At 38.7% G+C, this 288358-nt stretch overlaps 1 protein-coding gene and 1 pseudogene across 2 annotated transcripts; both read left to right on the top strand.

Annotated features, from left to right (window-relative positions):
- The first annotated feature begins 52456 nt into the window (after window positions 1–52456).
- On the top strand, window positions 52457–54185 carry LOC100667113 (RING-type E3 ubiquitin-protein ligase PPIL2-like; annotated as a pseudogene).
- Window positions 54186–55830: 1645 nt separating this feature from the next.
- Window positions 55831–224609, top strand: TBC1D19 (TBC1 domain family member 19). Of its 2 annotated transcripts, XM_003411298.3 has the most exons (21): window positions 55831–56028; window positions 96052–96124; window positions 97366–97411; window positions 104577–104652; window positions 121317–121391; window positions 122597–122660; window positions 123744–123790; window positions 129945–130055; window positions 133537–133609; window positions 143064–143102; window positions 144673–144785; window positions 160284–160358; window positions 164750–164812; window positions 173451–173535; window positions 179353–179397; window positions 196884–196916; window positions 201685–201794; window positions 204021–204112; window positions 217545–217660; window positions 223120–223190; window positions 224197–224609. In XM_003411298.3, exons 1-21 carry the CDS (start codon window positions 55930–55932, stop codon window positions 224269–224271), a joined length of 1581 nt encoding a protein of 526 aa, XP_003411346.1. In that variant the 5' UTR covers window positions 55831–55929; the 3' UTR covers window positions 224272–224609. The 2 variants fall into 2 exon arrangements, with proteins under 2 accessions (XP_003411346.1, XP_064142052.1); XM_064285982.1 differs by lacking the exons at window positions 96052–96124; window positions 97366–97411 and having other exon boundaries at window positions 55926–56028.
- Window positions 224610–288358: the final 63749 nt, after the last annotated feature.

Genomic DNA, 288358 nt, shown 5'->3' with positions numbered 1-288358 from the left:
TATAGAGAAGGCTATGACCAGAAGCTGGCCTGGTGGGCCAGAGCTTTCCCAGGTGCACCAGACACCTGTCCTGCAAAACAAATTCCAGACTTTAGCTGCTGGTGGATGTGAGCTGACTGCCTGGTCAGCATCAACTCCATAACTGCATAGGAATGAGAGACTTGGCTGGCCTGGATCCAGGGAAGCTGCCACCCAACACAGATCATGCAGGCTTGGCTTTCAGGGAAGCAGGCAGGCAGCATAGATGACTAGAGCCATAACAAAACTGCTCCCTCTGGCCAGCCTTCCTTTGCCCTTTGCTATTGTTGTTACTTGCCATCAAGCAGGCTTTGACTTATGTACACAGAATGAAACATTGCCTGGTCCTGTGCCATCCTTAAATTGTTGGTATGTTTGAGCCCGTTGTTGCAGCTATTGTGCCAGCCCTTCTCATGGAGGGGTTCTCTCAGTTTTGCTGACCCTCTGCTTCACCAAACATGATGTTCTTTTGTAGAATTTGGTCTTTCCTGATGACATGTCCAAAGTAAGCAAGACAAAGCCTCTCCATCCTTGCTTCTTAGGAGCATTTTGAATGTGCTTCCTCCAAGACTGATAGTGTTATCCATAGGGTTTTCACTGGCTAATTTTCAGAGTAGATTTCCAGGCCCTTCTTCCTAGTTTGTCATAGTCTGGGAGCTCCACTGAAACCTGACCACTGTAAGTGACCCTGCTGGTATTTGAAATACCAGTGGCCACCACAGTATGACAAACTGACAGACAAGTCAGTTAACTATGTTTATACTTCTCCAAGTATCTTTGTCCTTCCTGTTAGTCCTGCTGACCTCCTCCTTCTCCCTCTTGCCTTATCCCTTTGTGATGGGTTGCATTTCTTGCTGCCTTCATTTAGCCATCTGCGCTGACCCATGGCTGGCTTGGGCTCTCAAGCGTCCAGATCAGAGTGCAGGAATCAGGCACTGACCTTACCAGACTCTAGTCTTTGATGTGTCTTTTCTACTCTAGGCACTGCTATAGCTCTTGTCCTGCACACAGAGCCTGCTGCCCCTAGGTTGCACAGCTAGTTAGTGGTAGAACTGGGATTTGAACCTGGTTCTTATGATGCCCACATTAAGACTCTACATCTCTAGCCTGAGGCTTGTGGGAGTTTATGCGAGAGCACCTGGTTAAAGTGGAGAACGAGGCAGTGGGAACAAGAAGCCCCGATCATCATCCACTTTATCATAAGGTCTTTGTTGTTGTTGTCATTAGGTGCCATTGAGTTGAATCCGATTCATAGCAGCCCCATGTCACAGAGTAGAACTGCCCCACAGAGTTTTCTTGGCTGTAATCTTTATGGAAGCAGATCACCAAGTCTTTCCCCCATGGAGCTGCTGGGTGGCTTCAAACCTCCAACCTTTTGGTTAGCAGATGAATGGTTAACCATTGTACGATCAGGCTCCTTTTATCATAGCATTACTGGTTAAATATACTTGTTGCTTAATTTCCTCCCTACCAGGGAAAGAAGAGAGAGCGCTGTCTACACCTCTTCTACACAATGAAATGGGAAAATTTTGTTCGTCACCCAAATTTTTATTTGCTAGCCCCAAACAGCTGAATAACTAACAGGTGTCTCTAATTTCCATCAGGATGTTTGCTTAGCACAAGTATGGAGTGGGTTAGGAATCTCCACAGTTGGCTTTGTTTAAGGAAAAAAATTAGAGTGATGACTCAGAATGTAAAAATCACATTACTGTAAAGGATATGAATAGCAGTCAAGGCAAGAACACTATTACCTGTAGGTGGAATCAGAAAGCAGAGATTCACCACCACAGTCCAGAACAAGATTTGTGGTTGTCTGCTTCCCTTTCCTTTCCAGACGACTTAACTGGCCGCTGAGCAATCAAACACAATTGAGAGCCCAGAAACAGACCTCGGCGTACTTAAGAAAATAAGATGGCGTTTCAAGTTCATTGGAACGGGGGAGGGATAGGTTATTAGCATTATTCAGCAATTCACAAGGGGCAATTGATTAGTTATTTGGGAAAAAACAATTAAGTTTTAATTTTACTTCACAGCATATTTGCATCAATTGGTGCTCTTGGTTGCAGGCAAGAAAACTATCCAGTTTAAGCAAAAAAAGAAATTATGAAATTATTAAGGCATAGTTAGCAAAATAACAGATTGGCACACAAAATAAAGGATATTTCCCATGAGTACAGTGCTCCGTTAAAAAACCACCTATATGAGACCAAAAGTCAATAATTACTCTCAAGCAAAGATGAGATGATAATGGAACAGGGAAACTGGAGCACTGGACACAGAACAAGCAGAATGCAATTAAAGAGAAATCAACATATGTGAAAAGTATAAATCAGCCAACAATTTGTATTTAAAAAAAAAAAAAAGAAAAAGCCAAACCCACTGCCATGGAGTTGATTCTGACCCATAGCGACCCCATAGGACAGAGTAGAACTGCCCCATAGAGTTTCCAAGGAGAGCCTGGTGGATCTGAACTGTTGACCTTTCGGTTAGCAGCTGTAGCTCTTAACTACTACACCATCACGGTTTCCACAATTTATATAGAAATTGTCAAATGTGAACGTACTTTGCTGTGTAAATTTTCACTGAAAACACAATCAAATATTATTTTAAAAAAATATTAAAGGATATCGTGTAGCCCTAAGACTCTCTAAAAGGCCAGGGATCAGCCATGGGGACTATGTAGCCAGGAACAACGCCCAGATTACAGCACAGGCCAGCTCTAGTAGGTACCCTACTGCTCCCTGACAGAATCATGATGAGGTAGGAACCCCTAGACCTCACTATGTAATCAGACGAAGAGTGGTAGGTACCAACAGAACCTCTACCATCACCAGCTCTGAAATCTGAGGCCTGTAAAACCACCCTCCCCAGAATGGATTTCTGGAGACACCTACTTCTGCTTATCACTGTTTTCTAAATTGATTATTTCATGTGGAGCTTTCTGATTGGTGGAGCCTAGGTCACATGCTGGGATATCCAGTTTCTGGCTTCTACTATGGAGAAAAGATGCACCAAAGTTGCTGGTCAACCAAAAACATAATAAATGTCCCCTACAATGCTTTAATGATTTTTAATGTTTTAATGATGTTGGAAGCTATGCCACCAGCATTTCAAATATCTGCAGGGTCATTCACAATGGAGAGGTTTCAGTGGATCTTTCAGACTAAGACAGACTAGGAAGAAAGGGCTGGTGATCTACTTTGAATATTAGCCATTGAAAACCTTATGGATCATAAGAACATTGTCCAACTTGCTTGCTTTGGACATGTCATCAGGGAGGATCGATTGCTAGATGAGGACATCATGTTTGGTGAAGTAGAAGGCCAACAAGGGCACGGGAGACCCTCAGTGAAATGGATTGGCACAATAGCTGCAACAATGACCTCAAACATGCTGAACTGAGCAATGTTTTTTTCTATCGTGCATAAGGTCATCACGAGTCAGAGTTGACTCTATGGAAGCTGACAACGAGCTAACAACAACAACGCTTTGAAACAATTTTTAGGAATTGAAGAGGTAGAGTTAACTGTAAAATAAGGGAACCCTCAAAGGACTAGAAGAAAATACAGACAAATATTGAACCAATCTTGGGATGAGGAAGGACTTTCTGAGTCAAAGAAATCACAAAGGACTAGATCAATAGATTCAACTATTTAAAAATCCAATCCCTCTGAAGTCACGTAAAACATGAACAATTTAACTGATCACCCCATGATGTCATTTGCCCCCTTTAAAATCTGCACATGCATAAAGCCAAAGCCAACTGAATCAAACACATTTGGGAGGACATTGGAGATCACACAACTTGGGGTCCAAAATGGAGGTATTTCAGTCCTCTCAGAGTTTTCTAAAACCCAGCTCTGTTCTGCTCCAGAAGATTATTTATATTTCCACAGAAGAGGCTTTTGTTTTTCCCAGTCTCTTTAGAATTGCTCTTACATATTTGGAAAGTTTAATTATTTTTATTGTCCAAATTACTTTCTGTCTTTTAGAGAAATATAAGTTAATCTGTGTCTAGACTTAGGAGATTCACTTAATTAGGAGGAAGAATGACTTAGGTCACGATATAGATCTTTCCTCCAGCTCCCTCAGCTCTAATTACAAGGCTATTGCTGAATGTATTATTGATAAAATGGAGGCAGACATGGGCCACTTAAAAAGAATTCTCTTTATTCCTTTTCATTACTGCTACTGGGGAACGTTTAAACTCGGCTCTCGTGGTTAGCCAGAGTCTGACAATTGCTTTTTACTGGCAACATAAAATATATTGCCTTTTGATTTTCTGTCTGATTGAAAATGCATCATTTAGATGATAATAACCAAAAAAAAAAAAAAACCCATTGCCATCGAATCAATTCTGACTCATGGCGACCCTCTCTGCCCCACAGAGTTTTCAAGGAGCACCTGATGGATTTGAACTGCCAACCTTTAGGTTAGCAGCTGTAGCACTTAACCACTACACCACCAGGGTTTCCTAGATGATAATAGCAATTTACAAATGAAAAAAAGAGGGGAAATCAGGGCATGGGCACAGAGATTTGCTAATGGGTATGATTCTGGTGGTTCTGTGCTTGCAAGTAGGGCAGATGTAGGGATCTCTCAGCCACTCTGTCCCACTCTAGGGTGAATGAAAAAAAAAAAAAAGGGACGGGCCATCTCCCATAAATGGGGAGGAGGTAAAGAAGGGCCATCTGATAATCGTGATCTTAACTGCTTTGGAGTTTATGACCTAAGATTGAGCAAAAGAGAGACTCTAATGCAGATATGAAAATTAGGGTTTATTCCCAGCTAGTACTTTCCATCCTTTGCATTCCCACCACTGTAACCTACCAACATGCACATTTCATTGCAAGAAGCTTAGAAAGTATCAGAAAACTTCAGTCTGGTACATATATGGTGAGCACTTTGAGTAAGTAACGGAAGAAAAATTTTGTTACTTATAACTGTTATTCAGGATGAGTTATATGCCTTTAAGCAGCAGTGGGGTCTGTAGAAGGAACCCTGGTAGTGCAACAGTTAAACTCTTGGCTGCTAACTGAAACATTTGTGGTTCAAACCCACCCAGGGCTCCATGGGAAAAAGATTTGGTGATCTGCTCCCTTAAAGATTAAAAAAAAAAAAAAAAATTTTTTTTACAGCCTAGTAAATCCTATGGGGGCAGTTCTACTTGTTGCATGGGGCTTCTATGAGTCAGAATCAACTCGATGGCACCTAACAACATTCAAGATGGTGGGTGTGATGAGTTAAAGATGGCTGTAAATTCTCTGCCACTCCTCCACTTAAATCCTCTTTTCTTCTTTTGTAGATTGTTTATTATTATCTACATGATACATTTTAAATCTGACAGGAAATCCAAAGGCAATATATTTCATGTTGCCAGAAAAAAGCAATTGTCAGCTGGCTTTGCAGCTTTAATCAGTAGAAAGTGCTGGAAGTTTTAACTGTGGAACTTCCAAGGCTATGCCTTATGAGATCTACAGCTTCTGCTTTCAAGTGCTTGGAATGCTCCCTCCTGGAACCCAGTTTCGGTGTTATGAAAAGCCCAAGCAAGTAGAGAGGCCACATGGAGAAATGAGTTGCTGCAGTTGAGCTCCTATAAGAGAGCCAGTAACAACTGTCAGAGAACTAAGTAAACTATCTTGGACATGCCAGCGTCCTAACAATTGAAGCCCAGGGGACACCATGTGGAACAGAAGAACCTTCTGGCTGAGCCCAGTCAATCCATAGAATTTTGAAAGAGATAATAATTTAAGGCAGTAAATTTTGGGATGGTTTGTGAAACAGCAACAGACAACCAAATTAAGTAGGTCCTGATACCACTTTTTGATAAAATAACTGGAGAACCCTTTGCTGAGCTGTGTCAAGTTTGCATATGTGAGTTTACAATTCAGAGTTGGCTTAGAGTCAAAATAATAAGGTAATAAATGTTTGATGGAGTTTTTTGGGTAAAAATTTGGAAGGAGAAAGAGGGAGCTGAAGGCTGAGAGCTGTATAGAGTTGGAGCAAAAAAGAAAGAGAGAAAGAAGGGGAGAGCTTAAAGCATTACCCCACTCATATCTCATCCATTCCTATGGTAGTTTAGCAGAGAAGGGGAGTTGGGAAGAGAGGCATTAAGTCATTTGCTATGGTGGGTGAGATGCAAAGCCCGTCCTCATTTCCCCTACATCACCTTCAGTAAAGTCTGCATTCTTTACTTCCATGCAGGTGGATTCTTTGGGGGAACACTAAAAGAAATGTGAGTTCTGCATGTGGGTGAGTAGCAAGCAGTTAGTGTGATTGCACATGGTTACACAGGAGCCAGAGTATAAGAAGACACAGTACAAGGTATGGGTGCCTAGGCAGTATCTCATCTTGTCAACAACCCTAGGACACAGGTATTATTAAACTTATTTGGTCTATGAGCAAACTGAGGCTTAGAGATAGGGGGTAATGTTTCCAAAGTAATGTAGCTTAGAAGTGGCGGCACCAAGATTCACCCTTAAGTCCTTCTAATTCTGTTGCTTGAATTCTTTCCACCTCCCCTCATATTCTGCGCTTCTTCTCTTTTACTGTTCAGATAAAAAATCTTCAAGACTTAAAGATTTCATATGCCTTTTATACCTGAATTTCTCAAGCTTTCTATTCTCTATAAATACAATGCCCAAAGAATATTTAGATGCTATTTGAGAGGCTGTTAGCTTAATGGTTGTGTGCATAGACTCTGTAGCCAGACTACTTTGGTTCAAAGCTCAGCTCTACTACTTACTGGCTTTGTGGTCTTGGGCAAGCTCCTTAACCCCTCTGGGCCTCAGTTTCCTCATTTGTAAAATGAGGATGATATTTTCTACCTTTCGTATTTGGAAGGGTTCAATAAGCTTATGCCTAAAGTTTGTAGAGCAGTACCTAGCACGTAATAAATACTACAAGCACGTAATAAATACTACGTAAGTATTAGCTAAGGAACCCTGTGGCTAGTGGCAGAAAGGTCAGCTTGTTCAAACCCAGCAGTTGCTCTATGGGAGAAAAGACTTGACGATCTGCTCCCATAAATATTACAGCCTTGGAAACCCTATGGGACAGTTCTACTCTGTCCTATAGGGTGACTATGAGTTGGAATTGACTTGACAGCACATAACAACAACACAAGTGTTAGCTATTATGATTATGTTCCCCACACTGTTCCAACCCTTGCCTGAAGATGGGAAACTGATATTTCTCCATTATCTTGAAATGGGTAGTTGATATTCTTGGATTGAGGATGAAAAGTTGGGTGCCAACTCCCAGTTGTGACCTTCTGTGACTGACTCAGGTGACCACCAGCAGATGGAGAGGTAGTTCTGTCCCAGGGTAGCAACTGGGGCTGATGGAAAAATCCAGTTAAAACTTCCTTTTTCCTTATTTGGGATGAAAAGAAATAAGTTTCTCCCCAATTTAAGGAGAAAAATACTTATTAGAAGAGCAAATAGACAAGGTTGCTAAGTAGGAACTTTAAACTAGGGTCTTGTGGATTACACTTATTTTCTTTATTAGAGGAAGGTAGGCAGGGCTTTGGTAGGCATACCTTGCTTAAGAACTTCATGTGTTCTGTGAGAAGGAAACAGAATTACAATGTCATGCCAAGGATTGTTGTTGTTGTTGTTAGGTGCCGTTGAGTCGGTTCCGACTCGTAGCGACCCTATGCACAACAGAATGAAACACTGCCTGGTCCTGCACCATCTTTACAATCGTTATGCTTGAGCCCATTGTTGCAGCCACTGTGTCAATCCACCTTGTTGAGGGTCTTCCTCTTTTCTGCTGACCCTGTCCTCTGCCGAGCATGATGTCCTTCTCCAGGGAGTGCCAAGGATATCAGATATAATTTGGGGATTTTTTTCAAGGATCCCCTGTAAGAGCAAATGTATAAAAAAAAAGTTCTGGAAGACTGACTATTCTTCAGAATATCAAGGTGGTTATCTCTGAGCAATGGGATTACAGGTGAAGTTTACCTTTTTCCTTCACACTTTTCTGTATTCTTTTGACATTTTAAAAATATAAGCATGTATTGCTCTTACTGTCAATAGAAACAAGGAAGCCAAGAAAAAGAAAAGAAGCTGAAGACTCATTAGTAACTCGTTATTAAGACTCATGGGCTGCCCCAGAAGTTTCTATTGCAGTAACAACCTTTGCTATACACCCAGCTCAATCCATTTGTCCTTAGTTGGTAGAAAGAGTAGCTACTCATAGCCATTCCAGATGGTTCCTCCACCTATTTGAAGGCAATTATGATGTTTCTTCCTCTTTCTTTGAAGAAAATGACACGAATTTTGTTGGTCTTTTTTCCTAGATCCTATTTTCCAAAACTTTCATCATTTTAACACTTTCCATTGGCAGCCTCACAAACTATGAGAAGAAATTACATCTCCCTGACCTCCATCAAAGCAAATTAACCACGCCCTACAACAGACATTTAGAGAGTCTGAAATAAAAGCTTTCTAGTTCACTTGTATCAGAGAAAGGGCTAAGGCTCAGGGACCAAATGGAGCCCTGGTGGCCTGCAGTAATGCCTACAATACTGGCCAAACCTTCAGCTGTTACTGAAACTCTTACTAAGGGCAGGGTTTAACTTCTGTAATCAGGAACATGGGGGCCAGAAGCTAATGCTCCATAGCCAAATTGTTCTGATTATTAACAATTAACAAAGTTACTTTATTATTACCATAGCTATTATTATTATATGATTCTTGCTAAGTCATTGCACACTCTTCACAGAGCATGCGCTACGTCAAGTATTTTGTATGAATCTACTCGTTAAACCTTCATGATAACCCCATATCAGAAGTGCTATTGTTGTCACCATTTTATTTATGAGCAAACTGAGACCCAGTTAGATCTACCTGTACATAAAGTCATGAATCTGAGCCATGGCAACTAACAACAATAACAACAGAAGTGATTAGGTAGAAGACCCACCCTACTCTGGTATGACATTGTAACGTAACAAAAGAAAACCCATGCCTCCAAACAGCTCCTATTTACAAGTACAGGGCTTCCACACATATTTTGGGAGATAACATAGATCTCAATAACATGGAGCCTTCTCACACAGACTGCAGGGAGGTTGCTGGGAAGATTGAAAGATAATGTAAGTTAAAGCACCCAGCACCTGGATAGAAAGAGCTCCCTCTTAACAAGTCAGCTCCCAGCAAGTGACGGTGGTTGCCTGGTATAACCGACATGGTTCAACTATTCCTTCCCCCTTTTCCCTTCATTCCCAGGCTCTGTGAAGTTCCTGATAAGGCATTCTGTGTAACAGCCCAAGGCCATCTTACTGCTCTTCTGCTCAAGATGGCTTCATTACCCCCCGCCGGCCTCCCTCCGTTCGGACATGAGCATTAAGCCTCAAAGCTGTCCTTAGATAAACTTCTTGTAACATGCCCCCCAAAAAACACACGCCCCCAGTTGCTATATTGCACCCCTAGTAGCCATATTGCATGCCCACCCCACCCCCATACATGTTAATTAGTTTGGGAAATTGCCCACCTATTCTCAGAAACTTTATGAATAACGAGTAAATTCCCTATCCCAAATCCTATAACTCTCCTAGCATCCCCAACCTCGGGGAGCTTGACTGGAGACTTAGACTCTGAGCTCCTTGCTTGATTAGGTTGCAATAAAGTCTATTTTCTCTTTTTCAAAGGCCTAGAGTCTCTCAGTTGATTCGAGGGGTCACACCAGGCAGGACCCATACTTGTCAGGTTACACCGGGGCACCGTGTGGAGGATTCTCATGCTGAGATGCCTACTAGGCTCAACCATTGGTGGGACTGGGAAGTAGGGGTGGGTAGCCAGTGTATCTGCTCAAAAACTTCAGGTGTCATCTTGTGTCCTGCCACAATTCTGGGAATGCTTCTTCCCCACCCTGGCTGCTTCCCTCCACTGATTGAGGAAACTGGCCTCTCCCTGTCTGTCCACACATTCCATCCAGGAGCACACACAAAATATATCTGACTGGTAGGCTCAGCTACCTTCCCTTTCTCTTTGCTTTGTGTGCTCTAAATTTTACAGGCTTATGCCATTAAGGGGGGAAGGCAAGAGGTGGTTCAGTGATGTCTGGGGCTGAGAAGGTGCTTCTGTCTAATTCCGTGGTTCAGAATTAGGAAATCCACTTGGCTGCAGATATGTTAGCATTTTTCTACCATAGGAGTTCCTGGGTGGTGCAGAGTTAACACACTGGGCTGCTAACCAAAAGGATGGCAGTTCTAGTCTACTCAGAGACATACTAGAAAAAAGGTGCAAATCCTATGGGGCACAGTTCTACGCTGACACGGCCACTGCTACTGGTCAACCCAATCTGCCTGATTCCTTTGTCTTATTTCTAATTAGTCCTGAATTGAGGCTGGGGAGAGGGAATCTACTTACTGGGCCCTGGTACACACTCCAACACATGGTAGAAGCTTGATCAAAGCCAATAAAATCTGAAATAGCTGGTATTTCCATCACTGGCCTCTAAAATTATCTGCGATACCATTTTCCAAACACATCCAGCTTCCCAGTGAAAAGAGATGTTTTGTGCAGAAAACAACGTGACAGAAACCACTCAGCAGGTTACAGGCTTGGCTCGCAGTTCTGTTAAGTGCACGTGCCAGGGGCTGGCTTGGCAATGAGTCAGAACCACCCATTTCACTGCCCTCGAGTATGAAAACTTGACAGGACTCTCTGGTTATATCAGGGCTAAATGTTATACAAACACCGACAAGGAACCTGATTGCCCAATTCAAGCTGGATATATTTTCTTAGTTTCAGAACGTATTATCAGTCTCCCCAGGGCACCTTATAGTCAGAAAAGAATTTCCAAGGGAGCAGTCAGTGGCTTTTACAATTTAGCCAATGTTTATACAGGACTAGGTTTGAAGGTGGCTCAATTAAAGTAAAATTTAAACCTCATTTTTGTTGGGAGCCCATCACCGTCAAGTCGATTTCGACTTATAGTGACCCAGTAGGACAGAGTAGAACTGCCCCATAGGGTTTCTGAGGAGCAGGTGGTGGATTTGAACTGCCGACCTTTTGGTTAGCAGCCGAACTCTAAACCACCACACCACCAGGGCTCCTGGGAGCTCTTAGTTTACCTTAAATAAGCTGCACTCTGCCTACAGAGTAACAGGGGAACATGAACGGGAAAGTTCGGGTTAGATATCTAGCAAATTCATTCTCTTGTTGGGGCCAGTCTTCAAAGCCATTTACCAATTACGAACATGAGTTTAAAACTGTCACCTTGTTTATTTACCTTTATTTATTTATTTTTTGCAGTCTGGAAATAGGCTGGTCATTGTCATTCTAGAATGCAATGAAGGCAAAAGATCTTTTTCGTTGGGCATTTAGGCTGTCTGACATATTACACAGCTTGCCCCTAGCCACTCAGTTAGTAATGAAGGAGCTGGAAGGAGAAACAGAATTTCTAAGACAAGGAGTAGAATAAAAAACCCAACAAGTTGCAGTCCGGGTCGCTTCTGACTTATGGTGACCTCATATGTGTCCAAGTAAAACTGGGCTTCATAGGCTTTCGAAGAATGGTTTTTCTGAAGTAGATCCCCAGGGCTTTCTTATAAGGCACCTCTGGATGGAGGTGAACCACCAAACTTTTAATTAGCAACCCAAGGATTTAACCATTTGTACCACTCAGGGAGAAGAATAAGTTTTATTTTTTTTTTTGATGCACCGTCAAAAGAATGACAAATCTGACTAGATTAAAAGTACACACAACAACAACAACTTTTTCATGCCAAATTCACCATAACCAAGACAATGTATCGAGAGCCTCCCCATTCCAAAGCAAGAAGCCGTATCATCTATGCAAAAAAACTATCTTCCTCTTCTTTTTTTAATTGTGCTTTAGATGAAAGTTTACCGGGCAAATTAGTTCCTCATTTAACAATTAATACACTTATTGTTTTGTAACATTGGTTGCCAACCCCGTGACGTGTCAACACTCTCCCTTTTTGGACCTTGGGTTCCCCACTTCCGTTCGTCCAGATTTCCTGTCTCCCCCTGTCTTCTCGTCCTTGCCCCTGGGCTGGTATGCTCATTCAGTTTCACGTACATGGTTGAAGTACATGTGTTATTGTTTGTTTTATGGGCCTGTCTAACTTTTGGCTAAAGGGTGAACCTCAGGAATGACTCAGTACTGAGTTAAAAGGGTGTCTGGGGGCCATACTCTCGGAATTTCTCCAGTCTCTGTCAGACCAGTAAGTCTGGCCAGAAAAACCTGTCTTCTGACCCCAAAATGGATGATCTTGAAGAGTCAAGAGAGAGGGTCTTCTTTAGAGAGTGTTGTCTTATGCTGTGCGTTTTGTCTTCCTTCAATGAGGGCTGAGAGAAGGATATTGCCTCTCTACTTCAAGCCAAACGCGGGAAGTTTCAAGAGGGCTTGGTATGTGTCCCCCGGAGTCGGAAGACACGGGGATTTATATTTGACCCACTTCTGGAAAATTCTCCAGTCAGGCATCTGGGTAACAAAGCCCATGCTAGGAGTAAACTGTACTTCACTGATGGGCACACAGCTGCTTCCTGGGGACAAATTAGAGGCCAAATTGGGAGGATTCATCTTGGGATTACCTTGGACCCCACCCAAGAGGACTCTCTGGAGAGGTGATGTGACCCTAACAGAGGGAGTGGATGGCCAGTGCCCACAGGCTTAAGAAGAATTATAAAGAAAACAAGAAACCTCACAACTAGACTAATAAATGACATCATGATAAATGCAGAAAAGACTGAAGTTGTCAAGGATTTCATTTTACTTGGATCCACAATCAACACCCATGGAAGCAGCAGCCAAGAAATCAAAAGACACATTGCCTTGGGCAAATCTCCTGCAAAAGACCTCTTTAAAGTGTTGAAAAGCAAAGATGTCACCTTGAAGTCTAAGGTCTGCCTGACTGAAGTCATGGCGTTTTCAGTCACCTCATATGCATGTGAAAACTAGACAATGAATAAGGAAGACCAAAGAAGAACTAACTCCTTTGTATTGTGGTGTTGGCAAAGAATATTGACTATACCATGGACTGCCAAAGAATGAACAAATCTGTCTTGGAAGAAGTGCAGCCAGAATGCTCCTCAGAAGCAAGGATGGTGAAACTATGTCTCACATACTTTGGACGTGTTATCAGAAGGGACCAGTCCCTGAAGAAGGATATCATGCCTCGTACAGGGTCAGCAAAAAAGAAGACCCTCAACAAGATGGATTGACATGGTGGCTGAAATGATGGAATCAAGCATAACAAGGGTTGTGAGAATGGCACAGGACTGGGCAGTGCTTCTTTCTGTTGTACGTAGAGTCGCCTATGAGTCAGAATCGACTCGACGGCACCTAACAACAACAGTTATGTCTTTGATATCTATATAAGCAAACTCTAACCTTTATTCTATTAATCCTTTAAAAACATTTGAAGACTTATTACCCAAGTCCACACATTTCTTTCAGAAACATATGCATAAAAAAATGCATAAAGGTATTCTTATTCTCTGTTGGCTATTTTTAGAACAAATTATATTTAACCAATTTTTTTAGTGTCTTCTCTGAGACAAGGACTTTGCAAAATGCTGGAACTACAGACTACTTGCTACAAACCAGAGCAGTCCTTTTAACAATCTTGATTCAATGCATCTGTAGGTCTTTAAATGGAGACTCAAGCTTCCCTGCACCTTTAGTTCTATAATTCATGAGGAAAATCTCTCTTGGAAGTAAAGGAAAAGCACAAAATAGGCTATTTCGGCAGTGTCAGGAAAAGAAGACCTGTGTCCAGAATTCTAAGTTTTCCCTTCTGCCCCATTTTTAACTTTCACAATGGGCTATACGCTGCACCTATACTAAATTTTTATATACGAGGGTCAAGTGAGCTGGAAAGTTATTTGAAACTGACACAGTGGCCACAACAATGGGCTCAAGCATAACAATGATTGTGAGGATGGTGCAGGATGGGGCAGTGTTTCGTTCTGTTGTACATAGGGTCCCTATGAGTTGGAACTGACTCAATGGCATCTAACAACAGCAACAACAGTCAGAGGAGGGGCTAAGGATGGAATCATACGGAACATCTCTAGGGAATTCATGAAAGCACCTAGGGGCAGATTATCCAATAGACAAGGCAAACACAGTGCTTACCTTGCTTACCAGGTCACCTGTAGTGAACAATTTTATAATTTTTCACCACATCAAAGATTCTGCTTCTAGGTATGGCTGGCGTCTGTCCATCTCCCAAACCCATAGCACTTTCCTTCATAAGCAAAGCCTTTTTTCAAATTTACAATCCCTGACAGGGAGGAAGACCCAGTAAGCAAGGTAAGCACGGGTCATTCACACCTGAAAGCACCCCACAAGAGAAAGAATCAGCTTGGAGAATCTCCTTACAGTGAGTGGAGACAAAAGTACACATTCCAACTCCCAGACATAAAGTTAGGTCATATTTCCCAGATGCCCTTGCAGTTTGGTGGGACCATGTGACTAGGTTACAGCCAATGGAGTGTGGGTAGGGACCTGAAATACCTCCCATGAATCCTCCGTACTTTCTCTCTTTTCCTACCAAGGGCAGGGCAGGATGAGGTCCTAGAAAATAGGGAAACCATAAGCTGAAGGAAGTGGGGGCTTTGAATGACTGTAGAGAGCACTACTACCACCACCCAACTCAAAATACAAATGCACATTGAAACCCTGATCCATGTTGCCTGCCGTATGAGAGAGATAAGCTTTCATTGCTAAGTCATTCTAATTTGGAGGTTGTGGTACAAACAGTTAGTATGCTCAGCTGCTAAACAAAAGCTTAGAGGTTCACTTTCAACCAGAGGCGCCTCAGTCACTGAAAGGTCCAAACCAAAAGCAAACCCTTTGCAGTCCAGTCGACTCCTACTCATAGCAACCCTAAGAAGGCCACAGCCATTGAAAACCCTAAGGGTCATAGTTCTACTTTGACACCCATGTGATGGGGTTGCTATGAGCTGGAATCGACCTGATGACAACTGGTTTGATTTGTTATTACAGTTAATGGAAGTCTGACTAATGCATTCTGACCCCTATAGGGCACCATTGCCGGATTAGATCTATGCCAAACAGCTATGGCCTTTTCTGTCTCCTTACCCTCACCTCACCCACTCCTTCAGCCCTGCAAAAATCAGAGGCCCATTTGGTGTGGGAAGGAGAGGGGCAGGAAGGGAAATAAGAAGCAGCCAGCCAAGTTCCCTCCTCAACTGCTGACATCCAACCTGTGGTTGGGAGAAGAGCCTTAAATAGGATAAGAATATGATAATTTTAATATTATCCTGGGTTGGATATTCAGGCTAATACTATAGGGCCAATCTTGTAATTAAAATCACCCAAGACCTTTTCATTATCTTGTTGTTGTTGTTAGGTGCCATCTAGCTGGTTCTGACTTATAGCAACCCTATAGGACAGAGTAGAACTGCCCCATATGTTTTCCAAGGAGTACCTGGTGGATTCGAACTGCAGACCTAAAACAGGGTTTGGTGTGAACAGTACCTTGAAGTGAATATCCTCAAACTTGGCTTTCATTTTAAAAGGCAGTTCAATACGTTATTCTTGAATTCAAGTTCCTTGATTGAGATCCTTGCCTGTTTTTGATGAACATACTCCATCGGCCAAATATCCATTTGGAGGATGTTTTGTTTTATTCCTTGCTACCTATATGGTCTATCAAAGTGTAATATCCCCAATGTCTGTCTCCGTCTTTCTGCAAGCTCCTAGAGAAGCAACACCAGGTCTTTCTGTTTCTCTCCGTCTCTCCTACTATCTCCCTCCTTAGCACTGCTTCAGGCAGTTAATAAAAATCTGATGATGATAATGATTTTCCTCATTAAGTCAAGAAGATGTGGTACAAGTAGACTGACAGGTGGCTGAAAGTCACCCTGGAGAATTATTCTGATTGGTACTCTATGAGTTAGTGCTCAAAATGATTTAGTTCTTATTATGTGGATGAAAACATTTTAAAGCATGTTTATACTGCTTGTTGATTACTCCACTGAGCCCTGTTAACACATTGGGGAAAATAAATATACTTCAAAGTCACCTTTACCAAAGAGAAAATAATCCATCAAAAATAAAAATTAAAGCTCTGAACAAGGAACAAGGGAGATGTTTTTTTGTGTGTGTATGTGTGGAAAACAAATTGCAATGGCTCAGGTTGGGAAAGTTTTGACGGTCACAAGGACAAATAGACGCATGGCATCTTTGTGGAACAAAAGCTGGAGCTAATCTTATATAAAGATAGCAGCTGGCGTTTGTTGGACATGTGTTATTAAACAGGCACTGTCATGAATTTTGTCCCCAAAAAATATGTGTATCAATTTGGCTAGGCGATGATTCCCAGTATTGCGTGATCGTCTGCCATTTTGCCATCTGATGTGGTTTTCCTAAGTGATGTAAATCCTACCTTTATGATGTTAATGAAGTGGGATAGGCAGCAGTCTTATGTTAATGAGGCAGGACTCAGTCTACAAAATTGGATAGAGTCTTGAGCCAATCTCTTTTGAGATACAAAAGAGAGAAGGGAGCAGAGAGACAGGGGGACCTCATACCACCAAAGAAGCAGCACCAGGAGCAGGGTATGTCCTTTGGACCCAGGGTTCCTGCGCAGAGAACTCCTAGTCCAGGACAGTATTGATGACAAGGACCTTCCTCCAGAGCTGACAGAGAGAGCCTTCCCCTGGAGCTGATGCCCTAAATTTGGACTTCTAGCCTACTAGACTGTGAGAGAATAAACTTCTGCTTGTTAAATCCATCCACTTGTGGTATTTCTCTTATAGCAGCACTAGATGACTAGGACAGGCACTGTGGAATCCATAAGGTAGACAGTATTATCATGCCCATTTAACTGATAAGAAAACTGAGACTCACAGATATTAGTATCTTGCCCCAGACCACACAGGCTACAAGAGACAAAGTACAGTTCTTCATGTCCTTGGGAGGTCCTAACGGTTTGTGCTCCACTACTACCTTTAAGGTTGGTGCATTGAAGCCTCCCTGTGGTGCTGTGGAAGAAAGGCCTGGTGATCTGATTCTGTAAAGATTGCAGCCAAGAAAACCTTGTGGAGCAGTTTTACTCTGTAACTCATGGGGTTGCCATGAATTGGAATTAACCTGATGGCAATAGGATTGTTGTTGTTTTTGGCAGCTCTTCAGGACTCCTCTGTTCTGCCTCAGTGCTCTTGGCCACATCCAGCCTGGCACTGAGTATATCTACAGGGCAATCACAAGCAAGATGGTAAGTATTGTCTTACCCTGAAGTAGAGCATTATGTCAGTTTTAGAAAGGATTGGAGACAACTAGAGAAGGACCCAAGGAAAATGGTTTAAAAGGATGGCAACGCATGAAGAGGAGGGTAGTGGCGGTTCAGTGGTAGAATTCTCACCTTGCATGAGGGAGACCCAGGTTCCATTCCTGGCCAATGTACTTCATGTGCACCTACCATCCATCTGTCCATGGAAGTTTATGTGTTGCTATGATGTTGAACAGGTGTCAGCGGAGCTTTCAGGCTAAGACAGACTAGGAACAAAAGTCTGGCTATCTACTTTCTAAAATCAGCCAATGAAAATGCTATGGATTGCAATGGTCTGATCCACAACCCATCATGGGATGGAACAGGGCCACATAGCGTTTTATTCTGTTGTGTAAGGAACTGTCATGAGTCAGGGGTTTATTCAATGGCAGCTAATAACAAAAACAGCAACAATGTATGACAAAAGTATAAAAGCCAGTCTACTCATTGCAAAAGAAGGGGAAAGTTGAAACAATGTGTTTCCTACACCTTCCTTCTCTAAAACAAATTTTACTCAGAGTCTAAGAAAAAGGCATACTGATTGGCTTCCTGGTTTGACATTAGGAATGGAAATACAATAGAATAAGAAAGGCTAATTGTAAGATTTAAAAAGTTGTATCCCTTCTACACATTTGGAGTATTGATAGATCAGAGTCAAATGCCTTCAAAGTACCGTTATTGTTAGTTGCCATCTAAGTATTTGTTCTCCACAAATTATAAATGACAAGATGAAATTGCAATTACAATGTAATAGTAAAATTACTGTATTCAGTATATAATTTTGTTGTTGCTCCTGTCATACTGTATTATAATGATTTATTGACTATTTCTCCTACTGATTGTGAACTTTATGGCAGTAACAGTCACTTCTTTTTCAGCTCTATATCTCCCATGGTGTAGCATTTAATTTTATGCATAATAAATAATAGCAACCAAATTTCATATTCATTAAAGACAAATTCCAAAACCCAAAACCAAACCAGTTGCTGTTGAGTCAATTCCAACTCCTGGTGACCCCATGTATGCAGAGTAGAATTGTGCTCCATAGGGTTTTCAAGGCTGTGACCTTTTGGAAGTATATCACCAGGTCTTCTGAGGTGTCTTTAGGTGGGCTTGAACCACCCATCTTTTGGTTAGTAACCCGATGCTTAGCCGTTTGCACCACCCAGGAACTCTGCTATATACCCTCTCCCCCCCCCCCAAAAAAAAAATATGTTTGTGAATAGGAGTTAAGCCAGCTTGTACTAGTCAGGACTCTATCAGTTGCAGGAGTCAGAATTTTAGCTCCAATTTATGTAAAGCTAATTTTGGTTCCTGTAACTGGAGTAGTTCAGAAAAGTAAAATGAGTCTTGCAGTAATCAGGGCAGCTCCAGGGGCATCTCACATTCAAACTGGACCCCAATGAGCCAAGACTCTACATTGCCTGTCTGTCATATTTTCTGGCCTCTTTGTTTATCCTCGCTTGGTAAAGATGAGCTTTCTCCATGTAAGAGGGAAGAGAGCCACCAGAAACTCCAGGTTTACATTCTTCACCTCTCTTTCCTTCAACTTTAGATGGAAACTCCCCAGAGAAGGGCTGCATTTGGCTCAACCTGATCACTTTCCCACCTTCAAAGTGCTTTTGTGGCCAGGTAAATGGGAGACCGGGGCCATTCCACAGGGGAGTGGCTGAGGGGTGGGAGTACTGTGACCAGCAGATCTATCAGTATCACACTATTAGAAGGGGAAGAGAGGTTCCTCTGCTCAGGGGAGATATGCTGGACTGGCAAAAACAACAGATAAAATCTCAGAAATAAATTTAAACATAAAAGTAAGAAACCTCAGAAATCTTATTTCGAACAAATCTTATAAATCACCTATCAGTAGATATTTGCTCAGCTTCTGAAGTGAGCTTGATGCTGAAGTTTGGATATCCAGTGTTTCTCTTCAAGGAGTTCACAAACCAGATGGGAGGACCCAAGACCTTTGCACACTCTTTCACCTACTCATCCTTCAGACTCCAGCTCAAATATCAGAGCTTCTCTAATCTCCTATCTTTCAGAGTTCCATCCCTTTCTTCAAGGCAATTTTGCATTTATACACTTGGGACCATGCCTTTTTTTGAATAAGGTGGTATCATAGGTTGAATTGTGTCCCCCCACCCCCCCAAATATCTGTCAGCTTGACTAGGTCATGATTCCCTTGTATGATTGTCTACCATTTTATCTTCTAATGTGATTTCCCTGTATGTTGTAAATCCTATCATTATGACGTAATAAGATGGATTAGCGACAGTTACATTGGTGAGGTCCACAAGATTAGGTAGTGTCTTAAGCCAATCTCTTTTGAGATATAAAAGAGAGAAGTGAGCACAGAGACATGGAGACCTCATATCACCAAGAAAGCAGTGCCAGGAGCAGAGCACATCCTTTGGACCTAAGTTTCCTGCGCTGAGATGCTTCCAGACCAAGGGAAAACTGATGCATCACAAGGACCTTCCTCCGGAGCCAACAGAGAGAGCTGGCACCCTGCATTTGGACTTCTAGCCTACTGGACTGTGAGAGAATAAACTTCTCTTTGTTAAATCTGGAAACCCTGGTGGTATAGTGATTAAGTGCTATGGTTGCTAACCAAAGGGTCAGCAGTTCTAACTCACCAGGCGCTCCATGGAAACTCTATGGGCAGTTCTACTCTGTCCTATAGAGTTGCTACGAGTTGGAATCAACTTGACAGCACTGGGTTTGGTTTTGTTAAAGCCACTTGTGGTATTTCTGTTACAGCAGCACTAGATGACTAAGACAGGTTGTCTTCACTGATAAGTCTAATGAGCCCTCTTAGTTAGGGGTTGATTTAAACTCTCCATTGCATCCTCAGCACCAAGAATAATATTTAGAATAAAGGACGGATGTAATTGCTAAAGATCTGATCATAAGGAACCTCTGAGGGATTGTGTAAGGAAGCAGAACAAGGGCCAAGGACTGAGTCTTGAGAAAGGCTTAAATCAAGCAGGGCAAGAGAAAGAAGAGATAATAAACTAAACAGATGAGGCTGAGAAGGGAGATTTAGCTCAACAAGCATTACTCAAGCTAAGTTACGACAAAGTTTCAACAAAACTGGGGAGGTGGCAGTGTTTATTGCAGTGACTCAAAGAAGAATAAAAATATAAGTAAAAATAAGTCACATGCCCGCTAGGTTTGTTCTGAAAGAGAGATAGAATTTGCCCTCCCCCTAACCCACCATAACCCCTTGTGTCCCATTAAACTGCTGGGTAGGAAAAGCTGCCTCCTTACAAAAAGCCTGAGTACTTGGCCATGGGCCTGGTCTAAGAATTTGACTGGGATGTTTGAAGTCTTTAAGAAAAATGAATAATTTCAAAGCATCTGCTTGTTATAGGTCATAAATTGGGATTCGCCTGTGGTGGGAGAAATGAGTGATGAGATCTTTCACTATGCAAAAGAATGCAAACTCTTTTACTGGAATCTGGATACTGTAACAGTGAGCAGGGCAGCTGTGAGCTTATGAAAAAAATAACCATGCTTTGGACGCTCTTCAGATCAATTGAATCAGGATCTCTCCAGGTGCAGAACAAGGTACAGAGGAAGAAATAAAAACGTTGGTGAAGAAGGGCATAGATGTGAACTCACAGATGTAACAAAAAAGGCATTTTAAGGTGAGTGGACTTGAAACTATCCTGATGGTGCCATCCCTATTGGTAAAATAATCTTTTTTTTTTTTAATATATAGTCAAAAAGAACTTTAAATTTTTAAAAGTTTGTGGAATTAAAGAATGAAATTTGAATCCACAGAAACGAATAAATTTAGAGAACATATAATTTGAATTCATAGTAGTAACTAAAATGTATCAAGCAATTTCTATAACACTATAAAGGAGTTTACATGAATTAAGTCATTTAATGCTTGCAACTCTATGAGAGGTATGTTGCTATTATTGCCCTAATTTACTTTTTTTGTACATTTTTTAAAAATTATACTTTAGATGAAGGTTTACAGAACAAACTAGTTTCTCATCAAACAGTAAATGTATTGTTTTATGACGTTGGTTAACAAACCCACGACATGCCAATACTCTTGCTTCTCAGCCTTGGGTTCCCTATTACCAGCTTGCCTGCTCCCTCCTGCCCTCTAGCCCTTGCCCCTGGGCTGGTGCACCTCTTTAGTCTCGTTTTGTTATATGGGCCTGTCTAATCTTTGGCTGAAGGGTGAACCTAAGGAGTGACTTCATTACTGAGCTGAAAGGGTGTCTGGAGGCCATACTCTCACGGTTTCTCCAATCTCTGTTGGCCCAGCAAGTTTGGTCTTTCTTTCTGAGTTAGAATTTAAAAAAAAAAAAAAAAGAATTTTGTTCTACGTTTTTCTCCAGCTCTGCCCAGGGCCCTTTATTGTGACCCCTGTCAGAGCAGTCAGTGGTGGTAGCCGGGCACCGTTTAGCTGTACTGGACTCAGTCTGATGGAGGCTGTGGTAGATGTGGTCCACTAGTCCTTTGGACTACTCTTTCCCTTGTATCTTTAGTTTTCTTCATTCTTCCTTGCTCGCTAAGTAGTGAGACCAGTGGAGTACCCTAGATGGCCACTCACAGGCTTTTAAGACCCCGGACACTGCTCACTAAAGTAGAACGTAAAGCATTTTCTTTTTGAGCTAGACGTTCCCAGAGACCATGGTCCCCACAGCCCTCAGCCCAGCAATTCCATCCCTCAGGGAGTTTGGACGTGTCTATGGAGCTTCCATGACCCGGCCTTGTACAAGTAGTGCTGACTTCCCCAGCACTGTGTACTGTCTTACCCCTCACCAGAGTTACCACTTATCTGTTGTCTATTTAGTGTTCTTCCATCCCCACCCTTCCCCTCCCTGACAACCATCAAAGTTTTTTTTTTTTTTGCATATAAACCTTCTCAGGGGTTTTTATATAGTGGTCTCATACAATATTTGTCCTTTTGTGATTGACTTATTTCGCTCAGCATAATGCCCTCCAGATTTATCCTTGTTATAAGGTGCTTCACAGATTCATCATTGTTCTTTATTGCTGGGTAATACTCCATTGTATGTAAGTACCACAGTTTTTTTATTCATTCATCTGTTGATGGTCATCTAGGCTGTTTCCATCTTCTTGCTATTTTGAATAATGCTGCAGTGAACATGGGTGTGCATATGTCTATTCATGTGATGACTTTTATTTCCCTAGGATATATTCCTAGGAGTGGGATTGCTGGATCATACGGTATTTCTATTTCTAGCTTCTAAGGAAGCGCCATAACGTTTTCCAAAATGGTCGTATCATTTTGCATTCCCACCAGCAGGGCATAAGAGTTCTGATCTCCCTACGGCCTCTCTCACATTTGTTATTTTCTGCTTTTTTGATTTGTGCCAGTGATGCTGGGGAGAGATGGTATCTCATCGCGGTTTTGATTTGCCTTTCTCTAATGGCTGGTGATGCCAAGTGTTTCCTCATGTGCCTGTTGGCTGCTTTAAGGTCTTCTTTGGTGAATTGTCTGTTCATATCCTTTGCTCATTTTTTAACTGGATTATTTGTCTTTTGTTGTAGAGCCGTTGGATTTTCTCGTAGATTTTAGAGATTAGACCTTTTTCTGATTTGTAATAGCCAAATTTTTTTCCATTCTGTAGTTTTTTTTTTTTTTACTCTTGGTGAAGTCTTTTTTTTTTTTTTTTAATTTTTATTGAGCTTCAAGTGAACGTTTACAAATCAAGTCAAACTGTAGCATATAAGTTTACATACACCTTACTCCATAGTCCCACTTGCTCTCCCACTAGTGAGTCAGCCCTTCCAGTCTCTCCTTTCGTGACAATTTTGCCAGCTTCCAACCCTCTCTACCCTCCCATCCTCCCTCCAGACAGGAGATGCCAGCACAGTCTCAAGTGTCCACCTGATACAAGTAGTTCATTCTGCATCAGCATCTCTCTCCAACCCATTGTCCAGTCCCTTCCATGTCTGATGAGTTGTCTTCGGGAATGGTTTCTGTCCTGGGCCAACAAGGTTTCGGGACCATGACCACCGGGATTCCTCTAGTCTCAGTCAGACCATTAAGTATGGTCTTTTTATGAGAATTTGGGGTCTGCATCCCACTGATCTCCTGCTCCCTCAGAGGTTCTCTGTTGTGCTCCCTGTCAGGACAGTCATTGGTTGTGGCTGGGCACCATCTAGTTCTTCTGGTCTCAGGATGATGTAAGTCTCTGGTTCATGTGGCCCTTTCTGTCTCTTGGGCTCTTAGTTATCGTGTGACGTTGGTGTTCTTCATTCTCCTTTGATCCAGGAGGGTTGAGACCAATTGATGCATCTTAGATGGCTGCTTGTTAGCATTTAAGACCCCAGACGCCACATTTCAAAGTGGGATGCAGAATGTTTTCATAATAGAATTATTTTGCCAATTGACTTAGAAGTCCCCTTAAACCATGGTCCCCAAACCCCCGCCCTTGCTCCACTGACCTTCGAAGCATTCATTTTATCCCGGAAACTTCTTTGCTTTTAGTCCACTCCAGTTGAGCTGACCTTCCGTGTATTGGGTATTGTTCTTCCCTTCACCTAAAGTAGTTCTTATCTACTAACTAATCAGTAAAAAACCCTCTCCCACCCCCCTCCCTCCCCGCCTCATAACCCCAAAAGTATGTGTTCTTCTCAGTTTATAGTATTTCTGAAGATCTTATAATAGTGGTCTTATACAATATTTGTCCTTTTGCCTCTGACTAATTTCGCTCAGCATAATGCCTTCCAGGTTCCTCCATGTTATGAAATGTTCCACAGATTCGTCACTGTTCTTTATCGATGCATAGTATTCCATCGTGTGAATATACCACAATTTATTAAACCATTCATCCGTTGATGGACCCCTTGGTTGCTTCCAGCTTTTTGCTATTGTAAACAGGTGAAGTCTTTTGATGAGCATAAGTGTTGAATTTTTAGAAGAGTCCAGTTATCTAGCTTATCTTCTGGAGTTTGTGAGCTGTTGGTTATGGTTTGTATCTTGTTAATGCCATGTATTAGGGCCTCTAGTGTTGATCCTATGTTTTCTTCTATGACCTTCATAGTTTTTGGCTTTATATTTAGGTCTTTAATCCATTTGAATTAGTTTTTGTATATGGTGTGAGGTATGGGTCCTGTTTCATTTGTTTTGCAGATGGACATCCAGTTTTGCCAGCACCATTTGTTAAAAAGACTGTCTTTTCCCCATTTGATGGACTTTGAGCACCTGTCAAAGATTAGGTGACCGTAGGTAGATGGATTTACGTCTAGGTTCTCAGTTCTGTTCCATTGGTCAATGCAACTGTCATTGTACCAGTAGCAGGCTATTTCAAGCAGTGTAGCTGTACAGTAGGTTCTGAGGTCAGGTGGTGTGAGTCCTCCTACTTTATTTTTCTTCTTCAACAGTGCTTTGGTTATACAGGGCTTCCTCCCTTTCCATACGAAGTTAATGATTAGTTTTCCCATCTCTTTAAAGAATGTTGTTGGTATTTGGATTGGGATCTCATTGTATTTGTAAATCACTTTGAGTAGTATTGACATTTTCACAATGTTGAGCCTGCCTAACCATGAGCATGTTATGTTTTTCCAGTTATATAGATCTCTTTTGGTGTCTTGCAGTGATGTTTTGTAGTTTTCTTCGTACAGGTCTTTTACATCCCTGGTTAGATTTATTCCTATTTTATTTTTGCAAGGGCTATTATAAATGGTATTGTTTTCCTGATTTCCTTTTCATCATTCCCTTTATTGGTGTATAGGAATCCAACTGATTTTTTTGTTTATCTTGTATCCTGCTACTCTGCTGAATCTTTCTATTAGTTGCAGTAGTTTTCTTGTGGAGTCTTTTGAGTTTTCTATGTATAGTATCATATCATCCACAAATAGGGACAGTTTAACTTTTTTGTTATCAATTGAATGCCCCTTATTTCTGTTTCTTGCCTTATTGCTCTAGCTAGGACTTTCAGCAGAATGTTAAACAGGAGTGGTAATAAAGGATATCCTTGTCTTGTTCCTGTTCTCAAGGGGAATGTTTTCAGGCTTTCTGCATTAAGAATGGTGTTGGCCATTGGTTTTGCATAGATGCCCTTTACTATGTTGAGAAATTTCCCTTGTATACCTATTTTATTGAGAGTTTTTTTTATCAGGAATAGATGTTGGGCTTTGTTCAGTGCCTGGTCTGCATCAATTGAGATGATCATGTGGCGATTTTCTTTCCTTTTATTTGTGTGGTGGATTACATTGATTGATTTTCTAATGTTGAACGATGTTTGCATACCTGGTATGAATACTACTTCGTTGTGGTGTATTATCTTTTTGATATGATGTTGAATTCTATTGGCTAGAATTTTGTTGAGAATTTTGCATTTATATTCATGAGAGATATTGGTCTGTAATTTTCTTTTCTTTCTTTTTTGGTGTCTTTGCCTGGTTTTGGTATCAGGGTTTTCCTGGCTTCATGGAATGAATTCAGAAGCATCCTGAAGACATTTTTGTTTGTCTGTTTTAATTTATTTTATTTTTTGTTATTGTTGAGAATATGTACAGCATAACATACACCAATTCAACAATTTCTACACGTATAATTCAGTGAGATTGATTACATTCTTCAAGTTGTACAACCATTCTTACCCTCCTGCTGAGTGAGTCTTATTCCAAGCCCAGACTGATGGGGCAGCAGAAACCCAGGACATATTCTTTTCATGCAACAGCAGAAATGAGCAGGGCCAACCAAATTGGCAAACATGTTGTAAGCCTCTGCCTCTAACATCTTATTGGTCAAAGAAGTTCCATGCCAAGCTCAAAGTCAAAGGTGGGAAGAACACTCTCCTCACCATGACTCCATGCCAACAGTGTAGATGTATAACTTCCTAGCAGAAGAACAAAGAATTAGAACCAATAATTCAGTCCATCACAGGCTCCAAAGATTTTTGTGGTTCCTCCTCTTCTTGCTAAATCATATTGTATAAATTCTACCACAGCAGGTGCTATCTTTGCAGACTTTCTCAGAATCTTTTTAGTTATTTCTATCAAAGTCCCCATCAGAAGTTACACTAACACATCTAATGAAAATGTCATTTTTCGTTTTTTTAAATGGAAGTCAATCATTATTGACAGTGTTGGTCTTCTGGACACCTTCTCATAGAGGTTCACATGCACACATCAAAAGGTTTTCCCTGTGTGCATTACCAATATGGAACCTCACAAACCCTGTCAAGTGAAGTGCATCAGTCAGCAACACCTGTGTCTTCTTCCAACAGGATAACAAACTCCCCTGTTTAACTTGTGCTAATACTGATTTGGTCAATTTTGTAGCCACATTTTTTGTATATCTTCCAACAGTATTTGTGGCTGATGTATGTGTATTTGTTTATATTTGCTTGTACCCATTTTGTTTTTAGTGTATAGTTTCAGCCATTTTCGCCACACTGAGAATAACAAGTATTTTCTCAGTAGTGTGTGACTTGTTTGTTTTCCATCTTAAGAAAGAAATATTTATCTAAATGTACAGTACTAGACTGATACCACATGGCTTTAAATATTACTGGAAGAGTAGTAGGAGTATTTTGTGTTCTGTTTGCTGGATTTTTTCTGGGTTTTGTAAATTGTAATGCCTCCATATTATCAATAACTAACATTCTGATCACAAGATATATTTAAGGGGAGAGTCATCATTAATAAGACTGGATGTAAAGCCCTTACTTCAAATGGACTTATTGATATTATCAAATAATTTTGGCCAATTTCTAGCCATGCCATTGTTTGTGTAGCATTTTTATTTTGTCATGTGGTTGGCAAAGGGCTTGTTCCAGGGGTTGCAAAATAGCAGCTTTTCTTTGTTGCGTTTGTGCTCTTACATTTTGTGTTGTGCTCTTATATCAGTACTATATAGTTCATCTACTTTTCCTTTGCAAACATCTTCTTAAGGCACTTGTCTGCTTTGTGAGGGTAGATCAATTGAACCATGAGGACACAATCTGTAAATCCACTTCCCCTGGCCCAGGTAGGTATGTCTCGAACTGCTGAGAGGGAAAAGCTTGAGGTTTCCACGAAACTCACACTCTTCCCTCAGGGCACCTCCCACGAAGTGTGCAACATGGCTCCCAGATACGTGGCTTGAGTGCCAGCAGCCCTTAAACCAAATATCACTAAAGCTTAATTTTATCTTTGTAAGATAAATACATAAAAATCAGATGTTTAATGTTCACCTTTGAAGTCCTTCAATCATGCAAGTGGTTAACACACTTGGATGCTATCAGAAAATTTGGAGATTCGAGTCCACCCAGAAGTGCCTCAGAAGGAAGGCCTGGCAATCTATTTCTGAAAAACCAGCCACTGAAAAACCTATGGAGCACAGTTCTACCCTGACACACATGGGGTCGCCGTAAGTCAGAACCCTGAGGTATTGCACAACCTGTTTGGAGAGAACTGATTCAGGCCAATAGTTACATAATGGTAAAACTGTTAATAGTTTCATTTTATGTTCAAGATTAGACTTTAATAGGTTGGCTTAGACAACATACCCCAAGAAGCCAGCTTCCTCTGACTGGGTGGGATCTCCTTGGGTTGGTATCTTGTAGTAAGGTGGGAGTTTCAGCATAATCCTTAGGATCGAACACTTTCTTTTTCTCTCCTCCTCTTCTCTTAAGAACATGTTATCTTCGAGTCCTAAAAAAAAAGGCTATCTGTATAGTACAACTGATGCATTTAAATTATGGTGTTGGCAAAAAATATTGAATATGCCATAGGCTGCCAGAAGAATGAGCCAATCTGTTTTGGTAGTACAGCCAGAACGCTCCTTAGAAGCGAGGATGGTGAGACCTCATCTCACATACTTTGGACATGTTATCAGGCAAGACCAGTCCCTGGAGAAGGGCATTGTTCTTGGTAGATGGGCAGCGAAATAGAGGCAGACCCTCAGCAAGGTGGATTGACACAGTGGCTGCAACAATAGTCTCAAACATAGCAACGATTGTAAGAATGTCACAGGACTGGGCAGCATTTTGTTCTGTTGTCCATAGGGTCACTATGAGTCAGAACCAACTCGACAACACCTAACAACAATAACAAAATAGTACAATTGGCAAATGTCTCTTGAATTTCTTGTGTTTGGCTAAAACTTGTATCTTTGAAAATGATCTATGGTTTTTCTTTGCTGATAATGACAGAACTATCCATTTTGCTGCAATCAGGTCTGGCCACGTTGAGAGACATTTCAAATTAAAGTCATGTTGTCTTTCCTGAGCTTAATAGACATCTATTTGAGCAAAGACAGAAAATGGTTCTTTGCATTTCCAGGAAATAGGAGAGATTATGAGACTGTGCAAATAGTGGTCCCAGACAGCACTGTAGCTAACGGAATTTTGTGCTATTGAGGAAATAGGAAAGCAACATGAGCGAGGTAAAAAGTAAATTACAAATAAATTTCTTTTTCTAATAATGTATCCAAAGAATTAGACGAGGAACATTAAGCCCCATAAGAAGCCTGGAGAATGACCTGACCCATTAAAATAGTGGACGCTGAAATATTGGGAAATGGGCATGGTTTATCTTTAAGCAATCAGCCTCCCTGTTATTAATGGTGATCTCTAATGTTTTTACAACATTTTGCAACTTACATAGAGCTTTCGGGGTTGGTGGCACTCTCCTTCCTGAGTTCTCCTCTCATTCCCATGGGCTTTCATCAAATCTGATTTCAGAAATACATCTGCTGAACTCATTCCCAGTAAGCAGCTTCAAATCCTTTATGACAACCCAGTGACCCTTTATGACAAGACAGGGTCAAATTGAAAAAGAAAAAATTCATTCAAACAAAGGTAAAAATGACTGAAACTGTTTAATGGGTGACCTTCCCAGATTCATTTGTAGCTCACCAGAAGATAAAGTCTTAAGTTAAAAAGGTGAATCTCTTATTCTATAAAGTCAAGAAGCAGGAGAGGGCTTTTTGGGGGGAATGCAGAAGGGAAGGAAGGGCATAGAACATAAAGTGTCCTTGATAACCCTAAAATGAAACTGTTTTGCTTGCTGGCAAGATATTCCTGAGCTTAATAGAAGCTTATTTATGCAAAGACAGAAAATCGCTCTATGTATGCACAGCTGATAACATAGATTCTTCAGATTGGTTGAATTTAATTAATTAGAGTCCAGATTTTCAAACTATTCAAAAATCCAGACTTTCAGAATTTTAGAGGTTGAGAATATACTAGAGTTATTTTGCCCAAACCCCTTATTTTACAGAGAAGAAAACTGAGGACAAGAAAGTTTAAGTCATTTTGATTATGGAATCATGAGATCTAATGCTTTAATAATTGAGAAGACTGACAACGTGAGGATTAAATATCTAGTTGATTGAGAGAATGTTTGAAATCTCTTGAAATGTATTGTTGGTATTTAGATACAGCCCTGGTGCACTATGTTTTTCGTTTTTTTAATTTTCTTGTTGTTCTGTAAATCTAATTGAACTACAGCTGGACAGTAAGAGGTGTTACCATTCCAGAGTATATAATGTGTTATTTTGACCTACTATAGTCATTGCTTTTTGTCCCTGGCTTAATCATTGTTACTAATATTAATCTATGTAATAATTCTTTGTATATTCATGAAATTTAATACCTAGTGAAATACTAGAAAAGTCAACAGATTCTCTTTAATACTTGATTCTTTCATCACATTACCAAATATCTCCTTAAAACGCAGCATTGTTGAGACACTGGACTCCTTGTTGGCTCTGTACCATGATAAATTTTGGATGAAGGATCTTTAGAGATCATCTTGTGTAGCCATATCATGTTTTTTAGGTAAGATACTGAGACTCAGTGAACTGCATACCAAGTGAGTAGCTAAATGAGAACCTGGATCCCTGATTCTATGCCAGGTCTCCATCCATCAGACTACATGGCACCATTTCACAACAAGCTCAGAAGCGTCTGGTGGCTCCAGCAAAGGCACTTATCTCCTTTACTTCAAACTTAGAGAGTGTCAACTGGCATGATTCCTTTGGAGTAAATCCAAATCTGGAAGAAGAGAAAAGTCTTAGCAGTGCTTTTCCCAGGCTTCATGAGATCACCGGACATGTTGTCAGATGGTACATTATTCTCCAAGGGTTTGATTTTTCCACTTGCTTCTCTTTTGTTTTGCTTGGCCTTAAAAGGAAGGAGAATGCTGGACTGAGTGCTAAAGCTATAAAAATCCTAATTATTTACTTGTTTTAGGTTTTCTTCGTTCAATATTTCCATTTCATGTTTAAACCTCAGAAACTCATTTTAAAGAGTAAAGGTTACATTCAAAATTAAGGTCAAAGAATTCCTAAAGAAAATGGATTAGCAAAATTGAGGTCTGGGTTGTTGGAGTAGCTGTTCTTTCCGAGAAAAGCCTGATGACTCACGTTGGTTGTAGAAATTTCTAGTCTGCCATGAAAATTGAGCATTTAAGATTCAAAGATTTCCTTGGCTACGTCTGTACTGAATCCTCTGGAGGAAAATGGAGAAAAAACAGCAACAGCCAGTTGTCTGGGTGTTTTGGCTCCATAATGACAAATATATAGCTGTTTGCATATATCATATGACTGCCTGAATTTTTTGTCATTCAGGATTTACAATGAGAGACCCAGTCAAACTCAAGCCTGTATTGTCATCAAGGAACAATTTGTTTCTATCCAGAATGTAATTGGAAATTTAAGCCACAGATTTTGATGATTAATGAGTAAACATAGCTTAGTTGGAGATGAAATAGTACAACTCATATCATCAAAAATCAGTTGAAAGGATCATGTAAAAGAAAGGACTGAAGCAGTTCAGCTGCAACTTGTAATCAGAAGCCAGCATATTGAGGGCATAATGAGGTGCATTTTAAATGTAAATACTCATCAAAACAATCATTCAAAAATTTTCAATGTAACAGCAGGGTCTGGAACACATGGCCCTGAGTTCCACTGATTACTACTAACGGGAAGAACATCCACACATAACTTGGAGTTTTAAGGATTCACTCTCATACATCTGGAAATTTAACAAAGATACCCCTGGTGCCCAGAAAATAGGGGAGAAAAAACATACTAAAGCAGAGACGGTACCAAATGAGAAAAGACTGTTCTTATCCATATCTACTCATCAGCCTTCTGAATCTTTGCTGGTTGTAGCCTCGACACCCCTAATCACCAGCAGCTTGGGCTTCCTTTCCTTGGCTCTGTGTCTGTTCACGTGACCAGGCAAGAACCATCTTTAAATACGTATTGCTTACTTGGATGGAGAACATAATTTGATGTCAAAGGCTAAGTAGCCTGGGCCAGCTTTGCTGAATATCACCACCTCACCATCCAATCCACATATCAGAGACCTCTACCCCGTCACCATGTTTTGTTTGAAACAACCATGATTAACTAAACTATCTTGTTTTTTTTTTTTTTTTAATTTGGTTATGTGCTTACTGTCATTTCCATCACGGAATGTAAACACAATAAGAGCAGAGTCCTTGATGGTGCTGTTTGGTGCTGAATCCCCAGTGTCTAGGCAGAGCCTGGTATGTGAAAAACACCCAAGAAGTATTTGTTAAGTGAATATCTGAAAGGCTAAAGCACATGGCTTTACTTTGATCCTTCTCTGGGTAATGCAAATGGTTAATATTCTCAGCTGCTAACTGAAAAGTCATAGGTTCAAGTCCATCCAGAAGCACCTTGGAAAAAAAGGACTGCCATTCTGCTTCCCCAAATCCAGCCATTGAAAACCCTATGGAGCACAGTTCTATTCTGTCACACACGAGGGTACCATGAGTCAGGATCAACTCGACAGCAATTGGTTTTTTTCCCCCCTCTGAAATGAAAGTTAAGTTCCAAGTGGCCATGCAAAGGATACATGGAAAGAAATTCCTCTACAAAACTAATGAAGAAATTGGAAAAAGCTAGGAATAGCCAAAAAACAAGACTGTATAAAACAAGCACAGCTGGATGACTGAAAGTGTACCAAGATTCAAATTAGCTTCAAATGGTCTTACAGGTAAAATTTCAAAAGGCAATAAGACAAAAATAAGTTTCAGATAAAAAAGGTAAGATGTTGGTTGAAAGGTTTTACCAGCAGTGTTGTGATTCTCCATGTACTTAGGAGCTAGAATCTCGGATGGGTCAGAAAGACAGAGGATCTTGATCTTCCTGATACCACAGGTAAGAACTCAGACGTTAGAAACAGCCGGGATCCAAATCCTGATTCTCTTGTTTGCTGCAGTTAGATCTCCAGTAAGTCATGAGAACCTCTGGTGATGCAGTTGTTAAGTGCTCAACTGATAACCAGAAGGTGGTAACAGAACCCACTCAGTGGTTCCTCGGGAGAAAAGACCTGACAGTCTGCTCCCAGAAAGATAGCGGCCTGGAGAATCCTATGGGACAGTTCTACTCTGTCACATGGGGTCTCTATGAGTTGAAAATCGACTTGATAGTACTTTACAACAACAATAACAAGTTTTAAACAATGGCCATGGAAGCAGCAGTCAAGAAATCAAATGACATATTTCATTGGGAAAATCTTTTGCAAAAAAACCCAAAAACTCAGTTACCCTAGAGGGAAGAGTAGAACCGCCTCATATGGTTTCCAGGGAGTGCCTGGTGGATTTCAACTGCCTACCTTTTTGGTTAGCAGCTGAACTGTTAACCACCACACCACCAGGGTTTAGAACTAAAAAGCAAAGTTGTCATTTTGATGACCAAGCCATGGTCTTTTCAATTGCTTTATATGCATATGAAAGCTGGACAATGAAAAAGGAAGATAGAAGAAGAATTGACACATTCGAATTGTGATGTTGGCAAAGAATATTAAATATACATTAGACTTCTAAAAGAATGAACAAAACAGCCTTGGAGGAAGTACAGCTCCTTAGAAGTTGGGATGGAGAGATTTTGTCTTGCTTACTTTGGACATGTCATCAGTAGGGAACAATCACTAGAAAATGACATCATGTTTGATAAAGAAGAGGGTCAGTAAAAATGAAAGAAGCCCGCCATGAGAGGGATTGACACAACAGCCACAACAATGGGCTCAAACACACCAAAGATTTTGAGAATGGTGCATGACCAGACAAGGTTTCCTTTTGTAATATATAAGCTTGCAGTGAGTTGGAGTAGATTCCAGAGCAATTAATGACAGTAACAACAACAAAGACTTAATCTCCTCATCTGTAAAGGGCAGATAATACTGAGCTGAGGCTTAAAGGAGATCTACACGTAAAGCATTTAGCAGGTTACCTGGTTCTTAGTGAGTGTTCAAAATGGCTACCTTTTATTATATATTTTAAATTAATAAAAAAAGAGCTATTGAGCAAAGCTCTCTTGCCTCCTGTCTTAGTTATCAAGTGTTGCTATAACAGAAATACCACAAGTGGATGGTTTTAACCGAGAAAAATTTATTCTTTCACAGTCTAGGAGGCTAGAAGTCCAAACTCAGGTCAACAACTCTAGGGGAAGTCTTTCTCTCTCTGTCTGCCTTGGTGGAAGGTCCTTGTCATCAATCTTCCTCTGGTCTAGGAAATTTTCCTCACAGGAACCTCAGGTTCACAGGACATGCTCTGTTTCTGATGCTGTTTTCTTGGTAGTATGAGGTCCTCCTATCTCTCTGCCCAATTCCCTCTTTTATATCTCAAAAGAGATTGATTTAAGACATGACCTAATCTTGTAGATTGAGCCCTGCCTCATTAACATAACTGCCTCTAATCCTGCCTCATTTACATCATAGAAGTAGGATTTACAGCACATAGGAAAATCACATTAGATAACAAAATGGTAGACAATTACACAATACTGGGAATCACGGCCTAGCCAAGTTGACACATATTTTGGGGGGACATAATTCAATCTATGATACCTCCCTGCCAGTATCCAACAGCAGACAGGTTGTTCCTGAAGTTGAGAGTAGAGGTTTGAGCAGAATGTCAGCAACCATCTGCAGGTAACATTTTTTACCATCCTTTTTCCTCACCACTGGGATTGTGAGTTTACACTAGAACCCTACCTTGGGGAATGGAAAATAAAAATTAGTAAGGATTAGGATTTTCACTTATGAGCTCCACACAGGCTCATGTAACTCATCATCAAAGTGTCGATTGCATCCTGTGCTGTTCTTTCATCATAATCTCTACATGCTTTTGTTGTGCAATTAGCACCTGCTACTCTACTTGTGTGTTTATAATCTCTTCTCCTTCTAGAGCAAACTCTGCCAGGGCAGAGTCTTGTCTTACTCCTCTATGGTGGATATGGTGGACTGGCAGTCAGCGCCCCTTCCAATCTCCTTCTAGTGTGTCTTCTGTACTGCAGAGGTCAGAAAACCTAACACATTCTCTCCCAGACTCCAAATGTAAATTGTGGTTGTTGTTGTTAGCTGCCATTGAGTCAGCTTCGACTTAGGGCGATGTTCTATGTAACAGAGCAAAATGTTGCACCATCTTCATAATTGTTGGTATGCTCAAGTCTATAGCTGTGGCCACGTATATTTTGAGTGCCTTCCAACCTAGGTTAAGTGCTCAACTACTAAGTTGAAGAGTTGGTGATTTGAGTCCACTCAGAGATACCTCAGAAAAAGGCCGTGGAGATTTGCTTCTGAAAGGTCACAGCCTTGAAAACTCTATGGCATCTTCTACCTCATGAAAATTAAAAACTTTTGTTCATCAAAAGACTTTATCAAAAAAGTGAAAAGGTAACATACTGACTGGGAGAATATCTTCAGAAACCATAACCCAATAACAGTCTAATAGCTGAAATATATATAAAACTTTGATGACTTAACAACAAAAAGACAAATAACCCAATCAAAAAATGGGCAAAGGACTTGAATAGATATTTCACCAAAGGGGACGTTCAAATGGCCACCAAACACAGGAAAAGATGCTCAACATCATTAGGAGTCACAAAGTTACAAATCAAAACCACAATGAGATACCATTTCACTCCTACTAGGGCAGCTACAATTAAAAAAAAACAAAACAGTAGAAAACAAACATTGGCAAGGATGTGGGGAAATTGGAGCCCTTATCTATTGTTGGTGGGAATGTAAAATGGTATATCCGTTGTGGAAAATAGTGTGACGGTTCCTCAAAAAACTAAAAATAGAACAACCATATGATTTAGCAATTCCACTCTTAGGTATATACTCAAAAGACTTGAAAGCAGAGACTCAGACTTGTACACCAATGTTCATTGCAGCACTATTCACAGTAGCCAAAAGGTGGAAACAACCTAAATGCCCATCGACAAACAAATGGATAAACAAAATGTGATACATACTTATAATGGTATACTATTCAGTCAGTAAGAGAAATGAAGTCTTGATACATGCTACAATATGGATGGAGCTTGAAGACATTAGGGTGACTGAAATAAGTAAATCACGAAAGAAGAAATATTGTAAGACCTCGCTTATATAAAAAATGTGTAGACACCAAAGTTTATTAGTGGTTACTGGGGGTGAAAGGGAGGTGGTTAGGGAGGGCTATTGCTTATGGAATAGTGAGCTTTGGTTTACAGTGATGGAAAGATCACATTAAGGGTAGGATTGCACAGGCGATTAATGTAATTGCTGTCAATAAGTGGTACATCTGTAAAAAGTTGAATTAGTAAAAGTTGGGTGATAGATATATTTACAACAATGACCAAAGAAAAATAAAAAAGCTGCTGAGGCTACTTGGGTACAACTAAACACCTCTTGGAACTTGGTTTCCTGGTTTGGAAGTTTAGGGCCATGGTTTCATGGGACATCCCAATTAATTGACCTAATATGGTGCTTAGTATTTCTGTTCTACCTCATAGTTCATTGTGTAGTGCCTGGGGTCTTAAAATCTTGCAAGCGACCATCCAAGGTACTATTGGTCTCTATTTGCCTGGAGCAACCAGGGCTTCGAACCAGTACTTTAGGTTCAACCCCCTTCTGAGAATTGCATTTCTACCCCAGATATACTGAATCAGAATCTATAGTTTAACAAGATATCCAGGAGTTTCTTATGTATAAATTTTGAGAACCACTGCTCTACTAGTGATCTCAGAATTGGTCCCTAACGAGCAGCATTAGCATCACCTGAGAATGAACCAGTTTGAAGCCCCGGGACCAACAGTGGGAGAAGAAGCGTCAGGAATAGGATGCAGAAACGGCATGTGAGGCTAACGGCCTCCATAAACAACTGCCCCCTTTGCCATGAGACCAGAAGAACTGGATGGTTCCTGGCTACTGTTACTTAATATTTTGATCAAAGATTCTATAGAAGAATCCTGATCAAAGGGGGGAAAACGCAAAACAGAATTTCAAAACCTTGTGAAATATGGATTTTCTGGAGCCACAGAGACTGGGTGAACCCCTGAAACTATTGCCCTGGGATAATTTTTAGATCTTAAATAAAAAATATGCACTGAGGTCTTCTCAAACCAGACAACAGTTTAGCTTAACTAGTAAAGAACATCTGCCTTGAATGTTATGATCTTTCAAGATCTATCTATGAGATCAAATTGACAATGGCAACTCAAAAGATTAGATAGGAAACTTAGGGACCAGTGAGTTTATATTAATGGGGGAGGAACAACTCAGAAAAGGAAGGTGAAAATGGTTGCACAACTCGAAGAATGTAATCAATGTCACTGAACTGTACATATAGAAATTGTTGAATTGATGTATGTTCTGTTGTGTATGTTCTCAACAACAACAAAAATAAAATAAATTATTAAAAAACAAACAAACAAACTCTATGGAGTGCAATTGTACTCTGCACACATAGAGTCGCCATAAATCAGAAAGAGCTCAATGGCAACGGGCTTCCAACCTAGAGGTTTATCTTCCAGCACTATACCAAACAACATACTGTTGTGATCCATAGGGTTTTCATCAACTAATTACTGGAAGGAGATCTCCAGACCTTTCTTCCTAGTCTGTCTTAGTCTGAAAGCTCTGCTGAAACCTGTCTAACATGGGTGAGACCCTGCTGGTATTTGAAATACCAGTGACATAGCTTCCAGCATCGTGGTAACACACAAGCCGCCATACTATGAAAGTGACAGATGGGTGGTAGAAATATAAATTAGTTTCCACCAATTAGATGCCCTCAGTGAGATTTGGAAGTGAGGCCAAGGTCATCTTCTGATTCCTGTGGCTATTGCTGGGACAAGCATAGTGGTGAAGCTGCTGGGTTTTTCTGCAGCAGCCTTCTGGTATCCTGTCACTAGCTTTAAGTGTATGAGAAACAGTTGTAGTGGTGGTTGAGATAGACTATTGATGGGTGGATGGCAGCTAAGGCGGTGTGTTCTCAACTCAGCAGTTCCTGATGGTGGTCTTCTCATTCACTTCCTGCTTGTGGCAGAGGTAGCAGGTGCCTTGGTGGGCTACCTTGGCAGTATTGTTCTCAGAGTCATTTCTGGAGATATCGTCTACTACTGGCTCCTCAAGGCTTCCCAACTCTTTTGTAAGTATTTAGTGCCCTGTATCAACTCTCTTTCTGCTTAAGACAGCTAGAGTGGTTTGTGTTTTTCACAACTGAACCCTGACAGCTTTTTCTCTGTGTCCTTGGCATTAAGTACACAATGCCTGGCATATGTAAAAGATTAACAAATGTTTATTGTTGTCATTTAAACCAGAGTTTCTCAATCTGAATCACCTGGAAACCCAATAAAGGACACAGAGGCCCAGACTCATTGAGGTAGAATAGGGCCTCAATCTTTTTTGTACTTTTACCAAGTGCCCTAGGTGATTCCAATACCAGTCAAAGTACTGTTTTAGACCTTCATTGTGGCCTACCAGGGACCAGGCTTGGCTTCAAGCACTTGATATGCAGCCTATTATTTAATTCTTATAATAACCTTATGAGGTAGGAAGTATTATTATTCCCATTTTATAGATGTGAAAACTGAGGCATAAAGAGCCTTAGAAAAGTACCCATGATCACGCAACTAGTAAGTGGTAGAGCCTGGCATTTAACCCATGTCTACCTGACTACAAGCTTCATGCTCATGCCCACTGTACTTGTCTGCTTGAATGGTTTTCCCTATTTGCAGGACCTGCGGATGAATCTCATTTAAATTTAATTCAGATTCCCCCCAATGTTTTTTTAAACTTCACAATATCCTAGTATCTCTGACCAGGTCATTTCATTAGCAAAGAAAAAAATAGGACTAATACATCTTTCCAGTGAAATAAAAGTCTCTTGGGCAAACACCAACAAGCTTCAAAGTTTAATAAAAGCTATTCACATCAAGGAAGAGCTTGAAGAAATAATTGTTCTTAGATACAAAACTAATAAGTCCCTGAATTTTATTATTGCTTTTGTAGTAAAGAATAGCAAACTGACCTTAGATCCATCCATTTATTAGTGAAAACATACATTTTCAAGAAGAATGGATCAAAATGGTATTTAACTGTGGTTTCAAAATCTTTTTTTCTTCCTAACCATGTTTTCAAGATTGCATCCCTAAGACTTAATAAAATCTTATTATTCTTCTAATACCTAGAAATTAATAATACAGAAGAAGATATTAAAAGATGTCCTGAAGCACTTCTTGCAGAGATGTGCAGAAACGCACAATGAATAAAAGAAAATATTCTCCCCTTTTGTACTTTGTAAACTTTCTAGTCATTACAAGTTCCCAAATTTAAATATTATTATTATTATTATTAAAAGGGAGGATTTGTGAAAACTTCTGAAGTAGTGGTTTTTATCACTGGTTGGGCTTGAAGGAGAAAAGCAGGAATTAAAATTTTTTGAGGCAAAAATTACTCTTAGTGGTCCCAGAGAGGGCACGAGGTATTAAACAAGTTGGGCTCAAATCCCAGCTCTGTTATTATGAACTTAATAATGACTTTTGACAAGTTAGCTACCTTTTGAGTTAGTTTCCTACTCTAAGTTTTAGGAAAATAACCCCAACCTTGCAAAGTATTACAAGAGTAAAATGAAATAATACTAGTTTCTTTTCCTCAATGTTAAATCTCTGTAACTATGGGATTGAAAAAAGCAAACAAACGAACAAGCAAAAAACACAAAAGAAAAAAAGACAGTGGCAACAACAACAAACCATGAGCATAAAAAGTAAAGTCTTGGATCATAGAGAAACATAGCACAAATTGTCGGAAAACTCAGGTATGAATGTGGAACTCTGCCTCCACCTTATTGTGGGACTTGAAGCAATTCTCTTAATGTTACTCTTGGAAAGAACTAATTTCACTCTTGTCAAAAGGAAATGAAGTTTTTGACTTCTTTGGTTTGTTCTAATTCTGACAGTCCATGTTTCAGGGATATAAAATGCAATTCATGAATTTTGAAAAAAAAAGTGCATCTTTACTCATTCTGAAAACTGTACAATGCACTTTTTAACCACCTGAATTTCCAGTCCCCTTCTTTTTAATTGTGAAGTTGTTCCAACAAATAAGTCAGTTGAGATGGAAACATATATTTATCTGATGTAATTCATCAATGATGCTCTTTTAAACTGTTTCTAGTATGCTTTGACATTAAAAACATCACCCCAAAAGTTCTGACTAAAACACTAGTGGTGACTCACAGAGCCACCCCCTCGCTTAGTCTTCTACAGGTGCTATCTGACCACAAAAGTGCTATCTGACATGTATTTCCTGTATAGTTAGATGAATTAAACTTTGTTTTGGTTTGGGAATTTGGAGAGAACTTCACACCTTGTTTGAGACTCAGCACCATGTACCACTGGACCCAGATGTCTCTGAAGGGCATCCTAGAGGGGTATCTTGAGCTAGACACAGCTCAAGGGATCAGTCCCCAAGAATGGAGTCTGACTCAGTAGAGACAAGCCATAGAAGAACAAAACAGCAGGTTACAGAACCAAAGAACCCAATGAAATAGACAATAGAAATGGAAGTGCTATAGAGAGTCAGAATATGAGGGAGATGAAGTGAGGGGTCAAAGTAGAATGAGACTCTATGAATGAAGGTGTGACTAGAACGAGGGCCAATTAAAGGCTATATGAAGAATACTACACCGCTTTTGGCATTCTTCTTCTCTAACGCAAGTTTTGGAAGACTCTGCTGGTTGGATGGAAACCCTGGTGGCATAGTGGTTAAGTGCTATGGCTGGCTGCTAACCAAAGATTGGCAGTTTTGAATCTACCAGGTGCTCCTTGGAAACTCTATGGGGCAGTTCTACTCTGTCTTATAGGTTCGATAGGAATCGGAATTGACATGATGGCAATAGGTTTTGGGGGCTGGGTTGGAAGGCCATGCTTAAAACTGTAAGAATCCAGCCAAGCAGCCCCTGGGAAAAATTGGGAACTGTCTTTCTTTCCTTCAACCAGCACTTGTCATGTACCTGCTGATTTGCAGGCACCATACAAGGTGCTATAATTTAGGTTGGGTACCCCTGGAAGGAAACTCTGTAATAAGAAATTGAGCACAAATAGTGTATTGGAAGTGATCCCAAGAAACACCAGTAGGAGAGTGGGGAAGTAAAACAGGGAAGGGAAGGAAGCCAAATAAGAGTGTTAATGAGAAGGGTATACTGGACCCAATATCACTGAGATCTCTGGAAGACTACGTAGAATACGCCTCAGAATTGTCCCACCTGGAAATGTTTATCCAACAAGAATTTATACACCTCCCTGGCTCTGCTCCCAGGTGATGGGCCTCTGACTTTTTTTTTTTTCTGGGCCTATAGCTTGATCCCCATTTCCCCAACTGCATCATATGGAGAGCTCGTTGACTTCCATAATAAATGGCGACAGGCCCAATTTCAATCTGCAATTTGATCTCAAGCACTTCATATTGTAGCTGTCCCATTCTAATATATATCCTTGCCTTGTACATGTTGCTATGTGTTGGTAAGTAAGTTAGGGCATTTATCTACCAAAAATTAGTTGAGGGTACTAACTTCCCCAAATTAGTCTTATATGAAATACAACCAGAATGCCCCTTAGAAGTGAGGATGATGGGGCATCAGCTCACTTACTTTGGTCGTGTCATCAGGAATAAGCAATTACTAGAAAAGGGCATTATGTTTGGTAAAGCAGAGGGTCAGTGAAAATGAGGGAAACCCTCACTGAGACACACTGACACAATTGCTGCAACAAGGAATTCAAATGTACCAACAATCATGAAGATGGCATACGACTGGGCAACATTTTGTTCTGTTATACGTAAGATCACCACAAGTCGGAACCAACCTGATGACAACTAACAACAACAACAACGTCCAGCCTTCTTGTGCAGGCTGTGAATGCTCGAGGACAAAGAAAGATTTCTGGTAGAGAATTGCAGGTGCAATAAGAAGTTGTTGGCATGTTCTGGAATGGTGAGTGACCAGGAGATGTAGGAGGGCACCAATAGTGTCTGCTACACCATTGGTGATACAAAGTTGAATATAACATGGTTCCTACCAGAAAGAGCTCTTGGACTAATACTGGAGGCCAATAAATTAACATTCAAATGCAACACAATCTGACAAGTGTGAAAGACTATGGAAGAAAGAATATTCAGTCTGGACTAGAGGGGTGGGGAGGGGATCCTGGGAGGTTTGATACCTAAGCTGAATTCTGAAGAACTTGTGTATGGCCAGAAAAAGAATGGTAGGAGTGGGAGATGAGGGTGTTCCAGGCAGAGGGAATAGCAGGAGCAATGACTAACTGATAAGAAGCAGCATGGTATTTCAGGGGAAGTACAAATATGAGAAGCTGGACTATATGAGGAAGAATGTGGCATCAGGATTGGAAGAAGACTCGTTATCGACCTGCGATATGCAGAGGACACAATCTTGCTTGCTGAAAGCAAAGAGGACTTGAAGCGCTTACTGAAGAAGATGGAAGACTATAGCCTTCAGTATGAATTACACCTCAACATGAAGAAGACAAAAATCCTCACAACTGGACCAAAAAGCATGATAGATGGAAAAGAGACTAACATTGTCGAGGACTTCATTTTACTTGGATCCACAATCAACACCCATGGAAGAGCAATCAAGAAATCAAGACTTATTGCATTGGACAAATCTGCTGCAAAAGACCTCTTTAAAAGGTTAAAAAATAAAGATGTCACTTTGAGGACTATGGTGTGCCTGACCCAAGCCATGGTGTTTTCAATCGCCTCATATGCCTGCAAAAGCTGGACAATGAATAAGGAAGACTGAAGAAGAATTGACGCCTTTGAATTTTGGTATTGGTGAAGGATATTAAATATACCATGGACTGCCAGAAGAATGAATAAATCTGTCTTGGAAGAAGTACAGCCAGGATGCTCCTTAGAAGGGAGGATGGAGAGACTTCATCTCACATACTTTGGACGTGTTATGAGGAAGGACCTATCTCTGGAGAAGGACATCATGCTTAGTAGAGAAAAGGGTCAGTAAAAGAGAGGACGACCCTCAACTAGATGGATTGACACAGTGGCTGCAACAGTGGACTCAAGCACAGCAACGATTATGGGGATGAAGCAAGACCAGGCAGTGTTCCGTTCTGTTGTACATAGGATCGCTATGAGTTGGAACTGATTTGACAGCACCTGACAACAACAACAAGTAGCAGAGGCTTAGTATGCTAGGGTGCATCCAAAGGGTTGATTATGAAGAGAGGATCAGAGACGGCCTGGTGTCCAGGACTAAGAAGTCTGAATTTTATACTGAATGCAAGGACAGCCCCTGCTGTGATCAAATCTGATGTTTAGGAAGGTCTCTCTGGCAGTAATGTGAAATCTGGGAAAAAAGAATGGAAACCTAGTGACACGAAGATCAATTAAGAAGTTATTGCACGCTACAGAATAGAACCAAGGAGGTAGTGGTGGGATGGGGAGTTGTGGCTAAATTTTAGAGAAAACAGGTGACAAGAACACTTAGTGATGAATCATTCTGAAGTGAGTGGGACAAAGAGAGAGATTGGCCACTAATTCTTTTATACAAGTTGCAGAGTAATGGGGTTTGTGACATTTGATTAGAATCCTAAGGAAAGAGCAGTCCAGGGAGATAAGATCAAGTGGGGACAGAAAAAAAACATACAAACAAAAAAAACCAGCTCAATTGCTAATGGTAGACTTCTACCCAACAAATGGTAGACTTCTAGGAAATAGAAATAATTTTGTTCAACAAAAACACTTTTCTGGGCCTTTTGGTTTTGACAGATATAGCCCTCAGGGCATGCCAGGATGAGCTGAGTGAATGTTCCACATAATAAAGAAGATGAAATTTGATTTGATTTTCCTGATATAGTCCTGGGTATTTGGAGAAAGAGTGAGGAATGGAGAAAAGCTGAAAGAAAAAGGAGGAGAACAAGAAAGCTGGAAAAACATAATAAAGGTGACGATTCATGGGAGGCATGGTAAGGGGGTCAATGAGAAAGTCCTCAAGATGGGATGACTAATCGTCTGATAAGAACAGAGATGTTGAACATTCAGTGCTTGTGACATTAACTCAGTGCCCCTTTTGCCCCAAAACTTCACACACATACAGTCAGTCTTGATTCAAGGCTCTTGGGGAAGAGACAGAATCATGTGGTTTCCAGTGTAGGGGAATATGTTAAGGAAAAGAGATAGCATGTGCAGGAGATGGAGAGGTCAGTGACAGGAGAAACCTGGAGCCGTGCTCGCTACAAGTCCCGTAGGTCCCCTAAGAAGTCTTGAAACTATAGGTCCATTGCTGGGCTTCTCAATGTATGTGACATGGAGGTCCAAATCATTGTTCAAATATTATGGGGCGGAAGGCTGGAATTCTTGGGGCCATCTATGCAATTGTATCTGGGAAGCAAGTGGGAAGGAATTCCAAGCACAATAAGCATTTATGGCACAGAAATATAATAGCCTGGAGTGTTCAGGTAAATGACTGTTGTTTGGAATGACTAGACCATCGAATATATGCTGTGGAATTGAGGAAAAAGAGGCTGAAGATGTAAGCAGGGACCTTTAAGGGAAATGTAAGAAAGGCTTTTGGTGCCAAGCTAAAGGCCTTGGACTTGACGCTGCAGATATGTGTATGGCTGGGGGCATACAGCCGTGTGCCAGGGAGTGGGTTAAAAACCAAGGATAAAATGCATTCATTTTCCAGTAATTGCAATATTTTGTTGTTGTTAGGTGCCGTCAAGTCAGTTCTGACTCATAGCGACCCTAAGTACAACAGAACAAAACACTGCTCAGACCTGTATCATCCTCATAATTGTTGCTATGCTTGAGCCCATTGTTGCAGCCACTGTGTCAATCCATCTCCTTGAGGATTTTCTTCTTTTCCGTTGACCCTCTACTTTGCCAAGCATGATGTCCTTCTCCAGGGACTGATCCCTCCTAATAATATGTCCAAAGTATGTGAGGTGATGTCTTGCCATCTTCTCTTCTAAGGAGCATTCTGGCTGTGCTTCTTTCAAGACAGATTTGTTTGTTCTTTTGGCCGTCCACGGGATAGTAAATATTCTTCGCCAACACCACAATTCAAAGACGTCAATTCTTCCGTCTTCCTTATACGTTGTCCAGCTTCGCAGGCATATAAGGCAATTGAAAGCACCATGGCTTGGGTCAGGCGCACCTTAGTCTTCAAGGTGACATCTTTGCTTTTCAACACTTTAAAGAGGTCTTTTGCAGCAGATTTGCCCAATGCAATGAATCTCTTGATTTCTTGACTGCTCTTCCATGGGTGTTAATTGTGGATCCATGTAAAATGAAATCCTTGACAACTTCAATCTCTTCTCCATTTATCATGATGTTGCTTATTGGTCCAGTTGTGAGGATTTTTATTTTCTTTATGTTGAAGGCTGTGGTCTTTGATCTTCATCAGTAAGTGCATTATTTTAAACATTTCTATATTAAACACCTATTATAAAACATGTTAAAATAAATTAAATATTTTATACTAAAATAAATTATTATAGAATACATATATAGTCTTGTGAATTTTTGAGATGAAACATGAAAACCCAGGGAAATTTTGAACTATGTTTGAGACCCATATTTTGTTGCAGTCTTTTTTTTTTCTTTCTCCCTCTTCTCTCAGTCTTTAGCATTTAATTTCCCATTTGAAAGATGTCTCCATGTAACACGCCGAGTTTGTTCTAGGGTCTGTGACCTTGCTCCTTGCACTGCAGAGCTTGTCTCAGGCTATGGTAACAGACCTCTTGGCTGCTGCCCCATGACCCCTCCTGTTAGCAGCTCCTACAGGGGGCTTGCCAGTTGTGCAATAGATTTCCATGCTCTTTCCCCTTCCTGGATCTGCTCCAGGATGATTGGGCCTCCAACATATGGTTTTTTAGCTTACTTATAGGCCTATAAGTTGATCTGCAATTTCTCATCTGTAGTTGTATGGACAACTTGTTAATTTCCATAAGGGATGGGGACAGTCCCAACTGTAATCTGCTATTTGATCTCCAGTACTTCATAGTTTAGCTGTCCATTCTCATATATATACTTACCTTGTATGTGTTGCTACGTGTTGGGAGGATGGTCTGTTATGTGGCCTTGAAACTTTCACCCAGGTCACCTAATCAGAAGCATTGGGTTGGAACATTCCTCAGTAATGGCGGCTGGGAAATGAGCCTCCCTCTGTCCTGGTTTCTTTTTCTTTCTTTTCAGGGAGACTCCTTCCTTGTTTCCTCTTTGTTGTGCTTATACATGCGATGTCATATGGTATCTAGCCAACTCCATTCACTATTATATGTGTTCCTGGCAGGGAGGGAAGGGTGTTTTGCACTTGCAACATAAGAGGAGTGTGTGCAAAACATTAGACCAGCATTGGCAGCAGGGAGTGACTTGCTAGCTGGCCATAGAGGTCTGTGCCCACTATCGAAGTTGACCTTGCTCTGTCTCTTCTTCATGTGAGTAAAGCATTGTTTCATCCATTGCCTGTATATGATTTGTATCTTTTGTTGGTAGCCTCAGACCGTGGCTCAACACTATACTTTCAAGAACTCTGGAAAAATAAAAAAAGATGGCCGACAGTATGTAACTTTTCCAGGAGATAACAAATGAAAACCCATATAAAATAAAAAATATCTTGGAGTGGAAATGTGTGTGTGCGTGTGTCTTGCAGTGTAATTTAGAGGAGGCAAGAAAGCAGATCATAGAACTGAGGAGTAAATCAGCCAACTGGACCCTGCTCTATTGTGTTCCCCGGAGCCTAGAGGAAGTGCCTGGGGAAACTGAGACAGCTCTTTTTACCAGTAAACCTCTTTTGACACAAATAATACAGATTGTGTCAGAGAATAGACTGTTTTCAGTGTTCAGTTTTGCTTGTACAGAGAATGACCCTTAGGTTTAGGGAGGCCTTAGTCAAAAGTCGTTTATGAAAAAGCCCTTTCTTCACAAGTCATCAGTTTTTGTCTTAAATTTTTTTTTTTTTGCAAATGTTCTACTCTTGTCTTATACGCTTTTACTCGTAGACTTTCTTTTGCAAAGGGTCACCTTATTAGTTGCAAGCTTTTAAAATGTCACCATGGTACTGACAAAATGTCACATTGACAAGAACTATAATGTTTTTAGATTCTGGGGCCTGAAACGCACAAACTGACAGTGTGTGACTGGTAAGTGATCAGGATATTGCCAAACTCTGGGTAGTTTAACTTATTTGTGGAATTAGTCCAAATGTCAGTCACAGACACTCATTCAGAAGTGTTTATTTTATGGTACCACTCGTACACTGAAGTCATTTTGGGCAAAATGGAAGAACTAACCAGCCATTCTTCTGCCCCTTCATCCTTCTTCCAAAAGTGGGGTCCAAATGCCACATTTCTCTTCCCAAACTTTCCTGTAGCTAGAGTGGTAATCTGATACACTTTTTGGCAATACAGGAAGTCCCCGGGTTATGAACATCTGACTTACGAACAACTCGTTACCCATTGTCATCAAGTCAATTCTGACTCATAGTGACTCTATAGGACAGAGTAGAACTGTCCCATAGACTTTCCAAGGCTGTAATCTTTGTGGAGGCAGACTGCTACATCTTTGTCCTGCAAAGCTGCTAGTGGGTTTGAACAGCTGACCTCTGAGTTAGCATTTAAGTGCTTAACCACTGTGCCACCAGGGCTTCTTCAGACAACTCCAATTTGCCCTTCGAAGTTAAGTAAATTTGCACTCACCTTGAAATGATTGAATCACCCCCCCACTCCCACTCACAACAAATTCTTTGTCACAATTACCTTCACTTGCTGCACTTGCATCCTTTAAATTATTGAAAAGGCTTTGAGCCTTTTTTTGCACTAATCAAACCAAACCTGTTGCCACTGAATCAATTTCAACTCATAGTGACTCTATAGGACAGAGTAGAACTGCACCATAGGGTTTCCAAGGAGCGCTGGTGGTATAAAACTGCTGACCCTTTAGTTGGCAGCCGAGCTCTTAACCACTGGACCACCAGAGCTCCATTCTTGCACTAAAGTGGAGGTAAATAAGATCCTATTCACCTGGTCCGATTTACCTACAAATTCTTAAAAACACAGGGAAGTGTCTCATTTGTAACCCAGGGACTGCTTGTAATGTGTACAGGGAAATCTTTCGGAGGGCTTCTTGGGGAGAAGTATTCTTTCCTGATAAAAGAGATATATATAGTCAGTGAGAATGCTTTTATTCTGCTCTCTTCCTGCCTGCTTTTGAATGAAGTGGTAAGAGGATGTGATATTTGGAACTACAGTAGCCATCTTGAGACTGAGGCAAAAAACTAGAGGGTGAATGCCAATGTGCTGAGGCTCGAGGAATGGAAAAGAAGGAAACAGCTTGGATTCTTGATGATGTTGAGACACTGAACCATCCTTGAGAATCTCCTCCAGACTTGTTGGTAATAATAAATATTCTATGAATTAAACCACTCATTAGTTGGATTTTCTCTTGAGAGTTTTATATTTTACCTGGAGTCCACACAGTCCCTGAGATTACTCTTGGGGCCAGTAGCTCAGACCTCCCCAATTGCATGCAATTTCCCAGGGCCAGAAGCATGAGAAAGGGGGGAGTGAAAGATAGCATGGGCTGATATTCAGTGGGATGCAGGAATGAGGTCTGACCCCCTATGTAAAGAGAGGCTGCAGAATGAGAAGGAGTCATTTTCATAAGGGACTTTGTGTGACTTGGGTTTAAGCAATACTGACTTGGGGACCAGGCGACAAAGCCATCCCAGAGATGGGAAAGAGCTTTCTTCCCACTGTTACACAGAATAGAGTGGCTCTGTAAGGAATAGAGGGAGGCTTCATCACCCACTACCTCCAGGGTTTTATAGCTTTGGGAGCCCCTCAAAGCAGCACCCTGGACAATGAACACAGTGTTTTCATGGAGTCCACAGGTGGTAGGATCATGAAGATGTCCTCACTTCAAGTAGATTTGGGGCATCAGATATCACCAGGCAGGTAGAGTAGATGATTGTGAGCAGTTTTTACGGAGTGCACATGCACCATTTTCTGGGGACTCCCAGAACAAATAGGAAGAGACTTTGAAAGAGACTTTGTGTGAGTACATGGAGGTTAACTATCCAATCAAGTAATTGGTATCACTATAGACTCATTTGTTCCCAAAGACAGTAAGACCTGTGATATTCATGATACACATGTCATAATTTTTCTTTATTCTATGTAAATTCGTACAAATATACAGTTCCATCTTTTCTGTAAACACAGCATGGTAAAAGCATGCTTTTTTCAGCATAAATAGTGACTATACACGTGGATCTAACCAGATGGAATACACAGGAAGCAAATTGACCATATCTGTGGAAGAAGATGATGAAGAAGCTCAATATTACCAGTCAGAACAAGGCCAGGGGGCAACTGCGGAGCAGGCTAACAATTGTTCATATGCAAGTTCAAATCGAAGCTGAAGAAAATTAAACCAAGTCCACGAGAGCCAAAGTACAACCTTGAGTATATCCTACCTGAATTTAGAGACCATCTCAAGAATAGATTCGACACATTGAACACTAATGGCCAAAGACCAGATGAGTTTTGGGATGACATCAAGGACATCATACATGAAGAAAGCAAAAGGTCATTAAAAAGACAGAAAAGACCAGAATGGATGTGGATATCAGAAGAGACTCTGCAACTTGCTCTTGAATGTAGAGTAACTAAAGATCCTCAGTTTAACAAGATTGTTATAGATCTTATAGATTCAGGTTCTTATGAGAATCTGGGGATCTTGTTAAAATATAGATTCTGATTCAGCAAACCTGGGGCATAAATGCCAATTCTCAGCAAGAGTTCCATCTGGGAGGAACTGGTTCAAAGCTGTGGTCTGAGACACACAGAGTTGGTCCCAGAGCCCTACTCATTGAGCCTACCCAACTTCCCACCCTGTTGGCCTAGAAGTGGCACAGTTCTCAATTTGAGGGAATTTTGAGAAGCTGTCTCTCTGCATCTATTTTAATTTTGCCTGTGTTTGTATGGTTTTAACCAAGAACGATGCAGAAGAGATTGGGCTCCTCTTGTTATTCATTCGTTAGGCTGGTTCATTTTGAAGTGCCATAAACAGATTATTTCCCGATTTCCACTCACTCTGGGGAGAGTAAGGATTTCCAAGGCAAAGTTCTTCTTTGTGTTATGGAGAGGGGGATCTGCATTTTCAGTTTCTTATGGAACACTGAATTTAATAAATTTTCTGGGATACACGGGTGGGAGGCTGAAGGGGACTATTTGCCATTACAACTCTTTGGGTACTGCCTTCATCACTCTTTTGGGACTGGGAATTCCTTGAGAGAGGACCATTTCTTACCCATCTTTGCATCCCCTGCCATTTCTAGCATAGAGCAGGTACGCTGAAAAGTTTTGTTAAATTGAACTGAAAAAAGAGAGCTGAAGGTATTCTAGAATTGAATTATTCTCCAACACACCTGCTTCTATATATGTAGGAAACAATCTTTTAACATCGGGTTAAGTTTTTTTTTGTTTGTTTTTTTGCTTGGGTGTACCTTCAAAATCAAATCTAAACTTCTTAATCACTGTTTTAAGACTACAAACTGTTCTCACCAAAAAACAATTACATTAAGCTTCTGTCTGTACCAAGTATTTTGCTTGGCACTTTCACATATGTTCTACTCTTTGTCATTAATGTTATTATTGTTGTTAGGTGCCTCCAAGTCAGCTCCATGCAACGGAACAAAATGTTGCTGGTCCTGCACCATCTTCATGATTATTGGTGTGCTCAGGTCCATTGTTTCAGTGGCCTATCATTCATTACCTTTTTGTTTTGTTTTTTCCTGTCTTCCCCTTTCCAAAGTTTGTTTAGTAAAAGAATTTGACCAAATGGCCTATTTGGAGTCTGTATGTATCATCACAATATTCCATACAGTGGTATCATGCAAGCCAAATATCATGTATGCATGACATTAGTGACATGGAATTCATAGATACCAGGGGTATAAACTAAAACAAAAACCTTTGCTGTTGAGTTGATTCCAACTCATAGTGACCCTTTAAGACAGAATAGAACTGCCCTATAGGGTTTCTAAGGATCGGCTGGTGGATTCACACTGCCAAATTTTTGGTTAGCAGCTGAACTCTTAATCAATGCACCACCAAGGCTCCACCAAGGGTCTAGTCCCTTTGAACTCATGTTGTTCACTTGCTGTAGTCCTTGGACCACCAGTTTCAGAATCACCTGGGAGCTTGTCAGAAATGCAAATTATCAGGTCCCATCAGAGACTTATTAAATCAAAATCTGCTTTTAAGATCCCATGTAATTCCTAAGCACGTTAAAGTTTCACGTAATTAGTCTAGAGTCTTCTCAATTGCCTCATATATATATGAAAGCTGGACAATGAAAGAGCTCAGAATTGATGCATCTGAATTGTGGTGTTGGTGAAGAGTATTGGCATGGACTGCCAAAACAAACACTTCATTCTTTGAAGAAATACAGCTGGCGTATTCCTTAGAAGTGAGGATGGTGAGTCTTTATCTTGCTTACTTTGGACATGTCATCAGGAAAGACCAATCTCTAGAAAAGGACATTATGGTTGGTAAAGGGTCAGTGAAAATGAGGGGAACCCTCCATGAGATAGATTGACACAACAGCTACAACAATGGGCTCAAACATACCAACAGTTATGACAATGGCAAAGGACTAGACAATGTTTTGTTCTGTTAAACATAAGGTCGCTGTGATGGTTAGTTATGTGTCATCTTGGCTAGGGTATGATTCTCAGTGGTTTGGAAAACATCGGACTGATTACTCTTTCATAACATAACATAATGTAATCACCTCCATGATGAGGCCTGGTATAATAAAATCACCTCCATGATGTGATTTAATATAACATATTAATATTAAATATAATATGTTAATATAATGAATTGACACCTTTGAATTGTGGTGTTGGTGAAGAATATTCAATATACCCTGGACTGCCAAAAGAATGAACAAATCTGTCTTGGAAGAAGTAAAACCAGAATGCTCCTTAGAAGCAAGGATGGCAAGACTTCATCTTACATACTTTGGACATGTTGCCAAGAGGGATCAGTCCCTGGGGAAGGACTTCATGCTTGGTAAAGTGCAGGATCAGGGGAAAAGAGGAAGACTCTCAACAAGATGGATTGACACAATGGCTGCAACAATGGATACAAGCATAGCAACAATTGTAAGGGGATGGTGCAGGACTGGGCAGTGTTTTGTTCTGTTGTACATAGGGTCGCTATGAGTCAGAACTGACTTGACAGCACCTAACAACAGTCACCTCCATGGTGAGATCTGGTACGATAAAATCACCTCCATGATGAGATTTAATATAACTAATCACCTCCATGATGAGATCTGCTATGAGCAGCCAATCAGTTGAAAAAGGAGTTTCCTTGGGCATGTGGCCTGCCTCCAGTACATAAATAGTTCTTCCAGGAAGGCTGCTCTTTCTGGATTCTGTATGGGACTCCTCACCATCTGACCTCCGGTTCCACATGAGCCAGCAGCCTGCTGTCTGATCTGTAGATTTTGGGATTCCTCAGCTGCTGCAGCCCTGTAAGCAAGCATCCTGCACTGACCTGCCAATTTTGACATCTGTCTGCCTCTGTAACCAGTGAGTCAGGAGAAGCTTCCAGCCTAACACCTGACCCAGGGATTTGGGACTTGCCAGCGTCCACAACTGCGTGAGCCATTTCTTTGAATTAAATCTCTCTCTATATGCTTATATATATATATATCTTATATATATATATATGTTTCATTGGTTTTGCTCCTCTGGGGAACCTGGCTAAAGACAGTCGCCATGAGTTGAAGCTGACTAAATGGCAACTAACAACGACAGTCTAGAGCAATGTTCCCCCCGACCCCCCAGCAATCTTGGTCAGTTTTAAAATCCTGCCTTTGCTTTGCTTAAAATATATGCACACTTCCTGCATGTTAAGTGCTCGCTTCTGGGGCTGGGTGGAAGAGGTCAAGGATCTCAGCTGAGGTGTTGGGGTTGAACTGTCTGTAGTCTCTTGTCAGTGCTCAAGTCTATTTGCCACCACCATCCATCGCCACCATGGGGAAGAGACAGCATCAGAAGGACAAGATGTACATTACCTGTGCTGAATACACTCACTTCTATGGTGGCAAGAAGCCAGGTATTCCTAAAACAAATTTTCATCCTTTACCTTTTGACCACTTCAGTCTCTCTCTAAAGCCCTTCATTTACCCAGTGTGCACCTCGGAAGGCATCATTTTTGACTTGCTGAGCATCCTTCCTTGGCTTAAGAAGTACGGGACCAACCCCAGCAATGGAGAATAACTGGAGGGGAGGTCCCTGATTAAGCTAAATTTTGCAAAGAACAATGGAGATAAATACCACTGCCCGGTGCTGTTCACAGTGTTCACTAACACCACCCACATTGTGGCCATCAGAACTACTGGCAACGTATATGCCTACGAGGCAGTGGAGAAGCTGAATACCAAGGCCAAGGACTTCCAGGACCTGCTGACCGATGAGCCCTTTTCCTGGCAGGACATCATCACCCTCCAGTATCCCACCAATTTGGACAAATTTAACATCTCCAACTTCTTTCATGTGAAGAACAACATGCAGATGACAGACCCGGATGAAGAAAAGGCCAAACAGGACCCGTCCTACTATCTGAAAAACACAAATGCAGAGATCCAGGAGACCCTGCAGGAGCTCTACAAGGAGTTCAAAGGGGACAAGGTTCTGGGGGTCACCATGAGGGCCCCCAAGAAGAAACTGGAGAAACTGAACGCTGCCCACTACCCTACTGGGAAGGTCAGCGCTTCCTTCTCCTCCACCACCATGGTTCCGGAGACTACGCACGAAGCAGCTGCCATCGATGAAGACGTCTCGCACTACCAGTTTGTGAAGAAGGTCTACGTGCTGCTCCACACCAACAAGGGCGACCTCAGCCTGGAGCTACACTGCGACCTGACGCCAAAGACCTGTGAGAACTTCATTAGGCTCTGCAAGAAGCACTACTACAATGGCACCCTCTTCCACAGGTCCATCAGGAACTTTGTGATCCAAGGCGGCAACCCCACTGGCACTGCCTTGAGTGGAGAGTCATTCTGGGGAAAGCCTTTTGAAGATGAGTTCCAGCTGAACCTCTCGCACATGGGCCGGGGCGTCCTCAGCATGGCCAACTCGGGGCCCAACAGCAACAAGTCTCAGTTCTTCTTCACCTTCCACTCCTGCGCCTACCTGGACAAGTAGCACATCATCTTTGGACGGGTTATCGGGGGCTTCGACACACTGACAGCCATGGAGAACGTGGAGAGTGGCCCCCAAAAGTGACTGCCCTAAGAAAGAGATCCGCACTGAGCCCACAACAGTGTTTGTGGACCCTTATGAGGAGGCTGACGCTCAGATCGCCGAGGAGCGGAAGACGCAGCTGAAAGAGGAGGCCCTGGAGGCCACGGTGAAGATGAGCCAGCCCCAGCTGGGGAGAGCAGGACCCCAAGCGGACCACCAGGGGGTGGGCAGGTACATCAGCCCAGCGGCCATGAACCGGGCAGCAGAGCAAGGGACGTCCACCAGCACAGCCGCCCCTGCAGCCAAGAAGCACAGCCGAGGCTTTGGGGACTTCAGTTTCTGGTAGCTGACCCGGAACTCCTGCATTCTGAAGGCTACTTTCCCGCGGAGACTTAAGAAAGGTTTTGCCTGTTGCCTGGATCCCCTTTGCTAAGAGCTGCTCAGGCCCCCAGAGCCCAGTCTCCCGGTGCAGAGTGCTGGCGTCTCCCCTCGCCAGCGCAGACCCTCACCCAGCTAGGGCGCCGGCCGGTTTTCTCCTCCCCATCCGGTTGACATCTCAGGGCCGGCCTATTTACCAATCAGTTCCCGGGACAGCGGTATCATCTGGGAACTTGTTAGAAATACAGATTCTCAGACCCAGAATTCAGAATCCAAGCTCTCGGGGTGGCTGTAGATTACAAATTCCTTAAAAACTGGGACAGTGTCTTATTCATCCTTGAGTTGCCAATGCATTGCAGAAAACCTACCAATAAATGCTTCTTCGTCAAGAGCCCCCCGGGCTTCCAAGGGCGGTGCAGTTGAGAACTGGGACGAGACCCTTGGTGGGCCAGAACCTGCTTCCACCCCCGCTAGTCCGGCAAGCCAAGACCTTGCTCTCAGCAGGGACTACCGCCCCTCCTGCCACTCCTCCCTTCACGCAAAAAATAAAATAAAATAAAAAACCACACGTGCACATTTAAAATTAACTCTTGATTATTTCGTCCACTTTCTTCTAACGTGTCTATTATTCCTTAATCCTTTCTAGCTGCTTTTGGCCTTTAGGAATGTCAATTAGTTAAATCAGCTGCTTTTAGTACTCCCAAAAATCTTTGATATATTTCCTTGAAGGAAAGAATCATGTTTTATATACCTTTGTGCCCACACAGTTTCTTGTATATAAATGCTCAATAAATCGAAAAATAAACAAAACAAAATCCATTGCTGTCCAGTCAATTCCAACTCATGGCAACAGCTGAATGAATTATGAATGTTTGTAAGGAGAGGTCTCTTGACCGTAAATTCCTTGAAAACTTGAGACAATGTCTTATTTGTCCTCGAATTGCCAATAATTTGCAGAAAACCTATCCATAAATTCTTCTTGGTTAAATTGTAGCTGTTGGGTAAGAAGAGGTTGTCTATTTACTCCTGGCATAGGATCCCGGAGAATAGAAGAAATGCAACAGGAGAAAGTAAAGAGTGCAACGTACAGTGCTAGGCACCTTCAACATTGTTACCTGTTAATCATCACATTTTGTGAACTCGCTGTTATTTCACAGAAGCAAAACCTGAGTTCTGAAATTAAGAACCTTGTCCAAGTTCACACACTTGGTGTCAGAGCCTGACAATTCTTAGGGTGCAATTTGCCACATTACTGTGGGTAGTCCTGTTTCTGCAGAGATTAAGAAGTGAAAGATTCTTTATAAATTCGTTGTCGTAGAGTCGATTCCGACTCATAGCGACCCTATAGTAGCACACAAAAATACACAACTCTCTGGGCTCCCCTCATGCATCAGAGGCACTGTAACTCTGGAGGAAAGAGCTTCACTTCTTCCCTTTCAACCTTAAACTGAGCAGGAACAAAGAATGGAAAAAAAAGCTATCCCTGCAGGTCGTTTTCCGCCAGCGGAACGCAGGTGTTGAGACCGCCGGGCGCGGGGGGGACAAGAGAGGGAGGGACACACGGCCCGGCGGTTGCCTGGTAACGCCCGTCGGAGAAGTACCAACGTAATAAGGTCCCGCAGAAGAGTCACTGGCCGGGAGTGGGACCCGGCAGGCCGTTCTGCCCGTGCCGGCGGCCTGTCCCCGCGCTTTGGCGGGCTAGCGCCGGGGACATGTTGCAGGAGGAGTCGGATCTGTCTCTCATTATTGCTCATATAGTGCAGAAGCTCAAAGGCTCCAGTCTGTACGCTCAGCTGGAGCGGCAGGCCTGGGTAAGTGAGGCAGGCGGGCAGGGAGAGAGCCGGGCGGGCAGGGAGAGAGCCGGGCGGGCAGGGAGAGAGCCGGGCGGGCAGGGAGAGAGCCGGGCGGGCAGGGAGAGAGCCGGGCGGGGCCGCGGGGATGCCGCGTCTCCGACACCCACCGGCCTGAGCAGGAGCCGCGCTGCTTTCTCCAGCTCCGCTGCGGTGCACCGAAAAACCTCCCTTCCAGGTGCAAGCAAGCTGTGCTCGCTCAGCCCCAGGCGTAGGGAACTAGATTTTTTTTAAAGGGTGGGGCGCATCACGCCGTTCCTCAGGCCGGAGACGCGCTGAGGCTGTTCATTGATCTGTTCGCATAGTCGTTGCAGGGTCCAGTTTTTTAAGCTGCTGGACTCAGGGAAGGTGTCTTTGGACCGCGCCTTCCTTCACTTTTTTGGTCCTGTGGGTGGGTGTAGGCGTCCAGGTGCCTTTTTTTTGCTTTCCCGTCAACCTACAATCTTTTTGCAGTGATTCCTCCTTGATCCGCTAACCCAGCATTTATTGAATACCTTCTAACGCGGGGGCACAGGTTAATCAGGATGTCTTTGTCTTTTTTCTGGATGTCATGTAATATAGGGAATCACACACTATGTAGACTTTCGAGCTTGATTTCTGTCACTTAGCACAGTGTTTCAGAGATTCATCCATGTTGGGTATTTCAGTTGTTACTTTTTTTTTTTTTTTATTGTGCTTTAGGTGAAAGTTTACAGCACAAATTAGCTTCTTATTCAAAAATTTGTACACAAATTGTTTTGTAACATTGAATGCAGTCGTCGCGTTGTCAGCACTCTCCTCCTTTCCCTTTCCACCCCAGGTTCCCCATCTCCCAAACCAAATCCACTGCCATCAGTGAATTCTGACTCATAGCAACCAGTAGGGTTTCCAAGGCTGTAATTTTTTTTTTTAATTGTGCTTTAGGTGTACGTTTACAGAGCAAATTAGTTTATCATTAAACAATTAATACATACTGTTTTGTGACATTGGTTGCCAACCCCAGTATGTGTCAACACTCTCCCCTTCTTGACCTTGGGTTCCCATTTCCATTTGTCCAACTTTCTGGTCCCCTCCTGCCTTCTCTTCCTTGCCCCTGGCCTGGTATGCCCCTTTAGTATCGTGTACATGGTTGAGCTATGTGTATTACTGTTTGTTTTATGGGCCTCTCTCAGCTTTGGCTAAAGGGTGAACCTAAGGAGTGACTTCAGTACTGAGTTAAAAGGGTATCTGGGTCTGTACTTACAGGGTGTCTCCAGTCTCTGTCAGAACGGGTATGTCTGGTCTTTTTTTTGTGAGTTAGAATTTTGTTCTACATTTTTCTCCAGCTCTGTCCTGGACCCTCTGTTGTGATCCCTGTCAGAGCAGTTGGTGGTGGTAGCCAGGTGCTATCTAGTTGTGTTTGATTCTTTCTGCTGGAGGCTGTGGTAGTTGTCGTCCATTAGTCCTTTGGAGTAATCTTTTCCTTATGTCTTTGGTTTTCTTCATTCTCCTTTGCTCCAGACTGGGTGGGACCAGCCAAGTATCTTAGATGGCAGCTCACAAGCTTTCACCCAAGTAGGATGTAGAACATTTTCTTTATAAACTATATTATGCCAATTGAGCTAGATGTCCCCCAAGACCTTGGTCCCCAGACTATGCCAATTGAGCTAGATGTCCCCTAAGACAATGGTCCCCAGACCTCAGCCCAGTAGCTTGATCCCTCAGGGAGTTCAGTCATGTCTGTGAAGCTTCTATGACTTCATCTTGGTCAAGTTGTGCTGACCTCCCCAGTATTGTGTACTGTCTTACCCTTCACCAAAGTTGCAACTAATCAATTGTCTAGTTAGTGTTTTTCCCTCCCCACCTTCCTCTCCCTCATAACCGTTAAAGATTGTTTCTTTCTGTCTATAAACCTTTTCATGAGTTTTTATAATACTGGTCTCATGCAGTATTTGTCCTTTATGATTGACTTATTTCACTCAGCATAATGCCCTCCAGATTCATCCATGTTTTGCAGATTCATCATTGTTCTGTATTGTTGCGTAGTATTCCATTGTGTGTATGCACCATAGTTTGTTTATCCATTCATCTGTCGATGGCCACTTAGGTTGTTTCCATCTTTTTGCTGTTGTGAATAATGCTACAGTGAACATGGGTGTGCATGTGTATATTCGTGTGACGACTCTTATTTCTCTAGGGTATATTCCTAGAAGTGGGATTCCTGGACCATATGGTATTTCTATGTCTAGCTTTTTAAGGAAGTGCCATATTGTTTTCCAAAATGGTTGTACCATTCTGCATTCTCACAAGCAGTGCCTAAGTTCTAATCTCCTCACAGCTTCTCCAATATTTCTTTTCTTTTTTGATTCATCCAAGGCTGTAAATCTTTATGGAAGCAGACTGCCAAATCTTTCTTCCACAGAGCTGTTGGTAGTTTTGAACCACCGACCTTCTGGTTAGCAGTCCAGTGCTTTAACCGCTGTGACACCAGGGCTCCTTTCCCTGTGTCCATTCTTCCAGTTTTCCTGTCCCTTCCTGCCTTCTCTTTGCTTTTGGGCTGATGTTCTGTAACTCCTTATTCCTGAGTAGTATTCCATTGTTTGGATGAATCACGATTGGGTTATCCCTTCATTGGTTGATGAGCATTTGCATTGTTTCTGCTTTTAGAGATTATGAGTACAGCTGATATAAACATTCTTGTGTAGGTTTTTATATGGATAATTGTATTCATTTTTCTTGGGTAAATACCTAGGAGGAGTGGAATTGTTGAGTCTAATGGTAAATGTTTGTTTAATTCTGTACACTTCTAAAGTGGCTGTACCATGTTGAATGCCCACCAGCAATTATGAGAATTCCAGTTGCCTTGAGTCCTCATGAGTATTTGATATTGTCAGTTTTTTGTTAATTTTTATTGATTATACTCCTCTTGTAGGAGTGTGGTGATATCTCATTGTAGCTTTAATTGCATTTCCCTAGTAACTATTGATGTTGAACATCTTTTCATGTGCTTACAACTTCTTTAGTGAAGTATTCAGTTCAAATCTTTTGCCCACTGAAAAAAGTTGTATTGTTTGTCTTCTTTTCGGTGAGTTGCACCAACGATATATGGAACAAGTCCTTTGTCAGATATGTTTTGCAAATGTTTTCTTTCAGTCTGTGGCTTATTTTTTCATTTTCTTAACTGAGTTTTTCAAAGAGCAAAAGTTTTAAATTTTGACATAAAATTTAACAATTTATCCTTTTATGATTCATACTTTTTGTGCCCAACCTAAGAATCATTGCCTAACCCAAGGCCTCGAAGAGTTCCTCCAATTTTTTTTGTTCTAAAAGTTTCATAGTTATAGCTTTTACGTTTAAGTCTGTAATCCACTTTGATTTAACTTTTGTATATGGTACAAAGTAAGACTTGTTTTTGTTTTATGCATATGAGTGTTCAGTATTTCCAGTATCAATTTATTGAGAAAAAACAAAACAAAACAAAACAAAACAAAACTATCCTTATTCCCTTAAATTCCTTGGCATCTTTGTTCAAAACCAATTGAATATGTGTATGAGGTAATAAAAATCTCTCTCTCTATGTGTATATGTGTGTCTGTGTGTGTGTGTGTATATATGTATGTATAAAACTGTTTCTTCCTTACTCATTTTCCAGCTTTTGCATGCATTTGAGGAGATTGAAAGCACCATGGCTTGGGTCGGGTGCACCTTAGTCTTCAAGGTGACATCTTGGCTTTTTTTTTTTTTTTTATAACTTTTATTAAGCTTCAAGTGAACGTTTACAAATCCAATCAGTCTGTCACATATAAGTTTACATACATATCACTCCCTACTCCCACTTACTCTCCCCGTCTTGAGTCAGCCCTTTCAGTCTCTCCTTTCTTGACAATTTTGCCGGCTTCCCTCTCTCTCTATCCTCCCATCCCCCCTCCAGACAAGAGTTGCCAACACAATCTCAAGTGTCCACCTGATATAATTAGCTCACTCTTCATCAGCATCTCTCTCCCACCCGCTGACCAGTCCCTTTCATTTCTGATGAGTTGTCTTCGGGGATGGTTCCTGTCCTGTGTCAACTGAAGGTCTGGGGAGCATGGCCGCCGGGATTCCTCCAGTCTCAGTCAGACCATTAAGTTTGGTCTTCTTATGAGAATTTGGGGTCTGCATCCCACTGATCTCCTGCTCCCTCAGGGGTCCTCTGCTGTGCTCCCTGTCAGGGCAGTCATCGATTGTGGCCGGGCACCAACTAGTTCTTCTGGTCTCAGGATGATGTAGGTCTCTGGTTCATGTGGCCCTTTCTGTCTCTTGGGCTCTTAGTTGTCATGTGGGCTTGGTGTTCTTCATTTTCCTTTGCTCCAGGTGGGTTGAGACCAATTGCTGCATCTTAGATGGCTGCTTGTTAGCATTTAAGACCCCAGATGCCACATTTCAAAGTGGGATGCAGAATGATTTCATAATAGAATTATTTTGCCAATTGACTTAGAAGTCCCCGCAAACCATGTTCCCCAGACCCCCGCGCTTGCTCCGCTGACCTTTGAAGCATTCATTTTATCCCGGAAACTTCTTTGCTTTTGGTCCAGTCCAATTGAGCTGACCTTCCATGTATTGAGTGTTGTCTTTCCCTTCACCTAAAGCAGTTCTTATCTACTGATTAATCAATAAAAAAACCCTCTCCCACCCTCCCTCCCTCCCCCCCTCGTAACCACAAAAGTATGTGTTCTTCTCAGGTTTACTATTTCTCAAGATCTTATAATAGTGGTCTTATACAATATTTGTCCTTTTGCCTCTGACTCATTTCGCTCAGCATAATGCCTTCCAGGTTCCTCCATGTTATGAAATGTTTCAGAGATTCGTCACTGTTCTTTATCGATGCGTAGTATTCCATTGTGTGAATATACCACAATTTATTTACCCATTCATCCGTTGATGGACACCTTGGTTGCTTCCAACTTTTTGCTATTGTAAACAGAGCTGCAATAAACATGGGTGTGCATATATCTGTTTGTATGAAGGCTCTTGTATCTCTAGGATATATTCCTAGGAGTGGGATTTCTGGGTTGTATGGTAGTTCTATTTCTAACTGTTTAAGATAACGCCAGATAGATTTCCAAAGTGGTTGTACCATTTTACATTCCCACCAGCAGTGTATGAGAGTTCCAATCTCTCCGCAGCCTCTCCAACATTTATTATTTTGTGTTTTTTGGATTAATGCCAGCCTTGCTGGTGTGAGATGGAATCTCATCGTAGTTTTAATTTGCATTTCTCTAATGGCTAATGATCAAGAGCATTTTCTCATGTATCTGTTGGCTGCCTGAATATCTTCTTTAGAGAAATGTGTGTTCATATCCTTTGCCCATTTCTTGATTGGGTTGTTTGTCTTTTTGTGGTTGAGTTTTGACAGAATCATGTAGATTTTAGAGATCAGGCGTTGGTCGGAGATGTCATAGCTGAAAATTCTTTCCCAATCTGTAGGTGGTCTTTTTACTCTTTTGGTGAAGTCTTTAGATGAGCATAGGTGTTTGATTTTTAGGAGCTCCCAGTTATCAGGTTTCTCTTCATCATTTTTGGTAATGTTTTGTATTCTGTTTATACCTTGTATTAGGGCTCCTAGGGTTGTCCCAATTTTTTCTTCCATGATCTTTATCGTTTTAGTCTTTATGTTTAAGTCTTTGATCCACTTGGAGTTAGTTTTTGTGCATGGTGTGAGGTATGGGTCCTGTTTCATTTTTTTGCAAATGGATATCCAGTTATGCCAGCACCATTTGTTAAAAAGGCTATCTTTTCCCCAGTTAATTGACACTGGTCCTTTGTCAAATATCAGCTGCTCATACATGGATGGATCTATGTCTGGGTTCTCAATTCTGTTCCATTGGTCTATGTGTCTGTTGTTGTACCAATACCAGGCTGTTTTGACTACTGTGGCTGTATAATAGGTTCTGAAGTCGGGTAAGGTGAGGCCTCCCACTTTCTTCTTGTTTTTCAGTAGTGCTTTGCTTATCCGGGGCTTCTTTCCGTTCCATATGAAATTGGTGATTTGTTTCTCTATCCCCTTAAAATATGTCATTGGAATTTGGATCGGAAGTGCGTTAAATGTATAGATGGCTTTTGGTAGAATAGACATTTTTACTATGTTAAGTCTTCCTATCCATGAGCAAGGTATGTTTTTCCACTTAAGTATGTCCTTTTGAATTTCTTGTAGTAGAGCTTTGTAGTTTTCTTTGTATAGGTCTTTTACATCCTTGGTAAGATTTATTCCTAAGTATCTTATCTTCTTGGGGGCTACTGTGAATGGTATTGATTTGGTTATTTCCTCTTCGGTGTTCTTTTTGTTGATGTAGAGGAATCCAAGTGATTTTTGTATGTTTATTTTATAACCTGAGACTCTGCCAAACTCTTCTATTAGTTTCAGAAGTTTTCTGGAGGATTCCTTAGGGTTTTCTGTGTATATAATCATGTCATCTGCAAATAGTGATAACTTTACTTCTTCCTTGCCAATCCGGATACCTTTTATTTCTTTGTCTAGCCTGATTGCCCTGGCTAAGACTTCCAACACGATGTTGAATAAGAGCGGTGATAAAGGGCATCCTTGTCTGGTTCCCGTTCTCAAGGGAAATGCTTTCAGGTTCTCTCCATTTAGAGTGATATTGGCTGTTGGCTTTGCATAGATGCCCTTTATTATGTTGAGGAATTTTCCTTCAATTCCTATTTTGTTAAGAGTTTTTATCATGAATGGGTGTTGGACTTTGTCAAATGCCTTTTCTGCATCAATTGATAAGATCATGTGGTTTTTGTCTTTTGTTTTATTTATGTGATGGATTACATTAATGGTTTTTCTGATATTAAACCAGCCTTGCATACTTGGTATAAATCCCACTTGATCAGGGTGAATTATTTTTTTGATGTGTTGTTGGATTCTATTGGCTAGAATTTTGTTGAGGATTTTTGCATCAATGTTCATGAGGGATATAGGTCTATAATTTTCTTTTTTTGTAATGTCTTTACCTGGTTTTGGTATCAGGGAGATGGTGGCTTCATAGAATGAGTTGGGTAGTATTCCGTCATTTTCTATGCTTTGGAATACCTTTAGTAGTAGTGGTGTTAACTCTTCTCTGAAAGTTTGGTAGAACTCTGCAGTGAAGCCATCCGGGCCAGGGCTTTTTTTTGTTGGGAGTTTTTTGATTACCGTTTCAATCTCTTTTTTTGTTATGGGTCTATTTAGTTGTTCTACTTCTGAATGTGTTAGTTTAGGTAGGTAGTGTTTTTCCAGGAATTCATCCATTTCTTCTAGGTTTTCAAATTTGTTAGAGTACAATTTTTCATAATAATCTGAAATGATTCTTTTAATTTCATTTGGTTCTGTTGTGATGTGGTCCTTCTCATTTCTTATTCGGGTTATTTGTTTCCTTTCCTGTATTTCTTTAGTCAGTCTAGCCAATGGTTTATCAATTTTGTTAATTTTTTCAAAGAACCAGCTTTTGGCTTTGTTAATTCTTTCGATTGTTTTTCTGTTCTCTAATTCATTTAGTTCAGCTCTAATTTTTATTATTTGTTTTCTTCTGGTGCCTGATGGATTCTTTTGTTGCTCACTTTCTATTTGTTCAAGTTGTAGGGACAGTTCTCTGATTTTGGCTCTTTCTTCTTTTTGTATGTGTGCATTTATTGATATAAATTGGCCTCTGAGCACTGCTTTTGCTGTGTCCCAGAGGTTTTGATAGGAAGTATTTTCATTCTCGTTGCTTTCTATGAATTTCCTTATTCCCTCCTTGATGTCTTCTATAACCCAGTCTTTTTTCAGGAGGGTATTGTTCATTTTCCAAGTATTTGATTTCTCTTCCCTCGTTTTTCTGTTATTGATCTCTAGTTTTATTGCCTTGTGGTCTGAGAAGATGCTTTGTAATATTTCGATGTTTTGGACTCTGCAAAGGTTTGTTTTATGACCTAATATGTGGTCTATTCTAGAGAATGTTCCATGTGCGCTGGAAAAAAAAGTATATTTTGCAGCAGTTGGGTGGAGAGTTCTGTATAAGTCAATGAGGTCAAGTTGGTTGATTGTTGTAATTAGATCTTCCGTGTCTCTGTTGAGCTTCTTACTGGATGTCCTGTCCTTCTCCGAAAGTGGTGTGTTGAAGTCTCCTACTATAATTGTGGAGGTATCTATCTCGCTTTTCAGTTCTGTTAAAATTTGATTTATGTATCTTGCAGCCCTGTCATTGAGTGCGTAAATATTTAATATGGTTATGTCTTCCTGATCAATTGTCCCTTTTATCATTATATAGTGTCCTTCTTTATCCTTTGTGGTGGATTTAAGTCTAAAGTCTATTTTGTCAGAAATTAATATTGCTACTCCTCTTCTTTTTTGCTTATTGTTTGCTTGATATACTTTTTTCCATCCTTTGAGTTTTAGTTTGTTTGTGTCTCTAAGTCTAAGGCGTGTCTCTTGTAGGCAGCATATAGATGGATCGTGTTTCTTTATCCAGTCTGTGACTCTCTTGTCTCTTTATTGGTACATTTAGTCCATTTACATTCAGGGTAATTATAGATAAATAAGTTTTTAGTGCTGTCATTTTGATGCCTTTTTATGTGTGTTGTTGACAATTTCATTTTTCCACATACTTTTTTGTGCTGAGGCGTTTTTCTTAGTAAATTGTGAGATCCTCATTTTCATAGTGTTTGACTTTATGTTAGTTGAGTCGTTACGTTTTTCTTGGTTTTTGTCTTGAGTTATAGAGTTGTTATACCTTTTTGTGGTTACCTCATTATATACCCCTATTTTTCTAAGTAAAAACCTAACTTGTATTGTTCTATATCGCCTTGTATCACTCTCCATATGGCAGTTCAATGCCTCCTGTATTTAGTCCCTCTTTTTGATTATTGTGATCTTTTACCTGTTGTCTTCCATGATTCCCTGTTATGTGTATTTTTTTTTTTAATTAATCTTAATTTGTTTGTTTTTGTGATTTCCCTATTTGAGTTGATATCAGGACGTTCTGTTTTGTGACCTTGTGTTGTGCTGATATCTGATATTATTGGTTCTCTGACCAAACAATATCCTTTAGTATTTCTTGTAGCTTTGGTTTGGTTTTTGCAAATTCTCTAAACTTGTGTTTGTCTGTAAATATCTTAATTTCGCCTTCATATTTCAGAGAGAGTTTTGCTGGATATATGATCCTTGGCTGGCAGTTTTTCTCCTTCAGTGTTCTGTATATGTCGTCCCATTCCCTTCTTGCCTGCATGGTTTCTGCTGAGTAGTCAGAACATATTCTTACTGATTCTCCCTTGAAGGAAACCTTTCTTTTCTCCCTGGCTGCTTTTAAAATTTTCTGTTTATCTTTGGTTTTGGTGAGTTTGATGATAATATGTCTTGGTGTTTTTCTTTTTGTATCAATCTTAAATGGGGTTCGATGAGCATCTTGGATAGATATCCTTTCGTCTTTCATGATGTCAGGGAAGTTTTCTGTCAGGAGTTCTTCAACTATTTTCTCTGTGTTTTCTGTCCCCCCTCCCTGTTCTGGGACTCCAATCACCCGCAGGTTATCCTTCTTGATAGAGTCCCACATAATTCTTAGGGTTTCTTCATTTTTTTAAATTCTTTTATCTGATTTTTTTTCAGCTATGTTGGTGTTGATTCCCTGGTCCTCCAGATGTCCCAGTCTGCATTCTAATTGCTCGAGTCTGCTCCTCTGACTTCCTAGTGTGTTGTCTAATTCTGTTATTTTATTGTTAATCTTTTGGATTTCTACATGTTGTCTCTCTATAGATTCTTGCAACTTATTAATTTTTCCAGTATGTTCTTGAATAATCTTTTTGAGTTCTTCAACAGTTTTATCAGTGTGTTCCTTGGCTTTTTCTGCAGATATCCTAATTTCATTTGTGATATCATTAAGCATTCTGTAAATTAGTTTTTTATATTCTGTATCTGATAATTCCAAAATTGTATCTTCATTTGGGAAAGATTTTGATTCTTTTGTTTGGGGGGTTGGAGAAGCTGTCACGGTCTGCTTCTTTAAGTGGTTTGATATGGATTGTTGTCTCCGAGCCATCACTGGGAAACTAGTTTTTCCAGAAAATCCGCTAAAAAAAAACTGCGATGAGATCCCTATCAGAGTTCTCCCTCTGGCTCAGGCTATTCAGATGTTAATGAAGCCACCTGAGGAGGGTGGGGGAGGGAACAGAGAGATAGGAGAGTAGCACCTCAGAATATAGCCAGAGTTGCTTGTCTTCCTTGGAATGACTGTTATATCTGAGATTCCCGCGGGCGCGTCGCCTATGTGTGCTGACTGTGTGGAGATTGCCCCCAGGGGGTCTGGCCCGCTGGAGTCACGGTCAGATCCTCCGCTTCCAGCCCCACGCCCGGCGTCAAGGCTCCCCTACTGGGACGGTGCACTCTCAACTCCAAAATCAGTCGCTGCCTCCCGGGGACTTCTCTTCCCTCCAGCCGCGTGGCCGTGCCGCCCCCTTGAACCAGGTAGGCCCCCTCCCGGGGTTAGTTCAGATGGGTGGAGTAGCTCCCCGTGCTTGTGCCGCGACCGAGTGTCCCGGCTGGAACGCTGTTCTCCCCACTCCAATACCAGTCGCTGCCTCCCGGGGACTTCTCCTACCGGCTGCGTCCCACGCCGCCAGCACGACCCGGCTGGTCCCCTTCCCGGGGTTAGTTCAGGGGGTGGAGCAACTCTCCTTGTTTATGGCGTACCTGCGTGCAGTCCAAATCCCTGCGAGACGGTTCCCCGGCTCGGATGCTGCTCTTTCTGCTCCAAGATCAGTCACTGCCTCCCGGGGACTTCTCCTACCGGCTGCGTCCCACTCCGCCCGTGGAACCGGCTGGTCCCCCTCCCGGGGTTAGTTCAGGGGGGTGGAGCAGGTCTCTGTGCTTGTGCCGTACCTGACTGGTACGCTGGCTCCAGGCTCTGGAAACAATCGCTGCTTCCCCGTATTAGTTCGTTCTCCGTCACTAAATCTGTGTTTGTTATTCAGGGTTCGTAGATTGTTATGTATGTGATCGATTCACTTGTTTTTCCGTGTCTTTGTTGTAAGAGGGATCCGAGGTAACGTCTGCCTAGTCCGCCATCTTGGCTCCGCCTCACATCTTGGCTTTTTAACACTTCGAAGAGTTCTTTTGCAGCAGATTTGCCTAGTGCAGTGCATCACTTGATTTCTTGGCAGCTGCTTTCATGGGTGTTGATTGTGGATTCAAGTAAAATGAAATCTTTGACAATGTCATTCTTTCCTCCCTTTAACATGATGTTGCTTATTGGCCCAGTTGTGAGGATTTTTATTTTCCTTACGTTGAGGTGTAATCCATACTGAAGGCTGCAGTCTTTGATCTTCTTCATTAAGTGCCTCAAGTCCTTTTTACTTTCAGCAAAAATGGTTGTGTCATCTGCGTAATGCAGATTGTTAATGAGTTTTCCTCCAATCCTAATGCTCCATTCTTCATATAGTTCAGCTTCTCGGTTTATTTGCTCAGCATGTAGATTCAATAAGTGGGGTGAAAGGATACAGCCCTGACACACACCTTTCCTGACTTCAAACCACGCAGTATCCGCTTATTCTGTTTGAACAACTGCCTCTTGATTTATGTCCAGGTTCCTCATGAGCACAAATTAAGTGTCCTGGAATTCCCATTCTTCTCAGTGTTATCCATAATTTGTTGTGATCGCCACAGTTGAATGCCTTTGCATAGTCAATAAAACACAGGTAAACATCTTTCTGGTATTCTCTGCTTTCAGCCAGGATCCATTTGACATCAGCAATGATATCCTTGGTTCTACATCCTCATTTGAATCCGACTTGAATTTCTGGCAATTCCCTGTCAGTGTACTGCTGCAGCTGCTTTTGAATGATCTTCAGCAAAATTTTACTTGCATGTTATATTAATGATATTGTTCAATAATTTCCACGTTCTGTTGGATCACCATTCTTTGGAATAGGTACATATGTGGATCTCCTCCGGTCGTTTGACCAAGTGGCTGTCTTCCAACTTTCTTGACATAGGCGAGTGAGCACTCCAGTACTGCATCCATTTGTTGAAACATCTCAATTGTTATTCTCTCAATTCCTGAATAAGGAAGACCAAAGAAGGATTGACGCCTTGGAATTATGGTATTGGTGAAGAATATTGAATATACCATGGACTGCCAAAACAGCAGACAAATCTGTCTTGGAAGAAGTACAGCAGGAATGCTCCTTAGAAGCAAGGATGATGAGACTATTGTTTTGGACATGTTACCAGGAGGAATCAGTCCCTGGAGAAGGACATCATGCTTGGTAAACTAGAGGATCAGCGAAAAAGAGGAAGACCCTCAACGAGATGGATTGACGCAGTGGCTGCAACAATGAACTCAAGCATAACAATGATTATGAGGATGGTGCAGGACCAGGCAATGTTTTGTTCTGTTGTACGTAGGGTTGCTATGAGTCAGCACCTAACAACAATCTAACTATTTCTGCACTTTCATACTGTTCCATTGATCTGTTTGTCTATCATTATGCCATTATTACATTGTCTTAATTTTCTTAACGTCATAGTAAATCTTGAAATCAGCTTAAAATTTTTTATTCCTCTTTTTCAAAATTGTTTTTTGGCTATTTTAGGTTCTTTAGTTTGATGAATAAATTTAGAATCAGTTTGTAAATTACTACAAAGAAGATTGCTGGGATTTGGATATTTGGATTGGGATTATGTTAAATCTGTATATCAATTTGAGAATTGATCTTTTAGTAGTGTTAAAATTTCTGATCCATAGACACCATATATCTCTCCATTTATTTGTGTCTTCTTTATTTTCTGTTGCCAATATTTTGTTGTTTCAGCAAACGAATCTTGCGCACGTTAGCTGGATTTTTCCTTGAGGATTTCATGTTTTTTGGTGGTATTATAAATGGTGATTTTTTTTCCCGTTTCAATTTCCATTTTTTTGTCATTGTTGTTGTTAGGTGCCTTCGAGTCCGTTCTGACTGTAGCAACCCTGTGTACAACACAATGAAACACGGCCCTGTTCTGTGCTACGGTCACAATTTATTGTTAATGCTTGAGCCTGTTGTTGCAACCACTGTGTCAACCCATCTTGTTGAAGGTCTTCCTCTTTTTTGCTGACCCTCTATTCTTCCAAGCGTGAAGTCCTTCTCCAAGGACTGGTCCCTCCTGATAGCATGTCCAAAGTATGTGAGATGAAGTCTCGCCATCATCCTTGCTTTTAATGAGCATTCTGGCTATACTTCTTCCAAGCCAGATTTGTTTGTTCTTCTGGCAGTCCATGATATATTCAATATTCTTTGCCAACACCACGATTCAAAGGCATTAATTCTTCTTCTATCTTCCTTATGTATTGTCCAGCTTTCACGTGCATAAGAGGTGATTGAAAACACCATGGCTTGGGTCAGGGTCATCTTAATCCTTGAAGTGACATCTTTGCTTTTAACACTTCAAAGAGATCTTTTGCAGCAGATTTGCCCAATGAAATGTGTCATTTGATGTCTTGATGGCTGCTTCCATGGGTGTTGATTGTGGATCCAAGTAAAATGAAATCCTTGACAACTTCAGTATTTTCTCCGTTTATCATGATGTTGCTTATTCATCCAGTTGTGAGGATTTTTGTTTTCTTTGTGTTGAGGTTTAATCTATACCGAAGGCTGTGGTCTTTGATTTTCATCAGTAAGTGCTTTAAATTGTCTCCAAGTCCTCTTCATTTTCAGCAAGCAAGGTTGTGTCATTTGCCTATCACAGATTGTTAATGAGTCATTAATATATCAAAATAAAATTGATATTTGTATATTTACAGTGTATCCTGAGATCTTGATAAACTTACTTATTAATTCTATCGTATGTTTTTTTATAGATTACTTAGGATTTTCCAAGTATATGGGTCATATGTCAATAAAGACAGTTTTACTTCTTCCTTTCCAATCTGTATGCCTTTCTTTTTTCTTGCCTTTTTGCACTGGTTAGGACCTCTAGTACAATGTTATATAGATGTTGTTTATCATATAGCTTGATAGTTCATTTTTATTTCCTTGAATAATATTCTGTTGTCCTCTTGAGGAACATTTTGTTTGCTTCCAAGTTTTGGCAGTTATGGTTAAAGATGCTATAAATATTCATGTGCAGGTTTTTGTGTGGACATAAGTTTTTAAGTCATTTGAGTAAATACCGAGGAGTGAGACTGGTGTATCATATGGTAAGCCTATGTTTACCTTTGTAAAAAATTGCCAAACTGTCTTCCAAAGTGGCAGTAGCATTTTGCATTCCCACTAGAAATGAACCAGAGTTCCTGTTGCTCCATATTCTCATAATTTGATGTTGTCAATGTTTAGGATTTTAGTAATTCTAGTAGATGTATTGTTGTTAGGTGACATTGAGGCTATTTCAACTCATAGGGACCCCATGCGACAGAGTAGAACTGCCCTATAGGGTTTTCTTGTATGGAATCTTTATGGGAGCAGAGCCAGGCCTTTTTTCCAGGGAGTCACTAGGTGGGTTTAAACCACCAGCCTTTTGGTTAGCAGCTGAGTGGTTAACTGCTGTGCCACCAGGGCTCCTTAATAGCTGTGTAGTAGTATCTTATTGTTCTTTTAATTTGCAATTCTCTAATGACATGTGATGTTGAGTATCTTAATTTGTTATCTGTTTATCTTTTGTGATGAGGTGTTTGTTTAGATTTTTGCCTGTTTTTTAAATTGATTTGTTCCTTTTCCTGTTGAATTTTAAGAGTTCTTTTTATATTTTGGATACAAATCCTTTATCAATTACTTGTTTTGTAAATATTTTCTCCCAGCTTGTGGCTTGTCTTTTTATTCACTTAACGGTGTCTTTCACAGAGCAGAAGTTTTTTTTTTTTTTTTAGTGGTACCCAACTTATCTATTTATTTATTTACCATGGATTATAGTTTTGGTGTTTTACCTCACAAACTCATTGCTAAATCCAAGGCTACCTAAATTTTCTCCTTTGTCATCTTCTTGAAGTTTTATAGTTTTACATTTACCTTTAGGTCTATGATCCATTGAATTACCTTTGCTCCTTTGTCATATATAATCAAAGTACTTGACTATATTTTTGTGGTTCTCTTTCTGGGCTCTCTATGTGTTCTTTTACCAGTACCACACTACCTTGATCCCTGTAGCTTCGTAGTAAGTCTTAAAGTTGGGTACTGGCTTTGTTCTTCTTTTTCAATATTATTTTTGCAAAATTTTTGGTAACAGATTTAATTTTAATAGATATAGGACTATTCGTAACTTCTTTCTATTGTCAGTTTTGGTAAGTTGTGTTTTCAAGGAATTTATGGATTTCATTTAATGTGTATAGATCATTGACCTAAAGTCGTTTATAATGAACTTTTATTTTTCTAATGTGTGATAAAGTCGTTTCCATTTCTGAGGATGGTAATTGTGTGTGTGTGTTTGAACAATTTTGCTAGGGGTTTATCAACTTTATTAATCTCATCAAAGAGCCAATTTTTGACTTTGCTGGATTTCTCTTAATTTTGGATCATATCTATGATTATTACCTTCCTCAGAATTTATTTGATATTCTTTTTCTAATTTCTTGAGATGGAAGCTTAGATCATGGATTTTTAGTCTTTTCTAAAATATGCATTCAAGACTAAAAAGTTCTCCCTAAACACTGGTTTAGCTGCATCCCATATATTTTAATAAGTTATATTTTCATAATCTTATGTTCAAAATATTTTCTATTATTCATTGTGATTTCTTATATGATCCAAGGGTTACCTTCAAATATATTGCTTAATTCCCAAGCAGTTGAGATTTTCTTTTTATGTTTTTGTTATTGATTTTTAATTTCAGTGTTGTCAGAACGTTCCATGTACACTTATAAACAGTGTGTTTACTGTCACTGTTGTGATGAATTATCTATATATGCCACTTAGTTTGTTAATTGTGTTGTTCAGATCTTCTGCAACCTTATCGAATGCTTGTCTGCTTGTTTTCTTAGCTATTAAAAGAAATATGTTAAAATTTCTCACTTTGTATATTTGTGTATTTCTCCTTTTAATTCTCTAAATTTTGTACTTTACATATTCTAAGGCTGTTTTATTAGTTGTTTACGGATTTACATTGTGGTATCTTCTGTTGCATTACCCCTTAATCATTATGAAATGTTCTTTATCTCTAGTAAGAGTATTGCCTCATCACCTGTTTTGTCTGATGTTAAGATAACTTCATCAGTTGTATTTTGGTTAGTGGTTGAGTGGCATGACTTTTTTTCCCCTTTTTCTTTGCTCCTTTCTGTGACTTTATATTTAAGGCATATCTCTCCAAGCAATATATAGTTGTTTTGTGTTAAATCCGGTGTGACAGCCATAGTCTTTTAATTGTATTAATTAGTCCATTTACATTTAATGAATTCACTGATATATTTGCTTTTATGTCTCTGATCTATTATTTATTTGATGCATCTGCTTTATGCTCTGTTTTCTCATTTTTTTTGCATTCTTTTGGATTGTTCATATATTTTTATTATTATATTTTCCTCTCCATTGACTTGATAGTTATATTGTTTTACTATTCTTTTTGTAGTTACCCTAGAGATTACATGGTATTGTCTTATATAAATTATTACTTTTACTATTTCTTTGTAATGTAATGCTAGAACTTAGAACACTTTATTCACTTACCTTTCTTTCCTTTCATTATTTTTGTCAATTTAAATTTACATATATTTTAAGTCCTATGAAACATTTCTATTCTTGTTTTGTAGAGTCAATATGCAGTAAATATTTATTCATTCTAAACCAAATTTATGTCTTTTTTTGTTTGTCATCATTTCCTCATGTATTTCCATATTTCCTTCTGTGATTATTATTATTTTTTTCTATCATAAGAATTCTTTTTAGTATATCTCTAAATGCAGATTTTCTAGAGCCTTGGTGGCACAGTGATTAAGAGCTTCACTGCTAACCAAAAGGTTGGCAGTTCGAACCCATCTGCTGCTCCTTGGAAACCCTGTAAGGGTTGCTATGAGTTAGAATCAACTTGATGGCAACAGGTTTGGTTTTTGGTTTTAAATGCAGACTTGCTGGTAACAAATTCCTCAGTTTTTGTCAATGAATAGTATATCTTTATTTTTGAAAGTTTTTTTTTTTTTCTGTTTATAGATTTTTAGGTTGGTAGTAATTTTTTTTCCTTTTTTTTAGCATAGTATGATGCTATCCTGTTGTCTTCTGGCTTCTTTGGCTTCTGTTGAAAAGTTAGCCATCAGTCTTTTTTATTGCCCATTGGTTATATGTCCCCTAACCCAAGTCTTGCTGCTTTTAACTTTTTTTTTTTTGTCTTTAGTTTCAGTAGTCTTGGTAAGATGTGCCTTATTGTGTTGTTGTTGTTTGTATTATTATTATTACTTATTTTATTCTGTTTTGGTTTTGGTGGGGCTTCTTTTTTCTGGGGATTGGTATCTTTCATCAGTTTTGGAAAAATGTTGACCATTATCTGTTCAAATATTTTCTTTGCTGCATTTCCCTTACTCTTTTTCTGAGACTCCAGTTTACGTATTAGACCTTTTTCACTGAATTCTACTCACCTCTAATACTCTTTTTCTGTGTTTTCCACTGTTTTTTCTCTGTACTACAATTTGGATATTTTAAAACATCTTTTTCCAATTCACAAATCCTGTTTTATACTGTTTCTTATCTTCTGGTAAATTCATCACATTGCTGTCGAGTTGATTCCGACTCATGGCGACCTTATAGCAGCTGATTGTTTCAAACTTTTTTTTTTTTTTTTTTTTGGCCTGCCTTTTGGTTAGCAGCCAAGCTCTTAACCACTGTGACACCAAGTCTCTGTTAACAACATAAAAAATGGTATATTTTTATTTCTAACATTTTCAACTGGTTCTTTTTTATTGATTACAATTCTCAGTAAAATTGTCCTTTTTTCTTCTGTTTTATCCATTTTTTTTCCCTCTACTTTCTTAAACCTATAACTCATAGTAATAAAAAAAAAAAAATTTAAAGTCCTTGTCGATTAACACCAATATCTGGGTCACACCTGGATCTCTTTATGGTGTTATTTTCTTTTAGCCTTTGTTCATGTGATTTTATTTATTTATTTTTGGTCTGTTGGTGTGCCTACTAAATGTTTATTGAGTGTCAGATATTGTATATAAAAAATTATAGTGCCTCCAATGATATTATCTTACACCATATTGGTTTACCCATCCCTCCATCAAGCAGATAGTCTTGTGACTGGTTGCTTTGATCCAATCAAGAATGTGCTGAATTGAGGCTGGATTTTTTTCCTTTCAGTCTCAATCTTCCTCTGGTTCTTTCCTGGCCCTCCAGGATTTTCAACTAAGAATTCTATAGGGCCTTTTCTCATTGAGTCTCAAGCTCTAGTCTTTGTCTTGTTAAACTGCTGAAAAACAGGTTTTCTGTTTACGTTCTTAGCCTCCTGTCATGTATTGAATTGTGTCCCCCCAAAATAATCTGTCAACTTGGCTAGGTCATGATTCCCTTGTATGATTGTCTACCATTTTATCATCTGATGCAATTTCCCTGTGTGTTGTAAATCCTATCACTATAATGTAATAAGATGGATTAGTGGCAGTTATATTGATAAGATCTACAGGGTTAGATAGTGTCTTAAGCCAATCTCTTTTGCGATATAAAAGAGAGAAGTGAGCAGAGAGACATGGGGACCTCATACCACCAAGAAAGCAGGGCCGGGAGCAGGGTGCGTCCTTTGGACTTGCGGTTCCTGTGCTGAGATGCTCCAAGACCAAGGGAAGACTGATAACAAGGACCTTCCTCCAGAGCCGACAGAGAGAAAGCCTTCCCCTGGAGTAGGCACCCTGAATTCGGACGTCTAGCCTACTGGACTGTGAGAGAATAAACTTCTCTTTGTTAAAACCTTCCACTTGTGATATTTCTGTTATAGCAGCACTAGATGACTAAGACATACCATCTCACAGAGGCCTGGTATTCTAAAATTTCTTGAGGAGAAAACTGGCCATGTTCTTAAGACCTTTAAAGTCTCCACCAAAGCTCTACTTATTTCTCTGCCCACCGTCAGTAGCCTTCCACGAGGCTTTGTACTAGATTTTGTTCTGATTCCCAGCCATGCTCAGAATAGCCTAATAATCCCAGGGAAAAAGTGATTACCAAGAGCAGCTTATCTCTCAAGATTTTTTCCCTTTTTGGATTCTTAGTTTCACTAGTTCTTGTTCCATAAGCAATTCTCTTCTGCCTTCAGATAAATCTTTTTTTTTTTTTTTTTTTGTATTTTACTTAGTTGTTCTAGGCAAGGGTGCTGATCAGCCACTAGCTGCTCACATTTTTTGAGGATTGATCAAGATGATATTCCTAGCACATAGTAAGTACTCAGTAAGTAGAAGCCTGGATGTTCTTTAAAAGTTCAAATAAGATGTTATGCCTTTGTTGAAAACTCTCAATGCTTCTCATTGGCCTTAGAGTCATGTCTAAAATCCTTGATGTGGCTCACAAAGCTTGAATGGTCTGGACTCTTCCCTTTCTTATGTGACTCTCTTGCCTTTCATCCTCTAGTCTTCAGTCATAGTGGCACAGATTATTTTATCTGCCCAGAACACTCTCCCCACTTCAACCCCTGCTTTGCTCAACTAAATTCCCCCCCTTTTTTCCCCCTAGTTATACAGAGTCTCCGTGACCTCATAGCTTAGGTTAACAAAACCAAAACTGTACCCATTGCTGTCGAGTCTATTCCAACTCATAGCGACCCTATAGGACAGAGTAGAACAGCCCCTTAGGGTTTCCAAGGAGCAGCTGGTGGAATCGAACTGCCGACATTTTGGTTAGCAGCCAGCTCTTAACCACTGCACCACCAGAGCTCCATATGACCTGGAACTTTCTTTTCTGTAATATTCATCATACCTGTACTTATTTAGTCAATGTCTTCCTCACTAAAGTATAATCTTCATGAAGGCAGGAAAGGATTATGTCTGTCTTGTTCACTGCTGTATTCCACATCTACTATGATGACTGTCACAAGACAGGTGCTGAACATGTATTCATTAAGTAGAGCAAATCCCCATTCTTTTTTAATGTTCATTCTAATAATATATGTTGAGTACCTACTATGTGCCAAGTATTTTATTGGGTGATAAGAAGAGTACTAGCACCATATAGGATGATAGCTTTGTGGATAAGAATCATCATGAATCCAGTCCCCAAAATGTAGAGACTGACTGAGTCTCCACCTTCTCACTTCTCAATGATTTCTAACACCGGCCACCCATGCGGCAGACTCTTTCTCTTGCCTTAGCCACTTGGAGCTAGGACAGAGCTCACGGGTTAACAGGTTCTTTAATTTGCTGGTACAACTCACAGAACTCATAGAAGATATTATACTTATGACTACCAGTTTTATTATAGTAAGAGGATTTAAATCAAGGATCATCATAAGGAAGAGATGCATGGCTGAGGTCTGAGAAGGTTCCGAATACAGGGCTGCCATGTCTCAGAGAGGGCACATTAACCTCCCTTCACTGACCAGGAAGTTCTCTGAGCCTTAATGTTCCAGAATTTTATTGGCCAGTCCTGCATGATAGGCTAAATCACTCCCCCTGCAGCTAATTGATATTGGCTTCCCTGGTGAGTCTTTTCTGGTCTAGCCAGCCCCCATTCAGCAGCACAGATCCTGAGGTGTGGCCTGCAGATCCCAGACCAAGGCACACCAGTTACTCTGAGAGTCATTTCCCTGGAGCCAAGGACAAAGGTCACTTTACTTAGTATAGAACTAGGTATAGTATAGAACATCATCCTTGTCCTTAAGGAATTCAAAGTCTGCCGTGGGATTCTGCTTTTCTTTGAAAATGTCTTTTGTTTAAATGTTTCTATTTATTCAGACAAGGTCTAGTAAATTAATATCCATTTCCCAATTTATAAAAAATCTTAACGTTTAGAAAATAAGCAATTATGACAAAACCTTTTGTTTTCAAAGCTTTTTGTATGGGCAGTCACCAGGCTATGAATGAGATCCATTTCTGTGTCTTTAAGAATTTGTAGGTAAGTTGGAACAGATGAATATGGTCCTTAGTTAGCCTTCTTTAGTGCAAGAAGGGAGCCCTGGTGCTTCTGTGTGTGCTTGTCTGCTAACTGAAAGGTCGGTGGTTCGACCCCCACCAGGCGCTCCTTGGGAGAAAGATGTGGCAGTGTGCTTCTGTCAAGATTTACAACCTCGGAAACTGTATGGGGGCAGTTCTACTCTGTCGTGTAGGGTCACTATGACTCAGAATTGACTTGACAGCAGTAGGTTTGGATTTTTGGATTTTAGTGTAAGGAAAGGCTGGAAGCCTCTTCAGTGATTTAAAAGTTGCAAGCGAAGGTGATTGTGATGAAGAATTTGTTGTGAGCAGAGTAGGGGTTGCTTCAGTCATCTCAAAGTGAGAGTATATTTACATAACATTAAAGGGCAAGTAGGAGTTGTCTGTAAATTGGATATTTCTAAGGTGGGACTGCCTGTATTTCAAAAATTGCAAACAAAAGATTTAGAGACTTATAATATAACCTCAGTTGGTGATTACTGTCCTGTAGAAATATTTTGATTCCTCCTTATTTTGAACTCTACCTGTATTAATTAAATGTGATCATTCAATTATTTGACAAGTATTTACTGAGCACTTACTATGTGTCAGGCACAATTCTAGGCCTAGGGGATATAACAGTAAACAGTTATGCCCTTATGGAGATACAACAGTATTACAAATAAATAAATACAGGTTTCAAATGTGGGGCCAAATGTGCTTTAAAATTAACACACTTTCAGATTTTAGAAAGGTAATTCATACTACAGCAACAGGTAATTCATGCATGCTGTGCATGTTATTTAAAATCCTCATCAGGGTCTGGCAGCACCTTGTAATTACACACATTAAAACTTCTATAGCAAAATGTTTGAACTTGCATACTAAGTTGATAAAACAAACCCACTGCCACTGAGTTGATTCTTATTTATAGTGACCCCGTAGGACAGAGTAGAACTGCCCCGTGGGGGTTTCCAAGGCTATGAATCTTTACAGAAGCAGACTGCCTCTTTGTTCTCCCCCAGAGAGGCTGGTGGGTTTGAACTGCTGACCTTTTTGGTTAGCAGCCAAGCACTTTAACCACTGCGCCACCAGGGGTCAGTGTGATAAATAAGGACTATAAATAGTTTCATGTAAATTCATGTTAGATCCAGTTTTGCCACTAAATGAGTTCAAGTCTGGGCAAATTTTGCCACCAATTAAGTTATGAAAAGACTGTTGGTTTTCAAAGTTCTTCAGATTTCAGAATTTCTAATAAAAGGTGATGGATCAGTACATAATAAAAGATAGTTAATTGAAGTAATAAAGAGTAGGGTAAGATAATGGAAAGATAAAGCAGGACAATGGGATAATTACGCACGAAACCCAAAAACATGCATTTGCCAGGTTCTTAAACTTAAGACATATAAAATATAATATTATAGATTTATAATTTAAAAAATATAGATTTTTCAAAAGCAGTACAATCTCGGGCTTGAAAAAATATGTGATTCCAATTTTACCTTAGTTCATATTTCTATGCACAGGCATTAAATAGCTATCCATACATCACTGCCATCATGTTGATTCTGACTCATAGCGACTCAATAGGACAGAGTAGAACTGCCCCACAGGGTTTTCAAGGCTGTGAATCCGTTATGAAAGCAGCAGAGAGGCTGATGGATTCGAACTATTGACCTTTTGGTTAGTAATCAGGTAACTCTTAAAAGGCAACTTATCAATCAGCTTTCATAAGACGCTTTTGAACAACTGGTTGTTTATTTGTGATATGCCTTTTAAAAATTTAATGAGGAGGGGATTTTCTTGCTACTGGCACCTTCTGTACTGCCTCCATTTTGTCTGAGTATACTCAAAAAGTGCCAGTGTCATACTGGCCCAACTTAATTAGAAAAATAAAATCACAGAATATTCCAAAGTGGTTTTTCATTGTTTTCAGGATTTTTTTCTCCTGGACTAGCTCTTGTCTTTTAGCAAGTATAATTAAACATTGACTGTATTTAATGTATCCTGTTATTTACTAAAGTTTAATTATTTAAAGACTGCAACAATGTGGAATTTTGTGTTCTATAAAAAGAGGTCATGCTTTTGTTTTGTTTTTTTTTCTGAGTTGTTGCGAAGTCAGCCTGCATCTTAAAATTGAATTTGTTCATTCATCCTCTAGACACTGGGGTGATGGCCTAATTGAAAATTTGATGTCTAACACCAGATTCGCATCATTATTTTGTTTTATCATGCATTATTTGTATTTAAAATGGATGGCGTGTAAAACCTCAAATGTTATTTCCATTCCATTAACTGTTTAATAAATCTCGTTGCTCAGATTTTTATTACAAATAATAGTTGTGAAAGGAAGCAACCTGAAACAAAGTAAGTTTGGATAAAGGAGGAAAAACAATAACTAATAAGTTGTTGCCAGAAGCCTAGAACCCCAGAGGATCTCAAAGCTAGCGTCCCTTACTAAAAAGGAATGAAATTATGTATCAAGTATTGTCTGTTTTGTATTCATTATTATCAGAAACATGTACCATATGTAGAGAATTTTAGAGATTATAGAAAGGAGAGAAGAAATGGGCATTCATTTAGTATTTTTTTTTAAGGGAAATAAAAATCAATTAGCTATATTTTCTGTAAGGCATGGGTAGAGGACATACATTGATATCGGAAGCCCTGTGCCCCGGCTCTCACGGCAGCCACGTATGTTAACAGTAGTACTCCTCCGTAGGATTTTCCTGGCTGTAATCTTTATGGAAGATTACAGGGCTTTCTTCTGTGGCACCAACAGGTGAGTTTGAACCACCAAACTTTAGGTTAGTAACCTAGTCACAAACCATTTGTGCCACCCACATGCGGTCATCACGAGATGCAATCTACTCAGTGGCTCAATGGCAATACTTTTTTTTTTTTTTAATTTGGTGCCATGATTAGAGCTTTCTTGATTTTACATCTGTCCTGGGGGAGATTTCTTACAAAGCCAGATTGGACTTCTACAACTGATATATGACATAATAATTCAGGGGCTCTGATTGTGTTTGAGGTGGACCAGGGAGTGGCGTTATCCTTCCCCATATCCGTCTTAACTACTGTTGTGTCCCTTAATCCTGGAAAGTAAAACAGTGTGAAATGAATGATAGTGTATGGGATTTCAATATAAGTAAGCCCTTGTTTCCATAGAGTTTAGGTAATTGAAGGATAACTATTAAAATGTGAGTGTGCTATGTGTAAGTAAGCATATATCTTCATGTTTTATTTCATCACTGAGTTTGTTAGAGAAGGTCACATAGGGTTCTTCAATTAGGTAAGGCCAAGATGAAACGAGAGGAAGAGTGGTTACTAAATGTGAACTGAAGACTGTTTCAGGCATGGAGTATATTATGAAAGGAGGTTAAGAAGTACAAATATACAGTAAGGGGGATAAGACAGCCAGGGCTGGCAGAGAAGTGGGTCAGCTTGGGGACATCAGCAAAAGAAGCCAGTGAGGGATCCAGCCTCAGGTGAGAGAAACCAGAGCAGGCCTGGAATCATACGACACAGATTGAGTATAAGGCATGGTCAGCTTGCCCAGAGCCAAAACTTCCAATATGAAATTAAAACTTATTTCTGGCTACAGTGAGTGTCTACTAGGATTATAGAAACCGGTCGGGTCCACAGTTATAGAACGATCCAAAAGTATTAGGAAGAAATTCGGATACCCAATTCACATGTTTTAAATTGAGCCTCTCCTGTGGTGGTGATGGGGTCTTAAGAGAAATTAGACAAGGTCTAAAACAATTAAGCTAATGATGAAGATATTTAGGGATTGACGTGGGAGAGGACAGTACATCTTTTTTTATTACACTTTGCTCTTCGTTTTTATCTTTCAGTACACTCTAAAAAAAAAAAAAATATGGGAGGACTGTGTCTTATTTTTCTTTCTATACCAAGCATTTGGCACACAGAAAGTGTTCAATTAATGATTGAAAGAATAATGCAAATGATAGGGTATGAATATGCTAAGACAAAACAGCTGGGCATTGAAGAAGACATGAATGACACTCAAGGTGAGAAGCTGGGAGTGAATTCCCTATGTAGGAACAGTGAGAAGGCTAGGGAGAGGGTTTCCGTTGTAGAGCATGTCTAGAAATAAGGTTATATAGGTTGGGTGGGACTAGATTTTAGAGGGTTGTTAATGCCAAGATGAGTTTGCCTCGATGCTACAGGCAGTGATGGGGGTCATTGAGGTATTTTGAGGAGGGAGAAGCATGAAGTTAGTTCTTAGGAACATTCACCTAGCACAAGCAGGACAGATAGTAATAGAAGACATTGCTCCAACTTCGTATCCCACTTTCTTTCTGCGTTCTGCTCGATCTTTTGTATTCTGCACACTCACAGTGTACAAGAACGTTTCCATGCCTCTGCGCATCTCTCTATTTGGCCTATAAATCTTTGCTCCCCTTCCCCAGTTTCCTCAATTACAATGAATTTTTTTTCCTTTTTCTACAGATGAAACCTCTTTCGCAATGTATTTTCTTTCTTATAGTGGAGTTATTTTGTTTTATGTGACCATCTTCCTGACTAGATTAAAAAATCTCAGATCAAGGACAATGTCTTATTTTTGGTGTTTTCCAAGGTTTTGTAGGTTTTAGGTTTAAGAAACCTATGTTAGTGCAGTGGTTCTCAAAGTATGACCTGTAGACTACATGGTGGTCCCTAAGACCCTTTCAGGTCAAAACTATTTCATAATAATAATGAGACCTTTTATTTTATTTTTGTTTTGCCTTATTCACTATGCTGACATTTGCACTGATGGTGCAAAAGCAATGGTGATGGATTTAACTGCTGGTATCGTAGCACAAAGAATTGGTACCAAGGAGTTGGTACCAAGCTGCACAAGTAGTCATTGTATTCTTTACCACCACACATTTCACAATAAAGGAAAAAAAAAAAAAAGCTAGTTTCACTTGAGGGTCCTTGATGAAGCAGAAAACATTAATTTTATTAAATCTTATCTCTTGAATGCACATCTTTTTAATACTCTGATAAAATAGAGACTACACATAAGGCACTTCCGCTATGTGCTGAAATAAGGTGGTTATCTAGAGGAAAAGACTGGCGCCATTATTTGAGTTGCAAGCCAAACTAACTGTTCCCCCCTCCCCTTTGTTTTTCATGAAACACCTTTCTTAGTTCAACAGCGACGGTGACAAAAAAACTGTTACTCATAATGAATATTTGGCAGATATTTTCTTGATAATGAGGGCTATGAGCCTATCATTTCAAGGAGAACGATTATGTGTCGCCAGTGATAAAACTCAAGCCTTAAGTAAAAATTAGATTTTGGAAAACTTGTATCTGCTACTGTGAACCTCATGGCTTCCCATTACTTAAAGACTTCTATGATGATATTAACAAATGTGATTTTTTAATATTGTTTACGGAAATGTGTCAGTTGCAGAATGACCACATACTGATAGAATTGCAAAATCATGTATAGGTAAAAGTCTGATTATAAGTTCTGTGCAGATCAATGGATGTTTATGTAACAGTATGGAAAGTTTATTGATGTTCACATTCTACGTTGTTCTAATCTTTAAGAAACTATTACTTGTCAAAGTTTAGTGTAGTATCAAAGGAAAATATCCACAGTTATATGAAAAGGATATTAAAATACTCCTCCTTTTTCTAGTTACATATCTGTGTGAGGCTGGATTTTTCATATACCTCAACCAAAACAGCATAGTGCCAAAAATTGAATACCACAGCGGATTTGAGAATCCAGCTGTCTTCTATTAGGCCAGATACCAAAGAGATTTTAAAAAAGGCAAAAAAAAAAAAAAAAAAAAAAAAATGCCTCTCACTAATTTTTGGCTTTGAAACTATAGTAATTTTAAGTAAAAATATTTAGATTAATATTTGATGGATTTATTATAGTCATTTTAAAATGAATTAATACATATTTTAAATCACTTCTACTTTAATTTCTAATAGTGGAAATATCAAAACAATCCACATAGACAAAAGCTCTGGGGTCTTCAGTATTTTTTAAGAGTGTAGAGGGTCCTGAGATGGAAGAGTTTGAGAAACACTGGTTTAGTGGAATAAGTGAAGTAGAGATGTTAGTTAGGAAGCTACTATTGTAGAGGACAAGTAGGATTGGACCTTGTTCAGAGAAGAGTGACCAGGATGGTAAGAAGAATCTGTCATATGAGAACTTGAAGAATCTGGAAATGTGTGATTTTTGGAAGTTTCAGGGAAGACGCAATAGCTATCTTTGAATATTTGAAGATCTCTGATAGAAAAGGGACTATGTTTATTTTCTCTGACCCCAGGGTGGGGGTGGAGGAGTGGTGGTGTTAGATATTAAGGGGAATCAGCTTTAGCTCATAATAAGGAAGAACTTTCTGACAGAATACTATAGTTCAAAGATGGAATTGGCTTGGGTAGGGACGTAGATGTAGGGATGTAGAGGGCTTCTTTGTTTTTTTGAACATTTTATTGTTTAGATGAAAGTTTACAGAGCAAATTAATTCCCATTCAACAGTTTATACACAGCTTGCTTTATGACATTGGTTGCAAACCCCTGAATGTGGCAGCACTTTCCCCCCCTTCCTCCCGGGTTCCCCATGGCCATTCACCCAGTTTTCCTGTCCCCTCCCCCGGTCCTTCTGAACTTCACTTTTGGGAAAATGCTGCCCTTTAGGTTTTACATAGTTGATTGTTCTGAGGTGTACATTCCTCACAGGTGTTGTCATTCATTTTATAGGCCTGTATGGTGGTGTAGTGGTTAAGTGCTATGGCTGCTAACCAAAAGGTCAGCAGTTCGAATCTGCCAGGTGCTCCTTGGAAATTCTACGGGCAGTTTGACTCTGTCCTATAGGATCACTGTGACTCGGAATTGACTCGACAGCAGTGGATTTTTTTTTGGTTTGGTCTGTTGTTTGGCTGTAATGTGATCTCCTGGAGTGATTTCAGTTCCAAGTTTGAAGGGTGTCTAAGGACCATGGTCTCTGGGGGTCCACCAGTCTCTCAGACTAGTAAGTCTGGTCTTATTTATGAGTTTGAATTTTGTTCTACATTTCTGTCCCACTCTTTCCATGACCTACTACTGTAATCCTGGTCAGAGTGATTGGTAGTGGTAGCTGGGCACCATCTAGTTCTTCTGGTCCCAGGCTAGTAAAAATGGTGGTTCATGTGGTCCATTAGTATTTTGGAATAATTATTTCCTTGAGTCTTTGGTTTTCTTCATTCTCCTTTGCTCCAGATGGGAAGAGATCGATTATTGTATATTAGATGGCCACTCACAAGCTTTTAAGACTCCAGTTGCTACTCACCAAGGTAGGGTGTAGAACATTGTCAAAGTGGATTATGATATGCTCTTGACCTAGGTGTTCCCTGTGGCTATGGTCCCTAGCCCCTTGTCTCAGTCCCAGGAGGTATATGGTTATGGCTAAGAAGTTTTCATGACTGTGTCCCCTGTGCACACTATTGCATACATGGATATATTTGCAGCATGTACACAGATATATGTACATGGGTGTACTTCTGTACTCCCATCCCTGTTTGGTTTACGTATCTACCTATGTATCCATTTTTTATATTATTGTTTATTATTACTGTTGTTGCAGGATTGTAAGTATATTAGTATTTACTGTTGTTACCTTTTATTCTCGTGTACCTTTCAATGTCTTCGTTTACCTTGATTATGTTGTGCTGACTTCCCCCATATTGTGTTATCTCTGGTGGCACAGTGGTTAAGAGCTACAGCTGCTAACCTAAAGTTCAGCAGTTCAAATCCACCAGCCACTTCATGGAAACCCTTTGGGGTAGTTCTGCTCCATCCTATGGGATCACTAGGAGTTGGAATTGATTGGACAGCAACGGGTTTGGTATTTTTGGTTTTCACCAAAGTTAGTACGTGTAGTTTGAGTCCTGATTTCCTCCCTGCTCTGTGTACACCAGGATCCTTAAAACTCTTATCTTCCTTCCTGTACTTTCCCCCCTTAGCTCCAGTTCATGGCCCACTTACCTTGTTTTGCTAAGGGTATGTCTTCGCAGTCTCCGTCTTCTACTGGGAGTTCCATGATGTTGTATTCCTATGCTCCTCACTCAGGGTCATTGCTTGGTTTGCCTCAAAATGGCCCTGCTGTATCAGACTGGCTAGCAGGGTACCTCCATTCTGTATCTTTCCCCATTTGCTGCTGTTGTTCAGTTTCTTCTTCCATTCGGTGTTTGATCTAATTCTATATCCTTTCATTTGATTCTTAGGGTTCCAGCATTGTCATTTGTATCTGTTATTCTTAGTTTCTCAGATTTTTGCTGTGAGGGACAGGGTGGTGCATCTGACTAGGCCACATTCTTGAATCCTTCAGTAGAGGGTTCCTAAACCAGATAGCCATCTTAGGGTTTTTAAACTAGAAAGCTAGCTTAGAGTTTTTTTCTTTTTTAAATCTGGAAAACCAGTTGGAGAGGGCTTTTGTAGAATAGAGTCAGGCATTAAATAGTTAGTTCACGTATAAGAACTCTATATAGAGGTCCCTTCTAGCCCTGAAATTCTGTGATTCTTCAGGCACACAACGATAGAAGTCCAGGATTAGTATGGTGGCATAGTGAGAAATAGCATGGGGTCTTAGTTATCTAGTGCTGCTGAAGCAGAAATACCACAAGTCCATGGGTTGAATCGAAGTGTATTCTCTCACAGCCTAGTAGGCTACAAGTCCGAATTCAGGGCATCAGCTCCAGGGGAAGGCTTTCTTTGTCAGCTCTGGAGGAAGATCCTTGTCATCAGTCTTCCTCTGGACTCGGAGCTTCTCAGCACAGGAACCCCGGGTCCAAAGGACGTGCCCTGCTTCCGAGGCTGATCGTACACTTGTAGTGTAGCTCAACATATTTCTCTAGCCTCTGTATTTTCTTATAAATTGATGGCTGGATTCAGAGACTTGGTCAGACTCAGGTGTCATCACTTTGGCACGGCTCTAGGCAGTGGAATGTTCTTTCATTGAGAAGCATATAATGTCTGGCTGTCTCTTAAAAGAAGTACATAATGTCTGGTTGTCTCTTTTGCAGTGTTAATAGCTGTTTCTGCTCAATGCCTAGAACTAATAATTCTTTGGGGATTGCAAAATGATGATATAGGAGTCAGGATAAATGCCTTTCCCTGTTATTTACCAGTTTTCAAGGTGATGAGTTGGTTCCCTATCATCCTCCAAATGTGAACAAAATTACTTTGTTTTTTGAAATATCCTTATGAATTCAGGGATTTATACATATCTGATGGGCATCAATCCATTGCAGTAATTATCTTTACTAAAACTCAGATTGTCCTGTCTTTGATCATTAGATGGAGCCCTGTGGCACAGTGGTTAAAGTGCCCTGGCTGCCAACTGAAGGGCGGGGATTTGAATCCACCAGCTACTCTGCAAGAGAAAGATGTGACAATCTGATTCCATAAAGATTTAAAACCTTGGCAACCCTATAGGGCAGTTCTACTCTGTCCTGTAGGGTTGCTATGAGCTGGAATGGACTCGACGGCAATGAGTTTGATTTTTTTTGGGTGGATCCTAAGTCCTTTTCATATGACTCTAGTCACCTTTGATAGCTTCCTTGATATGGGGTGTGACAGAATATTCTAGGCTTTTCCTGTATATTCCTTGTCACAGGTTTGAAATTGGCCAATTCGTTTTAGGTTGAGCTCCCTAAAAACAGAGTCTGAGATGGACGTTCTTGTGCAAGTGCTTTATTGGGGGAGATCTCACAGTGAAACCTTTAGGGGACTGAGGGAAGGCAGGAGAGGGCATGGGAAGAAACTAGGTAAAGATGAGGTACAGTTGAAGTCTAGCTCTAGAATCAGTTTGAGTCCATAGGGTGTTCTGGGTCATGAATAGCATGGAGTTGTCCCTCTTCGAGGCCCTTTGTACCTTGGTTTAGTCAGTCATTGATCGAGGGCCGTTCTCCAGGGGGACATAATTTCCTGAGGCATTTCTGAGTGAACCAGCTCACATCTGTGTGAGCAATTCTTAGCAAAAGGGTGCAGTAGTGAGCTGCTAGCAGATGACACCATAGCAGTTGAGATTTGGTGCACTGGTGCACCAAAATGCATCTGAGTGGGGCACTGTTAGGGATAGAATTGTGTCCCCCAAAAGTGTGTATCAACGTGGCTAGGCCATGATTCCCAGTATTATACAGTTGTCCACTATTTTGTGATCTAATGTGATTATCCTACGTGTTGTAAATCCTAACTGCTATGATGTTATTGAGGGAGGATTAGAAGCAGTTACATTAATAAGGCAGGACTCAGTCTACAGGATTAGATTTTATCTTGAGTCAGTCTCTTTTGAGATATAAAAGGGAGAAGTGAGCAGAGAGACAGGGGACCTCGTACCACAAAGAAAGAAGTGCTGGGAATGAGCACGTCCTTTGTACCTGGTATCCTTGCTCTGAGAAGCTTCTAGACCAAGAGAAGATTGATGACAGGGACCTTCCCCCAGAGCTGACAGAGAGAGAAAGTCTTCTCTGGAGCCGGCACTCTGAATTTGAATTTCTGGCCTCCTAAACTGTGAGAGAATAAATTTTTCTTTGTTAAGCCATCCACTTGTCGTATTTCTGCTATAGCAGCACTAGATGACTAAGACAGGCACCATCAGCTTCTACTATACAACCACAGTCTGGGAACTCAGGATGTTTATTGCTAGTAGGTTAGTCATTGTTTCTGGGTGTTTTTAGTGGATGGATCTAGGGAAAATGGTGTGTGTATATTCATGGATGTGTGTGTATATGTATATAAATGTATATGAATATATGTGTATATACCTATGTGTGTGTGAATGTGTATATATACACGTCTTATAAATTTAAACTGATACTATTCAAATTCAGGACCTCAAGGTGGTTATTTAACTTCTTCAAACCGTATCTTCCTCAAAGAATCTTGATTCTCAAGGACGTAGGGAATAATAGAATCAGAATATCCAATAATTACTCATTTGTCTTATTCTACATTATATACACAACAGTCTCAGATTAACTACCATCACTAATAAGGCTACTGAAAACAGTTAAAACATTCTTTGGAATTAAAACACCTTTCTTCCCATTCTCCTATTGTTTTAATAATTGAACAATATCTACATTGACAGAGCATATAATTATTATGTACTCTTCTTTTAACCTTCATTTAGTTTTAGTTCTACATGTAATCATATATTTAATGCTTATGTTGATGACTCTTTAGTCTTTATGTTGATAACTCTCTCAAACATAGTACTAGCCATTTTGGTTATCTGAAACTTATGTTCTAGTAGATTTCACAGGAAGGATTCACACAAACAATACTGATGAGTTTCTTGCATGTTGGCGACAGTTTACTTATGTCCTTTGTTTGCCTGTGTCAGTTTTGATAGATAGGAAAAACTTGACCAGTGTTTCTTTGCCAAATATCTTAAATATGTTACTATCTTTTAGCCAGGCTTAAAATTCTATAAAAATCTAGTTTTCTTTCAGTGGTTAAGAGCTTAGGCTGCTAACCCAAAGGTTAGCAATTTGAATCCAGCAGCTGCTCCTTGGAAACCCTATGGGGCAGTTCTACTCTGTCCTATAGGGTCACTATGAGTAGGAATCGACTTGACAGCAGTTTTTTTTTTTTTTTTAATAAGTCGCTTGCTGTTACTGCCTCAGTTTCCAAAGGATCTTTTTCTTTAAAGCCAAGTACGGTATTAAGTAGAACAAGTCTTGGTGTTAATTGTTCTATGTTGACAATCTCAGTTTGTTGTATGTGCTTTCAAAATGTAATTTCAAATCTTTTTTTTTTTTTTAATTTCAGGAAAGTTTTTTTCAATTATAGTTTTTAGCATTAGTTCTGTTCATTTGTCTTGGCTTTCTTCTAGAGGAATTTGTATTATCTATATGTTGGATTTTCTTTTCCTATCTTCAATATGTCACCTTGAAGACTAAGGTGTGCCTGACCCAAGCCATGGTGTTTTCAGTAGCCTCATATGCACTTGAAAGCTGGACCATGAATAAGGAAGACCGAAGAAGAATTGATGCCTTTGAATTGTGGTGTTGGAGGAAGAATATTGAATATACCATGGACTGTCAGAAGAACAAACAAATCTGTCTTGGAAGAAGTACAACCAGAATGTTCCTTAGAAACAAGGCTGGTGAGACTATGTCTCACATACTTTGGATGTATTATCAGGACAGATCAGTCACCGAGAAGGACATCATGCTTGGTAAAGTAGAGGGTCAGCGAAAAACAGGAAAGCCCTCAACAAGATGGACTGACATAGTAGCTGCAACAAGGGGCTCAAGCATAACAGTGATTGTGAGGATGGCGTGGAACCGGGCAGTGTTTCAGTCTGTCACACATAGGGTCACTATGAGTCAGAACTGATTTGATGGCACCTAACAACAACAACAACATCTTCAATATTTGTCACTTTCTGGTTCTTAAAATCTCTTTCTTCATTTCTTTTTGATTTTTAACTTTTTTCTTTTTGTCTATTTCTTTTAAGATAGTATCTGTTGTATTTATTTACTCTTACGTTTTCTCTAATCTTAATTTCTGAAATGATTATTTTTTCTTAATTCTCTCCTGTGTTGTTCTACCTGATTTCTGAAATTTTCTGATTTAAATTGTATTAGGTTTTCTTAATGTCTTTTAGCTTATTAAAAAAAAAGTATTGTGGTAAAATACATATAACAGATTTACCAATTTAACCATATATTTATTGATAGTAATTGCATTCCAGTGTTGTCATTACCACTATCTATTTCCAAAGCTTGTTCATCATCCCAAACAGAAACTGTATACCCATTAGGCAATAGCTTCCCAACCCCCCATTCCCTAAACCCGTGGTAAACTTTAATCAACTACCTGTTTCTATGTATTTTCCTAGTCTATATCTTTCATGTAAGTAAAATTATACAATATTTATCTTTTTGTGTCAGCTTATTTCACTTAGCATAATGTTTTTAAGTTTCATCCATGTTGTAGCATGTATCAGAACTTCATTCCTTTGTGTGGCTGATTAATATACGTGTATGTATGTATGTATATGGAAACCCTGGTACCATAGTAGTTATAAGCTACAGCTGCTAACCAAAAGGTCAGCAGTTTGAATCCACCAGGCACTCCTTGGAAACCATATGGGGCAGTTCTACTCTGTCCTATAGGGTCGCTATGAGTCGAAATCGACTTGATGGCAACTAGTTCGGTTTTTTTTTTTAGTGTATGTATATATGTATGTATGTATGTATGTATGTATGTCTATGTACTGTATTTAGTTATCAGTTCATCTCTTGAGGGACCCTTGGGCTTTTGGCTTATTTTGAAATTATTGGGGCAGGCCAAGATGCTGGAGTAGTCAGACACATCCAGTGATCCCTCTTACTGCAAAGACCTGAAAAAACAAGTGAAACGATTCTATATATGACAAGCTAGGAGCCCTGAACATCAAAGGCAAAGTTAGGAAATTGGTCTGAACGGCAGGGGGCGGGAGAGACAGTTCAGAAGTAGCAAGGAGGTGCCGGACCTGACTCGGCAGGATCTAGCACCCCTTAGGCACCATCCCCTGGAGCAACCATGGTGGGGATGGTGGTAGCATTTGGGACTCAGTTTCCTCAGGGAGAAACAGTGAGCCCCACAGTCTACTCGCAGGGTTCTCAGCAAAAGCTAAGTACTTGTGTTTATTTTGCCATGCCTCCAGCCCCCAAGCCGGCTTCAGTGGCTATCAGTTTCCCTGGGCCTGAGATAGGTCCTTCTGCGCAGCCTAAGCCATTCTCCCGGCCTTGGAGAAGGAATAAATTCACAATTAGGGGAAAATATAATCTGCCGGCTCCACTAAGCTGGGGAGCTCAGTACAGAAGTGGCTCCTGTCCAGGCACAAATGGTCTGTGGACTTTGAATCCTTTCACCCCTGCATGGACCTATGTGGGCCCGTTTCAGAAGATTAGACCCCTGTTACTGCAATGGTGTATGTGCTTGAGATCTGACTTCAACTATTTCAGCTGTGTGGTGGAGAGGTGGGTTTTTGATGTTTGACACCACTGTGCCTATTAAAGAGTCCTCACCTACCCACATCAGGGGCCTGAGGATTGGTGGCTCCACCCATATCACCTAGCCACCTGCAACAGGGGTCCAAGGATAAGTCCTTACAACCCAAAGCACTGGGTGCCCGTTTTCCAGCTGCAGAACCCACCCACTTCTGCACTCTAGGGAACAGGCACATGCTTTCCTCACAGACATTTGGGGGATGGTTGTCAGCCCTCTGCCTTTTTCAGAGCATGACCCCTTGCTGCAACAAGATACCTGTGCCTACATCAGTCATCCCTGCCCCTCTGAGACTGTTGGACAGAGCCTGTACCACATACTTGATGACCAATTACCTGGACACCTGAGCTGAATCCATACAAGAAAAGTGAATGGACTGCTATGCTCATATACCTGGTAACAGCTCTAGCCATCTGGTGACAGGATGTTAGAGCTTCAAAGGCTCAAATAATCAAGCTAGCTCACTCAAGCAGCTTATGTGGGGATATCAAAACAAAGCAAAAAGCTAGGACACAGTAAGCAAACATAAAAAATAAATTAATACAAGAACTTATAAATGGCTTGGAGACAACCAAAACCCAAACCTAACCCACTGCCCTCGAGTCGATTCCGACTCATAGCGACAACAGTCCATATCAAATCACATAAAGAAGCAGACCATGATTGCTTCAACAAACTCTCAAAACAAAGAATCAGGGAATCTTCCAGATGAAGATGTCTTCCTGGAATTACCGGGTGTAGAATACAAAAGATTAATACACAGAACTCTTCAAGACATCAGGAACAAGATCAGGCAAAATTCAGAACAAGCCAAGGAACACAGATAAAGCAATTGAAGAAATTAAAAAGGTTATTCAAGAACATAATGAAAAATTTAATAAGCTACAAGAATCCACAGAAAGACAGCAACCAGAAATTCAGAAGATTAACAATAAAATTACAGAATTATACAACTCAGTAGAAAGTCAGAGGAGCAAAATCGAGGAAATGGAAAGCAGAATTGATGAGATTGAAGGTGAAACACTTGGCACCAATATATTTGAAGAAAAATCAGATAAAAGAATTAAAAAAAATGAAGAAATCCTAAAAATCATGTGGGACTCTATAAAGAGAAATAACCTACAAGTGATTGGAGTACCAGAATAGAGAGTAATAATAGAGAATACAGAGAGAATTGTTGAACATTTATTGGCAGAAAACTTCCCTGCTGTCGTGAAAGATGAGAAGATACCTATCCGAGATGCTCATCAAACCCTACATAAGGTAGATCTCAAAAGAAAGCCACCAAGACATGTTATAATCAAACTTGCCAAAACCAAAGATAAAGAGAGAATTTTAAGAGCAGCTAGGGATAAATGAAAAGTCACCTACAAAGGAGAGTCAGTAAGAATAAGCTTGGACTACATGGCAGAAACCATGCAGGCAAGAAGGCAATGTGATGACTTATATAAAGCACTGAAGGAAAAAAATTGCCGGCCAAGGATCATATATCCAGGAAAATTGTCTCTAAAATATAGAAGGTGAAATTAGGACATTTTCAGATAAACAAAAGTTTAGGGAATTTGTAAAAACCAAACCAAAACTACAAGAAATACTAAAGGGAGTTCTCTGGTTAGAAAACCAATAATATCAGATATCAACCCAAGACTAGAACACAGGACAGAGCAACCAGATAGGGAAATCACAAAAGTAAATCAAGATAAAAAAATGCTCAAAACAGGGAAACAGCGATGTCATTTTGTATAAGATGGCAACTTTAAAACAGTAAAGAGGGACTAAAAATGTAGTCGTAGATCTTTCATATGGAGAGGAAGTAAAGGTGATATAAAGAAATAAAAGTTTGGTTTAAACTTAGAAAAATGGGGTAAATATTCAGGTAGCCACAAAGGAGACTAACAATCCTACACATCAAAATAAAATACAAGTAAAACATAAAGACTGAGCAAAAACAAAATCAACAATAACAAATAAGAGGGAAAGACAATATATAAACTACTCAGCAAAAAAATTAAGTAGAAAAAGAGAAACTGTCAACAACACACACACACAAAAGACATCAGAATGATAGCACTAAACTCATACCTATCTATAATTATGCTGAATGTAAATGGAAATTATTTTTGATCTGTTTTGCAGGCATGTCTTTTTGATGTACTTTCATTGTCTGGGATGAAATTTTGGGATATTACTTTGCTGTTTATTCTTTTTTTCTGATAATAGCTTTGCATGGAATTTGATAATTTCAATTGCTGACATGTGAATTTAGTTTTCCTAAACTTTTAGGGGAAACCTTGGTGGTGGTGTGGTTAAGTGTTACGGCTGCTAACCAAAGGGTTGGCAGTTCAAATCCACCAGGCGTTCCTTGGAAACTCTGTGGGGCAGTTCTACTCTGTCCTGAGGGTTGCTATGAGTCAGAATCGACTCAACGGCACTGGGTTTTTTTTTAACTTTTAGGAGAGGTTGTTCAGGATAGCTTTTTTGGTTTGTTTTTTTTACTCACAGAGTTCTTTCTGTTGCTTTTTGTGTAGTTTTAAAAGTATGGAAGTTTTCTCTCAGATATTTTCTGGTTGTTTCTCTTTCCTACTTTTATCCAGACCTTCTTCTTTCTCTCTACTATCCCTATCTGCTCAGTTTTTGTTACTCTACTAACATTTTCTTGTCAGTGTGGCATTATCCTGAGGGGAACCCTTGTTTGTTTTCAAGAATTCATAGGTACTAGATGGCTTCGATCTTATTAGACTTTTTACTGTGTTGTTGTTGTTGTTAGGTGCCGTCGAGTCAGTTCCAACTCATAGTGACCTTATGTACAACAGAACCAAACACTGTCTGGTCCTGCGCCATCTTCACAATCATTGCTGCGCTTGAGCCCATTGTTGCAGCCACTGTGTCAATCCATCTCACTGAGGGTCTTCCTCTTTTTCATTGATTTTCTACTTTACCAAGCACGGGAGGATGGGGACTGGTGCCTCCTGATAACATGTCCAAAGTAGGGAAGCATCAATTCTTCTTTGATCTCCCTTATTCATTGTCTAAATTTTGCATGCACGTGAGTCAATTAAAAACACCATGGCTTGAGTCAGGCGCACCTTAGTCCTCGAAGTGGCATCTTTGTTTTTTAACACTTCAAAGAGGTCTTTTGCAGCAGATTTGCCAAATGCAGTATGTCATTTGATTTCTTGACTGCTGTTTCCATGGGCGTTGAATGTGGCTCCAAGTAAAATGAAATCCTTGACAACTCCAGTCTTTTCTCTGTTTATCATGATGTTGTTTAACGGTTCAGTTGTGAGGATTTTTGCTTTATTTTGAGGTGTAGTCCATGGTGAGGCTGTAGTCTTTGATCTTCATCAGTAAGTGCTTCAAGCCTTCTTTTCTTTCAGTATTTAAGGTTGTGTCATCTGCATATCACAGATTGTTAATGAGTCTTCGTCCAGTCCTAATGCTGTGTTCTTCATATAGTCCAGCTTCTCGAATTATTTGCTCAACATACAGATTAAGTGTGGTGAAAGGATACAACTGTGATGCACACCTTTGCTGACTTTAAGTCATGCAGTATATCCTTGTTCTGTTTGAATGACTGCCTCTGGGTCTATGTAACAGTTTCCTCATGAGCACAATTAAGTGTTCTGGAATTCCCATTCTTTGCAATGTTATCCATAATTTTGTTATAATCCACACAGTTGAATGCCTTTGCGTAGTCAATAAAACACAGATAAACATCTCTCTGGTATTCTCTGCTTTCAGCCAAGACCCATCTGACATCAGCAATGATATTCCTCATTCCGTGTCCTTTTCTGAAACTGGCTTAGGGCCTATACATTACTGTTATTGGATTGGGCAAAACCCCTCCCAGTTCTAGCTGCTGTTCTAAAATTGGCTTGTCATGTGTTTTAGGGCCTACTTGTTAATTATTTTACATTGTTTTGGTTTCAGATTCATCAGATATCCCATTGTTTCTCTTTACTTCTTCCCGCACAGGTCTTGTGGCTTTTGGTTTGTCCCCAGCTGCTTGTATTTGGGGATTGTAGGAAAATCTCATTGTCTGGTTTTATTGTAAATGTTTTCCATGGAATTTTGGTTTTGCTATCTGGTTGCTGTTTTTAATATAGAAATCAGGGAGATTAAAAAATTTACTGCCACCATTGCCATCTTCTCAGAAAGGGGTTGACTCCTGGAAGAGTTAGAAAGAGTGGAATAGAAAATAACTTTGAAATGTCTGACATGGAGGATCTGGTAAATGGTAATTTCATTGATCAAATTAAAAAATAAAAGAGGAGCAAGGTAATGAGTGAAAGAGAAGACCGATTCTTTATTTCTTAGGCTTGAAATGCTTATGAGATACACTAATAGAAATACATTCTGAAGAAAATGCTTCTTGAGTTTGGTAGAGAGACCTTGGTGTTGAAACATCAACACTTTCAGGGTAATTGAAGCCGTTATAAGTAGGAGAAATTATTATTTTCAGTAAAAATTACAGTGTAGAAGACTGGTAGAATAGAAAGCATACACTTAAAGAAGAGATGGTTATAAACAATAGTAAATACGAATTTTTATATATTTTCCATAAATATGCCCAACAAATGCATGTTTGCCTTTAGTGGGAATCCAAAAAGGTAGGTACTATACAACCACCCATTTATATGGATGCAGTTGGGGGCCTATGTTTTTGGTCAGTAGGTGTTGTCATATATGTTGGGTATAATATTAAGAAAATGAATTTATAAAATCTGAGAACATTTCCTACTAGGTAAAGATGGTAAGTATTCATAAACTTCAAGTTTTTATATTTTGAATGGCTACAATGTATTGTCACAGACCCTCTATTTTAAGAGGAGGTGAAAAAGTCTTCTCTCTTATGAGCTTTTCCAGATAATTCTTAGTTGCTCTGGCCTCAAAGAGGATTTTTCAAATGATAGTCACATTTTTTTTCCATTAATGTTAGATATCAACCCCCAAAATTTACTTTTAACTTCTGTCTTTTCCTTACTTTTTCTTTTTAAAAACTAGACCAGTCTTCAGAGACCTGAGATTAAACTTGAATCACTAAAAGAAGATATTAAGAAATTCTTTAAAATATCAGGTTTGTAAGTTGTTGTTTTTTCCCAATTCTTTAAGGCAAAATAAGGGAATGCTTTATTTGGATAGAATATTTTGTACCCAGGCTTCCAATTACTCTCTCATTCAGAGCCATGAAAATGTCTGAGTAGGTATCTTTTTGGGGAGAATGAGAACTATCAGACATTTCAGTAAAATGATGCAAAAATTCAGAAAAACAATAGGGAATGACTGCTTACATTAATCAACCTTAAATACCAGTTTATCTTCCTAGTCAAAAAACATCCTGAATGTATTAGGTACTCATGCGTTAAATAACTTGTGCTTTTACTTTTCAATTGTGACTTTTTCTCCTCTACATTTTCAAAAAAAAAAAAAGAAAATCTTAAATTTTTTTTTTTGAGTGAGAAGAGAGGTCCCATAGTTCGTAGGTTCCCTGGCTAACTGGGCTAACTGGTGGTACCTCATCTGCTTCTGCTGACCAGGAGTTTACTCACCAGTTAATTATAACTAATGACTTGTGGTCTCTCTTTGTCAAGTACCTGGTTGTTTCTTGCCCTTCCCTTGATACATTTCCTCATAGTGTGAATAGTATAAGTATAACATCCAAAGATTTTGGCATTCTTTGAGCAAATTGATGGTAGAGGAGGAAATGTTCCTTCCATTTTAAGAAAATGGTGTAATAATTTTACTTAGAAAAAAAAAATACCATGTTAATGACTTTGCTACTTGTTATTAGACAAGAGATATGGTAAATAATTACTTAGGAATACTTAACGGAGCTCTGATGGTGCACTGGTTAAGAGTTTGACAGCTAACCAAAAAGGTCAGCAGTTCAAATCCACCAGCTGTTCCTTGGCAACCCTATGGGGTAGTTCTGCTCTGTCCTATAAAAACCAAAAAGCCAAACCCTTTGTCGTCGAGTCAATTCCGACTCATAGCGACCCTATAAGAAAGGGTAGAACTGCCCCATAGAGTTTCCAAGGAGCACCTGGTGGATTCGAACTGCCTACCTTTTGGTTAGCAGCCGTAGCACTTAACCACTACGCTACCAGTGTTTCCACTAGGGCCACTATAAGTCAGAATTGACTGAAGGGCAACAGGTTTCCTTTTCTTTTTTTTGGTTTTATTTTACACAGTGATTAGCAGTTGAGAAGGACTTTCATAAATGAGTGTGAAGTCAAATTTTTTGTGAGATTAATTATGATGTGTGTATTTTCTAAACTAATATGTTTGTATATTTCATTATTTTTTTTAAAAAAACAGGTTGGGAGAAGAAACTTCAGAATGCTGTTTATAGTGAACTGAGTGTGTGAGTTTTTCCCACCTATTCTGAGATACTGTTATGTCTAGCTATATTTACTTTGTAAGTAATGAAGTCATTATTGCTATGTGCACTCATTGTATTATTGGTCCTCTTTAGTACTTGTATAGCATTTCAAGTAAGTTAATACTGTTAAAAATTACTACAGTCTCGCCTTGACTGAGAATGGTGAATATGTGAGTGTTTTTTTTTAACAACCCAAAATTTTATATTACATTTCATTTATCCAGCATCATTGGAGAATAAGATAGTCTTCATAAGTTAATATTTCAGATAGCGGAAGTTTACCAACATTCTTTTTGTTGTTGCCATTGTGGATATTACCGTTTTCTGTATAAATAAATCATTCTAAACAATTTAACAGCTTTTGCAAAATTGATGTCATCATGAATAACACCAGTGTTTTTGTTCATCTGGATTTGCTCTCAGGGTCTGTTGAGGTGTATAAGATTATTTGCCTTTAAAAAAAAAAAAAGATCCAGAATGTTAACTTATGGAGTTTACTCAACTTTAAGCTTTCTATCAGTTATTATTGAGCACCTACCACATGCTAGGTGCTATGTTAAGCTCTGAGGATATACTGTAGAGCAATACACACAATTCCTACCCTCATGATGGAGTTTGTAGTCTAATAGAGTTCTTACGTCTGCCTTTTTTTTTTTTTTTTAAACTGTTATCAGTGTGTGTGTGTCTCTAAGAGTTTCATTTTCAATTTGTCCCTTCTTATCTGCTGTTAACTAGGAAACAAGATAACTCAGCTTACCAGAACTGTTTCTAAAATAAAGAGACTCAGATGAAGGCCTGTGAACATGTACTTAGATACACATTTTATAATTAGTATTTGCTTCTTTGCTTATCACCATGTTTTCAGTTTGTTTTTGTACTTTTAAATAACATCATGTATAATGATATCTATTAATTGAATTTGACTGAGACCATACCTTTGATAGTACTAGTCACCAGAGGAATGGATACTTATGATAAGCGAGGTTTTAAATTCACAATATATAGTAGAGGTACCACAGATTGATTAAACTGATATAAACATGGTGATGTGTGTCTCTTACTATTACCTAGAAAGTGTATCATTTCAGTGTCTTTGTCTCTGATACTGTGGAATAAAAACATCTGTTGTATGTAATTCCAAACATGGGATTCTCATCTAAGGATGAGATGTCCTTGTTTTTGTGATCTAATGCATTCCTGAAAATTGGCCTGTGAGATAGACTGCCTTTTTATTTGATGGCAGGGACTGTATATTATTCATTGTCATGTCTTTGATATTGCACACAACAGGCTTTTAAAAGAAATTGTTGGTGTTTCCAAGGAGCCCGATAATACTCCTTTCTTTCCCACTTGGGTTCTGAACAAACAGAGAAATAAGATAAAACAGAAAGGCCCATGAGAAGTCAAAATTACACTTCTATTACTGATAAAGACTAGGTAAGGGCAACATAGCTTACTGTGAGAACAAATGAGTCTGTTAACTAAACCTTAGAATTAAATAGACTTACCTTGTAGTCAAATAGTACTAGATCAGGGCAAGCATGTTTATTCTTCCCAAATTTACCAGTTGGTAAGGCATTCAACCTCTTCTGGGGTGTAGTGAGCAAAGCCGTGGAGAGAGGCCAAGGATATTACAGTTACGGAACTGTGTTCATGTGGAACGGAACATCAGGAGTATGAAGAAGTGTTTCCCCCCTAACATAAATCAAAAGACTAAAGTGGGCTGTATTGTGTTGCATTTTTCATTGGCAGAAACCATTAGATAGTAAAGAAAGCAAAACATAAAGTAGGAATATTCATTAAGTAATATTAAATATTTAGAGCTGGGGAAAAACAACAAAAAACTCACTCTCAGGCCTCAATGGAGATGTGGCACATGAACTATGCAGATCATACCTAAAAATAGCTTATTCCCCTCAGTGGGCTCTTCCTACTTCAGACTGCCTACTTTGTTTAGTTATCTTTTCCATTCATTTTAAACAACGGTTATATATTTATTGCTGTGTTAATAACAATTTAATTTTATATTAATGATAATTTACAGTGATTGAATATTTTGTGCTAGGTACTATGCTAAATACTTTATATGCATTGCCTTATTTAACATAATTTTCATAACACCTTATGAAGTAGAATTTATTATTATCACCATTTTATAGAAGAGAAAACTGAAGCTTAGACACTTAAGTAACTTGCGCAAGATCATATTGCTAGTAAATGACGGTGCTAGGGTTTGAACTCCAGCTGTCTGATTCCAGTGCCCACATGTTTTACTACATCTCACATATGTCTATATCTTATTTCTTGATAAGAGTTTTGAAGCAAGACTTGTGTGTTATGTATTTCTTTTTGTATTTCCTATGAGTCAGAATCGACTTGGCAGCGGTGGGTTTTTTGTAATGGTATAACATCAAATAAATGATGTTAAGTCAGCAAGTAGTTATTGAGCCACTTATCAGTGCTCACACATTATAAATATTTGATGAATTGAGGAACCTCAGTGTAATTATTAACCCTAAACTTACTGTAAACATTTAACCAAGACAGTCATTACATACAAAATGAAAATGCACTGATTTGTTTCAGCCTTTACATACAAAATGAAAAAGACAATGTACTTCATTGTACTTTGTATAGAACAATTTATAAAGAATTAGATGACCTTTTCCCTTAAGGACCATAAACTAAAGAGGTAAATAAATCTTTTTAAAATCTTACCTGTATATGTACATGTTATAAAAACATATACCATAGTCTATTTATTAATATATGCAAGTGTCTACCATACCTTAAAGAGGTATGAACACTGAACAGTTGTGGAAGGGTTTTAAATGGAAGAATTTTATTGTTGTGAATATATATATATATATATATATATATATATAAAACACAATGTTTTTCAGGTGTATAATGTAGCAATGTAAATTATATTAATTATGTTGTGCAACCATCATCTATTGTTGGCAACTTTCCCATCAACATAAAAACTCCCTGCTTCCCAGACAATGGCTCCGCCTTCCCCCTTCCCTCTGCTCTGGTAACCAGTAATAAATGTGCGTTTCTATATGTTTGCCTATTGTTATTTCATGTAAGTGAGATCATACAATATTTGTCCTTTTGTGATTGGCTTATTTCACTCAGCATAATGTTTTCAAGATTAGTGGAAGAATTTTAGACAGTGGATACCTTATTATACTAGACCGCAAGTTTGGATAAATCTTCACTGACATTCATGGCTTTTGCTGGACGGGTGCTCAGGGAGGGGACCTGGGTACCCCCAAAATGTCCTAATCATATAGTTTTCCTTTGCCCTCTTAATTTTAAATGTTACTGTGCACTTGCTATGTGTTATGCACTGAGCCAGGTGCTGAGTACAATGGACAAGCTAGACATTCTTTGCTTCCATGGAGCTCACAGTCTAATGGGGCCCCCAGACTTTGAAGAGGCAATTATAGTACAGCATAATAAGTGCTGTGGTAGGGGAAGCACAAGGAGCACATAGGAAAGGCACTTAACTCAGATTTGGGGATGTCATAGTGGCTAACCAAAGGTAATAATATTCAGGCTGAGACCAGAAAGGTGTGAGCTAGTCAAAGGAAGGAGTAGGGAAAAAAAGTGCTTAGAGGGAACGGCAAGCTCAGAGATTTGGAGGTGAAAAAGAATGTGGCACATTGGAGGAACAAAGAGTCTATATGGTTGGATGGTAGGGTGGGAAGGGGGCATGCTAAAAGATGATGTTAGATAGTGTTAGATGCCATTGAGTGGACTCCAACTCAATAGTGAACTTATGTATCACAGAATGAAATGTTGCCTGGTCCTACACCATCTTCATGATCGTTAGCATGTTTGAATTCATTGTTGTGGGTATTGTGTCAATTCAGGGCTTTGCTGACTACATCCCAAGAGCACTTGGGTACCATTTTAGAATTTTAGCAGAGTAATGACAAAATAACATTTGCATTTTATTCATTCAACAGTGTATCAGTTATATAGTATGTGCCAGCCATTATGCTAGACACTGGAAATACAATCACTGGTAAATAAGGAAGATGTCATCCCTGGCAAACAGCCAGGCGTATTGGCAAACAGGTTGAAAACAGTCTGGAAGCAGGGGAGACTGCTTAGGAACATGCAGGCAAGAGATGATGATATAAGTTAGTGGCAGAAAGGGTAGAGAAAGCTGAGGATTATTTAGGGGGATTTGGTGATCTATTGAGTGTTAAGGAAGAGGCAGGGGTCTCAGGTAATGTGCAGGTTTCTGTCCGTGGTTCCAATTTGACAACCCTCTGCATATTTCTAAATGTAAGCTCCATGAGAAGTTTTAGACTGTTTTGTTCATTCCTGTATCTCTGTTATCCTGAGCACTTAGTAAGCTCTTATTAAATATTTTTGAGTGAGTAAACACCTAACTTGATTTTGGTCATAATATTAATGACTTTTCCCTTGCCACTTTTTTTTTTTTATTTAATAAACTTTATTTTTTGGAGCAGTTTGAGGTTACAGAAAAATTGCACAGACAGTACAAAGTTCTTGTATACTCCTTACAGATGCACAACACATACACAGTTTCTCCTATTATTAACATTTTGCCTCAGTGTGATGCATTTGTTACAATTGATGAACCAATGTTGATGCATTGTTATTAACTAAAGTCTGTAGTTTATATTAGGGTTCACTCTTTGTATTGTATAGTCCTGTGGGTTTTGACAATGTATAGTATCATGTGCCCACCATTACAGTATCATACAGAATAGTTTTACTGCCCTAAAAATCCTCTGTGTTGCACCTGTTTATCCCTCCCCTCCTTACCCAGAACTATTGACAATCACTGATCTTTTGAAATTTTTTTTAAGATGACTTCAGAGAACAGTTTTGATTTAAGCTTTAAGGTTTAAAGATTACCTCAGGGCAATAGTTGCAGGGATTGTCTTGCCTCAGTGACTCTAGAAAGTCTAGGTTCCATGAGAATTTGACATTCTGTTCCACATTCCCCCCCCCCCCCGCCCCCGCCCCGCGGTTTGGTCAGGATTCTTCTATAGAATCTTTGATCAAAACGTTCAGTAACGGTAGCTGGGCACCATCCATTTCTTCTGGTCTCATGGCAAAAGAGGGAGTTATTCATGGAGGCAGTTAGACACACAGTCCAGTTCCTCCTCCGATTCCTGACTTTCCTTCTTCCTCTGCAGCTCCAGGTGAATAGAGACCAATTGTTGCATCTTGGATGGCTGTTCGCGAGCTTTTAAGATCCCAGGCACTACACAAGCATTGCCACTTTTTTTTACCTGTATTTTTGGATAAATTTCTTTGATCACTGAATAACTCTTAAGGTCATCAATGAATGCTCTCAAGTATCAATCCTAAATTTCTAAGTTTTATCAAATTTAGAAATAATTACCATTAAAATGAAAGGATTTTAGAGTAGTATTTCATTATAAATCACATGTCCTTTACAAATGATATATTGGGCAGTGTGAGGTATATAGTTTTTAAACTATCTCGCACATAAGATAAAAATGCCAAGGTATCTAGAGATTATTTATGAGTGGGAAAATGTTATATAAGTACATGGAATGCAGATTTTAGTGGAAAAAATAATTTGCCAGAAACAATCAAACAACATAGTGAAATGGTCTTATAGATTAGGTGGGATAGGTTGCCTTTTCCTATTCCAGAAGTGTGTCTTATGGACACTTGAGCCTTTTACGCTTTGGTTCTGGAACAGGTGCAAGTGGTTTGGAATATCATTAACCCTTTACCTGCTACTGTCCCATTTGGACCAGAAATTTCACAAGAATTAGTCTGTGGATCTTGATTATTTGAGCATGTTTGTTTTGCTGTAGTACAAGCCCGATGACTAATTTCAATAGGAGTCATGTATTGTTGTGAAGGAGATTGGAACCTCTAAGTTAAGGTTGAACCATCGTGTTTTCCTATTGCCTTTTCTGTCTGTAACATCCTACCACTCTATGCCTCAGTCATGATGCTGCAACCATTCTGGCTGTTTCTGATCCATAAATACTCCAAACATTCCCACTTCTGGGTCTTGTGCTTGCTGTCACTCTTCCTGGAATATTCTTCCGCTAGATCCTGGCATGGTTGGCTTCTTCTCATTCATCTCTCAGTTCAAATATCGGTTCCCCTAGAGGTCTGGCTGTTTGGAAGCCCTGGTGTTGTAGTAGTTAGGAGCAACGGCTGCTAACAAAAAGATTGGCAGTTCGAATCCACCAGGTGCTCCTTGGTAACTTTATAGGGCAGTTCCACTCTAGCCTATACGGTCGCTGTGAGTTGGAATCGACTTGATGGCAACGAGTTTGGTTTTTGGTTTTGGTTTAGAGGTTTCCCTTACCACTCTAAGCCTCTTCTGTCTCATTACCCTGCTTTCATTTTCTCATAGCATTTGTTATTATCCAATATTATTCTATTTGTTTCTTTATTTTCCTAATTATCTGATCTCTTCACTAGAATATTAGGTCGGTGAGAACAGAAATATTGTCTTAATCACCACCATATACTTAGTACCTAGAATGGCTCAAATATTTGTTCACTAAATGAATCTGTTTTCTTAATAAAAATAATGTGTTTTTGTTATAAAATATAACATTTAGAAAACAGAATTTATTATACATTAAATTTTACTAAATTTGTTATTTTATGTATTATGTATTAAAACATAGCTGTTGTCAGAAACAACAATAATTTCAATTATATAAAAAAATATATATATATAATTATGTGGACAAGGGCTGGAAGGAAACTTGGGGAAATGAAAAGAGTTGATATGTTGGTAAGTTAATAGATTTTTTTAACCTTAAAAATCCCTCTTGATGCTATAATATGCATATGCTAAAATTAGCAGTTATAACAATTTTCATGAGCATTTACAGAGCTAAGTAACTTTTAAATTACCTCAATTTATGGATTCAGATTATCAAATAATTTAACTTTTAACATGTAATTAAATTTCTAATCTAGTTTTAACCTAAAACTATGATACTAATAGTTTTACGTGTTTACACTAATAGAACTGCTAATTCATATTCCATTTCATTTACACCGTGAACTACAGAGGTAAGTCCTTTCTAACCGAGAGAGTTAATTAGCTGTCAAGAGTAATGCACACTACTTAGCTGCCTCTTTTTGCCCCTAGGTTTCCTTTACCTAGTCATCCTGCTGCGCCTCCCGAACATCTTAAAGAACCTTTGGTATACATGAGGAAAGCACAGGTTGGCTATTGTTCATTTTTATTATATTTTCCCTTGTATAATGTAAAGTGAAAGCTTCTTTCTGATGTCAGAAGTATATATTATTTATCACATGAAAAACTGGGTAGGAAGCACTAAAGTGATGCGAATAGCATTTGCATACCTTCCTTTTAATTTCTGTTGCTAAGTATCATACCTATTTAACTATATTAATCCTGAAAAACAGTAAGTAGAAGAAAAAAAAAATCATGTACCACACTGACATTGGAGTTCTGGTGGCACAGTGGTTAAGAGCTCAGACTGGTAACCAAAATGTCGATAGTTCGAATCCACCAGCTGCTCCTTGGAAACTGTACGAGGCAGTTCTGTGTTGTCCTATAGGGTCGTTATGAGTTGAAATTGACTCAAGAGCAACAAGTTTTTTGTTTGTTTTTATATTGACATCATCTTCCCTTAAAATTTTGGTGTTTGAAGCTAGTGTTACTGATACTGTATTTGAAATAGATTTAAAATGTGATGAAAGTATTATGATGCAATCAGCTCCTCATGCCCTGTGGCATTAAAGGAATAAAACGGGAATGAACTGACATCATCTTCCCTTAAAATTTTGGCATTTGAAGCTAGTGTTACTGATACTTTATTTGAAATAGATTTGTTCTGACAGCAGGCTGTTACATACTAATTGTATTCTGTTATAGAAGTCAAATGAACCTGTTCTCTAAAATGGCCTGGCAACAACTAAAACTCATTTAAAAACAATAAAATAGAATAATTTAAACAGAAAAAAAACTATAAGAAGGTGTTAAAATAGAGATAGAAATTTAGTAAGTTGTATTATGTGCTCCAAACTCTTTCAACTGTCCTTAGCCTCGGCACAGCATAGTCCACTTGCCTTTGAGGCATTATTGTTTGTTAATCTTCCTCAACAGTGACACTGCTCAGGAGTTTAATGGGCATCACAGTCAGAGTTGACCTTCATTCTCCATCGTAACCTCAGAAGTGGATATTTAAAAACTTTTTATTATAAAAATTTTCAGATGTATCCAAAAGAATGCCCATGAGCCCATCACCCAGCTTCAACAATTATCGTGTTGGTTCTGCTGCTCTTGAGAAACGTTCTGCTGCTTTAAGTTACCATGTTCTACAGCAGCGGATGCTAGGCAGATTTTTAACTTTTAATTTCATGAAAAGAACCTCAAAATTAGATAGTGAAAGGAGGCAATATAAGCAAAATATGGAGATATTTGAAGTAGTATGTCATATATATCTTTAGGTCATATCTTTTAGGACTAGACACCACACAATATGTATTATTGATTTGCTATAAAACATAACAGTTAATTCCTACATGTTTGAAAAAATTATTCAGTCTTTTGTTAAAAAGATATAAACTCAAGAAAATAAAACTAAAAAAGGTTGGGTCTAAATATTTTTTGATAAAATTTGAAAATTTCTGAAAGGTATAGAGACAGTATAATTTTTAGCATATTAGGTATAAGAAACAAAACACAAAGATTGGAGTCCTATCATGGCTGAAAGGAAGAGATAGGTAAATAATAGGTCTGTTCTTAAATCCTGCTAATGATTGCTGAGACTATATATGAATGGTAAGTGCATATATTATGTATATGTATGCTATTCCTTTCTTTTCTTTCTGAACTTACTTATTAAATCAGGGTTTAGTAAACTATGGTCCACAGACCAAACCTATCCTGCCACCTATTTTTATATGACTGCCAAGTTAAAGGAAACCCTGGTGGCATAGTGGTTAAGAGCTACGGATACTAACCAAAAGGTCAGCAGTTCAAATCTGCTAGGCGCTCCTTGGAAACCTATGGGGCAGTTCTGCTCTGTCCTGTAGGGTCGCTATGAGTTGGAATTGACTTGACATCAATGGGTTTGTTTTTTTGGCAAGCTAAGAATGTTTTGTGTTTTTTTTTTTTACATTTTTAAATGGTTTAAAAATCAATAGATGAATGATATCTTGTGACACATGAAAATTATATGAAATTAAAATATGTTTTATTGAAAAATCGTCATGCATATTCATTTATATGTTCTCTGTGGCTGTTTCACTCTGTAATGACAGAGTTGACAGTTGTGATAGAGACCTTATGGCCTGCAAAGCCTAAAATATTTACTGTTTGCCCCTTTACAGGAAAAGTTTGCCAACTGCTGCATTAAATTATTCATTCTTTGTAAGTGCTTTTTAATTCTCGGCATATAGCACAGTGTCTAGAGCAAAGAAACGCCCTCAATAAATGTCTGTTAAAAAACTATTGATTCTTTAACCATGGTCATACCAATTACCTCGTCTACCAGTTAGTGTCTGCCTGCCTTCCTGTATTTGTTTTCTTCAAGATTTGTAGTTCTTCAGCTCCTTGTTCTCTTGGGCAGTTCTTTCTTCTTTGCAAGAAAGCTACCCAGCCTGGATCTCCTGGCTCCAATCCGTCATGCTCTTTCTTGCACCACGTAATCTCTTGCTTCATTGGACTTCCTCCCTGTCTGCCATTCTAGTCCTCAGCCTAGTCCCACCTCTGCAGTCTCCCCTCTCTGTTCTCCCAGATGGCTGAATTCTTTGGAGGGAAATCGTATGTGTTCTGTTAGCAGTAAATCTCGTCTAAATTTATTTACCTTTTTTGCCAATCCTTTTATAATTCTTTTTTTCATTATATGCTTTCCAGTTGGTTTGTCCCAAAGCTTTCCATGCCTGTGTAGTTCACAGCTCTGCCTCTCTCTCACTCATTTTTCACATTTGCCCCTTAACTTCATTAAGAATATTCAGATCATCTCATTCAAGTTTCCACAGCGTTTTTTTTTCCTTTGCTGTCAGTCCTCTGTGATCAACTGTCTACTGTGCAATTCTTCTGTGAGGTCAAACTGAACATGTCTAAACTGAGCTTATTATGTTCTTCCTAAAATGAGGAATTCCTGACCTTATTTCTGTTAATAGGTTTCCGTCATTATTCCATTATTTCATCATTTACATTTGAAATATCTCTGATCTCAGTTTTCCATAGTCGAATAGTCATTAATTTCTAGAAATTATTTCTTTCTATGGTCTTATAGCCTTCTCTTCCTATTCATTACCAAGGCCATTGCCAATGTGATCACGGTGATGATGATGACGATATGATGACTATCTCTTATTAAGTACTTTGTTTCAGACATTGTACTTTAATTCACATCCTTGTCTTATTCTTACACTTAGACTGTTGTAATACATTCCACTGATATCTCAACTTTCAATCTCCCTCCTTCTTCCTGTTGCCTTGTGTCCCCTCAGTACTGTTACCATTAACTACAGGCAAGGGAACCTGTATAATGTTATTGAAGAAATCTTCAATAACTCCCAGCTGTCTAATAAATGATGTTCCTACTCCAAAGCCCAGCATTTAAACTTCTTCACAATCTGTCCCCAACTTCTCCTTTTTCCGCTTTATCAATCTCTGATGGCCTATAACTGTACTCTGTCCATTGAAATAAATTATTTGCCTTTCCCTCTTACGTCTTTAACACTTTTCTTATTTTGTTTTCCTGTCCTGGAAATCAATTCCTTTCTGCTTGCTTTACGTGATAAAAAATCTTATCTATTTTGTGAGGCTCAACTCAAATGGCACCTCTGCTGCTATTACTGATTACCCCTGTTGAGAAGGATCTCTCCCTCTCTTAAACTCATGTAGCAATCTTTTTATGATTCTCATAACAAATTGCAAGGAGCAGTGGTGGTACAGTTGTTAAGTCCTTGGCTACTAACTGAAAGGTTGAACCCACCAGCCACCAGCCACCAGCCATGGGAGAAAAGACCTGGTCATCTGCTCTCATAAAGATTTTCTCTGACCTATATAGGGTCCTATGAGTTGGAATCGACTTGGTAGCAATAGGATGGTTTTTGGTTTGGTTTTCTCTCACCCGTAGGGTCACTATGAGTTGGAATTGACTGGATGGCAAGCAACAACATCACAGATTGCGGTCTATTATAGTAATCTGTACACATCTGACTTCTGTTGTAAGCTTCTTGAAAGCAATAACAGTTTTAAAACATTTTTGTATACTCATCGTATCTAGTACAATGATCTTTATGTAGCAGAAGCTGAGCAAGTTTATGTCAAATTAATAGTAAAGACGTTTTCCATGTCTTCTATTACTTGTTACAATATGGTTTTAAAAGATGTGTACTGACTGCCTACCAAGTAGAAGGTACTTTGCTGTGTGCTGTGGAGACTCAGAAATAGATTAGATGCAGATTCTGCCTTTGGGTAACTTCATAGTTTAGTAGTTGAGATAAGACCTCGACATAAGGAGCCGTAACACAAGGTAGAACGTGCTGTGTGCTGTGAGGAAGGCAGCTAGGAAGTTCTGAAGAAGTCCTGGGAAGGAGCTGGGAACAGGTGGCTTATCAGGTTGTTCTTTGTTCTCTGCAGTAGAAAAAAAAAAAAAATTAAATCCAGTTAGTGTTTCCTTCCTCTTTTTTATTCAATGAACATGTGGGAAGGCAATGTTTTAGAACTGCACCCTGAAAAAATTTGACTCCTTTTTAGTCTATAAAAGTTTTTTTTTTTTACTTCACTTAGCTCTTGATTGTGTCTTCAGAGTTGGAATTTAAGTCAGTTCTCGCAGTTTGTGGCAAGCTAGACTGGTACTTCATCTTCTGGGTTGGTGAGGGAGTGTAAGAAGCTGCCTCAGCATTTCCCAGAGTGTTTTCTGCTGAATACTAGCCTTGGGAGTTGTTCCACAAAAACAGTTCCATGGTCAAATCAGTTTGGGAATTCCTATTTGTGATTCACAATTCGTTTTATTATTTTTAATAGATTTTATTTTTCAGAAGAGTTTTAGATTTACAGAAAAATTGATAGCATAGAGTTCCCATGTACCCCACACCCAGTTTACTCAGCTGTTAACCTTTTACGTTACTGTAGTACGTTTGTTACAGTTAATAAATCAGCTCATTTATTGTTATCTACTAAAGTCCATACTTGATTCAGATTTCCTTAGTTTTCACCTAATGTCCATTTTCTGTTCTAGGGCCCCATCCCGGACACCACATTACATTTAGTCATTATGTCCTCTTGGATATGACAGTTTTTCAGACGTTTCTTGTTTTCGATGACCTTGCAAGTTTTGAGGACTAACTGGTCAGGTGTTTTGTAGATTGCCCCTCTATTGGAATTTGATGTTTTTCCTATGATTAGACTGAGGTTATGGGTTTTTGGAAGAAGACCACTAAGGTAAAATACCATTTTCATCGTATCATATCAAGAGTATATACCGTATTTTTATGCAAATAACATGTTATACATTGTTTTGTGAACTGTGAAACCCCCCCACTGTTATTTTCATAAATGTGCTATACCAGTTTTTTTTACATGCTGCTGAGTTGAATTTCAATTTTTTTTTCTGTCCATTGGGGTACCTGTAGACACGGAGGTTTGGTTCCCAGCAGCAGACCCTCACCAGCTTATCCTCAAATTTCTAAAGCAGCCCCTCTCCCAGCAGGATTCCTTCCTTGCTCTGTAAACCCCTTTCTCCAATGCAGGAAGAAATAACTTTTTCGACCTTGGAAATAGTCCATGCTAGGACGACTGGCCCCAGCCGAGGAATTGCATGGGTGTGCGCACCCCAGGCCAACCGGCCACACAGGCGGGGGAGGCCAGCATGCTGCATGCACTCCGGTGCATTCCGCCCCACTGTCTGGTTGGCTGGCCACGGTGCTTGGGCCGTTTGACTCTTGCGTCTGCTCGGACACCGCGTTGTGGGCGTGGCAGCCGCAGGTGCAGAGGGCTCGCAGGTCCCTCACTCGAATGAGACAGGTATGACTGGCCTCCAGGGCACCACGAGGCCAGGGCAGTTCATACCCTCACCTGCACTGTCCTGCCACCAGGCTTCACGTGGGGCTGGCACCACGGGCCAGGCTCAGGCACTAGCCCATCGTGGGACCAGCCAGTGCTCGGGCCATGGCGGTTGAGCGCAGCCTTTTTCCAGACCCTCAGTCCGTTTACGGCGCTATCCACCTGGGTGCAGATTCGCTATAAGGACCCCTACCTCTCTCAGGCCCAGCCACAAACTGCCCCAGAGCAAACGCAAAGTTTCAGTTGTTTATTTTCTGATTACTAGGGTGCTGCCAAACTCAATCTATGACTTCTTGACCATGGGTTTTACCTTTTCATACAAATTTGATCAAAAGTAACATTTTCGAACTATCGAATGAGGGCGAAATTCACTTCCTGCAGTGTCACGAGACATGCACAATGTATGTGTGGGCGTACTGTGCCAGAACTTTTTTGCACAATTTTAACATTTCCACGTGTCGTATGTGTGTGCGCGTTATTTACGTGGGCAAGCTAGTTGGAAAAAACACGGCACTACCAACGTGATTTATCACTGTTGCTGTTGACCTTGATCACCTGTGTGGAAACACAAGGTAGTGTTTCTACACTCTGGGTTCCTCCACTGTGAATTTGCTCTTTTTTCTCTTGTTCCACACTGTACTCTTTGAAAGCAAGTCACTATGTGTAGCCCATACTTAAGAAGTGGGAAGTTATGCTCCACCTCCTTGAGGAAGGAGTATCTATGTAAATAATTTGGAATTCTGCAAGGGCGAGATGTCTCTTAACGACCATTTATTTATTCAATCATTTATTTATATCGTGTTCATGGGTATTTATTTTATACTTTGGGTTTTAATCCAATGTTTCTTTGTTGCTCACAATTTATTTTAGCATGTTAAAGGCTCAGAGACTTTCTGCAGCAAAGAAAACTTTCATTTTATTTAATCAAATGTTGCTCAAACTTACTTGACCATGAAACCTTATTTTCTTGTCAAATACATTGGAAGCTACTTTTGCTACACCTTTCAGAGAACGTAGTGTTTGAAGAAGTTAATACACGGTCTGATAAATTTAAGTACCGAAGTTTTCTTGAGACATAATATTGGTGAGCAGCACATAGAGCTGTAATTTCATGCCAGGCACCATTCTAGTGCTTTACATGTATTAACTAATTTAATACTTAAGATAACCGTATAAGGCGAGTTACTCTTAGGATCTTAGATAGGTTGATTTCACAGAACTAAATAAGCGATAGAGCTGAGATTTGAATCTGGACAGGTTCAAAGAGCCTGGCTCCAGAATCTTCAATTTTAACCTGATGATATTTATCCTTTTTGGTTACCTAGTCCAGAAATGCCCAGGCAAAATCAAGGTATTGTTGACATTACCCTGTTCTCCATCAATCCAGTAACCTTAGCAAAAATGGAAATTTGTTAGGTTTATATTTCTTCATTTCTTGCCCCCTGCCTAAGTGGTCTCTCTGCCTTTTGTCATTCCATTTCTTAAAACTCTTCCAAGACTTTCTGGATAAAGCTCAAATTCCTTACCATGGCTTACAAGGCTGTGTATGATCTCGCCCTCCTTTACCTCTCCAGTCTCATCCCTTGCCTCCTCACACTGCCCAGCCCCTGCCACCACATGCCTTCTCTCTGTAATCATAGTTGACCTCCTCGGGTTGTTCCAGAAGGAGAATCTTTGCTCATGTTGTTGGCTTGTACCTAAAACTGCCTCCTCCTAATGCCATCTATTTCTGGCTAACTTCTGGTATCCTTTAGTATCATGTTAGATGATAGTTTCTTTAGGAAGCCTTTTCTGACCCCCAGATCTCAAATTGTACTCTTCCTGTGGTTTCTGTCCTTCACACAGGAGGCAGCTTGTACTCCCTACTGCAAGAGTTAGACTGTATCTTCACCTAGATTCTGTAGTCTCTGTGAAGCAGGACCACGGTGCCCCCAACATCTGGCACAGTGCCTGGCCCATGGGTACATGCTCGATAGAAATTTTTTTTTTAAAAAAAATGATGAGCGAATTGAATAAAGAAACGATGGAGAAGATTCCTCCCTAGAAAATATTCATGCTAACCTTAAGGAAAGAATCAGAGAAACAGAAACTTATATTCATAATAATAGTAAAAAATTTCAAAGACTGTAAATGGTCAACAATAGGGCTTGCCAAAATTAAACGAACGAACAAAAAAGCCAAACCCATTGCCATCAAGTTGATTCCAGCTCATAGTGACTTTATAGGATGGAGTAGAACTGCTGACCTTTTGGTTAGCAGCCGAATGCTTAACCACCACACCGCCAGGGCTCCAAGATTAAACATGGTACGTCCAAAAGACAGTATTATACATCCATCAACAATGTCACTTTTAAAGAAATATAATGAAATAGGAAAATGCATGCAATATAATCTTAAACTGAAAAGCAAAATACAAAACAGTGTAATTCCACTTTAATGAAATGTATATGTGTGTGTATCTGTATACATACATATGTCTCAATTTACATACATATACATGTGTAGAAAAAAGAAAAAAGGGAACAAAATATTAGTTTTTTTTTGGTTAATGGAATTTATGGGTGTTTATTATTTTATTCTTTATATATTTTTCTGTTTTTTAAATTGTCTGCAATAAACAAGTGTTACTTTTAAAATCAGAAAAGAATTACTAAAATGTTTTTCTGTTGGATAGCTGGGTTATAGTTATTTTGTTTTGATTTTTGTCAGTGTAAAGAAAATAATTTGTTAATTTTATGGGTCTTTTTACATGCTGTATAGTTATTATATGGTTTTAAAAGACTTATTTACTTTCATTATTAAAAAAAGTAGCAAGGTGATCACAGATACCTGTCTAAAAGATTTTAATACAATTGCAATTCTTTTATAAATCTTTTGTCTCTTCTGGCTTAGAAATTACCTTATTTATAAAACTCTTAAAATCCTTTGAGTTAATACAATAGATTCCAATTATTGTGGAAACTTATTTGGAGGCAACAATAATTTCATTTAGAGAGGATATGGGTTTTGGTAAAGGTAAATGTCTTCCTACTTAAACATTTTTAAATGTAAAAGGCCATTCATTTTCCTTTTAACTAACATTTTAAAGCATTTTATTTACTTTGAAATTTTTGGGGGGCCTAGAAACTTTCTTTTTGTTTTGTATTATTGCACTATTACTTTTCAATAATTTATTTGCAAGTCCCACTTCTTTTTTTTGGTGCCAAGTGAACATTGCAATTTGTATTAAAACAATAACAGGAATAGTCATGATTTTTTTTTTTTGAGCATTTATTTTTGAGACTTAGGGTTTATTTATTCACTTCCATAAATAGAACTGAGAAAAATGAAGCATCTATAAAATTGGAACTAGACTAGAGTGGACTTTCAAGTTTATCTAGTCCAACCTTCAGGCAAGTGGTCATCTTCTTTTGCTCAAGTACTTCTGGAAACAGGTAGCTCATGATTTTACCAAATAAACCATTTAGGTTAAATCTTTCTGCTTGTTGAAAAGTTTCTTTCATTTATTAAATAGTCATTGTAACTTGTATTCACTGGTCCTAGTTTTGTGCTTGGCACATAGAAGGCATTCAATATAAGGTAGTCAGTGAGTCAGTGACAAAACAATGAATGAATGCCGCTCAAGATTAGAGTTCTTGAGTGTACAGGTATGCGCCGCATAACATCCGTTCAGACGGCCTCCAACTGCAGGCACATCCTTGGTCCCGTAAGGTCATAATGGGGTTCATAAATCCTGATCAGAGATTGGAACGGAGCAGATGTACCTTGCTAAGTACTGTAGATCCTATCTGTGTCTCACTTGCTTTCCAGATCCTGCCCTGGAGTTGTGTGGGGAAGGGGTCCTGGTGCTCATTCTTGGCTGCCTGTCCCACTGTGCTTGCCTCAGGCAGGAACCACGCAGATGCTGCCGGAGCTGCCGAGGGGGATACCCCACTTGGCCAGGGCGCCCTGCATGTCACACCTGGGCCTGACACCATGGTTCCTTCTGTGGTGGCAGCAGTTGAACAGTCTGGGCTATGGTGGTGGTGGGAGGAGGAGCTGGAAAGGCAGCTGAGAGAGGAGGTGGAGGTGGAGGAGGGGTGGGCAGGGCTGAAGAGTTTAAACCCTATCATGGGGAGCAGGGAAGGCAGGTAAGGAGGAAGGAAGGGAAGGGAACTGGTGGCACACCCAAAGGTGGCTGGCTGGACTGCACGTGTCAGCCACAGCGGGGGCCAGGCACAGCTCTTGGAAACCAAAAGATGGCCATGCAGGACCTACAGCAGCAGAGCCAAAGTTTTCAAGCAGCCCCTTGGTGCAGTGGCGACAACACGAGTCCTGAGCCTGCCTGGTGACCATCCTGGATCCCTCTCTCCTGTGTATAATATGGTGTTCACACAGTGTCCAAATCACATAACATCCTGTTTCACACAATGTATTGTGGGCACTAAACAATGTATACTTGTAAAATAATTTCTGAGAATGGAAACAAAAACAATACTAGAGATTTATTATTCAATCAATGATTTGTGGATCAGGGAACACACAGCCTAAACCATGTGTTCCAATGAAATGTGTGATAGCATCGGGGCTAACATAGTCAGAGGGGAGCAAAAAGAGTCCAAGAAGTCCAGGCAGCTTTAGCCAATTTTTCAGAGGTTCATTAAAATGTTCTTCAAAATCCTTTCTTTGAAATGTTAGTTTGCTTAAGAAGACAAATTTTTTTTTTTTTTTTTTTGAGATGGGATAGTCTGTGCCTACCTAGTGAAGGCCGATGACCATGCTTCTGCCTGTCTGGAATGCAGAAGTTAAAGAGCAGGAACTGTTGATGATACGTGAATCTACAGAAAGAGGCTAATTATTATTTCTAAAAGTTAGGTTACTTAAACTTTTGCCCTGTGAAACTAGGTAGTAGCCATGTTCTTCCCACATGGCATAAGGGATTCCATGTTGGTTTTAGCTTCCACAGCCACTTGAGGCAACCTAAAGGATGACCAGCTTGAAAGCAGCCATGTGCTTCTTCATCTTGGGATTCCCCCCATTGTCAGAAAATGCTATGGAAATGACTTCTCTGACCATCTGACTGAGGTTCTTTTAAGAGTTACCTCAGAAGAGCCCTGCCTGCTCATTGTATCATAGCTCGTGGAACAGGAGTTGGAAGGACATGACCAACCACTGGGATCAGTTTTCTTACATTATTCTTAGGATTTTCCATAAAGTGTTATGTGTTCCAGTGACAACTAGAAGATTTGTTATCTAGCCTATTTATATATCTCCTGTTTCTTTGCTTATTCTTTCATGTTCTTTCTGTGGTTTATGACATAATGGACTGATATACCACTTATGGACATGTGCAACCTGTCCCATATTATTTGTGTATCTGTCTTTGTTAAATCATTTCAGGAGGTAGCATATGTTCAAGAACTGATGGTACTGAAGGAAGAGGTCCAAGCTGCACTGAAGACATTGGTGAAAAAGAAGGTTTCAGGAATTGACGGAATACTAATTGAGATGTTTCAGCAAACGCATGCAGCACTGGAGGTACTTACTTGTCTATGCCAAGAAATTTGGAAGGCAGCTACCTGGCCAAATGACTGGAAGAGATCCTTATTTATGCCTATGCTAAAGAAAGGTGATCCAACAGAATTTGGAAATTATTGAACAGTATCAATAATATCTCATGCAATAAAATTTTGCAGCAGTACATCAATAAGGAATTACCAGAAATACAAGCCTGATTGAGGAGAGGATGTGGAGTGACGGATATCATTGCTGATGTCAGATGGGTCATGGCTGAAAGCAGAGAATACCAGGAGGATGTTTACCTGTGTTTCATAGACTATGCAAAGCATTCGACTGTGTGGATCATAACAAATAATGGATAACATTGCTAAGAATGGGAATTCCAGAACACTTAATTATGCTAATGAGGAGGCTATACATAGACCAAGAGGCAGTTGTTCTAACATAACAAGGGCATACTTCGAGGTTTGAAGTCAGGAAAGGTGTGCATTAGGGTCGTATCCTTTCACCATACTTACTCAACCTGTATGCCGAGCAAATAATGCCAGAAGTTGGACTGTATGAGGAAGAACTCAGCCTCAGAATTGGAGGAAAACTCATTAATAACCTGTAATATGCAGATGACATAATCTTGCTGGCTGAAAGTGAAGAGGACTTGAAGCACTTACTGATGAAGACCAAAGACCACAGCCTTCAGTATGGGTTATACCTCAACATAAAGGAAACAAAAATCTTCACAACTCGACCAGTAAGTGACATCATGACAAACGCAGAAAAGATTGGAGTTGTCAAGGATTTCATTTTACTTGGATCCACAGTCAACACCCTTGGAAGCAGCAGTTGACGTATTACACTGGGAAATCTGCTGCAAATGACCTCTTTAAAGTGTTGAAAAGCAAAGATGTCATGCTAAGGACTAAGGTGCACCTGACCCCAGGTATGGTGTTTTCAGTTGCCTCATATGCATGTGAAAGCTGGACAATGAATAAGGAAGGTTGAAGAAGAATTTAAGCCTTTAAATTATGGTGTTGGTGAAGAATATTGAATATACCATGAACTGCCGAAAGAACGAACACATCTGTCTTGGAAGAAGTACAGCCAGAATGTTCCTTAGAGGCAAGGATGGCAAGACTTTGTCTCACATACTTTGGACATGTTATTAGGAGGGATCAGTCCCTGGAGAAGGACATCATGCTTGGTAGAGGATCAACGAAAGAGAGAAAGACCCTCAATGAGATGGATTGACACAGGAGCTGCAGCAATGGGCTCAAGCATAACATTGATTGTGAGGATGGCGCAGGACTGGGCAGTGTTTTGTTTCTGTTGTACATAGGGTTGCGATAAGTTGGAACTGACTCGACAGTGCCTAACAACAACAACATCTGCCTTAGTCTCCTCACCCTACCACAAAAATGAAGTGTTTCTTAAAGGCAGGAATGATGTTTTATTCATCTTTAGTGGCATGTGCTTTATAGGTGTCCAATAAATATTTTTGAATATTTGTCTTTTTATTATTTTAAAACTCAGATGTTACACTTAATTTCTGTTCTGGCCATAAAAATCCCCATTTTTCTGAATTGGATATTCTTTTCCTCTTTCCCTCTTCTCATTTTTAGTTTTGTTCTTTGGATATTTCTAAATTTCTATCTCTTGCTTTAGTATTGGTATAGAAAAAATTATAGTCAAATAAAGAATTGGTCATCATTGCCTCAGGTCTGAATAGTCTAGCTCATTCTACTCTCATGTGTGCCCTTTTAAAAAACGTTTCCTTAGTTGTAAAATGAGGATAATGGTACACATCTAATAGGATTAATAAACTAGCCTTGTAAATACATGGAAATCACACAACTCTGTTTCCTAAACCCTTTTCATTCAGATATTTTCTTCTGACATCTAATTTCTTTTGTGTGTAACTTTTAAAAACCATTTTCTCTTTAAAGCTGTACATTGAAATTCTTTGTAGAGTTGGGTATATCCTTTAGGAGAGCTATGATTAATCATTTACAAAGTGTATCATAGAAAACACTTGAATGAGATGTTTTCGCAAAAATAATTTTTAAAGGATAAGTTAACATGTTTAAGAATATCTTGTCAAGGTGTCATTCCAAAAGTCATCTTGAAGTTTCTATTTTGAATGACGTTCATGTTTGAGTTTTTAGTAGGTTTCATGCTGTATTAATATTGTGTATTGCAGTCTTGAAAATATGTACAATATACACTAGGAGCCATACACTGATGCCTATTGTGACTTTAATTTGGTTTTTATTTCAGAGAGCTCTTGTCTTTTGATCAGTTCAGGAGCAATTTTCCTGAGTAGTTGAAAATGAGAACATTTGGAACTATAATTCAATAGTTAGCTAATTGGTTCTTTTTATTCTAGGATAAATAATAAGAATTTAGGGGCTGAATTTTTAATATTTATATAAATTTTCTTTTTATAGTAATGATTTAATTAGGGTTTTGATGTTGTTTTTAAGCCAGCCTTTTCTCACTTGCTCATCCTACAATCTCAGGTGAGAGAAGGCTTATTAGAGGAAGTGATGTTTAAGCTGAGACCTGAAAAGTGAATAAAATTTATCCAGGTGAAATGGAGATAATGATTTCTGGGTCGGGAGTAGGTTGTTTTATTATAATTAATGATTGATCATGAACAAGGTACCCAAATGTATTTTAAGTCTTGGATATAAGACAACTATTTACAGTTAAAGGAGAAAATTGAAAACAAGACAGTAAATAAACCAGGAGTTAGTTTGGGTATATTTAATGCAATTGATTATTATTTTATTCTTGAAAATCTCTTTCTGTATATTCAGTAAACTAAATTTTTTTTTTTTAAACCTTATACATTCCACCATCTTGTCTTAGTTGCTAGTGCTGCAGTAACAGAAATACCACAAATAAGTGGCTTTAAAACACAAAAAATTTATTTTCTCGCAGTTCTAAAAACTAGGTTCTAGAGGCTAAAAATCCAAATCGGCATCTCGACCATGTCAATTCCTTCTGTGGCCTCTCTCGTAGTTTCTGGCGACTGCCAGCAATCTTTGGTGTTCCTTGGTGTCTGTCTTCTCCCTGTGTCTCTGTCTATTCTGCTTTTTTTTTTTTTAAATTCTGCTCTTTTTAATTCTCAAAAGTGATTGGGTTTAGTACCCAGCTAATCTGGTATGACCTCATTAACCTAACAAAAGAAACCCCAGTTTCCAAATAGGGTCATATTTATAGGCACAGGTATTAGGATTTTAACACATATTTTGGGGGAGACACAATTTAATCCATAACACACTTTATATTTCTTTTACAGATGAAGTGTTTTCTGTTCATCCATTGCTTAGGATGTTGTACCAAAAAAAAAAAAAAAAAACCAAATCTGTTCCATTATTGAACATTTATTATGTGTTAGACAAAGTGTGGTATGTACTATGATAGGTGAAGGACAGAGTGCTATGGGAGACTGGCACAATCAGGGATTGGGGAGCAAGTGAGAGAAAATTTATAAGAGAAAGTGATATTTCGGCTGAGATCTGAAAGGTGAATAAGATTTATCCAGAAAAAGTAGAGATAAGGATGCTGGGGGTGAGAGTAGACCTGGAGGCTATATTTCATGTAAGGAAAACAATGTATTTAAATATGTTGTTAAGAAACTATTATTATGGCTATAAAGCTATAATCAAAAAAAAAAAAAAACCAAAAACCGAACTTATTGCTGTCGAGTCAATTTCAACTCATAGCTACCCAATAGGACAGAGTAGAGCTGCCCCATAGGGTTTCCAAGGAGCACCTGGTAGATTCAAACTGCCAACCTTTTGGTTAGCAGCCGTAGCTCTTGAGAGCACTACACCACCAGTGTTTCCACATGAAGCTTTAATAAGAGCTATAAATTATTGAATGAATATTATGTAGTGGCCACTGTTTGAAACACTTTGCATGCGTTAATATCTTTAATCTTTATAATAATCACATGAGGGAGCTGTTATTACTACACTTTCATTGACTGATTATAAGTATATGAGTGATGTTATATGTAATTCTTTCCTTTTCTTCCCGTTAGGTCTAAATTTTGGAATGTTGGTATTATTTTATTTTGGTTCGAGTAAGCCAGAAGTAGTCTGTAGGCATCTTTTAGCAAAAAGACATGTATATGTGTGTGTATATATATATTTTTTATGTGTGTGTATTCATTTTAGCTTGACAGAGAAGACAGCAGTACAATGGAATATGATATATATGGATAATCAAGTCTATGACTATTAAAATTATAATTTCTAGTTTGCAAGAAATATGGAGCTTGGAGAAGGAGCTTATTGATATTGTGAAAAAACAGTAAGACAAATCCAGATTGTGACATATTCTAAAAGATAACTGGCCCAGATTGCTCAAAAAAGTCAGTATCATGCAAAAGAAAAGGACAGAGACACTCTAGATTAAACTACACTGAAGGAGACATAACAAATGCAATGTAATGTATGAACTTTGAGTTGATTCTGGATTAAAAAAAAGAAATAAGATAAATTAAGGGAGAGAAATTTGAATATGGACTATATATTAATGATATTATGAAATATTAATTTTCTCATGAGTGATAATGGTATTATGGTTCTTTAGGAGAAGGTCTTTATTCTTAGAACATGCATATGGAAGTATTTAGGAGTGAAATGTGTAAAAACTGTGCTAATTTTTCTAGAATTTTATTTTTTTAGTAGGTCATTATGAGATTCCCAAGAGTTGCAATGAGTCAGAATTGACTCAATGGCATTGGGTTTGGTTTTTTTTAAATATCAAAAAATTATAAAATTCTTAATTTACTTTTTTATCATTTCCTGTTTTCCTTATAAACCCATTGCCATTCCGATTCATTGTGACCCTCTAGGATGGAGTAGAACTGCCGCATAGGGTTTCCAAGGCTGTAATCTTTACAGAGGAGATTGCCACACCTTTCTCCCGTGGAACGGCTGGTGGTTTCCAACCACTGACCTTTCAATTAGCAGCCAAGCGCTTAACCACTGCATGATCAGGGCTCCTTATTTCCTTATAGTATTTGTTAACATACGAATGACCTGTTGATTTATTTTTTATCTATCTTCATTCCCATTTTCAACGAGAATGTCAGTTTTATGAGGACTAAGACTTTCTGTTATTTACTGCTTAATTCATAGCACTAAGAATAACACGTGGCAAATAGTAGGTAGTAATCAGTATTTGTTGAATGAATGTAAAAATGAAGATAACCAGTCTCAAACAGCTTCACTATTTCTATGTAACTCATAATATCTTTAATATTTTTTTTTATCAGTTTTGGTATTGTTAACCAGATACAATTATGAACTTTTCCTTATATTTCAGGGAAGTTGGGAAAAAAGAATTTTGAAGAGTTTAAATAGCATGTGCACTGAACTCAGTATCCCACTGGCACGAAAGGTACTTTTAGAATTTCTCCGTTTTTAGCATTGTATTGTAAAACAAGTGCTAGAAAGTATCATGAAGTTGTTACTCTAAGTTAGGCAGATTTATCTTTTTTTTTTTATTAGCATGTCAGTTTGTTCTGAAACAAAAATCTGTAAGACCAATGATATAATGTGAGTGCATTCTGCATAGATTTCTATTGTGTTTGGTGTAATGCTTTTGTAATAAACCTATATTTCTTGAGCATAGATAGAAATAAAGTAAGACTCTTCAGTGTTGATTATTCAGGTATTTGGCTGTAAAGTTTATGAGTACACTTTAAAGATATTGATTACCATTAGCATCTTTACTTTTTGGCTAATTTAGCACTATAGCGTATTCCGTGGATGGAGATGGAGTAGAATCAGAGATGGAGTTCAGATATACTATGATATTTTAATAGCCAATATGGTACCATTTTTTAGATATTAAAATAGGGAACAAAAGGAATGATTTGTCCCCTCCCTGCAGAGCTGGAGTTCTATTCAGATCTAATACTGTCACTCTGGGCTTTGAGAGGGGAGAGGTGGAAGGGATAGAGAGGCTACTTGAGGGATGTTCTGGATTCATTATAGCTGCTCAAAGGTAGGAGAGGCAAGTTTCCCTTCACTTCATTCTTCCCACCTGCTGTGTATTCCCTGCTGTAGGTCAGAATATAGTGGATGTACTTTGGACAATATCCCAGGACAAGTTACCAAAGTCACCAGAAGAATGGTGTAAAAACATAAATTTATATGAAAAACTGTCTCAATGTGTAGTATTGTATAATATACTGTCTTTCATATAGGAAGATGATGCTACTGACTCACAATCACACTCTCTTGGCCAGTCCCCCTTGTGATGCATTTCTGAGATTGCTGGATGGGGTCAGAGATGTAGTGTGTGGCTGAGGAGCAGCTGTTCTTTGTGAAATTTACTGGCCAGGACAGATCATTTATCTTCTTTTCTTGGACTCATTAGCTCCATATACTAACTGAGCCATTGAGATGACATATAATGTAATAGTTAAATAATAATAATTTCAGTGTAATCCCCCAAAAAGTTCACCACATGTAATGAAATTATTTTTCCTTACGTTGTGGTAGTTTATTTAAACTTTTAGAAAAGTTATTCATTCTTATTTTTCAGCTGCATTGCTACACTTCATAAAATGAAACCAATTTTAAAATTACTTTTTGTAGAGGCCAGTTGGAGAACAGAAAGAACTTCTCAATAAATGGAATGAAATGGGAACTGATGAACCAGGTATATAAAGAACATTTTTTTAAAACCTAGTAGTGGGAGAAGAATTGCCTTCTAAATTATGAATCCAAAATAACAAAATTAACAATTCTTTGCAAGGATAGCAACTCCCCCTTCCACTAATTTACTATCCTCTCTATTCTTTGCTTAAACTTCTACTCTACAGTTTAAAAATTCCTGACTTTGGTCTATGTTCGCCAGTATTTTGAGAGTATTTTCATCATTTACCCTTTTTTAAATCAGCATTTAAAAGCATTTTTTATAAAAGAAAATTAAGTTTATGCATTGGATTTCTGAGACTTGTAATTAAGGTAATTTTTTTAGACTTTAATTACATGGAAATGTTAAAGATAGGTTAGTGAAACACAAGTTTCAAGAATTCTAGAATGTTTTAAAGAATTTATTTGGTTCCTTTTAACATTTAAAATCTAGTCAACTTTACAATTGTATAATGATGGCAACTGTATTTTATTTACTGTGATAAATAGATTTCTATAATTCTGTAGACATTTACATAACTCCTAACCACACCTCTTCCAGATAGATGATTAGATAGATAGAGAGAGAGAGGTATAGACAGATATAGGTAGGTAGGTAGGTAGAGGGATTGGGTGGGATGGGATGGGATGGGATGGTATATAAGCGCCACAATAGGGGATGGGATGGGATGGGATATAGGTGCCACAGTAGAGGAAACAGTGTGTTATAGGAGATCAAAAGACAAGATAGTTCGATACAACTAGAGGAATCCATTAAGAACGCATTGTTTATATTCTAAGTACTTTGAGAATTGTCATACGGAATCTTTACATTACGTTTGACATTGTTTTGTTAATTCAGTTATAACCTATTGCAAATTTATTGATGCAGCTCCTAATTTCTTCTAGAATTATGTCATCTAGGATATCAAGGGGAGGGGCTGTTTTCATTTTTGTGTCCCCAACACTTAATACAATGTATGACAAATAATCGAGACTCAGCAAATGTTTGAATTTCTCTGCACAGAATCCATAACATTTATTATTAGTAAGCCTACATATAACATGTTAACTGAAATTTTGTTTTAATGTATCTTATTAATTTTAGATTTAAGCCTTTTCCGACCTGTTTATGCGCCTAAGGATTTTCTTGAGGTAGGTGCTACTGGATAAATATATGTATGTATATTAATAAGGGAATAATGTGAAAGAAATGATGATATTAGACTATCTCAAGGCAGTGTCACTGAAGATTTTAAGCAGTGGAATGACATGATCAGATTTGTGTTTGGAAATTGCTTTTGGAAAAATAACATTGGAATGTGGAACGATAAGAAGCAAGTAAATCAATTAGGGAGATTTTAATTGAAAAACAGTGACTGTAAATCATGTAGCCTGCTGCCTGGCACATATAGATGTTCAGAATAAGCCACTTTTCTGGTATCCAGTGACTTCCCATCTTATTCTACCAAAAAGCCAAAGTTATGACCAAAACCCATTGCTGTCGAGTTGATTGCAACCCACAGCAACCCTAGAGGACAGAGTAGAACTGTCCCAAAGGGTTTCCAAGGAGTGGCTGGTGGATTTGAACTGCTGAACTTTTGGTTAGCAGCCGTATCACTTAACCACTGTGCCACCAGGGCTCCAAAGTTATGACAGTGGCCTAAAACACCCTGTTTGATCTGGTACCCCATTACCTCTCTTACGTCATCTCCTATTACTTTCCACCTGATTTGTTTTACACCAGCCACGTTAGCCTTCTTGCTTCTCTTGGGTTCCTCCCATATGAAGGTCTTTGCTTTTTGTTTTCTCTGCCTGCAGGGCCTTACCTATTTACGTGCCTACATGTCACGTCCCCTTACTCCTTTTTCTTTTCTTAAATGTCAGCTTCTCAGGAAGCCCCTCCCCCGCCCCCCCCAACTTGGAGCTTCTATACCCTTTTCCTGCTTTGTTTTTCTCCATAGCATTTTATTTATTTTGCTTATTTCCTATCTTCTCTATTAGAATAGATGCGCTACAGGGGCAAGAGGTCTTTTGTTCACTCCTGCAATAATTGTACAAGGTCAGATAATCGAAAAGACTCACAAGATTTCACAGGTATAGCCACATGGAGTTGCCATGAGTCAGAATGGACTCAATGGCAACTAACAACAACCCACATAAGGCTTGCTTTCAGCAAGAAACAGAAAGCACATGCAAACACAAAAAGATCTGAGCTTCCAAGTGTAGCATTCACGGCGCTTTCTCAGTTGCACAGGAAGAGCTCTATCTTGAGGTTGTGAACAACAAAGATGCATTTGAGATACTTGGTCATAGGAGCCAAGGCACAAGATTTCTGAAGGATCTTTTATACCCCACTGATTACATTAGGTGCAAGCCATCAATTTACACATTTCAATAAACAGTGTAAGCAGCCTGGTGTGGAGTGCCACCAGGAGAGTTTGGAACTTTAAACGCCACATTATAAATGATTAGCTAGCACATTTCACTCTTATCTTGGCCAGGAGTCACTGTTCACTACCAGACTTCCAGGTATGCATGGATATAAGCATACAGCTACCAGAAACCAGCTGTAACTTAACGCTGTCCTTGACTACTCTATCCCAACAGGTAGAACAGTGCTTGGTGCGTAGTTAGTTGTTCAATAAATACTTGTTGCATGAATGAGTAAATAAATGAACGAATCTTTCAAATTTTACTTTTGTCTCTTTTCTGAACCTATTGTCTCTGATACCAGTTTTGCCAGCATGAACTTTGCTAGAAATTATTTCAGACCTTTTGAGATTGTAGTTAGTCTCATCATAACATCAATGAGAAGTTAGTTTGGTCAGAAACTCCCTTTATGATACGGCTTTATTTCCCTTAGCTTATTAAAGATTTCTCCCAAGCTCTTCTCTTTTCTGGTATTTCAGGATAGAAGTTTCATGTAATTCTTATATGGTCATCGTTAACTATGTTTTCTCCTTAATAGCTGGTAACATCTGTCTTTTTGAGGACAGTTACAGAACGGATTCTTTTATTATTCACACGGAGATTCTCCTTTAAATCAGGAACATTTTCTATAATTATTTCCTTGGTTATAGTTTCTATATGGCTAATATTTCTCTTTCATGTTGTGTATATAGTCAGTTTCTTCTCCTTTTTTTTATTTGTGAATTTCCCATGTAATTAGGCTATTACTTGTGTAATTAGGCTAAAATTGTCCTGTTCTGTGTTAGTCTGTATTTAACACTGTTGATTTTCTGCTAAGTCTTTAAAAAAGAAAATATCTTCGATGCTTTTAGTTTCAGTATAGTGTGTGTAATTTTAGGAAAATCATTTGGCATTATAGCACATTTTATTTTATCAGCCATTAGTTATCATCAGTTCATTAATGTGGTCCTCATATATGATAGTGCGTTTTTGTCATTATCATTTACTTTACTGAATTCTCGATGGTTTCCTTTGTCCCTCAAGAGTTTCAGTTTAATGATATCTTTTAAATGATTATTACTGTTTTTCAAGAAAAATGCATGTTAGCTATTAGAAAAATAAGAAAATATACATAAGGAGAAAATTTGAGATAAAATTTACCCACAATGCTATCACGTAACGATAACCACTGTAGTTACTATATATATATATATATATTTTTAATTAACTTTTATTAAGCTTCAAGTGAACATTTACAAATCCAATCAGTCTGTCACACGTAAGTTTACATACATCTTACTCCCTTCTCCCACTTGCTCTCCCCCTATTGAGTCAGCCCTTTCAGTCTCTCGTTTTGTGACAATTTTGCCAGCTTCCCTCTCTCTCTATCTTCCCATCCCCCCTCCAGACAAGAGTTGCCAACACACTTTCAAGTGTCCACCTAATTTAATTAGCTCACTCTTCATCAGCATCTCTCTCCCCCCCGCTGACCAGTCCCTTTCATGTCTGATGAGTTGTCTTTGGGGATGGGTCCTGTCCTGTGCCAACAGAAGGTCTGGGGATCATTGCCGCCGGGATTCCTCTAGTCGCAGTCAGACCATTAAGTATGGTCTTTTTATGAGAATTTGGGGTCTGCATCCCACTGATCTCCTGCTCCCTCAGGAGTTCTCTGTTGTGCTCCCTGACAGGGCAGTCATCGATTGTGGCCAGGCACCAACTAGTTCTTCTGGTCTCAGGATGATGTAGGTCTCTGGTTCATGTGGCCCTTTCTGTCTCTTGGGCTCTTAGTTGTCGTGTGACCTTGGTGTTCTTCATTTTCCCTTGCTCCAGGTGGGTTGAGACCAATTGATGCGTCTTAAATGGCCACTTGTTAGCATTTAAGACCCCAGACGCCACATTTCAAAGTGGGATGCAGAATGATTTCATAATAGAATTATTTTGCCGATTGACTTAGAAGTCCCCTCAAGCCATGTTCCCCAGACCCCCGCCCCTGCTCCGCTGACCTTTGAAGCATTCATTTTATCCCGGAAACTTCTTTGCTTTTAGTCCAGTCCAATTGAGCTGACTTTGCATGTATTGAGTGTTGTCTTTCCCTTCACCCAAAGCAGTTCTTATCTACTGATTAATCAATAAAAATCCCTCTCCCTCCCTCCCTCCCTCCCTCCCCTCTTCGTAACCACAAAAGTATGTGTTCTTCTCAGTTTTTACTATTTCTCAAGATCTTATAATAGTGGTCTTATACAATATTTGTCCTTTTGCCTCTGACTCATTTCGCTCAGCATAATGCCTTCCAGGTTCCTCCATGTTATGAAATGTTTCACAGATTCGTCACTGTTCTTTATCGATGCGTAGTATTCCATTGTATGAATATACCACAATTTATTTACCCATTCATCCGTTGACGGACACCTTGGTTGCTTCCAGCTTTTTACTATTGTAAACAGAGCTGCAATAAACATGGGTGTGCATATATCTGTTTGTGTGAAGGCTCTTGTATCTCTAGGGTATATTCCGAGGAGTGGGATTTCTGGGTTGTATGGTAGTTCTATTTCTAACTGTTTAAGATAACGCTAGATAGATTTCCAAAGTGGTTGTACCATTTTACATTCCCACCAGCAGTGTATAAGAGTTCCAACCTCTCCGCAGCCTCTCCAACATTCATTATTTTGTGTTTTTTGGATTAATGCCAGCCTTGTTGGTGTGAGATGGAATCTCATCGTAGTTTTAATTTGCATTTCTCTAATGGCTAATGATCGAGAGCATTTTCTCATGTATCTGTTGGCTGCCTGAATATCTTCTTTAGTGAAATGTGTGTTCATATCCTTTGCCCACTTCTTGACTGGGTTGTTTGTCTTTTTGTGGTTGAGTTTTGACAGAATCATGTAGATTTTAGAGATCAGGCACTGGTCTGAGATGTCATAGCTGAAAATTCTTTCCCAGTCTGTAGGTGGTCTTTTTACTCTTTTGGTGAAGTCTTTAGATGAGTATAGGTGTTTGATTTTTAGGAGCTCCCAGTTATCTGGTTTCTCTTCATCATTTTTGGTAATGTTTTGTATTCTGTTTATGCCTTGTATTAGGGCTCCTAGGGTTGTCCCTATTTTTTCTTCCATGATCTTTATCGTTTTAGTCTTTATGTTTAGGTCTTTGATCCACTTGGAGTTAGTTTTTGTGCATGGTGTGAGGTATGGGTCTTGTTTCATTTTTTTGCAAATGGATATCCAGTTATGCCAGCACCATTTGTTAAAAAGACTATCTTTTCCCCAATTAACTGACACTGGTCCTTTGTCAAATATCAGCTGCTCATACATGGATGGATTTATATCTGGGTTCTCAATTCTGTGCCATTGGTCTATGTGCCTGTTGTTGTACCAGTACCAGGCTGTTTTGACTACTGTTGCTGTATAATAGGTTCTGAAATCAGGTAGAGTGAGGCCTCCCACTTTCTTCTTGTTTTTCAGTAATGCTTTGCTTATCCGGGGCTTCTTTCCTTTCCATATGAAATTGGTGATTTGTTTCTCTATCCCCTTAAAATAGGACATTGGAATTTGGATCGGAAGTGCGTTATATGTATAGATGGCTTTTGGTAGAATAGACATTTTTACTATGTTAAGTCTTCCTATCCATGAGCAAGGTATGTTTTTCCACTTAAGTATGTCCTTTTGAATTTCTTGTAGTAGAGCTTTGTAGTTTTCTTTGTATAGGTCTTTTACATCCTTGGTAAGATTTATTCCTAAGTATTTTATCTTCTTGGGGGCTACTATGAATGGTATTGATTTGGTTATTTCCTCTTCGGTGTTCTTTTTGTTGATGTAGAGGAACCCAAGTGAGTTTTGTATGTTTATTTTATAACCTGAGACTCTGCCAAACTTTTCTATTAGTTTCAGTAGTTTTCTGGAGGATTCCTTAGGGTTTTCTGTGTATAAGATCATGTCATCTGCAAATAGTGATAACTTTACTTCCTCCTTGCCAATCCGGATACCCTTTATTTCTTTGTCTAGCCTAATTGCCCTGGCTAGGACTTCAAGTACGATGTTGAATAAGAGCGGTGATAAAGGGCATCCTTATATATATATTTTAATTTAATAATATATTGTGGAATTTTTATGTCACTACCTATATTGCCTATATGAATGGAGGCATATTATACTGTATTATATGAATTAGCCATAAAATTTATTTAAATAATTCCCTCTGCTGGAATATTTGTTGTTTCATATTTTCCATTGTAAACAGTACTTCGTTAACATTCTTTCTGTACTATCTTTGCAAACATCTTTAATTATTTCCTTATAACCATATTCCATAGAACCAATTATAGAAGTGAGATTTCTAGGCTAAAGGATATGCAAATACTTAACACTTCTTTATTTGCTTATTTTTTGAAAATTATATAAATGGTCTTACTTGTTAGCTTTGCTTCTAAAATTCCTTTTATTTCTCATCAGTTACATTCAGAGAGATACTCTGCAATGTAACTCCACCATCTTTCTAAAGTCTTGCTTTTTTTTTTTTAAAAGGTTTTAAAATTTTGCCTGGTAAATATTACAACCAATATTTTATTTTTCTATAACCTTCCCTGGTAAAATATTATAATCGAGCAACTTTTTTTTTTTCCTTACTTTTCTTATTTCTAACTTAATTCTTACCCTTTTAGAGATTTATATGGTAGATCATCAGTTGGGAATATTAAAACCATTGTAATTAAAAGCATGTTTACAGTATTGTATGTTAACTTTTTAATATAACTTTATGCTATTTTAGAAAGTAGTTAAAGAATATACATAACCCCGAATAGTTTTTCACTGTGTGGTGATATACCAAGAGCATCGCTGCCAATTTTGTAAGTGTAAACACAGTACAAGGAAACTAACCAATTTTGTTGGATTTGTTTTTAAAGGTATTAATTAATCTTCGCAACCCAAATTATGAAAATGGTGATTCTCTTAGTTTCAGGACTCATTTGGGTTTAATCCAAGTTCCTCTGAAAGTAAAAGACATCCCTGAATTGGTAAGTAGAGACATTTAAACTTAAATTAACATACCAAGAATGAGTACATAATTATATTGGGATGGTAGAGGAAGAGAAAGAGAATAAACATGAGCTAAAATCCTCATTTACTATATGAAGTCAATAGATAGTATCTGAAACTGGTGAATTAAGAAATTGCACTATACACTAGTTACTTGGAAATATGAAGATAGATACCAGAAGAAAAAGCTGAAAGTAGTTTGTCTCTGGGCAGCGGTCCAGTTGTGATTGTGTGTGTGTGTGTTGGGGAGGAGATTATCAGATAGGAAATTGCTATTTTGTTGTTGTTATGAGTCTTTTAGCTGATTTGACTTAAACTGTTTGCTGCTTGTAGAGGTACAATAGCATGATGGTCAGGTGATCAGACTCTGAAGCCATTGTTGTGGAGTTGATTCTGACTCATGAGAACCCTACAGGACAGAGTAGAACTGCCCCATAGGGCTTCCAAGGAGCGGCTGATGGATTCAAACTGCCAGCCTTTTGGTTAGCAGGCAAACGCTTAACCAGTCTGCCACCAGGGCCCCTGAAACCAGTCAACCTGGGTTTAAATCTTGGCTCTGCCGTTTACTGGCTATGTGACCTTGGCAAATTATTTGTCTTCCTTGTGCCTTAGTTTCTTCAACTGTAAAATAGGGATGATGGTAATACCACATATAAGTGTTAATCAAATCAAATTAAGATACACAAAGTGTGTAGAATGGTACTTGGAACATAGTAAGCAGTATATAGCTACTACAACTTTGATAAAATTAACTTTTAAACAGTTATTTTTAAAAAGTGTTTGAAGTCTTATTAGTAGAGGTTTGTACAAAGTGCTACGGCTGTACAGAAGAGGAAGTGGCAGACTCTTTTCCTGAAAGTGGTGAGGAAGTCTTCTCAGAGGTCCTGCCATTTGACCTAGGTCTGGAAGAATGCTAAGAAGTTTGCTAGGTAAAGTAAAGAAGTAGGGAAAGGATAATGTAGGAAAACGTTCAGTGTGTACGTGAGTGGGACTAATCACACCGGCTCTCTGACTGTCTGAGGGGGACCTTGAGCTAATGTGGATGCATTCTTAACTACGAGAGAACCAAAAGCCTGTGAATGGTTTTCAAGAAATCCTGGCTATACCTGCAAAGAGTATGATTAGTTCTTGTCTTCCTGCTGTCATTGGATAGTCGTGCCTGCCTTGCCTGCATTATGTGGCCTGGTTGTTGAGTGATTCTGACTCCAGAATGCATGGTCTATCTTTGACCCTGGTCTGTCGATAAGAGTATTGAACTTGGTAAGGTTCAGTGAGTTCTGTGAACCTATAATGGGTGGCCATTAAACCAAGTTCATAATGTTGTGTAGATTAGTCCATGTTAAAGGGAAATGTCTTGAAACTAAAATTCATTAAAAAGCTGTTGACTAATTCCTGTTTACTAATTCAGCTACATGGAGGCTGCAGATTGGGATTAGAGCTCAGTAGTGGGGTTCAATATTTATTGAGTCCCTCTGCTGTATGTCAGGCACTATGCTAAACACTGGGAGTCAGGGGCAGTTTATCTAATAAGCAAGGTAAGCATGGGCTTGCTTGTGCTTACTTACTAATCTGTAGTGAACAATTTCCCACCAGTTGTTCACTACAGATGATCTGGTGAGCAAGGCAAGCAAGGTAAGCTTACCTTACTTATTGGATAACCTGCCCCCACTAGGGGTGCAAATGTTTATCAGGGAAAGTCCTTATTTTCCAAGAGCTTCAGGCTGGTGGGAATATGGACAGTAAAAAGAAAATTTCAATATGATGTGGTTATGATACATAAGATGATATGTGAGTCTAGAGAGTTGCTTATATCAATCTGGACTATTAAGACTACCCAGAAGGCACGATGCCTTGGGTGACTTTTGAAGGAAATCTAAGATTAAGGCCCAGGTCTGCTGACTTCGAATGAAAAAAAGTCCAGAACAATGAAGTGGGAAATGGATGATCAGAGTTGTGCTTATGCTCCTCAACATGTCTTAGCACGTTTATTGGACCTAAGTCCTTTCTGTAGTATGAAGATCAAGCTTATTGGGGGAGAAAAAATGATCTCTTTAGTCATTAAAAATTGGTAGCATAGGATGCAGTGCTTTTTATAAAGATAAAAACTCAACTTTAGTTAAAAGACCAAAATATAATGGTGGCTATTTAAAATGAATACAAAAATATAACGTGCAAGACTGGGTAACTGTCTCATGAGGGACATTAATAAATCACTGACTTCAGTAATAACAGACAATTGGGAAGGATTAAAAACTAATTCCATTTTTTTAAAGAGAAGGAAGTAGGGTTTTAGCAATTAGAATAGTAACAAAACACTGAGGCAGATATTAATAGAAATATTTAATTACTTCGGGAATAAAAGTAATATGAGTAATGTGAGCCTTTTATACATTTTAAAAATACCAGACACCATGATTACTTTTTGTAGACGTTACTAGATAAGTAGAGGAAGTCTGGAGAATAACTCTAATCTATCCTTATTTTAGCAGAGTACTGGCTAGCCCAATTTTACTTAAAAATTGAGTTGTCTTGGATATTTGCAGTGTTTAGTTTATTAAGAGCTGAATGAAATATAGTACCATAGAAAGCACAAATACAGAATTATATTGATAATTTTAGACAGTGATTTTAGGAGATAAAATTGATAAGCGCTACATGCACTGTAGGAGCCCTGGTGGCACAGCGGTTAAGCACTTGGCTGCTAACTGAAAGGTTGGCGGTTCGAACCCACTAGCCGCTCCTCAGGGGACAGATGTGGCAGCCTGCTTCTGTAAAGATTTATGGCCTTGGAAGCCCTATGGGGGCAGTTCTGCTGTGTCCTGTTGGGTCACTATGAGTTGGAATCGACTCGACAGCAATGGGTACATATACTGTGTGTGTATGTGTGGGCACGTGTGTGTGTGTGTTTCAGGAGAGGATTGAATGTTAAAGTTCTTTACTCAAAAGGACTGTTAATCCTTACCTTACCGATAAGGTACATCTTCCACAATAAAGAACTACTTAAAAACTAATTTTTAAAATAGTGACAGTATTCACACTGGTTAGAAGGCATCAAAGTAAAAACATTCCTTAAGTAGGGGAAAGTAGGGGAAAGAAAGATATCACTAAAGGCTCTGCACTTGGAGAAATGCTGTGTTTTTAAGTTTCTTTTTGCGCTATATATATTAGTTTTTCATAAAAGCTTACATCTTTTCTATTCATGTTTATTTCACATGAAAACAATAAGTGTTACACAGTATACCTGTAGTAAAAAAATCATAATCGCTCCTCTCCTTACCTGAGGACGATTGCATTACTGTTTAGATGTTTAAAATGTCTTTTTCTTGTTTAGATATTTGAATGGAGCAAAGATTTCTTTTACATCGTAATTTTTACTTAAGCTGATATTTAGTCGAAGGTGATTTACAATGTATAGAAAAGCCTGTGGTATATGTTAATTCTGTGTATGTTATTTTTCAGAAAGAATCCTTTGTAGAACTCAGCTTAAATACAGGACAGCTGGGTATAGATGATTCTACACAAGTGCCTCCTGGTTAGTATTTCTCTCATATGGCGTATAATTATGAAGAAAGTGGGTTTAAGGTTTGTCTTGCCATTTCCAAATGAATCTAGTATTGTTTCTAATATTTGAAAACTAAATATCCTTTTTGCCTCTCCTTGGGTTATTATCAATCATGGAATAGAATCTTCTGTGTTGTAATTATCAGAGTTCAGCTGGATTTTATAAGTATTTTTATTTGAAGGTCTTTAAAATAACTTTCAAAAGTGATTAGACATACAGAAATCATTTTGTTGGCAAAATTTTCATTGGCAAGACTCATATTTCCCTCTACAGCCATCACTAGTGTTATTATTTTTCATATCACTAAGTTAAGTGAATGCTAGCATCAACCTCAAGTAAATGTAGGTTTTAAAATTAGTATCTTTTAAAACTTAAGTGTCCAGATAATATCCCTGACTTTTTTTCTTTTTTGTGTAAGTAAGAGAGACAAGGTTGGTATATAGCTATGATAAAAAAAGAAGTAAAAACTGATTTAGAGTATGGGAAGCCTATATTGTAGAGTTTGGGAGGCATAGAAAAGGGGCCAGGGGAATGTTCTAGTCTTTCTTCTGCAATTGATTATGTGACTTGGACAAATAACTTCACATTTCTGGGTCTTTTTCCTCCTCTATAAAATAAGGGAGTTGGCAATATATTAATAACATTATAAATAATAGTTAAAAGTATCAATAATTGATGGTATCAATAGTTAACAGTATCAAGTTATTGATCACATATATGTTACATGTGTATTTTCCCATTTTAACCTCTCGGAACTTTAAGAAATATGTGTTGTTACCATTTTTAAAAACTTCATTGATGTGTAATGCATATATTATTGTTAGTTGACATTGAGTCAGTTTCAACTCATGGCAACCCCATGTGTACAGAGTAGAACTGCTCCATAGGGTTTTTAAGGCTGTGGCATTTCAGAAGTAGATCCCCAGGCCTGTCATTGGAGGCATCGCTATGTGGGTTCAAACTGCCAACCTTTTGGCTAGGAGTCGAGTACTTAAGTATTTGTGCCACCCAGGGACTCCTATAATACAAATAGAAAAGTATATGTGTCATAAGAGGACAGCTCAATGAAATTTAACAAATTGAACACACCTGTGGGTGCAAACAGTTAATGCACTTGGCTGCTAACCAAAAGGTTGGTGTTTTGAGTTCACCCAGAGGCACCTTGGAAGAAAGGCCTGGTGATCTACTTTCAAAAAATCGGTTATTGAAAACTCTGAAGCCTACTTCTACTGTGACACACATTGGGTCTCCATGAGCTGGAATCAACTCAAAAGCAACTGGTATATTAAAATACAACCAGATCAATAAACAGCATCTGCTTGTTCTGTTTGAACGACTGCCTCTTGGTCTAAGTACAGGTTCCTCATGAGTACAATCAAGTGTTCTGGAATTCTCATTCTTTGCAATGTTATCCATAACTTGTTATGATCTGCACAGTCCAGCGCCAATGGCGTAGTCAATAAAACACAGGTAAACATCTTTCTGGTATTCTCTGCTTTCAGTCAAAATCCATCTGACATCTGACATTCTCTTCTGAATCCAACTTGAATTTCTGACAGTTCCCTGTCAATGTACTGAGCAATTATTTTTTGAATTATCTTCAGCAAAATTTTCTTGCATGTGATGTTAGTGATATTGTTCGATAATTTGCACATTCTGTTGGATCACCTTTCTTTGGAATGGTCACGTATATGTATCTTGTCATGGACTGAATTGTGACCCTCTAAAATATGTGCCAACTTGGCTAGGCTATGATTCCCAGTATTGTGTGATTGCCTGTCATTTTGTCATCTGATATGATTTTCCTGTGTGTTGTTGATCCTACCTCTACGATGTTACTGAGGCAGGATTAGAGGCAGTTATGTTAATGAGGCAGAAATTAATCTACAAGAATAGGTTCAATCTCTTTTGAGATGTAAAAGATAGAAGCCAGCAGAGAGACAGGGGACCTCATACCACCAAGCGAGAAGCACTGGAAGCATAGCATGTCCTTTGGACCCGGGGTCCCTGCACTGAGAAGTCCTAGACCAGGGGATGATTGATGACAAGGACCTTTCCCCAGAGCCGACAGAGAGAGAAAGCCTTCCCCTGGAGCTGGCACCCTGAATTCAGACTTCTAGTCTCCTAGACTGTGAGAGAATAAATTTCTGTTTGTTAAAGCCATCCACTTGTGGTATTTCTGTTATAACAGCACTAGATAACTAAGGGATCTCTTTCAGTCAGTTGGCCAAGTAGCTGTCTTCCAAATTTCTTGGTATAGACGAGTGAGTGCTTCCAGTGTTGCACCCATTTATTGAAATGTCTCAATTGGTATCCTGTCAGTTCCTGGATCATTGTTTTTTGCCAACGCCTTCAGTGAATCTTGAACTTCTTCCTTTCATACCATTGACTCTTGTTATGTTATTTCCAGAAATGGTTGAATATTGCTGAATTCTTTTTGGTACAGTGACTGTGTGTTCCTTCTATCTTTTATTGATGCTTCCTGCGTCATTTAATATTTTACCCATAGAGTCTTTCCATACTGCAACTCGAGGCTTGAATTCTTTCTTCAGTTCTTTCAGCTTGAGAAATGCTGAACATATCCTTCCTTTTAGTTTTCTAACTCCAGGTCTTTGCACATTTCATTATAATACTTTACTTTGTCTTCTTAAGCTACCCTTTGAAATCTTCTGTTCAGCTCTTTTACTTTATCATTTCTTCCCTTCACTTTAGCTAGTCTACATTCTAGAGCAAATTTCAGAGTCTCTTCTGACATCCATTTGGTCTTTTCTCTCATTCTCGTCTTTTTTAATTTATTGTGCTTTAAGTGAAAGTTTACAAATCAAGTCAGTCTCATACAAAAATTTATATACCCTTGCTAGGTATTCCTGGCTACTCTCTCCCCTGATGAGACAGCACACTCCTCCTCTCCACCCTGTATTCCCTTTGTCCATTCAACAAGCTCCTGTTCCCCTCTGCCTTCTCATCTTGCCTCCAAACAGGAGCTGCCCACATAGTCTCATGTGTCTACTTGAGCCAGGAAGCTCACTCCTCACCAGTATCATTCTCTGTCTTATAGTCCAGTCCAATCCCTATCTGAAGAGTTGGCTTTGGGAATGATTCCAGTCTTGGGCTAACAGAAGGTCCAGGGACCATGACCTTTAGGGTTCCTCTAGTCTTAGCCAGACTATTAAGTCTGGTCTTTTTACAATAATTTGAGGTCTACATCCCACTGCTCTCCTGTTCCATCAGGGATTTTCTGTTCGGTTCCCTGTCAAAGCAGTCATTGGTTGTAGCTGGGCACCATCTGTTTCTTCTGGTCTCAGGCTGATGTAGTTTCTGGTTTATGTGGCCCTTTCTGTCACTTGGGCTCATATTTACCTTGTGGCTTTGGTGTTCTTCAGTGTTCTTCATTCTCCTTTGCTCCAGGTGGGCTGAGACCAATTGATGCATCTTAGACGGCTGCTTGCTAGTGTTTAAGACCCCAAATGCCACTTACCAAAGTGGGATGCAGAATGTTTTCTTAATACATTTTGTTAAGCCAGTTGACCTAGATGTCCCCTGAAACCATGGTCCCCAGACCCCTGTCCCTGCTACTTTGGCCTTCAAAGTATTTGGTTGTATTCTCTCATTCCTGTCTTTTTAATGACATTTTGCTTTCTTCATGTATCATGTTCATGATGTCATCCCACAACTCATCTGGTCTTCAGTCATTAGTGTTCAATGCATCAAATCTATTCTTGAGATGGTCCCTTAGATTCAGGTGGGGTATACTCAAGGTTATATTTTGGCTCTCATGGACTTGCCCCAATTTTCTTAAACTTCAACTTTAACTTCCATATGACCAATTGATGGTCACATGGCAAGCAGTAGAACCGAGATTAAAAACTAAGTAGTGTGTCTGTCAAATCTGCTACACCATTTCCTTCCCTCGCTACCCCCTTCAATTATCTTTCTTTTTAGTATTGGATAAGAGGTTGGCAGTTTGAATCCACCAGCCACTCCTTGGAAATCCTATGGAGTAGTTCTGCTTTGTGCTGTAGGGACGCTATGAGTTGGAATCAACTCAATGGCAAAGGGTTTGTTTGTTTTTATTTTAGTATTGGGTATCTCATCTGCATAGATATGTTAATGCATAGATAAAAGACATATAATCCCTGCCTTTGGGAAGATCTAGTGGGAAAATGACAGATAAAATTCATTATGGTGTTTGCTGTAATTGTATATAAGGAACAGTTGGAGCAGTGGAAAAAGCACCTAAGTCTGCTAGGAGGAGGTTGATAATCTCTTAGTTGATTCAGATGATTTTGCCGTCTCTACTTTTCAAAGAGAGAGTAGTAGTGGTTAAGTGATAGAATTCTCACCTTCCACTCTGGAGACCCAGGTTCGATTCCCAGCCAATGCACCTCGTGCAGCCACTACCCTTCAGTCGGTGGAGGCTTGCATGTTGCTATGATGCTGAACAGGTTTCAGAGGAGCTTCCAGACTGAGATGGACTAGGAAGAAAGGCCTGGTGATCTGTTTTGAAAATCAGCCAATGGAAACCCTATGGATTACAGTGGTCCATTCCAATGTTCATGTGGTCTCTAGGAGCTGGGGGCTGCCTTGACAACAGCTAACAACAACAGTTTTCAAAGAATTACTGCTGAAAATTGGGTTAAATTAGTGTTCATCCAATGAGATAGTTTTTAGTAACATAATTTTTAGATTTTTGCCTGACTTGAGAATTGTTAGGCAACAGTGTTATGAGAAAAAATAAAATGTGGTCACATATAACTGCTTTTGTCTAGAATTCACTTATTTTTATTTTATAGTCTATGTATGTATCTTTTATATACAAGTCAGGAGAAAAATCCTTACTACTGTAATATGGAATCTTTCTTTAACAACGGTTAAAAACATCAGGTCAATCCATTTTCCTACAGACTCACAGGTGTGCATTTATTTTGAATACACACACATGTACATTCTTTGAAAACCATTATAAGACCTGTGTTAAAAGGGTGGGCAGGATTAGCATTCTTTCACAAGGCTTTAGGATATAGGGGGATCATACATCTGATATTAATTGCCTGAATATATATGTCTTAGTCATCTAGTGATGCCATAACAGAAATACCACAAAGAGAAATTTATTTTCTCCCAGTAAGGGAGGCTTAAAGTCCAAATTCAGGGTGTCAGCTCCAGGGGAAGTCTTTCTGTCTCTGTCAGCGTTCTCATCAATCATCCCCTGGTTGAGGTGCTTCTTAGGCACAGGGACCCTGGGTCCAAAGGATGCCCTCTGTTCCGGGCACTGCTTTCTTGGTGGTATGAGGTCCCCAGCTCTCTGCTTGCTTCCCTTTCCTTTTATCTCTTGAGAGATAAAAGGTGGTACAGGCCACACCCCAGGGAAACTACCTTTACCTTGGATCAGGGAGGTGACCTGAGTAAGGGTGATGTTACAACCCCACCCTAACCCTCTTAACGTAAAATTAAAACTACAAAATGGACCACAACCACACAGTCCTGGGAATCATGGCCTAACCAAGTTGATACACATATTTTTAGGGGGACATAATTCAGTCCATGACAATATATAATAATGAATTTTATTAGATGAGATTTCTGCTAAATAGATATATTCTACAGCTTGTTATCTCTAAAAGAAGGAAGCACCTGCAGTTAGAGCATCATTGCTGAAGTGAGTTCCATGAAGCACTCATCAGATGCTCTGTTGTCAAGTGAAGTTGGGGAACAGCCGTGCCATATCCTTCTATAAGATAGGCAATTGCTATCTTAGCATCGTAAAGACTATGAGAAGTCCTAATAAGTAAACTGTTTTAGCTCAGCATCTCCCAAACTCATTTTACAAGAGAACATTTTTCCTGAGCAACACCAGAATTAGCTTATAGATTAAAAAATTCTGGTTCTGACTTCTTTGAAACTTTTATCTTTTCTTAGGCTAGAAAATGGCATTTGGAAAGGAAAATTACTGTGTTTCACATAATTGAGCAGTTAAATTCTGTAAAGAAGTCATTTTTAATCTTGTTTATTTCATACTGCTTACGGTAATAAAACACTATTATCATCCAGTAATATCACTCACCTTTACTAGAGAAACGAATTGGCTGACAGATTTTGATCTTGGATTAGTAAGTCTTGACATGCATAGCTCATTAAAATAAAACTGGTGCTGTTTTGTAGTCAACTGTTGAAATGAATATATTTAAATACTTTAGTGATTGAAAGTGATTGTATGTTGGCAGGAACCCCAAGCGCATTAGTTGGTCATTATTAATCTGCTCTACTAATTACTTTGGAGACATTAGGAATAGAATAAAAAGACTAGGGTGCTTGTTGAAATATTCTATTTAGTAGACACCGGCTTTTTGGATTTTTTTAAAATCTAAAAATGTTATCTAACACTGAAAATAAACCAAATAAAACACTGAAAATAAACCAAACATACATTCTTTCTTTGATTAAGAAAATCTTCTGATTTTACCTCAGTGTTTTAAATTATATATATGAAAACTAGATTTAAAAAAAATTCCAGTTAATATAAAACCGGCTGCCTCTATTATTCATTTTAGGCATAATGATGCAGTTTGGTCTGCATTTATTAGAGGTGCTTAAGAAAAAAAAAAATTTTTTTTAAGAAAACCAAACCAAACCCATTGCTGTCAAATCAATTTCCACTCATAGCAACCTTGTAGGACACAATAGAACTGCCCCCTAAGGTTTCCAAGAAGCAGCTGGTGGATTAAAACTGCTGACCTTTTGGTCAGTAGCCATAGCTCCTAACCAGTACACTACCAGAGCTCCTAGAGATGCTGGTTGATGTTGTTAGGTGCCGTTGAGTCGGTTCCAACTCATAGTGACCCTATGTACAACAGAACGAAACACTGCCCAGTTCCTATGCTTATATTACCCTAATTCTGCCTTGGCCTATTCATTCCTCCTCACCCTATCGACCTCCATCCCTTTTCCTTCTTCCCAAGAGAGCTATAAGAAGTCCTGGTGATGCAGTGGTTAAGTGCTGGGCTGCTCTTGAAAGGTCAGCAGTTCAAATCCACCAGCGGCTCCATGGCAGAAAGATGTGGCTATGTGCTTCCGTAAAGATTGCAGTCTTAGAAACCCTGTGGGGCAGTTCTACTCTATTCTGTATGGTCGCTTTGAGTTGGCATCGACTCGATAGCACATAACAACACAAGAGCTCTATAAACAAGAAATATTAACAAATGGAAAATAAAAATACAATACCATTTTATGTTTAGGTGGGCTAAAGCTGGACATCACAGAGCTGGCTTTCTGGAAAACTGTGTTGAACTCTTAGTCCAGGACAGATCCCTCCCTCCTCCATGCCCAGATCTCACCACCAGCAGGCCACTGAGCCGTATTTGATAAGGACTCCAAAGTGCCTGGCATGAGCATTCTGGTTAGAAGAAAAGCAAGTACCAAGATGGCTGCCAGACTGCCAGGCAACCTATTTACTCTGCTTACTGAGTCACATGTAAGTTCATAACCTTTAATGCACAGTTATCCCATTTATCAGAAAAGATTGTCTAATTACTGTGCTGGAATCTAACAAATCCAATGAGTAGCTCCTCTCTTCTAAGGAGGTGAGGAGAAGGAATGGGGAGGGAAGATGAGAAACTGATATTCTCTGGGATGGGAAGAAGAACTAAATGTCTTCCCCCTCATGGTATCATAATCCTTTTGTTTTTTTAAATTTTTAAATAACTCTTAATAGAAATATGATACACATACTGAAAAGTACACAAATCCTTAGTGTACAGATCAGTGAATCTTTACAAAGTGAACATAATTATGTAACCTCCAACCACATCAAGAAAAAGAATATCACCAGCATTCCAGAAACCCCCTTAAACATACTTCCATACTTTCCCACTTCCTGAGGTAACTGCTGTCTTGACTTCTAACATCACAGATTAGTTTTGCCTATTTTTGAGCCATATAAAAATGGATTATACAGTATGTACTCTTTTGTTTTTGACTTCTTTTGCTTAATATTGTTTATGAAGTCTCTAGTGTTGTATATAGTTATAAATCATTTGTTCTCATTGCTCTATTATAATCCATTGTGTGAATATTCCACAATTTCTCCATTCTACTATTGATTCTCCTGTTGTTTCCACTATTTGGTTATTACCAATAATGCTGCTATGAATATTTTTGTACAGGTCTCTTGGTTTGTATATGGCGTAATTCTGAAGGATATATGCCAAAGAGTAATTGCATATGTTGATTGGATATGCGTATGTTCGGAAGCCCCTGGGTGGCTCAAACAGTTAAGCATTCGACTGCTAGTCGAAAATTTGGTGGTTCAAACCCACCCAGAGGTTCTTGCAAAGACAGGCCTGGCAATCTGCTTCCCAAAGGTCATAGCCTTCAAAACCTATGGGGCAGATCTACTCTGCACACATGGGGACGCCAGAATCGAAATCGACTCCGTCTCAATTAACAACAACATGTATATGTTGAGCATGTGTTCAACGATTAGTAGATATTGCCAAATATTTTTTCCAAATCGTTGCACTAATACACACTCCCACCAGCTTTGTATGAGAAGTCTGTTTGCTCCATATTCTTTGCATTTAGAATTGTCCATCTTTTTCATTTATAACTTTGTGGTGTATTTCTTAATGATCTTAATTGCATTTCCCTGATGACTAATGTGCTTGAGCACCTCTTCATATGCTTATTTGACTGGCCCTTGGGATCTCCTCTTTTGTGAAGAACCTGTTCAAGTCTTTTGCCTATTCGTGTAAGACAGTCTGTCTGTCTTATTGACTTACTGAGATAGGAGTTCTTTGCTGGATATATCCTCTCCCACTCTGTGGCTTAATTTTTCTCTCTCTTAATGGTATCTTTTGATAGACATTAGTTGTTTTTGTTTTAAATATGGTCTAGTTTATGAGTCTTTTTCCATTATCATTGGTACATATATATAAAAAAAAATTTAACCTCCCCTATCATCTTTCAAGGTGGCATTTGTATAATGGGTTTTTGCCTATATAGTATTAAGCTTTTGCCAAATATACTTTAATGGTGGATTAGAGAGGAAGTGGGCCTTTGCAAGTGAAGCTGTCAACAAGTTTTGATTTTTTTTTTTAAAGAAGAAAGTCAAAGGTGAATGAACACAGAAACATTGTGTTACGAGAAGATATTCTGTTTTATTTTAATAGAAGGAAAATTAGTTTATCAATTTTTTCTTCTTATTAAACTGACTTGATTCCCTTTTACTTTCTGTAAGCTTAAAATAGCTTAGAAAAAAATTTTTTTTCTACATATAAATGTTCTTCTAGTTTTTTATGGTGCCATTCAGCTTTAAAAATACTTAAGAGTATCAATACCAGAAAAAAATGTACCTAAGGTTGTGTGTACAAATATGTTGCTAATCATACTTGTGTCTTATAATTTTATTTTCTTTTAACATTTTTAGAACTTTTTGAAAATGAGCATGTACGGATAGGGCAGAAAGGTAAGCTTTTGATTATGATTATTACAATTTCTGAAAAATCAGATAGTCCTAAGTGAATGTCTATATTATATACCCCAAACTGAACTTTAATCTCTGAAAAGAATAAAAACTTAAACAGGAATAATATTTAACCATACAAATAACATAACGGGACTCTTTATAAAGAGGGGAAATGCATCATTTAGGCTTTATCAATAAATGTCAGATAAAGAAGTAAACAGCTGGTTCACTGAAAAGGGAATAATAAATTCAGATACACATCCCTCAGGGATGGCTAGCTTAATCCTTTCAGCAGTAGAATTTCATTTTAAAATCAAAGAGGCAGGTTCTCTTCAATGCGCCCACACGCTTCTTGTTAGAGGTAATAGGAATATGCTCCTGCATCAGGAGGAGATATAACTGTCAGCTTCCTGATGACTGTCCACAAGGTAAGATTTAATAGCCAATGCCGCTTTTAGTCTTTTGTGGAATAATATTTCCCTATCCCTTGAAGATTTTTTTCCCTTGTTTTTATAAATCCTATTTTGTCTTTGAAATAGGAAGTACAGATAAGCCTTTGTATCAGAATGAACCTTCTAAGGCCATTATACTGTCAGTAACCAAGCTCCCTAGTTCAATTTTTCAAAATCGTATTTATTTAAAAGACTTCATTTATATGATTTAGCTCTTTGGCTAAACACAATTGCAAATTAAAGAATATGTTTCCTCTCTTTTATTTAATGTGGTCCCTTTGCTTCTTCTGGTCGTGTCTTTTTATTTAGTGCAGTTATTTTCCCTTGCTTTTCAAGAAGAGAATAGAAGAAAACAGTTCTGTTAGACAAACATCAGCAGCTGGCTTGCCTGTCTGTCTTCCCTGTCTTTATTTCCAGTTTAAATAGCTGATGTTTTCATTAAAAGAAATGAAAATGAAAGCAAAGGGATAATGTGTTAATTTTGTGAACTTGGCTGCTTAAGAATAATTTCTGGCTTTCTTAAAAAGTTATTGGATCTTTTTTTGTTTTTACTTCTTAAAAAATTCTTATTTTCTGTTAATTTTAGCAGTTGGCTAATAAGCCATTTATTAGAATAGACATCTTAGATCCTTAGACATTATAACTTGCAGCCATTATACTTCACACACCATACTACTTCCAAGTACTAGAACATTCATGGATTAGTAGAATATGCTTAAGAACTTTGGGGTTTCTGTAGATGTGACTTCACTTGATCATGGAATCCAAAAATTACCACATATATGCATTGCTAATGTCAGGGGCCTAGCGCTATCGCAGAAAAAACCCAGTGCCATCGATAGCGCTATAGTGAAAGTAAAGTAAGCTCAAGGTACCTACATTAAAAAGCTTTTATCAGACTGGGTAGGAGATAAAAGAGCTTAAGACTTGAAACTGATAAGATTGTAAATAGGGCCACATCAAAATTCAGAGAGTAAAAATAGGATTGTCAAGAAATGACGTAGTTATGTTAACCATAAAGACTAAGTGTTGGTTTCCTTGGAGATTTTTAATTAAAGATTTCGGTGTTATTTCTTACTTTATGGATTTCTAATGAGATTTTAATATACTTTTGACAGTTCTAGAAGAACAAGATAGTGCTGCTGCTCAACAGTATATCAGACAAGGAAGTCCCACAGCACTTAGAGCTGAATTGTGGACTCTCATTTTGAATATTTCCAGTCAACCTGAGGTAAGGAGGAGAAAGGATGGGTCAAATTTGAGCTACAGATGTTTATTTTTCAAAGATCAGTTATTCAAAATAGATATACATGTGTTTCTTAGTTTAATATTTACCCCCCACCCTTCATATTTCCAAATTCATTGTAGTTTTGGGTTCTAAGACAAGATTACTTTATAACTTAATTACTGTCTTAACATAGAATTTTTTGTTCTTAATAATTCATTAGACAGGTGAATTTATATGTACAACAGAATAATTAAAATTTCGAGAAATGGAGTATAACAATTTAGAACAGTGAAAATGTGTGGTAGAATTGGGATGTTAGAACAGGCAGAAATAAAGATGGGTAACTCAATACGTGTGAATGAATGCTTTGTCCTTCCAGTTACTTTGAAATATACATTATTCTTATGGCTCTAAAAATTGACAGATTGTGTGGGTTATTTTTTCTAAGTATAAGAACTTTTATTCTAGGAAATAAACAACATGAAAAGAAATCACAAACGGAAAAGTAATGGATTCAATAAAGAAAAATTTTATAAGACATTGATTCCTTTTGAAGTATTCTTAGTGGGGATTCCTTTTTTTATATTAAGCCCAATAATCATGTAAGTCACCCATTTAAAAAATGTAATTAATTTGAAGCTAATAGTTACCTGCCCTAGTGATTAAAAACGTCAGTTTTTGAATTATGTACACCTGGTTTCAACTAACTCCCCCCAACTTACTAGAAATATGTCATTGAGGAAGTTACTTAAATTTCTTCAACACTCAGTTTACCAATACTTAAACAGCACAGAGTTATTGTGAGAATTAAATAAAATAATTTATGTTAGTCTTTTAACATAGTGCCTGGTACATAAATGGTCACCATTAAAGATAGAAATCGTGTTGTTTTCAGGTGCTGTTGAGTCGGTTCTGACTTATAGTGACTCTATGCACAACAGAATGAAACACTGCCCAGTCCTGTGCCTTCCTTAAAGTCATTGTTAGGCTTACGCCCATTGTTTCAGCCACTGTGTCAATCTACCTCTTTGAGGGTCTTCCTCTTTTCTGCTGACCCTGTACTTTACCAAGCATGATATCCTTCTCCAGGGACTGAGCCCTCCTGACAACATGTCCAAAGTATGTAAGATGCAGTCTTGCCATTCTTGCTTCTAAGGAACATTCTGGCTGCACTTCTTCCAAAACAGATTTCTTTGTTCTTTTGGCAGTCGATGGTATATTCAATATTCTTCGCCAACACCACTATTCAAAGGTGTCAATTCTTCGGTCTTCCTTATTCACTGTCCCGCGTTCACATGCATATGAGGCAATTGAAAATACCGTGGCTTGGGTCAGGTCAGGCGCACTTTAGTCTTCAATGTGATGTCTTTGCTTTTCAACACTTTAAAGAGGTCCTTTGCAGCAGATTTGCCCAATGCAATGCATCTTTTGATTTTTTGACTACTGCTTCCATGAGTGTTGATTATGGATCCAAGTAAAATGAAATCCTTGACAACTTCGATCTTTTCTCCATTTATCATGATGTTGCTTTTTGGTCCAGTTGTGAGGATTTTTGTTTTCTTTATGTTATGTTGAGGTGTAATCCATACTGAAGGCAGTGGCCTTTGATCTTCCTTAGTAAGTGCTTCCAGTCCTCTTCACTTGCAGCAAGCAAGGTTGTGTCATCTGCATAATGTAGGTAGTTAATAAGTCTTCCTGCAATCCTGATGCCCCATTCTTCTTCATATAGTCCAGCTTCTCGGATTATTTGCTCAACGCACAGATTGAATAGGTATGGTGAAAGGATGCAACTCTGATGCACACGTTTTCTGACTTTAAACCACTCAGTATCCCCTTGTTCTGTCCAAACACCTGCCTCTTGATCTGTGTACAGGTTCCTCATGAGCACAATTTAGTGTTCTGGAATTCCCATTCTTTGCAATGTTATCCATAATTTGTTATGATCCACACAATCAAATGCCTTTGTGTAGTCAATAAAACACAGGTAAACATCCTTCTGATATTCTCTGCTTTCAGCCAGGATCCATCTGACATCAGCAATGATATCCCTGGTTCCATGTCCTCTTCTGAATCTGGCCTGAATTCCTGTCAATTCCCTGTTGATATACTGCTGCAGCCGCTTTTGAATGATCTTCAGCAAAATTTTGCTTGCATGTGATATTAATGGTATTGTTCTATAATTTCTGCATTTGGTTGGATCACCTTTCTTGGGAGTAGGCATAAATATGGATCTCTTCCAGTCAGTTGGCCAGGAAGCTGTCTTCCATATTTCTCGACATAGACGAGTGAGCACCTCCAGTGCTACACCCGTTTGTTGAAACATCTTGATTGATATTCTGTCAGTTCCTGGGGAGTTGTTTTTTGCCAATGCCTTCAGTGTAGCTTGAACTTCTTCCTTCAGTACCATCGATCGGTTCCTGATAATATGCTACCTATTGAAATGGTTGAACATCAACTAATTCTTTTTGGTATAATGACTCTGTGTATTCCTTCCATCTTCTTTTGATGCTTCATGTGTTGTTTAATATTTTCCCCATAGAATCCTTCAGTATTGTAAGTCAAGGCTTGAATTTTTCTTCAGTTCATTCAGCTTGAGAAGCACCAAGCGTATTCTCCTCTTTTGGCTTTCTGTCTCCAGCTCTTTGCATATGTCATCATCATACTTTACTTTGTCTTCTCAAGTTGCCCTTTAAAATCTTCTGTTCAGTTCTTCATCATTTCTTTCTTTGCTTTAGCTGCTTGACGTTCGAGAGCAAGTTTTAGAGTCTCCTCTGACATCCATCTTGGTCTTTTGTTTCTTTCCTGTCTTTTCAATGACATCTTGCTTTCTTCATGTATGACATCTTTGATGTCATTCCACAACTTGTCTTCGGTCGTTAGTGTTCAACGCGTCAAGTGTATTCTTGAGGTAGTCTCTAAATTCAGGTGGGATATACTCAAGATCGTATTTTGGCTCTTGTGGAGTTGCTCTGATTGTCTTCTGTTTCAACTTGAACTTGCATATTAGCAACTGATGGTCTGTTCCACAGTCAGCCCCAGGCCTTGTTCTGACTGATGATATTGAGCTTTTCCATCATCTCTTTCCACAGATGTAGTCTGTTTGATTCCTGTGTGTTCCATCTGGCGAGTCGCCACTTATGTTGGTGAAAGAAGGTATTTGCAATGAAGAAGCCATTGATCTTGCAAAATTCTATCATTTCATCTCCACCATTATTTCTGTCACCAAGGCCATATTTTCCAACTACCGATCCTTATTGTTTCCAACTTTCGCGTTCCAATCACCAGTAATTATCAGTGCATCCTGATTGTATGTTTGATCCATTTCAGACTGCAGAAGTTGATAAAAATGTTCAATTTCTTCATCTTTGGCCATAGTGGTTGGTGTGTAAATTTGAATAATAGTCATATTAACTGGCCTTCCTTGTAGGCGTGTGGATATTATCCCATCATTGATGGCATTGTACTTCAGGATAGATCTTGAAATGTTCTTTTCGATGATGAATGCAACACCATTCCTCTTCAAGATATCATTCCCAGCATAGTAGACTATATGATTGTCTGATTCAAAATGGCCAATACTAGTCCATTTCAGCTCACTAATGCCTAGGATATCTATTTTTATGTGTTCCATTTCATTTTTGATGATTTCCAATTTTCCTGGATTCATGCTTTGTACCTTCCAGATTCCGATTATTGATGGATGTTTGCAGCTATTTCTTCTCATTTTGAGTCATACCACATCAGCAAATGAAGGTCCCGAAAGCTTTACTTCCATCCACGCCATTAAGGTCGACTCTACTTTGAGGAGGCAGCTCTTTCCCAGTCATGTTTTGAGTGACTTCCAACCTGGGGGGCTCATCTTCTGGCACTATATCAGACAAAGTGCCACTGCTACTCACAGGGTTTTCACTGTCTAATTCTTTTCAGAAGTAGACTGCTGGGTCCTTCTTCCTAGTCTGTCTTAGTCTGGAAGCTCAGCTGAAACCTGTCCTCCATGGGTGACCCTGCTGGTATCTGTATACCAGTGGCTTTGCTTCCAGCATCACAGCAACATGAAAGCTCCCAGAGTATGACAAACTGACAGACATGTGGGGGATAGTAATCATAGTAATTATATGTTATGTACACTTATGTTCATAACAGATTATAATAATGCTTGATTTTCTTAAAAACTGCATCATTATAAATCATAGTTAATTTATAACATAATTGTACCTAATATGTAATTACTATGATTACTATCCCCCACGACAAACTGACAGGTAAGTGGGGGATAATAATCATAGTAATTGCATATTAGGTACAATTATGTTATAAATTATCTATGATTTATAATGATGCAGTTTTTAAGAAAATCAAGCATTATTGCAGTCTATTATGAAAACTGTACCTCTAACCTTTGCAAATTATGCATACGTGTGTGTATGAATGTGTGTTTGTGTGTTCTAAATCTGCCTCTGTGAACAGCACTGTCAAAATCACTTGCTTCTTTATAGAAAAAAAAAAGCTTGTAATTTATGTGAAAGAAGCTTTAGACCAAATGATAATATTGCTCTTTGGTGGTGGCACTTGAGAAGATAGTTTCAAAATAGATTTGAGTGTATGTTGAGCACTTACAAAGGAGTCCCTGGGTGGCACAAATGTTTAAGTACTTGGTTACTAACTGTGAAAGGTTGGCGGTTTGAATCCACCCAGAGGCTCCTCGGTAGAAAAGCTTAGCGATCTGCTTCCAAAACGTCACAACCATGAAAACCCTATGGAGCGCAGTTCTGCTCTGCAATGTATGGAGTTGCCGAGGGTTGGAATCAGCTCAGCAGCAACTGGTTTGTTTTTCTGGTTGAGGGCACTTGTGAACGGATCCACTCTTGGAGAGGAGGATGATAACCTTTCCACCCCCCCGCCCCACACACACAGCTGACCTACCAGCTTTGCTGTTTGGGAGTTAGATGAACAAATCCTGTCTCTTTGCAGAGGAAGTGTTGCCATTTCAAAAACAAATTTAAAAGTTTTCTAAAAATATTATCCTAGAATAAAAGTAGTAATCTCAGATAATGATTATGTATTAAAATGTTCAAAGGTGATTTTTACAATAAATTTGGAGCTGGTAGTCCTTTTCATTTTCTAAATACAAAATACCAACTCTATTTAATGTCTGTAAGTAGGAATTAACATTTTCAGAAAAGCAGCCTTGATTTTATTGAGTAAAATACTGTCCATAACTTATTCTAAGCTGTAAAATCAGTGACCTCAAAGACCTATAGCAGTTCCAAAATAATTGTCTGTAGGTGGTATGTTAGAGGGAGAAAGAGAAGAAGAGGGGGTGGGGAGGTAGTGGAGTGAATACTTCTGATCAGCATTACTTGATCAAAAACTTTTTGTCCACTTATTTTTCAGTCGCTTAAAATAAACTACATGTATAATTGCAATCATAGTTGAGAAGTTAGAGACATAAACAGAATATTTCACATTTCACACCAGTAAAGCCATCCTTTAAAATCTTATCACAATGGAAATACTTTAAGTTCCTAGCAGTTAATTTATTTTGTACTGTTATATTTCATCTTCACTAGAACATTCTTTAACTGTGTTTTTTTTTTTATTAAAAGAATACACGATAAGTTTAAAAGGATTGTGTTTGTATATTTTCTTTTCTACAAACCTCTAGGTTTGTGTCAAAATATCTGTGTTTAGTAAACATTATTCACATTTAAATTTTTTTTGTTTAAGTTTAGTACTTAAAGAAAGATAAAAATTTTCTTATACTTTACATACTTGCTTACTGATACAATGTTATTGTTGTTTGGTGCCGGCGAGTCAGTTCTGAACTCATAGTGACCCTGTGAACAACAGAGCCAAACACTGCTTGGTCCTGCACCATCCTCACAATTGATGTTATGCTTGAGTCCATTGTCGCATCTGCTGTGTCAGTCTGTCACCTTGCACTTTACCAAGTGTGATGCCCTGGTCCCTCCCCATAACATGTTTGACATACTTGAGACAAGTGTTGCTATCCTTGTTTCTAAGGAGCATTCTGACTGTACTTCTTCCAAGACAGATTTGTTCATTCTTTTGGCAGTCCATAGTATATTCAGTATTCTTAAACAACACCATAATTCAAAGGTTTCAGTTCTTCTTCAGTCTTCCTAATTCATTGTCCAGCTTCCAGATGCATATGAGGCAGTTGAAAATACCGTGGCTTGGGTCTGGTGTATCTTAATCCTCAAAGTGACATCTTTGCTGTGTAACATTTTCAAGAGGCCTTTTGCAGCAGATTTGCCCAATACAATACATTCGTTTGACTTCTTGACTGCTGTTTCCATGGGCATTGATTGTGGATCCAAGTAAAATAAAACCCTTGGCAACTTCAGTCTTTTCTCTGTTTATCATGATGTTGCTTATTGGTCCAGTTGTGAGGATTTTTGTTTTCTTTATGTTGAGGTGCAATCTGCACTGAAGGCTGTGGTCTTTGGTCTTCACCAGTAAGTGCTTCAAGTCCTCTTAGCTTTCAGCAAGCAGTGTTCTGTCATCTGCATATTGCAGGTTATTAATGAGTCTTTTACCAGTCCTGATGACTTGGTCTTCATCACATAGCTCAGCTTCTCAGATTATTTGCTCAGCATACACCTTGAATAAGTATGGTGAAAGGATACAACCCTAATGCACACCTTTCCTGATTTTAAACTATATAGGTTCCTCACCAGCAAAATGAAATGCTCTGAAATTCCCATTCTTCACAATTATCTGTAATTTGTTATGATCCACTCAGTCAGGTGCCTTTGCATAGTCAATAAAATACAGATAAACATCTTCCTGGTATTCTCTGCTTTCAGCCAAGATCCATCTGACAACAGCATTGATATCTGTTGTTCCACATTCTGTTCTGAACCTGAGCCTTGTTTTTTGCCAATGCCTTCAATGCAGCTTGGACTTTTTCCTTTAGTACCATTGGTTCTTGATCATGTGCTACCTCCTGAAATGGTTGAACGTCGACTGATTCTCTTTGGTACAATGACTCTGTGCGTTCCTTCCATCTTCTTTTGATGCTTCCCACGTCATTTAATATTTTCCCCATAGCATCTTCCAATACTGCAACTCGAGGTTTGAGTTTTTTTTTCTTCAGTTCTTTCAGCTTGAGAAATGCTGAGCATGTTCTTCCCTTTTGGTTTTCCAACTCCAGGTCATTGCACGTTTTTATTTTAATACTTTGTCTTCTTAAGCCAACCTTTGAAATCTGTTCAGCTCTTTTACATGATCATTTCTTTCATTCCCTTTAGCTTCTGTACATTCAGAAGCAACTTTCAGAGTCCCTTCTGACATCCATTTTAGTCTTTTCTTTCTCTCCTGTCTGTTTAATGACTTCTTGCTTTCTTCATGTATGATATCCTTGATGTCATTCCACAACTCATCTGGTCTTCCGTTTTAGTGTTCAGTGTGTTAAATTTTTTCTTGAGATGGTCTTTAAATTCAGGTGGAATATACTGAAGGTCATATTTTAGCTCATGTGGACTTGCTCTAATTTTCGTCAGCTTCAGTTTGAATTTGCTTGTGAGCAATTGATGGTCTGTTTTGCAATCAGCCCATGGCCTTGTTCTGACTGATGATATTGAGCCTCTCCATCATCTCTTTCCACAGATATAGCCGATTTGATTCCTGTGTGTTCAATATGGTGAGGTTCACGTATATAGTCACTGTTTATGTTGCTGAAAAAAGGTGTCTGCAATGAAGAAATCAGAGGTCTTGCAAAACTCTACTGTGCAATCTCCCACGTCATTTCTATCACCAAGGCCATATTGTCCAACTACTGATCCTTCTTCTAGTTTCCAACTTTTGCATTCCAATTACCAGTAATTATCAATGTATCTTAATTGCATGTTTGATCAATGTCAGACTGCAGAAGTTGGTAAAAATCTTCAATTTCTTCATATTTGGCCTTAGTGGTTGGTGCATAAATTTGAATAATAGTCGTATTAACTGGTTTTCCTTGTAGATGTGTGGATACAGACAGTGTTGTAGTTCAGGATACATCTTGAAATGTTGTTTTTGATGATGTAATATGACAACATTCCTCTTGAGTTTGTCATTCCTGGCGTAGTAGATCATATGACTGTCCAATTCAAAATGGCCAACACCAGTCCATTTCAGCTCACTAATGCCTAGGATATCGATCTTTACGTGTTCCATTTCATATTTGACAACTTCCAATTTTCCTAGATTCATGCTTCATACATTCCATGTTCCAATTATTAATGGATGTTTGCAGCTCTTTCTTCTCATTTTCAGTTGTGCTACATCAGTAAATGAAGTCACCTGAAGCTTTACTCCAGCCATGTCATTAAAGTCAACTATACTTTGAAGTGAGTGTTCTTCCCGATTGTATTTTAACTGCCTCCAGTCTGAGGGGCTCATGTCTGGCAGTATATCAGACAATATTTCACTGCTATTTATAAGGTTTTCACTTGACCAATTTCTTTCAGGAGTGGACTGCCAGGTCCTTCTTCCTTGCCTGTCTTGGTCTGGAAGCTCCGCTGAAACCTGTCCACCATAGGTGACTCTGCTGGTATTTGAAATACTGGTGGCATAGCTTCCAGCATCACAGCAACACATAAGCCACAGCAGTACAATAAACTGACAGGAAAGTGGTGGACTGCAAGTGGTGGGTTGATAAAATAGCCAAACCAAAAAGCAAACCCAGTGCTGTCGAGTCGATTCCAACTCATAGCAACCCTGTAGGACAGAGTAGAACTGTCGCATAGGATTTCCAAAGCTATAAATCTTTATGGAAGCAGACTGCCATATCTTTCTACCACAAAGTGGCAGGTGGAGTCGAACTGCGAACTTTCTGCTTGCAGCTGAGCATTTTAACCACTATACCACCAGTGGTCTTTAAAATATCCAAGACTAGTATTAATTTAACATTTTCTTCAGTGATTTCTTAATTAAGGTTGTTCACAACCTTACCTCAGCCCACAGTGCCTGACTTTCCTAGTCAGCTGTCTGACTTAGTCTCCACAGTACCTATCTCCAGCCTCCACTCTTCTCAACCATTTCTCTTCAGAGTCTTAGAAAAAGATCTCTCCTCCTTCTACCCAGAGAAAACAGCAGTCATTAGAAGAAAAAACTCATTCCAATTCAGTCCACAACCTATGAACTCAATGCATCAGTACCTGTTCTTTCTCCCTTATACTTTTATCTGGCAGCATTTCACCCAGCTGACTGCTCCTTTCTTGAAAATTCCATTGGCTTTTGTGACACGGTGTTCTTTCTGGCATTCCTCAGTGGAGAGTGTTCTTGGTTTTTTAAGTTAGGGTGCTGTGGTGGTCTATCTCTTCTCATCCATGCATTCCTTGGAGAATCTCATCAACTCCCACAGCTTCAGTTACCAGTTACTCCCAGATCTCTCTTTCCTGAGCTTCAGATGCAACTCTGTAGTTCACAAAAGCACCTCAAATTCAGATGTCCAAACTTTTCCTGGGTTCCCTTTCTCGGTACCACTGTACACTGAGGTGCCCCAGCCAGAAATTTTGGGTCATGTCTAACTTATTTCTACCTGATTCCCATATTATGTTAGTAATTCCCTCTTGATTTAACTCCTAAATGTATTTTAAATCCAACTATTTCTCTATAGCTACATTACTACCACTCCATTTCAGAACACCATCATCATTGTATTGTTATTTTATTAACTCATTCAACAAATATTTATTCAGTACCTTCTTTGTGCCATGTACTGTTCTGAGTACTATTCTGGGCACCATACCTAGTATATAAAATATACTTAGTAATACTTGTTGAATAACTTAATATTTAATTTTTAAAAAGCCCAGTGATATAAATATTAGATATTAACAAAGCCTACTCCTGTGGTCACTAAACTATATTTTGGAGAGTGCTACCCAATAAGATTAGTAAATGTTACCAGATCAAGAATTGTGATTAATATAGCAAGCACCTCTTTCACCATATCAAATGCTTAGAGGAGTCTAGCTCATATTTTGTTGTCATTCTATTCCAGAAAATGATTTAGTAACTGAACTGACTTAAGATTCCCAGAGCCATGCAAGTAACTGCCTCAACAATTTCAATTTTAGCAGAGTTATGTGACAGTCATTTTAGGGGTACTGGGCAGCTCCCTCTCCAGTTCCCCAAAATGGCTATACCAAACTTTTACCATTCCATTTCAAACTTTATACCTTATCCCTGTTCCATTCTTTCCCAACAGGTGATCTTGTTTTCTATTTCACTGTAAAAAAATATTGAACTAATTAATGGCTCCCTTAATTTTCTTTTTTTATCTTTACCTTACCACCATCTCGAAGGAAGAAGTGTATTTCTTTTATCTAAGACTCTGCTTGTGCCTCCTTTTTTCATTCTGAAATATTTCTTCTGAAACTTAACCTATTCTTCTCTACTTGCTTTTTCCCCCAGCATTGTACACTCTCAGGCCTTTTGTATAAGGAATAAAAGTAAACATTAAAACCTGTGTCTTCCTTGGCTATCTCCCTATCCTTCTATTTCCTTTCATAGCTAAGCCTTCGGAGATAACAGTTTATTCTAGATGTTCCTACTTCCTTAGTCTCATTCATTGCTCAGTCTATCAACAGGGTGGCATACGCGCTACTCACTGCATGACTACAATTCTGAAGCAGTATTTTTTTTTTTTCAGATATCTTCAGGACCTACTTTATGTAGGGGATATAAAAATCTTTGATAAGATGTCAAATAGTTCAATAAAAATACGTCCATAATAATTCTCAAGAGTATTAGAAGAATAGTCCTCTAATAGAGAAGGCTATCCTCTTTGGCCAAGAATGTGGCTTAGAGAACTATTGAGGGAAGAAGGGACACTGGCCTGGCCAACAAGCATCAGCTGAGTCAATGAGTGAGTGGGGTGGTGGGTGTCACAGCCGTATGACTGTCACATCACCATGTGTTATTATATATAATTACATATAATACCAGTAGTTGTCAAGTGGCATTGATAAAATTCAGTAGCCACTTCTAAATCAAATCTTTAAATTAGAATACTGAAACATCATAAAGACTGCTTGCCAGTACTAACAAGAATTATCAAGCTAAATGGAGAAATGCTGAAGTTCTTTTCATTAAACTTGACACTAAGGCAGTAATACTATTACCAGTGTTATTTATCATAGCTTTTGAGGTCCTAGCTAATGCAATGCGATACAGAAATGAATTATTAGTTTATGCAACGGGAAAAAAGAGATGGTCATTGTCTTTGCAGATGATTATGATTGTATACTCAGAAAACCCAAAAGATTAAAAAGAAAAGAGCTAGCATAATTAAAAAGAAATTTTGGTAAGAATAAAAAAAAAAAGACATCAGAGGGATATAAAATAAATATACAAAGGTCAATTTTTTCAATACTATCAATAACAAATTAGAAATGTTGTTGTTAGGTGCTGTCAAGTAAGTTCCGACCCTTAGGGACTCTGTGCACAACGGAAGGAAACACTGCCCAGTCCTGCTCCATCCTTACAGTCGTTGTTGTGCTTGAGCTCATTGTTGCAGCTACTGTGTCAGTCCACCTCGTTGAGGGTCTTCCTCTTTTTGTCTGTCAGTTTGTCGTACTGTGGGAGCTTGCATGTTGCTGTGATGCTGGAAGCTATGCAACTGGTATTCAGATACCAGCAGGATCACCCATGGAGGACAGGATTCAGCTGAGCTTCCAGACTAAGACTAGGAAGAAGGACGCAGCAGCCTACTTCTGAAAAGAATTAGCCAGTGAAAACCTTATGAATATATAAAAAAAATGAATATGAATAGCAAGTTAGAAATAGGAAAGTGAAAAAAAATAGCTCATTTATATTGGCAGAAACGTTAAAATATCTACAGAGTAAGTTTAGCAGGAAAGGTACAGGGCCCATTTAAAAAAAGAAAACAAAAAAACTTCATAAAGGACACGGAACAATAATATCTAACACATAGCATTTACCCTGTGCCTGTCACTGTTCTAAACATATTATGTATGCTTCATTCATTTATTCTTCGCATCAGCCGTACAAGGAAGGTACTGTTACTATCATCATTTTCTGAGGTCCGAAAAAGTTTGTTAGTTTGCCTAGGGTTACACAACTAAGATCTGAATCATATTGGTCGGAAAGCCTTAATGTCATAAAACTTGTCAGTTTTTCCAAAGCAGAGGTTTAGGAGAATCTCAATTCTTTTATTTTTAACTGATGACATTTCTTACAATCCCTATGGAGATTAAATGTCCAAAAGTAGCTGAATCAATTATGAAAAAAATGATGAGTCCAGAAATAGATCTATGTCTTACATATTACTTCAATTGGAAACACATGGTTTATTTAATAAATGATGCACGTAATTGACTGTCCTGAAAGAAAAAGGAACCCTGGTGGCACAGTTGTTAAAGCGATTGACTGCTAACCGAAAGGTCACTGGTTCCAAACCACCAGAGGCTCCATGGGAAACAGATGTGGCAATCTACTTCCTTAGAGATTTAAAGCCTCAGAAACTCTATGGGGTAGCTATGAGTCAGAATTAACCCTACAGCAGTGGATTTGGTGGGGTTCGGAAAGAAAACAGAGACCATTTATTTACCATGCACAGGAGTTCCAGGTGGGTTATAGATATTTAAATGAAAAAAAAAAAAAAAAGTTTAGGAAAATATTTATGTATAAATATAAGTATTTATATAAACGTGTCTAAATCAAGAAAGAAAACCCTGAAGCCTGAAAGGATTTTTTAAAATTAGGGCAATGTATACCATTACCAGAAATTAGAAAAGAAAATATTATTTTGTAGAAAAAGTATTTGTAACATAAATGACAAAAAGTGTTAATTCTTCTAAACAGAAATCACCTATAAATTAATAAGAGAAAGATAATCTAATAGAAAATAGCTAAAAAAAAAAAAAGTATCAGGAGGCAAATCGCTAAGAAGAAATTCAGTAGACTAATACCCATGTGAAAGGATGTCCAGTTTTATTGTTAATTAGGAAATTTAAAATTAACACAAGAATGAGATGTAATTTTTCATCCGTTAGGAAATTAAGAGAAGTCAGAATGTAGGTAAATGTGTGTGGCCTCATGTGTTGCTGGTCAGAGTTCAAATTGATACTTTTTTGCAAAGTAGTCTGGCAATCTGTAGTCCAACTAAAGATACATACAGCCTTTGCTTGCAACCTTACCTTTACAAATTCATCCCATAGATACAAAAGCATATGTGTACAAGGGTATTTATTACGCTTTAGTTTTAGGGACAAACAACTAGAAAGAACCTGAGCATCCATCTATAGGGGTAATGATTAATAAATTATGATACATTCATATGACAGCTTTTAAAATAACACGGTACGTGTAGCTATTAAAAAGAAATGTTAGATGTGTATTTTTTAACATAAAACCAAAATCCAAGCCTGCTGCTGTTGAGTTGATTCCATCTCATAGTGACCCTATAGGACAGAGTAGAACTGCCCCATAGGGTTCCGAGGGAGCAGCTGGTGGATTCAAACTGCCGACATTCTGGTTAGCAGTCGAGCTCTGCATCACCAGGGCTCCATAGAAGGATAATTATGATATACCGTTAGGTTAGATCGGCTAACAAGTGTAGTGTATTTCCATTTTATGTTAGAAAGAAAATAACCACCAAAACTCCTAAATATGATTATATGCAATTTATAAGCATAGAGAAAGGTGTGGAAGAATATAAATTACAAATAACACTACAAATAGGATACAAAATACAAATAACATTAGTTACATTAGGAAGGTGAAATGGAGAGAGAAAAGATTATAACTTTTTCTTTATGCTTTAGATTGTTTCACTTATTTTAATGGTCATAGGTGGCTGCAGAGATGACACAGTGGCCGCAACAACGGGCTCAAGCATAATAACTATGAGGATGGTGCAGGACCAGGCAGTGCTTCGTTCTGTTGTACCTAGGGTCGCTATGAGTCTGAACCAACTGGGTGGCACCTAACAACAACAACATATTTGTAATTTTAAACTTTTTTTTTTTTAAAGATGTAACTCTAAACTCCTTAGCTTTTCCACTCCATCTACTAAAAAAAAAGTTAAAGTACAATACTAAGCCCTTTGCCAGTTGGTGGGGATTGGCATTTGAATTCGATGCTTGCTGTTCCCGCCGTTAAGGACCTTACATACTAGCCAGATTCAATGGATGGATTCAGTAGATACAATGGAAGGTAAATCAAATAGCAAAATAATTTTGTTTTAGTTAACAAATCAAAACATCATGAATGAGGACACAGCCAGGCTTTTTATTAAAATTAAAATGATAAAAAATAACCAGCAGATGCCCAGATTATCTTTAGGCAAAGAGCACTTTGACTTGAACCAGAGAACTGTTGTTAAATATTTTTCAAGATTAAGAAATCATGTTTCAGGAAATGTAGGATCAGATATCATCCTGTCAAGGCAGCTACATGTAATGGTTATTCCCCCTGGTCCCAGAAGGCCTTGTCCCACAAATCTTACTTGTTTGGGAGAATGTCTTCAGAAAGTACCTTACAGAACAGTGTTGACTAGTAGAGATTTGGATGTGAGCAGAGATCAGGGCTGAGGTATATAAGAGATGAATGGAGGGATTTGGAGGAGCACAGGGACCAGCTAAACCAGGGATGATATTTCTCTCTGTCTTTAGCACAGCCACTACCCACTTGATCCCTACCTTCATTCCCGGTGCCCTCACCAACTGTCAACTTGATGCTTATCTTAACTGCAGTCTCAAGTCCCTCCTGCCTCCTTCCCTCCTTGCTTCTCTCTTTCCTTCCTCATTTTCTCCTTCTTCTCTCCCTCCTCTTTCTTATCTCTATTAAATTAAGCATTAGCCTAATGTCATCATTGTACAGAATTGATCAGACTGTATAGTATTTTGGAATCATATTCTAATATAAGAACACTGATTTCTTTGAGATGCTATATGATTGCTTTTACTACCAGGGATTTATATGTTTAAACTTTTAATTTTATAATAATTTAGGTATTAGAAAGGTAGGATAGTCCTCCTGGGTTTTTAGATTGGTCCTTGAGCCAAGTTTCCTAGGATCAAATCTTACTAGCCTTGGACAGAAAATTTCTTTTCTTTCTGGGCTTCAGTTTCTCAAATGATTAAGTGGGAATAATAGTCACAGACCTCCTTCATTGTGCCGAGACAGGATTAAATGAGTTAACTCATGTGAAGTGTGTAAAACAGTACCTGGCATCTAGTAAGTGCTTAAGAAGTACTGTATTCACTAAGGTTAAATTATAGTTAATCAATTTAGCAGATATTGATTGAATACCTACCGGATACCAGACCTTATCCTAAGTGGTGAGGATAGGTGTATTTGAGCATCTGCTATTAGCCAGGTGTAGGGGTTGTAGCAGTGAACATAACCAACGCCTTATCCTCTTAGAATTTGTAATACTATTAATGATTATTATTTATTAAACTTTGAAGCTGATTTTATAAATGTGATTGACCTTAAAGTTTTTTTGTTTGCTTTTAAATTTAGGATATCTTGTATTATGAGCAGCTCAAGACCAATGTGATACAACATGACCTTTTGGTGGACAGTCTAATATATAAAGTGAGTAAAAGTTTGCATAGTTTTTCCATTTCATTGATACCGTTAAACAATTATTCAGAGTTTTCAATGTTCACGGTCTGCATTACGATACAAATTAACCTTGAAAAATAATTTTAAGTGATCATACCTATAAGAAGTCTCTGGGTGCCACAAACAGTTAAGCACTCAACTACTAGCCAAAAGGTTGGTGGTTTGAACCCACCCAGAGGTGTATCAGAAGATAGGCCTGGCAGTCTGTTTCCTGAAAGGTCATAGCCTTGCAAACCCTATGGAGCAGTTTTACTCTGCACATGTACTCTGTAAGGAAAATCAGACTATAACATTTTTATCTTACCTCATGATTCTGTAGGGCCTACTTGTTTATTCTCTTTGTATTGAAGTCATTTAAAATTTTCCTTACTCTGAAAGGAAGATAAGACTACAATATTTTTATCTTATGATTCTGTAGTGCCTACTTGTTTGTTCTCTTTGTATTGAAGTCATTTAGAAAATTATAATATCCTTTAGTTCCTAGACATAGGACTAAGCACATCTCAAGTTTTATGGTAGGGATACATTTAGCTCTTACCTCCAACTATCTGATAATCCTGTTGAGAGGGAAGTTTATAAACTTTAATATGACTGATTCTGGATTACTCATCAGGCTGTTTAAAAGACTTGGATTTCAAATTTAGGATCTGAAAGATAAAAGAGAAGGGCAGGTTATTCCATGTCTCAGAACTGGGGGAGAGATTATACATAGATGACCTGAAAATTTGCCTGGATAAGAACATGGCTAAGGGTAGTAACGACTAATAACATTTAATGGCTGCTTATTATGTGCCATACAGTGTACCAAACCCTTTACATAGTTTACCATTTAATCCTGCCAGCTACTGGCATTTAGTCTAGAAATGATAAACGCATTTTTTTTTTTTTTTTTGCCTGGAGGGGGTGGTAGAAACTCACACTCTACAAAAATCCCACATTACAAATAACAGGGTTTATGGGAAGAATAGGGTTAGGATAGACTACTCAAAACTTTTGCTACTTTGTAACCAGAGTACTGACAGAAACAGTGGTAGTTTGGGAGATGAAGTGGATAGTCCAGGCAGGCAGGTCCTAGATTAGGTTTATAGGTGCTACTATTTGCTTTTTTAGAGCAAAGCATGCAACAGCATAATAGATCTTTTGGAATGTAAGACTTTCCACGTCTTTTCTATTCAAATCAAAGGAGACTCATAGTTGAAGAAGCTCAGAAAAGCAGGGAGTGTTATGTTAGCATGAGAGTTCTTTTTGGTTGCCAATATAAATTTCAGTTTGAGTCAGTAAAAAAATCTTTGTGAGAAAGAAATAAAGAGCTTGTGTCTGAGGACTTGAATATAAATTTTAGTAGAATCGATCTCGCGTCTGTCCATAACATGAGGATTTTTAGAAATATATCAGTCTCTAACTGTTCTCGTTTTGTGTTAGTTGGGCTCTGTTGATCTTGTTGGAGCAACTCCAAAGATTGTTAAAGTCAGCCCTTAAGAGAATGAGCATTTTAAAATATTGTTTAAAGTTTTATTACAGTTCCCCATCAAACAAAACAAAACAAAACAAAACAACTCAGTTGCCGTGGAGTCAATTCCAACCCCATGGGTTTCAGAATAGAACTGCAATCCGTAGAGATTTTAATGACTGCGATCTTTCAGAAGTAGATTGCCAGGCCTTTCTTCGAAGGCTCCTCTGGGTAGATTCCAACCACCAATCTTTCAGTTAGTAGCTGAGCGCTAACCATTTGCATCACCCAGGAACTCCTTCCCTATCATAAAGGCTCATTTTTAATTTAACTAAAAACGAGGTGGAATTACTTTAGTGGTTAAAAGAAAGAAAACAAGACAATACTAAATACAGAAAATCATCAAGCCCTCCCTTAAACTAAATTGTTAACAGTTTCTATACTGTATTTTCCCACAAACTTGCCTTGTATTCACACTTTCTGTGGTTTTCCATCATTTACTATGATTGATAATCTATACCAGTATTTTTCAACCCTTTTTCATTATCACCCCCGTCTTGGTTATCTAGGGCTGCTATAGCAGAAATACCACAAGTGGATGGCTTTAACAAAGAGAAATGTATTCTCTCACAGTCTAGGAGGCTAGAAGTCTCAATTCAGGGTGCCAGCTCCGGGGAAGGCCCTCTCTCCCTGTCGGCTCTGGGGCAAGGTCCCCACCATCAATCCTCCCCTGGCCTAGGAACTTTTCTGTGCAGGAATCCTAGGTCCAAAGGATGTGCTCTGCTCCTGGTACTTCTTTCTTGGTGGTATAAGGTCCCTATGACTCTCTGCTCACCTGTCTCCTTTATGTCTCAAGAGATTGACTCAAGACACAACCTAATCTTGTAGATTTCTTGCTTTATCAATATAACTGCCTCTAATCCTGCCTCATTAACATCATAGAGGTAGGATTTACAACACATAGAAAAATCACATCACAAAATGGTGGAAAACCACACAATACTGGGAATCATGGTCTAGCCAAGTCTACACACATTCTTGGGGGACATGGTTCAATCCATGACACTCCCTAAGAAGAAAAATTAAATTAATTTCTCTCTAATGAGAAAAATACTTAGAGAATAAAATTTTTTTTTGGGTAGGGATGAACTATGGAGGGCCACAAACCATTGTAATATCTAAAATGTTTTGGTCCCCAAGAGCCAATTTTCATGCCCTTAAAAGTAGTATCACCCCTTTTGAAAATGCATAATTTCTACCTTTGCCTATATTGTCTTCTGAATTAGAAGATTGGCTCTTTTCTGTTAACCTGTCTTTAAGTTTTCCAGATTTAGCACAAACTCACTCTCTCCAGAGTCATCCATGACTCATTCCATTCTTCCCTGATTACTACTTTGTTCAATAGTCGGTTAAATTTTGGCAGACTGTTTAAACTGTATTATTATGAATTTGTATAATATTTGTCATTATTCCTATATTTCTAATATGTATGGTTTCTCACTGGTGAGACTGTAGCTCTAAAACATAAACATTGTCTTTTTTTGTTTGGGGTTTTCATTTTTTTATTTATTCCAACTTATCAGTCAGTACTTGATGAATGGATTATATATTGCATCCAAGTATATGTTTTCCTATAGGTCTAGAGATTTTGGATGTAAGTAAGATTCAGGACCTATATTTAAATATGTGTACTTATAAACAAATGAAGGCTACTTTAAGTGAGGACGCTTTTGGTTAATTTTTAAAGTAATTTTCTGGATGCCTTCTCTGGGTCTGGTACAATGCTAGGCATTTACCCATGCACTCTGAAGAAGGTGTTGGTATCTCCATATACAGATGAGGTGACTCAGGTTGGAGTTACTGCCCAAGGTCATACACAGCTAGAAGTAGTGAGACTAGATTTCAAATCGTAGTTGAATCTGTTGCAGTGCTCTTTGTACTGTAGTACACAGGCAGCAGGTCCAACTCGCTGTATGAAATATTCAGAGACATACTGGGGGAAATGGGAAGGTTGAGGTTTATTTTTGTGGGTTGCTGTTCATTTGTTGTTATCAACAGAGGTTACCCATATAGTGATGCATTGCCTCCCATAAAACTATAATCCGTTTCTTTTAACAATTTTGTCATTTTTATTTTTTACTTATTCATTTGTCAAACATATACTGGGTACTTACTAGGTACCAGGCACTGTGCTGGCTGTAATTATATAACAATTAGAACATTGGGGCTCAAAGAACCTAAAGTCTAAAGGGGAGAGTAGAAATGTTTGAAGTCATCCCAGCTCAGGAAGTGTGAAATGGAGTTGCCTTTACAGAAAGGAGCTCATACTCCATCCGGGAGAAGTCAATGAACTGGCCCTTAAAAGAAGAGTTCATGAGTCAGAAAACCGATGTTGTTAGCCTTCCAGGCAGGGGTGATTTGCACATGAATAATCACAAAGGCGTGTAAGATTTTGATATTTCAAGGGGATGGATCAGTAGTTTGGGGCCAGATTGTTATGATTGCCTCTGGCTGTTATAGCTGTATCTGCTTGTCTTTACCAACTTTAAGACTCCTAAATATTACATTAAAAGGAGATAAAATTGGAATAACTAATAAGGAATTACTAATGGAACCTATAAAAGAGTGAGGTTAGTTGAATAAATATATAACCAACAACGACCCAGTGCCATCGAGTTGATTCCGACTCATAGTGACCCTATAGGACAGAGTAGAACTGCCCCATAGAGTTTCCAAGGAGCGCCTGGCGGATTTGAACTGCTGACCCGAATAAATATATAGCAGTGATAAAATAAAATCCAGAGGTTTATAGTTATATAAAAAGTGATAAAATCATTGTAATATTGTTTCTATGCTTTAGTATGATAGATTCATTTGAGTTCTTCTAATTATTCTCTACTTTTAATTATAGGATGTGAAGTTGACAGCAAGCAATGATGATTATTATTTTGTATTTGAAGATTATTTATATCAGGTAAGTTTAAAAATTAAAATATATAATGTCCTGTTTTAGGTTCTAAAATCATATACTTTCAGAGAGATCTCTATTATTAACTAAATCCTTCTGAAATGCAAGCCATGTTTATTTTTTATCAGATTAAATGTAGGTTTGGGATAAGGCTAACTTTTGTTCTTAGTTTGGGATTACATAAGAGAACAAGAGTCTGCAAATGAGTTTTTGGAGTGTTCTTTTAGTCATATTTCCTACAACCGTGAGGCTTTAGCAGGTAAGTTTTCTATCTTTGTTTTGGGCACAGATTTTTAACTGCATGTTAACTTCATATTTAAGCCATACAAGATGTTTAGGGAAATCATTTTACATGATACTTTTATATTAAGGGTAGTTAAATATTTTTAAATCAATTTGAAATGTCATGATTAATTTTTATTCATTTCATATGCTGATATTGTGGATGCTTGAACCCTTTTCTAGGTCTTTTGCATATTTATTAAAATCAAATCAGTTTATCATAAACACAAAATAATGTAATTTATATAGAATTGCCTAGATTTTACTCTTTTTAAAATGATTTCCCATGCATATAACTAATTTGATTTTGATTGAATGTCAATATAAATGTCTTGGAGAAAATTCTAGATTCTACTTAGAAATTTATGCTTAATTAAATGTAAATTAGTCCCAGCTGTTTGGATGGGCAGACTTTTAATGTTGGTAGTGTGTGTGTGTACATGTGTGTTTAAGAGAAAAGATGATGTTATATAAAAATGTCTCAGGAAGGTTTAATTAATCAAACATTCCAAGAGCTGAAGGCTAAAGAGTTTATAAAATTTATTTATAATATTAAATTTAAGCCCTAGAAACAATTTTAAGAGAATTTCAGTGATTTCAAATGTGTGACTAAAATTTTTAAATTTTAAGATATAATAAAGATTTAAAAATTATACTTTAATATAAAGTTAGTTATTAATTAAAAGTTGGAAAATAAAAAAAATCTTCTAAAAGCTTATTTGCTTATATAGGTGATATGTGACCTTGTGCCTAATTCTTGTAGTACTCAGTAAATTTTCGAATATACAAAGTGGGTGCTTCATTTATATAGAAATATTAGTTCACTGGTAACCTCTGTACTTAAGAAATATTGAGTGGAAATGATTACTTCTGGATTGGCAGCATGAGGAGTTTCATAGATGTATCCCCCAATAAAAAAAACCCATAACTCTTGAAAATGATGTAAATACACATGTATGTATATAAATTAAAGTCTCTGGAAACGGTTCTAAGGTCACACAACAAATCAGCAAATGAAGAAACATTTATTCAAGAAAATCTACTAAATGTCAGTAAGAGGGTACCTTTTGTAGTACTTGTGCTATAACTTACTCCCTCCTTCCCGCTACCCTCCCCCCTGCACCCAGCATGATGGAAGCTTCACTTTGGCCAAGGTGGGTCACAAAGAAGGGGACTCTGTAGTGCAGTGAATTACTTTGTTTGGCTCTTCCAGCCATGGTCTTTGTGACTCACAAAGTGATTGGGTGGGACTATGCAAATAAAGTGGTTATTGTCCACCAAGGGGATTGGACAGCCTCTAGTAATGCAGATAAGGTGCTTAGAACCCTTATGGGAGTGTGACCATGCAAATAAGCTGTATGGAACCCTAATGAGGGGACTGGTCAGTTTTACCATCCCATTAGGCTTAAAATGAGCCAATCCCAGAGGCAGGAAGGGGACCTCACTACCATCAAGAAGAACCAGGATTGGAGCACAACTTTTGGACACAGGAGACAGAGATAGCTGTAATGCCTGAGATGGCACAAGATGGCGAGAGGTGGCAGCAAGCACAGCAGAGTCCAGCAGCAGAGAAATGACAGCAGCAGAACCAGGAGTGTGAGATGGGACAGTGGGATTCCCAGCCCACGGAGTGAGGCAACTGCAGTTAGCATATTGATCCACAGAGCAAGAGAGCTAAATGCCTTCAGGCCAAGGCTTACTGATCGAGTAGGGTACCTCTGGGCACTCGCTGGTGGAGCTAAAAAGCTGTAACACTTGCCTGAGCAGGGCAAAGGCCAGGCTGAGGGCCAAGGGGCCGAAAGCAAAGGTAAAGGCCTGCTGAGAAGAAGGTGCCGTGATCGAAGAACTGTGTCCTGAGTTGTTTCCAATCCTGAATTGTAACCTGTTGCTTCCCTAATAAACCCCATAATTTTGAGTATGGTCAGTGAGTTCTGTGTGGCCATTGCAATGAATTATCAAACCCAGCAGAGAAGTAGATAGTGCCATGGGAGGGACAGCTGGTGTTTTTTGTTGTTGTTGTTTTTTTAATCCTTGCTCTTGGTGATTTTATGTATTCTTATGGGTCTAATACCATCTATAAACTAACAACTCCCAATTTAATATCTCTTTCTGGATCTAAGTCCAGACTTGACTATCAGCTTCTAAGGAGCTGTTCCTTTTGCCTGTATTGTTATTATCCCAGGCTCACTTCCTGACCACCTCAGGTCCCTAATTAAAATTGCAGACTTCCCCCAACACCCACACACATACCACCTGTGTGTTATCCCTCTTTTCTGCATTATTTTTCTCTATAGCACTTGGCAATATATGGCATACTATGTACTTTGTTTTTGTTGTTGTTCTGGTTTTGTTTTGTTTTGGTCTGTCTCTCTCCACAAAAAATAAGCACTATGAGAACAGAGATTTTGTTTGTTTTGTTCATGGCTGTCTTCTTAGTGCCTAGAACAGTGTCTGCCATGTAGAATGTATTCAATAAGTATTTGTTGAATGAATTAATGAAACTATCAAAAGTAGAACAGGAGGATTTGATGACTGGCTAAATATGCAGGGTGAGAGAGAAGGAAGAGTCAAAGATGAATAAGTTTTCAGGTTTTGATAGTTATAAACATGGTGTTATTGGTGGTTAAAATTAGAAACAGGGTACAGTGAAGGAAAAGATTTTAAAGTTTATTTTTCTCAGTAAGAATGTGATGAGAACAGAGGATGAGAGAGCCATGGCTAAGCAATAAACTGGATCAGGAAAAGGTCCCTATTTTTTCTTTTGCTCCCAGTATTCTCTAATCATTGCAAGTGAAATTGTCAGCACTATCATTATCATATACTTTATAACTAATTCTTCAACAGCCATATAAGGTAGCTTTATTCCCATTTTACACATGAAAAAGAAGAGGCTCAGAGTCTAAGCTCATACAGTTATCAGGATTCAAAGCTACGTCTGTACAATTCCAAAGCCCAGTAAGCCACGTTGCATTTTAATTTATAAAAATTTAAATCAGGGCAGTGTTTCCAAATAGCATTCTTGAAAATTTATCCTTTGAAATTCTCCAAATCGGTTTGGATAAAAATACCAGACTACAACAAATGGAAAAATTATATAGTAGTTGTAAGTTAAAATAATTGTACTCATTTCTTATGTGAAACATCCACCATCATATATCTTCAAAAGCCTGAAGAAAGCTATGTTTTGTTGTTAGGTATCATCAATCATTTCCAACTTATAGCAACCCTATGTACAACAGAATGAAACACTGCCTGGTCCTGCACCATTCTCACAATTGTTATGGTTGAGCCCGTTGCTGCAGCCACTGTGCCAGTCCATCTCATTGAGTCTGTCTCTTTTTTGCTGACCCTCTAACATGATGTCCTTTACCAGGGACCTGTCCCTCCTGATGACATTTCCAAAGTATATGAGATGAAGTCTCACCATCCTTGCTTTTAAGGAGCTTCCGGCTGTACTTCTTCCAAGACAGATTTGTATCTTCTGGCAGTACCTGGTACATCCAATATTCTTCGCCGACACCATACTTCCAAGGTGTCAATTCCTCTCTGGTCTTCCTTATTCATTGTCCAGCATTCACATGCATATGAGGCTATTGAAAATACCATGGCTTGGATGAAGCATACCTTAGTCCCGAAAGTAACATCTTTGCTTAACACTTTGAAGAGGTCTTTTGCAGAAGATTTGCCAGATGTAGTACATCATTTGATTCCTTGACTGCTGCTTCAGTGGGCATTGACTGTGGATCCAAGTAAAATAAAATCCTTGACAACTTCAGTCTTTTCTTCATTTATCATGATGTTGCTTATTGATCTAGTTGTGAGGATTTTTGTTTTCTTTATGTTGAATTGCAGTCTACACTGAAGGCTGTAGTCTTTTATCTTCGTCAGTAAGTGCTTCAAGTCCTCTTCGCTTTCTGCAATCAAGGTTGTGTCATCTGCATGTTGCAGGTTGTTAATGAGTCTTCCTCCAATCCTGATGCCTTGTTCTTCTTCATATAGTCTAGCTTCCCAGGTTATTTGCTCAGCACACAGAATGAATAAGTATGGTGAAAGGCTACAACCCTGGTGCACACCTTTCCTGACTTTAAAGCATGCAGTATCCTCTTGTTCTGTTTGAACGACTACCTCTTGGCCTATGTACAGGTTCCTCATGAGCACAATTAAGTGCTCTGGAATCCCCGTTCTTTGCAACGTTGTCCATAATTTGTTATGATCCAGAGACCCCATGCAACTGTCAGTTTGTTGTACTGTGGCTTGCATGTTGCTGTAATGCTGGAAGCTTTGCCACCTGTATTTCAAATACCAGCAGGGTCACCTGTGGTAGACAGGGTTCAGCAAAGCTTCCAAACTAAGACAGAGTAGGGAGAAGGACCTCGCAGTCTACCTCTGAAAAAACTGGTCAGTAAAAATCTTACAAATAGCAGTGGAATAAAGCTATAGGCCCTTGTAAACCTTTTACAGCTGATGTAGACATTTTAGATATAATTCTGCTAAGTTAACTGTATTAACTATAGTTCAGACTTACACATCCAGTTTCTTATTGCTCTTTAAAATAAATCATTGCCATGTATAACCTTTCCCCCCAAAAGTTCAGTTTTTTGTTTAATTAGTAAGTAATCAAAGTAAAATTTTCTAGTTATTTGATTGACGTTGCCATTTTCATATTATTAAAACATGTTCTAGCAAATTTACAAATAAACTGTCATTTTCTTACAGAAATTGGAATCTCAGAAGTTAAAACAGCAGCTCAGGTTAGAATAGGAGTTGGCAGCTCTTTGCTTATATCCCATTATTGCACACCAATACATACTGTCTAACATACCACCTCTGGCATTACCACTTTACAGTCACCAATATTCTCCTAAAACAGTCTCAGTCCATGGAGATATATTTGAGCACAAGCTTCTTCTGAAATTACTATGCTCCCTCTAGCCTGCTAAACTGAGGGAAAGTTAACGCAAACATTCCTTTAGGAATTATTTTCCCTTTTGGCAATGATAGGTATTTGTAAATGTATTTCTTTACAAGGTAATTGTACGTATGTTTTCCCTCTGCATTATTTTCTTTAATGGTTGTATTAGTTTTCTATTGCTGCTGTAACAAATTAACACACATTTACTAGAAGTGGCTTAAAACAACATAAACTTACTCTCTTACTATTCTGGAGGTCAGAAGTCCAAAATGGTTTCCCTGGACTAAAATCAAGGTGTTGACAGGACCGCGTTCCTCTGCAACCTGATTAACTGTGCTCTGGTTCTTGAAGCTTCCACTTGGAAACGTTCAAGTAATATATATCCCTTCATTTCATTGAGCAAAACAAGTCACATGGCCATACCTATCACCAAGGTGGCTATAGAAGGCAAGCTGACATATGTTTCCAAAGGGGAGGAATCAAATATTTGATCAACAGCACCAATGACTCAAATAATTTAGGTGAATATATAAATATATATATATAATATATATATGAATATTTATATATTATATATAAATATATAATAGAATGGAAACCCTGGTGGCGTAGTGGTTAAGTGCCACAGATGCTAACCAGAGGGTCGGCAGTTCAAATCCTCCACGTGCTCCTTGGAAACTCTATGGGGCAGTTCTACTCTGTCCTATAGAGTCGTTATGAGTTGGAATCGACTCAACAGCACTGGGGTTTTTTAATATATAGGATATAAAGATAGGGAGGGACTTTTTAAGCATAAAAGGAAGTATTGGTAGATTTGTTCATATAAAACTTGAAAAAATCTCTGTATCAACAATAATTAAAATCATCAAAAGGTGGAAACAACTGAAATGTCCATCAACAGATGAATGGATAAACAAAATGTGGTATATACACACAATGGAGTACTACCCTGCCATAAAGAAAAATGAGGTCCTGATGCATGCCACTACATGGATGAACCTTGAAAACATCAAGCTGAGCAAAATAAGTTTGTCGCAGAAGGACAAATACTGTGTGATCTCACTTATATGAAATAAGCAATTATATTGAAACCAAAGGTTATTAGTGGTTACCAGGGGTGTGTAGAGGGGAGGCAAAGTTTTTGCTTAGGGGCATTGAGGCTGTGTTAATGGTAGTGGATTGATTTGGAAAAGGATAGCAAGAATGGTTGCACTACTTAAAGAATGTAATCAGTGTTACTGGATTGTACATTTAGAAATTGTTGAGATGGCATATATTTTGTAAATATATGTTCACCACAATAAAGTTTAAAAGTTAAAATTGCAAACAGCAAACTGAGCGATACAATTTGCAACATGTACAGTAAAACCTGCAAAAGCTAGAACCTGTATAAGGTGTCAGAGGAGGAAAAGTCAAATATTTTCCGCTAGTAGAGAGCGATAGAAAAGTGGTAAGACTGCACTTTTCTATCAAAGGCAGAAAACTTGCGAGACTCGGAAAAACACGGCAGCCCAGTAGAGTACCCAGCTCTCACAGGTTTCATGTAATTAGACCAAAGTTTAGGATCCTTAATAAAAATTAAAATAAAAATTAAACAAATCAATAATCCTGAACACATAAATTTTAAAATACACTAGGATGAACTGGAAAATCACAAAAGAAATGCAAATGGAAAAGTGTTCAACCTCATTAGTAATTAAATCATTGCAGATTAAACCAAGATACCATTTTTTTTTACCTGTCAGATGATGATAACTAGTTTTAATAAGAGTAAGAGAAGAAGGCCAGATGAGAGGGCAGAAGGGGACAGGAGCTGGTTGAATGGACGTGGGAAATCTGGGGTGGAAAGGAGGAGTGTGCTGTCACATTATAGGGAGAGCAACTAGGGTGACACAACAATTGTATTTAAACTTTTGTATGAGAAGCTAACTTGAACTGTAAATTTTCACTTAAAGCGCAATTTAAAAAAAGGAAAAAAAAAAAGAATAAGAGAAAATGTACACCATTTTACTGTTGAGTATGTAAAAACAAACAAACTTTCCGGAGGTCAATTTGGTAATGTGTATCAAAAGTTTTAAATTCAGAATGCTCGTAACTTTTGACCAGACAGCTAGTCCAGTTCTAGGAATTTAAATAATTATAAAGATTCAGTTATAAGTAAATTCATTGCGGCATTGTTTATAACTGAGGAAAACTGGAAATAACTTAAAAGTTCAACAGTAAGAGACTGGTTAAATAAAGTATCGTTCATCCATATAGTGGAATATTCTGTAACATAAAAAATGTGGGTAGGAAATAGCCAGGTTATAATATTGAAATACAGTAGCTTTTAGAATAGTATGCATAATCCTATTTTGTTTAAAAATTTTAAATACACACATTTTTATGTATGTAGAAGAAAATCAGAAAGGATATACATCAAAATATCAATACTGGTGGGACTATAGGTGTTTTTCCTTTTTTCAATTATCTGTATTTCTAATTTTTGTCAGAAACGTGTTACTTATGTAGTATTTTAAAAATAGAAAAAATAAGTCAGTGGCAATGGTTAGTATTTATTGTCACTGTTGGGCCTGGCTGATGCCTAGTCTCTTTTTCTGTTTCTTAGGTGTTGTACTCACAGTTCCTCTCTCCATTCATTCTTGTGTGCTAGTCCAGCCCTGATTTTCTGCCCCTATTCTGTTACCTGGGCTTCTGTTTTTTCCAGTTACTCCTGAATTCCTTTCTTGGTAATGTCTTTAGAAGCCTAGGTCTTCTAACATGAGGGCCCAGATTTCCTGTCATCATTCATCTCCCTAGGGATTACCCCCAAATCCCAGGTGGTATCAGTAATCCAGTTTGTCCTAATGGACATCCTTGATCCTGACTTTCTGCATGTTTATTTTTGTCTCCAGGTAAAGTTGCCACATTCTACCTGCAGGTCAGATTCTATACTATATTGGGCTACCACTTGTTCTACTACTGGTACCGCTCCTTCTATACCATGAATTGCCAGCCCTCCCACCCTGACGTGCCCAGCTGTTTGTTGCAACCCAAGGAAGAGTCTAGTTCCAGTTTCCTTTGCTCCCCAAATAGCTTTCTGCCGTTCTAGTTAACTACCGTCTGCCCTATACATTTCTCATCTATTAAATTTTCCCAGGCGTTTCTCTGTTCCAGGAAGAAAACACAAGCAAGGATCAACTGGTAGTTACCAGTTTGCATTTTCTGCTGTTGTTGAAGGTGTAGGTGGCCAACAGTGAGAGATCTCTGAAGCAACTTGGGCCATCCACACTTGGCATCCCACTGTGATGGTTACTCTAGGTGGCCCAATAGAGAGCACCTTTCCCATTGCAAGATACAGTACTGAGCTCAAAAGATTCCACCACAACTCTCCCTAAGCTGGAAATAACAGTGGATTACCTGGTTTTAGTACAGTGCTTAATTTTTTGTTTTTTCCAATGTCATACACAGGTATTACTTTGTTTTTCCCGGGATACATCCGTGTTGAGTCACTTTGCATACAACAGTGCTTCACCACCGAAATCATACATAAGAGGTAAAATTTCAGTAATATAAAGGAAGTATTCTTTAAGACTTATAGTCTTTTACCAAGAATGTTTATTTACTTTATAGCACATATTGGTGTTGCAAGTTTTTTCAGTTGTACTCAATCAGACTTCTCTTAGGTGCTTATACCCATCCTTCGACTCTCACTTAAATAATCAGTGCCCAGGCAACTCATCCCAAATCACAGAACAGTGGTTCCCAGAAGAAGCCTGTGAAGTGTGTCTGTCGTTCCTGTTTGCTCTCTCCTGTTTGCCGTTTCTGTCCCCTCTGTTGAATTATTTTCACTTCTATTAGTTTATCACAAGAATTTGCTTTTTCTACTTTTGTTTTTACTCTCTGTATTTCTTCTTCCAAAATATTCCACTACACTTAAAACTTTTAGTGCAATTTGTATGCTGTCAGCCCTCTAATTTTTGTTTTAGTGCTCTTTTCATCTCTAATCAATCACTAGCTGCCCACAAGATATTACTGTTTCAGTGTCTTGCCATTACCTGAACACTGAACTAATATTAGCTGGAAGCCCTTCCCAACTTCTTCTTTGTATTAGGGGGTGCCACTAGGCACTCTTTGGAAACCATATGGGGCAGTTCTACTCTGTCCTATAGGGTTGCTATGAGTCAGAATTGACTCGATGGCAGTGGGTTTGGTTGGAAACGCTGGTGGCATAGTGGTTAAGTGCTACAGCTGCTGACCGAGAGATCAGCAGTTCAAATCCACCAGGCGCTCCTTGGAAACTATGAGGCAGGTCTACTCTGTCCTATAGGGTCACTATGAGTCAGAATCAACTCAACAGCAACGGGTTTGTGTTTTTTGTTTTGTTTGAACACTTAAGCACTAAAAGCTTATACCCCCATTGCGTGTGGTCATTCTTCTGTTTTCATAAGGAAAGAAACTGTTTTGTCTGTATTTCCTCAGTGTCAGTCTGCTTGATTGTTCCAACATCTTCTCTAGGCAGACCCACATTACCTTGTACTGAGGTTGGTCTCCCCTGAACTTGGGTTGTCTCAGTTCTATTGCTCCTAAATTGAACTTAGAGAAGCATTTTTTGTTTTGTTTTGTTTTGTTTTTCTTCTTTGTCTGTTTAATGTCATTTCGTGCTGAAAAATTGGTTGTAGAACTGAATTATCTAATGAACTCACTCTAAACTCAGCCAGGCTTTTAAGGACCTCCATCAGTGGGCCCTGCCTTAAGCCACCTGACATTGTTTCCTTTATTGTCCCACAATACCCCATGTTCATTCTAGCCTCCATCTATTCCCTGTATGTGGAAGGTGGCCCTCTCCTCCACCCCAAAATCATAGGTTCTTGAAGAACTGGCCTAAATCTCACTAAGATCACCAATCCATCATCAATTTCCATTCCCTACAAACATTTAAATACATTCAAACATACCAGCGATTGGGAAGATGGCCCAGGACTGGGCAACATTTTGTTCTGTTATACACAAGGTCTCTATGAGCTGCAGCCAACTTGACAGCCCATAACAACAAGAATAAACCTTTAAAACACTTAAAGCCTGTGCCAGCAAATTTAGTAAACATACCCTAATGTTCCACATTTTAGTCTGGATTGTAGGCCACATGATTGAGGGACCATATCTTATATTTTCTGTTTAACTCTCAGCAGCTAGCCCAGTATTGAGCACTCAGCAGGTACTCTCTGTCTCTTTAATTATTCTGTTCTCTTCTTGCTCGCGATATCAGGCCTCATTGTCTCGACCTAACCTAAACAGCTCATATTTCTTATTTTTCATCTCCTCCCTCCCACCAATCCCAACAAGAATAGCAACAAAATTTTTAATTAAAAAAAATCTTACTTTAAAGCCCATGGCAAGAGTGTGTGACTTTTCAGTAGACTCAAAGATGTTAGAAAAACTGTCAAGATAAGTGCTACTTGAAGATAGTGAAAGGTGAGGAAAAACTAAGAAGCTTAAATTTTTTGAGGAAAGGTTTTTTTTTTTTAATTCCTTTAAACATTTGATTATAGTGAATATATTTTACTATTCTGGGATAATTCTGATTTCAAATATTTAGCCCCAGTCTCAGACCATATGCATTGTTTTAGAGTTCAAAAAATATGACTGTTACACAATTAAAGACACTTGATTTTTGACTTAACAGTATATTCCATAAAAATGAAGCCTAGCGAGAATTGCGAAGTATGTAGTTGTTGTTGGATGCAGTCAAGTTGGTTCCAACTCACAGTGAGCCCACGCACAACAGAACTAAACACTGCCCAGTCCTGCGCCATCCTCACAATTGTATATTTGACCCATTGTTGCAGCCACTGTGTCAGTCTGTCTCGTTCAGGGTCCTCCTCTTTTCCATTGACACTCTACTTTACCAAGCATGATGTCCTTCTCCAGGGACTGGTCTCTCCTGATAACGTGTCCAAAGTACGTGAAATGAGGTCTCACCATTCTTGCTTGTATGGAGCATTCTGGGTGTACTTCTTCCAAAACAGTTTGTTCGTTCTTCTGGCAGTCCATGCTATATTCAATATTCGTCACCAACATGTAATTCAAAGGCAGCAATCCTTTGTTTTTCTTTATTCATTGTCCAGCTTTTGCATGCATATGAGGCAATCCGGTCACTTACACCTTAGTCTTCAAAGTGACATCTTTGTTTTTAAACTGTTTAAAGAGATCTTTTGCAGCGATTTGCCCAATGCAATATGTCGTTTGATTTCTTGACTGCTATTTTCATGGTGGTTGATTGTGCATCCAAGTAAAATGAAATCCTTGACAACTTCAATATTTTCTCCATTTACCCTGATTTTGCTCATTGGTCCATTTGTATTTTCATTTTCGGTTGAGGTGTAATCCATACTGAAGGCTGTAGTCTTTGCTCCTCATTAGTAAGTGCTTGAAGTCCTCTTCACTTTCAGCAAGCAAGGTTGTGTCATCTGTATAACGCAGGTTGCTAATGAGTCTTCCTCCAGTCCTGATGCTGAGTTCTTCTTCATATAGTGCAGCTTCCTGGATTATTTGCTCAGCGTACAGATTGGATAAGTATGATGAAAGGATACAACCCTGACGCACACCTTTCCTGACTCCAAATCATGCAGTATCACCTCGTTCTGTTCACACGACTACCTCTCAGTCTATGTACAGGTTCCTCATGAGCACAATTAAGTTCTGGAATTCCCACTCTTCACAGTTTTATCCATAATTTGTTATGATCCATACAGTTGAATGCCTTTGCATAGTCAGTAAAATACAGCATTCTCTGTTTTCAGCCAAGATCCATCTGACATCTGCAACGATATCCCTGGTTCTACGTCTTCTTCTGAACCCAGCTTGAATTTCTGGCAGTTTCTTGTCAGTGTACTGCTGCAGCCGTTTTTTAATTATCTCCAGCAAAATTTTACTTGTGTCTGATTTTAATGGTATTATTCAATAATTTCCACATTTCTTTGGAATGGACACAAATATGAATCTCCAGTCACTTGAATAGACGAGTGAACACTTCCAGTACTGCATCCATTTGTTGAAACATCTCAGTTGATATTCCATCAATTCCTGGAGCCTTGTTTTTTGCCAGTACCTTCAGTGCAGCTTGGAATTCTTCCTTCAGCACCATCAGTTCTTGATCATTTGCTACCTCCTGAAATGGTTGAACGTCAACCAATTTTTTTGGTACAGTGACTCTGTATTCCTTCTATCTTCTTTTGATGCTTCTTGTGTTGTTCAATATTTTGCCCATAGAATCCTTCAGTATTGCAATTCATGGCTTGAATGTTTTTCTTCATTTCCTTCAGCTTGAGAAATTCTGTTTTGGTTTTCTATCTTCCGGCCTTTGCACATTTCATTATAATACTTTGTCTTCTCGAGCCGCCCTTTGAAGTGTTCTATTCAGCTCTTTTAATTTGTCATTTCTTCCATTTGCTTTAGCTACTCTATGTTCAAGAGCAACTTTCAGAGTCTCTTCTGACATCCATTTTGGCCTTTTCTCTCATTCCTGTCTTTTTAACAATTTTTTGCTTTCTTCATGTATGATGTCCTTGGTGTCATCCCATAACTCATCTGGTGTTTGGTCATTAGTTAGTGTTCAGTGCATCAAATCTCTTCTTCAGATGGTCTCTAAATTCAGGTGAGATATACTCAAAGTTGTACTTTGACTGTTGTGGACTCATTTTAATTTTCTTCAGCTTCAATATGAACTTACATATGAACAACTAATGGTCTGTTCCACAGTTGGCCCTTGGCCTGGTTCTGATGATATTGAGCTTCTCCATCATTTCTTCCCACAGATGTAGTTGATGTGATTCTTGTGTAGTCCATCCAGCAAGGTCAACATATATACTTGCTGTTTATGTTGTTGGAAAAAGGCATTTTCAATGAAGAAGCCGTTGATCTTACAAAATTCTATCATGCAATCTCCAGCGTTGTTTCTATCACCAAGGCCATATTTTCCAACTACTAATCCTTCTTTTTTGTTTCCAACTTCGCATTCCAATCACCAGTAATTATCAATGCGTCTTGATTGCATGTTTGATCAATTTCAGACTACAGAAGTTGGTAAAAATCTTCCGTTTCTTCACTTTGACCTTAATGGGTGGTGCGTAAATTTGAACAATAGCCTTATTAACTGGTCTTTCTTGTAGTCGTATGGATATTATCCTATCACTGACAGCATTATTGCTCAGGATTGATCTTGAAATGTTCTTTTTGACAAATAACACAACACTGTTCCTTTTTGGTTTGTCACTCCCGGCATAGTAGATCGTATGACACGTATGATAAAGATGGCCAATACCAGTCCATTTCAGCTCACTAATGGCTAGGATATCAGTCTTCGAGAGTTCCATTTCATTTTTGACATCTTGTAATTTTCCTAGACCCAAACGTCATGCATTCCACATTCTGATTATTAATGGATTTTTGCAACTGTTTCTTCTTATTTTGAGTTGTACCACATCAGCAAATGAAGGTCCTGAAAGCTTGACTCCATCCTCATCATTAAGGTCAACTCTACTTTGAGGGGAGCCCTGGTGGTGCTGTGGTTAAGAGTTCTGCTGCTAACCAAAAGGTCAGGAGTTTGAATCCACCACCAGCTCCTTGGAAACCCTGTGGGGCCATTCTACTCTGTCCATTAGGGTCACTGTGAGTTGGAATTGACTCAACAGTAACGGGTTTGGTTTTGATTTTTTCTGCTTTAGGAGACAGCTCTTCTCCAGTCATATTTTGAATGCCTTCCAACCTGAGGGGCTCATCTTCTGGTGCTGTATCAGTTTTCTGCTGCTATTCATAAGGTTTTCACTGGCCAATTCTTTTTAGAAGTAGACTGCTGGGTCCTTCTTCCTAGTCTGTTTTAGTCTGGTAGCTCCACTGAATCCTATCCACCAGGGGTGACCTTGCTGGTATTGGAAATACCTGTGGCGTGGCTTCCAGAAACCTGCGAGCCACCACAGTAGGACAGACTGACAGATGAGTGCTATATTGCAAAGCATAGGACTTGCTTTAAAGAATAGATTAGAATTATTTGTAATCAGCAAAACAATTCCGTGCTTGTAAATAGTTGCTTCTGCATCTTAAATTCTTAAGGAGCTTGAATATGTGTGTTGCTTTATTATTTTGCATACTTTGCCTTAAACTTAAGTTCATATCATTGACTTTAATTAGTGAAAGTGTTTATTATTATCAAAGAATAGCTGACAGCTTTTCAAAATAATTTTATGTCATGAAATGAAATTATACTATGATTTTTAAAAAAAAAATTTTTTAATTATTAGCATATTCACAAAATAAATTAATTTTTAAATGTTTGTTTATTTAAGCATCTTGAAACTCCATTTTTCTCTTATAGGAAAACTAGGTCTAGAAGAATATGCCGTCTTTTATCCACCAAATGGTAAGAGTAATGCTGTTGCTTCCTCTAGTGGGAAATGGGAAAATTGCAACTTTTATAATACAAATGTGATTTTCTTCTTTTCTGTCTTTAGATAAATAATAATTTATTATCCAAAATAAGCCTTCTATAGGGTACATATTATAATAAGTTTTTCTACTTTTGTGGTAAACATGTGCTAAACTATGCATTCCCTCTGTGGTTCTCTTTGGGAGCAATAGTAATATTTGTGAGAAAGCTAAGCAAACTTAGATGTGCATGTCCAAGGCACTTAGTTTTTCTCTGAAGGACACTAACTAGTCCATCCACAACCTTCCTTTGGCTTTATTGGAGCAGTACTCTAATCAACTGAGTGGATTGCCTTGTGTTATATTTTATTGTTGTCATAATTTGACAAGTGTGATATGTATGAAGATTACGCAGAAACGTGTCACTGAAAGAACCCATTTTGATTACGTAAAGTGATCGAATATATAATGACCTCATTAGGCATTAAATAGTCCTCTGAGGTTACACGACAACTTTTAAGATACGCTTCTTGGAAAAGCAATGTGTAGCAGTCCTTAATGTAGTAATGTTAAGTTGCATCCTGAAGAAGTTCTTTTACTCCAGCAGAGTTAAGAACGTGGGCTTTGTAATCCGGCAGACCTGGGTTCAGATCCCAGTTCTGCCAGCTCACCCTATGACCTTGGGTAAGTTACATGACTTCTCTGAACTTCAGCTTACTCATCTGTAGTACGTGGATAATGAGATATGGTATATAAAATGGCACAGTGCCTAACATGTAGTGAGTGCTCAAAAACTGATAGGTGTTATGAGCATGTTTAACTACTTCATTGACCACTCCATCATGGCACTTATTCTGTCCTCAGACCTCTCAATGCGATGTCCCAGTTTCTTTCAAGGACCTCCTACCTCTGCCCCTCTTTTAACACTGGTGTTCCCCAGTGTTCCCCCCCTCCCCGATCCTTTTTCTACTGGATGTGTGACGAGAAGTGCAGCAGACACACTGCTTTTGTGGTTCTATCCATTTGATAATTACTCTAAAATTTATATTTCGAATCTGACCTTTCTGTAATTACCTCAAACTTAACATGTCACAACCTAAACTCATGAAGTTATCTTCCCATGTCTACCCCCCAAAAGTGAAAAAAATAAAACTAATTAAAAAAAAATTGCCCTATTCCTCTCTCAGTTAATTATATTATCATCTACCCAGTAATTCAGATGTGAAACCTGGCAGTCATCCTAGACTCCTCTTAGTCTTTACTGCCCCTTCTCATAAGTCACCAGGGCCTTCCGCTTTTATCTTCCCAATGCATCTGGTGCCTCCTCTTCCTCACCATAGATGCTTGCCTTGCCCTTATTCAGGCCTTACTGTCTCTAGCTTATTGATTACAACAGCCGCCTATAATGGTCTCTGTTCCTCCAGCCTTTTCTTGCTTTACTCTGTCTTTCACAATACTGTTGGAGTTATACATCTTAAATGAAATCTTAAAATTGCCATTTTCTTCCTTAAAGTTTTCTTAATGGCTCCTGTCTCTTAGCTTCTCTGTGTGTTATAAAGGCCCTCTTTTGAGTTTGGCCCCTATTCAGTCTACCTGCTATGTTCATTTCTCACCACACCCCATCTCACTTATTTATCACAAGTCAAATTTTATTCTTCACACAGATACCTGCATACTCTCGCAAAAGAACTGTGACTTCCTCCCTCATTACCTTTCCTGTTCCCGTGCTTGGAATAGCCCACCCAGCCTTTCTTCACCTGGCTGTCCTCAAGACTCAGCCCAGGCATAAACCTCCTCAGAAAGCTTTTCCTGAACCCCCAGCTTAGTCTAAGGGCCCTTCCTCCAGGCTCTTATAATACCTCACGCATAACTCTTCCATGTTTCTTGCCATATTATCCTGACATCGTTTGTTTATGCTTTATCTTCCTCTCTAGATTGTAAGTTTCTTGAAGTTCCAGACCATATCATTCACTTTTTTCTTAGTACTTAGCACATAAAAAAATAGTACGAGTTTAACGAGCATTTATTTTACCTAAATTAAAGGCTTGCTAGTTTTAACATTTATATATAACATTTATTACATCTATCTTCCAGAAACATAATTTTCTGCTAACTGTAAAACATAAAACAGCATGTAGGAGCACTTCAACAGATCACCCTGAGGCCATTTCATATAAAAGTCGGTGGTAGTAGTAGTTGTGGCAGCAGCAGCTGATATTCTCCAAGCAGTGCTGTGTACCGTGCAGTGTGCTAAGTACACAACATGCGTTAACGCATTAGTAGCTTACAAGGACTCTGTTTGGCAGGTATTAATCTTATCCTTTTATAGATAAAGAAACTGAGCCAGAGTGTTAACTTGCCCAGCTGGTGAGTGACAAAACCAGGCTTTGAACCCAACCTGTCTGGTTTCCAACGCCATATTCTTAATCACTTTGCCCTGCTACCTCAGAAAATGTAACTGCATTTATTTTAGTGGTTTCTGGAAGAAAGGAAAGTGGTTAATATATTGAAAAAGTAAAAGATGTATATAATAAATTCTGGAAAGGTTTTCATCCAGAATAAAAAGTTTAAATGCTTAATGAGGTAAACTCATAGCTGCTCATAATCTTAACTATTCAGAATCACTGCTTCTCCTGGGGTTGCTTTAGAACCTTAACAGAATCAGGGAGGACTCTCTTCTCTGGTAAATGAGTCTAAAGCTACAGATAAAGAACAGTCAGTCTTCTGTCCCCTTTGTTCTTCACCCAAGACAGTACAGTACTAAGCAACAGTCTTATATTACCTACCCCCCGCCCTCACTATTTTTCAACCTCTGCTAAAGGCAGAATTATTCTAAAATCACAAGGATACCCTCCCACCACTACCACCACCAAAACTCTGTGTGGGTCCCACAGAGTGGTTTTCCTGTAGTTCACCGACACACTATCTCTCCCTGACCAGGCAGATGCTTTCAAGGGGGCAGAGGTTTTCTCACCACGCCCACCACCTGTGATGACTTTTCCTAGGATGGAAATGATAAACCATAGTGGCATTAGGCATTACTCTATTACCTCATTTGAGGTATTGTCACTGGACAATATTCATTAAACAGCAGCAGCAGGATTGGAGGAAGACTAATTAACAACCATATACAAATGACACAGCCTTGCTTGCTGAAAGTGAAGAGAACTTGAAGCATGGACTGATGAAGATCAAAGATTACAGCCTTCAGTATGGCTTGCACCTCAACAAAAAGAAAAAAAAAAATCTCACTACTGGACCAATAAGCAACATCGTGATAAATGGAGAAAAGATTGAAGTTGTCAAAGATTTCATTTTACTTGGATCCACAGTCAACACCCATGGAAGCAGCAGTCGAGAACTGAAACGATGTGCTGCATCAGGCAGATCTCTTCCAAAAGACTTCTTTAAAGTGTTAAAAAGCAAAAATGTTGCTTTGAAGACTATGGTGCCTGACCCAAGCCATGGTGTTTTCAATCGCCTCATACTCATGCAAAAGCTGGACAGTGGATAAGGAAGACCAAAGACGGACTGATGCCTTTGAATTATGATGTTGGTGAAGAGTGTTGAATACGCCATGGACTGTTAGAAGAATGAACAAATCTGTCTTGGAAGAAGTACAGCCAGATGCTCCTTAGCAGTGAGGATGCTGAGACTTCATCTCACTTACTTTGGACAAATTATCAGGAAGTATCAATCCTTGGAGGAAGACATCATTCCTGGTAAAAGCAGAGGGTCAGCAAAGAAGAGGAGGACCCTGAACAAGGTGAGTTGATGCAGTAGCTGCAACAATGGGCTCAAACATAGCAATCATTATGAGAATGGTGCAGGACTGGGTAGCGTTTAGTTCTATTACACATAGGGTTACTATGAGTTGGAACCACCCAACAACAACAGTGGTGTAAAAGGTTGGTGGTTCAAGGCACCTTGGAGGAAAAGCCTGGTGATCAACTTCCAAAAAATCAGCCACTGAAAACCCTATGGCGTACAGTTCTTCTCTGGCACACATTGGGTCGCCATGAGTTGGGATGGACTTGACAGCAATTGACTTTTTTTAAGCAAAATTCCTGGGCTGAGGGAGACTTGCAAGAGTTTTATAAGCTTTTCTTGTTTTGTTTTTTCCCTTTTCCCCTTGTTTAACATGTATAACTTGTCTTTATTCATTTAATAAATGTTTTATTAGGCTCTGCTCTGGCTCAGGCACTGTTCTAGGTAGGGAATACATAGTTAACAACACAGATAATTGTTGCCAAGGAGCTTACATTCTAGTGAGGGAGGCATACAATAAGCCAGTAAATAAAAAATTATTAAAAATAATTTCAAAGAGTAATAAAACGAATGATGAAAGGGGACAGAAATTGATTTCAGGGAGGTGGAGAAAGTGTGGCTGTTTTAGCTAAGGTGGTCAGGAAAACAGAGACCAGAATATACAGAGTGATTCATGCAAAGAAGTTGGAGATGAGCATTCCAGAGGGAATACTTGGTGTATTTAAAGGCCTTAGGCACAGCAAGGTTGGTGGTTTGAAGAACTAGTTGGCCAGTGTGACTGGTGAGCAAAGCAGAAACTGGTACAAGATGAACTAGGAGGGGTAGACAGGCCAGGTCGGGTAGGGAACTTGGATTTGTCCCTAAGTTGAATGAGAAGCCAGTGGATATTTTTGAGTAAAGGAATGACATCATCTGATTAATTTTTTATTGTGGTAAAATGCACATAGCATAAAATTTACAGTTTCACCATTATAAGTTCACAATTCAGTGGCATTTAGTACAACCAGCATCACTATCCAATTCAAGAACATTTTTATCACCCACCCCAAAAGGAAACCCTGTAGCTATTAAGCCCTCACCCCTCAGTTTCTCCTTTTCCCAGGGATGGAAATCACTGATCTGTTTTCTGTGTCTATGGATTTGCCCATTTCATACGAATGGGACCATTCAGTATGTGCCTTTTAGTGTCTGACTTTTTTTTTTTACTTCAGGTAAAAACAGCTTGTGCTTGACTACTAACCTAAAGTTTGGCAGTTCAAACCTACCCTCTGTAGTACCATGGAAGAAAGGCTTGGTGATCTGCTTCCATAAAGATTACAGCTAAGAAAACCCTGTGGAGCAGTTCTGTTCTGTAACACATGGGGTCGCCATCAGTCAGAATCTACTTGATTGCAATGGGTTTAGTTTTGGTGTTTTTTTTTTCACTTAGCATAATGGTTTCAAGGTTCATCCATGTTGTAGTGTGTATCAGTATTTCATTTCTTTTTATGGCTGAATAATATTCCATTTTATGGGTATGCTACATTTTGTTTGTCCATTTATCCATTGATGTATATTTTGGTTTCCATATTTTGATTATTGTGAACATGGATGCTTTAAACATTCATGTGCAAGTTTTTGTTTGAACAGTTGTTTTCAATTCTTCTTGAATCAGTTTTGGTAGTTTGCATGTTTCTAGGGATTTTTCCATTTTCCTCTAAGTTATCTAATGTGTTGGCATGCAGTTGTTCATAGTATTTTCTTTTAATTTTTTTCCTGTAAGGTCGGTAGAATTGACTCTCACTTTCATTTCTGATTTTATTAATTTGAGTCTTCTTTCTTTTTTTCTTAGTCAAACTAAGGGTTTATCAATTTTGTTAATCTTACCAAAGAACCAACTTTCGATTTCGTTGATTCTATTGTTTTTCTCTTCTTTATTTCATTTATCTCCACTCTAATCTTTATTTGCTTCTTCCTACTGTTGTTAGGTGCCATTGAATTGGTCCTGACTCATAGCGACCCTATGTACAATAGAACAAAACTTTGCCCAGTCTTGCACCATCCACACAATTGTTGCTATGTTTGAGCCCATCGTTGCAGCCACTGTGTCAACCCATTTCATTCAGGGACTGTTTTCTTTTTTGCTGACCCTCTACTTTACCAAGCATGATGTCCTTCTCCAGGGACTGGACCCTTCTGATAGCATGTCTAAAGTAAGAAAGATGAAGTCTCAGCATCCTCAGTTCTAAGGAGCATCTGACTGTACTTCTTCCAAGACAGATTTGCTTGTTCTACTGGCAGTCCATGGTATATTCAATATTCTTTGCCAGCACAATAATTCAAATGCATAAGTTCTTCGGTCTTCCTTATTCATTGTCCTCCTGCTAACTTTGGGTTTAGTTTGCTCTTTTTCTTTTAGTTCCTTAAAGTATAAAGTTAGGTTATTGATTTGCGATCTTTCCTCTTTTGTGATGTAGGCATTTACAGCTATAGATGTCACTCTGAGTACTGCTTTCACTGAATATCTTGAATTGTGATATGTTGTGTTTTCATTGTCATTTGTCTCAAGGTACTTTGTAATTTCCTCTTTGATCCATTGGTAGTTTAACAGTGTGTTGTTTAATTCCCACGTATTTGTGACTTTTCTAAGTTTCTTTCTCCGTGGGTTTTTAATTTCATTCTGTTGTGATCAGAGGCATACTTTGTATGATTTTAACCCTTTTAAATATATTGATTCTTGTTTTGTGAACTAACATATGATCTATCCTGGAGAATGCTTCATGTGCACATGAGAAGGATGTGTATTCTGCTGTTGTTGGATGAGTGTTTTACATGTATCTGTTAGGCCTGGTTGCTTTATGATGGTAGTCCAGTCCTCTCTTATCGATCTTTTGTCTAGTTGTTCTATTGAAAGGGAGAATATTGAAGTCTCTATTATTGTAGAACTATGTATTTCCCCTTTCAATTCTGTCATTGTTTGATTCATATATTTTGGGGTTCTTTTGTTAGTTTCATAAAAAAAAAGTTTCATATATGTTTATAATTGTTATGCTTTCTTGATGAGCTGACTTTTTATCAGTATACGGTATCCTTCTTTGTCCTAGATAACTATTTTTTACTTAAAGTTTATTTTGTTTGATATTAGTGTAGTCACTCCAGCTGTCTTTTAGTTACTATTTGCATGGAATTTTTTTTTTTTATTCTTTCACTTTTAGCCTATTTAGACCTAATGTGAGTCTCTTGTAGCTAGCGTATAATTGAATCATGTTTTTTTTTTTTATCCATCCCACTAATTTCTGCCTTTTAATTGGAGAGTATAATCCATTTACATTTAAAGTATTTGATGATAAGGAAGGACTTACTTCTGCCACTGTTCCATTTTCCAGATATGTTTTATATCTTTTTGGCTCATCAGTTCCTCTGTTATTGTCTTCTTTTGTGTTTAATTGATTTTTTTTGTAGTGTGCCTTTTTGATTCCCTTCTCATTTCCTTTTGTGCATATTTTCTTACTGATTATTGTCTTCTTTTGTGTTTAATTGATTTTTTTGTAGTGTGCCTTTTTGATTCCCTTTTGTGCATATTTTCTTAGTGATTATCCTAGGAACTGCACTTAGCATCTTTAATTTCTAACGGTCTCATTTGAAATAATGCCAGCTTCACGTCAATAAGGAGCCCTGGTGGTACAGTGGTTAAGACTGCTAACCAAAAGGTTGGCAGTTGGAATCCACCAGCTGCACCTTGGAAACCCTATGGGGCAGTTCTATGAGTCAAAATTGACTTGATGGCAGTAGGTTTGGTTTGGTTTTTTGGTTACTTCAATAAAATACCAAAACTCTGCTTCCATACAGTTCTACCCAAGTTGAAAGTAAATTTTTACACTTTTTGCTTGGGATTGCTTGTTGTTGTTGTTAGGTGCCATCAAGTTGGTTCCAACTCATAGCGACCCTGTGCACAATAGAATGAAACACTGCCTGGTCCTGCGCCATCCTTACAATCGTTGTTATGCTTGAGCTCATTGTTGTAGCCACTGTGTCAATCCACCTCATTGCGGGTCTTCCTCTTTTCCGCTGACTCTGTACTTCGCCGAGCATGATGTCCTTCTCCAGGGACTGATCCCTCCTGACAACATGTCCAAAGTATGTAAGACACAGTCTCGCCATCCTTGCTTCTAGGGAGCATTTTGGTTGCACTTCTTCCGAGACATTTGTTCGTTCTTTTGGCAGTCCATGATATATTCAATATTCTTCACCAACACCACAATTCAAAGGCGTCAATGTCAATTCCTCTTTGGTCAGTTGTCCTTATTCATTGTCCAGTTTTCACATGCATATGATGCGATTGAAAATACCATGGCTTGGGTCAGGTGCACCTTAGACTTCAAGGTGACATCTTTGCTTTTCAACACTTTAAAGAGGTCCTTTGCAGCAGATTTACCCAATCGAATGTGTCGTTTGATTTCTCGACTGCTGCTTCCATGGCTTTGGGATTACTTAGTACAGTTTATTTAATTCGTTTGTTGAAATAATCATTTCCTCTGTTTATTCTCATTCCACATGCAGCCTACAGGGTCAGTAAGAGTAAGGAGTAAGACAGTGGTCACATAAATTATTTACGTTGTTATTGTTACATCTGTATACATTATGTCCTCATTTACATAGGTTTATAATTATTGTTTATGCATTTGTCTTTTAAATTATATAGGAAAAAAAGTTAAAAGCTAAAAGTACAATAATACTTGCTTTTATATTTACCTATGTAGTTACCTTTACCAGTGTTCTCTATTTCTTTATATGGCTTCAAATTATAGTCCAGTGTCCTTTTATTTCAACCTGAAGGACTCTCTTTAGCATTTCTTATATGGAAGGTTTATTACTCAGGGTGGAGGGTACTACTTGATGTCACGGGTAGAGAGCAGGGATGTTACTAAACAGACTACAGTGCACAGTACAGCCCTTCACAGCAAAGAATAGGAAAGGAACTTGGAATAAATCATGAAAATGTATTATGTTAAATCTACTTGGAAGTGTCAAATTAATAAACAGCAATATACTTTGTCATCTGTATTAATTAAGTTAAAAACATTTTGTATCCTATAATTCACTTGAAGTTTAACTAGACATAAATTAAAACCATCTTATAATTAAAAATTCATTTAAAGTATGATTTTTTTAGATTGGTATTTAAATATGGTTGTATTCTGATATTTTGGGAAATTTTACTGAAATAAAGTAACAAGGTCATATTCTGAAGTTCTAATTCAGACAGATAGCTGAAATACCTAGAAAATAATTTATGTGACCACCATCCCAACCCCTACTCTTGCTGACCCTGTAGGTTACATGTGGAACGAGAATAAACAGAGGAAGTGACTGTTTCAACAAACGAATTAAATAAACTGTACTAAGTAATCCCAAATGAAAAGTGTAAAAATTTACTTTCAGCTAGGGTGGAGCTGAAGTGAATCAAATGTCAGTGTTGATAGCACAGCTATAAATGCTAAGTATTAAAGGCAGGGAGGAAATGAAGGGAAAATATGTAGTAAGTGCAAAACCTGTTAATATAGTGGTATTTTCTGAGTCATATTTACTATTTATAGCTCATCTAGTTCAAGATTTATTTTTGTTGACAGTGTTTACCATTCTGAGCTTTGTCAAAAGACTGTAAAAACATTACTTTGTAATGTTTGTCATAATGAGTGGAATAGACAGTTAACCTTTTCAACTTTCTTCAGATGGGTAAGGGAAGGCTAGGATCTTAAAATATTATCACTCAGAGCAGACTTGTAGAACTATGAAGCCAGATAAGAGATGGAGTCCAAAGCACTCTGATGCCCGTTAGAAGTATACCGTTGGATGGTGTCCAGGTAAAGGAAACTTGCCTCTTGAAAGACTGAGGTGATGATGGACAAAGGAAAGGATTTTGAAAAACCATCCAAGAACATCACTACTTCTGAGATGAAAGTCATTTTCTAGGTGGTATGTACCCTAAAGCGTTAATGGATTCTTCACTGCTTCTTATGTCTCCTGCTTTTGTTTTCGAGAATTGACTTTGTGCTTCTTTGATAAAGCAGGCTATACACACTTTTTCTGGAGCCCTAAGTCTTGGCTAACCTGGACTAAGCTGAAGTGTACCCTTATCTAATGCTGATAAAGAAAGAGTTCCTTAGGTTTAAGCTCTCCCTTCTGAGGGCATAAAATAACAAAGGGTTATTGAGCTTCTGCTATGCACTTAACACTGTACTGGTATACTTTAAGTGCATTAACTCATTTGTGCTTCAGTACCAAAAACCAAAAAACCAAACCTGTTGCCATGGAGTCGATCCCAACTCATAGCGACCCTGCAGGACGGAGTAGAACTGCCCCATAACGGCCTCGAAGTCTGTAATATTAACAGAAGCAGACTGTGACATTTTTTTCTAGCAGAGCAGCGGGTAGGTTTGAACCATCGGTCTTTCAGTTGGCAGCTGAGCACTTAGCAGTGCACCACCGGGGCTCCTTTGCTTCAGTACAGTTGGTCTTATTAACTCTATTTTCAGAAATGAAAATAGAGACTCAGAGAAGGTTAGTAACTTGCCCGGAGTCATACAGAATTCAAACTTATGTCTGTATGAATTCATTTGCCATTTATATTCTTTCTATATAGAGTTATTGAGAGCCTACTGTCTAATACGTTCCTTACTTATTTATAAGTGAATTTTATACTTTAGTGTTTTTTGTAAGCCTTGATTATATTATAAATGCTCAAATTTTCAACCTAACAAACTGTTTTAAGCGTCTCACTCTGTAGGAGATACCGTGCTGAGTATTGAATATAACATAATATGAAATGCAACTCTTACCTCAGGTAACTTCTATCCTGGCTGCTTAGAGTACAGCTATGGATTTCACAACTACGGAGAAATGTGGCAAAAGTATGATTAACCCAGAGTCATCCTAGTACACACATCCCTTTTTACTGCTTCGTAGCTCACTAGTTTGTTTGTTGTAAATTTCTTAATTAAGAGTGCCTTGTCCTCCCGACTAGAGCATTCCTACACTTAAACCCATTGCCGTTGAGTCAATTCCGACTCATAGTGACCTTATAGGACAGAGGAGAACTGCAAAGGGTTTCCAAGGAATGGCTGGTGGATTCAAACTGCCAATCTTTTGATTAGCAGCCAAGCTCTTAACCACTGCATCACCAGGGCTCCATTTCTTAATAAATATTTGTAAAATAAGAAAATAATAATGATAATAAGGTCTTTATTTCTACCTTAACCTGCATGTTCAAATGTTTCTTCAGTAGCTTAGCAGAAGAAGGTAAAAGTGTTTTTGCAATAGAATGTAGGGATTTTTTATAATAGCAGTATGTTTTAATGTTTAATATTTAGAATGATATAATGTATTTATATTTCTGATTTGCAAGGCATCAAAATATGCCTCTATTTATTAACTATTTTTGTCTTTATTAGTTTTTCTTTCACATGTCAACATGTTTATTGGAGAAAAGTTACAAAATGCAGATAAACATTTTTATTATTTGTCAAAAGTCTAATCAGAGTGAAATATGTCAGCAGAAAAGGACAGATATTGTATGATCCTACTTATTTGAAATATCTTGAATAGGCAAATGCATAGAGACCAAAGTTTATTGATAGTTACAGTTCAATTCAAGCCAGATTCAGAAGAGGACGTGGAACCAGGGATATATATCATTGCTGATGTCAGAGGGATCCTGGCTGAAAGCAGAGAATACCAGAAAATGTTTACCTGTGTTTTATTGACTATGCAAAGGCATCCTACTGTGTGGATCATAACAAATCATGGATAACATTTCGAAGAATGGGAATTCCAGAACACTTAATTGTGCTTATGAGGAACCTGCACTTAGACCAAGAGGCAGTTGTTCAAACCGAACAAGGGAATACTGTGTGGTTTAAAGTCAGGAAAGGTGTGCGTCAGGGGTGTATCCTTTCACCATACTTATTCTGCCTGTATGCTGAGCAAAAAATCTGAGAACTGGACTATATGAAGAATGCGGCATCAGGATTAAAGGAAAACTCATTAACAACCTGCATTGTGCAGAGACGCAACCATGTTTGCTGAAAGTGAAGAGGACTTGAAGCATTTATTGATGAAGCTCAAAGACCATAGCCTTAAGTATGGACTACACCTCAACATAAAACAAAAATCCTCACAGCTGGACCACTAACTAATATCATGATAAGTGGAGAAAAGATTGAAGTTGTCAAGGATTTCATTTTGCTTAGATCCACAATCAACCCCCATGGAAGCAACAGTCAAGAAATCAGATGACACATTGTATCGCACAAATCTGCTGCAGGAGATCTCTTTAAAGTGCTTAAAAAGTAAAGGACTAAGGTTCACCTGACTGAAGCCGTGGTGTTTTCATTTGCCTCATATGCATGTGAAAGCTGGACAATCAATAAAGAAGAATGAGGAGGAGTTGATGCCTTTGAATTATGGTGCTAGCTAAGAATACTGAATATACCCTTGACTGCCAGAAGAATGAACAAAGCTTCTTGAAAGAAGCACAGCCAGAATGCTCCTCAGAAGCAAGGATGGCGAGACTTCATCTCACATACTTTGGACATGTTATCAGGAGGGACTAGTACCTGGAGATGGACATCACGCTTGGAAAAATAGAGGATCATTGAAAAAGAGGAAGACTCTCAATGAGATGGATTGACACAGTGTCTTGAACAATGGGCTCAAACACAGCAACAATTGTGAGGATGGTGCAGGACCGGGCACTGTTCTGTTCTGTTGCACTTTAGGGTCGCTATGATACATAGGTATCAACTCAATGGCACCTAACAACAACAGCAACAAGGGGCCAGTGGAAAGCGGAAATGGGGAGTACGTACTTAAAGGGTACTGAGTTTCTGTTAAGGATCATGAAAAATTTGGAAATGGATAGTGATGATGGCTGCACAACATGGTGAATGTAATTAATGTAACTGAATTGTACACGTAAAAATGATTGAAACGGCAACTGTTTTGTTATATATATTTTGCCACCCCCAAAATTCTATAATCAGTAAAGGAAATAAAATTAAACAGGGGAAAAGCAGAAAAAGATGGGTGTTCACAGGAAGAAAAAAGAGACTCAGCCAAAGATATAAACAGAGAGAAAAGCTTGAAGAAGAAAGATGGTCTTGGATCCCTTCAGAACTCAAAGAAGGTTGGTTCTTCAGTGCATGGAAGATTTTAGTGTTCCAAATGCTCCATGGAAATGGTGCTGGTGACTGTAGTATCGTTAGGAATGTTGACTTACCATGTGAATCTAACCTAGTTTCTAACTTTTTCAGTTCTAAAAATCAAGGGACCTTTAAGTTTGAATATCTTCATATGTCCAGTTTTTTGAAGTCACATTTTTCTGCATTAACTCTAAAAGTGATAGTTACACACACAACTTTGGAGTTAGATGATGCTTTTTTCAGAGAAAATCTTAGTCCCTTTACTTGGCAGGCAGGTAACTGAAGCGCAGGAGGTTTGATGACTTTCCTAAGGTATACAGCTGGTTTGTAGTAAGCCCACCCTGGAATCCTGATCTCCTGACTAAACCAGTATTTCTGTTTTCATCATTTACTATTCATCCATCGATTCATTCAGCAAACATTAATTCACCATTCTCTATGTATGTGGCACATTAAGGTGTATATAAAATGAGTAAAACACGTTTTTTTGTCTTTTGGAACAATCTGTTAAACATCTAGTTATAACAGAATATAGTGAAATCACAGTGATGGAAATGTGAACAAAGTATCATCAAACTGCAGAAGAGTGTGCATTTAACCGTGATTAAGAGGTCAGAAAATGTTTCTCTGAGGTTGAAGCCTACTTTAGTAAGGTTTTGATAGACCAAGTAGACAATAACAAAGCATTTCAGAATGTAAAACTATCAAGTTCAAAGCTACCAAAGTGTGAAAGTGTATGGTGAGTTCTGGGGATGATAAACAGTGTGACAATACCACAAAAGGTATGGTGTGAGGAAGGGGAGGCAGATGTATCTGAGGTTGCAGGACGAAAGCATGAATGTATAAAGCCAGATTGAAGGTTTTTATTTCACTCTGTAGACACTTAGCCTATATTACAAAGCTAGAATATGAGTTTCACAAATACTGGGGCATTATCATTCATTTTAATATCTCCAGAGTCTACTAAGTAGGTTCCTAAATTTTGGTTCATTGTTAGTAGAAATTCAGTAGAAATTTGGTGGATGGATGAATTTCAGTGGAAAACCCTTGATGGTTGTAGAAGTCTTTTTCAGAGTCTCATCCATATTTTTGGAAGATAACCTGAGCCATTATGAAAGTTGGTTAGAGGGCCAAGAGATTAGAGGAGGGAACACCAATTAGGAGGATCCTACAGGGCCATAGGAAGATCTTGCAGAGCCTGAATTCAAGCCTGGCAATAGGAAGGAGATAAAAGGTTGAGAAATGGTATGTGTAGATTTCTTAGGACATAAGTTTGCTGTAGAAACATGTAATGGATACCTATTATATTCTGGGCACTGTGTTTGTCTCTGGGGATAAACAAGAAATAGCCTATGTGGCCTCCCCACCGTCTTCTCGTCATTTAAACAGCTTCCAGGGCCTGTATGGCCTCTTTCCTGGGACCACTTCCAGAGGGGTGGACACCCTTCTACCCCAACCTGGTCCTCCCTGTCCCCCTTCCATCTGTTATTTTTCACCATTGCGCTTATCACTAATTTGACATATATTTTACTTATTTGATTATTCATCTGTCCCTACTAAAAAGTAGCTCCAGCTTTTAGGACAGTGTCTGGCACATAGTAGGGGCTCAATACATATTTGTCAAATGACACATTTAAGAGGAGGGAGGATAATTGATGGGGCAAGATTTAGAAGCAGATTTTGGCAAACTTTTTCTGTAAAAATCTATATGGTAAATATTTTAGGTTTTGCTGGCCATAAATGGTCTCTGTCATACATTCTTCTTCTTTTTTTTTTTTTTTTAATAATCCTTTAAAAATGTAAAAGGCGTTCTTAGCTCCACAGGCCGTGTAAAAATAAGCTCTGCACCCTATTGGAGTTTGCCAACCACTGTGAGGAAAACTCAAGGAAACAGAATCTAGAGCACAGGTGAAGATGTTAACCCATTGCCATCGAATTGATTCTGACTCATAGCAACCCTGTAGGACGGAGTAGAACTGCCCCATAGTGTGTCCAAGGAGTGGTTGGTGGATTCGAACTGCTGACTTTTTGGTTAGCAGCCGAGCTCTTAACCACGGTGCCACCAGAGCTCTGGTAAAGATGTTAGCTCTGAAAAAGAAAAGGGGTGTGTCTTCCTCTGAGACCCAAGGAAAAACGAGAAAGCAGATGAAATACATGATGAACCTTTGAAGCCAAGAACAGAGAAGTGAGTGCATGTCAGTGATATCAGCTTGCTCAGTGAGGCTGCAGTTAAGTGTGAAGTTCTTGTAGAGTAAAAATTTTTTGAAAAATTGATAAGCACTCCAGGATTCAGCCAAAGTTGAATAACACAAGTCTGTGGTGTGTACTAGCAGACTAGAGAAAACGGGAAAAGGTAGAGCCCGAGAAGTATAGCTCATGAAGGTTAAGAGTGATGCTGCACAAAATTCGAAAGGTGCCTGGCATCTAGTGCAGAATCATGTTGGATTTTCCTCATATTCATTTTTGATGAAATTACTTCTAGAAACAGTAAAGAAATATATGCTAATTAATGAAAATAATACCAACACAACATTCGTTAAGGACCTTCCATGCACACAGAGGTTCTGGGTGGGTCACAGAGGCCCTGGGTAATGTAAATGTCTAAGCGCTTGACTACTAACTGAAAGGTTGCTGGTTCAAGCCCACCCAGAGGTGGCTTGGAAGAAAAGCCTGGTGATCTGCCTCTGAGAGGTCACAGCCTTGAAAACTGTGGAGTACAGTGCTACTCCAAAACACATAGGAGCTCCGTGAGTTGGAATCAACTGAATAGCAGCTGATTGATTTTCTGGTTTTAAGTGCTGAGCTATATCTATTATCTCATTTAATCATATTATGTAGGTTCTATTATTATCTCTGATTTACAGATGAGGAAACTACTCCTAGAGAAGTTAAGAAACTTACCGAAAGGCACAGAAACCTCTTAAGTGTCAGAGCCAAATGAATTCAACCAAGTCTGTCTGGCACCTAGCCCATGCTCTTATTTTATCTCAATAGGATGCTGATTAATGAACTGATACCAATATGGAAGGAAGTCTCTAGTGACGAGTCCTCTCCTCATCCCTTTCTTGTGGAGTATTTTTATAATGCTTTAGATGAGGGCATAGACAGTGTACTTATCAAATTTTCCAGTGATGTGGAACAAGAAAGGATAGAGAATACATTAAAATACAGAATGAGAATCCAGGATTATCTGAAGTTGGAATGGTTCACCCAAGAAGAAATGCAATAGAGATAAGAATATAATCGTTTACTTAGGTCCAGAAACAACTGCACAAGTGCGGTGCCCTAGTTATGGGGTGTGTAGGAAGGAAAAAATGCCTAGAGATTTTAGTCATCTCACTTTAATGAGTGTGGTAAACTGCAGCTTGTCCAGAAGGAAATAGAAGAGGGAAGCTGTTTAACTCCACTTCATCTGAGAAACAATTAAAGAAACACATAGCCTTAGAGCAAAAAATGATGGTGGTGGAGGGTGGCAGAGAAGGAGCAATGAGAATGAGGATTATCTTCAAATATTTCTGAAAGTTTTCATATAGAAGATAAATTAAGCATGTTCTCTTGGACTGTTGTCAGAACTAGGAATAATAAGTGGTGATAATAGAAATACAGAGTTTGACTCAGTATGAGAATAACTTACCCAAATTAGACCTATTCAAAATTGTCATGCACTGTATTGGGAATTAATGTGTCCTCTATTGCTGGAAGTGTTTTAAACTGAAACTAGGCAATCATTTATTAGAACTTCCTCTAAATGACCTCTGAAGTCCCAGCCAAAACTAAGAGTTTTCAGACGAATAAAGTGTTTCTATACTTTTCCAAAAAGTAAACTTCTCAGCTTTCTTCTGTACTGTTTGTAGCTTGAAGTAGTACCATGTTAGAAATATGTATGTGTATTAAAAGAACTTCTGTTCTGAAACTAAGCTGTTCAAGTTCTAATTTATCATTTGGAATATGACAAAATGTTTAGTATACCCAGTTAGGCCTTGAGTATTTCTTTGAAAAGGATGTGTATTTTACTTGTATACAATTCTTGCCAAAGATTATATGAAATTGTACCTTATCCCTGCCAATATTTTTCTTAAACCACATCTCATGATGTAAACGTTTGTATACAAGAAGTTATCTTGAAAAAGCTAACTTATATCTTAAGTTGGACTGGATTCTCATATACAGGATGAAATTGTTTCAGAAGGGACATAATCTGTTGACTTTCTGAAACCATTGTTCTGTTCTCTGAGGAGGTTTAAAAACTTTGTTCTATTGTTCTATGATCTGCCTGTTATATTTGTACTGTTTTTTCAGACGTATATTCAAAGTTTTTAATTTTTTAACATATCAATAGAAAATTAACTGGGTATATGTTGAAAATCTCAAGCTTGCTTTTCAAAAGATATTGAAAAACCTCTTACTGTCATTGACATTCACAAGGTTGAAGCAAAAATTAGGAAACCTTTCTAATCTCGGTTTTAATTTTTTCAAGTTTACTTAATTCATTGGGTATACTAGTTATTGAAAAGACATAATTTTTGTTTTTTAGGTGTAATCCCTTTTCATGGATTTTCAATGTATGGTAAGTTGAGCTTTAAAATATTTATTGTTTTTATTACACTTTAGAAAATTAAACAACCAAGATCACACTTTACATCACATCACCCACACACTTAACAAGTGACTGTGAAAGTTTTTAAACATTGAGTTTAGTATTTGTTTGTATGTCTAATTAAAAAAATTAAATTGGTGATAAGAAAACAACAAAATAAAAAATAAAAGGTCATCATAACTGTTCATATGATGATCACATGGCAAGTTAGAATTACAACGTAATGTAAAAGTGGTTCTATGGTTTACCATTTTGTAATCCAGCGGAAGCTAGATACACATTCATATTTAGTTCTAATAGGTATAAAATGAGTTTGTTTAAATTCCGAAACTAATTCTCCTAAGAGTCTGTAAAAAACAGTAGGTCAGAGAGAATCAGAAAGGAGGGACGACACTGAGTTTGAACTCATGGTATGTCCAGGCTGCTAGTATGCACGGCAACAATGACATCAAAGCATGCAGTTGTCCTGAATTTGAAGCACATGTGAAAAACACCTGTGCTGGTCTGAGAGCCACCAGTGCCTTCCTGGCCTCCGGTGTCACTGGATGAGGAATGTAGGAAGCTTAGTGAAGACTAACGAGGAAAAATGCCCTATGCCTAAATGTCACTTATTTGTAAATTTTCATGTTTTACATTTAAACTCGTTCAAGATTATTTCTAATGATGTCCCCTTGATTTCTATTGTTGTCAGATAATTTAGAATAAAAAATAGAAATGCTTTGATATTTTGCCTTTGTAACAAAAACAGCAATGAATTAATATTTTTCTTTGTAAAAAGCCCCTCGTGTTCAATATCAGACAGTCATGGTTAATGACATAATATAAAACTTTGAAAAGTAGCATACAGTAAAAAAGATTAAAAACTGCATTATTCTGCCCTGATGGTATTGGTCATGAGCTTGAATTTACTTTATTATCAAGTTACCAAAATTTCATATTAAGTACAATTATAGTGACATTCTTGCATATATTTTTCTTTTATAAATATGTGAGTGAATTAAAGATAGAAAACCTAAAAAGATTAAAAATAATAAATTTTCACCTCTAATAATAAAAACGTTAGCCCTTTTATTCTCCTATTTTAGGAATTACAACTGCAAAACCTGTTCAATAGTTTTTAAAAGGTGTACTTGGCTGATTTAGAGGATGCTAAAAGCTTCATTCTTCTAGCTATTCTGGCTATATAAAATACGCCACTGACTCAGCCTCCGCCTCCGCCTATTCACGTTGATGATCACTTAAATAGGCTAAAGTTTATACAGCGAGGAGAAAATGTTTGCTAAGGAAATAATATACGTGATGTAAAAATTTTGATACAGAGTTTATTTGTACTATTTAGAAAAAACATTTTAAGCATCCACAAATGCTTTAGCAACAACCACTCACTTATAATCAATGTACTAGAGTATACAAGTCCTCCCTAAGGAACGCTAGTGAGCACTTCGCCACTTCAGTTTCACTCACTGTATTTCTTTGAACTGGAAATACTGTATCTCTTTTTAAGTGGTTCAGAAATTTTCTCTAAACTGGCCTTCCTCTTTAACGTTTATGCAGATTAATGAAGAATTAGTGTAAGTGTGGTATATTATGATTTCATAAATAAAGTCCTATAGTACAATATTTAATTGATTAAAAAAGGTAATGAGCTAAATTCATTTTTATGGAAGAACCAAATAGGGAAAGATGCTTAAAATAGAAAATTAAGTCATGTAGAAGATTTTTTGCATATTATATGTAATGGACTAAAACTTTTCCATTTCATAGCTATATAAGGGAATTCAGGATAAATAATTGTGGTGTCTTGAGTAATAACTGATTATAATTTTTTTTAGTTAGGTATATTTGTAGAAAAATGCTTATCTTAAAATTCTCTTCCTATTCCTTCACTGGAAATAATCATTAATGATTATTAAAAACTTCAGATTACAGATTTTTATATATCAATAACTTAGAGGAAAAATATACACCATAAAAAGTATATAAATTCTAAGCCTTCACTTTAAATTTAAAATTATATGATGTATTTGTACCACATCTGTATTTCTTTGTCTTAGGCTGTGATTGCAATTAGAACATGAGTTCTTCTTTTTAAATATATGTAATACCCTAATTTAAGCTATTTTAATAAGTAGTAGTTTATTTTTGATAATAAAATAAATTTGTCTTGAAGTGGAAGGACATACTCGTAAGTTTTTAAATATTTCTACATACATATAATTTTTTTCTGCATATGTAAGTTATTTTTATATATTTAGATATATTTTTGATTTACCCCCTAAAACTGATTTGTCTCTCTTTTGCCCCTCAGAAAAAGTAAAATTTCTCACTTGCAATGCTAGTGTTTGATGATTTATTCATCAGTTGTCACTGTGTGATTACTCAGATAATTAGAGTTTTTGTGTTATTAAGCTTTTTTAAATTGTTATCATTTTTCCCTTAACTTTTTCAAAAAGAAGAGAACTAAGTTGGCCAACTGGTTTCCCTGCCTTCTTAATGCCTACTGCCTGAGAGGCCATTACCTATAAGTTATAAAGCCACAGAACTTTTTACCTGTCTAATTTATATCATGGTTCAAATTATCATATAAGTAAGTCATTTTTAATTAAATTTAATATTTATATGGTGCAGTTTTATATATCTGCATTATAAATGTGTTTATGCTGCCTAAAATTCTTGAGGCTTAAAAAGATGGAAGGTATGACTGTGTTTGTGCAGACTAATCACTTTCTGGTTTTCTACTGTGGACCATCTGATTGTGTTGACTGTCGTGGGCTTAATTGCCAAAGACTGGGTGTAAAAGAAACCTTGATTTAACATGTATTAGAGAAGTAAATCCTCTCCTTAATGTTGTTTTAAGTCTATGAAAACTGTCTTGATATGTATTGATATATGCCAGTATAGACCAGTAGTCTAAAGCCATTACTCAAAATTTTTATTTTCAAATTGAATTAATTGGAAACGGTATTCCAAAAAAAAAAAAAAAGCTAGTCATAAATTATCTTATATCTACCTATGTGACTTCCAAAATTTAAAAACTTGAAAAGTAGCCTGAATTCTTTGTGGGGCAAAGTAAAACTGAGTTGCCTAATTGTCACTTTCTTACTGTTTAAATAAAAAAAGAGAGAAAGACTTGACTTTATATAGCTTTTAAAAGTTATTTTGAATTTTAAGTACTCCCACGTAATTCAATTGTGTCATTTTTATTCTATTATTAAGTTGGGATTATACTATAGTCCATTTTTTATAATTTCTAATGATGAACTTATTCACTGGTGGAAGGAAAAGTAAAATTGTCCAGAATTAACACAGTCTGTCCTTTGGGAACTTCTAGTTTTATACTTCAAAACATAACCTTTGAATCTTTAGTTATATAGTCTCAGTGGAGTAAATACTGTTTATGATTAGAGAGAGAGGTGAGAAATGAGAAGGTCTTATCTGAGCAAGACAAAAACTGAGAATCTATAAAATAAAAGATTGATAAATTGACTATATAAAACTAAAGTTCCTGCACAGGGGAAAAAGAAAAAAAAAAAAAACAAAACACTAAGGAAAGTCCAAAGACCAACCAACAACAAATTGGGAAAAATATTTAGCTTTGCATACAGTGAAGGGCAAGATACTGCCAACGTATGAAACCTTACTATTCCATAACATATGAAACCTTACTATTCCATAAGCAAGCCAGTAAAAAAAAAAAAAGCACAGATGAGAAAAGAAATACAGATAGCTTACAAATATATAAAAAGATACTGAACCCTCATAAGTAAAGGAATGTAAATTAATATAATACAAAGACACCATTTTCATCTATCAGATAAGTAAAGGTCAGAGTTTGAGTATACAGTATTGGTCCAAGTATGAAGAAATGAGTACTCTATAGACAGTTCTAATGACTGTATAAATTATGTTAGCTTTTGAGGGTAATTTGACAACATTTGTCAAAATTTTAAGTGCGCAAACTCTTTGACTCAGCTATTTTACTTTAAGGAATTTATCCTACACAAAGGTGTATGTGTAAGGATGTTAATTACAACTCTTTTGGGGGGCTTGGGGGTGGTAATAGCAAAATATTCCATACAATTTAAATATTCATCAGTGTGGGGCTGGTTAAATCAGTTATCCCAAAACCAAACCCACTGCCATCGAGTCGATTTCGACTCATAGCGATCCTATAGGACAGAGTAGAACTGCTCCATAGAGTTTCCAAGGAGCGCCTGGCAAATTTGAACTGCCGACCTCTTGGTTAGCAGCCGTAACACTTAAGCACTACGCCACCAGGGATTCCAAATCAGTTATAGCACATGCAAAGAAACGTATTCAGCTTTTAAATAATGTGGTAGATCTGTGTAAACTGATACGGAACAACCATCTGATGCATGTTGAGTGAAAAGTACAAGGTATAGAATAGTGCATACACTCCAATTTGTGTGTGTGTGTGTTTTAAAGATGTTTATAGATATGTTGTATTTACATGGAAATTTTCTAGAAGCTACATGAAATCATTAAAAGGGTTGCATATAGAAAAGGAAACTGAAGGTCTGGGGTAAAAGGTAGACATTACTTATTTTTCATTTTGTACGTATTTTACTGTTTGAAAAACAATATATATGATTTTAAAGTTGTCTATGAATGAATATTGTTACTATAAAATAATGACTTATTCTTCCATATTTCATGAACTTATTTAAAAAATTTTGTAGTTCTGTGATATTATCAATTAATTTTTTTATTCTTTCAGTTGCACCACTTTGTTTTCTATACCATGAACCTTCCAAATTATATCAGATATTCCGGGAGATGTACGTGCGTTTTTTCTTCAGACTCCATTCCATCTCTTCTCATCCTTCTGTAAGTTCATTAAAAAAAAAAAAAAAGGATCAAATCAGACTCTAATCTTTCTTTCCTGGGAAAAATTTGTAGCAGCAACAGATTTTCTTTAATCTCACTCAACTGAGAATTTTCCTTATAAGTAAAAATCTCCTACTCAAGTTATAAAGCAAAAAATTTTAATTTGTGATGTGAGGCAACACATTTCAGTAGAATAAATCAAAGAAGAAAAAATTGATATGTAAGTAATTTTCTTAATAATTAGGAAAAAGTCCCTCATCAATTACATTTAAATGATCTTTTGTATATTTTTTAAAAATTAGAAATGTCTATGTTATTTTTCTTCACAAAGGGGCCTACCTTTTAATTCTGATTTCTCCCCTGTGGAAGGTGGTTAACGTATTATCTGTAGCGCTATAGAAAAGTCTGCCGAGCACCCAGGGTAGTAGTTGGCTCATAGCAAGTGTTCACTAAATAAGTGGTTGTTTTTGTTGTTATTATTATTATTATTATCATCATCACCTCTTCTTTGTTAATGAAAATCAAACGTTTATTTGTCACTTGTTTTCCAATTTCATATTTGGCTGATTATCAACTATCATACTAGGTATTTCATCGTGCTTATCCGATAGAAAGCTTCTCTAGTCAAGGAAAAGCACGTTGGGAGTCCAATGTTTTTATGTTTTATTTTGGCTGCTCAATTATCCTATCTTTAATCCGTTTTTCTTCCCATGAACCTAACTATTTTGTTTCAGTTTTATGCTTTCTCACTTTGGGCCTGCTTTAGTCCACTTGAGGGTAACTAACTCCCTAGAAGAAACATTAAATTGGAATGTATATAAGCACTACCAAACTTCCTCAGAGGAAAATGCGTTCCTGCTACTAAATTAAGTATCTGTTCTTTATTCCTCTGGTTTAATCCTACATATTCCTATCCCACCTTCCTCAGTCCCCAATCTTGCTCTTAGACACTGCTGTCAAAAGTTGGCAAATAACAGAATTCCAGGATGTCACAGATAACAAGCAAATAAAGCACCACCAATTATCTTGAGATTCTTTTCTCTAAGACAACTTGATTTTGTTCTTATCTTCCACTGATATTTTATCTAAAATAACCAGAAACAAATGAATAATTTTTCCCATTTTCAGTATCTCATTCTTAGCATTAGATTTTCTCCTCTAGTTTTGCATACCATTTTTATGCTTCAGAGTTTAAAAAAAAAAAGCAAAAAACAGACCCCACGATGCCCACCCTTGCTGTTATCCCTGGGCAGAGCATGAAGTTGCACCTCTGCATATCCTGTCCCTGTCGCTGTGCTGACCCTGAGGTGTCCTCTTTCAGCTGATTGAGTGGGTTAGTCCTGCCTGTGCTCCTTCCTTATTCACTGGAATAAAGACTTGCAGGCAGTCGTCTCCTTTCCTGGCTTGCAGCCAGACTGAAATACTTGGAACCCTGACAACCTTTTTTCTTTAGAAACTCAAAGAGGATTAGAACTTCCTTACAAAGATCAACCCTGAGGAATGCTGAGCCGCAAGAAAGACTTTATTCAGAGCTGTCAAGTAATGACTGCACGTGAAAAACCATCTGTTTAAGTCGGCTATTTCTCATACTCTACAAATAATGCCTTTTAAGAAAGTAGATTTCAGTTTAAAAAAAAAAAAAAAATCCCTCTTTATACCAAGTAATCAAACATTCTTGTTTGATAACTTCCTGATGCAAAATTCAAGCAGTCAGTCTTTCCCTGGGAGTGGATTTAGAAAAGCAGGAAATGTTTTCCCCAGTGGTGAGGCAGCAGGAGGGGAAAGGACATTATGGAAGGAGAGAGTAAAGGGGTGTGGGGATAGCAACTGGGGAATACCTGGAAACTGGAATTCATCCAGAGAAAACTCATTTTGCTGTGGTCTAAAGTGATAATACATGGCTTGCAAAGCAGCAGGTTTTCTGTAACATGTTTTTCCTTGGACTCTGAATGTTACATATCCGGTTCAGTGGGGGAGCCTATTGTGTTAAAACGACATCCCCTAGCATATCTACAGGAGTGGAGAATTCATAGACGATTAAAACTTACCTTTAAACACAATGTTGGGGATCCACTAATGCATTTCTTGGTTTTGACTCCTAAACAATATGAAGAATATTTATGTTGTTAGTCTTTTTCTCATTTTCCATTTGAATAATTTTTTTAGTGTAGTTAATTTTTAAAAACTAAAATATGTTTTTCTCTTATTATTCATTACTGTGTCCAGGGTATTGTGTCACTGTGTTTGCTGTTTGAAACTCTTCTTCAAACGTATCTTCCCCAACTCTTTTATCATCTACGAGAAATTGGGGCTCAACCGTGAGTATTTTTCTCTTCTAACTGAAGAGTAAATCCTTTCACATCATAAGCTCTTTTTTCATCATTGTAAAGCATTTGTAAATATGCAGTCCTCAAAAAAATAGTAATTATCAAGTAGTAAATTGTAACCCTGTATTGTGGTAAAAATTCTTAGAATTACCAAAATCCCAATAAATGTTTATTTGCTAGGATTTTGTGTCTGATACAAGAATCACCAAAGTGAACTAATTTCTATTCATAATGAAAGGTGTTAGCCAAAAATGAGGCAAAAAAATAATAATTATATATATATATAGAAACAAAATACTACATGAGAAATGTGATAATACTAAAATTAAGTCAGTTTAGGATAAATTTGTCAGAGAACAGTCTATGAAAGCTAAATAAGTTAAAGTCTGCTGTCTTTTATTAAAAGAAACTAGATCAATTGCCTACCAATGGGAGTACACTGATTTCTCCTTTCAAAAGTTTGAATGTTTATTCATCGATCTCAGTAGAAGTTATCTTTGGCTATGTAAAGTAGCCCTGGACTTCAATATTATTGATTCTCTCTTTTTCAACTAACAATGTCTGAAGCAACAGAAGGTTCCAAATGATTTATTAATCATTTTGTTCCTGTCTTCCCCTTCAAGCAACAATTTTCCTCCATTGTTGTTGTTGTTGTTGTTAGGTGCTGTTGAGTTGGTTCCGACTCATAGCAACCCTATGCACAACAGAACGAAACACTGCCCGGTCTTGCGCCATCCTTACAATCATTGTTATGCTTGAGCTCATTGTTGCAGCCACTGTGTCAATCCACCTTGTTGAGGGTCTTCCTCTTTTCCGCTGACCCTGTACTCTGCCAAGCATGATGTCCTTCTCCAGGGACTCATCCCTCCTGACAACATACACAAAGTATGTAAGACCATCCCTGCCTCTAAGGAGCATTCTGGCCACACTAATTCCAAGGCAGATTTGTTCGTTCTTTTGGCAGTCCATGGTACATTCAATATTCTTCGCCAACACCACAATTCAGAGGTGTCAACTCTTCTTCGGTCTTCCTTATTCATTGTCCAGCTTTCACATGCATATGATGCAATTGAAAATACCATGGCTTGGGTCAGGCGCACCTTAGTCTTCAGGGTGACATCTTTGCCCTTCAACACTTTGAAGAGGTCCTTTGCAGCAGATTTGCCCAATGCAATGCGTCTTTTGATTTCTTGACCGCTGCTTCTGTGGCTGTTGATTGTGGATCCAAGTAAAATGAAATCCTTGACAACTTCAATCTTTTCTCTGTTAATCATGATGTTGCTCATTGGTCCAGTTGTGAGGGTTTTTGTTTTCTTTATGTTGAGGTGTAATCCATACTGAAGGCTGTGGTCTTTGATCTTCCTTAGTAAGTGCTTCAAGTCCTCTTCACTTTCAGCAAGCAAGGTTGTATCATCTATATAACGCAGGTTGTTAATAAATCTTCCTCCAATCCTGATGCCCCATTCTTCTTCATATATCCAGCTTCTCGTATTATTTGTTCAGCATACAGATTAAATAGGTGTGCTGAAAGAATACAACCCTGACGCACACCTTTCCTGACTTTAAACCAATCAGTATCCCCTTATTCTGTCCGAACAACTGCCTCTTGATCCGTGTAAAGGTTCCTCATGAGCACAATTAAGTGTTCTGGAATTCCCATTCTTCCCAGTGTTATCCATAGTTTGTTACGATCCACACAGTCGAATGCCTTTGCATAGTCAATAATAAACATCCTTCTGGTATTCTCTGCTTTCAGCCAGGATCCATCTGACATCAGCAATGATATCCCTGGTTCCACGTCCTCTTCTGAAACCGACCTGAATTTCTGGCAGTTCCCTGTCGATATACTACTGCAGCCATTTTTGAATCATCTCTGCAGAATTTTGCTTGCGTGTGATATTAATGATATTGTTCTATAATTTCCACATTCGGTTGGATCACCTTTCTTGGGAATAGGCATAAATATGGATTGCTTCCAGTCAGTTGGCCAGGAAGCTGTCTTCCATATTTCTTTGCATAGACGAGTGAGCACCTCCAGCGCTGCATCTGTTTGTTGAAACATCTCAATTGATATTCCATCAATTCCTGGAGCCTTGTTTGTCGCCAATGCCTTCAGAGCAGCTTGGACTTCTTCCTTCAATACCATCTGTTCCTGATCATATGCCATCTCTTGAAATGGTTGAATATCGACTAATTCTTTTTGGTATAATGACTCTCTGTATTCCTTCCATCTTCTTTTGATGCTTCCTGCATCATTTAATATTTTCCCCATAGAATCCTTCACCATTTCAACTGGAGGCTTGAATTTTTTTCTTCAGTTCTATCAGCTTGAGAAATGCCGAGCCTGTTCTTGCCTTTTGGTTTTCCATCTCCAGCTCTTTGCACATGTCATTATACTTTCCTTTGTCTTCTCTAGCCACCCTTTGAAATCTTCTGTTCAATTCTTTTACTTCATCAATTCTTCCTTTTGCTTTAGCTGCTCGACGCTCAAGAGCAAATTTCAGAGTCTCCTCTGATATCCATCTTGATCTTTTCTTTCCTTCCTGTCTTTTCAGTGACCTCTTGCTTTCTTCATGGGTGATGTCCTTGATGTCATTCCACAACTCATCTGGTCTTCGGTCACTAGTGTTCAATGCGTCAGATCTATTCTTGAGATGGTCTCTAAATTCGGGTGGGATATACTCAAGGTCATATTTTGGCTCTCGTGGACTTTCCTCCATTAAAGAAGGCATATTTGAAAGGAGCATTTACTCTTTGAGGCCACAAAAGAAGTTAATAGGAAATAGCATAGTTTAATGTTTGTCTTTTTCACACTTGAATTTCCAGCACCCTGAAGAATGCTCAATAAATATTTGTTAAATGAACGGATAGATGAATGGGTGAGTGAATAGATGAATGAGTGGGTGAATGAACAGATGAATGAACGGGTGGATTTGCAAGACAGACCCGGGTTCAAATCCCAGCTCTATTAATTAAGCTGTGTAATCAAGAGAATGTTATTTAATTTACCTAAGCCTCAATTTTCTTACCTTTAAATCAAGATAATTCAATTTCTTCATTTTTAAATTAAAGTTCCTCACCTTTAAAATCAGGAAAATTGCTACCTCATACAGTTGTTTCAAGATTTAATGATTATACATATATATGTGTATGTGTGTACAGGTATGTCTACATATATATGTAGATATATATAGTTAAAAATGATCAAAACTCAGCAAAATTTGAATATAATATTTATTCTGAGCAGTTATCTTATATGCATATACCACTACTGTTGGGTCAATTCCGACTCATAGCAACCCTATAGGAAGACCATTTTGATTCCAGCAAAAGCAAATGTCCTTAAGAAGCTAGGTACGCTGAGGCTTTTAAGGAGAAGAGGAGGGAGAAATACAGAAGACCAACCATTGGCTAATTTTAACTTGATTAATTGAACCCTGCCCTGCCCCTTTTACTTAGGTCAACTGTAGGTCACAAGATATTGCCTCTGGCTCTCCAACCAGCCATATCTTTTGAAATTCAAATTCAGCAAGCCTGGCATCCAAAAGGAAAGAAAGGATTTGCAACTTTGGGTGAGAGAAAAACTGCTGGCAGGACTGATTTTAGTAAGAAATTTCTTTAGTGTGAATATTTGGTTTTGCGAGTAAGAAAACCCCAAAAGCAAAGCAAGAGATCTGCTATCAATCCCTCTTTGATAATATATACATATATAAAAAAGGGAGACAGACATACAGGTGTAGTGCCTGGCAATCAATAATCAGTCAAAAATCAATAAAGATAATAAACATTATTATCGTTATTATCTTTCTGAAAATACCATTTTAAAATGCAGAAGGGAGATTTTACTATTTGCTCTAAATCTGTTAGTGATTATTAGAGATATCTTAGTGACCCAAAATAACTTGTAAACTTAACTGTGTCCTTTTGAGAAAATATTACTTAAAAAGGGTCTTACACAATGTCTAAATGATGTTAGACCAAGGTTTAATGAAAATGAGAAGTGGAGCCCAGTCTGAGGACAAATGGAAGAAGAGGGCAGGGAATAAGGAGGAAGACTAAGAGGAAATTAAGATAACTTATGATGGGAGAAAAACATGAACAGGCTTTAAAATACCAAAATAAAAATGTGACTTCCTCTTCCAAATAAGTCTTACACACAAAAATCACAATTTTGAATTTCATACGTCTTAGAAATGCCACTTATAAGATAGCAGCACATATCATCCATTGGTAATATTTAGCTGAATTAATATTTAGCTGAATACTCTTTCCTATGTAGCCGTTAAAAAACATGATCTGTTAATGATTAAGATAAAACAAGAATGTGGCAGAAATATCTCATATTGTGCCTGAGTCTTTTTTTCTTAAACTTGTAGTAATTAGACCTCTTTTTATGAAATGAACATTTGAATATAACTAGGTTTTTTTTTTTTTTAACTAGGATGAAGACATTTAGTTTATTACTAGAAACTAAAATTCTGATATCTTTCCAGCCAATTTATACACTTCAATCATTGAAAGGAACAAATTTATCTCAATGACTTATGAGACTTATGATAAATAGTAAAATTCCTCTGTAGGAGAAAGTATAAAAAGTTTGTCAAGGTAGAAATCAATTTTTAAAAGGCTTTCAACAGGTTTCTTATCAAAAGCATAGTTGGGTCATCCAGTGTGACAGCTGATGTTTTTAACTATGAATTTAATTTCTTTAATAGACATAGGAGTATTCAGGTTATTTATTTCTTCTTGAGTGGACTTTGGTAGTTTCTGCATTTTATCTAAGTTATTATATTTATTGATGTAAAGTTACTCACAATATTCCCTAATTATCGTTAATTAGCCTTTTAATGTCTATAGAGTCAGTAGTGATATCACCTCTGTCATTCCTGAGGGTGATATTTGTATCTTTCTCTTTCTTTGTCAGTCTGGTTAGAGGTTTATCAATTTTCTTCATCTTTTCAGAGAACCAGTTTTTGGTTTCATTGATTTTCTCTATTTTCTTTTTTCATTGATTTCTGCTCATATATTTATTATTTCTTTTCTTATGCTTGATTTAGGATAGATGAATGAGTGGATGGGTTTGAGAGACAGACATAGATTTAGTTGCACTTAGAAAACTAAAGTAGGAAGAACATGATTATAAATTCTCAAGCTGAAAGAACTGAAGAAAAAAATTCAAGCCTTGAGTTTGCAAGACTAAAGGATTCTATGGGTAAACTGAAGATAATTCAAAAACGGTTGCAGCAATAAATTGACAAGAACTGCCAGAAATGAAAAGGACTTGGAACTAGGGATACCATTGCTGATGTCAGGTGGATCTTAGCTGAAAGCAGAGAATACCAAAAGATGCTTACCTGTGTTTTACTGACTATACAAAGGCATTTGACTGTGTGGATCATAGCAAATTATGGATAACATTGTGAAGAATGGGAATTCTAGAACTTAACTATGCTCATAAGGAACCTCTACGTAGACCAGGAGGCAGTTGTTCAAATGGAACAAGGGGATACTGTGTGGTTTAAAATGAGGGAAAGTGTGTGTCAGGGTTGTATCCTTTCACCATACCTATTCAATCTGTATGCTGAGCAGATAATCTGAGAAGCCAAACTATATGAAAGATGCAGTATCAAGACTGTAGGAAGACTCATTAACAACCTACGATATGCAGATGACACAAACTTACTTGCTGAAAGTAAAGAGGACTTGAAGCACTTACCTTTTTTGGTGCAAAAGACCTCTTTAAAGTGTTAAAAAGCAAAGATGTGACTTGGAGGACTGAGGTGCCTGACCCAAGCCATAGTGTTTTCAGTCACAAAAGCTGGACAATAAATAAGGAAGACCGAAGAAGAATTGATGCATTTGAATCATGGTGTTGGTGGAGAATATTGAATATACCATGGACTGCCAGAAGAATGAACAAACCTGTCTTGGAAGAAGTACAGCCAGAGTGCTTCTTAGAAGGGAGGATGACAAGACTTCATCTTATGTACTTTAGACGTGTTACCAGATGGGACCAGTCCCTGGAGAAGGACATCATGCTTGGTTAAGTAGAGGGTTGGTGAAAAAAGGAAGACCCTCCATGAGGTGGATTGACACAGTGGCTACAACAGTGGATTCAAAGAGCAGCGATTGTGAGGATGTCTGTTGTTACATGGGTTTGCTATGGGTCAGAACCAACTGGACAGCACCTAACAACAACTATGGGTAAAAAATTGAATGATGCAGTAAGCATCAAACGGAGATGGAAGGGATGTACGGAGTCACTGTACCAAAACGGATTGGTCAACATTCAACCATTTGAGTAGGTAGCATATGCTCCAGAACCACTGGCGTAGAAGGAAGACATTCAAAATGCACTGCAAGCATTGGTGAAAACAGGTATCCAGGAAATGACAATATTCACCATCTGAGATGCCTCAGCAAATGGATGTAACACTGGAAGTGTTCACTCGTCTATGTCAGGAAATTGGGAAGACAGCTACTCAGCCAACTTACTAGAAGAGATGCATATTTGTGCCCATTCCAAAGAAAGATAATCAAATATAATGTGGAAATCATTAAAGAATATTAATGTCATATGCTAGCAAATTTTGCTGAAGATAATTAAAAAAGGACTAGAGCCGTACATCAACAGGGAACATCCAGAAGTTCAAGCTGGATTCAAAAGAGGGCATGGAACAAGGGATATCATTGCTTTTGTCAGATAGATCTTGACCAAAAACGAGAATACCAGAAAGATGTTTATCTGTGTTTTACCGACTGTAAGAAGGCACTTAACTGTGTGGATTTTAACAAATTATGGAGAACATTGTGACAAATGGGAATTTCAGAACACTTAATTGTGCTCACACAAAACCTATACATGGATCAAGAGACAATTGTTCAAACAGAACAAGAGGATACTGATTAGTTCAAAATTGGAAAAGTCGTGTACAACAGGATCGTATCATTCCACTTTATTCAATCTGTATGTTGAACAGATAATCTATGAAGCTAAACTATATGAAGAATACAGCATCAAGATTAGAGGGAAACTCGTTAACAACCTGTAATATGCAAATTACACAACCTTGCTTGCCGAAAATGAGTAAGAATTTGAAGCACTTACTGGTAAAGATCAGAGGATATAACCTTCAGTATGAATTACAACTGAGCATGAAGAAAACGCAGATCCCCAAAACTGAACTGAGAAGCAATATCGTGATTAATGGAGAAGAAATTGAAGTTGTCAAGAAGTTCATCCTACTTGGATCAGCAATCAGTGCCCATGAAAGCAGCAATCAAGAAATCAAACAATGTATTAAACTGGGCAAATCGGCTACAAAAGGCCTCTTTAAAGCTTTAAAAACAAAGATGTCACTTTGATGAATCAGATGTGTCTGAACCAAACCATGGTCTTTTCAGTCACCTCATATGCATGCAAAAATTAAACAAAGAAAAAGAATTGATGCATTCAAACTGTGATATAGGTGAAGAACACTGGATATACTGCAGATTGCCAAAAGAATGAACTGATCACTCTTAGAAGAAATGCAACTAAAATGTTCTTTAGGATAGCAAAATTGACTCACTTACTTTGAGCATGTCATCAGGAAAGACCAATCACTAGAAAAGGGCATCATGTTTTGTAAAGCAGAGGGCCAACAAAAATGAGAGAAACCTTCAATGAGATGGGCTGACACGATAGCCACACAATGGACTCAAACATACAAGTGATTTTGAAGATGGTGCCGGACTAGGCGACATTTCGTTTTGTTATACATAAGGTCACCATGAGTTGGCAGCTAACAATAACCGCATTTATTATTTCCTTCTTTATGCTTGCTTTAGGTTTATTTTGCTCTTATCTTTCTACTTGTTAAAGGAGGAAGCTTAGATTATTTAAAATATTTCTTCTTTTCTAATATAAACAATGCTATAAATTCCCTTCATAGCACCACTTTACTTCCACCAAGCTAATTTTGATATGTCGTGTTTTCATTTCCATTCAGTTCAAAATGCTTCTTAATTTCTCTTGTGACTTCCTCTTTGTTATATGGAAGTATGTTGCTTAATTTTCAAATTTTTAGAAAGATATCTTTCTGATACTGATTACTATTCTAATTCTGTTGTAGTTAGAAAACATGCTTCATATGATTTCAGTTCTTTCAGATTTGTTGAGGTTTGTTTTATGGCTCAGAATATGATCTATCTTGGTAAATGTTTCATGTGCATTTGAAAAGAACTTGTATTCTGCTAGTTTTGGGCACCACCACGCATCTGTCAGCTTGTCGTACTATGGTGGCTTGTGTTCTGCTGTGATGCTAGAAGCTATGCCAATGATATTTCACATACCACTAGGGTCTCCCATGATCAAGAGCTCTCAGCAGAGCTTCCAGGCTAAGACAGACTAGAAAGAAGGACCTGACGGTCTACCGCTGGATATATTGGCCACTGGAAACCTTAGGAATAGCAGTACATCATTGTCTGATATAGCGCTGGAAGATGAGCCCCTCAGGTCGGAAAGCACTCAAAATACAACGGGAAGAATGGCCTCCTCATAGCAGAGTCGACCTTAATGACGTGGGTAGAGTCAAGCTTTCGAGAGCTTCATTTGCTGATGTGGTATGATGTAAAAAGAGAAGAAACAGTTGCAAACATCCATTAATAATCGGAACATGGAATGTATGAACTATGAATCTAGGAAAATTGGAAGTCATCAAAAATGAAATGGAATGCATAAAGAGTTATACGTAGGTATTAGTAAGCTGAAATGGACTGGTATTGGCCATTTTGAATCAGACAGTCATGTGGTCTACTGTGCCAGGAATGACTAATTGAAGAGGAATGGCATCCTATTCATCATCAAAAAGAACATTTCAAGATCTATTCTCAAGTACAGTGCTGTCAGTGATAGGATGATATCCATATGCCTACAAGGAAGACCAGTTGATACGACTGTTATTGACATATATGTACCAGCTACCAATGCCAAAGATGAGGAAATTGAAGATTCTTAGCAATTTCTGCAGTATGAAATTGATCAAACAAGTAATCAAGATGCATTGATAATTACTAGTGATTGAAATACAAAAGTTGGAAACAAAGAAGGATTGGTAGTTGGAAAATACAGCCTTGGTGATAGAAACCACTCTGGAGATCACATGAGAGAATTTTGCAAGACGAACAACTTATTCACCACAAATTCTTTTTTTCAACAACACAGACGGTGGCTGTACACATGGACCTCACTGGATGGAAAACACAGGAATCAAATTGATCACATCTGTGGATGCTGGAAAAGCTCAGTATCATCAGTCAGAACAAGGCCAGAGGCTGACTGCAGAACAATCAATTGCTCATATGCAAGTTCAAATTGAAACTGAAGAAAATCAGAACAAGTCCACAAGAACCAAAGTATGACTTTGAATATATCCTACCTGAATTTAGAGGCCATCTCAAGAATAGATTTGACATGGCGAACACTGATGACTGAAGACCAGACAAATTGTCAAATGACATCAAGGACATCATACATGAAGAAAGCAAGAGGTTGTTAAAAAGACAGGAAAGAAAGAAAAGACCAAAATGGGTGTCATAAGAGACTCTGAAACTTGCAGTTGAATGTAGAGTAGTGAAAGCCAAAGGAAGAAATGATGAAGTAAAAGATTTCAAAGGGCAGCTTGAGGAGACAAAGTATTATAACTTTTGCCTTGGAAGAAGTACCGGCAGAGTGCTCCTTGGAAGCAAGGATGGCTAGACTTCGTCTCATGTACTTTGGGTGTGTTATCAGGAGGGACCATCCCTGGAGAAGGACCTCATGCTTGGTAAAGAAGAGAGGGTCAGAGAAAAAGAGGAAGCCCTTGTTGAGGTGGATTGACATGATGGCTGCAACCATGAGTTCAAACATAACAGTTATTGTGAGGATGGCATAGGACCAGGCAGTGTTTGGTCCTGCTGTACGTAGGGTCACTATGGGTTGGAACCAACTCGAGCACACATAACAACAATAACCAGTGTTGGGCACAGTGTTTTGTGATTGTCAATGTGGTCAAGTTTGTTGATAATGTTTTTCAGGTCTTCTGTACACTTACTGATTTGCTGTCTACTTGTTTTATTGATTATTGAGAAGGCAATGTTAGCGTCTCCAATGAAAGCTGTGGATTTGTCTATTTCTTTTTTCACTGCTACATGTTTTTACTTCATGTATTTTATGGTTCTGATTTTAGGGATATTGATCATTTTCTCACTATGTAATGCCCTTCTTCATTTCTCGTAATAAATGTACTATGTCTGGTATTAATATAGCCATTCAACCTTTCTTTGATTACAATTTACATGGTATATTCTTTTCTATCCTTTTTAATATTAACAGTGCCTTTATTTTTCAAGTGAGTTTCCTTTCACAGTATAGTTGGGTCTTTCAATGTGTTAATTGCCATCTTCTAATTGATGTTTTTAGACTATTTACATATAAGTAATTATTGATATGATTAGATCAAAATTAACTGTCTTGCTAGACAGTTTCTATTTGTTCCATGTGTTCTTTATTCTTTTTTTCCTCTTTTTCTGCCTGCTTTGAAATCGAACATTTCTTATTCCATTTTGTCCCCACTGTTGGATTATTATCTATAAACTTTTTATTTGTTGAGCTCTTTTCTTGTGCTTTAAGTGAAAGTTAACAATTCAAGTCAGTTTCTCACACAAAAACTTATACACACATTGTTATGTGACCCTAGTTGCTCTCCCTATAATGTGACAGCACACTCCTTCTCTGTACCCTGTATTTCCCATGTCCACTCAACCAGCTCCTGTCCCCCTTCGCCTTCTCATCTCACCTCCAGACAAGAGTTGCCCACATAGTCTCATGTGTTTACTTGAGCTAAGAAGCACACTCCTCACCAGTATCATTTTATGTCTTATGGTCCAGTCTAATCTTGGTCTCAAGAGTTGACTTCGAGAATGGTTTTAGTTTTGGGCTAACAAAGAGTCTGGGGGCCATGACCTCTGGCCACTCCTGCTCTTTTTGATTGTTGTTTGTTTGATATATTTTTTTCCATCCTTTGAGTTTTAGTTTGTGTCTTTGAGTCTAACAAAGCTGTGTTAGAAGCTCTGTTCAGTTTTTTTTTTTTTTTTTCCTAATCTTTTTTTCTCTGTGGCTCAGACTGGTTACTTTCTATTGATCTGTATACTCACATTCACTGGCTCTTTCCTTGGTCATTTTTGTTTGCTATTAGACCCGTGGGGAGTGGGAGAATATGTGGTATTATTGCTCTAGGAAGGCACTATGAGAAAGCTAATAAAATGGAACAAGCTTAATAATTTAGCCTTAAAAATTAAATGCATTTTTAAGCATTAAAATATCCAGTGGTGAAAAGTTTGTTTAGCAGTCATAAAAAGGTATTTTAAAACCAACCAAAAAGCTTAATTTGTCAATACTATTGTGCCTACAGAAACCCTGACAGAGTAGTGGTTAAGAGTTCGGCTGCTAACCAAAAGGTTGGCAGTTCGAATCCACCAGGTGTTCCTTCGAAACCCTATGGGGCAGTTCTACTCTGTCCTATAGGGTTGCTATGAGTCGAAATCGACTCGACGGCAGTGGGTTATTGTTCCTACACATACTTCATTATATCAGAATAATAATTACCCAGTATTGAGGAATTTCTAAAATTAGGACATATTTTTCAGTCTGAAGAGAATTAGTACAATGGCACCTACAAAGGCAATCTCTGGGTCATTTTTTCTCTTTTAAGAAAATAACACAGATATTTATCTATATAATGTTACAGCAATTCCAGCAAAGAGTTTTGTTAGTACTTCTCAGGGACAGTCAAGTGATTTTTAGATGCTAATAGATAATACAAAAATTCGAGAGACTGTTTTATCTCTTGAGACATCAGAGCCAAAGAGTATGTTTCCTGATTCCAGAGATAAATTATTATTGTAATATAACCTACTTATAAATAGGGAATGGGGAACGTGAATTCCAGAGCACTTAATTGTGCTCATGAGGAACCTGTACATAGGCCAAGAGGCAGTTGTTCAGACAGAACAAGGGGATACTGTGTGGTTTAAAGTTAGGAAAGGTGTGCATCAGGGTTGTATCATTTCACCATACCTATTCAATCTGTATACTAAGCAAATAATCCGAGAAACTGACTGTATGAAGGAGAATGTGGCATCAGGATCGGGGAAGCCTCATCAACAACCTGCATTATGCAGATGACAAAACCTTGCTTGGTAAAAGTGAAGAGGACTTGAAGTACTTACTGATGAAAATTGAAGACCATAGCCTTCAGTATGGATTATGGCTCAACAAAAAGAAAACAAAACTCAATAAGCAAATCATGATAAATGGAGAAAAAATTGAAGTCAAGGATTTCATTTACTTGGATCCACAAACAACACCCATGGAAGCAGCAGTCAAGAAATCAAAAGACACATTGCACTGGGCAAATATGCTGCAAAAGACCTCTTTAAAGTGTTGAAAAGCAAAGATGTCACCTTAAAGATTAAGGTGCTGCTGACCCAAGTCATGGTATTATCAGTGGCATCATATGCATGCAAAAGCTAGACAATAAATAAGGAAGACCAAAGAAGAATTGATGCCTTTGAATTGTGGTGTTGGTGAAGAATATTGAATATACCATGGACTGTCAAAAGAACAAACAAATCTGTCTCGGAAGAAGTACGACCAGAATGCTCCTTAGAAGCGAGGATGGCAAGACTGTGTCTTACATACTTTGGACATATTGTCAGGAGGAATCAGTCCCTCTAGAAGGATATCGTGCTTGGTAAAGTACAGGGTCAAAGGAAAAGAGGAAGACCCTCAAGGAGATAAATTGACACAGTGGCTGCAACAATGGACTCAAACATAAGAACGATTGTTAAGAATGGTGCAGGACCCGGAAGTATTTCATTCTATGGTTCATAAGGCCACTATGAGTTGAAACCAACTGGACAGCACCTCACAACAACAACATAAATAGGGGGATCTCATACCTCTTAGGCTGAACTTTCTGGTTGATCTTTTGAAGTTCTGATAACCTCCTTTCTAAAATGAAGTGTTTAAAGTCAGAGATCTATTTATAAAATTCCTTATAGTTTTAAAATTATTTTTCTTTGTGCTTCAAAAACTGATATCTATTGTTTTATTTTATTTGTCGTAAGTAGTCACTCAACTAAAATGAAGAAATATAATTTATTGAATTGGAAAAGGATAAAGCTGTTATGAAGTCTTTCAAATATTTTGAATAAAAATTCAAATTATTATGGCTCATCTGGAATTGTTAAGAGTGTAATTGACTTTTAAATACCTGAGTGATTTCTCAGACTCTCAAAGAAGTTACCCTAACAATAGATTTGGTGGTGCTCTTTCGATATTACCTTTTTGGAAGAAAAAAATCTACTAATAAAATTTATTTTCTATTTTCCTTGCTTGCAGGCTTCGCATATCGTTTAAATGGATGGTTCGAGCTTTCTCTGGATACTTAGCTACGGATCAACTCTTGCTTTTATGGGATAGAATCTTAGGATACAACTCTTTGGAAATTCTTGCTGGTAAGAGTAAGTGCTTGTTTGTAGACACATACTGTTTCTATAGTAAGGCCCCTTTCCTGTCTTTGACCATCTGTAATCTGAATTTGAGCCTACAGTTATGTCATTTCCAATGCAAGAACATTTAGTAGATTTAAATGGCTTAGAAGACAATTATTGTGATCTGGTTACTTCTGACTGCTCAAAATTAGCCTTTTCCTAATCTTTTTGGCTCCCAGAAAACTCCATTTTCCCCTCCCTGTTTTAACCCAATCAGAACTTTCTATCTCCCAATCCCTGTGAGGTCTGTACAGCAGAGTGTAGGTATGCTTCTACTCTTCTCTGTACAACCCTAACTATCGCAGCATCTGTTCTGTTATTCTCAGCTAGTATCTAAAATACAGACTGGGGCTGAGACTCCCTGCATAGCTGACATCAGCTACCTGGGTCGTGCTCTTCTGGGCCTGTTTATCCTGAATTTGAAACTATTTCCTTTTTTGCTAACAGTCTCTCACTCCTGTTCTGGTGGCTAAATTTCCCCTTTTAGGTATTTCTTAGGCCAAAAAAAAAATTTTTTTTTCTTTTTATTGTGCTTTAAATGAAAGTTTACAATTCAATTCAGTTTCTCATACAAAAACTTGTACAGACATTGTTATGTGACCCTAGTTGCTCTCCCTATAATGTGACAGCACACTCCTCCTCTCCAACCTGTATTTCCCATGTCCATTCAACCCGCTCCTGTCCCCCTCTGCCTTCTCATCTCATCTCTGGACAGGAGCTGCCCGCATAGTCTCATGTGTCTACTTGAGCTAAGAAGCGCACTCCTCACCAGCATCATTTTATGTCTTATAGTCCAGTCTAATCTTTGCCTGAAGAGTTGCCTTCGGGAACGATTTGTTTTGGGCTAACAAAGAGTCTGGGGGCCATGTCCTCTGGGGTCCCCCCAGCCTCAGTCAGACCATTAAGTCTGGTCTTTTTAAAGAAGTTGAATTCTGCATCCCGCTTTTCTCCTGCTTCATCAGGATTTCTCTGTTGTGTTCCCTGTCAGGGCAGTCATTGGTGGTAGCCAGGCACCATCTAGTTTTTCCAGTCTCAGGCTGATGGAGTCTCTGAAGCCAAAAAATTGTTAATCTGTTTTTCAGGAAGCCGTAGACTCATGTCTTATTTAATAATTAAGCCATTCTTATAATAGACATACACAAAAGGCAACTGTACGATTATATCAGAGAAAACAAAAAGAGCACATATTACTTTTCAGTAATATAATTTCGCTTTTCTTGTGCTAAATGGAACCCTGGTGGCGCAGTGCTTAAGAGCTATAGCTGCCAGCCAAAAGGTTAGCAGTTCGAATCCACCTGCCACTCCATGGAAACCTTATGGGGCAGTTCTATTCTGTCCTGTAGGGTCGATACAAGTCAGAATCAGCTCGACAGCAATGGGTTTGGTTTTTGTTTTTGGTTGTGCTAAATAGACTCAGTTATTGCTGTCATTGGGATTATCAGGTAATCCAAGTAATCACAACATGGATGAAGAGTAGAAAAGTTGGTAATCATGCAACCTTCTACAGTTCTATGATCTTGAACAACTTATTTAATATCTGTCAGCTTTTGTTTCCTTACCTTAAATTGGTAACATTGTAAAGACATATCTCTGGGCTATTGTGGAAATAATGCTTAGTTGAAGAAGACCATTTTCTTTTAGAAGACCTGGAAGTATCATACTAACACATTCTTAAATGCCAAGAGCTCTGTAAGTAAGTGGGTATCATTTTGAAAGGGAAAGTTAGAGTATTATTAAAGTACTCTGTTAATGAGTGAAGATAAATGTCACCACCGGTGTAACCAGAGACATCACTTACTGATGTTTTTTACAACTCCTTTTTTTTTTTTAGTATCCTTCTGGAGCCCTGGTGGTGCATTGGTTAAGAGCTTGGCTAACCAAAAGGTTGGCAGTTTGAATCCACCAGCTGCTCTTTGGAAACCCTATGGGCCAGTTCTACTCTATCATATAGGGTCCCTTGGGGTCGAAATCAACTCAACGGCAATGGGTTTGTTTGTTTTTTCTGTTTAGTATCCTCTCTCTCAATTTTTTTTTTATGTCCATACATATATCAGTTAGGAGAAAATGGTCTATGCTCATGTCTTTTGGCCAAATGGCAGTGATATGGAAGGAATCCTAGAGGTAATAGGTATAAATTCTTTTAAATATATCTTATAAGCAGTCCTCATCCTCTGTTTGAACACTTTAGTGTTGAGTAATCCCTGTCTTACCAGGTAGCCCATTTCACTTCTAGATAATATGACTTGTTAAAATGGACTGTTGTTTAATCAAAGTCACCTGTTTTTTCTACTCTTGAATCCACAGCCCATCCCCAGAGTTTTCTATTTTCCGGGCTAAGGCAGCCTTGTTTTCTGCTACCATTTCCCAGGCAACAGGATTTTAGACTTTTCACCAAATAACTCTACTATGGGTATTCCAGAAATTTTGAAGAGTATTATATATAGCTTTTGATATAATTTTGAAAAGATATCAGAGCTTGATAAAGAAGGAGTTTTAGTGTAAGTATATACTTTCTAATACTTAGGACTTTTCAAAAGTAGAATGGGCTTTTTAGCTGTCACTGAAGGTAAAGAGGTTTTCTACTCTGAACAGTGGGTTGAAGTAAGACTTTTATGGCCCATTTCAACTTGGATTCTCTCCATGCCTTATCATCCCTCAGCAAACTAAAGGAAAAGAGAAATAAATATATATTGAGTATTGTATTTGCTCTAAGCCAGGCACTCTGCTCTGAGCTCAATACATTAATAAAAAAGTTACTGATGAATAAGTAGAAATATAATCCACACACCCACCTGTTTTCCATGGGTGCCTTTTAGAAACCAAAAGGAAAGAATTCTAGAACATCTAGAGATGGAACAAGACTGATAGATGCTCTTTTACTGTGTAATTTAGGTAGTCATCAACGTGGATAATTTCATGTAGATGTATACAAATTAGTTTTGATCATAGCATATATTTTTTGGTATGAATATTTTGGATTCATACATCTTGCTCAAGTGAGTTATTATATAGTCCTTAGAAATATTTTAGTAAATATCACTGGCTTTAATTGTGAATTAATTTGAGACTTTTAAAGAACAGTCTAAAGCCAAGATTCCTCAATACTCATGATAGAGTTCCTTAAAATTAAAGTAATGAGAATAGTTTAAGAGGCCAAAAGTAAATATTAGAGTTTTTTACTCGTGAAAAGGTTTACACACAAAAACAATCTTTAATGGTTACGAGGGAGGAGAAAACCCTAAATAGACAACAGATAGGTGGTAATTTTGGTGAAGGGTAGACAGTACACAATACTGGGGAAACCAGCACAACTTGACAGGGGCAAGGTCATGGAAGCTTCATAGACATATCCAAACTCCCCGAGGGACCAAATTACTGGGCTGAGGGCTACGGGGACCATGGTCTCGGGGAATATCTAGCTCAACTGGCATAACATAGTGTATAAAGAAAACATTCTACATCCTACTTTAATGAGTAACGTCTTAAAAGCTTGTGAGCGGCCATCTAAGATTCTCTGTTGGAATCACCCCCTTCTTGAGCAAAGAAGAATGAAGACAACCAAAGACGCAAGGGCAAGATTAGTCCAAAGGACTAATGGACCAAAACTGCCACAGCCTCCATCAGACTGAGTCCAGCACAACTAGATGGTGCCTGGCTACCACCGACTGCTCTGACAGGGATCACAATAGAGGGTCCTGGACAGAGTGGGAGAAAAATATAGAAGAAAATTCTAACTAAAAAAAAAAAAAAGACTTTCTGGTCTGACAGAGATTGGAAAAAAACCCTGAGAGTATGGCCCCCCCAGACAGCCTTTTAGCTTAGTAATGAAGTCACTCCTGAGATTCACCCTTCAGCCAAAGATTAGACAGGCCCATAAAACAAAACGGGACTAAATGGGCACACCATCTGAGGGGCAAGGACGAGAAGGCAGGAGGGGTCAGGAAAGCTGGTAATGGGGAACCTAAAAAAAAAAAAAACCCAGAAAGGGAGAATGTTGACGTGTCGTGGAGTTGGCAACCAGTGTCACAAAACAGTATGTGTATTGTTTAATGAGAACATAGTTTGCTCTGTAAATCTTCATCTAAAGTACAATAAAAAAGTAAATATTAAGAGTTTTCAAATTTCATATGAAGCATGATTTCAGTTGGAAATATCCCAAAATATAGATCTTTTCTCCTTGGCAAACACTACTTTTCTGCGGAAGGGCTGGGCAAACCAAACATGAAGCACACAGAAAGGAACTTCTGTGATGTGACACCAAGATAAATAAAGGTTATGAGCACATGAGCATTTTGTATGCTGAGGTCAATTAGTGAACTGCTCTTTTTTTACTCCATCTCATCTCCCTTTGGCAAAACAACCTCCTACCTTGTAAAGCTCTTTTCTGCTGCAGCAGAAAATTTGACAATCCTGTCAAGCTTTCATTTGACTCTTTTCAGTTTTACAAACACAAATACAAAAAAAAAAAAATAGTGCTCACACTCATTAACTTCTAAAATGTCTCCATGACATGATTCCAGATATTGGGAAGCTGCAAAGAAGTTGCTAGTCCACAGAAATGGTTTTTATTTGATATTCCTTTAAACATGAAACTAGGACTTTGAACTATTTACATTTTCTTTTTCAATTAAAGAGTAAATTCTTTGTCCCATATCTCTTGTATCCTTTGTTATGTATTTGAGTAATACCAGCCCACTTGACATTTTAAATTTTGTTTTACCACTATCATCTTTTTTTCCACTGGAATTTTCCTCTCTAGTTCGAATGCTTTGTTGCCAGACTGTTCAAATTCTTTTGTCCCCTAGAAAAATGCCAGTGCTTCCTAGTCACTGGTTGCACTCTGCCTCTATCTGGGGAAATGAAGAAGCCTGGCTCCTGACTTTTACTCCTGAGGCACAACCACCTATCAGAGCCCAGGACGGTCATGGCATCATCCTTTATGCCATCTCTGGAAAACCATCCTGACAGACAGCAGAGAGGGCAATTCTCAGGAAAGCATGCAGATTTTTACGTTAGGGATGAGTCATCAGTGCTTATCTCCAATCTCAATAATGTCACATTAGCAGTGCTTCTATTGTAAGAACACCTATCACAAAAAAGCCTTAATTTGTAAGACAGTCATTGGATCTTCAGGTCATTTTAAAACATTATAAGTTCTAGATATGAGAAGCAATTTATAAAATGGTTTCTAAGACCATTGAATTTTCCTTTTTTTCCAAAAATGTGGGATTCAGTTTGTCTAGCCACCAGGCACTGTTCGGAGTAGACAATTTCCATTCATCACAAGACGGTAACTCACAGTGCCATTGTGCGGTAGTGGAAGGTTCGAGTTCTGAGCTTTCCTAGTTGGTTGTGGGCGTAGCAGTAAATATGTCAGACTCATGAGATGGCCAGCAGTTGAAATAGTGTGCATTCTTTTCCAGTCCTGGCAGCTGCTGTGTTTGCCTTCCGAGCAGTGAACCTGATGGAGGTGACATCACTGGCTGCAGCTGAAGTAAGGATAAGTTTCACTCAGATGGGATGGAAATAGTTCCTGAGAGAGTGCCAGCCTTGGGCACTTCAGTCTCAGATGCATAGAACACACATTTCTTCTAGTCTCATTTATTAACTTGGGTAAAACTTTTAAGTTCTGAGCTAAGTAATATTAAGTATTCAAAATTCCTTCTTTACTTGAGAACAATCTTTTTTTGAAGGCGTCATAAACAAGATTATTATAGGAAACCATTATAAGAAACTAGATACCTAGTGATTTCAGTAGAAACTATCAAGGCTGATGTTGCATTTTCTTATTATTGTTCATGTCCACATGTTATGCTCATAGAACAAAGAAAGCTTAGTTGAGAGGATTAGATGGCATGTGTTTGGATGATACAGTAACAATATGCAGGCTTTTTTGGTTATTTTTAATCATAAGTTAATTATTTAAAGCAGATTTCTTTTTAATGGCATAATTTATTCCTGAAATATGGTTCCATTAAATAGTGGCTTACCACATTACTCTATTTGGTGTCTCATAGAAATGTAAATTTTATCCTTAAAATACCTGCCTACATTCTTTTTTTAAAAGGAAGAGGATGTTTATGTATCTTGCAACTGAATAAACGTTAGCTTCATCTCAAAATGACTTCCTGAAGTCAGTTACTCCTTATACTAGTATAACGGACTAAGATTCATAATGTACACTTATTTATAGAAGCAACTTGAAATGTTAGACCTCTTATAAACTTCTGCTACCTTGTATATTTGAAGAAGGCTGAAGGCTAAAATCCAGGTTATTTTCTACTGCACATTTTAGCACTTTGTGCATGTACTAACCTTGAGAAATTCAGAAAAGTGAAGCAAAGTTGTAGCTTAGTACAAAGATGTAGGCCAAATCTGAAGAACTTGGAGTGTGTGTGGATGCTAGAATTACATTGTAATGGTGTTTCTGTTGTACTTTATAGACTTTACTTTGCTGATTGGAATACTGATATTAATAATTCTTTTGTTTTTTGTTTCAGGCAGTTCTTGCTGACCTTTCCACTTTAAAAGTTATGCCTCTTCTTCAAATTTTTCTGTTTGCTACTGTCACCTGATCTTCTTCAAGTCCACTGACAACACATCTAGTTTTTCATTAGAAACTAATCATGAACTATGCAAACTCTGCATAAAACCAAAATTAAACTTTGCATATAAGCCAATAAAGATCATGTTCCCTTTGCAATTAGACCTAACTCGTTTTTCACTTTTTGAAACAATAACTGCACACCAAATATTGCACTGCATGCTGCTGATTTTCAAAAGAGAAGCAATAGATATATCACTTCTGCTAAATTATACATACTGTGTATACAATCACGGCTTGTAAAAGGCATGTAACAATATGTGCAATAAGAACTGAAGATATTGTAATAAACTTGAAGAGGTAATGAGGCTTCTGGGACAGTTCTCCTATGTCAGTTTGTAAATTTATCACCAGATAATGTATTATTTTGTCTTATGAATTGCTCTTCACTGGGAGCCATGGGTGGAGTTTGGAGGGTGGGGAGACTTGAGTAAGACAACATTTTTAAGTAGGAAGTCAAATGTACTTTGGTGTTTTGGGCAACTTCTCTCACCAGAGATCTAGATCCCTCTGTGTTTTATTTCTCCCTTGAAGGTCTCTATTGGGAAGGTCAAATACAGTTGTCTCCCTATGATAATAGCTTATTCTTCACTATGAAAAAAATCAGAGAATTATGGGGTGATCCTTTTGAACTTCACAACGTTCATCTCTTAGTTAGAAGACGGCACTGCTGAGGCCTGTTGCCAGATTCTGTTACTTTGGAAGCATACAGAAAGGATGCCCTAGGGAATGAAGGAAATGATGAATCAAAACCCCTTCGCTGAAGTTTGATTTAAAGGGATTTACTGCTAGGGTAGAGCAGCTGAGAGAGACTAGAAGGACGTACTAGACATTCATTCTAGAACTGAAGACACTATACAAGGCATCAGTCTTGTTTTGATCTTTAAGGTGACGGGCATTATTTTATGTAACTTACTAAAGGCTTACCATTTCTGTAAAATGGATTAATAGCATGTGAAAAAATAAGTCCAAAAACTATTTATCTTTTGATTTTAGATTCAAATTTAAGATGCTGATAATTTCAACAAAACTGTAAATCAATAGATTGATACTCTTATGGGTTGCCTAGAATTTGATTAAGTTTTATCCAAATGTATTTAATGAGTCTTATTTAAAAAAAAAAAAAAAAACCCACTGCTATTGAGTCATTTCCGACTCATAGTGACCCTGTAGGACAGGGATAACTGCCCCATAGAGTTTCCAAGGAGCGCCTGCTGGATTCAAACTGCCAACCTTTTGGTTAGCAGCTGTAGCACTTAACCCTACTACGCCACCAGAGTTTCCAAGTCTTATTTAGAGAATTATATATTAGGAAATGTGTGAGGTTTAGCATAAGACTGCAAGGGTGGTGGAGTTTGGTATAGTCATTAATTTGAGAATCTATATTATATGTTTTTACTTATTTGGCACTTGTTGACTTACTGAGGGCTATGTAATTTATTCTGCTATTGACTCAATAAACCCCGTTTTATTGCTTTTGAAGGTGATACAGTTACAATCATATGCTTTGCCGTTCTGTGTGTGCAACTGTACATTCATCAAAAGGACAAGCACATACCTAGAACTATTGTCTCCCTTCTCCCACTTTGAGAATATGAAAAAAGTATATATATATTAGGAGGAAAAAGAGTTTTTAAGTGATTAAGGTCCTGTGTGTACAGATATGCCCATCTTTGGCTTCCTTCTTTTGTAGAATATGCCTAAGCTTTTTAGAAGAGATGGTTAACAGTCTAGTAGAAAAAACGCCACACTGGGGAGTTCTGTTTCTAGCTAGAAATCCTTAGATAATTTAATCACTCTTATCTGTGATTTTGTGGGGCAAAGAACAGTAATAAATTATTATAGCTTCTCTATTTACCTTACAAGGTTGTGTAGGACCAAATGAGAAAATATATTTGAAAGTAGTTTTTTAAAATGTAAAGCACCAAGCAAATGTAAGATGTTATTGGTAGGTAGTTTTAAATATGACATTTTAAGGCAAGTGGTAGAGGATAACATATAAAGAATGCCCAGCCTCATTAGCATTTGTATAACTTCACATGATAATTTGGGACTGTGTTTATAAAAAAATGAATGGACCATAACATAGCAGGTCCTTTCATTTGGAACAGGTAGCTCCAGCCCGTAGTCCTGAATCTGAATCCCAAAGAGCCAATTCTGGTAGGCTGCTGCAAACCCCTCTCTACCATGTACTGCTCTTGGTCACTTCTTAAAATACTACACTGAGGCCACTCAGGCAGTTTTGCCTGTTCCAGTTACGAACTTCATCTCTAACTGCATCACCTTACCCTACCTCCTATAGCTTTCTTCTTCCTCCTGAGCCATCTCCTACCAGCCCATGACCCTCTCCACATCTCCTCTGCCAATGATCACAAGGATCTGAGTCACCAGTGATTATTCTATGGCCATTGGCACTGATGGTGAAATAGCCTAATAGACAAATTGTATTTGGCCCTTCTGAATTTCATTTTACCCACTGATATAATGTAATTCACTCTCCCGCCCTGTAATATAACTTTATATTGTGGAAGAGTCTATTGAGCTCTTTCTGACCAGAATGTTTTTGTAATGCAGCAATCTGGCTAATAGAAATTTCCAGACTGCCTTAACTGGATAGCACCCCCTCACACTCAGCATGTGTTTGCCCATCCTATTTCACAGAGATAATAGAGCCAATTAGCCTTGAACTTCCTCAGCCTTCCACCTCAAAACTTAGCTTTATTTTCCAACACTTGTCTCAAGAAGTGTTTAATCTATTCCTACAGTTTTCTAAATACAGATTTGATTGTGTCACTTCCATGCTTAAGCAATTCAGCAACTCCCTGTTGCTTAAAGAATTAAGTCCAGGTTCTGTAAGATGGCAGGAAAAGTTCTTCATAGCTTGGTCTTTCCATTCTCCGAACTCCCACAGCTGATCCATCATCCTGTACCTCAGCCTGACCAGATCACATACTGATCCAGCCATGGCCATGCACGTTTGTCTTCTGCCAGAAGGACGTTTCCCATTTTTCAAGACCCCGCTCAAAAATCTCCTCTATTGTGAACATACTCTGGAGCCTGTAAATTAGAATTAATTATGCCTTTCTCTTTGTTCTTATAAAATTGTTTATTCATTAGTATGGTGCTTATAATATTTAGTGATAATGTTTTGTCTACATGTTCTACAAGTTCCTAAGTCACCATGTTCTCAAGTCAGTTTTCATTGACCAGTCCTCTAGGTATGGAAAATGGAGAAGAAAGTCACCCACATATGTTAGTACCCTCTGACTTGTTCTGAAAATTGTTGGGATCTATTTTTCTTAAAACATAATTCTACCTTAGTAACCATTCTCCTTTCTTCCTCAAAGATTCTAACATATATTTTAAGATCTAGGCCTCCCTCATTTGAGGCTAATTCCCACACCTCACTCTGGGTCCAGGCCAAGCCAGTCACTATGTACCATCCCTTTGTACACAGGAATTGCTTCCAGGATCAGTGTGAAGTCTAAGACCAGTGAGGCCTATGAAACTCAATTACCAGGCTTTGGTTTAATATTTAAGGGAAGCTGGATATGAAAAAGAGAAAATATAGGACATAGAACTGCTACAACCTAGGAATAGGGAATGCTGATCCCCAGATCCCACTCCACCAGGCTACCCCAGGACTACTTAGTTATATGAGCCAAAAGATTCTGTTTATAACAGAAGACCCCTAACTGATGATAGAGTCATTTTACTTTTCAGGGGGTCCACTACAACGTGGGTATCATTATTTGGTGCAGAACTCCTGTCTATATACTGCTCAAACTAGAGGAGTGAGTTTTGTTTTGCTTTTTACTTTTGTTCATTCAAAGACACAACCATGACCTTACATGGATAAACTCTATGTTCCAGGCATACTAAACTACCTGAAGCTGCTTGAACACATGTCGTGTCTCTCTCCTTTGGCCCTGTGTCTATACACGTCCTTCAGATTGGAATGCCTTTTCTTCCCTCTTTACCTAACTCTTACTTGTACCTCAAAACCTAACTCAGGCATTGTATCATCAGGGAAGACTGCCTGTCTATGAGTCTTCCTCGTACCTTAAATAGTCATAAGCTGTATCATAATCATGTGTTAGCTTGTCTTTCCCTTCCACTAGACTGTGAGCTCCTTGATGGCAAAAACAGTTTTTTTCAGCTTTATATCTCTAGAACCTAGCATAGTTCATGCCCCATAGTGTTGTTGAGGTTAGGTGCCGTTGAGTTTGTCCTGAATCATACTGACCCTGTGTACAACAAAACGAAACGCTGCCCAGTCCTGTGTCATCCTCACAGTTGTTGCTATGTTTGAGCCCATTGTTGTAGCTACTGTGTCAATCCATCTTGTTGAGGATCTTCTTTTTCGCTGACCTTCTACTTGACCAATCATGTCCTTCTCTAGGGACTGGTCCCTCCTGATACCATGTCTAAAGTAGGTGAGACGAAGTCTCGCCATCTTCGCTAAGGAACATTCTGGCTGTACTTCTTCCAAGACAGATTTGTTCGTTCTTCTGACAGTCCAGGATATATTCAGTATTCTTCACCAATGGCATAATTCAAATGTATCAATTCTTCTTTGTTCTACTGTGCCCCACAGTAGGTGTTAATGTTTATTAAATGAATTAATGAACTCATCTAATCTTATTCATTCATTTTACTGACGAGGAAACTCACTCAGTTCAGAGTAGTAACATATTTGTCCACTGTCATATAGCTATTTTACCCACAAAATTAATTTGTAGAATTGTCTGTGAATTGTAAAGGAGAAGAATGTTTTGAGAGAAAAATATAAAAGCTTAATTTGCTCTTTTTTTTCATTTAAATCAAGCTTATTAAGGTATAATTTACATACGATAAAATGCACACATTTTAAATGTACAGTTTGATGAGGTTTAATAAATTAACCACCACTGCGATCAAGGTATAGAACATTTCCATCACCCTAAACAGTTCTGTTTGTGTCTTTCCCACTCATACCCCATATACACATTCACCATAGGCAACCACTGATCTGATTTCTGCCTATAAAAATTAATTTTATCTTTTTAGATTTTCATGTAAATGGAATCACACAATATGTACTCTTCTTTCTGGCTTCTTTTGCTCAGTATATTTTTGAGATTCATCCACATTATGCGATCAGCAGTTCATTCCTTTTTATCGCTAAATAGTATTTCATTATATGAATATTTTACAATTTTTTTATCTATTCATCTGTGTTGTTTCCCGATTTGATGTATTATGGATGAAGCTACTATAAAAATTTATGTGCAAGTCTTTTTGTGGCGGCATTTCTTCATTTATCTTGGTTAAATACCTAGGAGTAGAATTTCTGGATCATATGGTAAGCATGTTTAACTTTCTAAGAATCCTACTAATTGTCTTCTGAAGTGGTCGTACCAGTTTACATTCCCGTCAGCAATGTGTAAGAGTTCCAGTTGCTCCAAATCTTCACCAACACTTGGCATTATGTTGTTGTTGGTGGTGGCGGGTATGGTTGAGTCGATTCCAACTCAAAGCGACCCCATGTGACAGAGGAGAACTGCCCCACAGGATTTTCTTGACTGTAAATCTTTATGGAAGCAGATTGCCAAGTCCTCCCATGGAGCCACTGAGTGGGTTCGAACTGCCAACCTTTCTGTTAGCAACCGAGTTCTAGCCGTTGTGCCACCAGAGCTCCTTATTATCATGCTAGTCATTCTAATAGTGTTTTTAATTTTCATTTCCCTTTAATTACTAATTATGTTAAACATATTTTCATCCTTTTTTGCCATTTATATTTATTCTTTTGAAAAGTGTTCAAATCTTTTTGCCCATTTTCAATTGATTATCTTCTTATTATTGAGCTGTAAGAATCCTTTATTCTGGATAAAATACATGGCTTGAAAATTTTTTTCCCAGTCTGTGGTTTTTTTGATTTTCTTAATTGTCTTAAAAGGATAAAAGTTTTAATTTTGATAAAATGCAATTTATCAATTTTCTTCTCTTATAGTTCACATTCTTTGTGTCCTAAGAAATCTTTACACAACCCAAGGTAACAGAGATATTTTTCCTGTGTTTTCTTCTAGAAGCTTTATAGTTTTAGCTTTTACATTTAGGCCTGTGATCCATTTTTCAGTTAATTTTTTGGTATGGTGCAAATTAAGGATTGAAGCTCATGTTTCAGCGCCATTTGTTGAACAGACTATCTTTTTACTTTTAAGTCAGCATGTTTGTTTAAAATCAACTGATCATATATGTATGAACTAATTTCCAGACTTTCTATTCTGTTCTACTGATTTATATCTATTTTTATTCCAATTCTACACTATCTAGGTTTTTGTACCTTCATAGTAAGTCTTGAAATCAGGTACTCTAGGGCAACTTTGTTCTTCTTTTTCAGAATTATTTTGGCTATTCTAGGTTTTTTGTGTTTTCTAAATAATTTTAGAATCAGCTTGTCAGTTTGTACAAAAAAAAGAAAAGGAAAAGCCTGATGGGGTTTTTTTTTTTAGGCTGGCATTGCATCTATACATCAGGTTGGTGACAATTGATATCGTAACAATATTGAGTCTTCCAGTCCATATATCTTTCCATTTATTTAGGCCTTCTTTAATTTCACTGAGTAATGTTTTATATTTTTGTGTATTCGTGTACTTTTTAAAAAATTAATTACTAGTTATTTTACATTTTTGATGCTATTGTAAATGGTATTTTTTAGTTTCAGTTTCCAATGGTTTGTTGTTAATATATAGAAATACAATTGACTTTTTTATACTGATCTTGTGTCTTGAGACCCTGCTAAACTTACTATTTCTAGTAGCTTTTTTTGTAGCTTCCTTAGGATTTTCTACATACACAATATGTCATCCATAAATAAAGACAGTTTACTTCTTCCTTTCAAATCTGTATGCCTTTTTTTCTGCTTTTGCCCTTATTCAATGTCTAGAACCTGGAGTAGAATATTGAATAGAAGTGTTCTAGCTGACCTGGTTTTACATTAAATGTAATTCTTTCTTCAATAAGTGGTACAATTAAATATATGTAATTATGATAGTTTGGCCAATTAAGGAATAGAATAGTGGGTAGAGGTGAAATAGATTTAGAATGAGGTGGGGAGAGATATCGAGAGACAGTAAAGATAAATTTGGTAAATTTTGTGTTGCTAATCATCTAAGTGGCTTCTTCAAATCATTCTTTTAACTTAAGCAGTGGGGTTCAGGTATAGTCAATGCTTTTGTCGTATTAATTAGATAATTGTTTTTATATTACTTCAACTATTCTTTATCCTTAAAACTTTTTTTCTTAGATATGTGGTGTACATATGTATATTCAACAAACAGTAAATGCTTACTCTAAGCAAGGTACTCATTGGGCATTCAATGTATATGTGTATTTGTGTATTTGCGTTTCAGTAACAAATGTGGTAAGAAACAGTACTCTTTATGGAAGTAGTCCTAGCATCTCTTTTTCAAAGTAGTGGGGTGCCATCCCTCCTTGGTAGGCAGAGTAATGACTCCCCAAAGTTGTCCATGTCCTAATCCCTAAAATCTGTGAATATGTCATGGTAAAAGGCACTTTGCTGACATGAGTAGTTAAGGATTTTGAGATGGGGTAATTATTCTGCAATATCATGTGTGTCCAAGATAATGACAAGAGACCTTATAAGTGAAAGAGAAGGCAGGAGGGTCAAAGTCAGAGAAAGACTTGAAGATGCTCTACTGCTGGCTTTGAAAAGGGGCCATGAGCCAAGGAATGTAAGTCTCTGTGGTTGTTTGCCATTGCTTCGATTCCAACTCATAGCAACCCTATGTGACAGAGTAGAACTGCCCATAGGGCTTCTTAGACTGTAATCTTTGCAAGAGGAGATTGCCAGGCCTTTTCTCCCACAGAGCCACTGGGTGTGTTTGAGCCACTGATCTTTCAGTCATCAGCCCAGCACTTAACCATTGTGCCACCAGGGCTCCTTTCAGGAGGTATCTTGTAGCTAGGAAAGGTAAGGAAATGGATTATTTTTTAGAGCCTCTAGAAAGAACACAGGCCTACTGACACCTTGATTTTAGGACTTCTGACCTCCAGAATTATAATAAATTTACATTGTTTTAAGTCACTGAGTTTGTGGTAATTTGTTATAGCAACAATAAAAAACTGGTGCACCACCTTTCAAGTAAATTGGGCTTACCGTATTATCTCTAACGTATGACAATGACAAGTTCACATTGCTTTAATTCCCTTACTTATAAATAGATTAGTCTACCTGTCTGGTTTTTATGACATAGTTTGTATAATTATTAAATAATATATGTAAGAGTTTTTTTTTTTTTTTTTTTTACTGTCTCCCCTTCACCAAAGTTACCACTGGTCTATTGTTTATTTAGTGTTTTTCCAAAATATGTAAAAGTATTTTGAAAACGACCTTCTACTGCTCTGGTGCTGGGCATTTATAAGGAAGTTGGGCATTTTATAAGGCCAGTGTGATGGAGGAAGAGGTTTGGGGGGAAACTGTATTCCCTGCTCCTGATGCTTCCTTCCATATGAAGGGAGCTCACTAGTGTCACACTCCAGGCCCATAGCTGCCCCTCACTTGTTCCTACCCTGGAGAGGAGTGAATTATGTTATTGACGAGTTGGGATAAGGGTGTAGGCATTTAAAGCCATACTGTTTCTTTCATCTTTCTCTTGGGATCCAGCAGCCCACAGCACATATACATTCTGCACTGCACAGTTTTACAAAGGCAGGACCCCAAGGTAGGGGAGAGAGTAGAGGTGCCACAGTTCTCAGTGCTACCAGTGACTGAATGCATAAGTCGAGTCTCAGTTTTTAAAAATGCATCCTTCTTGCAAAACTAAACCACAGTCCCTGGGATTAGCTTTGTTAGTGACCAAGATGATACATTATCTGCTTTCATCTGCCTAGGTTTTAATATTATCTCTCAAATAGTACAGAACTCAGGCAAGAAGAAGGGGTGCTGTTTGTTGGACTTCCAAACCTCATGCAATAGGGGCAAAGAAGTTGATAGTGTTTGTGAGGAAGAAACTGTAATGATGGGTCATGCGATACAAGCTAGAAAAAGAAGAGAAATGAAGGGGAAGGAGAGTTGGTGATGGATATGGATAAAGATGGATGGATAGATGGAAAGTCTCAACAAAAAAGTAAAAGCATTTTTGAAGGAAGGGTACTTCAGTAAGTAACTTGGAAGTTACTTACTGAAGTTATAGTCAGAACGAGATATTTGCATTTTGAACTTTGGAGTTGATGCCAAGTTCTGAGGTGAAATGAATAGCTGAGGTAGAGTTGTTGTTGTAGGTGCCATCGAGTCGGTTCCGACTCATAGCATCCTGCGTACAACAGAATGAAACACCAGTCCTGCATCATCCTCACAATCGTTGCTATGTTTGAGCCCATTATTTCAGCCACTGTGTCAATCCATCTCATTGAGGGTCTCCCTCTTTATCACTGACCCTCTACTTTACCAACCATGATGTCCTTCTCTAGGGGCTAGCCCCTCCTCATAATGTGTCAAAAGTACATAAGACGAAGTCTTTCCATCCTTGCTTCTAAGGAGCATTCTGGCTGTACTTCCAAGACAGATTTCTTCCTTCTTCCAGCAGTCCATAGTATATTCAGTATTCCTCACAAACACCATAGTTCAAAGGCATCAATTCTTCTGTCTTCCTTACTCATATTCTAGCTTTCACATGCATATGAGGCTATTGAAAATACCATGGTTTCTGTCAGGCGCACCTTAGTCCTCAAAGTGACATCTTTGCCTTTTAACACTTTAAAGAGGTCTTTTACAGCAGAGTTGCCCAATACTATACGTTGTTTGGAAACCCTGGTGGTGTAGTGGTTAAGTGCTATGGCTGCTAACCAAAAGGCTGGCAGTTCAAATCCACCAGGCACTCCTTGGAAACTCTATGGGGCAGTTCTACTCTGTCATATAGGGTCACTATGAGTTGGAATCGACTTGACAGCAATGGGGTCAGCAACGGGATATGTTGTTTGATTTTTTGACTGCTGCTTCTATGGGTGTTGATTGTGGATCCAGGTAAACTGAAATCTTTGACAACTTCAGTATTTTCTCTGATTATCATGATGTTACATACTGGTCCAGTTGTGAAAGTTTTTGTTTTCTTTATGTTGAGGTGCAATCCATACTGAAGGCTGTAGTGTTCGATCTGTGTCAGTAAGTGCTTCATATCTGCTTCACTTTCAGAGGTAGAGATCATTGAAGTATCATTGAAAATATGAGGAGGTCAAGAAACTGAGAGTCCACGGTGTTGAATACATGTTGAATACATGTTCAACAGCATACATGTTGAAGTCACCAAAAAAGATGGCAGGAGTAGGGCCAAGGACAAAAACTGAGTTGTAAGCTAGTTTTTTCCATAAATGAGAAGGAAAGAAGTAACATGAAAGGAGAAGAGTGATAATAAGCAGATGATGGTGTGAGCCTCAAAGGGTCTGCAAGAGGGAAGGGGGAGTAACACCGTGAAATTGTCATTGGCATACATCTCTTCTTGGTGCCGAAGCACCTTGGGTATTAGAAAAGCATCATCTGTTTGCAAGAAAGGGCTGCAGAGAAGCCATGCCCCCAGGATACTGCCAGCTTTTAGTTAAGGAGGTGAATAGAAGCTTCAGAGAAGAGGTTGCAGAAATGATAGCTTTATTGATCAAACATTGGATATTGCGAATTCCAAGAAGCAGAGGGGAATGATTTACAAAGGGGCAGGAATGGAATAGGGTGAGAAGACAGTTCAGGTAATAACTGATGACTGCAGAGACTGGGATTCTGATAGGGACTGAGATAAACAGGGATGTGCGGATGGGCTCACACTCTCCTAGAGGCGACTGAGCAGTCAATTCTACTGTAGTGGTCCAGATCATTTCTCTCTGTGGCGGGGCAGCCTGAGGTGGGTGCAGTCCAATTATAGTCAGCTGCTTCTTCAGGCAGCATGAGTTGTGATTGTGTATAATTTAGCTCTGCCACTAGTATGGTGATGTAGCTATTTTTTCCCATCCAATTAATTTGGTTCTCTGTATTTTGGCTTCTGCCAATTCACTCTTTCTAATTACTTAAGGTTTAGGGAAAGATTATTTTAATTATTCAGACTAAAGGAGCTTCCTTTATAAATGAGATCACTGCAAGTTTTCTTGAAATAGAAAGCAATACGTTACCTTTAAAATGCAACTTAATTTGCACCTGTAGTATACACCATATACTACCAAAGTCTTGGGTGATAGACTGACTCATGGAGAACTCTGTGTGTGACAGAGAGACAAAGATAAAGGGAGAGAAAGAGAATGAATGGCTATCAGAGGTATGTCTCTACAGGAAATAATAGGCAGATTTTTCCCTTACCTTCTGTCACTTTTCGAAGGACCGGCAGTTCTACTATGTCCTATAGGGCTGCTATGAGTTAGAATCAACTCGATGGCAGTGGGTTTTGTTTTCAGTTTTTGTGTCCACCTTACCCTCAAAGAAGGATATACCCATTTTGCGTGTGTGTGTCTGTGTATGTGTGCGTGTGTGTTATGGGCTTCCTGCCCTATTTTAACAGAAGAAGGACTGTTATGGATTGAATTATGTTGTAAATCCTAATCCCTGTACCTGTGGCTATAGGATCCCTGGTGGCTTAGTGGTTAAGAGCTCCACTGCTGATCAAAAGGTCAGCGGTTCAAATCTACCAGGTGCTTCTTGGAAACCCTGTGGGGCATTTCTACCCTGTCCTATAGCTGTGAGAACCTGAGGGCACCTGACAAAAACGGCATACCTGTGGTTGTAATCCCATTTGGGAATGGATTTTCTTTGTTATGTTAATGAAGCAGTGTTAGTGTAAGGTGTGTTTTAAAGTCAGTCTCTTTTGAGATATAAAAGCAGATTAGATAGGGGAAGATGGAGCAGAAGATACACGCCACATGATCACCAAGGAACCTAGGAATAGAAACTAAAAATAGACAAAGACCTTCCCCCAGAGCCAACCGAAAGAGCCTTCCCCTAGAACCAGTGCCCTAAATTCGGACTTCTAGCCTCTTAAACTGTGCGAAAATAAATTTCTGTTTGTTAAAGCCATCCATTTGTAGTATTTCTGTTATGGCAGCAGTAGATAACTAAGACAAGGTCTGAATGAATCTTTCATGTGTGAGGACCTGCCAAAACTGAGAAGACCTAAATACATATATAGGAAAGAAGATGATTTGAGCCTGAAGATGGACTGATAAGACCCCATTCTAGAATGGTATGCAATTGTGGCAGAGGCCTGGATAATGTCAGACTGGTGACCCAGTACAGGATTGTTGTGAGGGACGCTTTGAGAGGGACAGAAACTGCCCTGGACAGAAGCCCAACCTAGCAGTTTGGTCCTCAGACAAGGCCAGCAGTCTCATCAAGGGAGTAGGAACAACTTTCCTGAACTTCCAGACCTTTCTTACCAATATAAATATCAAGCATTGTGTGAGGATACCTCTCAGCAATACTGTCAGAGTTCTCTTCACCTCTAAGAAACAACTGGTCACCTAGTCCATGTGAGGGAGCATCTTGGGAGGGGGTGGGGAGAGTTCCTATAGCTGTACTCTGGAGTAACCCTTGTGCTAGAAACAGAGTGAATAGTCACCACTGTTACAAATATTTTTACACTATTCCCATATTTTTTGTTTATAGTCTACTGGACATGGTACTTTAATCCCAGTTCCACCATTTGCTAGCTGTGTGCCCATGGTAAAAATTATTAACCTTTGCAAGCCTTAATTTCTCTATCTATAAAATGTTAATCAGTACCAAATAGAGTTAATGACTGTATCAGTCAAGATTCTCCAGAGAAAATTTATTTTAAAACATAGGCTCACATGGTTATGGGGGCTGGTGGCCTAAAATCTGTAGGGCAGACCAGCAGCCTGGGAAATCAGTTATGGTTTCTGTGTTATACTTTTAAAGTGGAATTGCTTTTTCCCTGGGAAACCTCAGGTTTTGCTCCTAAAACCTTCAGCTGAATAGATGATTGTAAATATTAATCACATCTACAGAACACTTTGACAGCAACATCTAGACCGAACAACTGGGCACAAAAGCCTACCCAAGTTGACACATTAAAATTAACTGACACAGTTACTCAAAAGATTAAATGAGATAATGCATATAAAACACCTAGCACTAGATACTACAACTACAAAGAAAAAAACCATTATTGCCTTCAAGGCATGTACAGTTTTACAGGTACACAGCTGTGCAAAAAGTAGCAGGCCCAGAACAGTACAGTCCATCAGAGGTACCTGCCTGTTTTAGGGTTTCATTATCAATTGTTGTTGTTAGGTCTCATCCAGTCAGTTCCCATTGATAGCGACTCTATGTACAACAGAACGAAACACTGCCAGTTCGTGCGCCGTCTTCATAATCGTTGTTATGCTTGAGCCCATTGTTGCAGCCACTGTGTCAATCCATCCCTCGAGAGTCTTCCTCTTTTGTGCTAACCCTCTACTTTACCTACCATGATGTCTTCCAGGGACCAGTTCCTCATGTCCAAAATATTTGAGATGAAGTCTTGCCATCATTGCTTCTAAGCAGCATTCTGGCTGTACTTATTCCAAAACAGATTCGTTCATTCTTCTGGCAGTCCATGGTCTATTCAGTATTCTTTGCCAACGCCATAATTCTACAACAATTCTTCTTCAGTCTTCCTTATTCATCGTCCAGCATTCACATGCATATGAGGCCACTGAAAATACCATGGCTTCGGTCAGGCACACCTTTAGTTCTCAAAGTGACATCTTTACTTTTTAACACTTTAAAGAGGCTTTTTTTTTTTTGCAGCAGATTTGCCCAGAGCAATACGTCATTTGATTTCTTGATTGCTGCTTCCATGGACGTTGATTGTGGATCCAAGAAAAATGAAATCCTTGGTACTGGTACAACAACAGATACATGGACCAATGGAACAGAATTGAGAGTCCAGACATAAATCCATCCACATATGAGCAGTCAATATTTGACAAAGGCCTCAAAACAGTTAAATGGGGAAAAGACAGCCTTTTTAACAAATGGTGCTGGCATAACGGGATATCCATCTGCAAAAAAATGAAACAAGGCCCATACCTCTCCCCATGCACAAAAACTAACTAAAAATGAATCAAAGACCTAAATATAAAATCTAAAACAATAAAGATCATGGAAGAAAAAATAGGGACAACGTTAGGAGCCCTAATACATGGCATAAACAGTATACAAAACATTATAAAGAATGTAGAAGAAAAACTAGATAACTGGGAGCTCCTAAAAATCAAACACCTATGCTCATCCAAAGACTTCACCAAGAGTAAAAAGACTATCTGCAGACTGTGAAAAAATTTTTAGCTATGACATTTCCGATCAGTGCCTGATCTCTAAAATCTACATGATACTGCAAAAATTCAACTGCAAAAAGACAAATAACCCAAATAAAAAATGGGCAAAAGATATGAATAGACACATCACTAAAGAAGACATTCAGGTAGCTAACAGATATATGAGAAAATGTCCACGATCATTAGCTATTAGAGAAATGCAGATCAAAACTACAATGAGATTTCATCTCACTCCAACAAGGCTGGCATTAATCCAAAAAACACAAAATAAATGTTGGAGAGGCTGTGGAGAGATTGGAACACTTCTACACTGCTGGTGGGAATGTCAGATGGTACAACCACTTTGGAAATCGATTTGGCACTTCTTTAAAAAGCTAGAAATAGAACTACCATACGATTCAGCAATCCCACTCCTTGGAATATATCCTAGAGAAATAAGAGCCTTTACACGAACAGACGTATGCACACTCTTGTTTATTGCAGCACTGTTTACAATAGCAAAAAGATGGAAGCAACCAAGGAGCCCATCAACAGATGAATGGATAAATAAATTATGGTATATTCATACAATGGAATACTACGCATTGATAAAGAACAGTGAAGAATCTGTGAAACATTTCATAACATGGAGGAACCTGGAAGGCATTGTGCTGAGTGAAATTAGTCAGTTGCAAAAGGACAAATATTGTACAAGACCACTATTATAAGAACTTGAGAAATAGTTTAAACTGAGAAGAAAACATTCTTTTGTGGTTACGAGGAGGGGGGAGGGAAGGTGAGAGAGGGATACTCACTAATTAGATAGTAGATAAGAACTACTTTAGGTGAAGGGAAAGACAGCACACAATACAGGGAGGTCAGCACAATTGGACTCAACCAAAAGCAAAGAAGTTTCCTGAATACACTGAATGCTTCGAAGGCCAGTGTAGCAGGGGCAGGGGTCTGGGGACCATGGTTTCAGGGGACATCTAAGTCAAATGGCATAATAAAATCTATTAAGAAAACATTCTGTGTCCCACTTTGAAGAGTGGCGTCTGGGGTCTTAAACACTAGCAAGCAGCCATCTAAGATGCATCCATTGGTCTCAACCCACCTGGATCAAAGGAGAATGAAGACCACCAGGGACACAAGGTGATTACGAGCCCAAGAGACAGAGGGGGCCACATGAACCAGCGACTACATCATCCTGAGACCAGAAGAACTAGATGGTGCCCAACTACAACCTATGACTGCCCTGACAGGGAACACAACAGAACCCCTGAGGGAGCAGGTGAGCAGTGGGATGCAGACCTTAAATTCTCCTAAGACCAGACTTAATGGTCTGACTGAGACTGGGGGACCGTGGTGGTCATGGCCCCCAGACCTTCTGTTGCCCCAGGACAGGAACCATTCCTGAAGCCAACTCTTCAGACATGGATTGGACTGGACAATGGGTTAGAGAGGGAAGCTGGTGAGGAGTGAGCTTCTTGGATCAGGTGGACACTTGAGACTATGTTGGCGTCTCCTGCCTGGAGGGGAGATGAGAGGGTGGAGGGGGTTACAAGCTGGCAAAATGGACAGGAAAAGAGAGAGTGGAGGGAGAGAGCGGGCTGTCTCATTAGGGGGCGAGTAATCGGGAGTGTGTAGCAAGGTATATATGGGTTCTTGTGTGAGAGACTGACTTGATTTGCAAACCTTCACTTAGAGCACAATAAAAATTATTTAAAAAAAATGAAATCCTTGACAACTTCAATATTTTATCCATTTATCATGATGTTTGCTTATTGGTCCAGTTGTTAAGATTTTTTTTTTCTTTATGTTGAGATGTAATCCATACTGAAGGCTATAGTCTTTAATCTTCATCAGTAAATCATTCAAGTCTAAGAAGACACAAGCAAGGCTGTGTCATCTTCATAGCACAGGTTGTTAATGAGTCTTCCTCTAATCCTAGGGCCCTGTTTTTCATATAGTCTGGGTTCTCAGATTTTTTGCTCAGCATACAGATTGAATAAGTATGGTGAAAGGATACAACCCTGACACACTCCTTTTCTGATTTTAAACCATTAAGTATCACCTTGTTCTGTTCAAATGGCTGCCTCTTTGTCTATGTATAGGTTCCGCATGAGCACAATTAAGTTCTGGGAATTCCCATACTTCACAACGTTATCCATGATTTATTATGATCCACACTGTCAAATGACTTTGCATAGTCAATATAACACAAGTAAATATCTTTCTAGTATTCTCTGCTTTCAGCCAAGATCCATCTGACAACAATGATATCCCTCATTCCACGTCCTCTTCTGAGTCTGGCTTGTATCTCTTGCAATTCCCTGTCGATGTACTGCAGCAAATGTTTTTTAATTATCTTCAGCAAAATTTTACTTGCAGGTGATTATTAATGATATTGTTCAATAATTTCCACATTCTGTTGGATCACCTTTCTTTGGGCACAAATGTGGATCTCTTCCAGTCAGTTGGCTGTCTTCCAAATTTTTTGGCATAGATGAGTTAGTGCTTCTCGTGTTTCATCTATTTGTTGAAACATTTCAATTGGTATTCCATTAATTCCTGGAGCCTTGTTTTTCACCAATGCCCTCAGTATACCTTGGACCTCCTCCATCAGTATCATTCATTCTTGATCATATGCTATCTCCTGAAATGGTTGAATGTTGACCAATTTTTTTTGATGCATTAACTGCATATTCCTTCTTTTGATGCTTCCCAGTCATTCAATATTTTGCCCATAGCATCCTTCGCTATTGCAACTTAAGGCTTGAATTTTTTCTTCAGTTCTTTCAGCTTGAGAAATGCCAAGCATGTCCTTCCTTTTTGGTCTTTACACATGTCATTATAATGCTCTTCCTTATCTCCTTGAGCCAACCTTTGAAATCTTCCATTCAGCTCTTTTATGTGATCATTTCTTCCTTTTGCTTTAACTACTCTACATTGAACAGCAAGTTTCAGAGTCTCTTCTGACATCCATTTTTTTTTTCTTTCTTTCTTTCCTGTCTTTTTTGCTTTCTTCATGTATGATATCCTTGATGTTATTCCACAACTCATCTCCTCTTTGGCCAATTAGTGTTCAATGTGTCAAGTCTATTCTTGAGATGGTCCCTAAATTCAGGTGGGATGTACTCAAAGTTATATTTTGGTTCTCGTGGATTGTTTTAATTTTCTTCAGCTTCAGCTTGAACTTGCATATGAGCAATTAATCATCTGTTCCACAGTTGGCCCCTGGCCTTTTTCTGACTGATGATATTGAGGTTCCCATCGTCCCCTTCCGCAGATGTAGTCAATTTTATTACTATATTTTCCATTTTGTGAGTTTCAGGTGTATAGTTGCTGTTTGTATTGAAAAAAGGCATTTGCAATGAAGAAGTCGTTGGTCTTGCAAAATTATATCATGAAATCTCTGGCGTCATTTCCATCAGCAAGGCTGTATTTTCCATCTACCAGTCCTTTTTTGTTTCCAACTTTCACATTCCAATTACCAGTAATTATAAGTGCATCTTGATTGTATGTTTGATCAATTTCAGATTGCAGAAGTTGGTAAAAATCTTTAATTTCTTCATATTTGGCCTTAGTGGTTGGTGCATAAATTTGAATAATAGTCATATTGACTGGTCTTCCTCTTAGGCAAATGGATATTATCCTATCACTGACAGTGTTGTACTTCAGGATTCTGAAATGTTCTTTTTGACGATGAATGGGACACCATTCCTCTTCAATTTGTCATTGCTGGCATAGTAAACCATTTTGTCTGATTCATAATGGCCAATACCAGTCCATTTCAGCTCACTAGCACCTAGGATATTGATCTTTATGCATTCCATTTCATTTTTGACAACTTCCAGTTTTCCTAGATTCATACATCATACAGCTGTTTCTTCTCATTTTGAGTCACACCACCTGAGCAAATGAAGGTCTTGAAAGCTTTACTCTATCCACGTCATTAAAGTTGACTCTACATTAAGCAGGCAGCTCATCCCCAGCTGTATTTTGAGTGCCTTCCAACCTGATGGGCTCATCTTCCAGCACTGTCATGGATTGAATTGTGTGCCCCCAAAATATCTGACAACTTGGCTAGGTCATGATTCCCATTATTGTATAATCGTCTGCCATTTTGTCATCTGATATGATTTTGCTATGTGTTACAAATCCTATCACTATGATGTAATGAGATGGATTAGCAGCAGTTATATTGATGAGATCTACAAGATTAGATAGTGTCTTAAGCCAATTTCTTTTGAGATATAAAAGCGAGAAGCAAGCAGAGAGACATGGGGACTGTATACCACCAAGAAAGCAGTGCCAGGAGCAGAGCACATCCTTTGGACCTGAGGTTCCTGCTCTGAGATGCTCCCAGACCAAAGGAACACTGATGCATCACAAGGACCTTCCTCCAGAGCCGACAGAGAGAGAAAGCCTTCCTCTGGAGTTGGCGCCCTGAATTCAGACTTCTAGTCTACTGAACTGTGAGAGAGTAAACTTCTCTTTGTTAAAGCCATCCACTTGCATTGCTTCTGTTATAGCAGCACTAGGTAGGTAAAACAAGCACTATACCACACAGTGTTCTCCTGCTGTTCATAAGGTTTTCACTCACCACTTTTTTTAGAAGTTGATCACGAGGTCCTCCTTCTTTGTCTGTCTTAGTCTGGTAGCGCCGCTGAAACCTGTCTACCATGGGTGACTCTGCTGGTGTTTGAAATACCAGTGGTATAGCATCCAGCATCACCACAACATGCAAGCTACCACAGTACAACCCAGAGCACATTTTGAATATATATTATACCCTCTCCTGTTTAACCCTTGTTTAGTCTTAGTTTTGTTGTTGTTAGTTGCAGTTTAGTTGATTGTGACTCAGGGGGACCGCATGTGTGCAGAGTAGAACTGCTCCATAGAATTTTGAAGTCTGTGACCTTTTGGATGCCAGGCCTGCCTTCTAAGGTGCCTCTGGGTGGGTCTGCCCTGCTAACCTTTTGGCTAGTAGTCGAGTGCTTACCATTTGCACCACCCAGGGACTCCTTAGTCTTAGTTTTACAAGTAATTATATTGAATGGTCACCATCAGTACCTATGTGATGTCTCATTAATCATTTTGGTTGTCTGAAGAAGGGGCCTATGGAGGGAATAATATTCCCTAAGTTCTGAGTGTTGGTAATAGTTTGTATGTATCCTTTACACTTGAAAGTAAGTCTCTTTTTACCTAGATTTCTAGTGGACTTTTTCTTAAATACCAAATAATTAACTAGAACGTATCTTGATGTTTAGTGTTGGTATTCTGAAGTTCATGGTGTTCTCATTTAATATATACTTCCAATTTCTTTTTTTTTACTTCAAGAAAGTTTTCTTTAATCATAGTTTTTAGTATTTGTTCTGGTTTTGTTCTTCAGGAGACCCTGGAACAGTTGACCACTTATATCTTCACAGGGGTCTATAAAATAGTCCTTCTTATCCCTATTTTTCAATGAAGGAAACTGATAATTGGAAAGATTAACTATTTGTTCCAGGTTCCATAGTCAGTAGAGGAAAACTAGAATGCAAGTTGGCCCAATTCTGAATTCCAAGATCTTTCTCACATACTAACCTGCTTCACGGGTTCAGGTATTGCACATTTGGATTTTCCCTGTGTTCATTTCATTTTCTTTCAGATGGTCTCTCTCATATGCCTTAAAGCCTTGTTTCTCAAGTCCATTCTTTGGACAGCAACATTGGCATCACCTGTGAGCTCTTTAGAATTGCCGAATCAAAGTCGCCCCAAGCCTACTGAATCAGATTCTGAATTTTAATAAGATCCCCAGGTGATCCATGTATGCATTAAAATTTGAGGAGGACTACTCTAGGAGAGGCGCTTCTTGGAAACCCTGTGGGGCAGTTCTACTCTGTCCTATAGGGTCGCTATGAGTCGGAACTGACTCGACAGCAACGGGTTTGGTATTTTGGTTTTGGCTCTAGAAGAATTCAAAGATACTTTAAGCAGTGGTTCCCAATCTTTATTGCATGTTAGAATCACCTTGGAATTGTTTAAAAGTCCTGATGCCCAGGCCCACATCCCCTACCAATTGAATCAGAATCACTGGGAATGGAGCCCAGGTACCAGTATATTTTAAAACTCCCCCAGGTGATTGCCAAGGTACAGCCAAGTTTGGAAACTAGTATTTTTCAGTTCTTGTATTCCTAGGAATCACCGGGGAGCGTGTTATATCGCAGATACTATAATGTAGATTGGGAGCGGGGCCTGAGATGCTACATTTCCAGTAAGTTCCCAGATGACATTGATGCTGCTGGTCAGGAGTTTCTGGAGTGAAACTATGTGAGGCCTTCTTTGACAGTATCAGTAAATACAACTAGTACAGAATCAAGGCCAGCTTCTCTAAGGCAAAGTCCTGGCCTTCTTAACTCTAAATGGGGTAAAATAAAGAACTCTGGGAGAAGGGGAGTAAAAGGGGATTGCTGCAGACTCTTCAATGGCCCTCCAGGTTACTTCACACCTGGCACTATGCTGGGCAGCCTCATCTGGCTGGGCGGGGCCTGTGGTTCCTGGGCTGAGTGAGCCAGCCAGGATCTGGCTGCTACACCGTAGCCCCAGGGCAAAAGCTCTTACAAGCACACACTTCTTGCTCACTGCCTGTGCCTTCAACTTCTGTCTACCTTGTCCTTTCTCTCACTTTCCTGGGGTTCCTATGCCTAGGCTCCCCAGCAGCCCCTGGGGCACTTACTTGGACACCTGGAAGTTTACTTGGGATTTGAACTAAGTCAAAATTGCCAAGGTTCAGACCATAAGGCTGAGGAACTTAAGCTGGGAGAGTAAGAAGGGCCACAGAGATGAATACCTAAGAGACATGGCATGACAGAACTTGATTTGTTTTTCACCCTGGCTCCATTCATGACATGGGAGACTTGGTCTGATGACTGTAGCTTGGCAGGACTGAACATGCACTGTTCTCACTCCAGCTTATAATTTGCACATTTTCTCCCTTGGCAAGACCTAAACAACTGTCATCAGCAGGTTGCGTGGGACTTGTCGAGTGTGAGGCAGGCCCATCTTGGGTTTAGCTGTGGCTGAGTTTAGACTTCAAATTCACTTGCCTGCGGCAGAGTGGGGCCAGTTGATTGTGAAGCAAAGGCTGGGCACAGGCTTCCCTCTGGAAGGGCCAGGCTTAGGAATCCCCCACCAGCCCTGTTTCTGAGATGAGGGAACACTTATCCAGAGTTCCACTGAACCAAAAGTTAACCTCTAATTCACTCTTCTCTAGATTTGATAGAAAGAAAAGAACAATGGTAAAGGAAGGGGAGAATTGAGACCTTAGGATATCCAATGTGAAGGCAGCCAAATAGGATTCTTTAAATCTTAATTTCTACCTGGAGATCCTCTATTCTCTTTAGTTACTCTACATTCAAAAGGTAGTTTCAGAGTCTCTTCTCACATCCACTTTGGTCATGATAAATGGAGAAAATATTGAAGTTGTCAAGGATTTCATTTTACTTCGATCCATAATCAATGCCCATGAAAGCTGCAGTCAAGAGATCAAATGATGCGTTTGCATTGGGGAAATCTGCTGCAAAGGACCTCTTTAAAGTGTTGAAAAGCAAAGAGGTCACCTTGAAGACTATCGTACACCTGACCCAAGCCATGGTGTTTTCAGTTGCCTCATATGCATGCAAAAGCTTGACAATGAGTAAAGAAGACCGAAGAAGAATTGATGCCTTTCAGTTATGGTATTGGCAAAGAATATCGAATGTACCGTGGACTTCCAGAAGAATGAACAAGTCTGTCTTGGAAGAAGTACAGCGCGAATGCTCCTTAGAAACCAGGATGGGAAGATGTCATCTCACTTACTTTGGACATGTTATGAGGAGGAACTAGTCCCTGGAGAAGGACATCATGCTTGGTAAATAGAGGGTCAGCAAAAAAGAGAAAGACCCTCAATGAGATGGATTGACACAGTAGCTGCAACAGTGAACTCAAACCTAGCAATGATTGTGAGGATGGTGCAGGACTGGACAGTGTTTCTTTCTGCTGTACATAGGGTTGCTATGAGTCAGAACCAACTGGATGGCATCTAACAACAATAACAACACCACCACCTGAAGATTATCCTTATTTTTTATTTGGTGCTTGTTCACCTACACTTTTCTACGCACTGCTTAACAAGGCATTTTACCAAGTGTCAGTAAAACTGGTTATCAGAACATAACCTATTTATCCTCTGCAAAGACCACAGCCTTCAGTATGGATTGCACCTCAACAGAAAGAAAACAAAAATCCTCGTAACAGGACCAATGAACAACGTCATCATAAACAGAGAAAAGATTGAAGTTGTCAAGGATTTCATTTTACTTGGATCCACAATCAACAGCCACAGAAGCAGCAGTCAAGAAATCAAGAGACACATTGCATTGGGTAAATCTGCTGGAAAGAACCTCTTTAAAGTGTTGAAGAGCAAAGATGTCACCTTAAAGACTAAGGTGTGCCTGACCCAAGCCATGGTATTTTCAATTGCATCATATACATGTAAAAGCTGGACAATGAATAAGGAAGACAGAAGAAGAATAGACGCCTTTGAATTGTGGTGTTGGTGGAGAATGTTGAATATACCATGGACTGCCAAAAGAATGAATAAATATGTCTTGGAAGAAGTACAAACAGAATGCTCCTTAGAAGCAAGGATGGCGAGACTGCGTCTCACAAACTTTGGACATGTTTTCAGGAGGGATCAGTCCCTGGAGAAGGACATCATACTTGTCAAAGTACAGGGTCAGCGAAAAAGAGGAAGACCCTCAACGAGGTGGATTGATACAGTGGCTGCAACAATAAGCTCAAGCATAACAACGATTTACGGATGGCGCAGGTTTGGGCAGTGTTTTGTTCTGTTGTGTGTAGGGTCGCCGCTGTGAGTTGGAACTGACTTGATGGCACCTAAAAACAACCACCACCTCTGGAAAGATACTTTTTTTCCCTCCAGATTCTTAAAACCGTCTTTAATTTTCTGTGAGTTTCTAATGATTCAGGGGAAGCCATTCTGGGACCTAAAACAGCTAATATAGTCCAAAGACTGCATAGGTTTCTCCTCTGTCCTGATAGCATCACAAGATAATCCTTACTGGATAGCCAAGAGGAAGCAGCACTTCTCAGATGAGGTGGTTCAACAACCTCTCCAAGACCTGTGTCCCAGCTAGCAAGTAACCAAGTGTCACAGGGCAACCTGTTCAGCCTTTCAGGATAGGCCTCTGATCTCCACTGACTAGTCGAAGTAGACTCAAGTTCCTCTCTTCATTTCCTCCAGCCTAGTAACACTCCCCTGGGGTTCTATTTAATAGAGGCTTTGAAGGTTGAAACAACAGAAAAAATTTCCTGGCCCGTAAGTGAGTCATTGGCCCAGAGAAACCTTATCAGGGGCGGAGTTAATTAGCCAATAGACACTGAAGGGTGGGAACAGCAAGCCCAGAGAAATAACCTTAACAAGTAGAGAAATATCCTTAACAAGTAGAGAAATAGCCAAGTTTATTTGGTGATTGGCTGTCTAGGGGGCTGGAAGTGGCCTCTCAGGCCCTGTCTCAGCAGCCAATAAAATAGATCAACTTTTCAGGGCTGTAGGATCCAGGCCTTGAACAATTTCTGTTGGAAAGCTCTAGAGTTAAGGGCCTGGCTCTCATCCATTGGCTCCCGATGTGGTCCCTGGATAGCAGCATCAGCATCATCTGGGAACTCATCAGGAATGCAAATTTTTAGGTACTACACCAGACCTAGGAGTCCCTGGGTGGCACAAATTGTTAAGCACTTGACTACTAACCAAAAGGTTGATGGTTCAAACTCACCCAGAGGTACATCAGAGGACAGACCTGGTGATCTGCTTCTGAAAGGTCACAGCCTTGAAAACCCTATGGAGCAGTTCTACTCTGCACACATAGGACCACTATGAGTCCTAATGGACTCAAGGGCAACTAACAACAACTCTGGGCTTACTGAATCAGAATCTTTGGGGATGGGATCCAGCATCTGTTTTCTAATAGCCCCTCATGTGGTTCTAGTACAGGCTCAGGTTTAAGGACCACTGCCTTGGAGAAATGTCCTCATTTTTTCAGGCTGATCCATAGCCATCTAGACATAAGTGGGATTGAGTCATACAGTGGGGCTTTCAAGACAGGCCGCCTGATTATGAATATTAACTCTGCAACTTCCTAGCTACATGGCCTTGAAGATCAGTTCCTTCAGCTTTAAAATGAGGGAAACATTGCTTCTTCCACTGAGAGATTTTGAGTGTCTGGCATATAATAATTGGCCTGGGTGGTACAAACCATTAGCCCTCAACTATTAACCTAAAGATTGGCAACTTGAACCTACCCAGCAGCACCGCAGAAAAAAAGGCCTGGCGATCTGCTGCTGTAAAGATTACAACCAAGAAAACCGTATAGAGCATTCTGCTCTGTAACATAGTGTCACCAGGAGTTGGAATTGACTCGACAGCAATGGGTTTTGCTTTTTAGTCTCTCCTGTACTCCGATGGATCTAACAGGAAATTTACAGAATGGCATCTAAGGACCTGCTGTCCCTGAGGTGCAAATCTGCAGGACAGGGGATGGCCACACACTTACAGGATGCCGATGTTAATACATTTTTAATTAACATTTTTAAGTGGTTCTAGGTTTAAATGGGTTCACTTCAGCTTTTGAGTCATGGGGATAAGAACTTTTTTTTAGCAGAAATATGATTCTCCATGCTGATTTTCATCCAAATCATTGCAAAGATTAATTTTTTTCTAAAAGTGAAACTTAACTTCATGCACTTACACTTCCTTTTTTTTTTTTTTCTTTTTAAGAGCGAGAGAGGAAGAACAGATCCTGCGAGGCTTGCTTTGTGTGTGTGTATCTATATGTAATTCTAGATCAGGTAAATTTAAGAAAACTAACCAAAATGGCCTTGGTGAGAGAAAAAGTGCTGGAGATTGCATGATAGGATTTTGCAAGACCAATGACTTTTTCATTGCAAATATGTTTTTTCAACAATGTAAACAGCGACTATGTGCTTGGACCTAGCTGGATGGAATGCACAGGAATCAAATCGACTACATACATGGAAAGAGACGATGGAAAAGCTCAATATCATCAGTCAGAAAAAGGCCAGGGATTGACTATGGAACAGGTCATCAATTGCTCATATGTGAGTTGAAACTGAAGCTGAAGAAAATTAGACTAAGTCTACGAGAGTCAAAGTCCAACCTTGAGTACATCCCACCTGAATTTCGAGACCATCTCAAGAATAGACTTGACGCATTAAACACTAATGATCAAAGAAGACCAGGCGAGCTGTGGAATGACATCAAGGACATTATACATGAAGAAAGCAAGAGGTCATTAAAAAGACAGGAAAAAGAAAAGACCAAAATGGATGTCAGAAAAGACTCTGAAACTTGCTTTCAGACATCGAGTAGCTAAAGCAAACAGAAGAAATGATGAAGTAAAAGAGCTGAACAGCAGATTTCAAAGGGCAGCTCGAAGAGACAAAGTAAAACATTATAATGACATGTGTAAAGTCCTGGAGTTAGAAAACCAATAGGAAAGAACACGCTTGGCATTTCTCAAGCCGAAAGAACTGAAGAAAAAATTCAAGCCTCGAATTACAATATTGAAGGATTCTATGGGGAAAATGTTAAACGACACAGGAAGCATCAAAAGAAGGCGGAAAGAACACACAAAGTCACTGTGCCAAAAAGAATTTGATCAAGAACCAATGGTACCGAAGGAGGTCCAAACTGCACTGAAAGCATTGGCAAAAAATAAGACTCCAGGAATTGGCGGAATACCGGTTGAGATGTTTCAACAAACGGATACAGTGCTGGAAACACTCACTCGTCTATGCCAAGAATCTGGAAGACCACTACCTGGCCAACCAACTGAAAGAGATCCATATTTTCTACGCCTATTCCAAAGAAAGGTGATCCAGCTGAATGCAGAGATTATTGAATAGTATCATTAATATTACACACAAATAAAATTTTTCTGAAGATCATTCAAAAGTCGCTACAGCAGTATGTCAACAGGGAACTTCCAGAAATTCAAGCCGGATTCAGAAGAGGACATGGAATGAAGAATATCATTGCTGATGTCAGATTGATCTTGGCTGAAAGCAGAGAACACCAGAAAGATGTTTAGCTGTGTTTTATTAACTATGCAAAGGGATTCAACTGTGTGAATCATAACAAATTATAGATAATATTGTGAAGAGTGGGAATTACAGAACACTTAATTGTGCTCATGAGGAACCTGTACGTAGATCAAGAGGCAGTTGTTTGAACAGAACAAAGGGATACTGCGTGGTTTAAGTTTAGGAAAGGCATGCGTCATGGTTGTATCCTTTCACCATATTTATTTAATCTGTATGCTGAGCATAGAATCCAAGAAGCTGGACTATATGAAGAACGCGGCATCAGGATTAGAGGAAGATTCATAACTATCTGCGTTATGCAGATGACACAATCCTGCTTGCTGCAAGTGATGACTCGAAGCACTTACTGATGAAGATCCTTCAATATGGATTACACCTCAACTTAAAGAAAACAAAAATTCTCACAACTGGACCAATAAGCAATGTCATGATAAACAGAAAATATTGATGTTGTCAAGGATTTCATTTTACTTGGATCCACAATCAACACCCATGGAAGTGGCAGTCAAGAAATCAAACGATGCATTGCATTGGGCAAATCTGCTGCAAAAGACCTCTTTAAAATGTTAAAAAGAAAAGATGTCACTTTAAGGACTCAGGTGCACCTGACCCAAGCCATGGTGTTTTCAGTTGCCTCATATACATGCAAAAGCTGGATGATGAATAAAGAAGACTGAAGAGGAATTGATGCCTTTGAGTTATGTTGTTGGCAAAGAATGTTGAATATACCATGGACTGCCAGAAGAATGAATAAATCTGTCTTGGAAGAAGTCCAGTCAGAACGCCTCTTAGAAAGGAGGATGGTGAGACTTTATCTCACAAACTTTGGTCATGTTTTCAGGAGGGACCAGTCTCTGGAGCAGGATATCATGCTTGGTAGAGGGTCATTGAAAAAGAGGAAGACCCGCAAGGAGACGGATTGACACAGTGGCTGCAACAATGAGCTCAAGCATAACAACGATTGCTATCAGGACTGATTCTGTTATACACACACTGTGCAGGACTGGGCAGTGTTTGGTTCTGTTGTACATAGGGCTGCTGTGAGTCAGAACCAGCTCCACGGCACCTAACAACGATCAAAATAAATGATTTGAGTCTTTTCCTCTTTTTTCTTACTTAAGGTAGAATTTTTTTCTCTATATTGTATACTATATTGGTTTTTTAAAAAATGTATATTGTATATATGCTTTTTTGTATATATATTGCTCTTTGCTTTTTTAAAAAGAGTGTATCTGTATAGCAGAAGTTTTAGAAAATACAAAGAAACATGAAGAGAAAAGAAAATGCCCATTTTATACTAGCCAGAGATAAGCACTGTTAGTGTTTTAGTATATTTCTTTGTGGTCTTTTTTTCTGCTCACATGTGTATGTATTAATTGTGTGGGTGGGTGTGTGGGTGGGTGTGTAACTGTTGCTGTTGAGTCAATTCCAGTTCATGGTGGGTGGCACAAGTGGTCGTGATTGGCTCTTAACCTAAACATTGGTGGTTTGAACCTACCCAGCAGCTATTGAAGAAAGGCTTGATGAACTGCTTTTTAACAGTTACGGCCAAGAATATCCCATGAAGTGGTTCCACTGTGTAACACAAGGCGTATACATACATACGTATAATTTTTTTAATGAGATCATTCTGTACTGTTGTGATTGTCCTGCAGAGGTGGGATTTAGTTTGGCCCAAAATTTAGTTTGGCTCTCAAGATTGATGCCCTTATACACACACCAAGAGGGTCTGAAAAGGCTTATGACTAACATAATGAGGCTTTCTGAGAAGAGCAGGGTAATCTCCTAAGCAGGTCTGAAAATGCCTTGAGAGAATAGAAACGGAGACTCACTTGGGGTTTTTATTATGGTTAGGGGATAGGGCTGGTGAACACAGGTTGGGGCTTGCGTGGTTTGAACTTCCCACTAGTGCCAAAGGACAGAGCACTCAGGCTTTCTAATCAGCATGCCCACATGTGGAGCAGAAAAGGGAAGGGAAGTGATGAGACTTGAAAGTTGTCAGCAGTCAAACATCAAAAATGGATTTAGGCTCTTTATTACATGTATGGTGGCACAGTGGTTAAGCGGCTTGCTGCTATCCAAAAGGTCAGCAGTTCGAATCCACCAGCCACTTTTTAGAAATCCTATGGGGCAGTTCTACTCTGTCCTATAGGGTCTCTATGAGTCGGAATCAACTTGACAGCAATGGGTTTATTACACGTACAGTTTTGCATCTTTGTCTTAAATTTAGTATTGTTAATTCTGTGTTTAAGGAGCTGCTACAAAAGCAGCTCACCAAAAGCTTCATTGTCAAATTGCTTCCAGCATTAACATCCTGGGGGCATGCCAGTTTCCCTGTAGCTAATCAGTTATTTCTTCGTACTCCAGAAGAAAGGTATGTGTGGAGTAAAAACAACATTGATTTTTTTCCTGCAAAAACAAAAATAAAGTCATGGAAGAATAAAATGTAGCATATATCTTGAAGGCAATGGGTCAATAAATATCCCTTGAAAAATAAATACAGCTTGCTCAGGGAAAAGAATACAAATAATTTTCTTGTTTGTGAATAGTTTTGCATTTTTTATGATCATGCATGACTTTCAACTGTACTGCAAAACATGACTGCAGAATACATGAGTCATGTATCTAATCTGTTTTTAAATATTGGTCCTAAAGAATGTAGATACTTGTAATCATACAGTTGGAGCCCACACCTTCTAACAACAACAGACAACTCACGTCAGCTTCAAACAGGAATCATAACTAACCACAGGGCTATTTTTTCCATCTGTAATAAAGAATGTTCCAACATCTTTAATGACCAAAGATAATCCTTTGTCTTCATCTTGTGCATCTAGGTTATAAAAATATATACGCGGCTTTGAAGAAAGGTTCTGGTCCACCGATATCAAGTGAAGGTCAAAATATGGAAAACTGGCAACGTTACAACAAGAAATGAAGCCTGTTTATGTTTTCTCTTGGTATTCACGACATAGTTTCCAACTTGAAGATTTAATTAAGGACATGAGGAGCGATTGAGTCGAGGCTCTGATCACTGAGGCTGACTTGCCATACATTCGAAAAACACCTTTTATTGAAATGTATGAGAGAAAAAAAACCTGGTTTCAGACTGAAGCTCTATTGAAAAGCATTTTGAAAAGATTAGGAAGATTAAAACAATTTGGAATATCTTATTCCAAGAGTAAAAAGTACTTTTAAAAAAAGTTTTTGGTAGAAATATTAACCAATCCTATTTTCTTCCCCTTTAATGAAAAAGAACTTGTCATCCTTGAGAAGTGAAGTGAGTATGCTTCTTGAAGCGTAAAGACCAGCAATACAATGTCAAAATAATAGCTAGACGGAGGAGATGTAAGATGGGAGGATGGTAGGTGAATAAATTGAGAAGAAATGTTCTTCAAGAAATGTTTGAATTTAGAAAAATGGTGCTCCTTGTGCCTCCTCTAAGATGTACACAGCCACCCATGGCAGACATTTCCCTGATGACAGTTGCCATCTCCAGATCAGAGCTCAGCTCATGCCTTTGTCCTCTTGAAAGCCCAGTATGCTGACTTTATACAGCTTTTTAGTCATTCGCTGGCTCTGGCTTCAAATTGCGTCTCCTGTTTTCCACCCTCAGTGAGAATCCCTTCATCATTTTTACTGGATGTGGAAAGCAACCAGAATGAACTCCCTCACACTAAGCTGGGGGCAGGAAGATTGAGCCCTGAATAGTTCCCTGCTAAAGAATCTTGGTGTCTTTGCTGCCTTCTCTGTGCTCTATAAATCCAGTATCAGGAAGCCAGGGAGAGATTAAAGATTGTTGTCTAAGCCTCTTATCTCCAGGCTTAAAGCCATCTCATGACTTGGCAAGAGTCCAGGAGCCCGGCCTCAGATCCTAAGCAGTGGCCACAGGCACCACCATCTTGCCTCTCCAAAAAAAAAAAAAATTTTTTTTTTCAGGGTTACTGGCAAATGCCTGGTATAGTGAATGACTGGGCAGAACACCCAATCACAACCTAAAACACAGAAGAAACCTTTGTTATGGGCATTCCTAAAGCATTTCACAGTGTGCCTTTGATATACCCCAGAGACATTTCCAAGGGCTCCAGCTGCTTCTGCTCCCCTCTACCTGCAGAACGCCTAAGGCCTCCAGCTGCTGCAGAGCTAGGGTTCCTTGTAGTTGGCTAACTCCTGGCCCATAACCGTCATGGTCACCCTAATTTAAAATGGATCCTGGGAATCTGCTCAAGACATGAAAGATCTTAACCCTAGACCAAAGCACATGTTTGAGTAACCTTATACAGTGAAACCTGTAAGAGCCAGAACTCAATGGGACTGCATTGTTTTTCTGGGTCTCTCAAGTTTTCTGCCTTTGACAGAGTGGAGCCTTACCACTTTTCTTTTACTCGTTTTAGTGGGAAACATTTGAATTTTCCTTCTCTCCCAGGTTTCTGCCTTACACAGGTTACAGCTTGTGCAAGTTTTACTGTACCTCTCTTGGATGGCAAATTCATGTTCTAATAATAAGCTCTTCCTGAATTTATGAGGAGAGAAATAGTTCCCTGCCTTGGGGAACACTGGCTAATTATTTTTAGAGAAGTAACAACTGCCTTGACATAAACTCGGGCTTCACTCCAGCTAGTATTACTTTCTGATATTAAAGCATGATGACTGACCATTAAAATAATGGTAATAATTGTCACAATTTATTAAACATCTACTTCACACCACACACCACGCTAAACACTGCACACGCATTCCACCTAGTTCCCCAACAACACCGAGAGACAGCCATTAGCACCCCTACTTCATATATGTTAGAACTGAGGCTCAGAGTAATAAGGGGACTTGCCTGTGGCCCCACGGTCTGTTAAAGGCAGACTCAAACCCAGGTCATCTGTCTTATGCCCTCCACCCCTCCGCTGCCCCCAGCTATTATTTTGACATTGCATTGCCATCAGTTGAAAAAGCATGCTTTAGTTCAAAACATGATTTCTCAGGGACGACAAGCTCTGTTGCATTAAGGGAAAAATGGTGTTGTTGTGGTTGTTCTTAGGTGCTGTTGAGTCCATTCCAACTCATAACATCCCTCCCTATAGGACAGAGTAGAACTGATTGGCTAATATTTCTACCAAGTAGCTTTTTGTTGTTGTTTTTTTAAAGAGCCTTCACAGTAAGATAGATAGATAGACATCTGCCTTTGACTTGAGTCCAGGTCATGGCGACCTTATGTACAATAGAAGGAAAACTTGCCTGGTCCTGAGTCATCCTCACAATCGACAGTCCATCTCACCAGCCCCCTACTTCACCAAACATGATGTCCTCCTCTAGCAATTGATCCCTCCTGATGTGTCCAAAGCAAGGAAATTGAATCATGTTTTCTTGTGGTCATTGACGGATTTCAGAAGTAGGTCACCAGGCCTTTCTTCCTAATCTGTCTTGATCTGGAAGCTCCACTGGAACCTGTCCACCATGTGTGACCCTGCTGGTATTGGAAACGCTGGTGGCATAGCTTCCAGCATCACAGCAACATGCAAGCCACCACAATAAGACAGACCTTGCTGAACCGTACGTTTTGGAGCTTCAGAGAATCAAATGAATGGCACCCGAAAACTGTAAAAGTACCTCCCTCCCAGGATTGTTTGACGCAATCCAAAAGCGAATGCAGAAGAGTTAACACAGTGCTTGCCACATAGTAAGCTCTTAAAAATGTTAGCTCTCACCATGATGATCCTGATCATGACAGTGATGACATAGTTATTTCTCTCAAGAAGTTCACAGTCTAGTGGAGGAAGTGTTCAAGTAAACAGATGATCATAATACAATGTGGTAAAAACAATGCATAAAATGTGACCAGGACCAGAGAGAGGAGAACTCACCCCAGATCAGGCAGGGGTGCAGGTGGGGACCACATGGACATAGTACAGCATGCATGTGTACCAATAGCTATAAACGTGACTGCTCACCTGTTCATCTGTCTGTAAACAGGAACAGACTTGGGTTCAGACAACGGCTGCTTTTATCATTTCGTTTTCCTTGTGTTACAGAGAACCAGGGTCTCTAGAAGCTTAAAAAAAAAAACAAACCCACTTTGGATACTACTACTGAAGAGTGAGGAGCCCCGGTAGTGCGGTGGTTAAGTGCTTGGCTGCTAACTGAAAGATCAGCTCCTCCTCAGGAGAAAGACATAGCAGTCTGCTTCTGTAAAGATTACAGCCTTGGAAGCCCTATGGGCCAGTTCTACTCTGTCCTATGGGGTTGCTATGAGTTGGAATCGACTTGACAGCAATGGGTTTGGGTTTTTTTGTACTGTAGAGAATTTTAGATTTTTATTCCAGCCATCAGAGACCCCATTGTAATATTGATGGGCAGGCAAGTAGGCTGAAAAGAAAAAGAATTATAGTTGCTTAGGAAACTGAGCACCACATTTCTTGTGATTACAATCTCAAGGCTGAAGTTCCATGCTCACCGCAGGATTTTCTTGACAGCAGGGTGTACCTTTCTTAACAGCAAGGTTATGAAAGAGTTTTAAACGAGAGGTTCCTTTGGGCTCCAGGAGACGCTCTAGCTTAGGACACTGGTAAGAGGCTCTTCTTCGGTTGATTTTTCTGGAGGACCCTCCCTGGGCCTGGTCACCTGGGGACCTGGCATCTATCTTAGCCTGCCCATGTAAGCCGGCTGAGCTGTCAGTTAGCCAGTTGTCCCGGGCTAGGCTTTGTGAGGGATACCTAGTCCCTGTCCTCAGAGCTTCCAGTCCAGGTAAGCAGATAATGTCTACACTAGGGAAGGAGAAGTACCACACTGGGCTGCCGTAGGAGGACTACAGACACTAAGCGCCACAGGATCTTGGAAGAGGGAGAAAGCTGCCTTGGTCCATGCAGGAAATGGAAGAGGAACAAAGGGATGGAGGCGTGGTCAGTTGAATGAATAGAAGGGAGGGCGGATGAGTGATGGATAGGTGCGTGGGTGCAGCAGCCTACCTGCCACAGTGGCTTTAAGTCAGCTAGATGAGAGTCCTGCCCTATATTATTTACCCAGTTTCAGGCAATTAACTTCTTCAAGCTCAATTTCCTGGCCTATAAAATAGCGATGATGATACCTTGCGAGCTTGAGAGAATCAGATGTGATAAGGTTTGTGAAGCACCTGGTATATGGTAGATAATAATTTTTGTTGTTATGCTTATCATATTAATAATTGTCTGGAAAAAGTCCCAGCTGAACATGGGGTTAAAGTCTGAAGAAAGGACTGGATTGGGAAAGAGTAAAAAGAGGGGAAAAGGCAATCTCTGACGGGAGAACAGCCTGAAGAGGATGTGAAGGTAGAAAAGCTGAAGGCACGTCATTCCGTGTTGGCTAAGGGAGGCTAGCTGGAGCCCAGGTTTGTGGGACTGGGAGGGGTCAATTGGGACCTGATTTTAGAGGACCTGAAGTCCTAAGACGCTTTGGCTTTTCCTTGGAGACCAGTGAACATTTCTGAAGGTCCGGAAGGAAGGAAGAAGGCTTCCTCTGGGCCCCCTTTCCTCCTCAGCCTGACCTTGACAACATCCGGACTTCCTTTGAACTTGGAAGCTCTCCTTTTTACAGTATTTATAGTTGCCCTTACCTTTTACAAGTGGCCCTGGACTTCCTGTGCCCAGGACAGCTGCGGGACTCTCAGAGCCAGCTCTCTCCTCCATCCCCAGGGACAGAGCAGCTGAAGGGCTGCTGCAGAGAGAAGCCCTGAGGCTGACAGTAAGGAAGCAAATGGTTTGTAGAGATTAGGTGGCACCAAGGAAGCGAGGTACCTTAAACCTCTTTTGCTACCTATGAGTCAGCAAAGCTATCTGCCAGCGAGACTCACCCTTTCCCAGGGCTTCACAGAGACAGCCATCTGCCTGTGGTGCTGGCGTGCGGTTCCAGGAGCCCTGGGTTCTGGGGAGGTGCTGTGCGTCACCCAAAAACCCAGCCCAGAGGCTGGCACAGGAACTAAGTAGGTGTCTGGAAGGCTTCCTTCCATAGGCGGCAGCAGAGTAAAGAACAGAGGTGATTTTTTTTTTTTTTTTTTACTGCTTTTGGAAAGCAAGAGCATTAGGAAAAGTGCCTAGACTCCAGTTGATCTTAAAGAGCAGCTCACCGAAGTCCCTCAGGCAGCCTGAAAGTCCTGCAGAATTGCGTATGTGCACTTTGAAGGAGTCCCGGGGTGCAATGGTTAAGCACTTGGCTACTAACCGGAAAGTTGACTTTGGAACCCACCCAGCACCTCCGCAAGAGAAAGACCTGGCCATCTACTCCCATAAAGATTACAGCCTAGAAAACCTATGGGGAGGTTCTAGTCTGTCACATGGGGTTCCTGTGAGTCTGAATCAACTCAACAGCACCTAACGACACGTACCTTTTATGGGGAGAGGACCCTGAGTTTTCATTAGATACTTTTGGTTCTAAGACACCACTCCCCACCCCCACCGCCCCCATGCAGCTTTTGATATAGTCCAAACTCCTCATTTTGCCAGAAGGGAAAAACTGCACTCCAGAGAGCAAGATTCAGTGACTTGTCCAAATTCACACCGCAGTGCACAGCAGAGAGGAGTGGAGGCCACGTCTTCAGGGCCCTTTCCTCTGCCCTGGTCCCATGAAAGAACCTAAAATAAGACATCATTCTGTGACATTCTGAACATTGCTCCCTACATAGAAATGAAATGTGTCAAGATGGACTACTTTGAAAGTCTTCCTGCCACCAGCCCCTCTCCTCCTTCCAGTTAGGTCCCCTCCCCATGGTCTTCCCACCTGTCAGGGTATCTTCCTAGCACGAGAACAATGTTCTCCTGGGACAGGCATTTAGGTCAAAAATATGGGCAAGTCCTGATGTAACTGGAGTATTGCTGAGGCTGGGCGCTGATGCTCAAGCACCTCCGAATTGGGGAGAAGGCCTCCCCAAGCTCCTAGCCCTCTTGGCAGTGCACACAGGGGAAACTAGGGAGAGGGATCAGGAAAATGGGAGTGCTCTGGGGGTTCTGGGAGTCATGGCCGCTTGTCCCCCCCCCCCCACTTATTTGGATGAGCAGCAGTCCCCTCCAGCTAACCTCAGCGGGTCATCGCCATAGTTGAAGGGATAAAGAGCCTTGGCTGCCTGGGATTGAATCCTGGCTTCATTACTTATTACCGATGTAGCTTTGGACATGTTTTTTAATTTTCTATACCTTGGTTTTTCCATATGTAACATGGCATGCCAGTACCCTGCCTTTAGAGTCCCTGAGGGGTGCAGATGGTTGATGCACTCGACTGCTAACCGAAAGCTTGGAGGTTTGCCTCCATGTGGAGGTGCCTTGGAAGAAAGGCCTGGTGATCTACTGAAAAATCATCCACTGAAAGCCCTATGGAGTACAGTTCTACTGTGACACATAAAGGGTCATCATGAGTTGGAATCAACTCAACTGGTTTTTACCCTGCCTTTGGTAGAGTCTAATATGTGCCAACCAAAACCCATTCCTGGGCACACAGCCAGACTGTCCTTCCCAGCTGTCTTAGGCTGGGTTCTTTAGAGAAGCAAAACCAGTGAAGTATATAAATATCTATATAGAGAGATTCACATAGAGGAAATGGCTCACGTGGTTGTAGAGGCTTAGAACATCCCAAATCCAGCGGGTCAGGCTGGAAGTTGTTTTGAAACTAAATGGATAGGGGCTGGAAGAGTTTTGAAGTGCTTAACAGTAAAACTGTAGATTGTCTTGAAGAGACTGTTGGTGGGATTATGAATATCAAAGACAATTCTGGTGAGGACTCAGAAGGAAATGAAGACCGCTGTAACACTGAAGACAGCACAGATGGCAAAAAGCAGCCACAGAACCAGGAGACCAACGTGCGACAGCACGGGAGCCGACCAGGACCCACGAGTGAGAGAGCTGAGTGCCTTTGCACAGGAGGCTTCCTGGCGGAGTAGGGTGCCCCTGAGCACACATTGGTGGAGCTAGGCTTGCTGACTTACGGATCAAGAGAGAGAGTGTCTTCCAGCCGAAGTTTACTGGCAGACTGGGATGCCTCCAGGCACTTATCGGTGGAGCAAAGGAGCTTTGGAATGTTTGCTCCAGCAGGGCAGACACAGGCTATGAGGCCCAAGGGGCCAAGAGCCCAAGGAACCAGGAAGCAGAAGCTGAAGAGACAAAGAATACAGCACGCAGAGCTGCCTCAGTCTCACAGGGTAAGGCCACAACCTCTCAGGTCTCAAAGGGTGGAGCTGCCACGCAGATGGACTAGGAGAAGGGGGCTGCCCAAATTCAAGGGAGCAGAGTTGCCATTCCAGTGGGCCTGGAAGGTGGCACTGAAGCCCAGGGCCAAGGAGCCTTCACTCAGATTTTGAAATGTGTGGCTAATACCTAGAGTTTGAGGGCAAGGCCATTGTGTAAATGGTCTCAGAGAACAGAGGATTATTTTCAAGCCTTGAGGGCTAATGTAATGTGTTCCATGCTAACTTGCTTGGTGCCTGTTATCCCTTCTTTCCCTCCAGTTTTTCCCATTTGTAATGGAAATGTCCTGCTTGTGCCCATTGTACTTTGGAAGCAGATAACTTGTACTCTAGATTTCATGGATGAAGAGGAATTTTTGGATGATGCGTTGGGGTGAATGTGTTTTACATGTGGCAAGGATATGAATTTTGGGGGGCCAAAGGGTGGGATGTTATGTATTGAATTGTATCCCCCCAAAATATGTGTCAACTTGGCTTTGCTGTGATTCCCAGTGTTGTGATTGCCCACGATTTTGTCATCTGATGCGATTTTCCTATGTGTTGTAAATCCTATCTCTATGATGTTCCTGAGGCAGGATTAGAGACAGAATATGTTAATGAAACAGGACTCAATCTACAAGATTAAGTTGTATCTTGAGTCAATCTCTTTTGAGATATAAAAGAGAGCAGCAAGCAGAGAGACAGGGGGACCTCAATACTACCAAGCAAGAAGAGCCAGGAGCATGGAAGTTCTTTGGGCCTGGGATCCCTGTGCTGAGAATTTTCTAGACCAGGGGAAGGCTGATGACAAGGACCTTCCCCCAGAGCCACCAGAGAGAGAAGAAGCCTGGAGCTGGCGCCCTGAATTCAGACTGCTAGCCTACTAGACTGTGAGAGAATTAACTTCTGTTTGTTTGAGCTTCCACTTGTGGTATTTCCACTAGATGACCAAGACACCACCAGCCTAGCCTCCCTTGCAGTGAGGTTTGCTGTGCATGAATTCTGTACCCAATGGAATGTGAGGGGACGTGGTGTGTGCTGCTTCCAGGCCCGGCCCACAAAACCCTCCTGGGCGATCCTCTATACTCTTCTCCTATCTGCTTACTGAGGGTGCAACAAGGACTCTGAGGGCCTGGGGGGTGATGAAGCTACCAGGTGGAAGGAGCCTGGGCCCCTAAGTCACCATGTGGAAGGCCACCTGCCAAACATCTTCACTGAACTATCACTTGAGCAAAAAAATGAACTTGTATTGTGTTAAGATACTGAGACTTTAAGGTAGGTTTTTATAGCAGTTAGCCTACCTCATAAGGCTGTTGTAAAAATTAAGTGAATTAACATATGTAAAGCACCTAGAATCATACCTGGAATGTGTATAAGTGAGATATATACATGATTATTATAACGATGGATGGATGGATGAGTAGGTAGGTAGTTAGGTAAATAGAACAGATAGACAGACAGACATTGAGAAAGGAAAAGTGAATTATTCTTAAATGTTGCAAAGGTAGTTAGACACAGAGTCTTGTTTCCTATATTATCGTCAAGATAATATTTAGAATGCATTTTTACTGTACAGCTATAGAGCTTGCATTTTCTGGGCAAAAGATGGCATTGTAGGAAAATTACATTGAGTCTTTGTTTTTTTGTTTGTTTTTAGTACATTCCAATGTTTCTTGAAGGGGGCAGTGATGGTTTTGTGGTAGAATTCTCCCCTTCCATGTGGGAGGCACAAGTTTGATTCCTGGCTAATGCACCTCAAGTGCACCCATCACCTATCTGTCATTGGAGGCCTGTGTGTTGCTATGGTACTGAACAGATTTCAGCAGAGCTTCCAGACTAAGATGGACTAGGAAGAAAGGCCTGGTGATGTACTTCCAAAAACCAGCCAATGAAAATCCTATGGATCACAAAGGTTTGATCCCTTTGTGCATGGGGCCACCATGAGGGGGGACCAACTCAATGTTAGCTAACTACAACAATGCATCTTGAAGAAAAACAAAAGACTACCGCTTTCCTCAAAGAGATGTAGTCTGCATGGGACAGAAATTTTTCTTTAAGTGAGCTGTTTATATAAAAACAATATTTTCATTTTGTATTGAAATAACTATTAAAATCACTTCCTTATATTGGGAATAATAAATAAACAAATACATAAATAAAGCTCATAACACCCCCCCACCCCACCCAGCTCCCTTTCCTGATGTTGGTGTTTCTCTTACAGTGTTGTCTTTCTGTCCCAGTCACAAAAGTTGAGACACAAAGTCCCCAAGTCATTGTTAGCTCTTTCCTTGACTGTTAAAATGGACTCCTACTGGCAAACCTGTCCCCAGGCTCTCTAACTCCTCACTGCCTAAACCCCAATCCATACTGTACTCTCCCCAAAACAATCATCCAAAAATCCTCCTTTACCTCCTCTCTCTTCCCTGCTCCAAATCCGGCATCGCTCTCGGCTGCTGCCTGCACAGAATCTCAAACTTCTCTAGAGGGGAACCGTGATAGAATCTAGCTACAGGGGGCAATGACCCTGACCTGCCCTTGGGAAACCAGGAAAGGCAGTTAGTGCTGCTCTCCTCCTGAGCTGCCTCTGTGTACATAGGGCGGGGACCACAGGTTAACTCACTGTCAGTGCCATCTGAGACAGGACTCTAGTCCTAAAGCCTTTCTCCTTTAGCAGTTCTGCCTTCCTCCTGAAGAAGTCCCCTGGGAGCAGATGAACGTGGCTGCCACCTACCTCAAAGGGCACATCCCAAGGGAGGTAGACTTTCCTCTTGAAAGACAGAGGCAATTTCACTTGCCTCCTTGTTTTTCAGTGGGCACCCTTAGGTTTCTGGCTGACTCATGCTTTCCTGCTGGATTCCTGTGCTGTTCCTGAGGCAGTAATGAGGCCTAGCGGTCTCAGGCACCTGGTATCTTCTGTGTTCTCCCCCACATTATGGTAGGAGAGAATAAACTAGTGCTATTCAACACTGTTTGAATGAATTCAATCTTTAATCTCGTTTTTTTTTTTTTTTTAACGCACCTACTATGAACCATGGGGAGCCCTGGTGATGCAACAATTAAGAGCTTGGTTGCTAATCAAAAGGTCAGCAGTTTGAATTCACCAGGTGCTCTTGGAAACCCTATGGTGCAGTTCTACTCTGTCCTATAGGGCCATATGAGTTGGAATCAACTCAAAGGCAAAAGGTTTGGTTTTTTGGTTTTATGAGCCAGGGCATACAGCAGTGAACAAAACACGCAAAAATCCCTGCCTTCATGGAGCTTACATTACAATGAAAAAAAGTAGTGAATGAATAAGTTAAATCGTGGTTCATTAAATGATAATTAACATAAGGAAAAATAAATCAGGGAAGAAAGAGAGCAGGTACTAGAAGTAGGGGTTGGAGGATGCAATTTTAAATAAGGTGGTCAGGGCAGGACTCACTGAGATGTGAACTTTAAGCCCAGACCTGAGAAGGTGAGGGAGCCAGGCAAGCACAGAGCTTGGGGAAGAGCATTCCAGGAGGAGGAAACCTTGGGCCAGAGCAGGTCTAGTGTGTTTGAGGGACAGCAAAGAGTCAGGTGTGGATGGTGTGGAGTGAGTAAGGAAAAGAGTCCAGACCAAGTAAGGCCTTGAGGACCATCATATAGACTTGGAGTTTTACTCTGAGCAAGTTGGGAGGCCACTGGAAGGTTGTGAGTAGAGAAGTGACATGATCCGACTTACATATTGAAATGATCACACTGGCTGTTGTGCCTAAAGTGGCCAAACATGACCAGGGTCAGGAGACCAGTTAGGAACCTAAGATAGTAGTCTTTGCAAGAGATGATGGGTGATGGTGACTTGGACCAGAGTGGTACTAAAGGAAATTCTGAATATATTTTGAACATAAAGCCAAAACTGTTTTCTGATTGAGTGGGTTTGGGGGTGTAAGAGTAAAAGAGGAATCAATAATGACTCCATGGTTTGAGGCTGTCTTAGCTGGGTTCTCTAGAGAAGCAAATACACACACACACACACACACACACACAGATTGATTTGTCTCAAGGAAACAGCTCATGTGGTTGTAGGGGCTGGCAAGTGCCAAATCCGTGGGTCAGGCATCAGGCTTCTCCTGACTCACTTGATTGCAGAGGCTGATGAACCCAAAATCAGCAGGTCACATGACAGGCTGTTGGCTCACAGGGCTGTGGAAGCCGGCCAATCCCCAAACTGTCAGGTCAGATGGCAGACTACAGGCTTACAGGGCTGCAAAAGCTGTTGAGTCCCGGAATTGGCAGGTCAGACAACAGGCTCCAAGCTCAAGTCCTAAGAACCGGGTCAAGTTCCAAGGTCAGATGATGACGAGCCAGATGCAGGATCCAGAGCAAGGGATCACCTTGCCAAAACATCCACATATATATATATTGGATGTAAGTCATACCCTCAAGGAAACTCCCCTTACATCAGAGTAAAGGTGTGACTTGAGTAAGGATGTGACTTGAGTAAGAGAGTGACTTGAGTCTCACTTTCTTATAAGGCTGTGACTCAAGATACACCCTATGCTAATCCTGCCTCATTAATGTATAGAGGTTAGGATTTACAACACACAAAATGGAGGATAATTATATCACAAAGTAGAGGACAACCACACAATACTGGAAATTATGGCCTAGCCAAGTTGACACATAACATTAACCATCACAGGGCCAAAAAACGTAAAAGATAGAGTTGAATGAGATGGGAGAGGAGCAGGTTTGCTGTGGGAAGATTAGAAGTTTCCTTTCTGGGTTTGTTTAGTCTGAGACGCCTATTAGACATCCAAGTGGAGATGTCAAGTATGCAGTTGGAATTCAGGGGAAAGGTCCAAGCCAGAGATATAAACTGGGAAGTTGTCAGCATATGGACAATATTTCAAGCTGTGAGACTGGCTGAGAGCAAAGATCTGAACATGTAGATAAAGAAGACACCCAAGGGCTGAGACCTGGCACCTGAATACTAAGTGGTATGAAAATTGAGAAGAAACCAACAAAGAAAACTAGAAAGGAGTGGCCACTGTAAGACAGAGGACTGCAGTAGAATGTAGGGTCCTCAAAGCCAAGTGGAGAGACAGTTTTCAGGTGGAAAGGGTGATTACATCAGACTCTGCATAACAGTCAAATTAGCTGAGGACAGATGATTGATTAATGAATTTAGCAACAAGTGGCCTACTAGTGACTCCACAAGATTAAAAAAATAAAACCCACAAAACCAAACTCGTTGTTGAGTCAGTTCCTACTCATGGCAGCCCCATGTGTTACAAAGTAGAACTGTTCCATTGGATTTGTCTGCCTGTAATCTTTACAGAAGCAGATTGCCAGGCTTTTCCTCTGTGGTGTCACTGGTTGGGTTCAAACCACCAACCTTTAGGTTAGTAGTCAAATGCAAACTGTTTGTACTACCTAGGGACCTTGACGAAAACAAAGTGGGAACAAAAGTCTGATCAGACTGGGTTCAAGAGAGAAGAAGAGGAGGAGAAGTAGAGGTAATAAATTTAGATCCAACCCTTTGAATGGGTTTTGCTATAAAGAGAGATCATTAAAGGGACCACAGACAGAGGGGAATACGGGGTCAAGGGAGAGTTTTTCTTAAGAAGGTAGAAGGTACATCATAATTGTATGTCACTGAGGTGTATGTTGGCCAAAGCAGCCTGACTTAAGCATAAAATTTCTTTGAAGTCTTATTCATATGGATTTTCCTGAATTTTATAAAGAATAAGTGTTTTAAATTATAAGTAATCTATCCTCCTCAAATCTTGGAGTAAAATCGGCCCTCCAGAAAAACATGCTATATTTGTCCTATTGCACTGCAAGTACAACAAAGAGTCTGCATGTCCCAGTCTCAGAAACCAGGTTCAGATCAGGACTGACTTCCCAGGCTCTGCATGGTAAATGTGGCTCCATTTCTCTCCCCTCATCCTAACACAGACTCTCAACACTGGCCAGGCTGGTCTCTTTGAAGCCTCCCTGCCTTTCCAGGCAAATAGACCCATGAAGGTGATCCTATAACCAAAATATTATAGGAAAATTCTTAAGAGCAGTTCTGCTTCTCTCTCAAGATAAAAAGTTCAAACTTCAACCAGCTTTCAAATAAAAGTTTAGTTTTTTTTTTTTCCTGTTAGCCCCCTGGAAACACCAACATTTAAGAGGTAACCAGAGGACTTGGAGAACCAAGAATTGTGAAAGTTGTAGTGCTGAAAAGGCCAAAGAAGTGGGTTTTTCCACAAAGGAGTGAGTCAGGAACAGTGAAGAATGCAGCTGGGAAGGGCAGAGATGGAAGCCCAGAGATGCAAGGCCTATGTGTGGGTGACTCAGCCAGTGGTGACCTGACCCCTTTCTGCCAAGAGACACACAAGGACCTGCTTCTCATGGAAAGTAACACCACACAGTCTGGGCCTATCAGGATTTATCCTATGGCGTGTAACAGAAGCCCAACTTAAACAACTTAAACAAAAGCAGGAATTTATTGACTTATGTAATTAAAATGTTCCAAGGGAGTGAATTCTCTCAGGCGTAACTAGGTCAAGCGTTCAACTGATGTCATTAAGAATCTCTTTGTCTCTCTTTTCCACTGGGTTGCCTTCATTCTCAGAAAGCCTCTTTCTGGTGACAACAAAGACAGCCTCCAGAAGCCCCAGATTCTGTTGCTTCATAGGACATGACAACTCAAGAGAGAGAGAGTCTCTTCCTCAATAGTTCTAGCAAAACCTGGGAAGAGATTTAACTGGTCTATCTTGTTTCATGTGCCCATGCCTGGTCCAATCACTCACTTCACTGACCAGGAAGATGCAAAACTCTGATTAGGTTTGTCTGAGTCATGTGTCTTCACCTTGAACTTGAAGGTGAGATTACAAAGACTAAAAAGAGGATGGGAGGGTTGTCCCCAAAGGGAAACTGATGTTCTGTTGCCAAAAAGAAGGGGGATGCATGTTGCAGGCGTAAAAAGAAATACTGAAGTTTTCAAAACCTTACTTTTCAAGAAAAAATCCCAATTTTAGTTAAAAATTATTGTTGTTCAGCTATTCATATTTTGGGGGCTTATTTTGTTAGCTCTTTGGAACTTGAAATTAAAATTTCAGAACATAAGAAAATGAGCCAAAAGAAACTAATAAAGATAAAATCTAATATTTTGAAATAGAAATCAACAAAAAACGAAAGACAAATCCAAAAACTAATTATTTGAAAACACTGATAAAATAGATTAACGAACTTTATTAAGGACAGAAAAGAGAGAGAGCAAAACATGTAAGTTTGTAAATGAGAAAGGAGACACAACCCCATATACAGATAAGATTAAAAGTCATAAATGGATGCAAAATTGAAAACATAAAGGAAATGTGTAAGTTTTAAACAAAATATCAAAATAAACTATAGAAGAATTATAAAAAACTGAATAGACTTCAATTACCATAGAGGAGATAAAAAAGTTAATTTTAAAACCACCACTGAAAAAGACATTAGTACCAGATTATGTCACAGTTGAGTTTTATCTTTTGCAATTGGATAATTAAATGTTACTTAAATAATTTGAGCAACAGAAAAATGTAAGAAATTCTAATTAAAGAGAAAATCAACCAATTTATTAAACATAAATTCAAAAATTTAAATAAAATCAGCCAGTAGAATCTAGCAATAAATCAAAAGAATAATAACATCATGATTGAGTAGGGTTTATTCCAATAATTCAAGGTTAGTTTAGTATCAGGAAATCTATCAACATAATTTATTACTATATATTTTCAATTATCTATTACTAAATAACAAATTACCCCCAAAATCTAGTGACCTAACACAACAACACTGTATTTCTTGTGACTCTGAGGTTTGACTGGGCTCAGCAAGGTGGTTCTGCTACACATGTAGTAGCTGTGTCACTCATGTGACTGGAAAGTTCTTGGCTGGTATGTCCAGGATGCTTTCTCATCATTCTATTGCCTAATTCAATTTTCATTATGTCACAGAGGCTGGCCTCTAAGGAGGAGTGTTTCAAGAGGACCAAGTCCATTGTACAAGTGCTTGTCAAGCCCTGATTGCATCATGCTTGCTAACATCCACTTGGCCAAAGCAAGTTCCATACATGCCTACAGTCAATGTGGGGGGGAATTACACAGGGTGGGATCTGGGATGCGTGATTTTTTGGGGCCACCAATGTAACAACTGACCACAATATTAAGAAAGAAAAATTATATGGTCCTACCAATGAGTGCCAAAGAGACATTTGCAAAATTCAGCAGCCATTTCTAATAAAAACTTTGGGTAAAATAGATATAGAAGCCAAGAGCAAATGATTATGTTGAATCATGAAATTTCTAATATTAAAATTTTTAAACCTATAAAACAATTATTTCCAGAGCAATTAGGCAAGAAAAAGGAATAAAATGAATCCAAATTGGGAAGGAAGAAGTAAAAGTATCCTTTTTTGCAGATGACATGATCTTTTACATAGAGAACTCAAAAGAATCCATGAGAAAGTTATGCGAGATAATACATAAATTCAACAAAGTGGTAGGATACAAGGTCAACACAAAAATCAGTTGAGTTTCTATAGAGCAGCAATGAGCATTCTGAAAAGGAAATTGAGGAAGCAATTCCAATTACAATAGCAACTAAAAGAATAAAATAGCTAGGAATAAATTTAACCAGGGTGGTAAAAGACTTGTACACTGAAAACTATAAAACATGACTGAAAGAAATTAAAGATGACTGTCATGGGTGGAATTTTGTTCCACAAAAATATGTGTATCAGTTTGGCTGAGCCATGATTCCCAGTACTGTGTGATTGTGTGATTTTCCTACATGTTGTAAATCCTGCCTCTATGATGTTAATGAGGGAAGATGGGCTGCAGTTGTGTTAGTGACGCAGGACCGAATCTACAAGATTGGACTGTGTGTTGAGGCAATCTCTTGAGATATAAAAGCAAGAAGCAAGCGGAGAGACAGGGGGACCTCATACCACCAAGAGAGCAGCACTGGGAGCAGAGTATATCCTTTGGACCTGGGGTCCCTGCACCTGAGAAGCTCTTTGACCAGGGGAAGAGACTGATGACAAGGAATCTTCTTCCAGAGCCAATAGAGAGAGAAAGCCATCCCCTGGAGCTGACACTCTGAATTTGGACTTTAACCTACTAGACTGTGAGACAATAAATTTCTCTTTGATAAAGGCATCCACTTGTGGTATTTCTGTCACAGTAGCACTAGATGACTCAGTGACTTAAGTAAATAGATATTCCATGTTCATGGATTGGAAGACTTAATATTATTAAGATGTCAATACTATCCAAAGTACTCTACACATACTCCTCACTTATCAACTATCTCATTGTCCGATATTTCATATTTACGAATATAGTAAAAAATCTGTGTGACTACTTTGCACATTAATGACATATGTGTGGCAGTAACGAATGCTAAGGTGCAAGGCAAGAGTAACACTGGCTGCAATGGTTAAAGTTATGTGCCAACTTGTTTAGGCCACAATTCTCAATGTTTTGGCAGTTATGTAATGGTGTGATTTGGCAGTTATGCAATGATGTAGTCATACTCTATTTTGTGATCTGATGTGATAATCCTCCATTTTTGCATAACACTGATTTTCCCATAACAAACTGGTCTTTGGAACCTAATTATGTCGATAAATGAGTGAGTGTATAGATTCAACTCAACTCTTATCAAAATTCCAAGAGCCATTTTTTAAAAGATGGGCAAAGCAATTCTCAAATTTATATGAAATTGCAAAGGGACTTGAATATCCAAAGCAACCTTGAAAAAGAAGAACAAAGTAGGAAGGCTCACATTTCCCAATTTGAAAACATACTTAAAAAAATAATACTATACCAGGCAAAGACACCACAAAAAAAGAAAATTACCAGACCAGTATCTCTCATAAATATAGTTGCAAAAATTCTCAAGAAAATTCTAGCTAATAAGATTCAGCATTGTATAGAAAAAAATAATACGCCATGACCAAGTGGGATTCATACCAGGTATGCAAGGATGGTTCAACATTAAAAAAAATCAATCAACATAATCCACCACATAAATAGAACAAAAGAAAAGAATCACATGATCATCTCAATTGAAACAGAAAAGGCATTTGATAAAATCTGACACCCATTCCTGATAAATACTCTCAGTAAAATAGAAATAGAAGGGAAATTCCTCACCGTAGTAAAAGACATCTATACAAAACAAATAGTCAACATCATTCTCAAAGGAAGAGAGGCTGAAACCATTCCCTCTGAGAACAGGAACTAGACAAAGATGTCCTCTATCACCACTCCTATTTAACATTGTGCTAGAAGTCCTAGCTAGAGCAGTAAGGCAAGAAAAATAAATAAAGTGCACCCAGATTGGAAAGGAAGAAGTAAAACTATCTATACTCACAGATGATATGATCCTATATGTAGAGAACGCTAAAGATTCTACAAGAAAACTACTGGAACTAACAGAAAGATTTAGCAGAGAAGCAGGATATAAGATCAACATACAAAAACCAGTTGGATTACTATACTCCAGCAACGAGAACTTTAAAAAGGAAATAAGAAAGCAATACCATTTATAATGGCATCTAAAAAGATAAAATATTTAGGAATAAATCTAATCAGGGACATATAAGACCTATACAAAACAAAAACAAAAAAACCTACAAAACACTGTTGCAAGAAACCAGAAGAGACCTACATAAACAGAAAAATATACCATGCTCATGGATAGGAATACTCAACATTGTGAAAATATCAGATCTACCCAAAGTGATCTACAGATATAATGCAATGCCAGTCCAAATATCAGCAGCATTCTTTAAGTAGATAGAAAAACTAATCACCAGCTTTATTTGGAAAGGAAAGAGGCCCCATATAAGCAAAGAATCATTGAAAAAAAGAAAAAAGTAGGAGGCCTCACATTACCTGATGGCAGAACCTACTATTCAGCCATGGTAGTCTAAACAGCCTGGTACTGCTACAACAACAGACACATAGACCAATGGAACAGAATCAAGAACCCAGATGTAAATCCATCTACCTATGATCAGCTGTTCTTTGACAAAGGGCCAAAGTCCATTAAATGGGGAAAAGACAATCTTTTTAATAAATGGTGCTGGCAAAACTGGATGTCCATCTGTAAAAAGATGAAACAGGACCCGTAGTTTACACCACACACAAAAACTAACTCAAAATGGACCAAAGACCTAAATATAAAACCTAAAACGATAAAGACCATGGAAGAAAAAAATAGAAAACACCAGGGGCCCTAATACATGGCATAAATACAATACAAACCATAACTAGCAATGCCCAAAGATAAACATGTGACAAGGGTCGAATCTCTAAAATCTACACAATACTTCAACACCTCAACAACAAAAAGACAATCCAGTTAAAAAACGGGTAAAGGATATGAATAGACACTTCAGCGAAGAAGACATTCAGGTGGCTAAAAGACACATGAGGAAATGTTTGTGATCTTTAGTCATTAGAGTCTTATTTTGTGAGTATAAATGAGACTACAGTGAATACCATCTCATCCCAACATTACTGGCATACATCAAAAGAAAAAGAAAATAACAAATGTCAGTCAGGCTGCAGGGAGGTTGGAACACTTATGCACTGCTGGTGGGAGTGAAAAATCATACAACTGCTATGGAAATCAATATGGAATTTCCTTAAAAAGCTAGAAATAGAAATACCATACAATCCAGCACACTCCTAGGAATATATCTAGAGAAATAAGAGCCATCACACAAATAGACATATGCACACCCATGTTCATTGCAGCATTATTCACAATACCAAAAAGATGGAAATAACCTAAGTGCCCACCGAAAGATGAATCAATAAACAAATTATAGTACATACACATGGTGGAATACTATGCAACAATAAAGAACAACGATGAATCCACAAAACATCTCACAACATGGATGAATCTGGAAAGCATTATGTTGAGTGAAATGTGAAATAAGTCAATCGCAAAAAGGAAAAAATATTGTATGGTATCACTACTATGAAAACCCAAGAAAAGGTTTACACACAGAAAGAAACGACCTGTAATGGTTACAAAGGAGGGGAAAAGTGCGGAGGGGAAATCACTAACTTAATACTAGACAAGTATTAACTTTGGTGAAGGGAAAGAGAACACACCATATAGGGGAAGTCAGCACAACTTGACCAAGGCAAAGTCATGGAAGCTTCCTAGACACATCCAAACACCTTGAGGGAGTGAGTTGCTGGGGCTGAGGCTGGGGACCATCGTCTCAGGGGACATCTAGCCTAATTGGCATAACATAGTTGATAAAGAAAATGTTCTACATCCTACTTTGGTGAGTAGCATCTGGGATCTTAAAAGCTTGTAAACAGCCATCTGAGATACATCTATTGGTCCCATACCATCTGGCGCAAAGGAAAATGAAAGAAAAAAAAAACACAAGGAAAATATTAGTCCAAAGGACTGATGGATCACATGAACCACAGTCTCCATCAGACTGAGCCCAGGAGAACTGGATGGTGCCCAGCTACCACCACCAACCGCTCTGACAGGAATCACAATAGAGGGTCCTGAACAGAGTAGGAGAAAACTGTAGAACAAAATTCAATTTCACACACACAAACAAGAAAAGACCAGGCTTACTAGTCTGACGTAGACTAAAGAAACCCCCAAGACTATGACACATGGACAATCTGCTAACTCAGAACTGAAGCCACTTCCAAAGTCCACCTTTCAGCCAAAGATTAGACAGGTCTATAAAACAAACAGTAACACACTGAGGAACAGGCTTCTTAATTCAATTAAGTATACAAGACCAAATGGGCAACACTTGCCCAAAAGCAAAGATGAAAATGCAGGAAGGAGTAGGAAAACTGGATTAATGGACACAGGGAACCCGGGGTGGAAAGGGAAAGGGGGAGAGTGCTGACACAATGCGAGGATTGCAAACAATGTCACAAAACAATTTGTATATGCTTTTGTGAATGAGAAACTGATTTGCACTGTAAACTTTCACCTAAATCACAATTGAAAAAAAAAAGCGTACTATAGTCATCACAAGAGTCTGGTACTGGTATAGTGACAGACATATAGACCAACAGAATAGAACTGAGAGTCCAGAAATAAATTCATACATTTATGGCCAATCAATATTCCACAAGGGTGCTAAGTCCATTTAATGGGGAAAGAATAATCTCTGCAATAAATGGTGCTGGGACTGTTGGATATCCACATGTAAAAGAATGAAGCTATACCTTTACCTCACACCATATATGAAAATTAACTCAAAATGGATTAGTGACCTAAATATAAGAATTAAAACCATAAAATTTGTAGGAGGCGGAAAAAAAAAAACAAAACAAAACAAGGGCAATGCTTTAGGATTTAGTTTTTGACAATGGATTTTTAAATCAGACACCAACAGTGTGAAAAACGATAGATAAATTGGACTTCATCAAAATTAAAAAACTTTTGTCATACCATACACAAAAACAAATTCAAAATGGAACAAAGATATAAATATAAAACCCAAAACTGTAAAGATAATAGAAGGAAAAACAGGGTCAACACGAGAGACCTAATACATGGCATAAACAGGATACAAACCATAACTAACAACATACCAACACCAGAAGATAAGCTACATAACTGGGATCTTCTAGAAATTAAACACTTATGCTCACTCATCCAAAGTCTTCACCAGACTTCTGGCCAACATGGTGCCGTAGACAAAAGCAGCATCCCATCCCTCTACAGCAAAGACCTGAAAAACTAAGTAAAAACAGAGACGAATGTCATTCCTGGAACCTGAAGTGTCAAATGAAAAGAAAAAGAGCTCAGCCAAACACCGAATAAGAAACTGACAGGATAGAGAGCGAGGAGAGATACCTGTGAAGGGCCCCATGACTACCGCAGCACAGATCCAGCATCTTAGACTCCTGTCGGGGATCATCAGAGAGGGAGCACGGGAAAGGAGCTATGGGGAACTCCCAGCAGGAGGCAGAGGACCCGGAAACCAGCAATACATGCTTTCCCACCCCATTCTCTCCCCACTGCTCTACCTCTGAGCTTGCTGGCTGGCTGCAGTGGCTTGGCCAGCCAGGAAGTGCAGCATCCGCGCGGCCTGGATTCACCTAACCCACGTCAGGGATCAGAGGACAGGGAGTAAGGGAAAGCAGCTTCACAAAGTTTCCAGCTGGAGACAGCACTGGGTAACAAGCGATATACACTTTCCTAACCCCCTCTTTTTCCTCCCTCCTTTGGCCTCCTCTGCTTTCCACCAGCTGCAGTCTCTTGGCGAGGAGGCAACTGCTTTGGCCTCAGGCTGCTTAGATTTACCCTGCCCACGCTGGCTGGGCTCCTGAGCTGGTGTTGGTTCTTTCTGTCTCTTTGGTTTCTTCTGTGCCTCCTACCACCTCCCCCTCCTTTCCCTGGAACACCTGGCTCCGTGTGCCATCTTTGCTTCTTCTTGAAAGGCTGTGAAGCCACGCTCGACTGTGGAACCACTTCCCTGGCCAGCAACACCATGCTGGTGGAATCCCTGGGCCTTTTTTTTTTTTTTGCCTTGTTTTGCTTTGTTCTGTTTTGTTTTATTTTTCTTTTCGCAGCTTGGGAGCCCTTTCAAGCCAGGCTGCACTGCACAGCTTAGGAGCCACTTACTCAATCTGCCCAGCCAGGTAAGTGGGATCCCTGGGGGCATTTCTTTTTTCTTTCTTTTTTTTTCCTTTTCTCTCTCCTTTTCCCTTTCTGTCTTTCCTCGTTTCTCAGTTCTCTCTCTACACTTATCTTCTTTTCCTGTCTCCTGAATACCTGATGCTGTGTGACATCTATACCCCCTCTAGCCAGGCTATACCATGCAGCCTGGGAGCCACTTCCCCAGTCTTAGCAGCCCTACTAGTGGGACTCCGGGATTCCTGGGGGCTTTTCTTTTTTTCTTTTCCAAATTTTTATCTAGTTATTTTTTTCTTTGTTTTTCCCTTTTTCTTTTTTTTTCCTTTTCTCTATTTCTTGGTTTCTTTTCTCCCCACTGCAATGGCAAACTCCCCTAGCACTCTTTTTTTTCTCTTTCTTTCTTTGCTTGTTTGTTTTTAGCTCCTGTTTCTCTCTCCTCTTGCCCATACCCTATTAGCTCCACACATCATGACCTCCCCCCCTTTCCTGCCTACCTGTGCCACACATTGAACATCACACCCCTGAGCAGCACAGGCATGGCCTACTAGAACCTGCCCAGCACTGATTCCTGGCTTGCCCTGTCAGCCCTAATATATGCCACAAACAACCCATCCCAGTCCCTCCCCTTCAGCTAGACTTGCCCTGCTGCAACATAGCTGATGGACTGGCCCTGTCCATTGGACAAAGAGGTGAAAAGTATTGTGACTACAGATGAGCAAACAACAAAGAATACACAGCCCACCTGCTCAGACATAACCAAATAAAACAAAAAAAGCAGGACATAACAAACAAATCTACAATCAAGAAATGAAGAATATAACTACCGAATGTCCCCAAACAGAAGACAATATCAAAACATAAAAAAAAAAAAAAGGACAGGATGGTTCCAGTAGGCATCCAAAATAAAAGAGTAGATGACTTCCCAGTAGAAGAAAGGCACTAGAACTACCTGACAGGGAATTCAAATCTCCAATATTCAGAGCAATCCAAGAGTTGAAGGAAAAAACAGACAAAAATGAGGAAAAAATAGAAAAATTTTTAGAAAAGGCAAATTCATGGAAAAAACAGGCAAAAAAATGGAACAGTTCAGGAAAGTAATACAGGAACAAAATGCCAAAATAAACACACAACTGGAAATCATACAAAAACAACAATTAGAAATCCAAAAGATAAACAAGAAGACTTAAGCAATGGACAGTGTCATAGAAGGGCTGAGGAGCAGGTTTGAAATGATGGAAGACGGAATCAGTGAAAATGAAGACAAACGCTTGGATACAACTCTGAGGAAAAATCAGAAAAAAGAACAAAGAAAAATGAAGAAACTCAGAATTATGCGGGATACAATCAAAAGCAAAAATTTGCTAGTGATCGGAGTTCCAGAACAGGGAGAGAAAACAGAAAACACAGAGAAGATCATTGAAGAATTGCTGAGAGAAAACTTCCCTATATCATGAATGATGAAAAGCTGACCATCCAAGAAGCTCAGTGAACCCCATTTAGGATAGACCCTAAAAGAACAACACCAAGACATATCATAATCACACTCGTTAAAACCACAGACAAAGAAAAAATCCTGCAAGCAGCTCGAGAAAAACAAAAAGTTACATACAGAGGAGAAATAATAAGACTAAGCTCTGATTATTCGGCTGAAATCATGCAGGCAAGAAGGCAATGGGATGACATATATAAAAACTTGAAAGAAAAAAATTGCCAACCAAGAATAATATATCCTGCAAAACATTCATTCAAATATGATAGTGAAATTAGGGTATTTCCAGATAAACAGAAATTAAAGGAACATGTAAAAACCAAACCAAACGTACAAGAATTATTAAAGGGAGTCCTTTGGTCTGAGAACAATCAACATCAAACCACAGCCTAAATCTAGGAGGCAAGATTATACCAGCGAGATACAAAACTAGGAAATGAACTCTCAAGGACTATCCAAAACCAAAACAATTGCAACAGGGAACCAGAGAGGTTGATCTGTAAGTGACAATAACATCAGAACAATAAAAGAGGGAATAAACAGTATAGGTATAGAACTTTCTAATGGAGAGGAAAGCAGTGCAATACCAAGTAATAACAGACTAGTTCAAACCTAGGAAGATAAGAGTAAATTTCAATATAACCACAAAGAAAGGTAACAAACCTACTCAGCAAAAATAAAGAAGCAAAACATAAAGTCTCAGTAAAAACAACATCTACAAAAACAAAAGAAATGAAAAAGGAACTCAGCACAGGAAAGTAAGAGGAACAAAGAAAATGTTAGCACCACAAAAAAAAAAGCACTACAAAATGACAGCAATAAACTCACACCTATCAATAATTACACTGAATGTAAATGGCCTAAATGCACCCATAAAGAGATGCAGAGTGACAGAATGGATAAAAAATCAGGATCGATCAATATGCTGTCTACAAGAGACACACCTTAGAAACAAAGATGTAAATTTATTAAAAATCAAAGGATGGAAAAAAATGTATCAAGCAAATAACCACCAAAAAAGAGCAAAAGTGGCAAAACTAATCTCAGATAAGATAGACTTTAAAACAAAATCCACTATAAAAGACAAAGAAGGGCACTATGTAACAATTCAAGGGACGATCCATCATGAAGACTTAACCATAATAAGCATCTATGCACCCAATGACAAGGCTCCAAAATACATTAAAAAAAAAAAAAAAAAAAAAAACTCTAACGGCACTGAAAACAGAAATGGACAGTTCCACAATAATAGTAGGAGACTTCAACACACCACTCTCAGTAAAGGACAGAACATCTAGAAAGAAACTCAACAAAGATACAGAAGAGCTAAAGAGCACAATCAGCCAACTTGACCTCATACACACATATAGAACACTCCACCCAACAGCTACAAAGTACACATTCTTTTCCAATGCACATGGGCCGTTCTCCAGAATAGACCACATCTTAGGCCACAGAGCAACCCTCAACAAAATCCAAAAGACTGAGATAATACAAAGTATCTTCTCTGACCACAATGCCATCAAAGTAGAAATTAACAACAGGAAGAGCAAGGAAAAAAAAATCAATTACATGAAAACTGAATAACACCCTGTTTAAAAACCACTGGGTAATAGAAGAAATCAAAGATGGAATCAAAAAGCTCCTATACTCAAATAAGAGTGAAAACACACCATTTTCAGCAAAGGCAGGCCTCGAAGGTCAATTTATAGCACTAGATGCACACATCAAAAAAGAAGAAAGGGAAAAATCAAAACATTATTTACACAACCTGAACAAATAGAAAGAGAACAGGAAAAGATGCCCACAGCCACCCGAAGAAAGGAAATAATAAAGATCAGAGCAGAAATAAATGAAATAAAGAATAGAAAAACAATAGAAGAGATCAACAAAACCAAAAGTTGGTTCTTTGAAATGATCAACAAAATCGACAAACCACTGGCCAAACTGACAAATGAAAAACGGGAGAGAATGCAAATAACCCAAATAAGAAATGAAATGGGGGGACATTACAACAGACCCAACTGAAAGAAAAAGGATCGTAACAGAGTATTATTAAAAGCTATACTCCAACAAATTTGAAAACCTAGAGGAAATGGACAAATTTCTAGAGACACACTACCTACCCAAACCAACACAAAATGACGCTGAAAATCTGAACAGACCCATAACAAGAGAAGAGATTGAAAAGGTAATTAAAAAAAAAAAAAAAACTCCCAACCAAAAAAAGCCATGGCCCAGATGGCTTCGCTGAAGAATTCTACCAAACATTCAGAGAAGATTTTATACCAGTACCACTGATACTATTTCAGAATGTAGAAAAGGAAGTGATACTTCCTGATTCATTCTATGAAGCCAGCATAACCCTGTTACCAAAACCAGGCAAAGATACCACAAAAAAAGAAAATTACAGACCAATATCTCTCATGAATATAGATGCAAAAATTCTCATGAAAATCCTAGCCAATAGAACTCAACATCATATCAAAAAAACAATACATCACGACCAAGCAGGATTCATACCAGGTATGAAAGGATGGTTCAACATTAGAAAATCAATCAACGTAATCCACCACATAAATAAAAGGAAAGAAAAAAATCACATGATCATCTCAATCAATGCAGAAAAGGCATTTGACAAAGTCCAACATCCATTGCTGATAAAAACTCTCAATAAAATACATATAGAAGGGAAAATTGTGAACATAATAAAGGGCATCTATGCCCAAGGTTGTACCAAACCCCTGGCTGACATCGTTCTCAATGGAGAGAGGCTGAAAACATTCCCCTTGAGAACAGGAATAAGACGAGGATGCCCTTTATCACCACTCCTATTTAAAGTTGTGTTGGAAGTCTTAGCTAGAGCAGTAAGGCAAGAAACAGAAATAAAGGACATCCAAATAGGTACTGAAGAACTTAAACTCTCCCTATTTGCAGATAATATACTATACTTAGAAAATCCAAAAGACTCCACCAGAAAACTACTGGAACTAATAGAAAGATTCAGGGGAGTAGCAGGATACAAGATCAACATTCAAAAATCAGTTGGATTCCTATACATCAATGAAGAGAATGATGAAAAGGAAATCAGGAAAACAATATCATTTATAATAGCCCCTAAAAAAAGTGAAATACTTAGAAATAAATCTAAGCAGGGATGTAAAAGACCTGTACAAAGAAAACTACAAAACACTACTGCAAGAAACCAAAAGCGATCTACATAAATGGAAAAACATACCATGCTCATAGATAGGTAGACTCAACATTGTGAAAATGACATTTCTACCCAAAGCAGTTTACAAATACAATGCAATACCAATCCAAATGCCAACAACATTCTTTAAAGAGATGGAAAAACTTATCATTAACTTTATATGGAAAGGGAAGATGCTCTGGATAAGTAAAACACTACTGAAGAAGAAGAATAAAGTAGGAGGACTCGCACTACCTGACCTCGTAACCTACTATACAGCTACAGTAGTCAAAACAGCCTGGTACTCGTACAAGGAAAGGTACATTGACCAATGGTACAGAATTGAGAACCCAGATGTAAATCCATCTACCTATGGGCACCTAATCTTTGACAAGGGTCATAAGCCCATCAAATGGGTAAAAGACAGTCTTTTTAACAAATGGTGCTGGCAAAACTGGATGTCCATCTACAAAAAAAAAAAATGAAACAGCACCCATACCTCACACCACATACAAAAACTAACTCAAAATGTATCAAGGACCTAAATATAGAGCCAAAAACTATGAAGTTCATAGAAGAAAAGATAGGATCAATGCTAGAGGGCCTAATACATGGCAGTAACAGGATACAAATCACAATCAACAACACACAAATTCCAGAGGGTAAGCTAGATAACTGGGATCTTCTAAAAATTAAACACTTCTGCTCATCAAAAGAGTAAAAAGAGAACCTACAGACTGGGAAAAAATCTTTGGCTATTACAAATCAGCCAAAGGTCTGATCTCTAAAATCTGTAAGAAAATCCAACACCTTTACAACAAAAAGACAAATAATCAAGTTAAAAAATGGGTAAAGGAAATGAACAGACACTTCACCAAAGAAGACATTCGAGCGGCTGACAGACACATGAGGACATCCTCACGATTTTAGCCATCAGAGAAATGCAAATCAAAACTGAAATGAGATACCATCTCATCCTGGCATTACTGGCACGAATCAATAAAACAGAAAATAACAAATGTTGGAGAGGCTGCGGGGAGATCAGAACTCTTATGCATTGCTGGTGGGAATGCAAAATGATACAACCATTCTGGAAAACTTTATGGTGCTTTCTTAGAAAGTTAGAAATAGAAATACCATATGATCCAGCAATCCCACTCCTAGGAATATATCCTAGAGAAATAAGAGCCGTCACAGGAATAGATATATGTACACCCATGTTCATTGCAGCACTGTTCACAATAGCAAAAATATGGAAACAACCTAGACAAACTGTGGTACATACACACAATGGAGTATTACGCAATGCTAAAGAACAGTGATGAATCTGTGAAGCATCACGTAACATGGATGCATCTGGAGGACATTATGTTGAGTGATATAAGTCAATTACAAAGGACAAATATTGCAGGAGACCACTACTGTAAAAACTTGCAAAAAAGTTTACATACAAAAAGAAACAATCTTTGATGATTATGAGGGTGGAGAGGGGTAGGGATGTAAAAACACTTAATAGGCAATAGATAAGTGGTAACTTTGGTGAAAGGTAAGACAGTACATAATACTGGGGAAGCCAGCACAACTTGTACAAGGCAAGGTCATGGTAGCTCCTTATAGACACACTCAAACTCCTTGTGGAACCGGATTGCTGGGCTGAGGGCTGTGGGGACCATGGTCTCAGGGAACATCTAGCTGAATTGGCATAACGGAGTTTATAAAGAAAATGTTCTACATTCTACTTTGGTGAGTAGTATCTGAGGTCTTAAAAAACTGTGAGCGGCCTTCTAGGACTATCCACTGGTCTCACCCCTTCAGGAGTAAGGAAGAGTGATGAAAACTAAAGACACAAGGGAAAGATTATCCAAAGGACTATGGACCACATCTACCACGGCCTCCACCAGACTGAGTCTAGTACAACGAGATGGTGTCTGGCTACCACCAGTGACTGCTCTAATAGGATCGCAATAGAGGGTCCTGGACAGAGCTGGAGAAGTATGTAGAACAAAATTCTAACTCAAAAAGAAAGACCAGACTTGCTGGTCTGAAAGAGACTGGAGAAACCCTGAGAGTATGGCCTCTGGACACGCTTTCAGCTCAGTAATGAGGTCACTCCTGAGGTTCACCCTTCAGCCAAGGATTGAACAGGCCCATGGAAAAAACAGGACTAAAGGGGTGCACCAACCCTGGGGCGGGGACTGGAAAGTAGTAGGGAACAAGAAAGCTAGTAATAGGGAACCCAGGGTTGAGAAAGGAGAATGTTGACATGTCGTGGGGTTGTTAACGAACATTATACAACAATGTGTGTACCAACGGTTTGATGAGAAACTAGTTTGTTCTGTAAACCTTCATCTAAATTTCAATTAAAAAAAAAAAAGGTCTTCACCAGAAGAGTAAAAAGAGAGCCTACAGACTGGGAAAAACTTATGGCTATGACAAATTCGACAAAGGTTTACTCTTTAATATCTATAGGAAAATCCAACACCTCTACAACAAAAAGACAAATAACCCAATTAAAAAATGGGCTTAGGATATGAACAGACACTTCACCAAGTAACACATTCAGGCAGCTAACAGACACATGAGGAAATGCCCAAAATCACTTGCCATTAGAGAAATGCAAATCAAAAACACAATAGGATACCATCTCACTCTGACATTACTGGCACAAATCAAAAAATGGAAAATAACAAAAGTTGGAGAGGCTCCTGGGTGCTTGAAATGCTTATGCATTGCTGGTGGGAAAGTAAAATAGTATAACCATTTTGGGAAAACAATATGGCGGTTCCTTAAAAAGTTAGAAATGGAAATACATATGATCCAGCAATCCCACTCTTAGGAATATATCCTAGAGAAATAAGAGCCATCAAACAAACAGACATGTACACACCCATGTTCATGGTAGCATTATTCACAATACCAAAAAGATGGAAACAACCTGAGTGCCCATTGAAAGATGAATGGATAAACAAACTATGGTACACAAAATAGAATACTAAGCAACAATAGAGAACAATGATGAATGCACGAAACATCTCAAAACATGGATGAATCTGGAGGGCATTATGCTGAGTGAAATAAGTCAATCACAAAAGAACAAATACTGTATGAGACCACTATTATAAAAACTCATGAAAAGGTTGACACACAGAAAGAAACAACCTTTGATGGTTACTAGGGAGGGGAAGGGTGGGGAGGAAAAAACACTAAATAGACAATAGGTAAATGGCAACTTTGGTGAAGGGTAAGACAGTACACGATACTGGGTAAGTCAGAAAACTTGACCAAAGCAAGGGTATGGAAGCTTCCTAGACACATCCAAACTCCCTGAGGGACTGAATTACTGGGCTGAGGGCTGGGGACCATGATCTCAAGGGACATCTAGCTCAATTGGCATAACATAGTTTATAAAGAAAATGTTCAAATCCTACTTTGGTGAGTAGCATCTGGGGTTTTAAAAGCTTGTGAGCAGCCATCTAAGATACTCCACTGGTCCCATCCCATCTGGAGCAAGGGAGAATGAAGAAAACCAAAGACACAAGGAAAAGATTAGTCCAAAGGACTAATGGGCCACATCTACCATGGCCTCCACCAGACTAAGTCTAGCACAACTAGATGATGCCAGGTGGTGGTACCACCAACTACACTGATGGATCAGAATAGAGGGTCCCAGGCAGAGGTGGAAAAAAAAAATTGTAGAACAAAATTCCAATTCACAAAAAAGACCAGACTTTCTGGTCTGACAGAGACTGGAGAAACCCCCAGAATATGGCCCTTGGACACCCTTTTAATTCAGTACTGAAATCACTCCTGAGGTTCACCCTTCAGGCAGAGATTAGAAGGCCCATAAAACAAAACAAGACTAACTGGGCACATCAGCTCAGGGGCAGGTACAAGAAGGCAGAAGGGAACAGAAAACCTGGTAATGGGGAACCCAAGGTCAAGAAGGGGAGAGAGTTGACATGTCGTGGGATTGGCAACCAATGTCCCAAAACAATATGCGTATTGTTTAGTGAGAAACTAATTTGCTCTGTAAATCTTCACCTAAAGTACAATAAAAAAGAAATTAAAAACTTGTGCATCAAAGGACTTTATCAACAAAGTGAAGAAACAACCTACACAATGGGAGAAAAATATGCAGAAAAAATATATATATATAAATCTACAACTTAACAACAAAAAGGCAAAAACCCAATTAAAAAATTTGCCAAGGGAGAACAGTGGGATGCAGACCCCAAATCCTCATAAAAAGATCAGACTGAATGGTCTGACTAAGACTAGAAAAATCCCAGTGGTCATGGTCCCTAAACCTTCTGTTGGCCCAGGACAGGAACCATTCCTGAAGCCAACTCATCAGACATGGATTGGACTGGACAATGGGTTGGAGAGAGATGCTGATGAGGAGTGAGCTACTTGTATCAGGTGGACACTTGAGACTATGTTGGCATATCCTGTCTAGAGGGGAGATGGGAGGGTAGAGGGGGTTAGAAACTGCCAAAATAGTCATGAAAGGAGAGACTGGAAGGAGGGAGCAGGCTGACTCATTAGGGGGAGAGTAAGTGGGAGTATGTAGTAAGGTGTATATAAGTTTACATGTGAGAGACTGACTTGATTTGTAAACTTTCACTTAAAGCACAATAAAAATTATAAAAAAAAAAAAAAAAAGAATTTACCAAGGACCTGAATAGCCATCTCACCAAGGAAGATATACAGATGTCCAACAAGTACATGAAAAGATGCTCAGTGTCATTAGTCATTAAACCAAACCAAAAATCCATTGCCATCAAGTCGATTCCGACTCATAACGAACCTATAGGACAGAGTAGAACTGCCCCATAGATTTTCCAAAGAGGGCTGGTGGATTTGAACTGCCGACCTTTTACTTAGTGACTGAATGCTTAACCACTGCTCCACCAGGGCTCCTGTTAGTTATTAGGGAAATGCAAATCAAAATGACACTGAGATACTACTTCACCCCCACTAGGATAGCTAAAGTCAGAAAAACAGAATACAACAAGTGTTGACAAGGATGTGGAAAAATTGGAACCCCCATCCATTGCTGATGGGAATGTAAAATGGTACAGCTGCTGTGGAAAAATTTTGGTGGTTCCTCAGAAAGTTAAAAATAGAATTACCATTAAAAGAAAATAACAGAGAAACCTGTTGCCTTCAAGTCAATTCCAACTCATAGTGACCCTATAGGAAAGAGTAGAACTACCCCAGAGGATTTCCAAAACCGTAAATCTTTACGGAAGCAGACTGCCACATCTTTCTCCCACAGAGAGCCTGGTAGGTTCAGACCGCTGACTTGGTTAGTAGCTGTGTGCTTAACCGCTGTGCCACCAAGGCCCCTAGAATTACCATAAAAAAAAATGGTAATACCATAAAAAAAAAATACCATATGACCTAATAATTCCAGTCCTAGTTATAAACCCCAAAGAAATGAAAGCAGATACTTGTATACCAATGTTCATTGCAGCACTACTCACAGTAGTCCAAAGGTGGAAGCAACCTAAATGTCCATCAACAGATAATGAATAAACACACAAAACTACATATATATATATATATATATATATATATAGTTGTTCAGTGCTGTTGAGTTGGTTTCGACTCGTAGCGACAGAACCTATGTACAATAGAACAAAACACTCCCAGGTCCTATGCCATCGTCACTATATTAATGCAATGGAATATCATTCAACTGTAAAGAGATATGAAGTTCTGATACAAGCTACAACATGGGTGAACCTTGAAAACATTATGCTGAGTGAAATAAGTCACTAAATGACAAATATTGTATCATCCCACTTATAAGAAATACCTTTCATAAGCAAATGTATAGAGACCAAAGTTTATTATTGGTTGCCAGGGGTAGGAAGGAGGAGGATAGGGAGAGTTATTTCTTAGAGGTCACTGAGCTTCTGTTAATAGTGATGGAAAAACTTGGAAACAAATGGTGGTAATGGTCACACAATATGATGTACATAATGTTGCTGAATTGTCCATGTAAAAATTGTTGAAATGGAAAATGTTTCATTATGTATAATTTACCACAATAAAAAAGTTTCATATGATTCAATCTACTATTATTCTTGATGGCAAAGTATTAAAACCATCTCCGTTATAATCAAGAACTTGAAAGGAAAGTCATAATCATCATAATTATGTAACATTGTCTTGGGGTTCTAGCACATTCATTACAGCAAGAATGTGAAATAATTGGTACAAGTGTTGGAAGAGTCTAACCTGTCTCTGTTTACAGATGATAGAGTCATATACTTAAAAAACCCAAAATGATCTTATAAAATTCTACTAGAATTAATTAAAAATAAAAGCAAAAAAACTGGCTATGTTCTCTCTTTCTTCTGGCAATCCCCAGTGCCGTCGAGTATATCTTCTGGCAATAAGCACCTAGAAAAAAACGGGGAAAATGTTTTATTCACAATAAAAAAACTTTTACTAGGAATGAGTTTAATAAGAAGGCCACTTAAAGAAAACTATAACATCTTATCAAAGTATCTAAACCAAAATCTTAAAAACTGAAAAAATATTTCATAATCTTGGTTGAGAAGACAATATGATTTAAAAATTCATTCTTCTAAAATAAGATAGAAAATTAATGCAATGGCAATTGGAATGCCAGCAGTGTTGAGAAGGTTGGAATTGGATAAAATTGTCTTAAAATTTATATGGAAGAATAAAAGGCTGAGAATAGACGAGAAAAAAATTAATAGGTAAAAATTTAATATAAAATTTAAAAATTATACAGTGAAAACCATTCTCCTTTGTCCCACACCCACCCAGTTCCACTTTACCCCGAACCCTATGTATCCTTCGAGAATTTCTTTATACATATAGAAGCAGATACAAATATAGAATGTTGTTTTTTCTATCTTTTTCACACAAAGCATCATATTTCATTGTATGAATATATCATGATTTATTTAACTGTTGTTAAATGAACTTTTAAACTTTGTACTGAAGTCACACCAGAAGTCCACCTTTCAGCTAAATAGGTTGGCTCTAAAAATAAACAGTATCACCCATTAGTACTGTGTTCCTTTAAAAAAATCATCTATATGAGACCAAACGGTCAACATTTACCCTAAAGCAAACATGAGAAGATAAGGAGAGGGGGGCAGGGAAGCTTGATTAATGCAAACAGAACAACCAGATGAGAAATAATGAGAATGTTGACGTATTGTAAAAATGTAACCAATGTCAGTGAGCATTATATGTAGAAATTGTTAAATGGGAACCTAATTTGCTGTGTAAACTTTCAGCAAAAACATAAAATATTATGATTAAAAAATGAACTCAGATAGACATTAAGTAATACAAAAATGTCATTCCCCCAGGTATGCAATTGTCATATTATTTTTAATTCCTGAAATTCTCTGTGTAATTTATATAATAAAATGACATTTACATATACACTGTTTTGTAATAGCACTACAAATAACATTAGTTTTATGCATTATTTCTTCATATTTGGTCAAAGTTGTATTTGTCTTTGTATATTGAAAAACCAATAGTGTCTTAAAAAAATAAAATAAAGACCTAAATGTGAAAATGCAAAAATTTGAAAACACCACAAGTAAAATGTAGGGTGGGTAAGAGATTCTTAATCAACACAGGAAACCCAGAAGCTATATGGACACATATACTGGGCAGATAAAAATGAAACCTTTTGTTTGGAAAAGATACTATATATTAGTCAACAGATAAACACTAGACTGGGGAGCAGGGCAAGACTTGAAACCCAGAGATCAAACAAAGTTGAATTGCTATAATATACAAAGAACTCCTATAAAACAAACAATTCAGGGATAAACATCACAACAGAAAACCAAGCCATAGATTGTTGTTGTTGTTCTTGGGCGCTATCAAGTCGGTTCCAACTCATAGCAACCTGAACGAAACACTGCCCAGTCCTGAGCCATCCTTACAATCGTTGTTATGCTTGAGCTCATTGTTGTAGCCACTGTGTCAATCCACCTCGTTGAGGGTCTTCCTCTTTTCCGCTGACCCTGTACTCTGACAAACATGATGTTCTTCTCCAGGGACCGATCCCTCCTGACAACATG

This window comes from Loxodonta africana, chromosome 5, assembly GCF_030014295.1.
Source record: "Loxodonta africana isolate mLoxAfr1 chromosome 5, mLoxAfr1.hap2, whole genome shotgun sequence".
Taxonomy (NCBI): Eukaryota; Metazoa; Chordata; class Mammalia; order Proboscidea; family Elephantidae; genus Loxodonta; species Loxodonta africana.
This window is presented reverse-complemented; position numbering and strand designations above follow the sequence as displayed.

Excerpts from the sequence above, each read along its gene's own strand:
- TBC1D19 (XM_003411298.3), top strand. The coding sequence starts at position 55,930 with ATGTTGCAGGAGGAGTCGGATCTGTCTCTCATTATTGCTCATATAGTG. Across the intron at positions 130,056-133,536 it reads TAAAAGACATCCCTGAATTG|AAAGAATCCTTTGTAGAACT; the intron begins GTAAGTAGAGAC and ends GTTATTTTTCAG. Across the intron at positions 173,536-179,352 it reads ACCGAAATCATACATAAGAG|GAAAACTAGGTCTAGAAGAA; the intron begins GTAAAATTTCAG and ends TTTCTCTTATAG.